The sequence below is a fragment of the Archocentrus centrarchus genome, chromosome 23 (genome assembly GCF_007364275.1).
Source record: "Archocentrus centrarchus isolate MPI-CPG fArcCen1 chromosome 23, fArcCen1, whole genome shotgun sequence".
Classification (NCBI taxonomy): domain Eukaryota; kingdom Metazoa; phylum Chordata; class Actinopteri; order Cichliformes; family Cichlidae; genus Archocentrus; species Archocentrus centrarchus.
Window position 1 is genome coordinate 3573733 of NC_044368.1, and position 234716 is coordinate 3808448.

General features: G+C 41.1%; 7 protein-coding genes and 1 pseudogene across 9 annotated transcripts; 3 read left to right on the plus strand and 5 right to left on the minus strand.

Annotated features, from left to right (window-relative positions):
- Positions 1-70716: 70716 nt before the first annotated feature.
- On the minus strand, positions 70717-79072 carry tspan9b (tetraspanin 9b). The gene is made up of 9 exons (XM_030720601.1): positions 78938-79072; positions 77262-77330; positions 76753-76872; positions 76576-76650; positions 76026-76121; positions 74574-74681; positions 73784-73816; positions 73607-73690; positions 70717-71392 (listed from the first exon to the last, which is right to left on the minus strand). The coding sequence occupies exons 1-9, from the start codon at positions 78995-78997 to the stop codon at positions 71306-71308; spliced, it is 732 nt and encodes a 243-aa protein (XP_030576461.1). The 5' UTR covers positions 78998-79072; the 3' UTR covers positions 70717-71305.
- A 19213-nt stretch (positions 79073-98285) lies between these two features.
- On the minus strand, positions 98286-101454 carry LOC115773792 (GTPase IMAP family member 8-like). Its single transcript, XM_030720709.1, has 2 exons — positions 101329-101454; positions 98286-101005 (listed from the first exon to the last, which is right to left on the minus strand). Exons 1-2 carry the CDS (start codon positions 101369-101371, stop codon positions 98286-98288), a joined length of 2763 nt encoding a protein of 920 aa, XP_030576569.1. The 5' UTR covers positions 101372-101454.
- A 10019-nt stretch (positions 101455-111473) lies between these two features.
- LOC115773601 (XK-related protein 8-like) lies at positions 111474-115258 on the plus strand. Its single transcript, XM_030720423.1, has 3 exons — positions 111474-111834; positions 112190-112380; positions 114154-115258. Exons 1-3 carry the CDS (start codon positions 111527-111529, stop codon positions 114852-114854), a joined length of 1200 nt encoding a protein of 399 aa, XP_030576283.1. The 5' UTR covers positions 111474-111526; the 3' UTR covers positions 114855-115258.
- Positions 115259-118541: 3283 nt separating this feature from the next.
- Positions 118542-122475, minus strand: echdc3 (enoyl CoA hydratase domain containing 3). Its single transcript, XM_030720341.1, has 6 exons — positions 122290-122475; positions 121789-121910; positions 121611-121708; positions 121148-121348; positions 119290-119468; positions 118542-119100 (listed from the first exon to the last, which is right to left on the minus strand). Exons 1-6 carry the CDS (start codon positions 122424-122426, stop codon positions 118947-118949), a joined length of 891 nt encoding a protein of 296 aa, XP_030576201.1. The 5' UTR covers positions 122427-122475; the 3' UTR covers positions 118542-118946.
- Positions 122476-124043: 1568 nt separating this feature from the next.
- Positions 124044-132820, minus strand: kcnj8 (potassium inwardly rectifying channel subfamily J member 8). Its single transcript, XM_030720028.1, has 7 exons — positions 132758-132820; positions 132294-132661; positions 131064-131212; positions 129435-129595; positions 127431-127570; positions 126050-126266; positions 124044-125757 (listed from the first exon to the last, which is right to left on the minus strand). The coding sequence occupies exons 2-7, from the start codon at positions 132638-132640 to the stop codon at positions 125506-125508; spliced, it is 1266 nt and encodes a 421-aa protein (XP_030575888.1). The 5' UTR covers positions 132641-132661; positions 132758-132820; the 3' UTR covers positions 124044-125505.
- A 1849-nt stretch (positions 132821-134669) lies between these two features.
- Positions 134670-211229, minus strand: abcc9 (ATP-binding cassette, sub-family C (CFTR/MRP), member 9). 3 transcript variants are annotated; one of them, XM_030719936.1, is made up of 42 exons: positions 211083-211229; positions 205845-206024; positions 196458-196599; positions 196214-196335; positions 193464-193630; positions 193211-193312; positions 192877-193017; positions 192562-192753; positions 186731-186895; positions 184520-184675; positions 184297-184431; positions 182624-182786; positions 182056-182096; positions 181811-181953; positions 181412-181520; positions 180591-180698; positions 176966-177038; positions 174365-174470; positions 172483-172521; positions 169654-169692; positions 167162-167263; positions 166950-167034; positions 166740-166820; positions 165024-165161; positions 164773-164898; positions 164580-164679; positions 162859-162932; positions 162570-162737; positions 162104-162255; positions 160768-160837; positions 160325-160482; positions 159967-160059; positions 156997-157099; positions 156699-156812; positions 155470-155590; positions 152505-152635; positions 150961-151039; positions 145498-145606; positions 140590-140693; positions 140375-140508; positions 139865-139927; positions 134670-138779 (listed from the first exon to the last, which is right to left on the minus strand). In XM_030719936.1, exons 2-42 carry the CDS (start codon positions 206005-206007, stop codon positions 138642-138644), a joined length of 4749 nt encoding a protein of 1582 aa, XP_030575796.1. In that variant the 5' UTR covers positions 206008-206024; positions 211083-211229; the 3' UTR covers positions 134670-138641. The 3 variants fall into 3 exon arrangements, with proteins under 3 accessions (XP_030575796.1, XP_030575795.1, XP_030575794.1); XM_030719935.1 differs by lacking the exons at positions 169654-169692; positions 172483-172521; XM_030719934.1 differs by lacking the exons at positions 169654-169692; positions 172483-172521 and having other exon boundaries at positions 196214-196338.
- On the plus strand, positions 206990-214103 carry LOC115773793 (40S ribosomal protein S3a-like; annotated as a pseudogene).
- An 8293-nt stretch (positions 214104-222396) lies between these two features.
- On the plus strand, positions 222397-226760 carry LOC115773527 (zinc finger protein OZF-like). The gene is made up of 2 exons (XM_030720321.1): positions 222397-222647; positions 224838-226760. Exons 1-2 carry the CDS (start codon positions 222485-222487, stop codon positions 226034-226036), a joined length of 1362 nt encoding a protein of 453 aa, XP_030576181.1. The 5' UTR covers positions 222397-222484; the 3' UTR covers positions 226037-226760.
- Positions 226761-234716: the final 7956 nt, after the last annotated feature.

Consider the following 234716-nt stretch of genomic DNA (forward strand, 5'->3'; position numbering starts at 1 on the left):
GGCCTCTGAATGTTCAGGGTATGGCTCCTTGAAGCTTGTATGCTTTGTGTTAATATTTCAAAAAATAATATATCACTTAGGATACAATATTAATTTAATTCTATTTTACCCTGAGAAAAATTCTGCCCCTTAGACAAATGTAGTTGATAACTCCTGCCCTGTGTGATGGCAGCACATGTTGTGGTTCAGCATTAATGGGGCCTTTACAGATGTGGACATTCCCCCTGCCGTGTGCACTAATGCATGCTGCCACTGAACTGTGCACTGATAACTAGGGTTTAATCCCGGGATCCGGGATTCCCGGGAAATGCGATCAGAACAATTTCCCGTTTCCCGGGAAACGTTAGACGGGAAACCGGGAAAAAAGTCGCGCGCGTCGATTTGACTTTCAGAAAGAAAAGAAAGCTTCAGAATGTTAAATTTAAAGGAAATATTGAGAGAAGGGTTCGTTTAATGCGAAAAGCATTACTCTTCATTTCAGGCACGTTCAGCCTCCGTTTAAGGCTTCAGCCTTCATCTCAAGCGTTTTAATAGAGGTATTACACAGTTGTACTTTTTTCCTCTTTAATTTGTTGAAATCGTAGGCAATGTGTTTACCCTAAGGTATTTTGTATTATATAATTTCATATTATTATATATTGTTATATTGCATTATATAGCCTATAAAATATGCCTGCCCTGAACAATAAAGAAATATCTGTTTAACTTCGAGTGTTTCTTTTCCTCGTTTGCAGCCGCTTACTAACAATCATGAATTAGGATACGGGCCTAATGGGTGAAGAAATGATCATGAAATAGATTGCTTTAACATATTTCGCTTTTAAAATGGAGTTGAGTAAAATGTATATTTTTTAGGCTATAAGGATTGGCCAGTTTTTCAATAGACGATTCACAGCGAACCTACTTTAACCCTCAGACACGGTGTTATAAATTTGCTGTTGCCAGAATGGCAATGACCAAGTCGTGGTGCATTACTCAAGGCCCTGTGTTATGCCATATTATAGTGTAGTACGGTAGTTAACTTTTCAATGACTATTACAGCGTTCCACTGGTGGAGATACAGTGTAACAGATGTCGCCACGACAGCGTGGCTGAGCCATTATCAATGCTGTGGAGATGAACCGTATTGTTTTGTACCAGCAGTTGTAAAATATCTTGGTATAATTCCATGTACAATGGAGGAATATTCGAATTATATTTGTTAGGGGAGTGTTGAGGAACGATACAACACCGCATAGCTCGAGCACTCGAATGTCCAGATGTAGGTTTTATTGCGTTAATCAAGCCGACGTTACCCCCTACTGGGCATAACAGGACATAGCTGGAAAGCTACCTCTACAATATCAGAATAGGTTAAGGCCGACACAGGCTACAGAAGGCCTAATTAAAATAAAAAAATAAATAAACTTTTTCCCGGGATTCCCGGGAAATGGCTCGTCATTTCCCGGGATTTGATTCATGTCATTTTCGGGAAAAATATTAAACCCTACTGATAACAAGATGACTGATCCCTGTTCTCTTTAACTTGGAGAAAAGGGGCCTTGTTTTTTAATAAAGGTCATACAATATCAAAATGATTATAGAACATTTACAATGCAATAATAACAAAGAAATGTTTTATAAGTCTGTAAGTTATAGTTTTGTTGTTTTAATAAATTTGGGAATAGGTTCTTCCAATCATGCCGAGCTGGGACATTCGAGTATTTTCTGTTTCTTTTCTTTTTTTTACGTCACTGCAGCATTTTTTTTTTTTATTTGTTTTTGAGGAAACAGCTCTTTGGATCTGAGGTCATGACCACAGCTGTCACACTGCTCAGTGATGCACTGTGTGCGCGCGCACGTGTGTGTGTACACCACATGAAAACAAATGTGAGTTTAAGGGCATGAAGGTCATCTAAAATTTAAACTGCATTTACACTGCTGTTGCACTGTCACAGACAGTATGGTGGCTAACACACACACACACAAGCATCTGCACACACCTTTTAACTGCTGCTGTAAAGACCAGATGTTGGAGCTGACAGCTTAAAAAGGTTTCAGTGTCTGCAGCAATGCACGACTAAGTTACACCTTCAGAAATCCACTGGCGCGTATGCACACACACACACACACACACACACACACACACACACACACACACACACACACACACACACACACACACACACACACACACACACACACACAAAGGATTACAGTCTCAGCAGTGTGACAGCCGTGGTCAACTCTCTGAGCTGCTGCATGAAAACAAAAAAAAAAAAAAAACTGCAGCTCTGGCATAAAAATTGCTCCTTTCTGCCTCAAAGAAGTACCAGAAGTACTCGTGTGCTGTGAGCCATCAGGAGGAGCGTTTGTGGAGAACGGGGATTGTCTGGATTTGGGTGGATTTTACAGTTAGAGATGTACTTTCAGAGCTGGTGAAGCATGAAGCTGCTGATTCTCAGGTCAGATACAGCTAACTGAACATTAAGGTCCCATTTAGACAGATTAACATGAATCAAATCTGAATCTACATTAAAAACATAAACTGCTAATATTCAGTGTGAGTAACACTTCTCAGAGTCACCGGGATCGGATGATTTTTTGACAGCAGTGGAAGTCTTTGACTCAAAACACCTCAGTGAGCCAAAGTGCTGCGAGTCCTTCAGAGTCAACTTCACAATATGAAAGTCAAAAAAGTGTCACAATCATATGTTTGGATTATACAAGAGGAAGTACTAGAGGATTAATCCATCACCAAACAGCTGTCATCTGGAAATTGGTGGTGTAAGACTTTTCTTCTCTGCTCATTAAACACTGCTGGATTGTGGAATTCTGGGAATTTTGTGACTTTGTGTGGAGTTTCCACTTCCTCTTTCCTCCCAGGTGGTTTGGGAAAGGTTGTTTGTTCTGGCAATGCAACCATTTTTCCTTGTTTCTATAATCTGATTGAGCTGCATGCTACAGTGTGTCCCTCCCTAAATGTTTAAATAAATATTCAACTTGCAGACACAGAATAAATCTTGGATACTGAATATTTTTGGATTCTTCATTTACATAAAAATGAAATCTTTTGTCCAGGAAACCTTTTTAAAGTGTTTAACAGGTTGTTCTTGCCCATGAAAGTAACAGATCCTTGGAGCATGTTTTCCTGGTCATTAAGGTAAAATCTAGCAATTCACAGAGTGCGCAGATCATTAAGGACAGGACTGGTGTTAACAGGAGTGGCTGGTAACTGTACTTGACTAGTTGGCTGCCTAATTAAATGTAGTACTAGAGGAAGCAGGGTAGGCGATGAAAAGTAGGCAGTTAGAGCCAGGTTCATCTCCCCAGCACTGTGTTAAACTAGTTTCTGGTGATTGCTATTAGGGTAATTAGGGACTCAGACCCATTAAATAGAGAGCCTATCTAGACCTGAGATCTAACATCTCAGTTTGTTAAATTTCTATTTTCAGTCACTTCTGCCCTTAATTCAATGAGTTAGAGTGTACCGATGAGCACCTTGATGACTGACTGCATGCATTAAACAATACTAACACCAGTCACTTTATAGGGTGCACTTTTCAACTGCTTGTTCATGCAACTCAATACAAGTCATGTAGACATGGTCAAGACAGCATGTTGAAGTTCGTGCTGAGCATCGTTTAAACTCCACAGCCTACTCGAGTACTGTTGTGACCATGTCCATCCCTTTATGACCACTGATGCTAAGCAGAAAATGATACTCTCCTGTTGGCTTCATCAGGTGGTGGCCTCCAGCTCACACTGGAGCGGTCCACAGCTGAGTGTGACGGCAGCAGGTATGAGAATTAGCACCTCTAAGTCTGAGGCCATGGTTTTTAGCTGGAAAAAAGTGGAATGCCCACACTGAGCCAGGGACGAGTTGCTGTTCCAAGTAGAGTTTCCGTATCTTGGGGTCTTGTTCACAAATAAGGAGAGAGCGGAGTGGAATGGGAGACTGACAAATGGATTGGGGTCATGGCTGCACTGATGCAGTAGCTGGACCGGTCCATTGTGATAAACAGAGCTGAGTGTAAAAATGAAGTTGCCGCTTTAACGCTGATCTACGTACCTGCCCTCACTGATGGTCACAAGCTTTGGGTTGTGATCGAAAGAATGAAATTGCAGACACAAGCGGTGAAAATGAGCTTCCTCCGAAGGGTGGTTGGCCTTTCCCTTAGAGGGTGAGGAGCGCAGCCATTCGGGAGGGGCTCAGAGTAGAGCCACTGCTCCTCCACATTTAAAGGAGCCAGTTGAGGTGGTTCGGGCATCTGACTGGGATGCCTCCTGGGTGCCTCTTTGGTGAGGTGGTCCTGGCATGTCCTACCAGGAGGAGGCTCCGGGACAGACTCAGGACACGCTGGTGAGATTATATCTCTCGGCTGGCCTGGGAACGCCTTGGTGCTCCCCTGGATGAGCTGGAGGAGGTGACTAGGAAGAGGGAGGTCTGGTTTTCTCTGCTGAGGCTGCTACCCCCAAATAAGTGGAAGAAAATGGATGGATGGACTGAGGATTTTTTTTTTAAATTAAGAACTAAATAAATCTGTGCTGTCACTGTGCTTTCTGCTGGAACGTCCTCATCAAAGAGCCAGTCTGTAAAACTCCAAGTGGAAGCTGACAGCAACTACTGTAAACTGAAATTTAATAAGATTAATAAAAAAAATAATAGGTATACACAAAAGTATACGAACTATGAATTCCCATTTTCTTTCTATATTTGAATTTATTTATTTATAAATTTACTTATTTATATGTTTATTTGATTTTAATTTGTATATTTGTTCATTAAAATATTATTAAATGTTTTTTTAAAGTAAGTGATTGATTAATGTATCTCAAAAGTATTAATTTTTGTATTTCCTTAATTTCTTTAATAGTTTGCTTAGTAATAAAAAGGCTGATTGGTTAAAAAGTAAATCGTTGCAAAAACAATATCTTATAAATGAATGAAAATACATTAATTTTAAACAGTACTTTTGTTGCAGTTAATCGTATCTTCATTTCTGGGTTTTTTGCCGACACCTGACCTGATGATTAACCCTAGCAGACAAATATCAGAGTTTTCCCTCTGGATCCTGTGTTGTGCTTTCTGTCCAGCCTGAGGACACTCAGATCTCAGGTGAACTGTGAAGTCAGTTTAACACATGACATCTAAGAGCCTGCAGTCACATCAGCATGTATGGAGTACTGATTGCACCACCAGCCTCCTGTAGCTCTGTTTGGGGTGCTCGTAGCCGCACCGTCAGTTGATTTGGAAACTTGACTGTCTGCTCCCGCCTGCAGTCTTTCCCCCTCAGCACGTCTCTGTTGTATTTCTCTTCCTGAATGCTGCTTCAATAAATCGAACAGCTTCTCTTTGTGCACCAGACACATATTCCTGACTCAACACTGGAGCTTTGGCAGGTTAATCTACACAGACAACACCTGTTAGCAGGATCCATTCAGGTAACTGTGTCACCACGTTCAGTCCTTATACACTTGGAAGAGATAATGAAAATACCCTTTAAGATCCTTTTGCATCAGTCAATAATAACACTGCAAGTAGCTGTCAGTTAACAACATAACATTAAACCTTACATCTGCAACAGTGTCTACTATTTAACTTTGTGAAATTCAACACTGTAGAAATGCAATGCTGCAAGCCTGCCCACCTCTGCTAAATGCTGCATCTCATCCACAGGCCCATCTTAAATGGACCAGATGGCAGGTGCATCATGACATTTAGGCCAAATCTGTCCTACAGAGCATCTGCCAGTGCCATAACTGAGCCATACATGCCAGAGGTGGCCCAAATTAGGCTCAAATGTGTCTGCTATCTGGGATAAAACCTGTATTGCTGCACGCCATCAATGCAGCCAGAGATTTTTAAACTAAAAAGCTTCAAAAACATTATTGTTTTGGTAACTAATTTTACATTTACATTTTATTTCAGCATCTCTTTAACAGGCAAGACAAACATGTAAAACAGCAGCACATGTTTGACATACGTGTAAAATCCTTTAATCCTCTTCCATGAAGCACGAATCTGTCAGAGAATGAAAACAGCATAAGGATACATCTGAGGGAAAATAATTCAGTTTCCTTGGAAACCAGGAAAATGTGACAACTGCAGCAAAACAAAAACTCTGACTTTGTTTTTTTTTTTATCGGACGTTTGTCTTCCCCGAGCCTCAGAGAGGCTTCAGATCCTGAAATCACCAACATTTGAAGCAGAAACCCAGAACGGTGACAGGAAATGGAGCAGCTGACATCACAGCCGGACGGCTGCCAAACAAACTGCGCTCTCCTTCAAAGACCTCCTAAAATCCGAGGAGCCTAGAGAGAGGTCCAGGTGAGCTATTAGACTGTAATATTACAAAGTTTCAGCTGTTAATTAGAGTTCCTTAAATTACACAATAAAAAAAAACAAACACTTAACTTAGTAATTGCATGTGCAATTTAAACTAAGCAATTTAAAACATATTAAGTAGAATGAAGAGCCCAGTGTACACATTAAACAGCTGCTGAAACACCTTTTAGATTGAACAGTTTGTCACTTCACGCCTGCTTTACTCAGTGATTGTTTCTGCACTTTCTCATGTGAGCAATCATGTGCAGTGCTGTAAATATCTTCCTGTAGAAACTCATATATCTCATATATCAGCAATGTCCCCGTCCTGTGCAGTTACTCTGGGATGTTTTACCAGAGCTGGAAGCAACGCTGCCGCTCCGCCTAGTCCTGAGTGTCAACTTACACTTATCACGTGATAGACCACCATTACAGAAATGCAAACAAGGTCACTTTACTCTTTGTAATATATGAATATTTGAGCATGAGGGCTGGAGCCTGCAGGTGAAACTCTGCTGCCTGTGTGCAAAGGGACTCACAACACAGAAGCCAAATGTGAATCCAGAAAGCACAAATACCAGGCAGGCAGTTTGCATTCAGGTGAATGAGCACCATGGTTGAGATTTTTGGATTCAGGGTTTGGAGTTGTTGCCATGTTCCTGTTCTGTTCCTGTTACTTTTGTATCCAGTTAGGTTCAGTTACTTTTTCCGGTTCTGTGTGTTTTATTATCATTTGTGTTTTTTTGCATTATGCTTTAGTTTTATTCTTAGTTAGAGCCTGAACACTAACAGTGCTGCAGCTCTATTGTATCCGCTCCATCTTTTATTATTTTGGTAAACTAATTTCCTTTTTGAGCATCTAAACATGCTCAAAAACTCGTGAAATGTTGCACACCTGTCGAGTCTGGTGAAAATTTACCAACTTTATTCTAGCTAAAGAAGAAGGTGATGTTTAATTGCGAAGCTTTTGAGTTTTCGTCAAAGAGGGCTTTACTGAGCCTTTTAGCATCTTTGCTGCTGAGGCTAACAAGTTAGCATATATTTATTCTTTATAGGTGCACGAATGTATGTTTGCCATGAGACTCTTCCACCACCAAGTGGGCAGAAATGGCCGTGCATGTACCAGAGCAGCTTAAAATGAGTATTTTGTCAGCTTAAAAAAGTATCAATTAATAATCGGTCATAAGAATCCTCAGAAAAATTTTAAAAAGTTTTCAGTTTTGGATCCTCCACAGTCCTCTTCTCTGTAAAGTTTTAATGAGGATGCCTAAAGAAGTCGTTCTTGTTACACCAGATAGCTCCCACACAGGCTGGAGCTGAAATATTGTTATGTGCCGCTGGCTGAATTAATGTGATGACTGATCATTTAGTTGGATTGTTTGGTGTAGGCGTCAACTTTCCCATAATTTATTTATTTATTTTTGGAGTGGAAAGCATGATGGCTGAGACAGCCGGGAAACAAACTCTGCTTTGCCAAAACAAACAAATCGTCAGCTTTTAATCTTTTAATGCCGAACACGATCTATGTCCACGTAAGTGCGTGCTAACTGGAGACAAAGCAGAGAAACAGACAGTGATGGAGATAAATATAGCCGCTATCTGTAAAACATGCTTGTTGTCAGTCTGCAACAGGAGGGGTGTTTTCATCTGAGCAGAGCCTCCCTGTCAGCACTCACTGGGGTGTATCTTCTCAGAGTTTGTCCAAATAAATCTGTGCTGTCACTGTGCTTTCTGCTGGAACGTCCTCATCAAAGAGCCAGTCTGTTGTTTCACAACAATCAACAAGAGCAAATCAAAAGTTTTCTTTTTTATTTGGTCCAGGATCGTTAATCTGCTTAATTATTCACTACAATATGTGATGTTCCGAAGGAATCTATAATCCAGTTCATCATTAACTGACTGCTCTGAATCATTTCTGAGGCAAGTTGCTCTCTAATGTAAATGGAAACTCAAGTGATGTTTCAGGTGCTTTAACAAGAGACAATCTACATTTTCTTGCAAGCAAAGCACCTAAAGGTGTAGTGCTTAGTAAAGAGGACGGGAGACTTTACACACTCCTGACTGTCCCATCTGCACAAAAACAAACTACACCTGCAAGCGAGTGCGCTGGCATCCAACTCAACTCAGAACCTAAAGCTGTAAGAAAACAGGGCCCACTCAGTTTGTTTAATGCATATTTGCATACTTGGGGAGACTCAGATGGTGTGCAGTAGTGCTGAGAGTGGCTCCAGGCTCAGACCATGTGGAATAACCTAGCAAGGCTTACTTACGTGTACCAGATGTCAAGGATGGATTATGAAACACTGGCATGTGAAAGCTTTTTAAAAGGAGCCCCCAGTTTATTCTGGGTGTATTTTAGTCATTCTGTTTGTCTTTTGGTTAATTTAGGGTTGCTGCATGTTGCACTTGCATTATTAGCGTCGCCTCTTTGTGTTCATTCAGCATCATTTTGTGGTTGCTTTGTGTTCCAGTCAGCGAAGAGCCCTCTGACCCCTTGAGCATGCAGACTTTTGCCCAGTGAGCCTATTCAGTAATCCATCCATGTTTGCACCACTACAGCACTCATAGAATTTATTGTAGCTCCACTGCTGGAAATTACATAGAATTATGTAGCTGCCGTGCAATCAATCCTCTTCACTAACCCTGACTGCCTCCACAGTCTGACTCTAATTATTAATGTTGAATTAATGGTTTACGTAACTGACATTATGACCTGATTTTTAGATGAGTTTGTGGGGTAAGCATTTCATTATGTCCAAACCCTCAGACATTTTACCAATGCAGCACGTAGGAGGCATCAGCAGAACTCCAGACTAATGATAATAGCTTCAGGTTTCACACATAGACTGTATATAAAAGTGAGGAAGTGACTAAAAATGCATTCCTTCTAATGTCCAGCAGGGTCCGCCAACTTTGGTTGTAAAAAGTTGGTTGTAAAAGGCTTGTCTCACCTATGCCCTCTGTATACACTTCCCTAATGAGATTTTGGTTTCAATCTGGCTTGGGTGGTTTCTGGTAAACCAGAACAGCACAAATCCCAAAAGTTTAACAATCGCTGTGAAGACTAGATGAAACAATGATGTAGATGAGAGGGAGTAAACACTGTGTGACTGCTAAACTGGCGAGTATTCGTGTTTAGTCCCATTGATAAAGACGAATAAGCCAACACTAATGAAGGTGTGTGTCCCAGCGGGGTAACACTTCAAACTGACATGCTGATGTGCAACAACAAGTACCAGTCCTCTGTGCACCTAAGAAGAAAGAAAGAAGACTGAAAAGTAAAACTTAGTCCAGTCAGCTTTTTCTGAATCTTAGGTTAAAAGTGCTCAGGCATTAAAAAAAGCACTTGTATGAATGTGTGTGCAACTGGGGAATGAGTCTTGTAGTAAGAAAGCACTTTGAGTGCTCAGGTAGAGTAGAAAAGCCAAATACTTCTTTATAACGTATTGTGATTTTATAGTTTCTGCCTTGATTTTGTAGTTTCACACCATTTAAAAAATAGATTGTTTTTTTCTGTCTTGTTTTATTACATTTACTGACATGCTGCAGATAATCTGGATTTCAAATTCTAATCACAACTTTGCCAGTACACCCAGTCTTCATTATCAGAAACTGTATTTATATTACAGTTAGCTGCACAGACAGGTACACTCAGTGCTTCAAGATAAGGTGGGCTGCAGCACACGTCCACCTCAGTACAGTTCTTGCAGTTGAATAAAGTCGTAGCTAAATACTGATTCTAACACAAACACACACACACACACACGCACACAAGCCTCACACTTTTACCTGATAGTTTATTCACTGCAGTTTAAAACACTCTGAATTTACTGCTGTTTTTAAATCAGAGTATTAAGAAAAATGGGCTGAACAGAACTGAACGCTGTGCTAACACTCTGAACACGCTCAAAACAAATCCACACACATACAGACACAAAAGGAAAGGCATGAGCACACACACACACACACACACACACACACACTTACACACACTTACACACACAGTCACCCACACACTCACATGCATTGGATGGAATGAATAATTTATGTTATATGAACGTTGTGGGTTGAACATAATTAAATGTAAGAACAGCCTGCAGGGAAAACACAGTGAAACGTTTCCTGTCTGTCTGTCACACTCTCCGATTCAAATTCAAACACACTTTATTTGCACGGCTGAGTATCATCAACACAACACAAAAACCACAAGGGGGGCAGGAAAAACTTCAGCACAAACATTGCTGCACCAAATAAACACAAATATTATACATATCTTTTATAAATACACACAGAAATGTTTAGGCCCATATGTATGATCCTACACACGTTCCGCCTCCGTACCACTAATAACTCTGTCCAGGTGACAACTGTCATACTGAGGTAAGCTCACCTCGATAGGCTTTAGAGAATCATCTCCCTCTGGGGTGATATTCACAAATCTTTAAATGTTCCTCACACAAACTATTCATTCCATCCTTGTGGATATGTTGCATGTTGGTGTGTTTGTAATGCTGAGCCAGGAGTGCCTCTGACACACAAGCAGTGAGTGGTTTAAAGTGCCACAAGCCTTTCACCAAATGGGAACCTCTGGGGCAAAAATGCCAAGAACTGCAGTTCCTCTAAAGGCCACTTGAGGCTGGCTCCAAAAGTGAGTCAACCCCCACGGAGCCCCATATTTACAGCCTGCTCCAAAAAATAGTAGAGGTCTCTATGGAGAGTTTTTCCCTTCATAACAACTCTACAATTCTACTTCTAAATCCATTTGGATACTGTCGAAGCTTAAAGTCACTGTAATTCCCTCAGCTGGACCTCTCAACAGTTTCTTGTGGTGTTGGTGTCTTTTGGAGCATTTAAAGCAATTATCTTACAAATACAATAGCTTGGTGTGCGTGAAAGCCCGTCACAGTGTGCACACTTCAGTTTTAATGAGTGAAATTCTATTATTTTATTAGCACTAATTAGCATATACCGAGGCCTTCACAGTCACCAGATCTCAATCTGACTGAACCCCTGTGGGAGATTTTGGACTGGCGTGTCAGACAGCGCTTTCTACCACCATCATTAAAAACAACAAATGAGAGAATGTTTTTTGTAAGGAGGGTTAGTAGTAGCTGCAACTCTACAAGAGTTCCATAGAAAATCAATGCCAAGGAGTACTGAAGCTGCTCTGGGGAGGCATGGCGGCCAAACACCTTACTGAGTCAGTTTATGTTGTTTTTTCCTTTATTCATCACTCATCTGTTTTGTCAAACTTTGTCACTTGTCTGTAGCTTTATTTCTTGTGGTATCAAAGCTTTATGCTCCTTTTGAAAGCCCCTAGATAGGCATACTGTTGTAGCTGTTATATGTTGCCTTCAGCTTGAGTCTGTTGTGGATCACTCTGACTTGTCTGTAGTCTGTATTTACTGATGAACAGTGATACTCCTGAAAGGACAGATTTCTGCCGCAGTGCTCGTGCAAGGTCGTCTGCGTATAACAGACGTTTTATTTCTCTGTCCCCTGCAGTGAACTGAAGGGATGCAGATGACTGCAGAGTTGTCGCTAACTCGTTGAGCTTTATAAATGATGAATCAGATGGGACTCAGAGGGCATCCTTTTCATGCACCTCCCCAAAGATTTTAGCGCATTTATCAAAGGCACAGATTTCACAAGTCACCCCAGTGCCAGAATAGATAGAACATCCACACAGCGTTCCCTGCAAGCTGGAGAATGACTAATGTAAGAAATGGCTATTGTTCTTTCAGTATGTATAGTAACAGAACACTAAGGACTATGTTGTTTTCCTTTTATTGTGACTTGTGTTGCATACAGTGCTCTTGTCCTCTGGGACTTTGAAACGAGCCCAAAACCTGCAGTTCCTCTAATGTCCACTTGAGGCTCCCATGTTAAAATGTCCAACTTTACAACAGAAATAAACACATTTGCAGATTGCTACAAAAAAACTAAATATGGATAGTTTCGGTGAAGGAAATTCTAGTCTGGGACTTAGCACCAATTAGCAGGTGTGTGTTGTGTGTGTGTTGCACACATACAGTTTGTGGATACAGTTTGCTAATGGCCCAGTCACACAGACCAGTCAGTGACCCCCCTGGAAACTACTGATGGAAACACATGCAACTACTGCAATTTGCTAGTGCTGCAGAGAGGTTTCAGCACTCTATACCTCTTTGTGACCAATGATACCTGGCAACAGCAATGAACCTTTCATAACCACCCATCAATCGGTCAGAGAATACGTGTTTTTACTGTAGGTAGCCGGGGGTCATCAACTGATCTCCAAGCCTGTGTCACTGAGGCCTAACCAGGCTTGCTTGCATTAGCTGGACACTCTGCCCTCTAGTGGCAGGTAAAACTTCTGGCCACAGATAATTTTGCCATTAGGTTACTTCAGTTTTGAGCCTTGCTGACTTGAAGAAATTGATGGCTTTTATTAGACTTCATGCAGCTCTCTCTGGAGAAACAAATTCTTCATGCCAATTATTTCACGTATGCAGCACTCATTACTCTCCAACACCTGGAAGAACACCTGGGAAAGTTTGTCTTTGAAATGCACTCTGAAAGGCACGAGCAGTATGCTATACACCATTAAATTTCCTTCAAACTTTAATAAAGGGGATCGTAACAAGCTCAACACATATGATCAGCTTGAAATGCCACCAAAATTGAAACATGAGCTGCAGTTTCGTACAAAGCTCAAAGACACAGAGAGAAACTCTCTCGCTAGATTGAGATACCCTTCTCATTCACAGGAAATTAAAAAAAGAAAAAATTATTTAAATAGACACAAAAGCCAACAAAGCTATCATATTAAAAAGGGGGAAACACACACACACACACACACACACACACACACAGAAATTCCAGGAGGTTCAATGACAACAGCAACAAAAACAAAAATCTAGGACATGAAAACAGTGTCACGATCAAAGAACTGCAAAAACCCAAGAAAAGTAAGTCTGTTACCCCCCACCCCATCCTCTCAGGTGCTGATCCACCTTCTCTCTGTTTCTCACCCACAGAGAAATACTTACCTGAGCTCACACCCTCAAACTTTGAGAACACGTCACTGCAGTCAAGACAGTGGAGAAATGGTATTCTTACCTGCCTGTGAAAACCAAAGAAGACTAACCTGCCCTGTAAAAAGGAACTACTTACCTGAACCAGCAAACTATGAGAACAGAGCACACTAACCTGCCAAATTACCTGATACTAACTGGACTTAACCCTTAACCCTGCAAAGAAACAGAGACTTGAAACCCACTGCTTGAATGCACCAATCAAACATACCATTATGACCACCTGCTTATTATTATGTTGGTGCCCCAACTGGTGCCAAATCAGCCCTGACTCTTTGAGGCATGGAGTCCACTAGACCCCTGAAAGTGTGCTGTGGTATCTGCACTAAGATGTTAGCGACAGGTCCTTTATGTCCTGTAAGCTGTGAGATTGGACTTGTTTGTCCAGCACATCCCACAGATGCTTGATGGGATTGAGATCTGTGGAATTTGGAGGCCAAATCAACATTTTGGATTTGTGGCAGGATGCATGCGACAGGGCCTGTGACCCTGCAGCTGCTTCACCATTGTTCCTTCCCTGGACCACTTTTGATAGATACCGACCACTGAAGACACCCCACAAGAGCTGCAGCATTGAAGATGCTCTGAATCAGTCATCTAACCATCACAGATTGGCCCTTGTTGCTCACATCATTATGCTGTCCATGTTTCCTGCTTCTAACACATCAACTTTGAGGACAAAATGTTCACTTGTTCCCAGATACTGTATATCTCACCCCCCAACAGGCACCATGATGACGAGATAATCAGTGTTATTCACGTCACCTGTCACAGATCATAATCACATCCTTGATTGGTGTACCTGTTTCAGTATTTCTCTGAATAACTGCAAATACTTGCTCATTGTAAATCTGAGTATTCATTAAAATCAGTGAACTTCTTCCACTTCCTCCCATTGGGTCTTTTTGCGTAAACCATGAAAATTTAAACCTAGAATCATAGTTTTGGGAGCTAAGGATCTTTACCCATAGCAAGAGAATTGGACAAAGCTTTCTTCAATGAGCTACTTAAGGAAATTAAACAAAATTCAAATGAACACAACAAAGGAAATTACCAAACCGACAGTCTAATCATTCTCTCAATCCCAAATGAAAGCTCTATTAAAGCTGAGATGAGGACAAAGGCGGCTGTGGACTGGAGATTATTAGCAGGATAGATACTGAAAAACAGCAGCTGCACGCTGAGAGGGTCAACATTCTGTTCAATATGCTGCTAAGAGAGGGCTCTCTTCCTGGCATCTGGAGAAAAGGCAATATAAAATCCGCATATATTACAGCGGACACCACACGGGGTCCAGTAGTTACTGAGGAATCCGTCCCCATCAGCATAACAGACATCTTGAAGCATCCAAGACTTTTGGTGACATTGAAACAAACTGTAGGCTATTTTTTTCCTGAAACAAATATCAGGCATTTGATTGTTTAATAAAAATTAAAAAATAAGAATACCAAGGACATCATTTCCACAGGGAGCAGGGGAGACTCACTTTTCAAAAGTCTATTTTCGTCCCGCCTCACTTTTATGTTGTAAATGTTGCTTAAGTTGGAGTGAAGGACTGAGCAGATAAAAATGTGAATACTCGGATTTAAGTGGCCTTCGGTTATTATTGTGTATCCAGTTAGCAGTAAAAGCAGCAAAAGAAAAGAGAAACCCTTCTTCCTCTCGGGCTGTTGTACTGTACGCCCTCTCTCGCTGACCTTCTCACAGCAGTTATTCTGAGTTATCACAGCAAGAAAACCAAAGGTGAAATTAATCACAGTAATGATGCTCAGTCTCATTATGTTTAACCTGGCGATGCAGGATGTAAAATGGCTGTCAGGTTTTCATGGGTTGTGGTTGAATTGCAAAAAAAAATGCCTCCTGTGTGTTTTCCCAGTTTCCTTGACCTTGATGGAGAGCATCGTGAGGATAAGGAAAGGTGCTCATGTCGTGATGTTGAATTCACAAGGACATAAGACTGCACTAGACTGTTTAATAATGTGAGGCTGGCTGTTGTTAATATGAGTACCCCCCTACCCCACCCATGTTGAACACAGGTAGGCGGGGGGATCAAGGGGACAAAGGGTTTGAATCCCCCTTGCTGGGAAAAGACAGTTTCATTTCTTAATGTGTGCTAATTAAAAAGAGAGACCTGACCTCCCCAAGGAGGCCCCACCTGACTTCACACACTCCTGTTGAAAGTGGCATGGATGAAAAGAAGGAACAGAATCTGATTTGTTATCTTCTGATGATGATGAGAAATTCAAAGTCTTTGCAGTTTTACGTTGAGGATCATTATTCGTTCCCTAATTTGTGCATGCAGCTTTTTGCAGGTCGGTGAACCTCTACCCAGCTTTACTTCTCTAAGATGCACTTTTTTTAATACACTAATGATACCGGATTGAGGGGGGCACTTATTCAGTAAATGTTTGCCATGGGTCCTAAATTAAAGTATCACACGGTGTTTTTTTTTTTTGTTTGGGGGGGGGGGGGGGTCACCATGTGTCATTTTAGTCATTTTAAAGGAGAAAGACTCAGATGCCATTGTTCCCTTCATCATTTGGAAGCAGGAACTTCCCAGACTAGAAGTTATCAGACTAACACATCAGATTTCTGTGGCTCTGGCTGAGACAGATAGATGCCCTGGTCCGGGCACTCGGCTAGAAAATCTATGAGAAAAAGGTTCTCCTGAAACTTAGACAGAAAAGTAGTAACTGTTTGTTCCTCCCATCACACCCCTGCATGCCCTCAGCGAATCATGAGGAATCCATGTTTTATAACTCCCTGTAGTCTGTGTTTAGCTTTAACTGTTTTTAGTTATTTCCTGTACAACTGTAGTGAAAGCTTGGTTTACACTGGCAGCAAAAAGTCAGTCCCGGTGGTCCGCGGTGGGCGTCAGTCTCTGACAGCACTGCTCTTTGTTACTGATTCTGTTCATGATATTTATGGACAGAATTTCTAGGCACAGCCAACGGGCGAAGGCTGGAAGCTTTTGTGGTTTCATGATCTTGTCTCTGCTTTATGCAGATGATGTGATTCTGTTGGCTTCATTAAGCCATGACCTCCAGCTTGTATTTGGGCAGCTGAATGTGGAGCGGCTGGGATGATAATGAGCACCTCTAAGTCTGAGGGCACGGTTCTCAGTCTGAAAAGGCTGAAATGACCATTCCAGATTGAGAATGAGTCGCTGCTCCAAGTGGAGGAGAATCTCAGGGGAAAGTGTGAGAGAGTGACAGATTGGTGCAGTGCCTGCTTTAATATGGAAACTCTACTTGTGTATTGTGGTAAAGAAAAAGCTGGCCATGAGCTGTGGGCAGTGACCACAAGTGTTAAGTGTATCCTTTTAAGAAAAATATTAGCTCATTTTGAATTTAATGACAGCAACACATCTCAAAACAGTTGGCAGAGGGCCATGTTTCCTACTGTGTGCAATCTCCTCCTCTCTTACCAGCAGTCCATAAACATCTGGGAATTGAGGAGAGCAGCTGCTGGACTTTTGGGATTTTTTTGTCCCATTCTTGTCTGATAGAGGATTCTAACTGCGCAGCAGTCCTGGGTCTACTTTGTCATGTTTTTCATTTCATGATGGTCTAAAAGTTTTCCGCTGGTGAAAGGTCTGGACTGGAAGCACGCCAGTTCAGCAAATGGACTCTTCTACTATGGAGCCCAAACCTGTTGTAATAGATGCAGTGTGCAGTTTAGCATTGGAGTGCTGAAATATACAAGGCATTCCCTGACAAAGAAGTAATCTGGATGAGAACATATAGTATGTTACTCTAAAGCCTGTATATACTTTTCAGCATTAACGGTGCCTTTCCAGAAGCACAAGCTGCCAATTCCATAGACACTGAAACACCCCCATACCATCGGAAATGTAGGCTTTTGAACTGAGTGCTGAAAACAAGCCAAATGGTTCCTTTCTTCTTTAATCCAGAGGACACAAAGTCCGTGTTTTCCACAAACAATTTCAAATTTGGCTTCATCTGACCACAGAATAGTTTTCCACTTTGTCTCAGTCCATTTTTAATGAGCTTTGGTCCTGAGAAGATCGTGGCATTTTTGGATCATGTTCACATATGGCTTCTTCTCTGCATGATAGTGCTAAAACCTGCATTTGTGGATGGCATGGACAGGCAGTGGTTTCTGGAAGTGTTCCTGAGCCCATGCAGTGATCTCCATTCATCCGTCCGGCTGTCCGTCCGTTCTCTTTTGCTTATCCTGTTCAGGGATATCTATGACAGAATAATGCCTGTTTTTAATGCAGTGCCGCTCAAGGTCCTGAAGATCACGGGCGTCCAATACTGATTTTCAGCTTTGTCCTTTGTGCACAGATTTCTCCAAATTCTCTGAATCTTTTGATATGATTTGATATGATGCAGGTGAAACAATTTTCAAAGTCTTCACAATTTTATCTTTCAAATTTGTAGACAGTTCTTTGCAGATTGGTGACCTCTGCCCATCTTTACCTCTGAGAAAATCTTTTTTATCCTCAGTCGTGTTACTGACCTGTTGCCAGTGAACATAATTAGATGCAAAATGTTCCTCCAGCTATTTCTTTTTAGTAACACTTTCTTTTCCAGCCTTTTGTTTTTCTTATGGAACCACTGGACCAAAATCTCTGAGGAATGTTTCCAGCATCTTGCTGAACCTATACTATGAAAATTAAGGCAGTTCTGAAGGCAAAAGGGAGAGCCATCCCAGTACAAGCAAGATGTAAGAAATAAAGTGCCCAGTGAGTGTGCTATTAACATGTGCTATTTGAGTTACTTTAGCCCGCCTGGAGTTGCTGGACATCTGCAAGCATATATGCATGCAGAAGAGCAGCGAGGTCACAGAGCTGAATGCAAATAATGTCATGAGCCATTAGTGAGGCAGGCAGGATGTGGACCCAAAAATGCAGAACTCAGCGTTGGACGTGGACTCGAAACAAAAAGTTTATTGCTGACAAGAGGCAGGAAATCAACAAACACACTGAACACACAGTGGACAAACCGGAATAGAGCGGGGAAACTCACTACTGTGAGGAACAAGGCAACAATAAACTGAGGAAAAACTGAGGGCTTGAATACACACAGGGTGATTAGGGAAAGAGGACACACCTGGGGAGAACAGGTGAACTGAATCCAGCTAACGAGACAAGGGAATCAATCTCATATCTTTGTGTTTGTATAGATGACAGTCTTCAGCGCATCCAACAGAAACTGTAACAGACTGAGATGAATAGACCGAGAGAAAAACTGGTGCAGAAAGAGCAAAGAAAACTCATCTGTTTCCTCAACTACCCCTCGCTTTTCCTCCTTTTCACATCTAAAACACACAGCTGAGACTGTTTTTCGATGACTTCTTGTGTTTATGTAATTCTATGCTTTTCTGTGGGTTTTCAAATCTCTTTCTCCTCTTATTGTATTCATACACATATGAAAATGTGTGTTTCAGTGTGTGCTTGATGGTATTTCTGCTTGTTGCATCACCCCTCTGCCACAAGACGGTCTGATGGACACTTTGAATCCATGAAAGGATCCGTCTGTCAGAATCCGCACGTCTGTCTGTCAGTCAGCTTTGCATATGACGGCTCAAGGTTTTTATATCCGAATAACACCAACCCCAATGTTTTCTTGTCCCCGAGCATTGTCTGTCAGGCTTCATTATTTCCAGTACTGACTAGTCAAAAGCAAAAGTGTAAAACACATGAAAGAGCCTGCCTCTTCAACAAGGTGACACATTCCATCACTGCAATCTAATTTATTCTTTGCTCTAATTTAGAAATGCATTTGAAGTCCATGTTGAGCCCATTGTAAAACACAAATATCCCCAACATGCTGTAGCTCAAACGTCCCAGCCTGTGCGAGCTTCAAACCCTGCTCTAAGAGTCTTTGCAGTTACAGAGACGTGCGCTCTGCGAGTTCAAAGGAATGTTTCAGTCATTGCTGAGAATATTTAAGACAGGACACATAAAGAACCTCCAACTGCAGAGCTGCAGAGGCCTGCTTCAATGTGAATGAGTCATAAAAAAAAAAAAAAGCTTTGTAAGAAAAATAAGATGACATTTAAAGAAAAGTGCAGGGTTTGTTTTTAATAGCATGAGCTCTTGTAGGGTCTTATCTCTGACATGTCGTTGCTGTTGTTGCAGGCGTGTCTGCTGGGGTTCCGTTGCAGCGCTGCTCTGTCTTATTTATTTTGAGCTGGGGTTTTTTTTTAACTGTGTTTTTGGTGTGAGATAAAGAATGAGAGTAAATGTGTCTCACCTCCTGCTGGAGTGGCGCCGCTGTAGATCAGCAGGGAGTCTCCATATCAAGGCTTTTCACTTCCCTGATTCTCTGTGTTTCTTGTCTTGTTCATCAACGTTACATGTGATTACAGCATGTTTCAAGTGCGATGAGATCCCTTCATCGCGAAATTTGTGCTTTAGAAATACTCGATTCATTTCAGGTGCATTGCTGACATATTGCACCTCAGCCACAGGATCATTGTCTCTTTCATTACTTTCCTAAATTTCACTCTCGATACATCAAGAACTCTTGGAAAATCTTATTCAAAAATAAATCCATGATTATTAATAGTATAAGCAATTTTTCTCCATCTTTGGCCACCACCCAGCACCCCTCCCCCCTGCTGATTTACTGGCCAATCTACGTCCCTACCCTCACCGATGGTCACGAGCTTTGGGTAGTGACGAAAAGAATGAGATCACGGATACAAACGGCAGAAATGAGCTTCCTCCAAAGGGTGCCTGGCCTCTCCCTTAGAGATAGGGTGAGGAGCGCAGCCATTGGCGAGGGGCTCAGAGTACAGCCGCTGCTCCTCCAAGTCAAAAAGAACCAGTTGAGGTGGCTCGGGCATCTGACTAGGATGCCCCCTGGGTGCCCCTTGGGTGAGGTGTTCCGGGCATGTCCTACCAGGAGGAGGCCCTGGGGAAGACCCAGGACACGCTGGAGAAATTATATCTCTCAGCTGGCCTGAGAATGCTTTGGGGTCTCCCCAGATGAGCTGGAGGAGGTGGCTGAGGGCAAGGGAGGTCTGGGCTTCTGTGCTTAGGCTGTTGCTCCATGACCCAGCCCCGGATAAGCAGAAGAAAATGGATGTTAGCTATAGACGTATATAATAATGTCTACAGTAGGTCATGGTTGGTCCAGACCATGCGGCATATATTAAAGATGCCCAATCGGTTTGTGAAGTCTCACAGTGAAGCATTTCAGCCACAGATGTGATGAGTAAGAGAAGAATCTGAGAAACCGAGGAACAGTCTATGCTGATGAGGTAGCTTCCTGAAAGTTGCTGGATGGGTGGAGCATTCGCAAAGAAAGAAACATGAAAAATTTAAAACATGTCTCAACCACATTTTCACAAGAATAAGACCGTGAATGGGCCTTGGCAGAGGAGGCACTCTCCGTGTGCCTGCCTACTTTTATTATTTATTTATTGCAGTGTTATATTGAGAATTTCCATCGCTACCTTTCATGTCACGGTGCACACGTTCCGATTTATGTGCATATTTTGTTGGATTTGCATCTAAATTTGGCACGACTGCTTTTAAACACATGACGACACCCCTGGTGTTCATCTGTAATCCAAATTTTCTGAACAAACTACCACAGTTTTTTGTTTTTCCCCCCACTGTCTTACATACACACACACACACACACACACCATTTCTTAATAAATTGAAGCAGTATTTATATCTGCAGTGAGACACTTCATTAGATTTGAGAGGTGTCACCGAGGCTTACCTACACCTCTCCACTCACAGACATACAGAATGAGTTTAAATGTGAATGCAGATAGGGTGGAGGGCTGTCACCGTTAACAATGAGATAAACAAGACAGATTGAAAACCTGGAGACTGAATAGCCTGAAGGGGAGAGAGAGAGGGAGAGACTAACAGGGAGACGGCACTGCGGTGGAATCACAGGCTGAAAACACATAATTTGTGATGTGAATGACAGACTGTCTCCATTTGTCTCGTCTTCCCTCTCTGTTCTCTTCTTCCTCTGCTTCTCCACCTCCTCCTGGTCTTCATTTCATCTTCATTATGTTGTGTGCGTTTGCTTGTGTGTGCGCGTGTGGGATGTCTGACAGATTGGTGTCAGTTTTGCTCTGTTGAGACACGGGCGCCTTCGCTCCGTTCTAAACTCAGCCCTGATCGTTCTGTCATGTAAATTTTTGCGACATGAATTGTAAATTTTCCCGACAAACATTCTGGTTTTGTTCTAGAGCTCCACATAAACCCTACAAAGCCTGAATCTGAAGCCTAAACATGGTGGTAGTGTTTTAAAAAGCTGCCCTGGGGGCGGCCGGCTCCCTGTTGCTTCTGGTTCTCTGGGGTTCTTGGGGGTGGGGGTGCCTGGGGCCTCCCTCTTCTTTTCTGCTGGGGTGGGCATGCGGTTGTCATTGGAACATATGGGCTGTGGGTCTTCACTGCTCTTGGGGGGTGGCCCGGGTCTTCTGGGTCTTTCGCTATCTGCGTCTGGCCTCTGAGGGGCGTTTCTGTGACTTTCCCCCCTCATTATTATGAACATTTTGTGGCACATACAGACAAACTCAAACAAACACACAACACAACGATATTGTTGGTTTGTGCAGTCGTGTTTTTTCAAGTATATTTTTTTCCAGGCTCTGTTTGTTTCTTCTTTTTTTACAGGTGCAGCAGTTGGTGAACTGTTGTGGTTTTCTACTTGTGCTCTTTTTCTTTTATTTTTCCCCCCCGCCTGTCAACTCTGGCATCGCTACAATACATACAGATTCATGTGAAAAATAACAAATAAATAAATAAAATAAAAGGAAAAACGCTAACAAGAGGAGCCTGTGGAGAATCTATAGAGCTTATCTTGGAAGAGCAAATGTGTTTGGCACAACATTCAGATCATAATTCTGATTGCAAAAGCTGCCAGACAAGACAGGCATTAAAAGAAAGAAAAAAAAAAAAAAAAGCTGCCTGGCAGGTATTCAAACATGCTTTTTTTTTAGCTCCTACACCAAAGACGTAACAGTGTCTAGTTTCTTTATATTCTCCAAGAAGAATTTCTCTGTGAAAGCCTGAAACATACCACAATTTAAAGGTGAATTATAGCTCAGCTTTTGTAAGTGACGGCTGCCTTTGAAGTGGGTGTAGGCTGAGCAAGAACGGCATGATGAACACCATCCATGTGTTGTCAGGATTTAAGTGTCTGAAGCTTCACAGTCAAAGGAACTCCTTCGGCATACACTGAGACGGAGGTGGCTGCTTCTCTTCAGTCACGTCGTCTGAAACCTTTTGGGAATTTACATATTCAGCTGCGACCGGGCAACTGTGCCGCTGTAGTTTTCCGCTCTGCTGTGTCTCAGTGAACGCACAGGAACATCTGCAGGGAGCTAAATTCCTCCTGACTCTGTTCTTTTGCTGCTTCTTGAAATTTTGCACTTGGCATTCTTTTTGCAGCAGGTTTACATAAAAAAGTGACATGACTGCTAACATGCTTTCGCTCCCGTTTTCATGAGTTACATGTTTAGAGTCTCAGCAGGGAAATAAATTCTCCAGAACCAACCTTGTAAAAAGGCTGGATTTCTAAAATATCTGCAGTAACAGCTATAATTCCTGACTAAACTCTCAAGGATCATGTTCTTCCTTTGGCAGTTGAAAATCTGAATTCATAGGTAATAAAAGACAATATTGTTCAGTGTAGAGAATTAATGTTTTATTGCTGTAGCCTCACTTCTTCTACTTATGGCGCCTTGCAGCCGTACCTCAAGTGCCTTCAAGGCGACCAAGCACCACGCTTGACATTGATGTCCTTTGAATTGAACATCAAATCTCAGCTTCCTTTAAATGTCTGTCATCCACACAGACATCCCAAAGATAACTAAAGAAAGCCAGACACTCACATATTCGTCTGTACATCTCCAACTGGTTTCTGCCAGGCCGGCCCCTCGTCCCTGATCCTGTTTGTGATTTTCATGGACGTGATCTCAGGGCGTAGCTGGGGTGAGGAGGGTATCAATTGCATCCCTGCTTTTTAGGATGACATCATTCAGTTTGCTTCATCAAAACCAACGAGCAACACTGGCTCAGGAGGCAGAGTGGGTCATCTACCAATCCCCTGCTCCCCTGTCAAAGCATCCTTGGACCACTGGAGTGTGTGTGTATGCACGTGTGTGTGTATGCATAATAGTTAGGGAAATGCATCAAATAAAGCACTCTGAATGTGGCTTAGAGTAGAGTGCTCAGAGTAGAAAAGTGCTGTATAAGCTCCATTTACCATCACAATGTCCCTGCCTTGGAATCTCGCCGGCGTGCCGGCTGAAAGGCTGAGATGGTTCAGGCATCTGAGCTGAACGCCTCTCGGGAATCTTTCTTTATAGATTTCCAGGCACACAACTGGAGGAAACCCCCATTGTAGACCCAGAAGATATGCTCACAAGCCACTTTATTAGGTACACCTGTTCAAATATCTAATCAGCCAAGCATGTGGCATCAACTCAATGCATTTAGGCATATAGACAGGCTTAAGGGTTCAAACTGAGCATCAGAACAGGGAAGAAAGATGATTTAAGCAACTTTTATGTAGCATGATTTTTGGGCTGGTCTAATATTTCAGAAACTGCTGATCTGCTGGGATTTTCAATAAATTGCCTTTGGGATGTGGTGGAACAGAAGATTTGCATCATGGATCTGCAGCTGATAAATCTTCAATATCTGTGTGATCTATCATGTTAATATGGACAAAAATCTCTGAGGAATGTTTCCAGCACCTTATTAAATCTATACCACGAAGAATTAAGGCAGGTCTGAAGGCAAAAGGGGCTCCAATCTGGTACTGGTACACTGTGAGTATGTATCTCATCTGGCCTGGAAATGCCTCAGAATCCCCCAAGAGGAACTGGGAAATGATGCTAGAGAAGAAGGACATTGGAATACCCCTCAATGACAGCTGCCACCGTGGCCTGACTTTGGAAGATAATGACTGGAACGAGGCGTTGTTGGTGATCTAATGTTTTGTTTGAGTTACTGAAGCAATGTGGTGAGGATTTTAAATCTTCCTCCTAGGTGCAATGGACTTCAAGGCTTAGTAATTGATGAAGGTTAATTGTCTTAAAGTGCTAAAATTATAAAATCTTAATGGTAGTTTATGGCAAATAGTCTTCGCAGTGGCTAACAGGATTTAACTTTCTGCATCTCAACAGGATTCATTTATGGGATCATAAAAAGATAAAGTCTTCACTGTGATTCACAGCAGGAATGAGTCCCGCTGCACCGGAACCAGTTCCACTCAAACTGGGAAAGCTCTGCGATCTATTCATATGTAACTAAGTGTTAAGGACAGCATAAAGGTCAGCCAGCCTTTCACCCCCCCTGGCACACACTCACTGGTTTCTGATAAATAGACACACACACACACACACACACTACGCAGCCTAATTAAAGTGATCCTGCAGTGATTCACACGCTTTATCGTCTGCCGGTGATTAATCTGTCACCGTCATCGATGAAACATTCATCGCAGCTGTTGCTTTACATTTGCTCTTAATTCACAGAGGTCTGTCAGAGGTATGTTTAAATGTGTCACATTAACAGGATGAATTCTCATTTCCACACAAAGCTGCAAACTGTAACCTCAGCTTGTCATCAGGAGAGGCAGAAAGAGACAAAGTCAGACATTAAGTGACACAGGAAACTGTGTTAATTGTCTGTCTTTGTGTTTTTATTGTGAAATACTCCACAGAGCTCTATTGTCTAAAAACACAACAATGACCTGCTCTGTTTCACTGTGTTCCTTCATTAGTTCGTTATGACTCAGTCCCACATTATGCTGCTGTCCTAAACACTCACCACATCCACACACAGAGGGAAGCAGTCCTCAACAAATCCACCATGTGTTCTGTGACGCATGTGTGTTCACACGGGGGGGGGGGGGTGTCAAATCACTGGGACTATAAAAACAGTCCCAGCGATTCCACCAGTTTGCAGAATCTGTGAGAACACGTTCATCGAACGTCCCCTCGAACTCAGTCAAGACTTCCTTTCTCCAGCTGCAAAGCTCTGAAGTGTTTACTGACTACAGTCACAGAATGGGAAGATCTGGTTTGCAGTTTGGAGACATTTTGTCTGTGTGCTTAAGACATTCTGCACAGTTATAGTTGAAGCTGATTTTTTTAAAGTTTGCATTTGAATTTAAAACAAATGGAAAGAGAACTGACTGTGAAGAGAAGCAATTAAATAACAAAAAGACTGGCAACTAAGACAAATTGGAAGAAGAAAGCGCAAAATAGAGCCCCAGATGCTGAATGTTCCCTCTTCCTCCTCTCTGCAAAGCTCCACCCGGCTCCAGGTGCCCTGAAGGCGGCAGCAGAAGGACAAACCCAACACACCATCTGAGCCCGGAGCAGCCGGGGGCCGCTTCATTTACGCTACAGAGCCTCCCCATTTAATTCGGCACAGCACCCTGCAGCAAACACACAGACACACACACTCACAGACACACACACACAAGTCAGTTCATCATGCTTGTGAGGACAGTGCACTGACATCCATTTATTTCCTGGAGGCTCAGTTTGACCTCAGACAAATGGAAACCAGATGTCCTGTTTTCTCAGGACAACCTTGTGTTTCTGTCCAGTTTCAAATATTTTTTCCCCCTTATTCTGATCTCAGCTCAGGCTCCATCGTGTGGCTGTAGAATCAACTGGATTAAGGAAATAAATTCAAAGAAAATGCTACAGAGTCAGTTACCTGGACCATGGTATATGGTTCATCCTGCCATCACGTGCCTTCAGAGAATGGAAACCAGTGACTGCTGCATTTCTAAAAATTACTCTTAGAATTTCTTGTCTGCCTTCCTGCTTGCCTCAAGAAGAATGAACCAAACTTCACTCAGACCCACAACCTTCTTCTACTTGCTGGATTTCATAAGTACAATAACTTAACTTCACGTTTGAGCTCCATGGTGACACCATAGCACCCATGCAAGTGGTCCGAATGGGAGCGCAGCAGGGACTCTGGGAAAAGTGCAGGGGTGCACAAGGAGACTACCTTGAAGGGGAGAGGTAGTCTTTGCATTTTACTGGTCAAGCCTAATGAGGTCTGATTACATGTCACACAGCCTGTGGATAAAACCCATAGCTAGTGTGGTTTCGCTAATAGCTGCAACAGTCACACCTCGCCCTCCAAAAAATACTCAAAGGTGAGACTTCTGCATGTGTCTCAGCTGATATTACCACCCTAGGAGCAGCCACTGTTGAAAAAGTGCACTACTACATCAGGATGCTATTAAAATGGTCACAATAAATAATGGTTATTGATAAGCCTTGAGCACAGATGGCTTCAGTTTCCTCAGTTGATGGACCACCTGTGAATAAATTTGGGTCCTATCTCTCTGTGTGTCTATAATAATGCTGCATGTGCTTTCCCCCCCGATATAAACGACAAAAAGCAGTGAAAAAGTAATTAAAAGGAGCTGACTGTCTGAGATAAATGCCTGTCCGAGGAAGAAAAACACTCTTCATCACTGTCAGGAGAGCAGGAGGAGGAGACAGAGGAGTAATATTAGCTTTATCGCTGCTCGGAGAGGAGAAGAAGAAAAAGGTTCAGGAAGTGAGACAGAAAAGTTTGTTTTCAAAAGAAAGTGAAGCAGAAATTGAGGAGAAGGGATTAAAGAGGGGAGGTTTTATTAGTGCGTAAAGTAGAGGAGATGGACAAGTTTTATTACTGCTGAGGGAGGATTAGGAGGCGAGGAGGAGATGGAGGTGATGGAGAATAACAGGTTTTTATCACACTGAGGAGAGGTTAGAGGAAAGAAAATGAAAGAAAGGAAGAGAAGCAGTTGAAGAAGTGGCAAAAGAAAGAAAAGACAAGACTGTGGACTGAAAAATGAAGAAAAGAAAATAACACAGAACGAGCAAGAGCACCGAGAAGGAGATAAAGACAATGTGCAAGAGTGGAAAAGGAGGAAATATAAAAGGTATTATTCAGAGGAAGAAGGAGCAAATAAAAAGAACAGGACAGTGGAAGAGGTGATGAAAAAAATGAAAGAGGAAAACAAATGGGGGGGGGGTATAAAAGAAGGATAAAGTGTTAGAGGAGGAAAGTTTTTCCCTCCTAGCAAATGATCAGTCAGCTCATCTATGATTCTGATTGGGGCTGTGGACAGCACAGAGCCTGCTAATTGGCTAGCTGTCATCCATTCCAGGCCTGCTGACCTCATTGGCTAACCAATTGATTGGTTCTGTTGGGGCCTGTCTGTTGGTCAGCTGATGGTCTGATCTCTCGGTCTATTCCATCACTGTGCTGAAAATCAGTCGATACGACTCTGAGCCAAAGAGCAGAGAGACTGACACAGATTTTAATGCAACAAATGTCATGTTACCAACCAGATACAGTATCTCTATTTCAACCCTCCATCTTAAATAAAACAGGTCACCAAGCTTTGGAGGAAACATGCCACTTTGCTGACAAAACAGTGGGTGGAAGTAGTCCACTTAATTTTTTAACTACATCTAAAAAAAGAAACAACAATGCTTTGCTCACTTTGTTGGTTTTATACCCGGGATGCGCTGAGACAGATGAAAGGGGTGCTACCAGTTAGCATTGTTCCTGTGGTTACTCATGCTATTGGACACACAGGAAAAAAATCCTCTGCAGCCTGTTGTCGAACTCCAGTTTTACTCATGCAGAAAGACATCTGGAAGACTTGGATGTCACATTTATTGCAGCAAACTCAGCAAGTGGCTGAATAAAGATGACTATACTTATTAAGGAGATGTGCCGCCACCTGCTCTGAAACCTATTCCTAGCAGGACATCTTATACTCATTCTGCACCTCTAAAATTTGTCTTTTCATTCATCTGGATGAGGCTAACATGGCTCTTTCATCTTTAGTCTAATTGAAGGAGTACGAATAGGCAATTAAGCAATGGTCCCGTGTATAATCTTAACACTGAATTAAAGAGACCACTTTCAGCCACAGATTACGAGAGACTCGTCTCAGAGGCTTCGGGCCACTGGGTCATTATGACTTTTCAAGCCTTACCAAATGGAGATCTGCCCAAAAGAGCAAAAATACTTTCTTTAATTCATAAAGACGTTTTCCCCTCAGATCCATGGAGGGTTCATATCTTTAAAGCCTCCCCAGCTATTAGCAAAATTAGGTTTATCTTTGGGATATCATCAAAATGTAAAGTCTCCAAGAACCTGAGGATGCACTCTGTAAGGGAAACATCACTGAGCATGTGCAATGGGCTTCACACCTCAGAGAAAACCAATGAGCTCAAAACAGTTTTTTTGTGTCTCATTTACAACTGGACATCATTTTCAGTCCAGTTTTCTTTAGTACAGGCACTGGTTGCTCTTAAAAGCAGCTTGACTTTGGGTTAACTGAAAAAAACATGTATTCTAAAGAAAAGTCACCTCACAGACCTCCGAACCTCCAGAGCAGATACTCAAAGAACTAAAAAGATTCCTTCAGAGAGTGTGCTGCCTGCAAACATTAGAAACTTCCACTAAAGGTAAGCCCACATTGTACATTTGGCACCATGCTGACAAACCAACCAAAATGCTGTCTCCTGTCACTGCAGGTTACACACACAGGAAACAGGTCAACAAGATGTGGAACAGTGTGGGACGCTCCTATTCAAGTTTGTGTTGTTGTTGGTCTCTTAGCTTAGCCCCTGCCACAGAAAAGGCATTATTGATAGTGTACAAAGAAGTGCTTTTTAACCAACCCTTAGCCCCAGACTGGGTGAGACCCTGGTTCCTCTGGTTCCTCTGGTTCCTCTGGTCAAACAGCACAGAGTCCTTCCAAAGATTCCTAGTCCATAAGAAAGTTCCTGCTTTGGGAGTGCTTTCATTTTATGCTATGTAACATCACAATACTCACAGTTAATTTAAGCACTGATCTAAATGTTATAGTGTGTTCAGAACAAATATGAAGCGGTGCAGTTGCACACAAGTTCTATGCAAAGATTCAAGTTGATGCAAATTGTTGCCGTGGAATGGAAACACGTGACCACATGAGTCAAACTTCAGTAAAATAGTCTCAAACCTGTCAGCAGTTATTCTTCCACAGACTGAATTCTCCTGACGCCAACGAGAACCTGAAACAGAAGAAAAGCGTATTGTTGCAGTACGTTGGCAGCTATAACTTACTTTTATATCGAGACAGAACGACAAAAAGAGAAAAGTGGGTGAAATGGTGAGGGTTCAAGTTTCTGTAACTTTTCTCCATCTACTGATTATACAGTATGTTGAAGAAAGTAGTTCTCTCATTGGCTGCTAAGGGACAAATATTCATGGGCTGTGAATTCATCCAAAAAAATACAATAAAATCCATCAACTGTTAGATCACTATGTGCTTATTCAACATCAGGTGCACACAGTGTGGACATTGTTGCTATCCAAGTTAATCTAGTTGATGTGCATTTTACTTTATTTATTTCCCACACTGTCAATATGATTCTGTCATCATCACTGCGGCCCAATCAGCTTCTTGCCCTCCCTCTCTGAGTCATTCAGCCTCTGTTATGTATTCACTGCTCTCCTCTCATTCTGCCTTTCAGACTCATTTGCGTGACCTGCCTCCTCCCCATCGCCACCTCATCATGGCCAGATAGAGACAGTCGTCTCCACCTGCTTCATGTCTGCCACCAATCCTGTCCTACTTCCTACCATCACTGGACTCCACTCTGCTATGTAGCTTTATCAGAGTCTAATCACCAAATAGTTTTTTACTCAAACTCAGTCAGTCTTTGTTCTCACACTCAGCTACTGTAATGAGCTCAGGGTAGTGACAGAAAGAATGAGATCACAGATACAAGCGGCTTCCAGGCACACCCAACTGGAAGGGGACCCTGTGGTGCCCTCGGAGTGCATCAGAATACCACCGGAGGAACTGGGCAACACTCCTGGGAAAAGGACGTCTGGAATAGTCTGCCTGCTGCCACCGCGACCTGACTTCACACAATGAGAAGATGGATGGTTGAACGGATGAATAGATAGATGGATGGGCCTTTATCCAATCTAATCTCCTATGCTGGAAGTGATTCAAATGAGTCACAGTTTTATCACGCCCAAGTATCAGATTTGAATAAGAGCTGTTTATGTGTTGAAAATAAATGCTGGACAGCGCAGCTTCAAAATCTGCTATTAGGCCCGTCTGAGTGTGTTCGTATTTGTTTGCAGTGCACGCTGTCTTCTTGTGTTTGTCTGCAGAGGGATGTCAGTCTTGTTTTCCTGTAATTGTATTGTATTGTATCTGAATGCTTAGTGTGTGTGTGTGTGTGTGTGTGTGTGTGTGTGTGTGTGTGTGTGTGTGTGTGTGTATACACTATGTATACGCGGTGTTGTGTGTCTTATCAAGAGCTCATGAATTATTGAGTTCCATTTAGAACCCTTATCACTGTCCCCATGGCAACAAGCCCCAAGGGGCACACAAACACACACACGGTGATTACAATATTACAACATGCAATACAAACAAAAACAAGTGCACAGCAGATAGACACACTACTGCTTGGCTGGTGTGTGTGTGTTATACTAAAGCTCCCAGTGGCCTCTGTTTGTCCTCAGTCCAAACTGGACATAGTGTTCAGCTCATGTTTTATTCATGTTTTCTAAGTCTGTGTGTGTGTGTGTGTGTGTGTGTGTGTGTGTGTGTGTGTGTGTGTGTGTGTGTGTGTGTGTGTGTCTGGTGTGTTTCAGTGATCTAATGATGTTTAATGTGTACGACTGGACTGTTATAAAACACCTGACAGCAGAACAACCTGCAGCACCCTGACTGTTCGAACACCACACAGCGCCCTCTAGCAGCACAAAGCTTAACTGCAAGTGGCTCCAGCTGAAGTTTAAAACAGGCCCAGTGGTTATTATGTTTCTTGATATGTATAAATAAGCGACATGCACTTGTATGTTTAAATTTGGTGTTTTTGAATTGCTATGCATTTTTATCATGAGACAAAAGCTGAAATGATGCACATTTATGGTGTGACATATAGAAACCTGCTAGGTTTAACTGTTTATGAGCCACGTTTACGTAAGCATTTTCTCGTCCCATTGTTGCCTTCAATAAAGAGGGAAATTTGGAGAAACTAGGATGTCAAATGAAGTCTCTCAGCGTCCGAACAGGCAAAGCTTTCATAAAACGGGGAGTACATTAACCAGACCTACCATTAAACCTACATGAGTCATCAGTGACCTGTACTTGGTCAGTTGCTTTGAATCACAGTCAAATACAATTGTCTCCCCTCCCTGCAACCAAATTAGCTGTGCACCACGCCGTAGTCCAACTTAAGCAAACTGGTCATTGCGGTCAGTGGATAACCTATGTTAGTGTGAACTTGCAGGCCCTCTACAGCTACCTGCCTCTGATTCTTCTAGCCTTGGAAGAATGTGTTTTATAGAAGCAATACATTTTTTTAGATGTTTTTTTTTTTTTCCGCTGAACAAATAACATCCTCTAATGAATCTCAGGCTGCAGTAGTGCAGCCGACAGAGTGTACTTGAGTCTGAGAAAAACAGGAAGAGCCCCAGGACAGAATATGTGACTGATCTGTATAAAAACTGGCAGTAAGACAGCAAGAATCATTATTTTTGCACAGTCCACCATTGTTTAAAACACTATGTTAAACTCTTTAACCAAAAAGTCTTTAACCATAATCAAATATTGAAGGTGCCTAACTATTATAACTTTTCTTAGTAGCAGAGGATGGTAACCAAAACCAAGAAGCCCAATCAGAACCTGACACAGCAAAAAGAGACCGAAGCTAAACAGACCGAATCAACATGTGGTCAAACTGAAAGTGAGAACACTGGACGCAGCATCAGTTCATTATACTGACAGTAAAGCATCTACAGCAGGAGAAGCAGAAATATAATAACAGGATCCATACAAGACAGAATAATATGACTAAGATTCAGGTCTTACATCTTATAATCTTGTCAGATACGCATTCACATCCATTTTATCCGCTCAGGTATTGGACATATTGAAACAGAAGACCAAAAGCTGTTAAACAAGACCCTACCTGACCCAAGGACACCTGAGCAGAATTTCAAATCCATCAAAGTAACACAAAGAGACTAGGTAAGTATATACCCACACGTCGAGAGGGAAAAGACGTGGTACTCAAAGAATGCTGAGGAGAAATCAGTGGGAGAATTTTCTTTTATAATGCTGCAGGAATGCGTGCTAAACCTTGGAAATGAGTTCAGATTTTCCACTCCAGGTTTCATCGTCTCAAAATCCTTGAGGTTTTCTTTAAATGGGTTTTTGTTTGCATGCATGAAATTAGGTCTGTCTTAGCAGGAGTCTTAGATGTTTTTGTGTTTTATTCTACAATATTAAATATTTTAGTAAATGTCCTTCCTGTCAACAATGAAGATTTTAGATGCAGCAGAAAAGGAACACTAACAAAAAGCCGGGGGGGTGGAGTCGGAGGCAGCGGAGCTAAAGATGCTCAGGTTTTTGCTGGACGTGAGCAGGATTAGAACAAATGCTCAGGTAGCCGTGGTGTTTCACTGATGCTCAGCTGGACCTGAGGGGCCCAGAGATGTGGATTCAGAGATGCTGTTCTGCATATCTTGGCCGTCACAAGTGGCTTTTTGAGTTATTGTTGACTTCCTATCAGCTCAAAGCAGTCAGACCTGTCATCAACAAGGCATTTTGTCTCTTTTTCAGGCCATTCTCTCTAAAACCTGAAGGTAGTTCCATCCATCCATCCATCCATCCATCCATCCATCCATCCATCCATCCATTTTCTTCCACTTATCCGGGGCCAGCTCACAGGAGCAGCAGCCTAAGCAGAGAAGCCCAGACTTCCCTCTCACCAGCCACCTCCAACAGCTCATCCGAAGGGACCCCAAGGTGTTCCCAGGCCAGCTGAGAGATATAATCTCTCCAGCGTGTCCTGGGTCACCATCAGGGCCTCCTCCTTGCTCCCTCACCCAAGAGGCATCCAGGAGGCATCATAGTCAGATGCCCGAGCCACCTCAACTGCCTCCACCATGAATCGCCACCTTATTGTGGTGGAGGGGTTTCTGTGTCCCAGTGATTCCAGGAGCTATGTTGTCCGGGGGCTGGTCCCTCTGATAGGGTCTCCCATGGCAAATTGGTCCTGGTTGAGGAGCCAGACAAAGAGCGATTCAGAAGACCCTTATGGAAATGTCAACAAGGAAACTGTTTACCCTGCCCAGGATAGGGTTACTGGGGCCCCACTGTGGAGCCAGACCTGGGGAGGGAGCTCGAGGGAGAGGGTCTGGTGGCTGGTGGGGTCGGGCGCAGTGTGTGTTGGGCGGAGTGCTCTGGTAGGAAGAGCTGGAAACATGTTAGCATTTTTTTTTTTTTTTTTATAAATCAGGCTTTGTGATTTTGTAAATGTGGTTTTTATGTCTTTTTACTGCAGTTACTGGTGTGTCAGAGCACCAACAACAAAGGCGACTAATGCGCATCTCTTTGCAAAATGACAGTATTTGATGTCCTTGGAAAGATGATGGAGTCCTAAGACTGGTTCTCACAAAGACAGAAGTACAGGGAAAAACACACACACACACACACACACACACGCGCACACACACACACACACACACACACACACACACACACACACACACACACACACACACACACACACACACACACACACACACACACAGCACAATGCTAATAAGAGATGCAGTCAGGTAGTTTTATACCTCCTCTTAAAAGAGATTTAGAGTCAGAGAGACTTAGAGCTGCAATAACAGAGTTATCTCTTTTCTCTCTCGTGTCTGTGAGCACTTCGTAGAAAGAAACAAAAAACACATTAATGAGAAGAAAAGAAAAGAATAAAAAAAAAAACAGAGAAGGCAGAAAAATCTTTGTGATGTTCATTCAGCTGCTTTTGTCAAAAGCGAGCACTTAACAAATGCAAAAAACCCACAACTAAACGTATTGAATAGAAAAGATAAAAATGACACAACAAAACATAACAGAAGCAATATACAAAAAAATAGAAGCTTGTGTGGAGCTGAGAAAGAATGCATGCACACAAGAAAAGAGACAAAACAAAGCATTAATAAACAAAGCAGCAGATCCTGTGGGGGAGTTACACACAAAAACGTGTTGAGTTTGCATTTCAGATTTTCCCGGTTTCAGCAGATCTGACAGCAGCCTCCTCGACACAGGGTCAAAGAAAAACGGAACTAACATACTAATGTCCTCGCTATGCTAATGTTAGTACCCTTTGCAGTCTGCAATCATCATTGCATCCCACAGTAATAAAGTGTTTAATGAAACTGGATGCCTAAGAAAAGGTCATAGGGTTTCTGATACGGAATGGGATCAGGAAACGTCCCAGCCAGCAGCTCAGTGATGTCTACAGAGATTAATGCTGACATGTGCTCACAGGTTTGCCATCCAGTCTAATGAAAAACTGTATATAAATGCAGGATGTTGTAGCTGTGACATGCATGTGACTCATATCACATTCCTTTTTGGATTCATAGCTAGCTAGGTAGCTGTTTGGTGCCTCATGTGATCATAAACTCCACAGGTGCATCACACAAATATATAAACCTCATGTCATTGCTGAGTAACAGAGTAACGGGGTCTGGACTTCAATTTTTCTGGATGGGACATCGAGGTGTGCCCTCAGCCATCTGAGGGATGTAATATCTCCACCTTATCCTGGGTGTGTCCCCGGGTTTCCTCCCTGCTGAGCATGCTCAAAATACCTCATATTTTTTTGATCGATTTTATTTATATAGCGCCAAATTACAACAAACAGTGGCCTCAAGGTGCTTTATATTGTAAGGTAAAAACCCTACAATAATTACAGAGAAGACCCAACAGTCAAAACGTCCCCCTATGAGGAAGCACTTGGTGACAAAGGGAAGGAAAAAAAAATCAGTTCTCCAACTGCAGAACTATGGTTCATATCTACTGCTGTTTGAAGTCTGTGTGGCTGTAAATTTATGGTTTTTAACTGACCTCAGCAACCTGTGAACACACACACACACACACACACACACACACACACACACACACACACACACACACACACACACACACAGCGTTTGAGCTTGACCCTGTTTGGTCAAATTAAAGTCATAAATTGTGTTTCCATTAACGCCCTATTGACTGGTTTTAGTTTATTCCAGCAGAGAGGAGGTTCAATCCTTCAGCTGCTGTTAAACAGCTCCTGACCTGTATGATGGAGGGATGGAGAGCAACGATGGAGAGGGCGAGATCGGAAACTGCAGCAAGGGGAAGGAAAGGTAGGAAGGGGAGAGGGAGTTCTGTGAATATTTATCCTTCAGTGTAATGACGAAAGACTTCGCCTCCATAAATCACTGTCCTCCAATCACAAATGCACACTGCAGTCTAATTTAGAGAGTGTTATCAGAGCAGCAGACGAGCTGTTGATCCGGCGACCTTTGGCAACAAGAAAAACCCATCTTACTCTTGTTGAGTTTCTCTCTCTCACACACATACACACACACACACACACACACACACACACACACACACACACACACACACACAAACACACACCAACTTTGTCTCTCCTGAGGAAAACACTTTGCTGAGTTGTGATAATGATGCTGTTGAACTTTTTCCAACTATCTTTTCGTTTTCCTCGGCTTTGCACCATTTCCATTAAAATGCTTCCTCCTTTATTGTCTGCCTCGCCCTTTTTTGCTACCTTCTTGTTTAATTCAAACTTTTCTATGACTTGTCCTTTCCTTCTACCCATAACCCTTTTTACCTCTTTACTTACTGCCTTCCTGTCTCTTTCATTCTCCTTTCTCCCTTCTAGACGTGTGTTCCTGAGGTCCCGCTTGCTTTTCTTTATCTTCTTTGTTAATATTCCTTTTCCTTCCTGCCTCTCCTGTCCTCTTCTAGCTTCCTCTTTTCATTTGAAGTTCCTGTTCAAAATGGCCCACAAACAAACTACAAGCTTTGATGTGTTTAAGTTCAAAGTAGCAGACTGTTGTGTGGGCAGTGAAACTGGAAGAAAAAGATCACAGATACAAGCATCCTATGAAGTGTGTCCTGGCTCACCCTTAGAGTGAGGGTGAGGCTCACTCCTCTGCATTAAAAGGAGCCATTTAAGATGCTTCAGCAATCTAGCTAGAATGCCTCCTAGGCACCTCCTACTGTAGGTGAGGTTCCTTTGGACATGCCCAACTGGGAGGAGACCCTGTGGTAGATCCAAGACATCAAGGAGAGACACCTGGAGAGATTGTGTTCCTTGGCTTGCTTGGGAACATCTCAGTATCCCACTGGAAGAGCTTGAGGCAGCGGAGGGAGAGGGAGCAGGAGGTCAGTGCATCATTGGGGGAAAAATTCATTCAGCTGCAACACTTTGTCCCTAAAAGATCTGTGTACATGCTTTGGTAAAAGGTGGGCACAAGTATACTCATAGTACCAAGTTTATTAGTGACATATTGATCAAAATGAGTTAAAACACGAGCGGCTGGTGAAATCCCACCTCAGCAGAAATAGAACCATCTGAATGAGCTCACATTAAAAACAGCAGTGATCCATTATGATGATGTAGTACACTTTTCAGGATTTCTGAAAAGGAGGCGATGGACCTGTAGAGAGGTAGCAGTTGATCCTGAAACTTTCCTGCTCTTTCAGAGATTTATAGCAGCTCATTGTTCAGCTTTCTGACTACAACTTTTCCATTCTGGTTCACTCTCAGCACTCTCAAAGTGTCATTTCCAGTCGCAACAGGCAGCTGTTTACAGAGGGAAAAGCTCTAAAAAGCTACTCTACTTTACCAGCTCAGCAGAAACCTGCACTCAGACACAGTCAGACTCACTGCTGAACACAGTGGCATTAAAAAACATCTGACTTTCTTTTTTTTTTTTTGTTTGATGGACCTATGTAACTGCAAATGAATGATAATGTTCCTCTGTAAATGCAGGGTGCGCTAACAGGAACCTGGTTGCTAACAGGCTCAATGCACCTGTTTCAAAGAGTCGTGTAGCTTGTTTCTGGTGCTGTTATCACAGGCATATTTCCACTAAATGCTTCATTCCTGCCACTGCCAGGGGAGTAAGGGGCTGCAGAGAGGCCTAACACAGTCGAAATTGGTACCTTTACTCACATGAGGTGTGATGTCAGTGACTCTGCATTGAATCCAAATGCACAGAAGGGTATTTCATCTCCCAGGCCAGCAATCAGAGAAGTTTGATAAGCCCAATATTAAAAAGAGGACAATGAAAATATATGGAGATAATTTATGTTTCAGCTCAGACTGGATAGAACAGATGGATGAACAACTGTCATCTGTGTTAGAACAAACAAAGTGCCAGCCTGCTTGCAACAGTAACAATGAAGCTACCAGTACATGCACATACATACTGCATACACTGCAGCTTTTTTTTCCCCACTGCAAAAATCACGCCATCATATTACACTTTCACAGGATGTGTTCAGTGTGAACAGTTTAGGAGTGTCAGAGTCCCTGCAAGCCCAGTGAGAAGGGGCCTTTGCTTTGATATGTTAGGAAGCATCATAAAAATGAATGTTTGCACCATTATAACCTGTGAAAAGGAGCCAGAAAAGGGAGAAATCGCATTGTTAAGTCTGAGTACTGACACAGATCAAATGGTTATTTCTCATCCTTTGCTGTGATACTCGGGGATGTGTCTTTCTTTGGGGTTCACCTTGGATCCATTGCTACCTCTACAGTTACAGTTCCCCATAAAGCAACGTGCCACCAAAGTTTCCTGCTTCACTGACATGAAAAACTGGATATTCAAAAATGACCTGGAACTGAATGAAATCAGAGGTCACTGAAACTGCCCAGCAGCCCCAGCACAGGTGTCATTATTAATTCAATTCACTTTTATTTATAGAGTGCAAATTTCCAACAACAGCCATCTCAAGGTGCTTTATACTGTACGGTAAAGACCCTACAATGATACAGAGAAAACCCAGCACTCAGACGAACCCCTGTGAGCACGCACTTGGAGAAAGTGAGATGGAAAAAAATCCCTCATGAAGGAAACAGGACAAAAGACACGCTGTGGAAGAGAGCCAGAGATTAATAACTAAAGCTGGTTTAAACCATTAAATGCAATAGTGGTGTAGAAACACATGGGCAGTGAAAAGATATGATAACAGGGAGAGACGTTAATATGGGAGAAATATGCTTTCTCTTGGATCAACTGGAGGCTTTTCAGAAAGCTTTTAGAACGACCCTTAAATGAATAACAATAATCCAGCTAGAAGTAATAAATACGTGAACTAGGTTTTCCAGATCACTCAGCACACTGTTTCCAGTTTCCCATATATTGTGCAAATGAATGAAGGACATATCCTGGTCAAAAATGTCTCCAAGATTCCTCACAGTGTTACCGGAAGCCAAATTAATGCCATCCAGAGAAAGTATCTGGTTAGACAGAAGATTTTTAGGGCCGAGTACAAAAACTTCAGTTTTATCTGAATTTGGAAGCAGGAAATTAGAGGTCATCCAGGCCTTTAGGTCTTTGAGACATTCCTGCAGTTTAACTAATTGGTGTGTCATGGACAGATAAAGCTGGGTATCATCATTATAGGAAAGAAAATATATGCTGTGTCTTCTAGTAATATTGCCTAAAAGAAGCATGTATTTAAAAAATGTTGGTTTTGTCACAGAACCCTGTGGAACTCCAATGACTATTTTTGATGTGTGAATAAGAGTGACGATGCACATGTACAAACTGAAGTCTATCAGATAGATACAGTTCAAATCATTGCAGCGTATTTCCTTTAATACCGTGGTGTCTTCTAATCTCTGTGTTAATTATGAACATATCAACAGTATGAAATGCTCCACTGAGGTCAAAGAAGACAGGCATAGAAATGCGTCCACAGTCAGAGGCCATAAAAAGGTCACTGGTAACCTTCAGGGGTTCAGTTTCTGTGCTTTGGTGAACTCTAAATTCTGACTGAAACTTCTGGAAATGCTGCTGCAGATGATCAGTCAGCCCTGGAAACTCGTTTCCACCGTTAATTATTTAATTATTTATTATGTTTTGCCATCAGTAACTCAGAAATTTCTACTTAATAATCCATCATTTCTAGTAACTAATCTCTAAATTCGAAGTTACTCAGAAATAAGTTGAAATTTTGAGACAGTGAGTCGGCATTTGGAAATACGCAACTCAAAAATTTTGATTTTGATTCACCTCTTCTATAGCACCCTATTTGACAACTACTCTTTCACTAATTTTTAAAATAAGAGGACAGCTGTAATCAGTTACAGTAAGAGAGCTGAGTCAAGTAAAAGCTTTCAAAGTAATGGCTTCATTACTGTGGTACATAGCCCATTAATAAAGGTAAACTGATCATTGTTAAAAGGAAAGCATTAATAAACATTAGGACTTCTTTGAGCAGTCTTATAGGAATGGGGCCTAATAGACTTGTTGGTTTGGAGGAAGTAACTATAGACCTAGTAAAGATCAATCGGAGAGAAAAGTAAATATCTGCAGTTGTGCTTCGAGGCTTCAGACTCTGCGCTGTCGATTCATTTAATCTTAACTGAACTTCCTCCTGCTGTTACCAGGTTTCTGTAAGGCAGAATAAATCAATATGTTGATAAATTATTAAATCATTTACTATCAGGGACTTGGAAGAGGGAGCCCCAATGTTTAATAGTCCACATTGAATTAATTTACTCTTTGGTGCAGTTAGGGATGTTATATTATTATTTCTTTGTGAGTTTTTATGCTTAATATTTTGCTTGTGTTTTGTTTTTATTTTTTTACAGGCACAGTCTGTATGGATGGGGCTGGAGTTTTGGCAGGGGGGCTTTTAGTCCGAATGCCTCTGATAGCCTCAGCCTTGCTGTTATTTTGTTCACTGATGTTCAGGTGACTGAAGTGCTGCAGTCTCGCGTTGCCTGTCTGAGACATCAGGTCATTCTTTTCCTCTTCAGAGTTAGAGAAGGTCATGCTTTTATCTTCTCCAGGCCGAACTATTAACAATGCAAGCAAAGCACACAAAGATTGTGCATGATTCAAAACGCTGCTTCCAGGCTTTAAGCAACCACGCTGTTCCAATCCTCGCAGGCCTTCAGTGGATACCTGTGAGTCTCTGCATTGATTTTAAGATTTTATTTCCAGCCTTGAATGTGCTGGCTTCTGTTTACATCTGAGATCTGCAAACTCTGAGCTCGAACACTGCTTAAGATCCTTGAGAAAGGCCTGTTTGCATGCAAAGATTTCAAGTAGACTAACTCAGTATCCCCATTAAATCTCCTGTTATGTCCCCATGCTGGTCGGGTAGGTAGTCTGGTGTTAGATGACAAACATGACAAGATTTTTTTAGTTTATAATTTATTTATAATTGCCTACTGCCTCTTTTTAAGAAATCATAAACTGACTACAGGAAGGTCTGAGGCCAAAACTCAAACACATATCAGCACCAACATGAGCCTCAGCTGTGGGATGTCTGCTTGTTTTCCCTGACATGACTGAAATATCTTCCTTGTTCATTCGTGTATTTTCTAAATAGCATCAGTAATACATAATGAAGACATTAAAAAACCATTATTAAAGGCACTTTCTGTGAACTACCACTTCCTGTGCCTTTAATAAGGAAATATTTCAGGCTAAATGTAAATAATGTTATCACATACATCTTGTTGTTGGAGCATGAATAAATTAGTACCAAAGCTCACAAACAGCTGTAACAGAAAGCTGCAAAAGTCTCGAAAATAAAAGCAGCCTCAACTTTACTTCTTCCTCTTGGAAAGATGTTTTCATTCTGGCTTGAAAAATGAGAAATGAAGGGAGCAGGGGCTGTTTGTTGGAAGCATTTTCTCTTTCCTTTTGACTTTTGTACAGTTAAAATTGCAACAATATCCTCCGATATCGATCACCTCTTCTCTTCCCCCATGTCTCCATCTTTCTTTCTTTGGCCGTTTCATCACGTCGACGCCGATGGGAAGAAGACTGATGGAGATTTTAGATGGCTCAACAGAAGACCGATGGAAAAGTTATTTAACACAAGATAAATAACATAGTATTACCTTTTTGAGACATAATGACTCATATAATTTTTCAAGAAACAGCTCACGGCCCGGTTCCCCCGGTGTTTTAATGATCTGCCTCCCTATAGATCCTGTACTGAAACTGAACCAACAGCAAGGAGCCTCATTGATCACGGAGCTACGAGCCAGCAGCCCACCGAATTAACATATTCATTTCGGCTGGCATTTAGCTGGAGACACACAGATGGAGGGAGGGAGAGTGGACAGAGGGAGGGAGAATGGTCATGAGTGGAAGTGATGGAGGAAGCAGCCTGGAGAGCAAGTAAAGAGAGCGATGAGCAAGAAGTTTCATATTTCAGGGGAATTACATTTAATACAGCGGTGGAATTAAACGTTAAGAAGAACAACACATTAAAACATTTTCATCTGCTGTCATCTGTCTGTTTGTGTATGGCTGTAAATGTGGGGCTGAAACAGTGAACAGCACTAATTCTACTATACTACTGTCAGCATGTGAAATTACACTGGTAAAAACTGCTGCTCCTCCACATCCATCACAAAGGCCGCAGCAGCTGCAAAAACATGGTTGTAGCTCTTGTTCTTTAGAGGTCTGCTCCATTCATTGAATCATATTTTTATAGTATTCACGTTTGAGTATTTGTTTTAATGACAGCCAGCATGTATGTGACAGAGGAGGCTTCCAGATGGGGAAAGTGAAGCTAAAGCAGAAATGCCTTAAACTTGCATTCTTTCCAACAGCCAGCAGGGGACAGCTCATTCTCCAATCAGTCCATACAATCTAATGGAAAATGACCACAGCTTACTGGGTTTACAACTTCAGTAAACATGTTCCAGATGACTCGCTAGTTTCAAGTCTTCTTTAACACACCATGATGTTAATTTTTTTGATTATGTTCTGATTTAAGTTAAAAAAAAAGACAAGAACCTTAAGGGCTATGGTTTACCTGTCTTAAAGGTATGCAAATGATACCTGTCTTGTAACTGAAAACTTTGTATTATTTGATCCTCTGATGCAGAGACCAGTCAGAACCATATCTTGCTCTTCTCAAACGCCAAGGTGGCCAAAGCTGGATAAATGCAGAGAAGACATCATCATTTTAAAAAATGCCCACAGATCGTGAGGAACACGATTTCTGGCCCTGAAAGCTTTCTTTCTATTCTGTCGTAGTCACCTTATAGTCCAGGTTCGATTGGCTGATCTTGTTTGAACACGCTTTGGCTGCATGCAGATAAGCCGTCCATGTGGAGAGCAAAAGAGGGAACGCTTTGCCAAAATAGAGTGTTGTAACCATCAGCTATTGTTCGACTACAATTTAACTTTTTATTAGCTTCAACACACAATAACAGGGTTTCTGCCGGCTACGCTGAAAGCTGTTAGCTGTTATCCTCAGAAGCAAAGCCATTAGGCACTCACTGATGAATCTGGAGACTGGACTTTTATATTGCTTTGGAAAAAGTGGAAAAGTGACTAAAGTTCCTTCTAAAAGCAAGTCTTGCCACAGTGCAGTCATCATATAAAACCTCCAGTTATTTGGGCAGTTATTTTGTAGCACCATCTACTGTAAACTTACTTTAACTTTAACACCGGTGCATACAGACAGGGAAAACAAGCAGGGAGAAAAAAAAATGGGTAAGAAATGCAATAAAGGTTCAGACATTGTAGTTACATATGTGTCTTAACCATTAAGCCACCGGACCCCCACTTGTGGTGATATTTGATGAAAAAATGATCTCTGGATCCAGAGTGAGCTGAGGGGACAGAGTGATGGATAAGTTCTCATCAACCTGCCTTCCAGGTCCAAAGAGAAAAGAAGAAAAACCAGCCACTTAATGCTCGTGTTAACTCGTGCCAGGAACAAAGAACATTTAAGGAGGAGTAAGAAATGAAACACATTAAAAACTGTGTGAATAAAAAGTGCAAACAAATTAGCTCTGAGAATAAATCAGCAGTATGTTATGTTTTTGTTTTGTTTTTCTTACAGTGAAGAGCAATAAAAAGTCTGAATCTTCTGAGGATTCAAACTTAATAAAATTCAAAATCCTACAAAAAAAAAAAATCTCTAACTACTGCAGGTTTTTTTTTCTTCCCTTTTAAACACAAGCCTGAATAAACAGCTAGAAAATGGATGGAAGCTTTAAATAAACCCATGAAGGTTTTGTTAGGAAGACACAGTTAATGAATCAGTATCGATAAGATCGGATGAATTCCTGATTGGATGAATTTTATCCGCAGGGATCAATGAGAGGTTTAGTTCGGCTCGCTCTCAGTGTCACCAGCATTAATCAGAGTTTTGTTTAAGGAGACTTTGACAAAGTTGCTCTTCTTTCACCTACGGGGTCATTAATAATGCCATAAACACACACAGTGCTTACCCTTTCAAATTCATAGCAACCACTCTGCAAGCAGCAGGTTTCTGTTGTTGATTGAGAGATAATATTTTTATGAAAGACATTTCTGCACAGTGACAGAAAATCATTGATCTGCCTATAGATACATTATTATTAATATTTACAACTTTTTCAGGCCCTGAAACACTAATCTTAAACAGCACACACACACACACACACACACACACACAGAGCTGCCTTCTGTAGTGCAGTCCCCTCAGTTCTGACTACCTTCACTCTGTTTGTTACATCCAACAACACTTCTCCCGTCTGAATGACATTCCAATGTCATTGCTGTAGATCCACGTGGTGTGGATCAGTGAATCTTGTTCACTCCTCACACACAGCCTGATGTCAGGCTGATGTTCAGGAGGTGGTTGATGGCTGCTCTGTTCCGTAGTTGCTGTCCTTGCCAGTCTTGCTAATGATCTGGCTGAGGGGGTTCAGGCCTATACAGAACAGCAGTGGGGACAGAGCATCTCCTTGGTAGATCCTGCACTTGATGGTGAGTTGTGCATTTGGTTGGCCTCTAGTGTTGTTCTCCACATGCCGACTAAGTTCCTGATGAAGGCTCTTAGAGTCCTGTTGATCTTATATAGTTCTAGGCATTCCAGGATCCATGTGTGTGGCACTGAGTCATAGTCTTTCTTGTAGTCAGTCCACATGTTGCTCAGGTTGGTCAGCCTGGTCTTGCAGTTTTGAGTGACTGCTCGATCAGTAGCTGGTGTTTTGCACCCCTGATAAATCTGCCAATTCCTCTCTGGGCCTCACTCATGTATTGAGCCATGTGCCTGCTCATCTTAGCTGCTATGATCCCTGACAGGAGTTTCCATGTTGTACTGAGGCAGGTTATGAGCCGGTAGTTGGATGGGATGGGATGGGATCCTCCCCCCTGGAGATCATGTTGTGGTTCCTCAACACCTGACGCAGACCTTGTTATTCCAGGCAGCATCCGAGCCAATATGGCTTCAATCATATCTCTCGCTCATAGATTTGGGTAGCATGTGGGCCCTTACTGGATGCATACCCTGACTGGGATTCGAACCCCTGACCTAATGTTCCACATACGATAGTGTTGCCACTGTCCAGCTGCTATATAAATATACATGACAGAGAGAGGATGGATGGATGGAAAACAGAAAAGGTGATGCACATTTCTAAGGTCAGTACCATAAATTTATGCAATAATCAGTTAAGTGAGAGAACTCATGTTTGCAGTTACTGTGTATTTATTGCATTTTAAATCTAATATTAATACTTCTAGTCTTTGCAATATAAAGCAGCTTGTTATAACTATATAACAAAAATCATTTTCTTTTCTTCCGTCTTTGAATCGGCTGCTGTCTTTTCACTTTCAAAGCTAAATTCTGGAGATGGGAAATATGTGGTCTCATTGTTGTTGGTTATGATCCAATTAAAGCTGTGCCTTTTCTATAACATAACATCACTGACTGCATATTTATGACAGACTGTTGGAAACCTAAAAAAAAAAAAACTACATTAATGCACATAATTTAAGGGCTTTTAGAAGCTTCCCTGTGCATGTACAGTATATGCACAATTACATGTACAGAAACACACAGCACACCTGTGAGCTTGCGGAGCTCTTATCCATTTGAATGAAGCCAGTCCCACTCATGCAGTTGGGGCACCAATGCAGGCTAATGAGCCACTTTGCTGGCTAATCACATATTGTACATTTGTGGTATCTAATCACATAACTTTGCAGTATCAGCAATACTCCTGCATTTTTTTTCTTGCAATCTTTAGAATGTAACAGAAAATATTTACCTCAATAAAAACTTTCCAAAATTATGAATTCCTGAGGATAAAACATAAACCTCTGGTTAGTGTTTTGGAGTCGGAAAGTGTTCAGATTCACTGATCTGTTTACTCAGCCTGGACTTCCTGGATTGTGTTTTATGTCTCATTGGTACCAAAAGCACAGCAGCTCCACCAACGCAGCATTATTTTAATGCTGACTTGATTTGAGTATGAACGCTGGCTTACTGGAGGATTTAGTAAATGCAGCACTGCACCGAGAGCTCATTTTCAGGAACTGCAGGGACTTCCTTCTTGCTGAGAGCAATGAGTGAATATTATTTCAAGTGTGCCAGGAACTCAGCACAGTTTTAGAGAGGCTCAATTTTTTTTTTCTGAACTATTCATCAGAAGTCAAACCACTTCTTTTTCACCTCTGCAATAGCTCCTATTTCAGATGACTACTTTTACCTGCAGCCAAACCCTGTCTTCTGCTGACAGGATATCACAAAAAAAAAACGTTTTTCAATTTTTGGTGACTGAAATTCTGGCATTTTATAAATCTGTTACTTAGCACTGATTACCAGGTATCAGTTTATGATAAATGCACAGATATTGTCCGTGGATGCTGGCCAAGCTGAATAGCCAATAACACAGCCCCCCCACAAATATGGTGTCCAGCAGGTCAAGATGGAAACATCTGTAAAGCTAAAGTGGAGTTTTCAAAATGTCCATGAGACACAGGATGACATCACCGTGGCTGCATCCACCTTGTATGCAGTATCTGTGGTTTGAAGTCTTATTTACTACAACATGATCTTAATTTTGTAAACCACGCAGAAGAAAGTAGATGATTAAGTTTGGTAAGTCTACCATAAGTCTGCTCAGTGAGACAGCAATTGAAAAAATAGATTTGAGTGGGGAGGTACTTCACTCCCTGCTACTGTGACCTGCAAAAAATACATGGATAGATGAGCATGAGCAGCACAGCTGGCAGAGTCACACATATGCTTTAAAAATGTCTCTCAAGATAAAGCTCCAAACAGCAAGATGGTGGCTCCACTCACGCCCACCTGCAGCAGTTTGTTTCACACCTGCTGCTCCGTCTCCTGCTGGATGTCAGTTTAGAGAAATGAGTGTTGAAGTGAGAAATCTTTAAAGGCGGAAGGTTCAGTAATCAACCTTCAGCTCTTCATTCGATGTGGGGTTTTTTTTGTTAATATTTCATGTTTTAGCATTTCTCTAAAAAAAAAAAAAAGAATCCTTAGCCAAACACAGCATGTTCTTTTAAATAGTCTAACAGCCTGCAGATGCTTAATGTGAAAGCTCCCAAAAAAGGACAGAAATAAAAAAATATATAAAAAGATCAGCAGCATGAAACCGAGAGACTGATTCAATTAGACCTAACCTCCTGTCTCTGAGGGTTGTCACGCTAACAAAGCCACCTGGTCATGAAAATTGCAGGCTAAACATGGACACACACACACACACACACACACACACACTCCCACTCAGGCTCCTGAGAACAAACGCTCAGAGGGAAGCAGCTGAGATGAAGCTTTCATGATTCCTGGGGGGTGGGGGGTTGTAAATTGTAGTCTTTTTTGGGAGTGATATCCACCCCCCCCCTCCCACACACACACACACACACACACACACACATACACACACACACACACACACACACACACACACACATACAGAGACACACACAGAGCTATAACATAAACACACACGGACATAAACACGCTCATTGAAGCCCACACAGAACAGGTCCTGTGGGTTTTTATTAGTTGAGTATTAAGGCTGAAGGCTGAAACACCCCTCCAGTGAATGGAGTGTGATTGCACTCTTCTGTAACCATCTTTGTGAGGACCAGGTGGAGCTGTGGACCCTGAGTGTGACGACACTTTGGCCATTTCTCACTTTTTTTTTCTTTTTTTGGGTTTTTTTTTTTAGGGCTCATTTTCTGCATGGATTACAATGAGAGTCTGTCGCTCCTGTGCTAGAAAACGACTGCAATCTATCAACTCGGCCTTACGAAGTTATTTGAATTCATGAAATTCACACACAGGGAGCAGCCAATAGTTTTTAACTGTGCCAGTGTGTTCTCTGCTTGGAGAGGCATCACGCTTCAGCATCACTTTTCAACATGCAGGTTCAATGTCTGAAAAAGGGCTGGTGCCATCGCTGTCACAGGATACTTTACCTGTGGCATCTCAGAACTACACGCAGCTGGAAACGTTTTAACCAGGTGAAAGGTTATATTTGAATTCAAACAAGGATTTTTCCCTTAAGCTTAAACTCACAGTTTCATGGACTAAATATTGTTTTAATGCCTCAACCTGACCAGCAGCAGGTGCTTCCCTTCATTCAGGAGCAGACTGCGATTCATAGACTGCCGCGCACTCTGACGTCTCCAGTGGCAAAGTTGCAACATAAGGAAATTTGCATTATTCATTAGTTAGTATTCTGATCTGGAATCAGAGGAGCAATGGTTGTGAATATTGCAAGTTTTTATGTAAATAGCTTTTGATGCAGCCTGCAGCCAGAACAGAGAGGAGTGTGGGTTGAGGCGCCTGTGAAGGGAGCTCAAGACTGCATTGTAGATATGGGACAGCTGGTGTCTAATCCACCTCCTCTGATGGTCATTCACAGCGGGCATAGATGGCTTCTTTTACGCCTCTTTCCAACTATCTGTCTTCCCGATCCAAAAAGAGTGTCCTTTATCCATTCGGCGCACAGAGGTATTGGATGTACCGTAGTGGTGGATCCTGAGCTCCTTTCCCATGCACCTCAGCCCCCACTCACACCTTTCTTCAGGTGACCTTAATAGGTCACTTGATAGAGCGGGGTGAAGAAGATGAGTGTACCTAAACTTTTGACCACAACTTCCTTTTCCTATTATGGATGATTCAAAACAGTTATGTCTTGACTGAATTGTAACCCATATGCAGCAACAATTCTATAGCTAGAGTCAAACTGGAGGATCTGTAGATACCACTGGAACCTGAACTGATAACCTAATATGGTGCATCCATAGTGTTGCTATGGCTTCCTGCAGTATAATAAACGCTTAGTGCTGATTTAGAAGCGTAGTTGAACTCCTGACCAGACCCCTCTTGGGGGTCTCCACATTTTGCTTTACCAGATAGTGAAATTCAGTGATATTACACTGTAGATCCACCTGCTCCTGCATCTCACCGTCTGCCTGTAAGCTCTGATATCCATCACCTCTATTGCCACATGGACAGAAAAAAAAAAAGTCCAGACACAGATTATTACCTTTTCCCTCCATGAAGCCAAGAAAAACAAATGCTGGTCAAAACTTGTCAGTTTGTTCTTTTTCATGTGCCCTTCCAAGAAAAAAAAAAAAAAAAAAAAAGTTCTTAGTTGTTAAACTCACTCCACACTGTAAATGAAGGCCGTGATTGGTTGATTGACAGTCCTCATTCATCTCTGAAATTGTATTTCGCCACTGCCATTTAAAAAAATTACCTTGCCTTTGCGTGTGTGTTGTGGCTTCCGAAAGCAGAGCTCGCCTTAAGGTATTAACCAAGTCAGGCCTCATTACACACACACACAAACACACACACACACACACACACACACACACACACACACACACACCCCTCTCCTTCCTTTCACCTCTGATTCCATTTTTCATTCCGTCTTTCTCTCAACCATGAAATCTGTTCAGTCTTTGATTTTCAGTGTGTACAGTGAGAGTGAACACACCCCTTGAGACGGCAGTTTATTCATATGGAAACCAGTTTTAAAGACTTATTATTTTCACTAAAGTGGTTTACATATTATATGTAAATGCAAAAAACAAACAATGGGATCCACTGGGAACAACCGTGAGACTTCAGATAACTGACTGAGGACAAACAAACACAACAGCATCGCCCACTCAGCATAGCCCACAGTGCATGTCAAAAAACAGTGGCCTCGGTTTAACAATGAAAGATTTATTCCACATAGAAAAATCAAAAACTGCAAAACAATGTTGAAAAGTAAAGCGCAGTAATCCTGCTTTCAGCACAAAAGGGAGAAGCCCTGTCATGTTTCAGCATGCACGGAGGAAGACTGTTCTGTCATCCTCAGCAGGTTTTAACTTTATTGCAGAGACCAAGAAAACATCCCAAATGTCTCAAACCAGCATTTAGAGACACAGTCCTTTAGTAGCAGCAACTGTGTAGGAGCACACAGGGAAGTTGGTGATGCTGCACCCAAAATTAGAAACCTAGTTGGATGGATGACTGAAAATAACCGAACTTGGTTTCATTAGTTCTCATTTTTGAAAAAAGAAATCTTACAATCATACAATAACAATGTAAACATATGTAATTAAATTTTGGCTCTCAAGGTAAATGTGTGCACCTTTGTTTTCAAGGGCCAAGTATGTTCCCAAGCAGCTGCAGACACTATATTGCCAAAAGTATTCGCTCATGTGCCTTCACATGCCTGAGTGGCATCCCATTCTTAATCCACAGGGTTTAATATGACGTTGACCCACCCTTTGCAGGTATAACAGCTTCAACTCTTCTGGTACATTTTCATGTATTCTATTATATTTCATGTTCTGTTTCCCTTTGGATGAGTCTTCCAGTTGTGTGTACTGAGCTAGACTGAGACACACAGTATTTATACTCTTTACTTAAACTGAAAGTGAAATATTCTAATAGGATTTTCAAGAACTGTAAGCTATACGGTGGAAAAGGTTGGCAGAGTGCTGTATTGAGGCATATTAATGGAAAGTTGACAAGAAGGGAAAAGCATGATGGGACAGGGATCCTCAAATCCAGGCCTCGAGGCCCGGTGTCCTGCAGGTTTTAGATGTGTCTCTGCTTCGACACACCTGAGTCAAATATAGAAGTCATTAGCAGGACTCTGGAGAACTTGACTGCATATTGAGGAGGTAATTCAGCCATCTGAATCAGGTATGTTGGATCAGGGACACATCTAATACCTGCAGGACACCAGACCTCGAGGCCTAGATTTGAGAATCCCTGTGATAGGAGAAAGTGCACAAGCAACAGGGATGACCACAGCCTTGAGGAGGATCCAGAAACACTGATTCAACAACTTGGGAGAGTTTCAGAGGGAATGGACCAATGCTGGGATTGCATCAAGAGCCAATACACACATCTTCACGTAGGAGCTACAACTATTTTCAAAGCACTCCTGAACCAGAGACATAATCTTGTCTCACCTGGGCTAAGGAGAAAATGAACAGGACCTGTTGCGCAGTGGTCCAAAGTCCTCTGTTTAGATGAAATTAAATATTTCATTGGACATCAAGGTCCTAGAGTCTGGAGGGAGAGTGAAGACACATAGAATCCAAGATATTTGAAATCCAGTGCAAAGTTTCTGCAGTTTGTGATGATTTAAGGTGCCACGTCATTCATCCGATGGTCTTGGTGGTGGTAGTTACACCATGTCCAAGCACCTACCAGGAGATTTTGGAGCACTTTGTGCTTCCATCTGTTGACAAGCTGTATGGAGATTTCCTTTTCCTTCAGGACTTAGCATGTTAGGATTCACAGCAGCAAAACTAACAATTAATAAGGTTATGACTGTGCTTGACTGACCAGACCTCTAAACACCATAGAGACACACCCCCCCTTAAAAATACAGACGAGCTAAAGGCCTCTATCAAAGCAACCGTTCTGTGATTCTTCTAGGTCAGAGCTGTGGTGGAAGCAGGTTAAGTACAACACTTCCCATTCTCTCTTACCACCTTCCCTGGGGTCCCCCTCTGGGGGATTTTGTAGTGTTTCCAGGCCACTTGGGAAGTGTAATCCTTCCAGTCGGTCATGCTTTAAATGCCTCCACAGGGAGGAATCTGAGGGGGTATTCTAATAGAATGACTCCACTGCCTAAACTTTGGCCATTTTAGTTCCATTTTCTCCAAATAATTTGTAAAGGAAACTCATTTTAGTTATTAGTATATTAAGGATCCCATATTTTACTAATAGATGTCTGTAGATGAGAGCACAGTGTGATGCAATATGAAATCTACCTGAGAATCTTGTATAGTATTCATTCATCACTAAATCAAAGAGGTTTAGTGTTCTTCTCATTGGTATAGTTGTTTCCTCTTTTCAGATAAAGTATCAGGTAAGATCTGCTGATACTGTCATGATATATGCAGGATGAGGACCCAGATGCAGAGTCTTAAGACAAACTGACTACATTGAAAGTGCACCTTTAATTCAGTAAGTGGACAGTCCAAACCAAAAAACAAGTCCACTCAAGATCCAAACATGCGACCACAAGCTGAATCTAGACTGGGAACACAAAAGGAAGCATACACAGGTGATCTGAAGAAAAAAAAATGGACTATGGAAGCGCAGGACTGTAATAACACATGAGGTAATCAGGGGAAGTGAACACAGCTGGCAAAAATAAACCAAGGCACAAAATGAAACCAGAGGAAACCTACACTGAGGAAGGAAAACTATGGAGCGCCGGAGACCTTAAGAACAGAGAAACCAATACAGAAACAAAGACAGCAAGGATCTAACAAGAGACAAGGGGAAGACTGAGACAGTAAATACACAGAAGAATGATAGGTGAATAGGCAACAGGTGGGGAGCACAGGTGAACAGAAGACACTAATGAGACACAGGAAGCAAAACTAAACACAAAGCACACAAGACAAGGGAGTGTCAAAATAAAACAGGAAGTGACCGAACATGATGCAACACATCTTTGACATATGGGAGGCCGGCACACAGAGGGAATCTAAACATGACTAAATGGGAAGACACAGACACCAGAAAACACAAACACCCAAGACTTGACACAGGAGGGATAACACAAACACTACAACACAAGAACACAGGAAAGACAAGAACAAGGGAATCAGGAACTAAATAACTATAAAACAGAAAACTATAATTAACTAAGAACCTAAACCATAAGCAAATGAAGAAACAAAACTAGAGAAATTAAACAACAGACTGCATCTACAAAAACATAAAACACTGGGCAAAAGGCCCAGGACCATGACACAGACTTGCAACCAAAACAGAGAATATTTCATACTAAGCAAAAATTCAGAGTCCAAAACCACATCACTCAGGGTTCAAAAACCCACAACCATGCACAGTCTACTTCTGATATCCAACACGAGAGAAGAAGTGGAGAGATTTTTGCCCTGATTTAACACTGGTTTTTGTACTGAATCAAACTACATTAATTAGTGACATTGCTAATTGTTTCATTTGAAAATGCATGGAAACAGGCGAGCTACTACTTCCACCTGAAGTGGATGTAGTGGAAGTAGGAACTCGTCCTTTCAATGCTTTAAACCCTTCCAGTCTGCTTATCTTTGCTAACCAGTTGCTGTTTATTGGGTAATGTCTAACATTGAGAGATGACAGTGGTATTAATGTAACAAATGTCTGGTAGCATCCTCCAGACTCTCTGGGCTGTAAATTAATGGTGGTCAATAGTTTCTCATGAAGATGTCTTCCACGACCAACACCCCAGGACAGCCCGACTGTTCTTCTGTCAGACACACGTTCTGACCCACCATAAACAACTGCAAGGAAACAGTAATGGCCTGTGATGCTTTTAAGCACTCAAAATGTTTTCTAACTACAAGCCTCATCCCCCCATTCCCACTTACATTCATACAAGCATGTTTTCCTGTGCCTGAGTGCTTTTATTCTAATGTTCACACTCTGACGGATGCATCGGGGGCACCTCAGGGTTTTAGTATCTTGCCTAAGGACACTTCAACATGCAGACTCGAGGAGTTGGGGATCAAACCACCAACCTTCCAATTAGTAAATAACCCACTCTTCCTCCTGGTTCCTACGGGCAACCAGAATTAATAAGATTAAAAGCCTGCTGCCATCTACACAGGCAGACTGTAAATAAGAGTCACATATAATTATCTACATGTATAATTATATCACAAATACTAAAGCACTATAGCTAATGTTAAAATTAATTATATCAAATTCAATTCTGCAGTGCCATAAAATAATATTGCTGGTTTAATAAGCAATATAAATCAATAAAATTACATAAATGAAATGAGACCAAAGATAAGTGCATTAACTAAGGCTACACAAACAAGAATATTACATCTGTGCTTTAACCTACTTCGGCAGCAATAGTAAAAAAAAACAAAAAAAAAACAGTAATGACAAACTATAAATAAGACAAACAAGCCCAAAAAGTCACAACAAATAAATAGTGATTTCCTCCTTCCCCTCCTGTCATTATCACTGATGTGTGTCTGCCAGCGTAGCGGTTCGATAGCCACTAGACTTTAGTACAAGTGCAATCTGAAGAAAGCTCATCCATTTAAAACCTATTACACACACACACACACACACACACACACACACACAGAGCCCTCACACACAAAATACATTACAAAGGTCATTAAGTATATATTAGGGGTGTCGATGTCATTATAAATTCACAACATATTAGAGAAGTCATTAGAAATCTGGGTCAGCGCACACACACACACACACAATTATTAATATAATTCATGAATGAGAACGACAATCTGGGATCACCAAAGCCGGCTCTGTGGGTGTGACGAATGGACCGAGGTGTGTGAAGCCCCGCCCATTAGATCTGTGCTAGTCTGACTTTTTTTTTTTTAATAAAATAATCAGTTTAGTTTTTCACTGTTTCTGTCTGCACACTTAAAACTCTTCTATCATCGTCACATACACACCGACTCCTAGCAAAGTGTTTTAAATATCTAAACTTTGCACATACATTAAAGTGTTTTACGGTATATAAACAACAAAAATCTGAGTCTTAGAATATAAGATTAACAGCCTGCACCTTTCCCGGTCTGCAACACAGTACACTAAACACTAACATTAGCATGTTACCGTGCTCCTGACAGTGATGTGCATTTACATTTTCATTTAATTGCACTGTAACTATTGATTTGTATTTACACAGGTTATCACTCTCAGCAGATCAATAGACCTCTCTAGGTTGTCATGTGGATTCTGGGGCAGCAAATAAAATAAAATTAAACATCTGAGGATGACTCGACCCAGAAAATACTGGTCGCTGAAGGACTGTACTGTACACCTGACATCATGAGAACTGCTGCGGTGTTACTTTGGTTACATCTATGAGTAACACAGAGGCTGTAGTCAGGACACAAAGGGTGTCTTTGTTTGGGTGCACACTGAATAAGTGATTATTCCATTTCACATTATTTTGAGATGAATAACAAGGTAAAGACAAGTGTCACTAACACCATTAACAAAGGTGCATTCAGGAACAAAATAAAGATTTAGCTTCTAACCAGCAACAATAAGGTCCGCAGTGGTCCACTCAGGATTGATGCATGTTCAATAACCCAGGTAAGGAAATCCTGTTAAGTTCACCTGGATGCAGCGTTCTCACTGGGAGAAACGTTCCATCACTCATCCAGGTGATTTTCCGTCAGTGTTGCGTCTGCATGAACTGAATCAACTGTCTGGCACTTAGGATCAGGATGCATTTTATCCACATGCTAAAAATAGTAAAATTTTAGAAACTAGAAATTATTATTATTAACCTTTTCAATCAAATGTCTTCCTAGCCTTTTATTTAGTTGAGGCCCAAAAACTACTTAGGTTAGGTTAATGGTTGGGATTATAGTACAGCCTTAGTTCTTCTTGAAGTCCCAATATTGTGCATTTCAGGCACTGGTATTGGCTGTACCACCCTGACCATGCCCGCTCTCATCTGATCATAGAAACTCAGCAGGGATGGGCCTGGTTAGCACTCGGATGGCAGACCATCTGGGAAAACGAGGTGCTGTATGCTGTATGAGGTCTATTATCTCGTTAATAGTGCTACACCCTCACTGCATATGACCTGGATACTGTGGTTCCTCTGAAAAAGAAGGCAAAAATCAGAGAAGGCTGGAATCCTGGTAAAACTCACACAAACGCACACATTGAAGCAGATAAAGGAGAGGAGAGGAAATGGCATTTCACCAATTTAAGAAATACTGAAATTTTAGGCCTTTTAGACCTTCGTTTAAAATGGGAAAATAGTTTGTTGCTCAAAAAAAACAAAAAAAAGCAAGAAGGACATCTCTATTCATCACTGATCAAGGACAACATGAGCAACCTGAGGCAGCACTGCAGCCAGGCTGACCAGGAGTCAGACCTCTGCTGAGCCATGTATTCCTTTAGCTTTAACTAGTAACGACTTCATGAATTTCTTCACAAATATTTGAGAATAAAACATTCACAGCAGTCCTTCAGATGTATCATTTCGCATAACAAATTTATTAACTGCTGATATTTACTTAGATTGTTTCTTCAATCTTCAATCTTTGACTTCAATAATTTTTTCCTCTGAACCATAAGTGTGTCTTTTAGACACAATTTGTTTTACAAGAGTGCTCAAAGAGGTCTTTCCATTACCTAATGCTTCAATTTTAAATATGACCAATTTATCTTTATTAATAAAAGCCTGTGGCACATAACTTAAGATGGCAGTAATTAAACTATTTCTTAAAAAGCCATCACTTAATCCGGCTGTCTTTGTTAAGTAGAGGCTGATTTCAAACCTTTTTATTTAAAAAATGAAAAACTAAAAAAAAATTGTTGAAAGGCTGGTTGTGAAACAGCTGTTCAATGATGTGGCCAGGAGTGGTTTATTTGTAGAATTTAGTGCATCACTCAGCACTGAAACAGCATTAGTGAATGTTACGATTGATCTATGTATAGCCTCTGACGGTGGACTCATCTCTGTGCTTCTCCTGCTAGTGAAGCATTTAATACTGAGCACAGTACTTTACTATGGAGATTAGACTTCTTCATTCACCTCATTTCACTCAGTTTATGCCACACTCTGAATTTAATCATTAGTTGTTATTAATCTCTGGCTCTCTTCCACAGCATGTCTTTTGTCTGTCTCTCTCCCCTCAGCCCCAACTGGTCAGGGCAGATGACTGAAATGACTAAAATTGAACTGAATTAAATACCATTGGTAAAGGAATGATTTGAATCATATCTGTCTGATAGATTGCAATTTGTGCATTTAACCACAGTTAGATAGATGGATAGATAGATTTAACTTTATTGTAATTGCTTAGTACAAGTACAGGACAACAAACTGCAGTTAGCCATGGTGTTCCACAGGGTTCTGTGCTCAGACCAATGCCATCTACATTATACATGCATCCCTTATGTAATATGATTAGAAAATACTAAGTACTTGTTTATTGCTATGCAGATGATACCCAGCCATATTTATTTATGAAGCCAGATGACAAATCGATTAGTTGAACTACCGGCATGCCTTGAGGACACAAAGTCCTACATGACTTCCAATTTCCTGTTAGATAAAACCAAGGTTACTGTACTCGGTCCTAAAAACCTTAGAAACATGGTGTCTAACCAGGTACACACCTTGGCCTCCAGCAGCACTGTTAGAAACCTGGGAGTCTTTTTTAAATCATGGTGTCTTTCAGTGTACGTGCTAAAATTAGAAACAGTGTGCTGAGTGATGCTGAAAATCTAGTTCATGCATTTATTACTTCTAGGCTGGACTACTGTAATTCATGATTAAAATAGTCTGCAATAATTCTGATACAGAATGCTGCAGCGAGCGACAGGGACTAGAAAGAGAGAGCATATTTCTCCCATATTGGCTTCTCTTCATTGGCTCCCTGTTAAATCCAGAATAGAATTTAAAATTCTTCACCTCACCTACAATAAATTGAATAAATTAGGTCTTGTGATATCTTAAAGAACTCAGAAACTCTTTCTACTTTAATAAAGCTTATAGTTAGGGTTAGGCACTATCCCATAGTTATGCTGCAGCAGGTTTAGTTTGCTGGGGGGGGGGGGGGGGGGGGGTCCCATGAAACACTGAGCATTTCTTCTTCACTCACCTCCCTTTCTGTGTATTTATACACCACTACTGTATTTAATCATTAGTAGATATTAAACTCTGGCATTCTCTCCATAGTGTGCCTGTTGTCCTCTGCTCTCCTCTCTCTCCTCTCACCCCCAACCAATCATGGCAGATGGCTGCCCCTCCCTGAGCTGATGAGTGAGTTTCTCTTTCCCACTGTTGCTCATAGAGGATTCTCTGATTGTTGGAGTTTTCTCCCAGAATATTATAGGGTCTTCCCATACAGTATAAATAGATTTGATGCAATATGATCCCAATGGTTTTGGACCAAGAGTCAGCATGCAGAGATTTGCAAGTGTGAACATGCTGATGAAGTAATACGATCGGAAAACGTTCCTAAACCACCAGGTCATTGGCTGCCATCCAGGGTTGGGGTAGTTGTGTACAGTTTGGTAGATATCTACGATTTTTTTCAAAAAAATTAACTTGTTTGGATATTAAAGTGGAAAACATTTTACACTATACTGTAATCTGTAATATTTAACATGTGGCTAAAACAAAGCCCAAGCCTAACCTGAGATGGGCTGTGAGGGACTTGTGGATGCTGAAATGTATCACTGGGTATCTAAAACATTTGTAATATCAAGCTTTAATCTTTGTTTTAGACTGTCAAAACCGTGCAGACACAGCTGCAGTGGGACTGCGAGTGTCCATCAAGGAACCTTTTTATAGAAAGCTTCATCTGCAAGTCAGTACTTTTATTTCTGAGATGGCTGCTCAGTTTAAAAAGTCAGCTAGAAAAAGCAGCTCTGATGAAAAAGTTCCATGTGACGTCTGCACTGAAAATAAAATGAAAGTCATGCTTCGTGTGTCTCCTACTGTGAGACACACCTGAAGCTTCATCTGATAGCATCACTCCTATAAAAACACCAGCAAACTGATCCTGTGGAAAACCCAGAGGGCAGGATGTGGACAATACATTACAAACCTCCAGGACTCTTTTGCAGAACAGACCAGGTATGCGGGTGTATACTGTGCCCAGTGTTAGACCACAAGTCGCGCAAGATGATGATACAGGAGAGATGACTGAAGATTCAGGAGCTCAAACACTCTGCAAGGAAGCTGCAGAGAGATGGCAGACAGCGTTCAGCTCTTTACCACTCTCATTCATCGGGATTATTGAAGAGAACCGGGTAACAAGTTATATCCATTGATCTGAAACTATAGGAGGGGATCGTGAGGTCAGCTGAGGGTCAGCTGGAAGAGACACTTTCCAAGCTGCTCTGCAAGGTCAAGATAAACAAGATCAGGCTGTTTGCAGTGGATATGACTTTGAACCCTGATACAGCACATGCTCCTCTCATCCTGTCTGATGATGGCAAAGAGGTACACCATGGTGTGAGGAAGAAGCAGCTTACAGAGAGTGCTGAAAGATTTAATCCTAGCTGTTGGATCTTGGGAAAGAAATGTTCCTCTTATGGAAAATCTTACTTTGAGGTTTAAGTTAAAGGAAAAACTAGGGGGTGGCCAAAGAGTCAAAGAAAAACAGATGAGTGTGTCACCTTTGTTGGCTCCTCTCTACATCTCTATGAATTCAGAGCAATGTCAAATCCTATGTCATGACCTTCTTAAATGGAGGTCACGAAGCAGCAGATCTGTCAGCTCAAGATATAGACTCTAGAATCTGTGCCAAGAAATTAGATTAGGATGGAAATCATTTTTAAAGCTAAAGTAAGCTGGGATAAGATCGGGAATATTGGAAAATATTTAAATTAAAAGTTTAAAGTCTACGCCTTTTCATTCAGTAATTTGTTTTCTTCACAATTATTTTTTTTATTTAATGTAATTCAGAGGTGGGAAGTAACGAAGTACTAATACTTCGTTACTGTACTTAAGTAGATTTTTAGGTATCTGTACTTTACTTGAGTATTTATTTTTCTGAGTACTTTTTACTTTTACTCCCTACATTTTTACACAAGTATCGGTACTTTCTACTTCTTACATTTTCAAAACAGACTCGTTACTTTTTAACACGTCAGGGAGAAGTTTGCGTTTCCGGTCAGTGCGCCGTCAGTCATCAAGCGATCTGAGCCTAAACGGCGGAATATTAACATATAAGAGACAATCGTACTGGCGTATCCTCCATCACCGGGGCTTATCGGGTACAAAGGGATTAAATACACAAACCCATATAATTAATGTCTCATTTATAGCGCTATAATCAGGGGTCACAGCGGGCCGGACCGAATCCGTAAGTTATGCTCGCGGGACATAAACAGCTTAGCTAGCGGTACTGAAGAGGAGCGAGCATGAAGGGAGTAACGTGTGGCAGGTAAATGCAACGTTTCTAAATGCTCAACAAATATCAGCAAACACACAAAGTGTGTGCAGTTTGTCACACAGTGTGTCTGCTAGCTAAAAGAAGAGCTGCTGTATTTCAGGGAGAGCAAAGAGAGAGAAGTTCACTCAGAGATGGAGAAAGAGGAAGGAGAGGAAGAAGAGAGGTTAGAATTAAAGGTAAGGACTGGAAAATAAACTGAAGTATGCTGACTTTGTGGTATTCAAAGATTGTATGAAAATACTGCAGTTTAGTACGTAATAAACAGGTTATCTTGTTGTACTGTATTTACAGTAAAGCTCTGTGTTGGACTGGAGCACAGTGTTTGTGTTCATGGTCAGAGTTACAGGTTACATCAGTGCAGCAGAGATGAGTTTGAATCAAAGCTGCTGATGCTGAGATTCATTCACTGAATCCAACATTTCTACAGCCTGTATGCTGTCAGTGTAGGGGATGGAGATCAGCTCAGAGAGCTGTGAAATACTGGCTTACATCTTTGTGAGTTCAGTTCATCCACACAGAGCAGTAAACCTCAGAGCAGCAGCAGCAGCAGGTCAGCTGATCACAGCCTGCACACCAACATCATTTACTGCAGCTCACAATAGAAAGCTGTGATTCTTCTCCCCATGCAGAGCCACTACAGCTGATCTTAGGATTCCTCCACCTTCTGAATCCCACTGTAACCCCTGAGTATCCTCATGTTGGTGTTTAGGTGGAGGCACAGTCACCCTCTACTATGGAGGACACAGAGAATAAAGCTGTGCTTAAATTCCCTTTCACAGTTTGTGATTCAACCTGAGTCCATTCATTAGAATTCAAATTTAGATTGGAATAACGTTTGTGTTCTCATGTATTATTTTATATTATTACAATAATATATAATAAGGTTCAGTTAGCTTTACACAAAATAGCAGGTAGAAACGTCCTCCAAAGAGCTACTTTTACTTTCTTACTTTGAGTAAATTTCAGAGCCTGTACTTTTTTACTTTTACTTAAGTAAAGAAGTTGAACCAGTACTTCGACTTTTACCAAAGTATTTTTTAACACAAGTACTTGTACTTCTACTTAAGTACAGAATGTCAGTACTTTTGCCACCTCTGATGTAATTCTGAGCAGTTTATTGTCTTATGTTTTGGAAAACTGAATAATGACTAAAAGAAAATAAGAAATGATGTAAGGAAGTTATAATCAAACTCAGCTGGGTCATTTTCTTTGATTGTGTTTAGTTTCTCTCCTGCTTCCACTTGTTTCCTCTCACATTCACAGCCTCAGTGTGTTGAGTCACACTGTGTTTTAGCCTGTTTGCTCTCTTGTTGTGTTTCCCTGCGCTGCTCCTGCTACTTCTGGATTTTGTTACATTGTTCATGGACTTCATTTGATTTCACTCCCACCTAATAAAAAAGGTTCATTTTCAGTTTAATCTGCCTGCCTCCACGTGTCAGTGCGCGGGTCCTCTACCTCATGACAGCCAAATCTCACTTTTAACATCTCATTTGTCATGTGTGTGTGGCAAGGAGGGACGGACCCGAATGCAGGACGTGAGACAAACTAAACTCAAAACAGCATTTATTTGCTGAAGGGTCAAATAATACAAAAAAAACAGAAGCTCAACCAAGGCTAAAACAAAAGGCAAAAACACCAAGGCTGGGAGAAGGGGGGGGAAATAAAACACTACACTGAGACCACACAGCTAGAGAGGGTAACACTGATGACACCTGAGAGAAAACCTGAGGGCTTAAATACACTCAAGGAAATCAGGGAGAGTGAAAACAACAGGTGAACCAAATGAAACTAATAACACAGGGGAAGCAAAACTAAACACAAAGCACAGGGAACACGAGACTGTCAAAATAAAACAGGAAGTGACTGAACACGATGCACGCGCAGACCAAACAGAATACGAGGTCTAGGATACACAGAGGGAACCTAAAAACCAAACACAAAGGAACCACCCGGAGGGAGACTAAACACAGAAAGGGGTCAGGACAAAGGGAAGACAAAAATCACAGGGGAAACAAACACAGGAACACAGAGACACCGGAGGACAAGGACCAAGGAAAACAGAAGGAAAAGCAATAACAAAACTCAAAGCTGGCATACAGAACTACAACAAAGCAGAACTTCACAAACAGAACTCAAAACAGGGGGCCACCAGCTCAGGACCATGATATAATTTTTAAAAAGAAAAGAAAAAAAATGAAGACAGTGATGCTCAAAAAGTACAAAAAATACAAGTTACTGCCCTAATATCAGGAAAATGAAGACATTAATCATCCATTTTGTAGCTCAAATAAGCTGACTGAATGCTCTTTATGTACTTGGCTGAAATTGTTGAAATACCTTTATGGTATCAGTCAGTCATTTTGGCTTGAAGCATATGTGGATCCATTAGCATGAATCATTTCTTTGGCTCAGTTGCAGAAGGTGAGTTGCGGGGATAATTACACTTGTGGTTTTTCCCTGCACCCTTTGATGAAACACAGGTCTTTCTGGCAGTAGCGGTTCCCTATTATTCAAGTTTCCTGCATAAGCAGCGACAGTGAGCGGGAATGAACACCACGGCGGCCCTGAAAGTGAACCAGCTAAATGGAAGGCTGTCATTCCTCTTGTTGTTTACACCTTATATTTTTTTTTCCTACTGTCACAAGTGAAATGTAGCCAGTGGAAAGCCTGTGAGTTTGTTCAAGGTAAAACTTTCCCTCAAAAGTGACTGCTTCACTGCCATATATTTATGGCAGTAAGATGGTGCCTTTAATCTCTCAGCTGAGTGCTCTCTGTTTCCTCGTATTTAGAGGCTTTCAAGCTTTATGAGGTCAAAGCCGTGATTCCATTCTTTGGATGTTTGTCTTAAGCTGCTGTCTCACATTAAGATCTTTCTGTAACAGTATCAGTAGAAATATCTGTTAAGAATATATGTAATTACTAATTCATTCAAAAGTAGATGAGTCACGTTTCAAATTTTTACTACAGCAGCAGAATGCAGTGAGATAATCACTCCCTACAGTACAAATATGAATGTGAAAATGAGTAAACAAACCCTCAGAGAGAGAGAGTTATGGGAAAGTAAACCTCTGCCAAATTTGGGGGGTATGGGGGGGTGTTACATGTTACAGGAGCTCCAGTTGTTGGACTGAACAAGTTTTGTTCAATGTCACCCCGAGGGACTGTTGCTGCAATTTGGCGCTATATGAATAAAATTCATCAAGATGAAAAAAAGCAGCAAAGAGTCTTGATCATCTGTGAGCGTCACAACAGAGAATAAAACACACTGAGCTGCAAAGTGATGTAAAAAGCAGGCGTACAGTTTTCTGTGCCAAAGAAAACAGGCCTTAGACTTAAGACTCCTCAGCCTAAAGAGGCTGAGGGGGAACTGTTGTCACCCATTTAACATTTCTTCTTCCTGTTCTCACTGAGCTGTTTGTAAATCACTCAGGCTCATTGTGCCACCTAAAGATTCTACTGCATGGAGGCTGAGGAGGAGCACTGACAGTACTTCATTTCATTTTTATGTTTTGGCTGATCTCATCAGTCAGCAGAAAATCTTATGAGTTTGAACTGCAAAGAAAAAGAATTTAGTCAAACATGGATGAAGCAATAAGTTTCTATCTTTTTCTTCTGTACTTAAGATTTTGTTTGGGAAGGACTGTTTTCCTTATAAAAGATAATTTCCAGTATGCAGTTTTACTGCTGCTACGTTTGCTGCTGATTGGATATTAATTCAAATTGTCCTGTTGTGGCCATTAAGCCCATTTAGCTGCTGATGGTCCAATGATGAGAAAAGCTTTGAGACTGGGTGTTACTGGAGTCTGAATGCTTTAACACATTAAATGCTTTCTGGCTTTTGAATGCCTCTCTGTCACTCTTCACCCCCACCTCTCTTTACTTACTTGGGACCTATAAAAACATTGGATACCATCAATTTTGAAATTAATAAATAAAGAGGAAAAGCTGTAGTAAATGAGCCTTTGAGACGGTGAACTCCAAATTCCTGGGGTGCATCTTATCTTTGTGAACTCTGACACACAAATGAACTGTTTGAGCCTGTGGTCAGTCGCTGCAGTCTCACTGAATTCAAAGCTTTTCCTGGTTACCTTGGAATATTACACATTTTGCAGAAGCTAAGGATGCGTGTGCAGGTCTGCACCAAGGTAAATGCTTCAACTGACCCTTGTTTTTTTATGTATTTAATGCAACATTTTCCATCATGGATTGTGTTGTAGTGTAAACAGAAAATAAAATGAATCTATTTATAATGTAAAAATGTCACAAACCTGAAAGTGTCACTCATGACTAAAATGCATCATTGTTGAGCACTGGGGACTCTTTAAAGCTCGACTTTACTTTTATAAATTATTTTCGGTGTAATTTTTCAAAACTAATTTCAGTGAGTTTTGGCACTATTGAAAAGTAGAAAATTTTAGGTTTCCAGGTTAGATTTTATGAGGATTCGTGGATTGTTATATGGCTTATAATTGTTCAGAGTTTATGTAGATACTTATATGTAATGCTGTGCCTATTAATTTTGTTGTGGCTGCTTAATTTATTGTGTGAGGACTTTCAGGGAGCATTTAGCTCTCCTCAGTTCCCAGATGTTTACAGACAGCTGTTAAAAGAACAGCGGATGCTACATGGTGGGAATCACATCCCCGTCCCAACTTTTTAAGGCCTGTTGTTGCCATCAGATGCAAAATGAGCCAATATTTTTATTTAAAATGAGTTTAAGTTTAAGCATCTGTATATCCAGCTGACAGAACCTGCAGATGATGCTGATTATGAGTTTCCATTTCTGTTGCAGAAAGGTGAGGGTGCCCCAAAATCTGTCGAGCCCCAGCTGCGGGAAAATTTTCATTCAAGTTCATCCATAACTTTGAGTAATGCTGCTAACGAGCAAAACAGACAAAATTAATCAATCATGTAGCCACCTTTGATGAACAGCAGGACGTTTTGAGGTCTGTGACTTGATTTCAGCTACATTAAGACCACAGATCCGTGCTTAGTTTCGAAAATTGGAATTCATCAGCATCTGGACCAATCTTAATTTGAATATCACAACAGAGAGCAGAGTTAAACAGCATTTCCTACTTTAGAGCTGCAATCAGATAAAGCAGAGGTTAAATGGTGTGGCCCCAAACTTATAGCTTTGAAGTTTGTAAATTAAAACTATAGTGAAAATTAAGCTCCTTGTCAGATGTGTGTTTTGTGTGAGTGCATTTTAAAAGATGTTCTTGTCAAAAACAAATAATTTTTAAAAAAATGAAATAGAAATATAAGATAGGCAGGAGAAAACAGTAATACGATCGACCGTGAACTCATTCATCGAGGAAAGGTTGGAAAACATCGTCTTTATTACCTGCACAGCTGCGCTTGGTATGTAGGAGTTTTCATACATCCATGTTTGACTTTGACTATGACATGATGTTTGTCTTTGTGAAGATGTCATTGACACCAAGTTATTGCCAAGTTTCTCACCTTAAGTTTAACCATCCCAACTACATGCCCAACCTTAACCTAACTAACTTTAACAACAATTTTTCGGCCCTCAAACACTCCGTTGAAGTTTTAAATTTGACAACATCAATCTGAGCAAAACTGAAAGATGGGAATAATTTCAGTCACTCACTCACATTGGAGAAATCTGCATCCAACAATCGTGTTTAGAGTAGAAACATTAATGTGGGTGACATTCCCACAGAGCAGACTCTGCACTAGTATAGCCTCATTATATTTTGATGATGTTGAAGTAAAATTATTAGACACATTTTGCATCTCTTATCCACGGAGCCCAGAGCTGATCATTTAAAACCTCTGCAGTTTAAAGCTATTGTACGGTGGCCCCAAAAGGTCAAATGCAAGTTAAGAAAATGCCTGCAAAATCCTGCAAAAAAAAAAAAAAAAAAAAAAAATTGGATTTGTTGGGGCTGTGAGGGAGGATGTTTTGAAAGTTGTTTTTTTTTTTGTTTTTTTTAAGTAATTCTTCTTTAATTTTTTGTGAGCTTGTGGCATTTTTTGTACTTCCATTGTGTTTATTCAGCTTCTGCTGTGTTTTTTGTGCTTTTGCAGGATTTTTCTGTGTGCTAGTGTTTTCTTAAGTTGTAGTGAAATTGATCTCTAAGGGCCACCGTACTACTGGGTAACTGGTGACTACTCAACCCTATCCCTATGTTTTGGTGACAAGTATATATGACACAATTATGTCCTTCGTCCTCTGATTGCCAAGAGTGGACAGCGTTCCCAGAGGTAGGGTCATCACTGATCATGGCTTAGATTTCTGAGGAAGTCAAATACATAAGGAGCAGTGAACTAAACAGATCTGCTATCAGTACAGACAATAAAATGACCTCAGCTTTATAAATTATTTAGCTCCTTCATTTAATTCACATGAGTAGAAACTAAGTATGTGAGGCACTGCAGGCATGCATCATTTAGTTTGACTGTGCTGCCATCTAGTGGCTGCAGCTGGTTCATCCTGAGGCAAAAACATGACCAAAAGTAAACAGACATGTTTAATTTTAAAATATTAAAATTACATTTTATTTCATTTAAAATAATAAAGGATAACAGACGCTGATCAAGAGTCTAGGTGGAGTGTTATGTTCGATATAATGATAACAGATTTTTGATGAGCTAAATGTGTTCTGTTATTTTTAAATGTACAAGTGTTTGGTTAGTTTCTGCTTGAACTTCAGCAGTCAACAAAGTGCCCCTAAGAACATTATAAATAACTAGTAAATTAAATGTTAGCAATTAGCACAATGAAACTTTTTCCCAGATGTAATCACAGGAATCAACAAGGACAAAATCCATAGTTCTCTTTCTGAGCCAAGAAGTGCTCAGATCTGAAATTATAAAATTAAATATGAGGGTTCACTGACTGGGAAATCATGAGTTTTTCTGATAAATTTCCTTTTTTTCCTTTTTCTCACTGAGTGTGGAAGAAAAAAAAAAAAAACAAGTTGCAAGATGGTAGAGAACTGCAGTTTAGCCTTGAGACTTGGTACATACACATCATGACTTCCCTCGATTTCCGGGCATCAGCAGATTCAAACATTTGTATCAAATATGTATCATGCATTAGATTACAAAGCCTAATGCATATCAAAGGGCCTGTTTTTCACACTTGTTTTCCCCCTATGCAAATGCTTTACTTATATATAAATCTTTCACAACATCAGTTGTTTCAACTTGCATGCAACATGATATTGTAAAGACCTTAAAATATTGAGACCCTCCCTCAAAAAAAAAAAGATATATATATATATATATATATATATATATATATATATATATATATATATATATATATATATAAATAAATCAATCAATCATACAGCCCTATTTGAGCAGCACTTGGTGACAGTGGGGAGGAAGAACTCAGACCTCCTGCAGCCAAAGTAACATCAAACCATACCTACAGGCAATGAAAAGAAATGCAAAGTTTGCAACAGGTTGGCGGTTTTGTCCCTGGCTAATCCAGTCTGCATGCCAAAGCATCCTTGGGCAAGGTACTGAACCCCATTAGATACATTTGAGTGTGAATGTTAGATATAAAGCACTTAGGGGTAAAAAGAAGTGCTTATATGAAATTGTACAGAGTACTTTGAGAGCTCACACAGAGCAAAAAAGCAGTGCATAAGAACTCCATTTAACTATAAGTTTGATCAAAAAGGAAAATTTTAAGCCCAATCTTAAAAACAGAAGGTGTCTGTCTCCTGAATCCAAGCTGGGAGCTGGTTCCACAGAAGAGGGGCCTGAAAGCTGAAGGCTCTGCCTCCCATTCTACTCTTAAGTATCCTAGGAACCACAAGTAAGCCAGCAGTCTGAGAGCGAAGTGCTCTGTTGGGGTGATACAGTACTATGAGTCCAGCCTAGAAGTAATAAATGCACGAATTAGCTTTTCAGCATCAAAGTGAGAAAGGATGTTTCTAATCTTAGAAATATTGTGCAAATGTAAAAATTTGTTTAATATGTGCATTGAAGGACATATCCTGGTCAAAAATGACTCCAAGATTTCTCACAGTGTTACTGGAGGCCAAAGTAATGCCATCCAGAGTAAGTATCTGGTTTGACACCATGTTTCTAAGATTTGTGGGGCAGAGAACAAGAACTTCAGTTTGATCTGAATTTAGAAGCAGGAAGTTAGAGGTCATCCAGACCTTAATGTCTTTAAGACATTCCTGCAGGACAAGAACAGAGATGAGTCCACTGTCAGAGGCTGTAAGAAGATCATTTGTAACCTTCACTAATGCTGTTTCTGTACTGTGATGAATTCTGAAACCTGACTGAAACTCTTCAAATAAACCGTTCCTCTGCAGATGATCAGTTAGCTGTTTTACAACTACTCTTTCAAGAGTCTTTGAGAGAAAAGGAAGGTTGGAGATTGGTCTACTAAGACAGCTGGGTCAGTGATGGCTTTTTAAGTTATGGTTTAATTACTGCCACCTTAAAAGTCTGTGGTACATAGCTGACTAATAAAGACAGATTGATCATCATTTAAGATTGACGCATCAATAACTGGAAGGATTTCTTTGAGCAGTCTAGTAGGAATGGGATCTAATAAACATGTTGATGGTTTGGAGGAAGTAACTATTGAAGTTAACTCTGAAAGATCAGAGAGAGAAAGTCTAAATTTATCTCTCAGTAGTTTGGTATAGATTTTTATTCATCACCTGATAATGTTTAGTATTGTTTAAATTTTATCTAGTTTATCATCCATTTTCTTCCCCTTAGCCTTTGCAGAAGAAAAAATTATAATCACCTCAAAGATACTGTACATCTTTATGTTCACCTACTTTTAAAACATAAAAAATATAAATGTAAAATGCAACACTGCAGAAAACCATTAATCTGAAGATTTAGCAGAGAGCGATAAAAACATTTGAATTCCATCTAACTGTTTCCTGGCTGAGTGTCTGCTCAGTGCTGCTGTTTATTTCTAAGGTGACGGCTGCACATTAAAGCTCAGAAACTTTAAACTGGATCCATTTAAACTTCGAAGGTTACTGTCCTGCATTCTGATGAAGGAGACGTGGAAACAGCTTTGATTTGTCAGATCAGAGTGAAATGGATTTGATTGAACAAAATGTATCTTGGTGTGTGTTCTGTGTTCAAGTAGCTGCAATTTCAGGAGTGTAAAAGAGATTTAGATTACAATCAAGCAGAACAACATTTATAAATGTTTTGCATCACCAAATTAATACATGCACAATCTCGTGAAACAGAAAAGTTATATTTAATAGAGAGCTTTGTGAGTGCAGGTCATGAGGAAAAAGTGGGTGTTTATTCAGGGTTTTAGATGATGTACCACAGAGGATGTTACTACAGTCTTGAACTCTGGTTGTGGTGAAAGCAATGATGAGATTCAGCAGCAGAAAAGAGATTGATGGAGATGAACTTTGAATTTTTTGGATGAAAAGAGGGGGTTCCAATGATTTGATTGGCTTTAATCAATTACAGAATCCAGACTCTGCAAACACTGTGTGACAGATCAATTTTAGAACACCATTAAATTATCTTTGGATTAAAAATGATCTTCTCTACTCACATTATTCCTCCAGTCATGTTCCAACGCTATCATTGCAGACACGTTTCTGCTCTGTCACAGTCCTCGGTGTTTGTTGCCTTCAGCTATCGCCTGACCTCTCCCTGCACACCTGTTTCCAATCCTCTAATTAGTCCCCAAACATATGAACCACCATCTTTCTCTCTCTTCTTTGCCAAATTGCCAGCCCTGGGACTTTTAATCCATTCATCCTATTGATAGCTTTTGTTGGATCTTTTTCCACACCTGTTTAAAAAAAACACACACATTAATCTTTGTTTTAATACATTCTGCCTCTCTCTGGGTGTGCAGTGTGCCAGAGACAAGTTCCAATTTCTGGAGTGGAAAAATTAAGTGTCAAAACCTGCAGTTCCTCTAATGCCCACTTGAGGCTTCAAAAGTAAGTATTGAGAAACTTTAGCATTAAAAAGCATATTTACAGTCTGCTTCAAAAAGATTATTTTGCTCTCTATGGATAGTTTCCTCCTTCATGACAGTTGCACAGTTGGTGAAATTTGTTATAACTCATCTATTTGAATATTGGTAAGGTTAGAAATTTGGTGCTTGGCCACTTTGACAGAGATGCCAATGAGAAGAATGGAAACTAAATGAAGGTGTTCACATACTCAGAACAAAGGCTGATCCTTCAGTGTTAACTCTGGCACATTCACAGCTCTCTGGAAACACTGGGTAAGTTGTTTCTTTTTCTTGAACCACCATGAAATTCAGGCTGGTTGCTGCTTCTGAAACATCAAGAAAATCCCATCCTTCAACCTTCTTTCAGTCCAGAAGCACCTTTGCACAAATGTCAGCCCTGTGACTCCTTGGGCTTCTTCACCTCCTCTTTTTTTTGATCAGCTCTTAAAGCCCCTCAATCACAAAACTTATTGCCCTCCATTGGTGTTGTGGATTTTCTTCTATTTCAGCCTTCACTCATTTCATTTTCCAGTAACGTCTTAAACCTTGGAACGGCCTCTTAAACTGTGTTCCTGATGGAGGGATGGGATGTAGCTTTTAACATTATTTACATCTTGTATCAAGGTGAGGAAATACATTAGAACAGACAAAAGTGGGACATTGTGGGTTTTCAATCTGCAGAGTTTATTTTAGAATGAGTGTAGATTTCACAGTGATTCTGTCAGTATAAAATTAAACACTTTAACAAAGAGGGAGGGATCATCATGAACAATCTGGTGACAAAAATGAGATTTTCTAGTACACACACAATGTGTAAGATTTTGACATGAAGGCTGCCGGGCAACCCAGAATTACTGTTTTACATTAATTTTTCTAAACTATTTTTTTTTTTTTTTTACCTGACACATCCCAAAATTCACTAAAAGATAAATAAAACCATTTTGCCTGCAGAGAGGTACAGCAGTACCTGACAGTCAGTGGTACTCATAAACCATGAACTCATGAACTGGCCAGTTAATAAAGAAGTTAGCTTATATCAATGGACCACAGTTAAGCTTTTTTTTTTAATATAAAAACATTATAGTGCTAAAAAAAAAAATACCTTTAATAAGTTTGCAAATCTGGAGAAGACCCTGGTTCCTATTTTTTATTTTTTTTTATTTTGTGTGTTCTATTTTTTTATTTTCTTTTTTATGCCCCTTCCAGCTTTGAGAAATAAGAATCATTCCAAACTAGCCAACAGGATGTTCCTTGGATGAATTTTAACAGTTGTAAGTTTTCACTTTTTTCAGCTGCAACCACTAAAATCTATTGTCCTCAACAACTTTGAGTTGCAGCCAGATTTGGAGGTTCAGCTTCTTTTCTTTAATACGTCTCTATAGAAGATGACTACAATGCTGCAAAGCATCAAATAACACAAGAAAAAAATAAATGTTTTGCTTTTTAAGCTAAACTTTTTACATTAGAAAGCTGGAAGAAAAAGTCTGCACGTCAGCAGTTTCTGTCCTGAATAAAATCCTGCAGCACGCCACATCGACATCTGCCTCTTGCTTCCCTCTCTCATTAAAAGCACAAAGTAGTTTTGGGGGTTTTTTTGTAAAACAAAGTTAAAAAGGAGGCCATGTCCTGACCACTGAGTCCTCTTTACACCCTAACAAGTGCAAAGGTTAGAGGACACGAGTGCATGGTGGTTCCCTTCATTTGTCCTCCATGGTAATGGGTTCATCAGGGTTGTTACGTCTGACCTGATGGATCATCCAGAGGGTAATAAGCAGGCCCAGCAGCTATAAAGACAGGTAGATGAACAGGTGGTTAGCTCACAAAGTAGACAGGTGACACAATCAAAAAAAAAAAAAAAGGTGCAGCTCAATAGCACTGGTGGTGAGGACTGCTGAGGAAAAAATAATATGAATGCTACTTCACTGATACTGCAATGACAAACTTTTCCTCTGAAGCTGGAACAGAATTACCAAACTTGTTGCTGTTTATGTGGTGGAGGATGTTCTACCTGCATCAACCTGCTATACAGTGAGGTAAAGTTAAGATGCTCAACAAGATTCACGTTTCAATGCTTTAGTTCCATGATATGTTAAACTCACTTTGTAGTGTAGGTCCCAGCAGACCTCCACCAAATATTAGTAAATAAACAATGGCTAAAAACAGTAAAAATCATTTAAGTTGTTTTAATAATCTGCACGAGTTAAGATTGTTGCTTAAGTATTAAAAAAATCTTAGAAATCCAAACTTAGGCCTGATGGCCCCATCCAGCTTACAACACACTGACAAAGAATTAGTGAAAAATGATTAAATAGATCCTGTTCTTTTGTTTGTTTTGGGGGTTTTTTTGAACAACAATCAACAAAGTATCAAATATTGTACTAAAAGGGTTATTGCACTTTTGAATAGTTGTTTACTAGACTTGTAGTGAGGACACAAAATGACAGCACTGTACAAAAGTTAGTGGCAGTGGCGCAGTGGGTAGGCATTCGCCTTGCAGCCGGAGGGTTGCCGGTTTGAGCCCCTGTCCCTGCGCTGCGTTGTGTCCTTGGGCAAGACACTTAAACCACATTGCCTAACGGTAGCACCGGTCTCTGGCTGCATGACCGCAGATGCTCATCTCTGGATGAGTGATCTGGAACGATCATTTCGTTGTGTGCCTTGTGCGCACAATGACAATGAGTTGAATCTAAAAGTCTTGAGCCACCCCTAATTTACTTATATTTCACTAGGAAAATGGGAAATAGGTGTAATGATTTATTGAAACATGTAGAAACATAATTGGTTATATATAAGGCAAAAACAGAGTTTGTACTGTTCAAACACCACTTGAAATTCAGTATTTGATATTTCCACATTTATTCTTCAACACAGCCTGAACTCTATTAAGCAGGTTTCCTGTACTTTCTTTAAGTAGCCTTCAGCAATATTTCTCCAGCGCCTCCACAGTGTTTTACTGCTAGCTGCAGACACTCACTGTTGGAGCTCCTCCATCCAGACCAATGACGATTTGACCCATAAATTTGGATTTATCTCTCCATCAGACCTGTTGCCACTGATTTTCATGGTTATCCACTCCAGTTCTTGTGTCATTTGGCATACCTCAGCCTTTAGTCCCTATTTCCCTTCTCTAATAATGGCTTTTTGACAGCTCAATACTGGATTTTTTTTTTTCCTGTTTCTTAAGGACACAACTTTCAGATACTGTTCATCTGCTGTAGATCATTTTATTTATTTATTTATTTATTTTATTTTATTTTGTCCTTCCTTATTTTTTTTTTAATTACACGTGGCATATTTCCACATGGTGTGCAAAGTTTTCAGCCAATAGCTCTTTGAGAATCACCTTGTTGGTGCAAAAAAATGTTATTTTGTTATCTTTGGTATTTTTTCAATAGATTCAACTAAAGAAAAGGGAACAAATAATCAAATAATGGGTTTTTGCAACGTGCTGCTAGTAACAAAGTGCCTAAAAGGAAATCTTTTAATTGGTTCTTTGCTAAGTTGTCTGTTATCTGTAGACGCAACACTGGTTCATCCCTTGAGTTAAGTGTGTTTTCATGCTTGAATGATTCATATGTCAGTGTTAAGTGGTTAACAAACAAAAAGCAGATTCCTCTGAAAAATGATCAGGGACAAGGAGTGGACTGAAACTGAGTTAAAAAGCAGCCAAGGTCCAAAGAAAAAGCTTTGAAAGATCTTCAGAAAGCTGGAGAACTACTGCTCAAGAAAAAAAGTACAGGAGCGTCTGGCTCCTTGGAAGCAAAATGTAAAGAAATGTGAAGTGGCTCAAAAACATTTGCACACTACTGTACATTGCTTCAACATTGCTCTCTTAGTTTTTGCTCATTGAGGTTTTTAAATACCTTTTAAAATACTGGTTTTGATTTTTAAAGTTATGAAATGTACAAGTTAAAGGTGGCCACAGTGATTTTGACAAAATCTTAAAGAATGATGGAGTCACAGTGATGACCAATGACAATAAAGGAAATAAATCTTACTGCTGTAACAGCATATACAAAGAAGAAGGCCATAAATAACTGGAAGATATAATCCAAGAACCCAAAGACATGTTCACCGCAGGCCTGCAGAAGAGAAAGGAAAAGTTTATTACCTGGAAATCAAACTGACAGGCAGGTTGAACAGTGTTTGGGTTGGCTGGCAGATTGATTGATTACCAATGAGTAGATTTCAAATGGGCCACTGGTTCCCTGCAAGAAAACAAGAGCCAAATGTGGATGCAAATAGAAACAGTCCATTGTTTATTTTCTTATTTTGTGATACATATTATAAAACACAACACTCTCAGCAGGGTATATACTTTTATGGGAATCATATTTTGTATTTATTCATTTTCTTTTCTTTGTTCTTTTTAAACGTACTTTAAGAAGTTTATAGTGCAGTAAAAACAAGCAGTAAGGTCCAATGTAACTCAACATGTCAAATGTGACATAATATTTTACATTTTTATACAGTATTTTCTATATGTTGACAATACCACATTTATAAGAATCGTAGTTAAAAGGATTTTATATAGATTATGGGGCTTTTTGCCAATTTCTGACCAATAAATCATCAGGTTGACCTGGAAGATCTCGGTGGTGCATCATCAGCAAAGTCAACGCCACAGATGCCTCTGAGGAGTCTGTTCATTAGTGTGTCAATGTCACAACAATCAGCACCATTATTTAGCAATTTAGTTTTCATCAAACATTTAGACAAGTACAGTTACCGTAGTGTCAGTGTTTTTCAGATTTCAGAAATTTATGACGAGTGTGTTGTTCTCGTACACTTTATCTATGGATCGAGAAAACTGATGAATTTATAGATTAAATTCTTGAAGTACCACAATTGACCACATTTAGCCATTTAAAGTGTCTTAAGTATGAGTTTACCCATGAAGTAAGGTGTATTGATCTACTTTTCTCTCCCAAATCTGATATTCCAGTTTTATGTTATAAAACCAACCGAAGGTCTGGATTTGCATTTAGATGAAGCCGTTGAAGAGCTGCATCCACAGGAGTCAGGGATTTCATCACCCCAGTCCTCAGCACTCCCTATTCCACAGCATTCGAACTGTCAGCATATGTTAGAAGGATCTTAAACAGTATTCAACAAAATTCTGCAGTTGTGTTTTTAATCAACATTATCATTGCAAAATTAATAAAAGGTTTCCTATATGAGGTGCAATCAAAAAGTTCCTTGACTCCAGGCATAAAAAGCAAAAACATAATCTGACTTTGGCTGATCTCCCCTCCAAGGTTGGTCCCTGTGCACCTCTGGGCCCTTACTGTGCTGCTGCCATGTTTAGATCACTCCCTGGAAGATCTGTGTTGACCACAGACTTCAAAGTTGACAGCAAATATTGACTTCGGTCCGACCCACAAACTAAACAGTTTTCAGTGGAGGAGTCCACAGGGTCCAAGCCCCGATGTTGCTCCTCAGGTCGGAAGCGTGACCTGGAGCGTGCTACTTGTTGCTTCTGTATTAACGGGATTACACAGTGTGTATTCGTTTCCCAGGGTTAGACTGTCTGTGTCAAGTTCTTCTGTAAAATTGTTAGAAAACGTTCACCCTTAACTGTCAGGACACCGCTGTGTGGCAGGCAGGGTTAGAACCCCAATGCAGGACTCGGAAACAGGAAATGACGTTCTACAGCTTTATTGCCAGAGTCACACCAAAACAAGATCAGCCTAAATAAACAAACTACACAGACGCGAAGAAGACAGAATAAAGAAAAATAATAAACTGCACTGGATACACACAGCATGAGGGAGAACACAAGAAAGCACCAAGGCCAACTGAGACACTAAATAAACTTAAGGATAATGAGAGGATGGGAAACAGGTGGGCACACAGCTGGGAATAACTAACTCTTTAAGGGGAAGTTACCCCACACATAATTACTTAAAGGAGAAGTTACGCAGAGCAGAAGTATTACCAAAATAAAACAGGAACAGAGCAACTAGGGAGACAAACTCAGCACAAAACACAAAAGATAACAAAGCCCAAAAGCTCCATGACACTAAACAGCTGTGGCACGTATCACGATGAACCTGCTCACCACCACAATCTGCCCTCACCATCTACTCACCAGATTTGGCTTCCTGGAACTTATCTCCTTTCCCAAAAGTTGAAGAGCTCTCATTGTGACATGGATGGATCCATCGTATGGGCACAGATGCCTGAGTGCAACTTGTTAGAGCAGAACTTCCTCAGAGTGATCAAAAATAACAGCAGCCATTGATCAATCCAGAGGTGCTCAAGGATACAACAATGAAGTGCAGTTTGGCCAAATTTAAAATGGGTATGGTTTTTGTATTTTATAGAACTTTTTGATCAGACCTCATACTTCTACCAAAATCCACAAGGTGCAGTAGAAAGAGTATTCTCAGAGGTTAATAGTACAAAGAACATTACAAATTTCTGTAGAGCCTCAATCATGTCTGTAATGCCTGGTGTTGTCATGTAGGGCTTCACAAGATCACTGGAGGTACTCAGGAAGGCAGTCTTTATCTGCAAATAACAGGAACACCTTTAGTATCGTGGTAGACAAATGAGAGATTATTTTAGCATCAAGACAGACAGAAGGACAAAAAGCCCAAATAGGCAGAGTAACCAAAAAGGGTAATCAAAATAGAAAACAAATGATGTGAATCAAACTACTTCCTGCCTTCTTCTGGTTGATTGATTTTCTCTCAAGAAATATTACTAACTTTTCTCAAACTACCCCTTAGACCCTACAGTCAGGGTGTAATCTAAGCACTTCTCAGTGTGTTTTAGTGTCACTAAGGTGATGAGAAAATAAAACAAACAGTTGCAGAGAGAATATCGAGGCAGCTGATCTCAAAGGTAAGCAAAAATGAAGGCCATTAGAAAACTACTTCACCTGAGATTCAAACTGACTGATATAGCAAATATAATAATAGAGAGAAAGAACAACAGCATAAGGAAGAGTGAAACAGATTACCTGGTTTCTTTTGACAACTACACTGATGCCGACGATGAGCATGACAAGCATCCCGATCCCCATGAGGCCTGCAAACTGTACATGCAACAATATTAAGATTTTTTCACAGAATATTAACAACAAAAAATAAACAGGTATTGGTTCTTTATCTTGTTTGATTTGGGCTCTTGTACATACTATTTTGAGGGCGAGGTTTTTCTCACAGCAGGCAGCAAAGATTCCCAGGGAGGAGACACTGATGATACCTAAGGCAAACAGCCAAAACCAGCCTATGCCTGGCATACCAAGAGCCGAGAGCTGCTCCAGCATGTCAGGGAAAAACACCAACAGTGGATTAATCTGCAAGTTTTTTGTTGTTGTTGTTATTTTTTAAAACAAAATCAAAGAAATTATCCAAAGGTAGGTGTTAGAGTGATGGTCCACTTCATTAGTCTTATGCTTGAGTATGACACGGATGTAGTAAATTGCTAATAGGTCCCTGGACCAAGGTCTGCAAGGACCTCATGGCACATTTTTTTACTGTCACTTTTAGTGACACTGCTAACATCAGAGATTCCACTACAGCTGGATAACTGCCTGCTTCCATGTAAACTACTGTTTACTATAATTTATTATTATTAAAGGAAACTTCTGTAACTGTTTACATTGTTACTGTGTTTAATGTGGTGAAGTTCCTCCTTTTTTACCTGGATGTGGTAGGTAATGCAGAAAAAATGGAGGCTTGCTACCAGAAAAATCATTCCACATCCCTGGAGCTAAGGAAACAGAATAACAGTAGTTAGTGTTTGTGTTTAGAGGCTTAACTGTGTCAAAACATTTATTCCTAAGAAAACAAAGTGGAGAAACACTAAACATTAATAGAAAATAAACTTGAAAAAAAAATTAAGAACAAAAATTCATTGAAATTCCACCAGATATTTTCTGCACTGACACATTTGAGGCAGGCAGAACTAAAAAGACCTGAGCAGAGCCGTCCCCTCTCATAACACAAACCAGCACATACACCCATACACACAATAAATGTCACATGCTGATCCAGATTAAAATATTATTATTATAAAACTTCTAATTGATGTAATCTGAAGATTTATCACCACATTGTGATGTATATATTGAAAATACATTATTTACTAAATGTGTGTGATGTAACCTACAAAACAGAATTAATTCTGTTCCCAGAAGTGATCAGTAGGTGGCACTATAACACAGCATTGTGCCAGAGAACCTAAGTCTGCTGCAGAAGAAGAGTAGAACTGAGTAGAGGCGTTTTCTTACATTTCAGTGAGAAACTGGATTGTTCACAAAAGAGTCAAACTGTTCTTACAGTTAATTAAGTGATTAATGGAATTAATTCCTTATTGCACATGAACAGAGAAATTTAGCCCAACAGTGAGGAAGTTATTGTACAACACTAATATGAGATGTATTCACTGCCATATGCAGGTTGTTTATTATTATTAGTAGTAGTAGTAGTAGTATTAATATATTTTTATCATTGGAGTCTGAGATTGTTTCAGAGTGAAACAAGTTGATCTGCTTGTGGCCATCGATTCAGGATGAAATATCCAGCGTACTTGGACAGCATGCTTGGTTGTGTTTAACTGTACAAACTACTACTCCATGCCTACAGCTGCACCCACACACACACACACACACAAATATTGTTCCTCTCTTTCTGTTTGATTGCATAAAATTGTGCTTTTAATAATTTTTTTTCCTTTGAAGTTGCCTGGCTACAAAAATTGCATACTAAAGGCTAACCAAAGTAAAAACAGCTTCTTCTAACTCCACCCTCTCTGTCCCCTCCTTTTCATTACCTCTCTAGTACTTTTCTTCATATTAAAAGATGAGAAAAGAAAAGCAGCTCGCTGGTTGGCAGGTTGACTTAAAAAAAAAAATGGAGGCGTAAGACAACAGAGAACAAATCATATTTCTAACTTTCTAACTTCCTGTTGCACGACTGTTTACTGAGTGTGAGCAGTTCATATCTGGAGCTGACTGTTGGAAGAACTCGGTTAGATTTGGTCTGTAATCATGTCCGGTTTATTTGTCCAAGCACCAGGCTGTTTTATCGCTAGATATTTGACTTCTTTGTACTCTTTTTAGAGTTTTACACATTTCCTTTTGTTGGATGCAAACTTTTCTGTGTTTTTAATATTGAAGCAATTCTGGTAAAAGATGAAAGTGATTTTTTTCAGTTTTTCCAACACCATCTTACCAAGTTTTTCTGTTTCTGAACATTAATTTTTTAAAATCAGCTCATGAAAAAAAGTCCTTCTAGTTTTCTGATCTTAATCCTCCAACATAAATAACCAAAACAAACAAAAAAAAAAACCTCATGTTTTCTAAAGTTTCCACTTACCAGAAACAACACGTTGAAGAAGATAAAAACACACTTAAGGCATCCATTAATTTTCCCCATCTTCACTTTTTAGTAGTTGACTCACAGGTGAAGCAGTAATATTGCAGCTCAGTGTGTGATGATGTGCAGCTTTGTGTGCTCTTATAAACTGCACACTGAGTGAACGTGAGAGAAAGAGCGCACAAAAGTGAAACAGAGCTGCTCTGTAGCCAAACCCTCATATGCACAGGAAGACCTCATAGGACATGCACAGTTAGAAATATTTTTTTAGCAACTGCAGCTTGAAAACTGAAAAACTGAAACAAAGAGATTAAAACTGCAGAAAGCTAAAAATAAAAACTGAATTTGAACTGCAAACTTGACAGCTTTCTGCAGTGGTACAGAAGGCTATGCTGTGCAAAGGGCTAACCATTGCCTCTCATGTATGGACCCCCTTTAACAACAATATGCTAAAAAGGTTGCTGTTAATTTTGTTTTCACAATTACACAACTGGCAGTAACCACATTTAACAAAGAATGACAGAAAAAAGTGTCTGAAATAAAAAGTTAAAAACCTGATTAAATCCTTCTTGTAAATCACTCCACGACCAGAATGTGTGTTACAAATGTGCAGACTTCAGAATAAAGTCGAAAGGAGCCAGTTGAGGTGGCATCTGATTAGGATGCCTCCTGGGTGTCTCTTGGGGGAGGTGTTCGAGGCATGTCCTACAGGGAGGAGGCCCTGGGGTAGACCCAGGACACGTGGGAAAGGGTATATCTCTCGGCTGGCCTGAGAATGCCTCAGTATCCCCCAGGATGAGCTGGTGGAGGTGGCTGGGGAGTGGGAGATCTGGGCTTCTCTGCTTGGGCTGCTGCCCCGCAACCTGGCCCTGGATAAGTGGAAGAAGATGGCTGGCTGGAGGGATGGAGGGATGGAGGAAAATAGTGGCGCAATCTTCAGTTGTTCTTCAGTAGTGACATTTATTGCACAAAAGGGCAAGAGCATGATGGTAAAGTGCAAACTGCTTCCATGACAGAAGCAACTGCATTATCCTGCTCACACAACAATGGGTCTTTGCAACAACAGCATGCTAACACTGCGCTAGTGAAGAAACCAGAGCGATGTTTAAGCTGACCCCAGCTCAGCAGCCAGAACCTGATCTTCAACAGGCAAAAAAAGGCAGTGATGAGCAGTCAGGCTTGCAGCATTGTAGCCTCTGTTTCAACATGTAAACATTTCTACAGTAGAATTACTGTAATCATCATTTTGAAGTCTTTGGACTGGTTTTCTGGTTTGCTTTTTGTTTTTGATATTTTGTGGAGAAGGTGAACGATGTCGTTATGAAGGCAGATGAAACATGGTCTCTTATGATGTTACATTGCGCTTCACTTGTGCTCCAGTTACCAAAGCGTTGGAGGTAGTTTGTTATAGAATATAGGATGACTCCACCCTCAACATCAACCAAGTGTGTCTGCTCTTGGAATTGTTTCTTCAATCCACATATTTCACAAACAAGGGCCAGTACTACAGGCAGAAACATGGATGTCCCACGGGTTCCCCAGTTTCACCAATTGTAGCTAATTCATTTATGGAGAAAGTGGAAAAGAGGGCTCTGTTATTCTGTCCTGGAACGTCACCAAGCCATCGGCTCAGGTATGTGGACGACATCTGGGTGAAAATTATCCACAGTTCCTGGATCACATTTACTCAGCGGACAAACATCAGGTTTGGTCCACTGAGTAACTGGTCCACCCTAGGATCAGAGAAATTAAGTGGTTAAATGCCAAAAAGGTCGATGTCCCTTTTCATTTACATGAAAAGGGACAACCATCTCTGAACCGAGGAGGAGGCCCAAGGATACATCCTTCACTATCTTATTACACTGTGATTACAGCCATTCCCCAACTCTCTGAATGGTACTCATGGCCATTGATCAATGATGATGGCAATTTACATATTAATGATCATGAAACAGAGTTCAACCACAGCCTCAGGGGTCACATGCTACTAGTGTAACACCTGAAGCTCCACAAAAAATCCAAATCCAAACAAGAAGGACTTAAACGGTCACATCTGCAGACTCTCAGGTCTGATGAAACTCCCCAGGTTCTGCTTTCCAACTGTTCCCTCTGCTCACCTGTAGGTCGTGTGTATGGGCTTAGATCTAGATTCCTGCTAAAACATTCAGCTGACTCTCCGGGCTGAGGCAAAGAGGTAAGAGCAAAGGAACATAAGGCTGGAATTTTAGTGGGTAAGTATATAAAAACACAAGTAAGGTGGCCTGAGCAATACTACCAAGACTGGTTTCATTTATTTTTTTTCCAGCTTTGTGTTTTGTTTATTTTTTATAGGCTTTTTATGGATTTTACTAAAAGTTTGTCAGGATGTTGCCATGTCTGTCTGCAGTTTCTGTTCCACAGTTGAACTACATTCCATCCATCCATTTTCTTTAGCTTGTCCGATCTCGTAGCTACCTCAGCAGAGATGAAACGAATTCCCTCTCTCTTCCGGGTGGACACTGAAACATTCCCAAACTAGCTCAGAGACATAATCATAACGAACCCAGCCATGAGGGGGCTTCAAACCAATGTACTCCTAGTGCCGGTCCCAAAACATGCAATTCATAAAGAGGGGGGTGATTGGAGCAGACTTCAGTGGACATGTAGGTGGAGGGAACAGGGGTGATGAAGAGGTGCTGGTAGATGTGGTGTTAAGGAGAGGAATGCAGAAGGACACATGCTGGTGGATTTTATGAAGAGGATAGAAATGGCTGTGATGAACATGCACTTTAAGAAGAGGGAGGAAGGTCAAGCAGGAGTCTCTGCGGACTATGATGTTTGCAGATGACATTCTACAAACATCACCAAATATCCTCTATAGTGAGAGGAGGGAGCAGGTGGAAGAGAGCCTGGAGAGACAGACACAATACATGTGTGTGAATGAGAGGGAGACAGGTTGAACACTGAACATACAAGGAGCAGAGGTAGTGAAAGTGGATGAGTTTAAATACCTGGGGTCAGCCATGCAAAGCAACAGACAGGACACAATAGAGATGAAGAAGAGAGAGCAGACAGGGTGGAGCGAGTGGAGACGAGTGTTAGGCGTGATTTTTGAGAGAAGGACGGCAGCAAGAGTGAAAGGGATGGTTTGATGTACGGTTAGAGGGTGTTAAAAATGGAACTGACCTCAGAGAAGGGTCATGGATGTAGTGATGAGGACATGCAGAGGGCTGGTGTGACAGAGGAGGATGTTGGGTGAGATGGAGGCCGATGATCCCCTTTGTGACACCGGAAGGGAGCAGCTAAAAGAAGTTATCCTACTTTAAATATAGGCTCTGCCAAAAAATAACGTTTGAAATGTTGAAGAATAATAAAAGGTTTTTATTCAGCTGATAACAGTTAATGAATGGAGAGTACTGCATCAGTTAAAAAGGCAAGAATAAGAAGATTACAGCAGTGATGTAAAATTCCTCCTTCTGCTTTTATACCAGGATGTTTTTCTACATGAAGTTTTATCACACCTGTGTGTGTGTGTGTGTGTGTGTGTGTGTGTGTGTGTGTGTGTGTGTGTGTGTGTGTGTGTGTGTGTGTGTGTGTGTGTGTGTGTGTGTGTGAACCCACAACAGCTTGTGAGGCATTAGCTGAGATGGGGGAAAGGAAGAAGTGAAAGAGAAAGTGTGAGCATTTTGAGCATTTAATTTATTGTTGGACTTGATTCATGCTTCACTGTCCAGGCACCATAATGCTCACTGATAACTGTGCACAGAGGTATCATTAGGACTGCATTAGAGCAGCTCTGCACACAGGAGGGGGGAGACAGAGCGAGCGACACTGGGCAAAAGCAGAGTCTTACCAATGGGAGATCTGCCTCACAATCACAGATGACCTGCACTCAGTCTTTAGGTGTGCTGTAATTAACTGATATCTGAACAGCAATAACATTATTTATAATTCATACAGTCAGTTCATATATTTCTCTGAACCTTGTGTGTAACGTAAATAAATCCCAGTGTTTAGGACCGGTGTGGGGGGTCAGCTTACACAGCCTCTGGGTCTAAAACTGAAGTTGGTGCAGAAGAGCTCTGTGCTGTTTTTTTTCTTTATTTCCAGCCTATGAAGTGATGTTGCGCTCAAGTGATCAGCAGGTGTGATAGTGTGGCTGATGTTGTTTTCACCCTGCAAATTTGTGTGTGCAAAGTCACAAGGTGGTCCTACTGTAGTAACACTTACTCTGACAGGAACTGTCACAGGAAGCCTGTCAGGACAGACAGGAAGTATATGAGACAGAATGCGTCTGGGGCCAACCTGAAGGGCAACCATACAGTACTTTGACAAGAAAAATCCTAAAAATGATATCTCTGTCCCTGTGGTCTACTGTCCCAGGAGTCCCAAGTCTCTTCGTCTCAAATGCAAGATCACTTCCCAACAAAATGAGAAACTGGAGATGACCATAACCATGCAAAAGAACATTGTTGCAGACTGTTGCGTGATGATCCTCACAGATGGATGGCTTAACCCAACAGTTCCAGAGGAGGCCATCAAGCTAGCCGGCCACACCACAGCGAGCAGATTCCCTGGATCCTCTCTATCAGCACCAAGGACAACCAGGAATATGAGGGCGTGCAGGGTGGTGTCACTCCGGCTGTCCTCCTGCATAAAATTTATAAGATAGATAATAAGAATTCTGTTTTTTTTTTTAAATATGTTAAAAAGAACAATTAGATCCATGTAGTCCCCCCCCCCCCCCCCCCCCCCCCCCCCGTTTTTAATATTACCATATGCATTCTACTTTGGGGTAACCTGCACTTTAAAGCACAGCAGCATCATTAAATAAAAACCTTGGTTCACTTGATGGTCTTCAAGTAGTTCCTCCTGTTTCTCACCAAGGTACGGTACGAGGCTGCGGACAACACCTTCACGTCTCATCTCAGTGCTATGAAAAAAATACTTTTATTTCAACACTGAACCATCACTCGTACATCAAGCTGTTAAATAAAAACAAGAGAATATATGTCCAAGAGCACACAAATATCCCCCTGAGACCCAGAAGAAAAAAGGTTTCAATATTTTTTAAAGATAATTTATGTATTATGGTTGAAAGAAACATGCTACAGCAATTTTTTCCCCAAAAAACCCTGTCCCTTATAGTGGGCATTGGGTCTTGCTTTATCAATGAATGATGGGATGTAATGTAATGATATTCTTTTGATTTTCATAGGGATTTCTGGGAAATTAATTTGTATTTCATAACATTAAAATCGTTAAATGATAGAAACATCTTAAAAGAAAAACCATTGTTTGAACAGGTAACTTCTCATAGATTAAACTGCATTCTGCATACCTAATGCTGCACACCTGAAGCTGGATTGTTAGACCACATGGCATTAACCCTTTAACACCAAACAACATATTTAAAATGTTCCAGTAACAGTTACCTTAATGTCTCCATGTCTGGTGTGAAGTTCAATTTCTCAGCTTTCAGAAACTATTTGAATTTTTCCAATAGGACAAACGTTGTTACTTAGAATTGTGGAAGGGGAGTCGTATTTGTGATGCCAGGAGATGAGGTGGCAGAGGGCCAGAAAGTAGATCAGGAAGGTCAAAGTTCAGAGTAGGACATATCAGCTTTCAAGCAGCCTAGGTAGGGCCAAAATGATCATATCTGAATTAGATTATGGATATGAAGTAAGCTAGGGTTTTGAAGTCATGGGATGTGGGTTCCCTGGCACAAATTTCCATGCAGGACGTTGGTCTGTGAAAGGAATCATCTGCTGACCTTCCATGGTCTCAGCAGATTGAGGCAGCCTTATTACACTCTTTTTAAGAGAGGTCTCACCTTTCAGAGGGCGTTATTATTTTTGCCTTTATGAGAGAGAATCTGTCCTGAGTTATTCCACTGGTTATGAGATCCCAGTGTATCTGGATCCTTGGGTCATCGAGCCATGCCATGAACACAGATATCCTGAAGAATGTTTTCAGCATCAATTTCAGAGTGCCCCCAGTTGTGAACTGGACAGTGTGAATAGGTTTGGTTTCAGTCCTGATCCGTAAACAGTTAGAGAGGCAGGCGTATAGTTTTTACCGTCTCATCATAAATACGCATTTCACCGCTATGGACCACTAGCCTCGTGAACCTCGTGCTTCAGTAAAGACAGATAAGACAGCACCCCTCATACTAAGAACTTGCCTGATAGTGAGGGCGGACTCTGTCACTGGCAGGTATTTGGGGCATTGTGTTTCCCAGGCAACAGATAGGACTCTCAGTCACCTGACTCTGGTCTTGAATTGTGATAGAGACAATGGTGACACTGACAGAGGGCAGCTATCCTCATGGTTTCCATGTTTATTGTATCATAAATAGATCTGGAGCAACTCCAGCCACACTCATTGTGTTTATGTGGACACGGATATCCTGGTTAGGCTTTTTCCAGGATTTGAAGATATGATGTACTGTATGTATTTGTCATGCTGACTGTCACACACACACACACAAAACCAAACAGTAGGAAAGGAGCTGAAGTGGACAGCAAAGAGGCTTCCAGAGCAGCTTGCACATGTGAAGTGTGTGTGGGAAGACTGAAGCACCTTAAAAAGCACAACCTTATTGGAGTTTTACCAAAACAAGCTCCTGAGAGATATTTCACAATATGCCGTTAATCCATCCACAACACCTCTAATGGGGGCAGCTAGGTGGTTAGCACTGATGCCTCACCACAAAAATGTCCTGTTCTCCCCGTGTCTGCGTGGGTTCTCTCCGGGTACTCCAGTTTCTTCCCACAGTCCAAAGACATGCAGTCAGTGGAGTTAGGTTACCTGGTTATTCTAAATTGGTTGTAGGTGTGTTCAGGGTGTACCCTGGGGATGTGTCCTGTGGCTTCTATGTGAATGTATAGTTAAGTAGGATGACGGCACAACGCCAAATTGTGTGAGAAACAGGAACAGAAAACATTTGCAGCTTTTCAGAGTAAAAAGATTAAAAAACAAAAGTCATGACTGATACGACTGCAGTGTCTTATCTGCAGATCTGTGCGTGACGGATATTTTAGGTTGTAGAAAACTATAAAATGTGTTTTTCTGTGCTTTGCTGATAGTCACAGCTAATAATGACCCAATAACTGACCTGCAGTTTCAAATATATGCACTGATTTTATTAGCACAATGAAACATAAGAGAACTTTATTAGATTTCAAATTGTAATAAAAACAGAAATAGTTGTGATTTAGGTGATGCTGAAGAATGTCGCTGTGCAGACAGTAAACAACAAGCAGAAGTCATTAGAGTCCATTTCCTGTTTTTGATGATGATGTGGTATAATGAAATTTGTGAGGAGCTGCAGACCAACCGAAGGCAGCACTTTACAGGAAAAACTCCCCTTCAGCCCCCCTGGTCTCATTATCGCTCTAACATGAACACGCCTATCATATCACAGAACACACAGCGGCATACAGCTGGAGTGATGCCAGATGTGGACCTTTTAACTCTCTGCAGGAATTCCCATGATCCCAACAGCTGTTAAATTAAGCACATGCAGTGGACGTCATGTGGAAGACCATCCCAGAGTATGGAATATTTTGCTTTGATGATTCTTGATCACAAGAATTACATTTATCCTAACTGCTTGATGTCTTTAGATGTAATAAGTGAGACAGGAGTGTGACAGCAAGAGCATAAAGTGCAAAAAGCAGAGTCCAAACAGGATGGGAACCTCGTGTCCTGCTTAATAAATATGGGATGAAATTCAAGGAACACCTGACAAAACGGCATCATGTGATGAGATACCCACATTACATTGTGCTGTTGTTTTATGTTAAACTGCAGTTTTCACTGTAGAAGAATTTAGTATTATGTGCAGTCAGAGGCTCAACAGTTTGTAGATGTTGTCAGAATGCTGTTTAGTGTGTTAATTGCAGTCAAATGCTGCAAACATGGTTTCCTGGACAGGCGTGACTTCATTTGAGACAGAACTACCCTCAATGTTTTCTTTTCCCCTGGGTCTGTTCAGCCAAGTTGTACTGGAGTAAACACAACAACACACATCTCTCTCTTACACACACACACACACACAAAGTAAAATAATAGCATATGGCAATAATCACTAATCTCAACTGCATCATTCCGGCTTTAGATCAGCACCATGGACAACTACAGTCAGAGGTTAGGAAAATTATCTAAGGTCCCTGTATATCAGTCATATTCATTTATGGAATTCTTCATTCAACAGTCACTTCCAGTGGACCAGCTTCCAGATGCATCACACATATATTACAGTGCGAGTGCATATTTTCAACATGTACGTGGTAAAAATGTTTCAGTTTGGTGAACAGCATGAACTGTTCACCCATCAGAACTTCTACTTTTGGCCTTCACACTCAGCAAAGTCCCTGACAGCACCGCTCAGATCCACATTCCTGGTGTGATACTCATCCTGCTCTCCACTTTTTTGGCTTTGCTTGCTAAAGATGCCATTTTCAAACGCCACTGCATCAGCTAACTATGAGTAACTCCCCGAAAAACAAACTGACAACAGGTTCACAGGTATTTTGCACAAATGACAGGCAGCAAGTTTTGGAAGTACAAGTAATATATTTCCCAGCATGCTCCTCCACTAACAAAACTTTTCAGAAAAAGTATCTATTTTAATCAGTGGAGTGTAAAATGACCCCTCAGCTTTACATCTTCATCTGTGTCCACTGACACAGGCTCACAGATTAATTTCAGCATCAGCACGTTTGTTTCAACAAAGAAAAACAGTTTTTTTTTTCTCCTTCCCTGCAAGAAATAAATAAGAAACATAAATGATGTAAATATACCACCAGATGCACGGCACAACAACAGTCTGCATAAATAGAAAATTGTAATGCTGTCTGGTTTTTAAAGTCTCAGGATTTAACAGATTTTGTTTGTAACATTATTTTCTGGAGAATGTTTCCATAACTGCAGAATTCAAAAACTTTAACAGATCCTGGTAACTCATGGCGTATTACCTTGCCGACACAATTCATGTGAATTATAATTTGGCATGCATACCTATTTCTCAGGAAATTATATACATCAACAACAACAACATAAACCATTGGTTATTAGGAACATCAAAATACCACAAGGAAATATTAATGAACTGACAAGCGAGGCAGAGGATAGGCCCACATATACATGAAGGTCCAGACACTGACAGGGCCAAAAAAACAATGAACAAAAAGCATGCAGAGATGCACTAACACAGGAAATGACTACAAACTGGCATTAGAGAGGACAGTGTGTGGCAGTGATCACAAATCTGACTGCAGAAATATAAAATGACCACAGCCCTACAGCTGGGGTCAGAGGTTTCTATCATGGGCACAAATGTCTTTCAAGTGTTCGTTTTCCAGGGTGCAATGATTGTACAGCATAGATCTTTGATGACTTTAAACACAAAGAAAAGATGCAAAGTTTGAATTGATTCAGGATTTTCTCTAAACTACGCAGGGTCAAATATTTACATGCACTCACTTAAATATTTTAATAAACGGTGCTGAAGGTTTTACAGTGTTTTAACGTTTAGCCTTTTAGCTTCTCATTAGTGATCATGATTGACTACAAGCTGGTTTCTCTTTGCCAGTGTAAAAAGGATTTGTTTGACTGCATCAGACTGACCAAAACTCAGAATGATGGAAACTCAGTGAAGATCTGAGAAGAATTGTAGATTTACACAAGTTGGGAAGGTCTCTTTGAGCCACTCAATATTTCTGCTAAAAGGGACAAACTGTAACCTATTTCACACAGCAAAGTATTATCTATTATCTATCTAATACTGAAATCCATCAGTAATTAGGAAGCATTCCTGCCACTCACTGCAAATTAATATGAACTGCTTGGGCATTAAAAAGGTGTCTCACGGGCACCTGGGTGGCTTAGTGGTGAAGCCGGCAACCACATGCATATGCCGCGTTGCGGTGTGGGCGGCACGGGTTTAGGTCCGAGCCCATTGCCAGTTTGTACGCGTGTCTTCCCCTGTATCTTTCCCCAATTTCCTGTCTCTCTCCACTGCACATAAAAGCTGGTGTGGCCAAAAATGCAAAAAAAAAAAAAAAAAAAACCTTCACAACCTTATTGTTACAAAACATACTGATGGCACTGGTTACAAAAGAATTTCCAAACTGCTGAAGGTTCCAGTGACCATTGTTGGGGCCATAATCCGGAAGTGGGAAGAACATCATTTCACCATAAACAGGCCATGACCGGCTGCTCCCCGCAACACTTCAGACAGGGGAGTGAAAAGAATTATCAGAAAAGTTATTAAAGAGCCGAAGACCACTAGAGGAGAGCTACAGAAAGACCTGGAATCAGCAGGTACAATCTTTAAAAACTAAAATAAAAATAAGTAATGCACTCAGCCACCATGGCCTGCATTCATAGTCACCTCACATGACCTGCTGAAGCAAAAGCATGCTGAAGCATGTTTAAAGTTTGCTGAACAACATTTAGACAAGCCTGTGAAATACTGGGAGAATATAGTCTGGTCAGATCATGAGACCAAAATTGGCATCTTTGGATGCCATAATGCAGTTCATGTCACAAGGCACTGCACATCAACCCAAAGACACCAACAGTGAAGTCTGGAGGTGGCAGAATCACAGTGTGGGGCTGTTTCTCAGCGTACGGCACTGACACGCTTCATATACAGTAAGTGAAGGAAGGATGGATGGAAAAATGTACCGAGACATTCTTGACAAAAATCTGCTGCCATCTGCCAGGATGATGAAGATGAAATGAGGGTGAACATTTCAGCAAGACAATGATCCCAAACACTGCCAAGGAAAGCTGGTTTCAGAGAAAGAAAATAAAGCTGCTAGAAGGGCCCAGCCAATCACCTGAGCTGAAGCCTATTGAAAATTGATGGGAGGAACTAAAGCACAGAGTTCATGGGAGGAGAAACTTCAGGATTTGATGAGTGTTTGCAAGATTGGACCAAACCCACACCTGTGCATCCAACCTGCTTCTCCATACAGGACATGTCTTAAAGCTGTTGTCACCAACAAAGGCATCTATATCAAGTATTAAACAAATTTCAGTAAGCGTCTTCAATATTTTTTTCTGTGAGATTTCTCATTATTACACAATTTATGGACACCTATGGTTTGATTTCTTTGCATGTGTGGATTGGACGGATTGCTGCTGACATCTGATGAGAATTTCATGTCAGTAGCACCTTTAGAAATATATTTACTTAGAAAATACAGTGCAAAAAAACCCAGATGTGCTAAATTTCAAGTCAGATTAAAAAATGAGTTGTTTGAATGTCAGTGGACTTGCTGATCTTTGCACACATTGGAAGCAATGGCACAATGACAGACTGACTAACCGAAAAAATTAATTAAAAATGTGTGAGCTGTGGGACTTAGACATGAAGAAAAACAGTTACTGGAAAAGGAAACTGCTGATTGGTCAGTTTACCAAGATTAACACAAAATGACCCAACTGTGCTGACACGAATGGGCCCGAGAATCCAAAGAAACTATTAAAAGAGAATCGATTTATTTACAGTTCTACTGAGAGCGAAAAGGAGACTAAAGTCATAAAATGATCCACACTATATTAGTCAGGTGGTTTTAATGTCATTCAATGCCTTTATAAAATTATTCAAATAGCAGGTGTTAAGAGTTGGTCTTTTAGTTCTCTGGAATTTTCCTTGGGATACTGAAAGTCCAATCCCAACAGAGTATTCATGAATAGGGACACTGCGAGGCTGGCCAGCATCCCGGCATGTTTCAGCAAAGCGGTGCATGAAGGCCCATCTTTCTTCGCTACCCTTTATGGTTAATCCAGCCACAGCTCTGTCCACACACCACGACTGTTGCAATGAGAACAACTTTCTCAACCAACAAAACCACAACTACACTTGTTCCCAGACAGTTAAGTTTCATTTTGAATAATTAGGGGGTTTGTACTTTCACTTTACTTTCACTTTGTTTGGGAAGAAGCCATATCATCATCATCATCATCATCATCATCAGCATCATCATCATCATCATCATCATCATCATCCGCCACCAAAATCCTATTCTGGGCCACTAAACTCCTCAAGCAGTCAAAACTATTTAATCACATAAAACTGACATTTGTAAAGATTTCCTTCTATCAATGTCAGGGATTACAACAGTTTGACAAGGAAATCATTAAAACTTCTTTGGAGACTATGAAAATTATTAGAGGAAAGTCCGGCTACTTTGCATTAAATGTCCTAATTTTCTATCTGATATACAAGAGTGGGCTGAAAAGCTCATAGGCTGACTAAGAAGGAGTTATCATACAGGAATTAAATTGGTACACCCTGGACAGGTCGCCAGCATGTTGCAGGGCTGAGACAGACAACCATTCACACTCACAATTAGAATCACCAATCAGCCTAACCCCACATCTTTGGATTGTGGGAGGAAACCGGAGTAAACCTGCACAGACACAGGGAGAACATGCAAACTCTTCACACAAAGGCCCAACCCTAATAACTAAATAAAAACTACCTAAGAGGATAAAACAATGGCGAAATTAATTGACACTTTCATCAATGAATGAAAACAAGAAGAAAATGCTTGGCGGGGCCGACATCCAATCAGAACTTATTTAATTTTGTGAAAGGCATGGACAAGTTAGGAAAACATCCAATCAAATGCACAGTTGCACAAATTTGATCTAAACCTGGTCAAACTAGCCTGTGAATTTTTCAGGCAGAGCAGGCCTACTCATCAATATTTTATTGTTATGCTCCATAAACAAGGTCAGGTAAATGATGTTGTTTGTTCAATATGCTTGTGTGTGTATTGGTCTTTCAAGTATTAATAATATTCCATAACTTTTAATAAATGTTTAATTTCATGTAAGTGGGTATAATGACTAATTCAAGGGAACTGAAGAAAAAGCATTTACATTTTACACCCTTTATATTTTAGTAGATTTAGTATATATTCTATATTCTTAAATTAGTCGACTAAAACTAGAATAAAACTAAAACTATTCAGATGACTAAATTATGACTAAAACTAAATTACATTTTCGTCAGAAGACTGACTAAAACTAAATCAGAATTTGCTGTCAAAATTAACACAATCAACACAAGTGACATCCTCCAATTCAAGAGGCTAACCCCTGTATAAACAGCATTGACAGAAAATGTTCAGGATATTCTCAACAGCTCACTTCAGCATCACTCTCACTGGTCAGAAGTGCTTCTGTAATCACTGAGTTTTACAGCCTCCTCCAGAGATGTGGACAGTACACCGACAGCAGCAGTCACTACGCAAAAAAAAAAAAAAAAATATATATATATATATATATATATATATTTAGCATTTATGAACACAGCATCTTACACAAGAATATATTAATTAATTTTCTGTATTCATTTTTCAGAGATGTTTCTCCATCAGCTGATATCAGCATGCTTCATCGTGAGAAACTTTGCTTAAACTTATTCACTGAGACCAGGTCCTGAAGTTTGAGGTATTTTTGTAATTTATTCCATAAAGAATGAGCAGCAAATCGGAATGCCTTTTCCCCCATCTTATTCTTGACCTTTGGAACAAACAACAACAGACAATCCTGGGACCTCAGAGTGTTAATTGGGTCTGAAGATAAGAGGGACCTAATACACAGTTGTATGTAAGAACACACCAATATTTGAATCTACAAACATGAAGGGAGGACCAGCCAATATGCTCATACAGCAAACAGTGATGATTAAGAGCTTTAGAATTTATGATAAATCTTAATGCTCCATGATACACAGTGTCCAGAGACTCTGAGAGCAAGTGTGCATGTTCAGACCACAACTGTAGTCAAGCACAGAAAGAAATGCTGCAGCGACCAATTTCTTTCTTGACTCAACTGAAAGACAAACTCTCATCCGGGCCAGATTACATTCTGAGCATAACCCAAGAGAAACTCTTGGGGAGGAGTGTTTTGCTCAAAGTCACTTCATAGCTGGTAATGGACAGATTGGCTGTTGTAAGAGTTTGAACTCACCTGCGTGGCACCAGCTACCACCAGACTAGTAGCAGTTACCATCTTCCCAGCAGCAGCTACTGCCTGGCCTTGTAGCAGCTACCATCAGGAACAACATCATCAACCACCAGCCCTGGCAGAAGCTACCACCAAGTCCAACAGTAGTCACCACCAAGCCCGGCGACAGCTATCATCAGGCCCAGTGAGCTGCTACCACCAGTCACATAAGATGACATTGGACAGGTTAGGCATTCTGGCTGCAGTTTATAATTTATGTATTTTTTCTAAATGTGCCATATGTCTTAAATACCATCATGCATAGTCTTCCTAACACCAGAAATACAGCACAATCAATTTTGCCACTAAAGCATGGAGGTTTAAATCCAGCAATTAATAAACTGCAAAAACTAAACATCTTTCAAGCTGTTAACAGTGTTAGAGTTCTTTGGGACCCTCTGGCTAAGCCCAAAGCCCTATTAGGAGGAAACTAATATATGTGCTGTGTTACTGTAAAAAAGTTACATGTTTAAACACCTTCTTGAATCTAATCTGGATTTTTTTTTTTTATCTATCTGAGACATGGCTTCATAGCAACTCTCCATCTGCAGCTTTGACTGTACCTGGTTATGACATTCAGGAAAGAAAGATGTAGTGGGGGACTTATGCTTTATGTCCAGGATACTATACAATGCAATGTGATCCACTGGTGAGCTGATGTTACTTTGCAATGTATGGGTTTAATTGTCACATTGTCTCCACATATCGACCAACAGACTCTAAAACTAATTTCTATGATCAGCTTGACAAAGTACTCAAGGAATGCAATTTTAATAAATAAGTACTCTTAATGGGGGATTTTAACATTGATTATGAAGATAAAAATGGTAGAAAATCCCAAAAGCACAGTTGGTTAAAGGACCACCCAGAATACCATCTGCCTCCATGACACAGATTGATCTAAATATTTAGTAACAAAATATTTAGATCAATCTATCAAGAAAATGACAAAAAAAAAAGGTGATCCAACATGACAGCATCTAAAAAAAGCAGACATAATTAAATGCAGAGTGGAGTATAAACAGAGTAAAAAGAGATGAGTGAAAAGAAACACTCAGTACATCATGGGAGCCCCCCAGCAGCCTAGGCCTATAGCAGCATAACTAAGGGAGGGTTCAGGGTCACCTGATCCAGCCCTAACTATAAGCCTTATCATAAAGGAAAGTTTTAAGCCTAATCTTAAAAATAGAGAGGGTGTTTGCCTCCTGAATCCAAGCTGGGAGCTGCTTCCACAGAAGAGGGGCCTGAAAGCTGAAGGCTCTGCCTCCCATTCTACTCTTAAGTGTCCTAGGAACCACAAGTAAGCCAGCAGTCTGAGAGTGAAGTGCTCTGTTGGGGTGATATGATACTATGAGGTCTTTGAGATAAGATGGGGCCTGATTATTCAAGACCTTGTAGGTGAGGAGAAGGATTTTAAATTCTATTCTAGATTTAACAGGGAGCCAATGAAGAGAAGCCAATATGGGAGAAATCTGCTCTCTCTTTCTAGTCCCTGTCAGTACTCTAGCTGCAGCATTTTGGATCAGCTGAAGGCTTTTCAGGGAGCTTTTAGGACAGCCTGATAATAATGAATTACAATAGTCCAGCCTAGAAGTAATAAATGCATGAATTAGCTTTTCAGCATCACTCTGAGACAGGATGTTTCTAATTTTAGAAATATTGCACAAATGCAAAAAATGAGGGTTGGTGGTTGCCCCTCTCCTCCACAGTTGGGGTTAAAAACAAAAAACCTCAGTCCACATGGTCACCACCAGTTATACTGCTTAGGTAGTATCCCTGCACCCAAAAAACACACCTCAAATACACACTTCAAATTAATCACATAGAAAAAAAAAAAAAAAAAAAAAAAAAATATATATATATATATATATAAGATTAAGATTAAGATAGTGTTTATTTGTCACATGGTAAATGGTAAATGGTAAATGGACTAGTTCTTATATAGCGTTTTTCTACTCAGTATGAGCACTCAAAGCGCTTATACAACATGTTTTACATTCACCCATGCACTCCCATTCATACAAGCACTTCCATGTTTACTAAGCTAAGTGCTTTTAATTAGCTAACATTCACACACATTCATACTCCGACGGGACGGTCGGAGAGCAACTTGGGGTTAAGTATCTTGCCCAAGGATACATTGGCATGCAGCCCGGAGTAGCCAGGAATCAAACCACTGACCTTCCGATCAGTAGGTGACCTGCTCTACCTACTGAGCTACAGCCACCCCACCACATGCACAGTTATACACAGTACAATGCACAGTGAAATGTATTTTGTACCTGCAACCATATATACACACACATATAAATAAGAAGAATAAAAATTAAAAAAAGTAATTCACACTATACACTATACTCTATATACTATACACTATATACACTTTTATAAATTATAATATTTACATTGTGCAATGATAGTCCAGTTAGGGCTCAGAGTTGAGCAGACGGATGGCTTGTGGGTAAAAACTCTTCTTCAACCTTTCAGTCTTAGTCCTCAGGCAGCGGTAACGCCGGTCTGATGGGAGCAGGGAGAAGAGAGAGTGTCCGGGGTGGCTGGGCTGTTTTAGGATCTTCATGGCCCTCAGCCTGCACTGCTTGGTGTAAATGTCCTGCAGGTTGGGGAGGGTGGTTCTGATGGTCCGCTCAGCTGAACGAACCACCCTTTTTAGGGCCATGAAGTCCTGCTTGGTGCAGTTTCCCATCCAGGTGGTGATGCTCCCACGCATGATGCTCTCGATGGTGCAGGTGTAAAAGTTCCTGAGCACCTTGAGTGGGAGCTTGAAGTCTCTCAGCCGCCTGAGGAGGTAGAGATGCTGTCTGGCCTTCTTCACAGTGATGTTTATGTGATGAGTCCAGGACAGGTCCTGTGAGATGGTCACTCCCAGGTATTTGAAAGTGTCCACTCTTTCCACCTCAGCACCACTGATGACAAGTGGATGGTAGTCCCTCTGCTGCTTCCTGCTGAAGTCCACGATCAGTTCCTTTGTTTTGCTGACGTTGAGCAGGAGGTGGTTCTCCTGGCACCAGTTCTCCAGGCGGGAGACCTCTCTCCTGTAGGCTGTCTCCTCATTGTGAGAGATTAGTCCCACAACAGCAGTGTCGTCAGCAAACTTGATGATGACGTTGGACTCTGACGTGGCCTCGCAGTCATGGGTGTACAGTGAGTACAGCAGAGGGCTGAGCACACAGCCTTGGGGGGATCCAGTGTTGAGGGTGAGCGAGGATGAGGTGAGGTGACCCACTCGTACCACCTGTGGTCTGCTGGTCAGGAAGCTGTGAACCCACCTGCACAGGGATGGGCCCAGGCCCAGGTCCAGCAGCTTAGAGACCAGCCTGGAGGGAACTATGGTGTTGAATGCTGAGCTGTAATCTACAAACAGCACTCTCACATAGTTCCCCTTACCAGTGTCTATGTGTGAAAGGGTCTTGTGGAGGAGGAAGGATATGGCGTCATCTGTGGATCTGTCTGGCCGGTATGCAAACTGTAGTGGGTCGAGGGTGGTGGGCAGTGAGGAGGTGATGAATGTCTTGACGAGTCTCTCAAAACACTTCATCACCACAGAGGTGAGCGCTATGGGCCTGAAGTCATTGGGGCTGCTGGGGTGTGGTTTCTTTGGGACAGGGACTATGATGGACTTTTAAAGCAGGTGGGAATCACACACAGTTTCAGTGAGAGGTTGAATATCAGTGTAAACACAGGTGCCAGCTGGTCAGCGCAGGTCTTAAGGACACGTCCACTAATACCGTCTGGTCCAGCCGCTTTCCTGGTGTTTACCCGTCTAAACGCCCTCCTCACGTCGCGCTCCGTCACAGTGAGTGTCTCCGCCTCTCCGGCCGGGAGCGCAGCGGGCTGTCGGCTTCCCGCCTCAAAGCGCGCAAAGAAGATGTTGAGTTCATCAGCCAGAGAAGCGTCGGCACTCACCGGGTGTGTGTGTGGTGCTTTGTAGTCCGTGATGGTGCGTAGTCCCTGCCACAGTCCCCTGGGGTCAGACTGTTGTAGTTGCTGTTCCAGTCTGCGGCCGTAGCGATGTTTAGCCTCTTTCACCGCTCTGCGGACGTTGTATGATGCAACCTTGTAGTCCTCCATGTTCCCAGAGGCGAGGCCGGAGTTGTAGGCAACGGTGCGGGACCGTTGCCTAGGATATATTTATATATACACCTTCACATAACTTTGTAAAATCATTTTACCTAAAGTCATCTTCAGTCCTCTGTGGCTTTTCTCAAAGCAAGCCCAGAGAGAAAGTGCTTAGAGTACAATCCACAAAGGACACCTACTTCACTTTTTTTTTCTTTTTTTTTTCTGCCTCAGTGTTGTACGTAAGTTCATTTCAATGGTTCCCCCTTTCAGCCCCTTCAGATACAGTCCTTCATTTTTGCCAACCAAATGTAATGTATGTATGACTGAAAAAATAAAAGTTAACTTCAGGTATTATTTTTAATCCTTGATATCATTCATTATTCGTAACAAAGTGAATTTAAAAGAAAAATTTCACAGCTTTCCTATTTAAATGAATGCATACTGACTCAAAGAACAAATCAGAAGGCATTACCTGAAGGCTTATTATTACAAATGTGTTTTTAATCCTGCCATAAAATGTATGTGGCTGATCATACAATATCATATTTAACATAAGCTACCTGTAAACTGATCTGTATTCCGAGGTCTGCAATGACACAATAATTAACAGACAATAATTTGGTAAATTACTTAATGAGTCAAATTCAAAAAGACTTTAAACAGAGGAAATACAAAACGGATGTCCTTTTGGGAAGCCATGTGAGAGCGCCACCTGTTGGACACAACAGTACAAACACCCAAGGAGATCATAGCCATCAACCATCTGCTGAAATGCGGTTATTGTAATATATGGTAACCCTAATGTGAGTATGTTGCTGACACCGCTCCTTCTACAGAATCTAAAAATTAAAACTGACAATCTTCATCACAATCATTGTTCTTCATTGTAGGGATGGAGGACAATGAGGAGCATTTCCTCCTCTGAAAAATGAAAAAATAAACGTAATGCTGTGTCCATTACTCTCTCAGTAGTTTTTGCATGTGCCTCTCTTTATGATTCTTAAATTAATTTCTGATCAGGTTTATAAAAGCATCCCATGTTGTGTCTTTAACTGAGTAGAAATCTGCTGTTCATCCTGGAAGCTCTGAATCAGAGTGTCTCTTCTGTTCAGTCACTGCCAGTTCTGAGCAACTAGAGCTGCTCTGTGATGTTCTCATTGTTATTTTATGTTCACTTTGAATTTCAAACATTAGTCTGAAACTTCGGGTCAGTCCTCATGTCTTCTTCTAGGTTGTTGTAAGTTTAAACTTATCAGGCAATAATGCATTTATTTTTCTGTTTAAATTGGTCAATTTCTTCATCATGCTTTTTCTGAATTTCCTCCAGTTCTTTCTTCAGACTTTCTTCTTTGTAGGTGGAGACTTTGTGCAAATGCGAATACTCATTTTTGCGTTTCTCTTGCTCTTGCATCAATTTTGTATATGCTTGCTTCAGATCCTTTATCTCCTCATTATACTTCTCTATCAGAGATTCAAAGTCCTTTGTATATTTTTCTTTGAATTCGTTGAACATTTCAGCTTGATTTCTGGCCTCGTCTTCATATTTCTGCTTCATGTCGTCCATTTTTTTCATGTACTCATTTTCTAATGCTCGTCTCTTTTTTTCCTCCTGCTCTAATCTGATGCAATAATCTTTCATTCGTCTGTGATATGCATCCCTTTCCTTTTCATATTCTTCCTTGAGCTTTTTTATTTTCATATCTCCCTCATCTCGTCTATATGTGTTTTCCTGACACCTTTTTTCCCACCATTTTTTCCTCTCCATGTCCCAGGCCTCTCTCTCTTTTCTCATTTCTGCTCTGGTCTGCTCCAGCTCTCTGATGAGCTCTTCCTTTGATTCAGAATTTATTTGCTTCTCCAGAGAGTCAAGTTTTTGTTTCCACTGTCGTTGCTGAATTTCTTCTTGTTCTCTCCTCTTTCTGTCTTCTTCTTCTCTGATTTTCTGTTCTCTCCCTCTCTTCTCCCGCTCCTGCTTAATGTAATCCTCCATCTGCTTGAGCTGGTTCATACTCTGCTCTTTCTCACACTCAATTCTGGAGATCTGTTCTTCCATTTCTCTTTTTATTTTTTGCATTTCTTCTTTGTGTTTGCTTTTAAGCTTCTCCCTCTCACTCTTCATGTCTTCATCTTTCTCTTTTAGCAGCCTCTCCACGTTCTTCTGTATGGCTGCCTCAGCCTCTTGAAACATCTCAGTAGTGTAGTAGCTACCACCACTCTCATTCAACATGACTTCAATTTTGTTCAGCAGCTCTCTAACCTGTGTGCGGTTAGTTGTGTCTTTGTTGTTGAAGACGTGGTATCTGCCTCCACAGTCATGTATCAGATCTTTTACAAAATCATCACATTCTTGTATGTAACTTTCAATGGATCTCTCGTCAAGATCATCTCCTCTGGTGAAGGTAAGAATAACAAAGTTTCCTGACTTCTTGCCAAAAATCTCTTTTATCATTTTCACAGCATCTTTCTCCTCCTTCGTAAAGCGGCCGATCTGCAGCACCAGTAGGAAAACATGAGGTCCAGGAGACAGCATGCTGATACAATGCAGAAGCTCCTGTCGAATTTCATAATCAGACAGAGTTGTGTCAAACAGGCCAGGGGTGTCAACGACAACAACATGACGTCCAGCAATCTCTCCTGCTGCTTTCTGACATTCTCTGGTCACAGATTTCTGACTGGCTCTGGATAAAAACTCCTTTTTACCCAAAATGGTGTTTGCAGTTGCACTTTTCCCACTGCCAGTTTTCCCAATCAGCACCATCCGGATGGACTGTGCAGTTTGATTTCCGTCATCAGGTCCAGCCTCACTCCTGCGTTTAAGTTCATGCAGTTCAGCTTTAAGTCTTGTTACCTTCTCCATTTGAACTTTGGTGAACATGTCCTTTGTGAAGCATTTGGATCCTTCAGCTTTGATCCTTTCCACTTTATCCAGCAGCTCCATAATGGCTTGCTTTTCCTTCAAGTTGAGGACAATATATTGTCCACTACAACTCTGACCTAGCTTCTGGATGTCCTTGTTTAACTTTATGAACTTAACAATCTGTGGATCTGTAGGATCTGACTCCACAGTGAACAGAATCATGGTGAAGTCGTTGACTCGAGAGCTAAATGTGTTCTGGAAGGTCTCAAACTCTCCCTTGTCTTCATCAGTGAGGGGACCCACAGGTAGGACTGGGATGAAGGCATGGACACCTTCAGGATCACAGAGGGAGATACAACTGAGTGATTCCTCCATCACTGCCTCCTGAGGTTTTCCATACAAGGCGGGCAGCTCCACCAGGGACACCCGCCGTCCGCACACCTCTCCCTGATGTTTAACACACTCTGATGAGTTGAAGACTGAATGAAGCTCATTCTGACCTAAAATGGCCTTGGCTGCTGAAGTCTTCCCTGCTGCTCTCCTCCCACACAGAACCAGGTTTATAGCTGGTTTGATGTGTTCATGTTGTGGTCTGATGGGCTCTTCAGTGACTGTGAGGAATTTTCCTTTGTTCTTATGAGCAATGCTCTCAATCTTCTCCATTAACTGTTTATGATCATTTTCAAACATTTTGTAGTGACGACCTTCACAATCTTTAAGCAGGGAATCATCAGAAAAACCTGTCTCCTCATGTGTGATGATGACCATGGAGTGTTTAAAAGCATCTTCACCAAACACACTCCGGATAAATTTCTGAGTTTTTCTGCTCCATACAGTAAAATCAGTAGGTCTCATTAACAACAGCAGAACATTTGGTCCAGGAGGACAGAGACTCACACAGCTCTTCATCTCTTCTCTCACTGTTTTCAGAGACTCATCTAACATATCTGGTACTTTCACCACTGTAACTGCTTGTTGTCTCCATTCTCCATGAACTACTTGCCTGGCTTGAGAAAATCTTGAAAAACCATAACTTTTTTGCTTCACAATAAAGTTACAGAGTACTGTCTTCCTTGATGAGCTCTCTCCAAACAGCATAATCCTGAGTCCACGTGCTATAAAGGAACAAACACAGCAGATTACTTTCAAAAGTTCTTGGAAGTCACCTGAGTGATCCTAACAGGCTTTTACAACACAGAAACTATGACAGAGTCTGTGTAGGAACCACATTAAAAGTTTTTTTTTGTAACCAAAGTTTTTATATTACAACTTTATTTGTACATCCCTTTTCTTGATTCATGCTCAGTAAATGCAGCTGCTGCAGTCAGTTCAGTTTAACAGTTGTGTACATTTTTAGAAGGTGTCCTAATTTTATGTTAAAATATCTGGCTAAGCTGCCTTTCATAGTATCATGACAAATATTTTTTCTTTCACTTACCAACAGATTGATCATAATCCAAATCACCAGGAGTTTGCTCCATGCTGAGATGACAGATGACATGCTTTCCATTTTCTTTTTCTACAATGCATTTTATGCTTTCTAATAATTCCTCAGTGTTGTAGTTATTAAGTTTCAGTGACATGCTTCTGCATCTTCTGATCATATCCTGTAAGGGCGCACAGTACATATAAGTATGCCCTAAACCTGGATGCCTCGCTCTGGGTGGTGATATCAGAACCAGCGAATGATAAAATGATTGATCACTGAAGAAGTTAAGGATTCTGTAGAGCTTTGCTTTTTGATGCTCAGTGAAGTTTTCAGGCTGTAGAACCAGCAGGAACACATGAGGTCCAGGAGCAGAGAGCTTCACACAGGTTTCTACATGTTCCTGTATTCTGTCTTCAGAGATGTTGGGATCAAGCAGATCAGGTGTATTGATGAGAACTATGTCTTTCCCTTGAATTCGCCCATCGGCTCTCACACAACGGTCCAATTCTTCCCCTGAGTTGAACCTGGTCTCTCTCAGTAGGACATTCCCCACTGAACTCCTCTCAGACAGACTGTTCCCCAGCAGAACAGCCCTGAGTTCTGACACTGAAATGACAGCAAATGCAAACACAGATCAAATAATCTATCAAAGTTAATGTTATATGTTATATCATAGGTGAAACATTAGTAATTTTGCAACTGTAACCACTGAGTTTTAATTAAATTTTTATATGTACAATTTTTCAGTAAATTTGTGAGAGGCAGTGATTGCAAAATCACTCAGAACCTCCCACATGATCAGGTTGGGGTAAAATTGTGCTCTTTATTTCTGTGATGAGTAGCAGATATTTTTAATGGAAATCATGCATCTCACTTCCTGTTATATTTTGTGTTTACCTGCCCCGCCCTAATGTGTTCCATGTTACAGTACACAGTTTGCATCAAACACAATCTTATCTTCAAATACTCACTGTAGGGTGGCAGAACTCCATAACTGCTCCTGCGATTTCTGGAAAATGTGTGTTTGGGGACTGCAATGATGAAGAAAAACATAATTTCTCTTTTATTGTTATTATTGCTATTATGGATACAGTGACAGTGCAGTGACTACATCTGTGTTTAGATAAGAAAAGCACTTCTAATGTCAACAGCTGACTGCGTCAGAAACTATAAGAGCTTACAGTCTGTGAGGCATGAACAGATCACAGAAAGACTATTAACTTTTATTGGTGAAATACATCATTAAAGCACATTACATGCAACACAGCATGTAATCTGGTTCAGGAAAGGCATTCAGATGTTACTTGCTGTACAATATTCACTTGTAGTAACCTCTTTTATCCTCCAATCAGATGGTATAAAATAGTTTTTGATTTCTATTTGCTACAATTTTCATCAATCAGGAGAAACTAAGAATCACTGTTCAAAATGTAAAAAGTTTTGAACAAAGTAAAAAGGAAGTGTGACAGGACTCACCAAATGCTGATGCCATACTGTCACTCTCAATCAGCCGTTAAACTCAGTCACTGTTGAGTTTAAAAAAAACAACAAAAAAAACCCAAAACACATTAAACAGTTTATCATACTTTACACTAAGCAGTGCAAGTTAAGGGCCATGAAGATCCTTAAACAGCCCAGCCACTCCAGACACTCTCTCTTCCTACTTCCCATCAGGCCAGTGTTACCACTGCCTGAGGACTAAGACTGAAAGGTTGAAGAAGAGTTTTTATCCACAATCCATCCATCTGCTCAACTCTGAGCCCTGAACAGCACTGTTACTGCACAATGTAAATTATTATATTATTCTATGTATAGTGTGAATTACTTATTTTTATTCGTCTTATTTATATATATTTTTACTTCTTATTATCGGCTGCAGGTAGAAAATACATTTCACTGTGCATTGTACTACAGTATGTAATAACTGTGCATGTGACAAATAAACCTTATCTTATCTTATGTCTGCAATCACAGATTGATAAGGGCTGTAACCACACCCAGCATCAGAAAGATCTTTAGAGGTCAAGTTACTCTCTAATATCTGTGAGGCAGTCCCCACCCAGCTGGAGGCTGGACTTGTTTAAATTAGTCAAGGTTACAAGAAGTGAATGTTTATGAGTATACAATGAATATTATCTGTCCTCAGTTCAATGTTCATTTTGCAGTTTGTTATCACCTTTTTGTGTGCTGTTATTTATCAACTACAAAGATGTAATAAACATCACATTCATTTAGATCTACCTGCAGGTCAAAGGTTTAATAAATGTGATGATGAGTTAATGATTACAAAAAGGCAGTTTCTGAATATTCTCAGCCATCAGTTTCACACACCTAGATAATCTGAGACTAAGGCAGCCAAACCTTTTAAAGATTACTGAAAAAATTTCACATTTTAACAAAAATATTTTCAGTCCTTGCTGATTAGAGCAGATTACACAACATTTCACATCCCAACAGAGAAATATATTTTAATGTCTGATTATGGTCACAAAATAAAATAAAGTAAAAAATATGATCAACCTGTGGTAGAATAAAAACACAATGCAATTCATATAAGATTATGAAACTAATTAGAACAGCTGACCACTGACAGACACCTATTCACTGTGTTTGCACAGATGATGGTTTGTTGGTGTGTTGCCTTGTTGTCAGTCAACTATTTGGGTAACTTACTGATTTTGTTCAGACTGGTGTACCTAAACTAAAGCATTAAAGCATCCAAAATTGGGATGCCCAACAAAGCAAATGCAAAAACAACAAGTGCTGCACAAGCGTCTGAAAAGTTTTGTTTTACTGACGATCAAAATAAATAGAAGCTGCACTGCTAAACCAAAGCTCCATAAAAAACCTATATCTTACATGATGGTTTTACAACTAAACATTATCCTTTTTTTTTATTAATGGATTGTTTTATTGCTACTAACATTGTAGCAGCAATCAAATTCATCTTTCCTTGGACTTCAGTCTCTGAACTCTTGCATAGAAATCTATCTGCTGAGGCGGATTCAGTGCTTCACTTTGTTGAAATCCTAACAAATTTAAAACACATGAGCTTTTCAGCAGTAAACTCAGCAAATCACTTTCAACAAAGCTTTACAATCAGAACCACAGAGATCCTACAGTCTGTGTAAGAACTGATTTCATTTCTTGTTTTTGAGTGGGTCATCATGCAGAGCTTACCTGATCTGTCTGTCTGTGATATCGCGGTGCTGGTAGCAGAACTCATACGGTCACATTACAGGTCTTTTAGCTAAAAACAGTCCTTCATCTGAGCAGCAGCTGGAAAACATCTGAAACCAATAAATCAGCTCACAGTCATGTGTTTAAAAATCAATCTTTAGATGTGTGTATTATTATCATTTATTAATTGTACTTACTGTGGGAACGAGTTACTGCTTCATGGTTTTTCCGTATAATGCATGTGACACCTCTCCAAAGTGAAAACTCACCTGTAACACCCCTTTTATAAGCATAGTGGGCAGGACACTGCACTGCTGACACCAGCATGACATCACTGAGACACCTGAGTTAATGTTTAACCTGCAACATTTTCAAAAAACGGATTGGAATCATTTTACGTGCTGAAAAATGAGGTTGTCGTTAGATAAGCAGTCTGTAGTAAAAATGCCACTTCTGATTCACTCTGAGCTTTAATGAGTGTTTGTCAAGTCTCACAAAAGGCTCAAACTGAGTGAACCTGCAGAAACTCCAACATTTTTATTTTTATCCTACAGACTCCAAAACTACCAGGAGCTGAGCCATGAAATTTGGCATATGTGTTCTTTACTCTTAAAACATGTGAAACATGATATTCATAAAGTTTAGTACCCTTTGCACACTGTGGCTGTATTTATCTGAAGTGGACAACATGGAGGATTTCAAGCCTCCAAATTATTATGATTATTATGATTCTATGAAGCTCTCATAGCTGCAGCGCTTTATGAACAACGCTCTGTTTCCAAAGCTGTGGAAATCCTTCCAGATGTGCAGCGCTGGTGGAATACACAGGAGTGATACTCCCAGTTTAACTAACTGACTGATTTATTACTGATTTACCAAGAGAGGATATAAAATGTTCAGGCTAGTTTGAAATTGAGTTGTCAATTTAAGAGGAGGCTGTTTCATGCAAGAAGGTTATAAATACATTTTTTTACCTATATTTTAACAGGTAAAATATTTGAGAGTCAGTTCTCATTTACAAACATGAACATGACATGAAATAGTGGTCAAAGCTGTCATCATCATATCACAGAGCCAGACTTAGTATCAATCTGCTCAAAACTCTCCGTTGGCATCTAAAAGCGGCTGTCAGCATGAAGAGGCTGCCATGGGAGCGGAAAGTTCTTTGGTGATCTATTAGCAGTGCACCAATTTAGGTACAAGCCAAGCCAATTTTATTTATAAAGCACTTTAAAAACAGCAAGCACTGACCAAAGTGCTGAACAAAGGAAACAGGATACAACAGTACACAAGAAAAGTGCAGATAAAAAAGGTAACACCCAAAATAAAAGCAACAATAAGATACATAATTTATCATAAGTTAAATTATAAAATAGCATAAAATAACTAGATAACAATAAATAGAAATAAGTACACAAAAACTAAAATCAACATCTCAAGCCTGGTCAAAAGCCAAGTGAAATAAGGGGGTCTTAAGAAGAGATTTAAAAGTGGTCAGCAAAGAGGCCTGTCTAATATGCAATGGCAGGGAGTTCCACAGTTTAGGAGCTGCCACGGCAAAGGCTCTGTCCCCCCCCTAAGTCTCCGCTTAATCCTCAGCACATCCAAAACCAGTTTGTCAGCTGATCTGAGTGAGCTCGAAGGGGAGTGTAGGTGCAGTAACTCAGAGAGGTACGTTGGAGCAAGGCCATTTAAATACTTAAAAACAAATAAAAGAATTTTAAAATGAACTCTAAAATAAACAGGCAACCAGTGCAATGAAGATAAAACAGGGGTAATGTGCTCCCTCTTACGTGTTCCAGTCAAAAGCCGTGCAGCGGAATTCTGGACCAGCTGAAGACGAGCCAAGGAGGACTGGTTTACGCCAATATACAAAGAGTTACAGTAATTCAGACGGGGCTATAACAAAGGCGTGGATCACAGTTTCAAAATGATCTTCAACAAGATAGTTTTAATCTTGGTGAGCTGTCTCAGGTGAAAGAAACTGGATTTCACCACAGCAGTGATTTCATCCTCCAACTTAAGACTCTCATCCATCTTTACACCCATATTTGTGACCGTGGGCTTTACATGCAGAGATAAAGGACCCAGATCCACAGAAGTCCAACCCCCAGTGATGCCCGAAAACGATCACCTCCATCTTATTTCCATTAAAATTCAGGAAATTCAAAGCCATCCAAGCTTTGATTTCATCAAGACACTTTATTAGGATCTGTATGGAGTTTGCATTGCTATTTTTTAGGGGGATATAAATCTGGGTATCGTCAGCGTAGCAGTGGAAAGCATTTTTATGCTTTCTGAGAAAAGAATCAAGGGGCAACAAATATAGAGAAAATACCAACGGCCCAATTATCGAACCCTGGGGTACCCTACATGACAAAGGAGCACAGGATGATTTAAAATCATTTAAGAAAACAGTAAAAGTTCTCTGGGTCAAGTAGGATCTAAACCACTCCAGTCCCGTGCCGTGCCCTGAATACCTACATCGCTCTAGACGAGATATTAAAATAATATGCATCTGTTGCCAGGAAAATGTCATTAAAAACCCTTAGTAAGGCAGACTCTGTGCATGCTGAAAGTCCAATCCCAACAGAGTATTCTTGGATATGGACACTGAGAGGCTGGACAGCATCCTGGCATGTTTCAGCAAAGTGGTGCATGAAGGCCCATCTTTCTTCGCTTCCCTTTATGGTTAATCCAGCCACAGCTCTGTCCACACACCATGACTGCTGCAATGATAACTTTCTCAATCAACCAAGCCACAACTACACTTGTTGAGACAGTTAAGTTTCATTTTGAATAATTAGGGGGTTTGCACTTTCACTTTACTTTCACTTTGTTTGGGAAGAAGCCATATCATCATCATCATCATCATCATCATCATCATCATCATCATCATCTGCCAAAATCCTATTCCGGGCCACTAAACTCCTCAAGGAGTTGAAACTCTAGTTAATCACGTAAAATTGACATTTGTAAAGAGTTCGTTCTATCAGTGTCAGGGATTTGAGCCTTTCATGAAGAAAAGTCAAACAAATTACAACAGTTTGACAAGGAAATCATTAAAACTTCTTTGGGGACTATGTGAAAATTATTAGAGGAAAGTCCGGCTATTTTGCATTAAATGACCTAATTTTCTATCTGATATACAAGAGTGGGCTGAAAAGCTCATAGGCTGACTAAGAAGGAATTATCATACAGGAATTAAATTTGGTACACCCTGGACAGGTCGCCAGCCTGTTGCAGGGCTGAGAAAGGCAACCATTCACACTCACAATGGGCAGTTTAGAATCACCAATCAGCCTAAGCCCATATCTTTGGATTGTGGGAGGAAACCAGAGTAAACCTGCACAGACACAGGGAGAACATGCAAACTCCACACACAAAGGCCTGGGCTAAGGTGGATTTGAACCCAGACTTTCTAGCTGTGAGGCAACAGTGCTAACCACTACCTCCTTAATGTGGAGGGGCTTAGAGGCTGTCAGCCAATCAGAAAATCTCCAACAGACCTGAGTGAGACACAAACATGAAGAGGCTCAGGCTCACATGTTCGATGGTTTCTGTGAGGTCAAAGGCAGTCTTACCATCCAGGTCTCCCAGGATGACAAACCTCTGGATGATGGGTAATGCCCTCTCATCCCCTCCAGCACCCTCTGCACACACAGGAAAAAAACAAACAAACCCATTGGTTTACTGTGTTAGACACAGTAGACACCAGTTAGAACCGGTTTCACCTTTGACTCTGAGGCTCGAAACTCCTCAAACACTTTCTTGATGGTCCAGCTGCAGGAGGAGACAGTAGATGAGAGACAAAGAACCTTTGTACAAATTTGGCATTTAGACTGGTGCAGTTGTGTCGTACTTGGCCTCCACAGCAATGTCTCCACCTCCTGATGGGCCATGCCCGACGACATGAGATGAGATCTCAACCAGCGAGTCCACCATCACTCTGAAGTACGCCCACACACAGTCCTCCCACGATTCACACACAGCCAGCAACTGGAACACAAACACATCTGTCATCTACAGGATTTCTACAGACTCACAGTAAAAGCAGAGGTGACTGTGACCTGCTAACTTCTGATCCCAAACTAATCTCACATGAACGCTGCGGTGAATGCACACAAGTGCAACCTGCAATCAAGTGCAACATTAAATTGATCATCCCTCTGATTATCTCAAACCCACTGAGGTTAACAGATTTCTGGTGGAAATCCTGCAGAGATGGTCCATTTTCTGGATCATAGGAGAAGGGACCAACGCAATGAAAACCACCAATGATGTCATTTTTTTCTTTTACATTTGCAAGTCATAATAAAATATTGGGGGTATTTTGGTTTTTTGTTGTCCTGACTAAAGAGAATGGGTTAAGAATTAATGGTTCCCACTCTGGGGTGAGAATGAATTGCTGCTCCAAATATCTCAGGGTGGTATTAGTGAGCGAGGAGAAAAGGCAGCAGGAGACTGACAGATGGACCGGTCTGTGTTTGATCTGGATGCTGTACCAGCTTGCTGTACTAAACTGAGAGCTGAGTGCGAAAGAAAAGCTTCCGATCATCACCTACGACGAGTGACCAAAAGACGGTGTCTGGACTCTCCCTTAGAGCTCAGTCATTCAGGAGGGCCTCAGAGCAGTTCCACAAGTCCTCCACATCAGAAGAATATAGTCATGGTGATCCAGGCACTAGGTAAGGTATTTTAGGCACGTCCTACCAGTAGGAGACCCTGAGGCAGTTCCAGGACTGCTGTAGAGACTATGTCTCTAAAGATTGGCTTGGGAATGGTGTCCCTCTGGGACATTGTGCATCTGCAGTCTTAAAAAAATCTCACCAGCACATGTTTTTGGCGCAGTATTCAAGTCTCCGATCTGATCCTTGGCGATGCTCTCCATCCAATCCACCACCAGCTGCAACACAGTGACCCGCAGTGATAAAAACTGTTGAAACCCTCACTGCTGGCTAATTAGATCACAAGACAGACAGAGCCTGTATCCATGGAGGACACTCTTCTGGTGTTTCACACTTTTACTTTCCACTTTGGGGCAACAGAATTCCTGACAATGAAGGTGCTTCTTCATTCTTCTTCATCCCTGCCCAAAAAACATGAGGCAATTTTATGATGATGATGATCAGCAATAAAACTAAACCCTGTGCAGTCTTACTGGGAAAAAGCAGCATGCTGTGTTATGCTGTGATGTGTGTGTGATGGACATCAGTAGGTGGGCATCAGTAGTTTGTAATAATGACAAACCTTTAACTGTGGCATCTCAGACCATCTATCCAGTTTTGTTTGTTTGTTTGTTTGTTTGTTTGTTTTTCTTCAAACATGTCCTAAGTGTTTCAGGATAAGAGGCAAGTCCATCACAGAGTAACACACAGAGACTTGTGAGTATTTACTCTCACTTCCACGTCACTACAGCTAATTTAAAATGGGCGGTTAACCTCACGTGCACGTGTGTGGACTGTGAGAGACCATACAGGCTCCACAGGAAGTTTGAACCCAGAGCCTTTTCTGCTAACCGCTGCAGCCTCCACATCTCAAACAGGCCAGATGCTGCATGTTAACACTTTATGATAAAACACTGCCACCTAGTGGTGAAGCTTGAGTTACAGCAGCAAAAATATTAAACACAGCTGTGACAAAACAGCTTCAAGTAAAATACAACATGACAAATCCCACACACACACACACCACAAACCCACATTGCCTAAGTGTGAATGTGGTTGTGTGTTTGGTGGTCGTCGGAGGGGCCGTAGGCACAAATTGGCAGCCACGCCTCTGTCAGACTGCCCCAGGGCAGGCGTGACTACATTAGTAGCTTACCACCACCAGGTATGATTGAGGTGTGAATGAATAGTGCATGAAATTCTAAAAGCATCTTTGGGTGTCTAGAAAAGCGCTATATAAGACTAATGCATTATTATAATTATTATTATTTATTAAATCAATCAAGAAAGGGCATTATTTTAGACTGATCTCCAACTCACCAGAGAATTCATAAGATCTGAGATTTTAAACATTCAAACCATCTAAGATGGACAGGAGCTTTTTCAGATTCTCTAGCTTGTCAGCAAATTTCTGGTGTCAACTTCTTGAGCTGCAACCAGAGGACACTTTGATCCACTCAGAGGCTTCGTGAACCCTCAGTCATCATCATTATTCTTCATGTTTTCAGCAGAAAATTGCTCACTTAGTCTCAGTTCATCAGAACAAAGTGGCTCCGCTGAAGATTTCTAAGGTGAACAAACAACAAACAAAACAACCCTAACTTGAAAATAATCCCCATCTAATCAGCTTGATAAAAAAAAAAGAAAAGTAAAAACCTCCACCTCAGCTCCCTGACAGCCACAGAAACACTGGAGAAAAAAGGTGACCACTAAAAAGAAAATGGCAGCACTCCCCAATGAGCTCGCGCTGTGTGATATAACAGAAAACAAAAAAGAACAAACCAATCAAGGTTAAAAACAGGTTAACCAGAAACACATAAACATAACAAAACAAAACAAACCAATTTATATAGGCTTTGCCTTCAGGTGCCAAAATTTTTGTTTACTTTAGTTTCAGTTTAGCGCTGGAAGCACACCTTTCTCCATTATTTACACCATATAAGTCGTGTTTCCTGCCATAAAATGTTGTTAGAAAGTGGATCTGCTTTTTTGGCATGCTGTCAGCTGATATAAAAAGTTAAGGTGACTACTATTTATTAAACCTTCACCTCATCTGACCTGTGCAATTATTAAAGTACCTATGTTACATAACTTATTTTTGTTTTTATGTTATTTTGTCAACATAGACTGTGATCACTTGCATGAAATGCCACAATTTACTGGAAAAGCTTTCAGTGGGAGGTGTGTACATGTGTGAAATGCCACAACATGCCTTTAACAATGTGGGTGTGTCAGATTGTAGGAGGCGCTTTCAAATAGTGTAATTTGGCTCTTACTTTTGCTATCTGCTATGCCAGTTATCTTTGAGCTGTCCGCCTTAACATGCAGCTGTGTTAGAAGCTGGCAGAGAGGCAGGGAACATGTCAGGCACTCAGGCTGAGTTTAAATACTCCTGCTGGGACTTTCTCTTCACCTGCTTGGGCCTGCCGCTGTTCCTGGTTGACATTGTGCTGGACATATTGGCAGCTGTGTCCTTCTACCAGGAACAGGCTTACGTGTGCCTCGGTATCCTGCTGCTGTTTCTCGTGGGCTCGTCGCTGCTCACTCAGGCTTACAGCTGGCTGTGGTACAGCTATGACGACTTTAACATGAGGACAAAGGTTGAGGAGTGGCCGAGCCTGAGGCAGCTCAAGCTGCTGCATTTTTTCCAGCTGGGAATCTACTTCAGGTAGTATATAAAGTAATAAAAGTGCCTGTAGTAATTATGCAGTAAACTCCAGCAAACATGAGTTTGACCAGTTAAACCGCAACACTACAGCTCGGTAGCGCGGTGGTTTTATTAGTTTCATTTCCTCTTGTTTTGAAGTATTTGTGTGTAGTTGAACTTTTGTGAACTTAAGAATTGCGGAAGCATGACTTGTGTTAATTTTCAGTTTCAGCTGATGAAATGATGAAGCTTTGTTTCTTTTCCCTTCTCTGTGAGTGGGGCATTTTCATCAACACCTGCTGCATCACAAGCATGCTTCCAGAGACGTTCAATTTGATTTAACTGTTAACATGTTTCATCTTCTTATGATTCTCAGGCATGCTGGAGTCCTGGAAAAGTCTATAGAAAGCTTCTACACAAAGCTCCCTGACCCTGAGGGTGTAGTCGTGTTCCTGAACCAAGATCTGAGCATGTTACGCGTCATAGAGACGTTTTCAGAGAGCGCCCCGCAGCTCACGCTCATGCTCACCATCTTTCTGCAGAAGGGCCAGCTGGATCCTGTGACAGGTGCAGTTTGTTACTCGAGTTTAAGTCATGGATATTTGGGGCAGGTATTCTAGTCACCATGTATGAGAGGTTTTTGATGAATGAAGTAAGTTGTGAGTATTATTGCATTCTCCTTTGGCATGGGTTTAAAGCTCCTGGCCTTAAACCCCACTTACTGTTTTAAGCAGCTGTCTATATTGTATGAAACATTAGTACTGATGATCTCGCACCTTGTGGAACTGCACAAACACACAAACAATTGAGGAGACTGAGGGACCAAAACAATTTAGACTATATAGCCTACAGCGATTTCCCAAGCAGAAAAAAAACAAATATGGAGACATCATCTTCTGTGCCGGCCTCATTGTAAGTAATGATCTAAAAATGGTCTCATTCTTCCCCTTCAGATAACAAATAAACATGCAAATGAGTGCATGTTTTCAAACAGTTAAAAATAAACCTGTGTGATCTTTAAATTACCCAGGGGAAAAACATGGTTATGAAATTTTTAATGCAGTTTTTTTTCCCCCCTCAGACACAGATAACAAATAAAACCAAAAACTGTCAGCGTGGTGAGATACTACCCAGAGATAAATGGGAAAATGGGATTTTCTGCATCCCATTGGTAAAATCTGAAGTTTTACCACAGCTGTTGGCTCCTTTGTAACTCCAGCTCCTAATAACCCGAGACATTAAAGGGAACAGGACTTGAAAAAACCCGTGACAAATCACTGCCTCCCACATGACCCTCTCAGTCAGCTGATTTCCTTTGTATTAGAATAATAATGCCTTAGACTTATATAGCACTTCACAATTTCATGTACTATTCTTTCACACCTCAATCATACTTGGTGGTGGTGGTAAGCTGCTAATGTAGCCACAGAGGCGTGGCTGCCAATCCTCACCTACGGCCCCTCCAACCACCAACCACATTTACACTTAGGCAATGTGGGTTAAGTGTCTTGCTCAGGGACACAATGACAGCATGCGCTCAGATGGGGACTCAAACCAGCGACCCTCTGGTTGCGAGGTGAGCACCTACCCACTGCACCACTGCCACCACTAGTATACAGTACCAGTCAAAAGTTTGGACACTGATACTGTTTGCAATAGTCATGGAAAATGTTAATCTGACATTTTTGATCCTTCATAACTTCTTTAGTGCAGGTGAACCTCACATGAAAAACTCAAAAACAGATGTAATCAGTTTTACAGCCACTTCAAGTCTCACAAACTAAACCTAAAGTCTCCTTTTTGTTCAGTCTGATGGGATATATCAGTCTTTCAATCACAACGCTGCACCAGCTCAATATCAGCGATTAGAGTGGCAGAAACAAGCATCGGTACCCTGGATTTTTTCTGATCATCGACAGGAGAAAACTTACTGGGGGAACATTTTTAAAGGGTCACAGCACCATGTGAGAGGCGTGCCTGGTCAAAACAAGTTGTAGCATATGAACGATCCAATTTTATGTACATGTTGATGCCTGGCTCATCTTCAAATGTGTTTTTCAGGCCTGAAAGTTTCATGTGTATATCTGTTGTATTTAAGAGCTTATGAGGCCTGAGAAATACTGGGAAGATGACCTTATGTCAGACTTCAGCACTTGTCAAAAAATATTCATAGCATGAAGGTAAAATTTCCCGAAATACACTAAAGTCATTGTATAAGAAAAGTCTGCTGATTCTGGAACTTTATCCAGGTTTGGTTTTATACGGCGTGACACACTTACAGCATTTCTCAGTCGTGTCTGAACTTTGCTCGTTCTAACGCTGCCTCTTGTTCTCCCTCAGTGTTGAAGGCCGTCGCCTCGGCCGCAGCTATCGCCTTCACTGTGACGACCTACCATCGCTCACTGCGCTCCTTCCTGCCCGACAAGGAAAAGCAGAAGATAACCTCATCGGTCGCCTATTTCATCTGGAACCTGCTGCTCATCTCGTCTCGCCTCACCGCCCTCGCTCTTTTTGCCTCCGTGCTGCCCTGCTTCATCTTCACCCACTTCATCTGCTCTTGGCTGATTTTATTCTTCTTTGCTTGGCGATCCAAGACAGACTTCATGGAAAGTCCAGGTGGAAAATGGCTTTACAGAACCACTGTAGGCCTCATTTGGTATTTTGACTGGTTCAACGTGGCTGAGGGGAATACGAGGAACAAGACCATGCTCTATCATGGGTATATACTGACTGATATTTCCATCCTCTGTGGTGTGTGGTGCTGGAAGATGAGCACAGATCCTCCTGAGTTTGTGATACAACCTTTGGATGCATTATTCACAGCTGTGTGTGTCGTTGCCGTTTACATCCTCGGTCTACTGTTTAAAGTTATTTATTATAAGTGCTTCCATCCAAACGTTGACAGAGACAAGCTGAAAGGAGCCGGCACAGAGGAGCAACCTGAAGATGGGGTGACATATCGCATGCTTGCAATGACACTAACCCCACCAGCACAATGCAATAAAAGAATGAGGAAGCTGGCCGCAAACTTCTACTCCTGACCTGCGCGTGACCTCCACAGCATATGGAAACTATGGGGCTGTTATTGTAGCAAAACATTTGTGTGCGCGTAACTCAATCCGCATTTGTGTATTGCTATCTGTGTGGGTGTGTGTGTGTGTGTGTGTGTGTGTGTATTCTGTAAACAGATTTGTAAATTGTAGATAAATCTGTATGAGTGCGTACATATTAATGGTTGAAAGGTCTTAAAGTTTTGCTCAAATCGCTGAAAATACACGCAAGTCATCAGTTACAAGTCACCCAGATTTCAACTGGCTCAATTTACACACTTGACTTTTGCTGCATTTCTACCGCCGCAGATCCGACTACGACAAGCTCAGCAGCCCAAGGGGTGTGTGCTGCTGAATGGCAGATTCACAAAGGCACATGGCTTCTGTACTCTCAAACCATATTTTAGACAATCTATGTCTCCATATCTACAACACATAAAGAGTGTGAAATATCCTTAGTGGTGGTTCCTCTTTTCTATACAAACATTGAGGAAAAATAAAAATCTCACTATAACTAAAAGGTGTAATGGCAGAAAATTTCTCTCCGACAGATTCTGCAAAGGCAAAACGTCTTTGAGAGGCTACGCTCTCGGCTGCTGCGTGTTTTGGAGCAGAGGCCACTGGATTTGGACTGCGTGGAATTTGTGTGTACTGAAGACCTGGTTTTCTGTAGTGCTATTTCAAGTAGTATCGACATTCCAGACTGCATTATGGAAACATTGTCTGAACTGTGTAGGTTGATCAGAGCTGAAAGGGAACACAGCCAGCTAAGTTCTGAATGCACGGGGCGTCTGAAGATTTATTGTAGCCCTGAGTACCTTCACCATCTTCTTAAAATACCTCTGTCTGTCACAGCGACTGTTGGGAGTGTCGACAGTCCCCAGAAGACTGTCTGAAAACAACACGTCAGTGACTGCACTGAACAGTAAACTGACAGATGAAGAGTTGGATGCCGTGGTGGCGGACGTAAAAGTGGGGGTGACACACTGTGGGTACAGACTGATGAAGGAAGTCCTTAAATCCAGGGGATACTTGACTCAGTGGGAACATGTAAGGGCTGCGATGCACAGAGTGGAAACCACAGGGATGCTAAGAAGATTCACCTCAATGGGGTGTATTGTGAGACTCACTTATGTGGTGCCAGCTCCAAGGTCTCTTGTACATATTGGCACTAACCACAAGCTGATCATGTAAGAATGATGTTCAGGATATTAATCATTCTTATTTATTGTCTTTTTTTGGTGGAATAGATGGGTTTTCTAGGAAGGTAGGTTTATGGGTTAGTATTCATTACTCTAATTGTACACATAACTGCACTGGCCCAGTTAAACAATGCAAAATCTATTTAAAGTCAAAGGAACCCTTCTTCCTATTTCTTTTGATGGATAATTCACATACTAAAAATGAAATTACCTGTGTGTGACCTCAGCTTTGTTTTTGCACAGGAAAAGCAGCTTGACCACATCCTCTCTACTGCAGAGAAGTGGCCAGATACCCATCTCCTTCCGCCCCTTTCTTCACTGTTTCACTTGTTTTGCTGACAGCTCAAGAATCAACGGCAAGCCTTGTAAAACTGAAAATAAGATTTGAAACACAACAAATAAACTTACTGCATGAAGGAGCATCTTATCACAGAGCTGTTTCATGTTCTTCGAAATAGGAAATGGAAGGTCCCACACCATGCAGATTTACAACATGATCTGGCGTGATTCGTGGGGCAGGTAGGTGGAGGGTGGAGAGGTGGTGGATGATGGCTCTGTGGTGAGGCTGAGCAGATTTGTGATTCCAGTAATGCAGCACAGCAGAAAGGAGCAAACTGACGTGCAGGAGGGATTAAGGTTACTCACAGGCAGATAAGAATTATGTACAAAAAACAAGCTAGCTGTGTTACCACCGTGGAGGCTGTACAATCTGGTGGTGAGTCATCACCTCAGCCACTCAATACACCAAGCCTCCACTGATTAACCAGCTACAGGTGTGCACCTTGGCAACAGCCACAGAGGCAGAGACACAACCACCTGCCCACCGACTTGTCCTTCCCAAACAATATTTATCTATAAAATAGATGATGCAAAAGCATACCAGCTGGATTGTTTCACATATATCTACGTCAAGACAGTCTTCAACTGTGACAGTGTCAGTGGAACCACAACACAGATCTGATGGCTGGCCTAAGACCAGGGAAAGCAGGACCACCATACAAGAAGAAATGCCCCATCATTCGCCCAGCCACCAGAAAAAACTCACTCTCCACCATCACAGCAGAGTTGGCAGGCACCAAGTGGTTAGGTTGACCTTCAAAAACCTTTGTGATCACACCATTTCCTGGTCAAAGAACATATTTAAGTCTCACAAGTATGACAACATTATTTGTCTTTACTTCAGGCAAATGTTCATAGTTATAATTTAAAAAACACACATAATATTAGTGTGGTGTAAGCACTAACCAAGATTAAGGTGGAATCCAGTTCTTAGCTTCAGCATCAGTGTTGACATAACATGACGGTGAACACCTAGACCTAAAGTAGTATCACCTTGTAAGAAAATGGCACAATCTAGAAAGATCTCTTCAGTATGGGATATGCAGAGAACACGAAAATTGTGCACTTGAAGACTGCTTAAGAAATCTGCAAAGAACCTCTGATTTTATGGCAGGCTGTTTTAACAAAATGACTTATAAACTTTCAGCCAAAATGCTGCAATGCCTTTGTAGAACTTACGGAGAAAAGCTGGGTAAACACTCTCGGTCCACATCAGTCAGACATCACCAGCCTTTCAACGGGAATCGCTGTGTCACCAAGCATAGCCAGTGATCTGCTGCAAGCTCACCAGACTGGAGAAGCAGCATATAAAAAAATTCAGAAGTGAAAGTTTGAAAAAAGGCTCACCAACAACCAAAAATAGAACCTGAAGACATTCTCAAGCATCACAAATAGTAGAGTAGACCTGAAATCTTCCCATGAGGAGGCGGATACCCGTGCGCTCTTACATGCAAATCACGCCAGCCAGAATGGCTTCCAAACCACAGTTATTGTGAGTGAGGATACAGATGTCATGATGCTTTGTCTGGGACACTGTGAGAAGATAAACTGCCCCCTGTATCTGAAATGTGGCACTCAGAATCGGACGAGATACATTGACATCAGCAACCTCGCACAGTTCCTTGGAGATGATTTATGTGATGCTCTTGTTGGCGTACATGCCTTCACGGGTTGTGATAGTTTAAGTGCATTCGCAGGACGAGGAAAACTCTGTGCATTCAAACTTGTCAAAGAAAACAGGACATTCCAAGAGTCCTTCGAAACCTTGGGAACATCGTGGAATGCATCAGAGGAACTATACAGCAATATGGAGTCATTTGTCTGTAGGATGAATGAGGTTTACAACACCGCCAGTTCCAGGCCTTTTTGGAAGAAATCGAGGCATCGTACGGTGATGTGCTGTACTTTACTGAGGTGCACAGGCTCAGTAAGGGAAGTGTGCTGAAGAGATTTTTTGAATTAAGAGCTGAAGTGAAGAGATTCATGGAAGATGGAAGACTGGATGTTTCTGAGTTGTATGATCCAATACGGATAATAGATTTGGCGTTCCTTGTGGACATAACGCAGAAGCTAAACATCCTGAACCTGAAACTGCAGGGTCCTGGACAGCTCACCACTCATGTCAAGAACATTAGTTTTTATTATCTTCCATTTATTCCATCACAAATCACAAATCAAAAAGCACACTTCATACATCCTTAGCTCAACACTAAGATTCTCCGTCCCATTCTTAACCTTATTTAATGCAACTAAAACTGGACTGAAAGCATTATTGAGCATGACAAGTCTGTTATGGCTCATCTTTGCTCTGGAGGGTGGCAGTGTAGTTCCTTCTCAATGCTCTCACAACATCTTTTAAGGCACACAATGGCTCATCTACAGCTACAGTGAAAAGGAGGAAGTCAACAATGGATTTTACTAACAGCCCCATACTTTCACTGGCGGCTGGTGCTAATTACTCCAGTGGCACTAATTAAGCTACACCAGCGACTGCAAATCACGTTCCAGCCAACATAATCACTGCATAATTTGATAAAGTCTGTCAATCATGGGCTTTTTCTGCTCTATGGCTCCACACTGGTTTGCGTTTCTCTATGAAGGCGCGGATCCCCTCCTGCCCGTCTCTCAGAGCCAGGTTATCAACCATCACTTTTGAGGCGGTGGCATACGCTGCATCACGACCTTGAGCCATTTGTCTTTGGAAGAAAACCAGAAAGGAAGAACACAGCACATTAATGCATTCATTAACAAATTTCAAATGGTTGGATCTGAGGAATCCTGATTATGCTGGTAAATGTTTGGTACTTCATATCCTCTAGATTTAGCTTGTTGCCTAAATTTACAGCACAGTCCAGTTTTCAGGAGATTCCCATATAAATTCTCACCTTTGGAAAGTGGCCTTGCCGAGGGCTACGACAGGTCGGCTAGTTTGACAGACCCGCTGGGCGATAGCTAATGTCTCCTCTTCCAAACGCTCCTCCGGCACCACTTTGCTGACCAGACCATGCAGCAAAGCATCATGGGCTGAGATGGGGGTTCCTGTGAACAGCATCTCCATTGCAACCTGGTTAAAAGATGAAATTACATCTAAATTCTAGATTAGTTATTCTGGCTTTTGGGCAACATTAATTTTTAACACAGTAACATTACCAGAGCACAAAGTGACATCATTAGCTCCCTTGTTTTGTCCAAACGTCAGTCGCCGTCTGAGATGCTACACGTAGATCACATTTGGTACTCAGAAATATCTGCCTTCACAAACAGTTTACAGTCATGAGCTCTCTGATTGGCCCTTGTTAAGAGTTACTGACCAATAGCTGTCCTTCTGCAGTAATGTACGGCGCGGTAAAGACCCTCAGCTGTAGCTGCTCAGTGCACCTGTAGTCACTGGTTCATTTGTTATTGCTAATGGATCGAGAGGTGTATTTGTTGAATATATTGTCTCTTTAAATTATTAACAGTTTATATGTTTATGTTAAGTGAAATAACACAGTAGAGTGTTGTAGTTGCAAAGTTAAAAATTTGTATTACATTAGATCAGCGATGAGTGATTAATTTTCCCAAGAGGTCACATGAGAAACTGAGACTAGACGGCTGCGCCGAAAAGCTGAACTCAGGAATAAAAATCCATCAGTGACACTGACCTGAAGTGACCTGCAAACAGTGAATCAAAAGTGATTCAGTCTGATGACCTGAACCGTTTCAGTTACAGCACGGTTCATTTTTAACACTGACTTACAAACTCCTGGTGTATAATACAGTGCAAAAATGCCAACTTCAGTTGTGGGATCATTTTAATCATTTTATCTTCCATCTGCTCTGAAAGTCTGACATTTTTCCCTGTCAGATAGAAACTGCCACCTGTTGGAACACCTGCCAGTTTGTCCCATTTCAGCCTCAGCCTATTAAAGCACGCAGTTCCCTGTGTGAACAAAGCCCTCCCTGTCATAGTCCCTTTCAGTGAGTGCATTGCTGCCATCTCAAACTCTTTTGTTATCTTGGACTCACAGCTCTGGTCCAGAGCCGACGAGAAAAAGTCAGAACTTCCCACTTTGGTTTTCAGCTGAAGCTCCAGATTTCCCGCAGTGGCCTCGATCTGTCTTGTTACGGTTCACCTGGAGCAGGGCATATTTAATACTAATGTGGCAGAGTCCACCAAACACTCTTTGATAAGCTCCCCATCAGAGAATGGCTCACTGATTTTGTGATTTTTGTGGAATATCACATGCTGTGCCCTCCCTGGATGTGGAAAGCTTGGCATAAAGTTCTTGTTGATACAGTCTGTGGACCATACAGTACGCAGGTCTGCATTACATTAAGGTTTATTTGTATTTAGAAGAGAGCTACAGTCTTTTATGGTCCTTTGGTGCCCTCTAGTGACTGATACGAAACACAGCAGTCAACTGGAAAACCACTGCTGTATCTTTAGTGTGTCTTTATTTGTGAACCACACTGAACCAGAATGTTAATAAACATTTAAAGGGGACCTCAAACCTTTTTGCCAACAATTAAAAATGTTGCCAGCTAATTGTTAAAAAAAATACACAAAATATGTATAATCAGACTTTTTAAAAAGACATTTTAGTGACATAAGACTTACTCATATTAACTTGAGGGAATGAACAATCAAAACAGACTTTCAGTGTTCTGTTATGGAGAATGAGTTTTTTAAGTCCTGACAAGAAGAAAATATAAAGTTTTCATCAAACTGGAAAAACAAAATGACTAATGCAGAGCTCTCACCTTCCTCGGCACCGCTCTGCCGATGGCCACCGCCGGCGTCGAGCAGAACAGGCCCACGTTGACACCCGGAGTAGCGAAGGTGGACTTCTCCGTCACGACAGCGATGTCACAACTGGCAACAAGCTGGCAACCTGCTGCTGTGGCAACACCGTTCACCATGGCGATTACTGGAACAGGTATGTCTTGTATCAGAGTCATCACCTGCAGCACAAGGCACAGAGGACAGACAGCGAACGTGGTTCATAAATATGCTTTACTTTCAGCAGTGCACACTGATAATATTTAAAAACACAAAGTGAATTTGGGCTTTTAGTCACATAAAGCATGTGATAGCTTTATGTGTATTTGGTTTTGCTGTTCTTTTAACCTGCCATAATTCTTAACATTTTAATTAAGAAAATTACAACTATATTATGAATAAGAGGATGGGCTCCTGACGTCCTGCATGAAAGAGGAAACTGACCTCTGAACAGGTGTTAAACACCTTTGCGTGATATTCTTGACCCTGAGCAGGCGTCAGCTCCTTCAGGTCGTGCCCAGAGGAAAACACCGAACCTTTGGCTGAAACACACATAACAAGGTTAGACCAGCATCCATCTCTCTCTTCGTGACACACACACATACTCAGGGTAAAAATCTACCTGATATGATGATAACTCTGAGATCCTCGCTGTCAATGTCAGCTAAGATGTTCTCTCTGAGGGACTCGAGCATGGACAGAGACAGAGCATTCCTCTTCTTAGGATTGTTCAGTATTATTCTCCTGGAAGATGAGAGAAAAAAGATTTATGCATTTCCTTATAAATAAAAGTGATTGTGTAAGTTGTTATTATGACAATGTGGTGGACAAGGGCAGGAAAAAAATAGAATAAAACCTCTGAAGATCACAGGCAGTGTAACGTTCACGGTGCTGCTCATGAAGGCAAGCTTTCAACTTAACAGATTTGGGGATTTGATGACGTCATTAACAGTTTTCCTGTTACTTCTGTGCATTTGGAGCTAAATCAATAATACGCGGTTCACCCATGCACTGGGGCACCCTGTGGACCTCTGTAACATGCTGCTGGGGTTAATAAACTCCTCACTTCCTCCATAACTCCTCTGTTTCTGTGTGTGAGATCGGACACATTTACGAGCTGCACCTTATTCCGCTGGTTTGGTGTCTGACGGTCAGCGGCTCCGCTTCACTCTGGGAGTAAAAACGAGCGCCGGACAGCAGAGCTGCCCTCCTGCTGAGCTGAAGCACACCGACGGCTCTGCACAGAAAGCTGCGAGCCATGTTTATCCTGTTTATGCCCGCTGCTGCGCCACCTTCGCGGTCACTTCCGGGTTTGATGACGTAGCGGTGAAACGTAAGATTAAATAAGAAGACGTAACTAAAAGTGTCAATAAAATAAAATAAATAAATAAAGTACCACTCATAAAAATGACCTTTATTTATAATATGAGATGCGCATAAATCATATGGTCATAAAAATGTTATTATATTCATAGATAGTGTAAAATATGATTATATTATAGTACAGTATTAAAACGTGTAAAATATTATACTGTTATGGTAATTGGTTGTGTGGACAAAAACTTCGTAAGTTGTTAATATTTCACAAATACACATAATATTGTTTTAATAGTAATTTTGAATTAAGCGGATTTTTTTTGATGCACATGCAGATCTCTTTTTTGGCAAACTTTCTGAAATTACTCTCCACATGTTCCTAACTTTATCTCCAAACTGCTCAACCTGAGCTGTCCCTCTGATGGACTCATTTCTAATCTTGTCCATTCTGGTCACTCTCAGCATCTTCTATTCTATTCTATTCTAACCTTCCCTTTCACTCTTCCAAGTCTTTTTTTAACCTAAAGTCATATATTAATTGTACGTGACTCATTTTTCACCATTTACAAACACAGTGGTTAGCACTGTTGCCTCACAGCATGAAGGTCCTGGGTCTGAATCCATCATCCAGCCAGGGCCTTTCTGCATGGAGTCTGCATGTTCTTCCTGTGTATCCGGGTACTCCGGCTTCCTCCCATAGTCCAAATACATGCAGATTCTAAACTGCCCACAGGTGTGATTGAGAGAGAGAATGATTGTCTGTTTCTCTGTGTTAGACCTATGACAGACTGGCCTATGGCAGATGGGAAAGGCTCCAGCTCCACCCAGAGAATATAGTTCTTTAGAGGGTTCTAACTCCTGTTAGGTCACCATCAACCTCTTGGATCTTAAATGTTTAAGTAACTGAGTTTGCTACATTGAAATAATGCACGTTGATGATATTATTATAAATAGATCATAGTCGCAGATAAGTGTCAGCTGTTAAATACTCTATTCTCTAGCCTTACCTCAGGATGTTGTTGGAAGTATAGGAGATATATTGGACTTCATAAACATATATTAACTATCACTCACACATCCGACCCTGTGTCTGATGGTGACAGTATTTTGTATTCACCATTCCTTTAACTCGAATGAGATTTAGTTTCTCTTTCAGGGGTTTTAAGGAATCCTGAAGTTTTTTCTTGTGGGCCGCTTCATTAGTAGGCTGGAGTCTGTGGTTGCTGTATATTTCTGAACCTCTGCAGACGCAGCACATTAGCTGCTGGTCATCCAGTTTTGCTTCCCTTGACTTGTTTCTCCAATTAGTCTCAGCTGTGCTCCCACCGGTTTCCCTTTTCCCTCGTTACTGTGTGTTTGTACTGTATGCATTGTTGTGACCACCCTGCCTTCTTTGTATTTTGAAAGGGTCCAGCATATATATATATATATATATATATATATATATATATATATATATATGAATCGTGAAGGATGCAAATGCATGTTCATGTTGTGCATTTGCATACATATGCATTTATTCTCAAACAATAAAGACAAGCATATGTGGAAAATACACAATAGAATACCATATGGTGATTTATTCTGGCTCTCATTAACAGCGATTGTGAACTTAATTAGAAAATATTAAGCTGTACATCTACCCTTAAAAAAAAAATAAGTAAAACTAAGTGAAACAAGTGTAGATAAAAATTAAAAAAAAAAACATCAGTAATACTGAAAGGACAGAAGGCTAAAGATGGTTGATTTACCCTCATCTGAAACTATTTAGATATATAGACTGATATACAAAATGTCCAACACAACCTCCTGATGCTCAAGGTGACATCTTCAAAATGCTTTTTCTCTCTGCAGCTTCTAAAAATAAGTGCAACACATCAGCTGGTGACCGGAGCACACATCGCGCACATCACACAGATGGAGTGTAGTTATAATGGGGATTTGCCAGGCTGTTATTATTATTGCTGCTTTTCTGAGTATCTGAGGTGCAGCAGCACTGGGGTAAAGTGTTTAATGTAGATTAACAAAGAAAACAATGGGTGTAATTCTTGAACTGCAGCACAATGGAAAAAAATAAGAAGAAAGATGTACACAATACACAAGTGCCTTATATCTGTATTCTCTCTAATGGCCAGCAGGGGGCGAATCCTTTGGTTTCAAATACTTCTTTTCCACTAGTACCTACTGGGCTTGACTCAACCCGACTCTACACTATGTCGATTATTTTCCTTTACATTTGAGGACTGCCTCAGCAAGGCTACCCGAAACACTCACAATGTAATTTGTATGCGACGCAAACACAAACAGTTGCTCCACTGAGCTCCATCTGGATTCAGTCGTCAGCCGCCAAGCACAAAATTTGTCTGTGTTGATTAGCGTGTGGCCATTTCCCTCATTGATGCGTTTCAAAAACAGCGTGTTTGATTCTTGAAGGGATCTCATGTTGCTCTAGTGACGTCAGTCCTTGGCCAATCAGTGGCATGCAGTCTGTATAATTTAAAGCTCGACTTAGCTTTCTTGGAACCACGGCTGAATAGGTACTAAAAAAGTACCCGGTACCAGGTACTACCACCTAATGGAAAACCCTAAAAACCGAGTTGAGTTGAGCCGAGTAGGTACATGCAGGAAAAAGGCAGGAGAGAAGTCCGGCTGAACTGAGGTCTACAAGAAATGTAGTGTGACCTTTTTATTGATTTATGACCTTGATTAAATTAAATACTTCAAATCATACATCTTGGAACGTGACGGTCATTCTGTAAGCTAAGGCCCCGTTATGTTTCGTTAACTGCTTTAAGGCAGAGGCTGAACTGCAGGAAATCAGGAATATAATCTGAAAAAGAACTATTTTACACCCTGAACATAAACACGGGTAACATTAACAGTGAATGTGTCGAGACATGAGTCTAGATATGGCGGGGAAAAGAAGAAGAATGAGTCCTATCAGAGAAAAAGATGTGCTGACACCCACAATCTTCCTCCCCACCAGGAGGAGCAGGGTAGCCAGCAGAAGGCAGGCCTCATGTCAGGTGACGGCATTCAGGTTCTGGCCTCCCTCGGTCGGGGTGAAGAACTGGACTTTAGGCACGGCGAGCCCTGAGTTGTTCCTGCGGAGGCTCCCGCTGCTTCCCGTGGCTTTGCGCATGGAGTTGTTGCGTCGCATGGAGTTGCGCTTCCTCAACGAGTTCTGGTGCGACAGCTCGCTCTTCTGGAGGGTTTGGATTAAGATGGAGGGCTTCTCGTCCAGCTCTCTGGCACTGCAGCACGGCGTCGCAACCTGCCAGAAGAATAAAAGAACATTTTGTGCAATAAATACTGAGGACAGTCAGTCCAGCCAAACCACAAAGTTCATAGTTCACTCATAGTTCGTTTCTTTTCCTTTTGATCACCATTATTGTAGAGATGAATAAAGGAAGAGGAGGATATTCAATGATTAGGATGAGGATCCAGCAGAACTATTGCAGAAAATATTGCTTTACAGTATAAAGGTTGGTTGTGACTGATGATCATGATTTTGTTCCCATAATATGGATAAAAGTCCATCTGGATCATCTTGTTATATCTCTTACCTTGACCGTGTTGCCAAATTTGGAGTAGTCGACTGAGTACACGCCCTCCTCCTCTGTTACTATGGGAACAAAACGGTGACCCCACTGAATCTCCTCGGAGATGTAGGAGGTCCGGGCCTGCGTGGTGATCCCCGTCGTCTCCACGACTCCCTCCAGGATGACGATCACCTCCAGGTCGCTGCACTGCAGCTCCATGGCTGACAGGTCGTAGAGCGGGCTGAGGGGCAGAAGACACCGTTTGATTTGAGTACTTTTCTCCAGTGATTGACTTTTAAAAAGAACTGGAGGTTAAATAATGAAACTCTGAGCAGAGAAATAACCAGTTTAAATTGTTCTTTAAAGCAAAAACAGTCAGTGTTGCTCAAGCTGACCTGAAAAGAGAAATTAAAAAAGCCAAGGCAGACTACAGGAGGAGAATAGAGTCCCACCTGTCCAGCAACAACACACGGGAGGTGTGGCAGGGCATTCAGAGCATCACAAACTACAGAGGCTGTGATGTGACAGCAGGAGACCTGAGTGTGTCACTAGCAGAGAAACTTAACTCTTTGCTTGCTTTGAGACCCCACAGGACTACCCAGTCCGGCCCACAATAACAACCTCATCATCAAATTTGCTGATGACACCACAGTGGTTGGACTCATCTCAGGGGGAGATGAGGCAGCCTACAGAGAGGAGGTCCTGAAGCTGACAGCCTGGTGTTCAGAGAACAACCTGCACTGAACACCATGAAAACCAAAGAAATCATCATTGATTTCAGGAAGCACAGGACGGACCCAGCCCCCCCTCTACATCAACAGCGAGCGTGTGGAGAGGGTCCACACCTTCAGGTTGGTGTCCTCATCTCTGCTGATCTTTCTTGGTCAGATAACATCACAGCTGTCATCAAGAAGGCTCAGCAGCAACTTCACTTCCTGAGGGTCCTCAGGAAGAACAACTTGGACTCAAACCTGCTGCTGACCTTCTACCGCTCATCCATTGAGAGCCTGCTGACGTACTGTATCACAGTATGGTACGGCAGCTGCATTGAGGCAGACAGGGGGAGGCTTCAGAGGGTAGTCAAGACAGCACAAAGAATCATTGGCTGCCCTCTCCCCTCCCTGATGGACATCTACACCTCCCGCTGCCTCAGCTTTCTATTGCATGGCACTGAACAGGAGTGGCCCTCCAATCTCACTGTACATTTCATACAATGACAAATAAAGGCATTCTATTCTATTCTATTCAAATGCCAATCTCCTCTCTTCTTTGCCCTTTTCTGTTAAGGATAAATCAAATAAGGGATCTTCTGGGTGATGACATGTTTTTTCTGTGGACTGCGGGGGAAACAGTTGGTTTGGTCAGGAGTCATAAAGCCACAGCCTTCTGTGTCATGTCTCTGAACCTGTCTTTGTCGATGACGTGGCAGATGATGAGCGGGGCGAGGAGAAACAGGCTGTTGCTGGACACAGCACTTTCCGTCTGGACATCGATCTGATGGATGGGGATCACCTCCCCCTCTGGTGTGGTTGTCTTCCTCACCACCTGCAAACAGACGAGGTACAGTCCTAATTAATAGATTTAGTCCATTCAGTTTTATTTGTGCACCCAAGTTTTTTTTTTTTGTTTTTTTTTTTGGAGAAATAATTGCTTTGGAGGATTCAGAGGTAATTAAAAATCAGCCTCATCAGGAAACATAATTGCTTTTAGCAAACTGTGTAAAATGTAAATAAATACAGAATGCAGTGATTTGCAGATCTCGTAAACTCATATTTTATTCACAATAGAACATAGAAATGTGACATTTTACTATGTCTTTAAAAAGTTGGGACAGGGGAAACAAAAGGCTGGAAAAGTGGTGCTAAAAACAAACAGGAATTTCCTCACTGTAAATATCTAATCATCTATTTATCAGAGAATCTGGAGAAATCTCTGTGCACAAGTGACAGAAGGCCAAAAATCAGTAGTGGATCACTGTGATCTTCGTGCCCTCAGGCAGCACTGCATTAAAAACAGGCCTGACTCTGTCATGGAAATCACTGCATGGACTCTTCCGGAAATCACTGTCTGTGAACACAGCTCATCGTGCCATCTACAGATGCAGGTTAAAGCTCTATCATGCAAAGAAGAAGCCACATGTGAACATAATCCAGAAATGGCGCCAAATGGAGTGAGACAGAGTGGAACACTGTTCTGTAATTAGCACATCTGGAAAGACACCATCAATGCTGGAAGGTACATGCAGGTTATACATGCTCCCATCCAGATGATGCATTTTCAGGGAAGGCCATTCATATTTCAGCCAGACAAAGTCAAACGACATCCTGCAGCTGTTATAACAGCATGGCTCATAGTAGAAGAGTCCAAATGCTGAACTGGCCTGCCTGCAGTCCAGACCTAGAATCCACTATCAGACAAGAATGGGACAACATTCCTCTCCCAAAAGTCCAGCAGCTGCTCTCCTCAGTTCCCAGATATTTATGCACTGTTGTTAAAAGAAGAGGAGATTGTACACAGTGATAAACATCTGCGTACATCTGCCAACATCTTTTCTGACACCAAAGATTTGATGCAACAGAATTAAAACAAAGGAATCTGATTTGATTTCTCTTGTATAAATGCATCTTACCCCGTAGGTTTACTTCACAGGATTGAGTCATATAAAAGTTTAAAGCTGTGACTATTAAAACCGACATTCATATCTACTTAAATGTTTAAAATCTTATAACAATTAATAGCTTCAGTTAACTGAATAAAAAAATAGTATTTATTGTAAATAAATGATCTCTTGCAGCCCACCTGCAATATGTTCCAGGCCCACCAGGGGGCAGCAGGGAGCGATGAAGGACGTGTGTGTCAGCTTTATCAACTAAAAGTGAACTCTCTGTAAAAGGCCGGTGTTGGTGCTCAGACCACACAATCGCACATCTCTATGACATCACAGTGTTTACTATTTAATAATGTAAGTTATAGAATCTTTAAATTGTGCTGCAGAGCTCCATTTTTCTCTTGTTTCTATTATTTAGTTCTTGTTTAGTGATTTGTATTTATTTTTACTTTGTGTGTTTCTTTTGATGCTCTCATTGTTATTCTTTATTTGTACGCACATTTCTTGTGTATATTTACACGTATTTCCTCAAAGGAAAAATAAAAAAATTAAAAATGTCTGAAAAGTTAAAGTGTGGTCAATTTGCATTTTCTAAAGAATTGTACTTGACATGCTGCAAAAGCAATGAGCTGCAAAATGTGTTCATTTTACACACAAAAACACAAAAACATGAGACGTTTTGCACTGAGAAGCAACAAAAAAATATCCAGAAGCAAAAATCCAGAAGTAAAACAGCAGAGTTCGACTTTGCCGGCGATTCTTCGCAGGTTAAAAAGAGAGAAGGAGGTAACGGGGAATGACCTGTAACCTGACGGTCGCTCCGATGATCATGCTCTTCCTGAGATCCCCGATGCGGATCATGAAGCACAGCCGGTTGTTCCTGACGGCGATCACGGCGTGGCGGCTGAAGATGAGCGTCTCTGCCCGACGGTTCGACTGAGCCGTCTTCATGAAGATACAACCTGAGGAGGAAAAACGCAGCAGGATGAATCGATCTCGAGATACTTTAAAACACACCAAGGACACTTAACTTAAAGATGCCCAAACTTTTGGCTTCTGAAACAAAAGATATTTAAATATACACCCGCTGGCCACTTTATTAGGTATAGTTTTCTGGCACACTTTGGGTCCCTTAGCATAATTTACCTCCACAGCTTGCCTGTTGTTGCTGATCACATTCATCCCTTTATATCTATAATGTGCCCATCATCTGACGCCTGCTTCCAGCAGGATAACTCCACACAGCTCAAATCATGTCAAACTGGTTTCTTGAACATGACAGTGAGTTCCCTGTGCTCAGCTGGACTCTGCAGTCAACAGATCTGTTCGTTTGGGATGTGGTGGAACAGAAGATTCACATCATGGATGCAGCCGACAAATCTGCAGCAACTGTGATGCTGTCATGTCAACATGGACCAAATCTCTGAGGAATGTTTGTTGTTGAATCTGTGCCATGAAGGCAGTCCCACAGGTAACAGGGGTCCAACTAGCAAAGCTGAGCATAATTGACCATGTTTGATATTTCTGTCTTTCTTTAACCCTTTAAGGAGCTGCTGACGTCTCTGGCCTGATGCACTGTGTGTTTCTGCCTGTTCAAAACCACCTCGTGACACTTCAGCGGGTATGTCCATCTTTTATAAACAGTGTTTGGACTTAACGGGCAGCACGGTGGCGCAGTGGTTAGCGCTGCTGCCTCACAGTTAGAATACCATCTGGGAGGCCTGGGTTTGATTCCACCTTGGCCCAGGCCCCTCCCTCTCTCTCTGTGGAGTTTGCATGTTCTCTCTGTGTTTCTCCAGGTACTCCAGTTTCCTCCCACAGTCTAAAGACACGCACCTACTGGGGTTAGTTTAATTGGAAACTCTAAATTGCCCATAGGTGTGGATGTTGTCTGTTTCTCTGTGTTGGCCCTGCAACAGGCTCACAACCTGTACAGGGTGTACCCTGCCTCTTGCCCTATGTCAGCTGGGATAGGCTCCTGCGACCCTGAGCAGGATAAGCGGAAATGAATGGATGGAAGTTTGGAATTGGCATTATGTTAGCATGACAGCTTGAAATAATACACATTCATATGGTGTCAGAATAACTGAACACCGAGAAATTTGACAAATCTCCCGTCTGCTGTGTCAGCACTATTTCCACATTCACATGAATGCACTGAGGTTCTCAGCTCGGGAGGTTTAATCGAGGAACCATCTGATGTATCGGACCCTTGCCTCACTCTAACATTTAGAAAATGTGTGCTACCACTGCAGAGGCAGCTGCTCTCCTCAGCTGACTGCCTGTTCCTTCACTGGTTAACTGAGCTGAACAAGAGAACTGGAGCCATCAAGCTCAGTCACATCAGGAGAAACTGCAGGAGCACTTTAAATAGACCGTCCATCCTCTCCTGAATGCATCCTGTCAAGTTTGAAGTGCAGCATGCCTTACCCAGCATCACAGCGTTGATGATGAGTCCCACTATGTTCTGCAGGATGAGCACCGTGATGGCGGTGGGACACTGCTCCGTTATCATACGTCCCCCAAAGCCGATGGTCACCTGGACCTCGATGGAGAACAGGAAGGCTGAAGTGAACGACCTGAGGAAAGGAAGACCCAGAGCAAAACTTACATAATCTGTCAACATAATGTAGATTTTATATTATATATTAGGTGTCACTATATTTGTGAAACCTAAACTGAATATGTTTTGTTTTTCACAAACAATTGAAAATTATTATTTTAGTTCAGCTCATTTCACTCCTTTTCATTGAGGAGTATATCGACAGCGCCCCCTGCTGCTGGACTGTTCAGCGTAAGGGACGTGGTCGCCTCTACCAAAGGGCCAAAATGCTTGTAAGATACTTTATTTGAAAGGTAACATATTAATGTTTTTAAGCAGCCCTGAATATTGGTGTTTTTTTGTTTTTTTTTCAGAAACATTTGCTCCCCTATGCAACTTACTTGTAAATGTACAAGACTAATAACCATTCATAAAGCAAATAAAGAAAATTAGGGCAAAAATACAAACATCTGAGTTGTCCTTCATATTTCCAAAAACCTTTTTGATGTAATATTCAGAAGTGGCTATTTTTAGGAACTAGTATCGGTGCATTAACGTTACAAACACGTGCAGCAGTAAAAGTCCTGACAAAATAAAAGTGCAGAAGCTTCATGACCTAAAAGTAGTTTTAGGACTAAAAAAAAAATTTTTTTTTGCATTTAAATACTGTTAATATTCAGCAGTATTTTAATGGAAGGTGGGATCTTGCCCCTTCTTCTGAGGGATTCTGGGATTGTTAATGGGAGGGCAAAGAAGCAAAAGCTTCTTTTTTTTCTCCTTCGCTGGATTCAAAGGGGAGAAGGTGGGTGCGCTAAAAGGGAGGTGCCAAAAAACTCATCCCCACCTGCAATCTTTCTGCTTCAGCTATTTTATTTCCCCTGAAACAAACGCAGCAGCTGTGTTCCTCTAATTCCCCCTTCTTCCTCTTTCCAGTTTGAAAATGTAGAATGTGCGAGAAGAAGAGGAGGGAAGGTGGAAGCTGGGAAGTTTGGCTCGAGTGCGGACGGATACAGAAAAAAAAATAGTGAGCGCAACTCTTCACACAAGTTCCACTAAACATACTTTAACAACTTAATTTTCACGATAACATTTTATCAAGCAGTGTGTGTTTTTCTTACTTGACATTGGTGACGCAGTCAGCCCCGTTTTCCCGCAACGGGTCCAGATCTCCGTGCGCAAAAGCCACCAGCCACCAGCTCATGGCGAACAGCAGATAGCTGCTGACAAATGTCGTGGTGAAGATGACCAGCGTGAAGCGCCATTTAAGGTCCACCAGCGTGGTGAAGACATCCTGCAGGAATCTTCCCTGCTCACGGATGTTCTTGTGCGCCAAGTTGCATGAGCCGTTTTTGGCAATAAAGCGAGCTTTGTTCACGCGGTCCCTGAACACCGGCTTTCGGGGCATCCGGGAGACAAGCCCCGGCAGACCGAACTCCTCCGGGATGATGCTTTTTCTCGCCAACATCTTCTTCTCCGTCTGCCGCGCCTGATGGCAAAGAAAGCAGTCTTCAGTGCGTCTTTACGCACGGACGCAACATGTCCACCGAAAGGAGAACGCTCAAAGATGCACGAGTCGTGTTACCTCCGTCGCCTTTCGGTGATGTTTCGGAGTGAAGGCAGCGCGCCGCCTCTGCTCTGCGCCTCTGAGGGCTGGGACGATCCCCACTCTCCTGTTGACGTACTTCCAGAGTCAGGACCTGCTCAGATCAGGACGCTGCTGCCCTTCAGGCACTCATCGAAGGCAGTGGAAAAGGACAAAACTACCGACACAGCTTGCTTTGGAAGTCTTGAAAATACGTTTTTATCTCAGAACTTTTTTGTATTTCTCACAGTTTTCAAACTATTGAAACAGATTAAGTCGCTCAAATTCAGTCATTTACTTGAGAATGTTCATAAAGACGTAATTTCATACATATAAACATGGAAATAAACGGGAAGAAAAATGAACAAGACAATTGTCACATTTGGGCCATTATTTGGCATTTTACAGAAGGGAGGGGCCTATTTTTTTTCTATTTTTTTTTTTTTTTTAGCTCCCACTCACTTTGGAAGCGGGAATCATATCCCTACCTTCATTTAATAGGCCTCTTGGCATACAACACTCAGTTAAGGACACGCAGAAACCTTTTGTAGCAGCTGGGAACAAAGTGAGCACTTCCCCTTCTAATCTACAGCTGGACTGACGTTAAATAATCAAACCAGCCCAGTTGTCGTTAAATGTGCATAAAACCTCATCTTTACTCCCGTTGGCCTTCCTATCTCGTCAAGCTATAGAGATGCTTTCCAGGCAGGCTAAATGTTCCACTGGGACGATTTCATGCAGTTATGGGATGTTTTAGGTGTAGATGTGGGGTAAAATGAGGGTAAGATTTCGATTGTGTTGCTATAGTTCGTCCTGGGTGTCAGAATGTCTCACTTGCATTTTCAGGACAAACAAAAATAAACATCAAAGTTCATAAAGGCAAGAATTCAAAGAGACTGTTTTCATTTCTGCTTCAATGTGTGAGTAAAACACATCTTTAAAAGGAAAAACATGCGCACAATTAGGAAGCGTTATTCGAGTGTAAAAACATCAAAAGAAAACACATAAAAATTCCTAAAACCTACAAGTGGAAGAGAATGGATGGCTGGATGGATGGTGTGCACGACGCGTTGTCATGTTAATTATTCATTTTCTGGGATTTAGATTTATTTTACACAGCCAGCAGGGGGCGCCATTTAGCAATTTATAATATACATTATGAAGGGTCTTGTGACTCCTTTGGCCTCCCACTGGAGAAGCAGAAAAGGTCAAGAGTTTACAGTCATGCAGCTAAAAGCTGGTTCCAGGTTCACCGACACAAATAAACAGCCTCATGTCACTCAAAACCATTTATTATTATTCAAAGTGTTTAAAAAAGAAGAACAATGACTCAGGCACACATAGCAATAATAATTTGACATACATGTTTAAAACCCTTGGATATACAGGCTTCTACATACAGAATGTACATACAATTAGAAAAATGATCATGTCAAATCTGTGAAAATGATGTCAGTATTTAAGATGCTCTCTGTTAACAGTCGACCTCATGGACGCAAATAAAACGCTGCATAGCTCTGATAACGAGTCACGTGCAGTTCCCTCATATTTCCACCTATTCGCTGTTTTTGGGCTGCAAAAGGATGAATTTAGTTTGGTGCAGCTTCAGTACAGAAGCTGCATGGAAACACAGCAAGCAAAAGAACAGGAAGGGCACTCGATCGGTAACGGAGGAGGAGCTGGAGGAACTGCAGAGACAGAATATAAAGATATAAAATCATGAAGACATTCAGTGTTCAAGTTAAAGCTTTCAGAGGAAAGAAAACTGCTTGTGATCAACAAGTGTGACAGTAAAGCACACCTATCAGCTCTGTGTGAGACATATATATACATATATATATATACATATATATATATACATATATATATATATATATATATATATATATATATATATATATATATATATATATATATATATATATACATATTTTAAAAAAGAAGTTGTAAAATTAGACAGTCAAGCTTGAAAACTCAAGTGGCGACTCACTGAGATGAGACCTCTAAGAATATAATATTAAAATGAGAAAAGGCTGAAATATTGTGTTTGGCATTCGAGACTGTACAGTACAAAGTTTTAAAATTTAGTCCAAAAGCAAAGTGTAATCTATATACAATAATACAAAGGGACAATAGCACCACTCCCAGAGAGGTGGGACACGTGATTCCAGAGAAACTCACTGAATGCTGAACTGCAATTAAAAACTGTAACTTGCTGTATTTTTCATACACAAAGTGCTGGAAATATCACTCCAAAAGTGGAGACCTTGACTCATAATTATGATTTACTCTCTCATAATGTGAGATGCTTAAGATGCTGGTTAATCATAATCAGGTTTGAGATGACAGGTGTGATGGAAATGAGGTAAAATAATTTAAAGATTTTTCTTAATATACATTTTTGGAAAATGGCAGTATTGTTTTAAATATTCTAAAAACAATTTGGTTTTTCACTTAATTGATATGCATGTTGCGTGTGCATTTTTAGTTGCAAAAAAGGTTTTCTTACAGCAAATGATTCATAAAATGTTTATTTTTGATCTCCAAAGGTGCCTGACGGCAGAGTTGGACTGGTTGATTCCCGGTTTCGAGTCGATTTGCAAAGTTCGGTTAGTCAGCTACTCGCCTTAACTTCATAATTACTGCACAGTCAGATCAACTGAAGCTTTTCAGCTAAACTCTCTGCCAAGATGAAGTGACCATGAAGTCACTCCTTTTAAAACAAATGGAAAATACACAGAAGTTCAAGCTTAAAAATATGCACGTAAAACTGCTTTCATAACTTCGCATGCAGAGACAATGTATCTGTCTCTATCAGCATGTGCAGCAGAAAATTAATCTTTTCAGTTGAATCTTTGCAGAGAAAATGCTGCAGGAAAAACAGCATACAGAGCACATACTGTAACACTAAAAGTGTTAGCTATAACTCCCAAGAAGAATCATTTAACCAATCAGCTTAAAGGGCTTTAAAAGTCTGATAGAAACCATTGATCATATGTTGAAGTTTCATTCCTTTATTATTAGCCAGAAACATGTCTTGATATATTTACGTCATAGAGATGTTAGCAGCTTCCACATCCATGGGCCTCTTTTTCATTCTGTCTTTCTGTTCACCTGGTAAATGTAACATTCACTCTATTAGCTCTAATTTTCTTTCCTCCAGCTCATTAGAAAATCTTTTTCTCATGATGCTAAACTTGTCTGGCTTCTACCTGCTGTATTTGTCAGAATAGAAACCTGGATTACACAAAAATGATGAGTAAAAAACTCTAAAGGGCTTCACGGGACTGGAAATGCCTGTTTGTGACTAAAATCATTGCCAAAAACATTAAACACCCATTTAATTCATTGTTAATGAGGGGATTCCAGCTACCCTTTAAAAGCCAGAATTGATTAACACATTTTAATTTACATAATCACTAAAACTCTTCATCAGTGTAAAAAAAGAAAAAGAATCAGTGCCCTCTCAAACATCCACAAAACATCTCTGGAGTTGATGGGAGCTTGTGTTGGGTCTCTATTGTCCCCGAGGATAACAAGTTCAGCAAAGCATGACCGCAGACAGACAGCAGGTTCACCGGCTGCATCCTGAGCCGTGACACCTTTCAGTGTTTGTACTAACGAAGGCATAGATGTACAACTGATAGAGCAGGGAGGAAGTGGAAGAAGGCCAGAAATAAAAAATCCAGCTTTCACTTTGGAAATTCCTGGATTCCTCGTGTGTTTTTGTTTTATCCCACAGGCGCAATTTGAAAATTTACAACGTGAACAAAAACTATAGGAGCCAGAGTGGACTCAAAGTGCACCCCCCCCCCCCTCCAAAAAAAAAAAAAAAGTTCAAAAACTTTGAAAGGACGGATGAAGCATTCGGCCTCATCATTTTGAAATTGTTTTTATTTTGGCCTTTGCACACTAATAAAAGAAACTGAGAAAATACATACAGTGACTGTTAACTTGGCGGTAGTATCAGGTAGAAAGGTGTAAAAAAAAAAATGGCAATGATCCACTCGTTCAGCGGAAGAACGGACACAACGATCCGCTTTCCAAAGCTCACATTTCCAAGTTACAGCTTAAAGACATCATCCCACCACAGGCTGGCACAAAGCTGATGGTACTGGCTGTCTTTTATCTGTTGCCACTCCATCAGTTTTTACTCTGAATAAACGTCCAAAGAGATGAAACTTCGAAACAGCTCAGTTATTTTTCATTGGCGCATCCCTAAAATGGTTAATACAACCATGTGACTCCATCAGCTGTTCATTTCTATCAGTGTTACCTCAAAATGTAAAGCAGAATACAAAAGGGTCTAAAAATATCATTTCAAATCCTTGCATTGTGTTGTGCCAAAAAACACTGGCCAAAGCCAACAGTCATTTTTAAAAAGGATTTTAAATACATTTTAAAAAATTCTCCCATTCTTATTATTGCATAATACATGTGCTGGATACAATAAACAGAGGCGGTGCATAATCTAAAAAGTAACAAATATTTTATACAAGATACTTGATACTTGAAACAACACTTCTGCTCACTCTCAAACTATTAAATCTTAGATTTTTACACTTTTCACTGCCTCGACACCTGAAATACAATCTCATCAAAGCCATGATTTCAATTTAATAATGTTTTTCTTACTGTCCACAAATCCCATGAAAAGACCAAAATCAGCTCCTCCTCTTAATACTCTGACTTCCCTCAGTTCCCGGTCACTCTGATAGAGAAAGTATTTTTTAAAAATGCACAAAAATGCACAAAATAACGCATAACTCAAATAGAGTAGAAAAGCACTATATAAGTACAGTCCATTTACCATTTACCACCCCCAGCAACCTCCAGCTGCTAGGGGAAAATGTGTATTCACAAAATTGTTCACAACCAGGGTACTGCACCAAAAAACTTCTTGTTATTGCTTTAAGTACTCGCATTAATGATATTTTGCATCACAGGTGCTGGCTTGTCTGAAAACACTCGCTAACTAACCACTGAGCGATAATGAAACTTCAAAAGTGCAGTGCAAACCGGAAACAGAACGTTCGCCTTCAAAATAAAAGTTGTCTTACTGCCAAAATCATATTCCAAAAGGCGCAAGCGGTCGTCATTTCCAGTTTGCATCACAGTCTTCACAGTTTCACTGCCGAGTAGTGAGTAGTTGGTGGGTCTTTGGATCTTCCGTACAAACTGGGGCAACCTTCTACAGACCAAATTAAAGCAATTACAAGGAGGTTTTGAATGCAACACCGTTCACCTCTTTGATTTCACCAAGCAACAGCAACCACTTGCCAACCAGTCAGGTTGGTCACCCTAGTGACTGGTGATTACCTGGGGGTGTGTGTCTGTGTGTCACTGACCGGTCTCTAAGTGTGCGTGACTGGGGCCTGAAGAGACCAGACAAAATTTTTTAGTATCAGGTTGTAAACATGTTTTTTTTTTTTCTGCTGTAAAGTTGAACATTTTATCATGGGAGTCTATGGGGAGTGACTCACGTTTGGTGTCAGCCTCAAGTGGCCGCTCAAAGAACTGCACTTTTTGGCACTCTGTTGTTTAGTAGGGTACATATTTGTATGGTTGGGAACATATTTTATTGTAGGTTTGGTCATTCATGGGATTTATTGACAATAAGAAAATAAAAAACATTACTCAATGACAAATAACTTTAGATTTTAACCTGTTTTAACTTCCTGACTGCTTTAAGTGTGACTTCTTAAATACACTAACAGGCAATTGGTAGTGTCTCTGTTTGCTGAGTGCACAGGAAAGCTTCTCCTCGCTGAAACAGTACATTACCGGCTTCCCCAGAGTGCTGCAGTCTTTTAGAGGGCTGTTCAAGAAAGTAATTCAGGTTAAAAAACAAACAAACTGTGCAGCCGTTGGGTCCCGTGCATCCCTACATGTCAGCTTTGACAAACGAAGCAAACATCCCGTCCTCCTGCTCCAAAAGAGTCTCAGGTTTGTCGTACTCCATGATGTTGCCTCGTTTCATCACAATGACCAGATCAGCTGTTAGGATGGTGTGGACACGGTGCTGGAGACACACAGGGACGACACAAAACACCAAGATAATTAAATTTAAATTAAATGTTTTTTAAAATAAAACTATTATTTTTCCAATATGTTTCTGACCCTGTGATTGTCCTTTTACCGGCAAACAAATACTTTCTATTCATTTATGATTTTCTGTTTTTAGGTATCCTTCTACGGTTAAACCTTTCAAGTTTGGACTGTAGTCAGATTTGCACTGCATCCACACGATACATCTTTAAAAGAGCATGCAGTATTTCTTATTTTTTTGTACCAACCAGGCTGTCAGTGGCAGTAAAGCTCCAGCAGACCCAGACTCAGACTCCAGCTCTGGCTTAGCCAGGAAAAGAAACAGGTAGAAAAACGGAAGCAAACAGGAGAGAAAGAGAGTCGGGCTGAGCCAAAGTGGTCTGTGTTGATCTGGATCTACTTGTGACTCCTCACTAGCACACTGAAGAGGCTGTCCTCCTGTGCTAGCAGGTTGGGACCCGAGTCACTTTCCACCAACATCCCTGAGGAGAAGACCAACACCTGCTCGGCATCCAAGATAGAGGACACATGGTGCTGGCGGCAAGACAAAGGGACAGGAAGGAGGACAACAAAGAGGAGGGGAAAACATGAGCGACAGATGGAGTAAGCAAAGAAAAGTAAGAAAACAAAAATGAAATGTGAAGGAAGGCAATGGGGGAAAGTGAGGAATTAGGAATGAAATTATAAAGTATAGAAATGAAAGAAAAATAGAAGGAAACAGTAGATAGAAGAAGAAAGAGGAGAAAAAACAGAACAGGACAAGACAGCAACACAAAGAGACAAAAGTCAGAAAAAAGGGAAACATAAATAAATGAAGCAGCCAAGAAGACTGAATTTAAGATGCTAAATCCACGAGGAACCGTGTGTTACAAACTGTGTTAAAAGGGAAAAACAATGGAAAACGTCCATGGGGTAAATACTTTAATAATAGAGAGCAACATATCTGCATCCATGTCACTGAACAAACCTCAGCTCACCTCAACATTTGGGCTTTTTGATGCGTTTCCGCTTTGCTTCATGATTAATAACAACAGGAGCAAAAAAACCTGAAGGACTTACTGCGATTGTTACGACCGTTCTGTCTGCAAACGCCGTCATCACGACTTTCTGTAAGATGTTCTCCTGTGAGGCAGAAAGAGAAAACGGGAAATAGAAAAGGTGTCATCTGTGGAGCTGGAACAGCAGGTGCAGAAAAAAAAGAACCCTTCTACATGTGATCCAAATCAGAGCAAAGCTAAAATGCAGCTATCATGATGCAAACCGCTTTGCAACCCACCTCCAGACCAGTTTTTCTTATACAAGATGCTTCTGACCTAACTGATGTCACGTCTCTTGTCACCGGTGTCTGCTTTGTTAATTATTACTTCTTTTTTTTAATTTCACTTCTTTCTCTAATATTTTAGTATTTTTCCTTTATAAAGGACCTTCAAATAACAGTTGTTATGAACTGGGGTTATATAAATTAACTTGAATTGGCTGATTATACAAAACCACAATCCAAGAAATACTGAGGGGCCTCTGAAGGAAAAGGTTTTTGTAAGTTACATTATGTAATGAATAAGCACACACCGTGGCCATGTCTATGGATGCTGTGGCTTCATCCATGATGAGGATGCTGCTCTTTCTGACGAACGCTCTGGCCAAACAGAAGAGCTGCCGCTGCCCGACGCTGAAGTTCTCTCCTCCTTCTGTCACAACAGCATCTAAACACAAAGACGCAGATCAAACATTTGATTTCAAAATGGTCCTTTGGTGCAATTAAAAATGATTTTGCTTTTGTGTACCTAGGCCTCCAGGCAAAGCTTTCACCATGTTCTTGAGCTGAGCAATCTCTAGGGCCTCCCACAGTCGATCATCGGTGCACATCTTCTCCGGATCAAGATTAAACCTGCAACCAGAAAACACAAAACGCATGTTTCTGCTTTTCATGGACTGATCACAGATTAATATACCACCTACAGAGCCTGATAAACACAGGCATAAACCTGAAACCAACAAAGACATCACAAACCACGCCTACATTGCTTTTTAATGAGTGTCTCTTGAAAACTTCAGAAAATGTGTATCTATACAGTACTGTGCAAAACTCTTGTCACCCCTCATTTCTATATAATTTTTCTATTTTGGAAGGAAAAGCAGAAATACAGCAGGTGCAGCCATGCAATCCATGACTGATAGAGCTGCATTGTGTGTTTTTCTATTCATATGATTTTACCGTACTGGCAGTGTGTTTGGGATCATTGTAATGCTTAAAAATGAAGCTGTTGCCAATTAGATGCTTAACAGATGATAATGCATGGTGGATCACGACTTTTGACAATATCGCCAACCCCACTGGGTGAAATGGAGCCTTGTGATTTAAAGATGGCTGTAGACACTGTTGTACCTCTCTCCTGACCTCCTCCATACTGACACTAATTTAAACTAAAACGTACAAATTTGGATTAATCACTCCATCAGGCCTGTTTCCACTGATTGTCTGCCCAGTTCTTGTATAAATCGGCAAACCTCAGCCATGTTTCTCCATGTTTCCCTTCTTGATAGCCGCCCTTCCACTGAGACCATTTCTGATGAAGTTTCATCAAACAGTAGTTGGATCAGCTGCAGGACCAGATGCATCTCTTATCTGGACCTTTCACTTGTTTCTCCTATTTCTTAAGGACATGACTTTCAGATGCTGTTCATCTGCTGGTCAGCCTGTCAGTTATTCTTTAATCCTCCACAAAAAAAAAAAGAAATGTATTAAAAAAAAAATGGCATGTTTGAATTTTTGAAACAAGATGATGTGTAGGCTGAACTTTCACTTTAGTGCCAAATTTAACGGATTTTCACCTCGACTGCTGTGCCATTTAGATCTCATCTTTCATAAAACTCTTGAATTTGATGTCAGTAAATGGATGAAATTAGGTTGAATTCAAGTCCTTGTGTAGACTGAAAAGGACAAATTATAACCTTTCACTTTTCAGCCATTTAGACATAAAGAGATTTAAGTCTAAATCAGATTGATTTATGTCATCCATCAAGTGCTTGTCCTGCATATTTAAGAGGGTCTTAAGTAGTTATATAATAAAATTTCCAATTTCCATCTATCTGGAAAAGGTCACTTATATTTTCGCTTCATCCTGTTTAGATTATTGGAATTTTTTGCGCTCAGAGTGCAGCCAAGAAATCTTTCATCAGCCACAGCATGCACAAAATGCAGCTGCTGGACTTCAGACATTTCACTTTCAAGTGTTTCAGAGTTAATGATGGCATTTTGTTCACATTTTAAAATGTGCAGACCTGATCCCTCTGCTGCAAGACTAAAAGATCAGTTTAGACTTAGATGGATCAGAAGGATGGCGGCTGTGCATTTCAAAATATCATCAAACAATCCAGGATGAAATCCTCATCCTGTGCTGGGGTGTACCACATCAGGCAAGACCCCAGGTGCAGGCTGTGCAGAGATGCCCCTGAGACAATCCAGCACATAACAGCAGGGTGCAAGATGCTAGCAGGCAGGGCGTACATGGAACGCAGTCCTGGGAACCGTTAAGATACTGCACAGGACGCTCAAGCTCCCAGGCCTCTGGTAGAGGACCTGAACATGCCACGGTGGTGCATTGGTTAGCAGTGCCGCCTCAGAGTAAGAAGAGTCTGGGTTTAAAAATCTTCTGGTTGTCCAAAGACTTTGTTTGACATCAGAATTAAATAATGAGATCAGCACATGTACAAGGAATCCCTTTACAAGGAATCCCTGTACAAGCTTCGTTTCAGACAACTGTTTCTACTCTTGGTTCTGTATGATGTTGCAGAGTGCTGATATCCCTAGTAAGCCCATCTCAGACACAGAAGCCCCGCCTACCTGCTGTTCAAACCTTGTGCTCACGAGGGGCAGCCAGTCAAATAAATGACTGGCTTAACTGGAGGAAGGAGGGAGCTATAATGTTTGTTTCAGACAGAAAATGAGAATAAAAATATGAAGCTGGAAATTAACGGAATAGGTCAAATTTAAATTCAAGAACCAAAAATGGCCCAGAATAGATTTTCTTCATCATACAGAGGGTTAAAGGTTAATATAACAATTAAATCCCTGTTTATTTTAAAATAAATTCATTTGTAATTTATATAAATAACTGCATACATAACTCCTTTTTTCTGTATGCATGTGTGGTGGAGCCAAAATGTGTGAGAACATAACAGCAACATCTATGATAACAGTGTGAAGCAGTTACTGCCGACCATTCACCTCAGGCTTACATTCACATCAACAAGAGCTGCTGAAAATGCCAGCACGCGCGCACACACACACACACACACACACACACACACACACACACACACACACACACATACCATCTCCCACTTTCACACATAATTATCTAGAGCAGCATATCTGTCCAAACAAACAGCACATGCACTTTGTCTTTTATAACAAACAGAGTCACTGTGTCATCTGGTAACACAAACACACAGAGGCTGTGAGTGTGTACGGCAGAGACAGAAAACGGCGCTGGGCCCTTCATCTCGCCAGCGACCTCCTCGGTACGTGACGTCTGTGACAAAAGTCAGATTAGGTCCCGGCCAGCGTTCCCACTGTGTTTTCAACCACTAACCCCACAGCTGGGATTTTGTGTCGTCATGTGACAAACATCTTTCAGGACAGAACTCGGGCTACAGTTCAGTTTTTTTTTAATATTCTCTCTCTTTCTGACTAAGAGCTCACCCTGAGGAGAGTCAGCACAGGATTTTCCGAAGATGAGTGTGGTAAATCAAACAGCGTGACACTCAGCCATGGTGGCTAATGAGAGCCAAAGTTCTGACGTTGTGTTCAGACGTTGTTCCACTAACTTTTGTGGTTAACATTAGTGCATCAGACAGGGACGGGACATCCCCCAAACGGTCTGCGTAGATTTTATCTTTAGAACTTTTCAGCTGTAATTTCAGGCCAAGCTTCCACTGTATCTGCTATCAATTTTCCTCAGAATTGGACAAACACATGACATGTGATCTGCACTTGCTCTTGTGCATCTGCCGTGTGTGCTGGATCTAATCTAGTGTGTCAAAACAGCTGGACTTGATTTTCGTCCTGGGGAAGAGGATGCGTGTGCACAGAGGCAAATCTGGTGAGTGGAGCAGGTGCTGAGCCAAGGCTATGTTGAAACGGCAAAAAAAACAAACTCATGATAGTCCAGTGGCATGCACTGTGATTCAGGTTGTTTCCAGTAAATGTTCTCCCTTAAACACCTCAGCAATCACATGTTCCAGGGTAAACAGAGGGCACAGTTCCGCTGGTCGTAACAGGACTTCTGGATGAGCATGAAAAGTTTAAAGATTTGAATCTGGTGTTTTGTTTTTTTTTGGACTGACTGAGAAAACTTTTTGATCTTGCATTTCCCAAAATTTCAAACTACCCCCCCAAATAAATAAATAATTCTGGGTTTACGGAAACTGATGAACATTAAATGCTGACAGCAAAATAATACTCAGACCACAGGCAGTATAAACAATGGACTGTCATGGTCCCCCTGCCCTCCAGGTGCAGTACCTGCTCTCTAGTGTTTAAGTCGGGTTTCCACCTTCGTTGCTGTCAGATTGTTCTCTGTCAGTAAAGGCAGAGTTTCTCAGACTGTTTGAAACACTGATTCTTGCAAACTTGTTGATCCTGGATCCTCTGAAAACACTTTCCTGAAGCCTTTATGGGCTGAATTACAGATTTCAGTTGCTGAACAGAAAATTTGGTCCATTTTGTAAATTATTGGAGTCAGTAAGGAAATCTTGATTGGGACATTCACCTACTGATCACTTTATCAGGAAAACCATAAAAATACTCAGACCTCTTTTTGTTCTGAAAGCAGCTTCTGTTCTTGGTGTGCTGGAAAACATCCTTGACGCACAACTACAACAACAGGTTTTACTGGAGTGAAATCTGGTGACTGGGAAGACCGTCAAAGTCCAATGAACCATCTTTGGCTTTGTGACGTGCTACTTTGCTCCATCTACAATAATACTAAGAGAGACTCTGCATTTGAAGTATTATTCAGAAAGAGTGCTACGAAAGTATTTCTCACACCATTGTAAAGACTCACAATAATCAGTGATTTGAGAGTAAACAATGCAGCTGCTTTAAGATCACAACTTTTTGCTCAGTGTTATCCTCCATAAAGGCAGATATTTTCATAATGAAGTCCAGAGTGGTGTCCAATATGTAAAACACAGGCAATGTAAGAAGTTTAATTAAAAGATAGACCATGCTTTTATATTAGATGGTTAAAAAAAACACATATTTGTGTAAATACATCAAATTGCATTCGCAACTGAAAAGAAACACTTTGGATTTTTCTGTCCATAAGTGACATTTAGTGAACCAAACAACAGTTTTTGTTTTTTAATTTGAGGACATCAAATTTGCGTTGACGTTTAGTGGATAACTGCTGGTTTTAATCTTTGTTGCTCCCTCTCTTTACCTTTAAGGTAACTGACTTGGAAGTACAGACCAGGTTTATTCAGAAACCTCAAATCCACGCAGAGCACAAATTATAGTTCTGATTGGTAACACAAGAATATAATTATAAACAGGTATCTGTGGAGAGGAAAACATCTACAGGGACCAGATCCTAAGGCTTTACATAATGAGTCTTCAAAAAGACTGCGGCTTTTTTTACAAGGATATACTTAAGCTTTCTTTAGGCATGTTAATCAAGAGTGTTTACCTTATTGATCCACTAAATAAGACAGGGTCCTGGAGGATGATCGAGAGTCGTGACCTGAGAGTCTGAAGAGGAAGTTTACAGATGTCAATCCCATCAATGACGATCTTTCCTGCAAATAAGGAAGCATGCAGTACGTTCACATACAATCACAAATTAAATGGATAGAACACTCTAAGCCTCCATAATGGCAACTCATTACATATTAACCAATGTTCCTCTCACAGCAGAAAAAGCAATAAATAAATAAAAGTACACTTGTCTTCAAGTGATACAGGCTGTATCTTCAAAAGCACATCTGACTGGCTTCAATTTAATTACTGGCTGCAACACATTAAAATGTTCTGGGGCTGCAATTATGTTGCTTTTATGTTTTCAGAAAGAACATCAGGTCAATGAAAGAGGCAACCTGCGAGGCTGAAAACTTTATTCCCAACTAGTCCCACTAGCTGGCTAACAGCCACCATACGTCCAGGATTAAATACTTCAGTTAAACCATGAATGACAGGTGGGTTCTATTTCATCTTACTAAAAAAGACTCTAAGTTTATGGTCACCACAGCCGCGCCACCATTTAAACTGGCACCTGAGGCATGCAGTTCTCTCTGCATTTTCTTCCTGAACGATAGGTGTCGCCACTCAGAAACAGAAGCTTTGTATCAGCGCTGGTGTAGGAACAGAAGAAGTTCAAGCATCTCCTTCTGTTTAATCTGGAAATCTCAAGGTTGTATGACTCACGGCAGCTGTGATGGTGTTTTCCACACACGCGTCTCCCTTCAGGATGATGACAGCAGCGAGCGTAAACTAACTGTTAAGTATCAGTTGTTCACTTACTCCAGAAAAAAATTTTTTAAGCTTTATTTATTTTTTGGTAGCCAAAGTTAACACGACATTTTATGCCACAGTGAAATATGGATGCATTTTGCTAATTAAGCATTAGTTAATAACTCCTATGTCCAACCATTAGCCCAAACACTATTGCTTCTGGCTTAGAAAAATTGAAGAAATTAATTTGGAGAAGAACTTGGAAATTGCCATCTTATCATGGTGGAGGTGTTTGCGTGTCTCGGTGATCCCAGGGGTTATGTTGTCTGGGGCCTTTTGCCCCGCTAGCGTTTCCCAAAGCAAACTGGTCCTGGGTGAGGGGCCAGATTCCAATGACCCTTATGCAGAGAAATCAAGGGAAAAGTTTACCCTGCCTGGGATAGGTTTACCCTGGAGCCAGCCCAGGGGAGGGTGCTTGAGGGAGAGTGCTTGGTGGCTGGGTCTTAGCCCACAGGGTAGCCCAAAGAGGACACATGGGCCCCGCCCTCCTGTAGGCCCACCTGCAGCAGGAGGCATCGTAGGGGTCGGGTGCAATGTGTGTCGGGCAGTGGCCCTGGCTGACTGATCACCAGCCATCAAGGCTGGCTATTGGGATATGGCACGTCACCTCTCGGGTGGGGAAGGAGCCTGAGCTCCACTGGGAGGTTGAGAGATACAGTCAGGCTCTCCTCAACTCACAGCCTGGGCTCTGGAACCAGTCTCCTGGAGAGGAGCTGGACTCTGTGTGGAGTTGCTCTCAGTTAGAGGCGGTGGGCTGGGTACCCTCCTGTCCCCTCGAATTGCTGCCTGTACATCAGACACAAATGGTGACACAGTTGAGCTGTAGGACAGTGATTTAACTGCAAAGTGACCTCGGTGCTAGGGTCCTTGCTTTTGTATAGGAATATAACCAGAATACAACCAGCTGGCAACCAGCTGAATGCGGTCCCATATTTCCTAGTCACAAGGAGGTTTCCATTCTGTTTTGACCTGTCCTAGACCATGCAGTTTGGTTCCTTATGATTTTTTTTTTAATTGGCCGAGTTTTTTGTTTACTGGGACCTGGATTGCCAGAAGGTTGTTTTTTTTTTTTATTCATTTGTTTGTTTATGGTAAAATTAACTATCCAAATACAAAAATATTGGAAAGAACTGTAACCTGAGGCCTTGCTTAGCTGAACAGAGCTTTAAACTGAATAAAGAGCATAACTTACTGGGTATATGTTTGCTGTAATTAAACTTTCCCCCTAAAACTCTTTCATTTGGACACAATGGGAGGCCTTGAATAAATGTTTTATTTTCAGGGTAATGAAATCAAGAATGTCCTGTACAGTTCAGTCAGAAGAGCAATCACCAGGAAGGTGCTCTGGTTTTATTTCACTGCTTTATAAGGAAATGATGCTGACACAGTGGTCTTAAATTTACAGTTAAATGAACTGCCTTCCCAGCTCTGTGTGTGTGTGTGTGTGTGTGTGTGTGTGTGTGTGTGTGTGTGTGTGTGTGTGTGTGTGTGTGTGTGTGTGTGTGTGTGTGTGTGTGTGTGTGTGTATGGAAAAAGTGACTGTGTAATCTCACCCCGTCTGAATAATCTGTCTAGGAGCAGCCGTCATCAGCCAGAGTGAAAACAGAGTGGTACGATTACGACTTGCTTTCAAAATGCAATAACTAAAACGGACAGCTTTAGGACTTTATTTCTGCCCTCTTGACGAAACACGACCAAAGCCTGGAAATGACTCTTTGTTATGATCTTATTCTAATTCTTTGATACAAGCGTCTACTTCAGGTTCCCTAAAAGCAAAATGTGCACAAAGAACAAAAAGACCTTCAGCTTTGCACTCAGCAGGACCCGCACGAGTGTTTAAAAAGAGTTGAATAAATATTTCCTCCAGGATATACATAGTACTATAATACGGTGCAGTAGTGGTCAATGTTTAGAAAAGACACGAACATGTTTTAAAGGAATCGTTTACATTAAGAAGTGCTTTAACTTTAACAAAATGCACTACGGTATCAATGGTCATTTTGCCTCTGGGACTAAATCACCTCAAATGCTTTTATTACTACCAACTCTGATAGATTATTTATATGCTACTTATAACATATTGGATCTATATACGTAACTATTATGCTTGTTCATCAAACCTCCCTTAAATTGCATTTTGGGCTATAAATACCAATTAATGGACTGCTTGAGGTAGCCAGGGGGATCCTCTGAGGTATACTCTTACATTACTGCGTACCAGGCTGCTGTTACAAGCCATCAGGTTCTTGTATAACCAAAGTAATTTCTGTGTCACAAAGTCAAGCATGTTTTTAAGTGGGTGCTGGTATCCACCAGGGTTTCCCTTAGTCCCTGATCCTGTTTCTAATATTCAGAACCTCGATAGTTACAGGGTTAGAACTGCCTGAATTCTTAATGGCATAGATTGGTGTCGGAAATATTCCTCAGAGATTTTGGTCCCTATTGACATGACAGCATCGCACAGCTGCAGATTTGTTGGCTGCATCCATGATGTGAATCTCCTGTTCCACCACATCCCAAAGGTGCTCTATTGGACTGAGATCTGGTGACTGTGGAGGCCATTTGAGTTCAGTGAACTCAAGAAACCAGATTTGTGGGATGCTGTCCTGATGGAAGCAGCCATTAGGAGATGGGTACATTGTGGTCATAAAAGGATGGTCATGGTCAGCAACAGTACTCAGGTAGGCTGTGGCATTTAAATGATGCTCAGTTGGTGCTAAGGGGCCCAAAGTGTGCCAGGAAACTATCTCCCACACCATTACACCAGCAGCAGCAGCCTGAATTGCTGATACAAGGCAGCATGGATCCATGCTTTCACGTTGTTTACACCTACTATCTGAGTGCCACAGCAGAAATCAAGACTCATCAGGCCAAACAACATTGTTCCAATGTTCTATTGTCCAATTCTGGTGAGCCTGGGCGAACTTTAAGCTCAAGTTCCTGTTCTTAGCTGACAGAGAGATTACCAACATGCTGAAATCAATCTCAGATTGCAATGCATCTCTTTGCAGTAGGGCAGTTACCTCAGATGGCTTGTATTCTGGTTATTTTCCTAATTAAAAACAAAGTTGCCAAAGGCCTTTTTCATTTTGCAATTAAATTGCCATCCTGCAGCAACCATGTCACTGTTTGTGGAGAAACATCAGAATTTCTGTTTCACTTCTGGTTGCATCAATGTAAACAATGTGAATTTCTGTATATGTACACGGCAACAGATTTGCAATTTTCCCCAATTGATCACAGTTAATTGCTGTATTATCACAAACTGATTCCATGCAATTGCCAACTTGACCCCATTCAATTGCAAACAGATAGCAGACTTATTGCCATTTTAATGCTTTCCTGACGTGAGTGGTCACAGATCTGATCCCCCGTCTTCAAAGACAACAAGATTGCAAGTTCATTGCACATCGTCCTGATAATTTTGGCCTTGCCACGGTCTCCAGCCGCTGTTTTCCCTGGTGTGTTAAAATGCTAATCTTTGGAATTTTAAGAAATTTAGCCATAAATGTGGCATTTTTGGATATCACTCAACTCCCCCTTTTTTGACACCAGACATTATTAGTAAGGGTTAGATTCTAGTGAGAAGCAAAAGATACTCCACACTTCTAGAACAGCTTGTCAGTCACAAGTGTGCTGCACCCTAAAGCATGTGTTGCATTATTATTTATTTTACTCTCAGTGGGACCCACAGGTGGGAGGTAACAAAGTACAAATACTTTGTTACTGGACTTTAGTAGATTTTTCAGGCAGCTGTACTTGAGTATTTATTTTTTTGACAACTTTTTACTTTTACTCCCTACATTTCTACACAAATATCTGTACTTTCTACTCCTTACATTTTCAAAACAGGCTCATTACTTTAGGTTTAACACGTCTGAGGCAAGTTTTTATTTCACGTCATTGAACCTTCAAATATCAAACTGATCTGAGCCTAAATGGAGGGAACAATAAGGTACTGGCATATCCATCCCCGGGGCTTATCGCATACAAAGACATAAAAGAGTTAAAACCATATAATTTATGACTCATTTATAGCGCTGTACTCAGAGGTTACAGAGGGCTGGAACGATCTGGAATGATGTTTTTGGTCCATAAGCTGGGGTCGCGGTACTTCAGCATCTAGCTAGCTCTACAGAAGAGGAGTGAAAACAAAGGAAGTAACGCGTGGCAGGTCATTTGAAATTAATCTTTTCTAAATGCTCAACAAATATCAGCAAACACACAAAGTGTTTGTCACACAGTGTGTCTGCTAGCTAAAAGAACAGCTGCTGTATTTCCAGCATTTAGGTGATGAGGCAGAGTCGCCCTCTACAATGTGGGTAACATAGAGCTTTTTAACAAAACGAACACCACCCTGCATTAAATAAGAATTGCACAGCTGAGACCATAATCTCTTTTATGCAACTACAGAAGCTACTCAAGGAAACAACCCTAAGGGAAATCCTTCAGCAAAGTTTCCAAACACAGCAGAGATTATCTTAATGAGACACAAACATGGACAGCAGGATGTGGAAAGCTGAGAGAGAGACTGAGACTTCAGGGACAGAAATAAAGCTCCCAGATGAAAGAAGTCGAAAAAAACAAAGAGCTCTCTCCTTCTCTGTGTGTGTTTTAACAGCGTGACAGAAAACAGGCCCACCTTCAAAAATATCCACCATGTTGAAAAGAGCCAACGACAGGGAAGACTTCCCGCTGCCTGTGCGGCCACAGATTCCCACCTGACGGAGGAAGAGGAGAGAAAAATCAATAATCTTCAGTACGCTTGATGCTGCTGTGAGACATCGGACACCTGCGTGATAACAGGGTAACAGCTGCATGCTGTGCGTGGATGGAGTTTGGTGACCAAGTGTCATTTTACAGTTTATTAGAGGCGTGTGGCTGCGACTTCAAGGAAACCTCCAAACAGCAACATAACAATTTACACTTTGCACAAGTTCACTTTCAGAAAGGATTATTCAGTCTATAAAAGTTAAAAAACATGTTTGCAGCCTGGAACAAAAGACTATTTGGGCCCTTAGAGCTAATTTACCCCATTATAGCAACTCTATTGGTGATACATTTTTATGTAACTCATCCATTTGGATGCATAATTCTTAAAATTAGAGACATGAATACTTTCAACAAGAGACATGATGGGCATAGACTGTATATTAAAGATGGATGGCACAACCGTGCTATCACCCACTGATTTTGCCAGATGTGAGCATATTTCTTTCAGCCGGTAGAGCGCTAAGCTTTCAGGTAATGCTAATTTGCTTGGTTAGCAAGTTCCATTTAAAACCTGTAAGAGTACAATGCACAGAAATACATATTTGCCCATTAGTGCTGAGTAACAGTAACAGCAGAATTTTATCTACTAAGGTCAAATCTGTGGGGACAGATTCACTTTTAAAGTCAGCCTCAAGTGGACATTAGAAGAACTGCAGGTGGGCGCTTGGTGCCAACAAACGCCACTGCAGCCGATCTTTGTCTGCACTGTTTCACCTGCTATGTTTGATGGGTTTTAGAGACTTTAAATTCAGTTATCAGGCAAATAGTACAGCTTCCTGTACAGTACAGACAAGTCCAAGAAGACTGTGCTAATATTTATGTGTAAACGTCTGGTATTTTATTAGTCTGTTACTTCATTTTCAGAAATCTGTGTCTGTGCAGTGTGCCTGTATAGTTCATGGATGCAGCTTATGAACCAAGCTTGTTAATGTTTGGTCTCTTCTGCCTCTAAAAAAAAGCAACGTGGTGACAGCAAATGGGCATGACATTCCTCAGGAATTAAATTAATCTTTGTAAATGTCAAACATTCAAAAAGTTACCTTTTCTTACACTTCCAGTTATTACTGTGAATATGATCTGCCTAATTCCCACCGGGTCCTCTTGGGAACATTTTTTCCTCTCTGTATGACATACAGTAGCACTACTTTTTCATTGCAGTGTAAAGTGAGGCCCACTGTTCTTTGCAACACTCTGTGAATCATGTGCTCCTTGATGGCTATCTTACTACTCGTGCATACTACCACATAAAGGGAAAGGCATTTAAAAACAGCCAGAACAATGGACACTGATGCTAGATTCAGTGGTAGTTTCTCTTTGTCCATGTTAACCACACATCTAGCATTTGACTCTGTTTTAATTTCAGGAAATACAGAAGTCTAATTCTACCACTCGACGAGGTGAATCAGTAATTACCTTCTGGCCTGGTTTGATGTACGCATTGACGTGTTTGAGCACCGGTTTGAGCATCGGGTCGTAGCGCACACACAGGTCCTGGATCTTTATCTCACCTTCCTGGGGCCAATTCTCAGGGACCTGAGAGGCATCTGGAGGGAGAGACACACAGGAGGGTTTATGCCTCTCTCTCTTTTTATCTTTAATTTGAACTCACCCTCAAACAATAACAGAAAACAGCTTGTTCAGTGCAAAACCAGTGCAACAAAAAGCAGACCCCTCACTGCTGCTGCTGTCTGTGTTACAGTCCTGGGTGGTGTAAACAGGAGCTATAGACCATATGGACCATGTCATAACACCACAGATAGGAGATGTTTCCCTGATCCCATCCCCACAGACGCCACAGTTTTATTACTTCTGCTAAACCTCAAAACATTCACTGCTACTGAATTTTACTGTTGTCCTGCATTTAATTAATAATTGAGAGAAAACCAAAGAAATGATACAGACTAAATCCAGTATTTTACCTTGCAGTGATTCACATTTTTGCCTCGAGTTGCAGGTTTTCGAAGCTTCACACTTATACAACTAATCCTCGAGTGCCCAACTCAGAAAGTGGCGTCCTAACTCAGCCTGTACTGATCCTGTACAAGCACTGGTAAAAAGATTACAGCAATTTCTTCAACACTGTGATGGATGCATTATGGAACTGTTGTGGTTTTGAGTTCAGGATTCTTTGTAGTTTTGAGTTTTAGGTTATCTTTGGATTAAGTTTCTGTTATTGTTAGTATTTAGTCTCCTATTCTCACACTTGTTGACTTTGTGTTTACAAGTATTGTTTATTTTCTGATGCTTTGTATAAGTTTATTTTCTAGCCTTGTTCTTTGTGCCTTCAGTTTTTAGCTTTAGTTACTGTTGACTTTAGGTTGTATTTAGTTAGTTCCTCTTTCTGTCTCATCAGAGTCCCCTCATCTCTGTCTCCAGGTCTCATGTTCAGTCTGTCTACATTCTTTAGTTACTGGCTTTTTATTGTGGCTCTTTGTGCATTAAATTTTGGTCACTTTGCAGGTCTTTGTTGCATTTTTTTACTTCTCTGGTGATTTTATGTTCCTTTATTTGGCCTGTTTCTGGAGTGTATATATATATATATATATATATATATATATATATATATATATATATATATATATATATATATATATACACACACATACACACACACACACACACATCAAGACCAGAGACATCAGTTATGATTTTGGCCTCCAAAAATTAACAAAAACAAAATATTTGGGATAAAATGATTGCAAAGGAAAGCTCAGACTCACTCACTGCAGATTTTAGCCTGCGTGACTAAAACTGAACCTTCAGCCAACAATCTCAATGCAGAGGAAATAAAGCACTCAAGGTTTACACAACAACCTGCGCAAGGATCATTAATGTTGTTTTTGTTTTTTACTTAAATTATATTTAAAGTTCAAGAAAATCGGCTGTAAAAAAAAAACATTTTTAAAAATTCAATAAATGCTGAAAATCAGCCATAAAAAATGTTATTAAAAAAAAAAGTCTGAGTCTGTGTGCCACATTGATCATATTACTGCACTGGAAGATAAGAATTCCTCAGTCCTGCTTTTAGTTTACTCCTCCGTCACTTCAAGTTTTATCAGTTTGCTGGAAGCTTCCATGATGTCAGTGAAGAAAACTCCATCTGTTCTCTGTCATTCAGGAGTTTTTGAGATTGTGCTTTTGGTTTTGTGGTCATTTACTGTAAGAAACGAGCTTCAGAGAGAAGTCAATGAGATGGGTGACTCAGAGAGACAGAAACCCTCCGCACCGTCCTCTGTTTATGATATTTTTGTAAAAAAAAAAAAAAAAAGAAGAAAAAGGGTATTTTCTCAATTTCTGTCTTGCCTCCTTTACATTCTCTCACCTTCTTCAGTCCATTCATCAAGTTCAGGAATTGTTTTTGTTTCCCAAAATACTGAAGCTGCTCCGTCTCGGCGAAATGTCCTCTGGCTGACCACTCAATGTTTTCCTTTTTTGTACAAGATGTAAAATTGTTTGGTTGGGTTTGATTTTGGCCTGGTTAGCTGTTAGTAATCTCAGTGGTACTGTGCTGATTGAATAATGAAGAGCGCCCAAGTTTTGTCATCTCTTCTGTCAGGAGAAAGATTACAGCAGCATTTGTATTTCACCATGGAAACAGCCCATCAACCCAAAACACAACGTCTGGAGTCATAAGCAAAAGATAAAACTATCACAAAAGTCTCACACACACACACACACACACACACATGAACCTGTTCACATCATATGCATACTGCACAGTTACAATAAAAGTTGGTTTATCATTGGATCAGCTTATTCTGCTCCATTCCTTTGGCAAACAAAACCATATAAAGATTTGGTGTTTGTATCATGTGTTACATCAAATGTCTAAATGTTCGTGTAAAGTCTATAGTTCATCCTGTTACACTGCAGATGTTCATGTTTTCACTTTTTTAAAATTTTTTTATTGATGCTGCTGGAAGGCCATTGGAGATGTTATTCCCAATATTTTGGCCTCATTTTCCTGATCAAAGCTATCTGACCAGTAAATAAGCACCAAAGATGTGGTACACCACCCACTTTTCAGGGTCATTATTAAATCTGGTGGTTAGTAAAAAGACTCTTATAAGGAACTGGTTATTACAGGGGAGCCCAACACTGAATACATGGAGGGAAATCACATTTCTCAACTATAAATCTGAACAATTATATTGGGAAAAATGGGCCAACTATGTAACACCATATCGACCTCTTTCCTTCCTTTTGTCTTTTGGTATATGTATATTTTTAATATGTTACATATGTAGTGTTGGATATTAATAATAATAAAAAGAACATAAAAGTTCTGCAGGTTTGTCTGAGATGCCATCAGGATTTAAAGGTAGTTCCATGAGACTGAAATGTTGCTGTGCACACTAACAGCCTAACTCTGAGTTACCCATAGATCCCTCGTAGTTCTCCGACTCTGTGCCGAGGAAGCTGTTGACCTTCTTCACAGCTGCCATCTGAACCTCCAGATCTGCCAGGTTCCTCACAACCCAGTTCAGGTAGTTGGTGACCTGCACAGAGACATTTTCCCAGCATGGAGATAATGTTGCTTCATTCTGTTTGCAACAGACTAACCAAAGGGAAGCTGAGAGTACTTTAGTGTAGCCCAGGTGCTACTCAATCAGACGGGACACATCAGGTGAAGCTGCTGGGAGAGCCCGGTGGTTACTCTTTGGTATCAACATGCAGCCTGACATGCTCACTTGGCAGACTCGGTTTTGTAGAGCTGAGTCACAGAATGTGTTAATGCAACCTGTAGTTGTGAGTCCTGCCTAAAGCTGTGTGCAGACTGAACTGTAAACGCGCACAAATCCAGCTGCTGAAAGTCTTTTGGAAAACTACAAATATTCATCACTAGCAGCCATTACAGTCCTCATTAAGCACATTGAGCTATTTTAAATATGAAATAATTTAACAATGAACCAAGCAGCTGTCCCGGTTAAAATGGGGCCTATTATGCTCATCATTTTTACTAGTACATGCCCACTATACAGCAACTGTTTGAACTGTTCATGCAGTTGGCAAACTGTACTTAATCCCATTAGGAAGATTTTTAAAAAAATAGATGTGATAGATATTGATAGATATAAGATAAATATTGGACTCATCACATGTTTATGTACAGAAAAATGTATTTACATCTATGTATGATTAAAGCGCCACATCCACTGTCAAAAATAAAATGTACTGGTATACTCATCAGCCAGACTCTGTCCACCTGTCTTAGGTGAAAAACTGGTATGTAAGACTTTGCTCTATCAAAGATGCACCCACATAGTTAAAAGGGGGGATTTCATGAGTTACCTTACATTGTGGTTGACCTGCAATGATCAGGTCCTGCTCTGCTATGTAAATGTCATTTCAGTCTATTATTAGCTGGCTGCCAGGTAATGTGATGACCTCAATAAATCATATATATGATAATATCCTAGTGTGGCTATAAATTAAATGTTACTGTAGCAAAATTAAAACAACTTATGAAGTCTTATAGGTGCATAAATACTAAAATGGGTCATTTTAGCCCATTGGTAGGTGGCTAGTTGGCAACACAATGACATCACATCAGGGGACTAAGATGTGCCAGCGTGGAGGTACAAAAATAAATAAATAATAACGCACAGTGAGGGCGTAGGTGAGGCCGAGGCCCACCAGACCTCCAGAAGGAAGACCGTAATGGAAACTCCATATTGAGGCTGCTGCCGCCGTCAATACTATCACTGCTCCAAGGTAGTCCTGCAGAGACATCAGGAAAAGAAGAACTTATCACTCACACAACATATTTGCATAAAATCACAACAGACTTCAGATCTTCTCACTTTTATATTCAGTTAATTAAACACTTTCTTGAAGCACTGACTGCGTAATTAGGAGCAATCTTCTGCTCGTGATTTCCTCCGAGACTCAAAGAGTTTCTCACCGTTCTGACCTCCAGCCAGCGGTTGGCGGCAGACAGAAACAGGTATGCTGTGTTATTGGTGTCCGTCAGCTCCAACATGCGCTGCTTGAAACGAGCCTCATGTCTGCAGGAAACATTTAATCATGCAGAAGACACATCAGTTCTTTAATTCCTTCACCAATGTACGACACTGCTGGCGTCCTCCTTCCTCCGGTCTTTGGGTTCTGATCGCTGAGGCTGATGGCCTCAATCCTCGCTACTAAACACAAACAATAAACTCACAAAGGGAGAACAAATAACAAACAAAATGCCAACAGGAAGTAAGGAAAGTGAACTATTTTTCAATTAAGAGAGTAAAGCAGCTCCACTGTAGTTCAGTCTGTGGAATCCCAAAGTTCTATCTTTTGTATTCAGTAGTAAATCAGTGCAATCGAAACCAGACGTGGTTTGGAGGGAGACCAGTGTTTAATGATAATGGGAACTATCCCATGATTGCCAAGAATCTGTCTCAACATTAGATTCACTGTTTGTGCGTGCATGACATGCACTTGCTTATGTGCGCGCGAGTCCTTCGGTGTTTGTATATTTGTGTGTGATAGGAAGAGGAAGTCCTCAGGGAAGAGGGGAGAAAAAAAAGCGTGAGAGCTGCTTAATGTTGGATTATACGGATGATGGGAACGAGGCTGAAGACAGAAATACAAGAAGATACTTCTTCTGCTGCCACCACTGGAATGGCAGTAGCTGCAACAGTATAACTGAAATGTTTCTGTCATTAGAGCTGAAAGTAAAACCAAAACTAGCAATTTACCTGCTAACATCACTGCACTGCAGATGGCAATCAACTCAATCTAAAGGGTGCTAGGATAACCACCAGGAGAAAGTGCACTGAGGTGCCTGGGTTTAAAATGAGCAAAGCAGGAGCAAAGAATTGAACCACCAACCCTACAATTTCTATTCACATTTATTAATACAGTATATCTCAGGTGCCGGGCCGTTCTCGGGTGCCTGGGGTCCTGTTCTCGGCTCATGCCGGGATGGCCAGCCTCTGTTGGGACTGGCTGCCCGTTGCTTCTGGTTCTCTGGGGGTTGTTGCTCTTTGGCCGTAAGGGCTTCATCTGAGGCCTCCCTCCTTCCTCTTCTGGGGTGCACACATGGTTGCCATCGAGATGTGTGGCCTTGGGGCTTTGGTGCTCTTGGGGAGCTGCAGAATGGGCCGGGTCTCTCTCCTGGGTCTTTCTCTGTCTGCCTCTGGCTCTAGGGGCATTGTTCCAGCTTCTCACCTTCATTAAGTATGTTTTGTGACAAAGACACACTGTCTCTCTCACACACAATTGCACAATTGATTGCAAAAGCTGCCAAACAGGACAGGTTGTATTAAAAAAAATAATAATCTGCACCACAGGTCCATCATAACCCACATCGTAACGTGATGTGCAACTTCCTAGAAATGTAACTGCATGCGGCACTGACGCAGTCCACAGCTACTGCGACTGACCTGTTCAGTACCATCGTTTCCTCTGATGCATTTCTGGATTTTCGCTGCAGTTTTTGAATGGATCACTGAGAGAAGAATAACTATCACTTCAGTAAATGGACTCACATATATCAGCAAATTCCTGGATGGAGATTGCAGAAACATACCAAGAAGTGGAAAAACTTGTCACAGTTAGAGGTGGCAGGGGTACACGCAGCCTTCGCTTAAGCAGAATTGCAGATACTTGTGTAGAAAATGATTCAAGTAAAAGCTGAAAAAGTTCTCTGAAATGCAGTCTAAGTAAAGTATAAAGTAAAAAGTAGTTCTTTCTAAGAGCTGTTTTTGTGCAAAGCTAACTGACCACTGTCATGATGTCATTAACTGTACTTTCTCTGGCTTTGTGGAGACACGGTTCATCTTTGCTTTGCCTCATTCATCTCTAAAAAGTCAAGTCAAGTACAGATCCCTGAAAACACTACTTAAGTATAGTAAAGTATTTGTACTTTGTTACTTCCCACCTCTGGTCAAAATCATATCAGAGTTTCTATGGACCCAAATATAACACCAGAGAGAGTAAAGGGCAAAATCTGTAAAAGGTCCCCTTCTTTATATTTTTAATAGCACACCACACATTTATGATTCATAGCAAAATTATTTTGAGAGTTTTTTGGACCTCATGAGGTCCTGGACCTCTCTTTGAGAATCACTGACTTACTGTAATATGTCTGTCTAGCTTCTCGGTCATCCAGGTCATGGTAGTTTGATGTGCTTGAGTTGAAGGCAAGTGAACTTCCTGAAGATGTTTTACCTCCTATTTAAACATGCCTTCACAAGGGAAAAAGCTTTTCTGATGACGTGAAACATCTTCAAGAACTTCAAAGAAGTCCACTTGCCTTCAACTCAAGCACTTCAGGCTGTTAACTTACATGCATACATGAAGTAGAAGAAAATAAGATGCAAAACATAAAAATAAACATGGGCAAAAAAGATCATGCCTGCAAAAGGTATGCAAGCTGACGAAGTGTCCTTTAAAATGACAAAAGCAAATTAGCATGTGCGTTAAGATCTTTTCACAGTGGACAAAAACCCCACTAACACCCACTGACTTCAGGCGTTTGACTTCAGTGGGCAACTTTAGTGATTCTCAGCTCCAAAGTCTCTGCAGTAGTTCCAGCAGATGAGGAGAGCTGGAAACATGGACGCAGTCATTTTCTGACTCAGTGTTATGAAAGTCACTTAAAGTTGTTGCTCCCACTGCTAATTCCTGTTCCAACTTTGTCAGCTCAGGAATCTGTTAGTGTTTGAGCTTTAAGAGATTGAGATGAGGTATAAAAAAAAAAAAAAAAAAAAAAATCACCTCCATGCAGATTTCACCATCTTTTCAAAGCTGAGCGTGACAAAGAAAACTTTCATCTTAACAGAAATTGTAAAGGCATATTTCACCTTTTTGAGCCAATATTAAAAACAAAAAACACACATAACTTTCAAATATCAGTGTATAAAAAATAGATGTGCACCTGAATGCTCTTATGGTGGTGAGACCTTCTGCAGTCTCAGAGAAGTGGCAGAGCAGAGGAAGCTGTGTTGAGTCATCGAGGTCTTGGAGGTCCCTGAAAAGAAGGGTTTTTACAATAAGCATATAATTTTATCTGAAATTTCTCATGCACAAATGTATGCATGCACATTACACATTGCATCATATTTGCATGGTGTGCTTTAGTGTACTCAGAATGAATGTTCCCATAAATCATCAAGTTGATGTTTCCTGTTTCCTGCAGTGAGAAGATTCAGCTCACTGCATCTAAATAAACTCCCTGATTTGTTTAGATAGAAAAATAACGCACTGTAGCTACAACAAATACACTGTGGACATACTTGGAGGCGACCCGGAAATACTTCTGAATGAAGTAGAAGGCCACAGCCAGGGGGACCAAGGCGACCAGAAAAAAAGGAGTGATCGAGGCTATGACCCCGATGGCCGACAAACAGAGCAGCGTGGATCTCGTCAAAGATTCCAGCGTTGGAGGAATGTGCTAAAAGAAAAGGGATGAGGAGGAGGGAGTTCATTCATGTTTGCTTCCTCCCTTTAGTTTACCGAAACACAAATAAATCACAACTTCACCCTGACAACTATCCAGGAATAATAACTAAAACGTCTTTTCAGTGCAGCAATGAAATTAGAAAATAATGTGAGTTATCCGTGGATCAGTTTTAGTCCTCCATATATACACCATATATGGATACATATAGCCCATATATTCTCATGGTCCTCTAATGCATTATCATTATTGCAGATGGCCCAGAATTTATCAGTTTACCTGGTCAATGATGTTGGTATCAGCTGAGAATCTGTTGAGGATCTGCCCCAAAGGAGTGATGTCAAAGAACCTGAGGAGAAAGGTAGCAATACAAGCTGCAGAATGTTTTTTTCAGCTTTGACATTTAGACAAAGTTTATGTAATCCACCTTTCCTGCCCCTGAAAAATGAAATGCAGAAGGAGACCACAGACAAAGCAACAGAAACCTCTCCATTAATGGGTACAGAGACTGAGGCTGAGCACAGATGTGGAGCCAAATACACAAAACTGTTTCCTAAGAGATGTGACTCACCTGTGAGGATGATCCACCAAAGTCAGTGGTGACACTTAAAAATAGTCACCATTATTCAGCAGGCCCATCCATTCATTCAATTTCTACCACTTACACGGGTGACGTGAGAAAACACTAATCAAAGCTCCACCCATCTCCACCTGCGGCTCTTCCAAGAAGAAACCGACGTCTTTTTCAAGCCAGCCGAGAGATAATCTATCCAGCGTGTCCTGGCTCTGCCCTGAGGTCTCCCTCGAGTCTGAAATGCCCAAAACACCTCCGCAGAAGTTCAAACCACCCTTTGATGCACAGTAGCAGCAGCCTAAATGAGCCTGTCTTTAAGGATGACTCCAGACACCCTTCAGAAAAAAACTCATTTCTGCTGCCTCTAGCACCAGTCTTATAATTCTGGTCACTTCACACAGCCATGGGTGAGAGTAGAGAAGGTAGACTGGAAGCAATACAAAAGCCATGCACACCCTAGTAAACAACAGGATGGGTGCAAAACCTCTAGCAGATTTAAGAAAAAGATTAATCCACATATCAAGTAGCTCCCTTTATTCTTAAGGCTCCTTGTCAGACTTCAAACTTGGAATATTATTAACCAGCAAATGTTCGGCTTTACCTACAGGATAAAAGACCAGCACAAAATATTAGCAACTTCAAATAAAAAGATAAGACTTAACAAAACATTTTATTACAAGCAAAAACATATATATTAAAATGAAGAAAAAATCTAAATTCAAGTTCATGATGCAGTTTAGGAATTGCCCAAATGTGTTTATTAACAGAAAAAAGATTTCTGCCCCAAAGAATCCAAAGTTAAAGTTTGCTTGGTAAGCATCTGCAGGAGTGATTGTTACTTTTAAAAATTAATAGAAATAAATAAATCTGAGAGGGTAAGTCAAACTAAAAAACACTGCTGTATGACTCAATTTTAGTACAGGAGGTGCAGGCATTTAAAATGCAACAACAGCTTACAGCAGGTTACAAAATAGTGACCTGAGCTTCCAGCTATTTTACACCCGTCGACGCTGGACCTGTTGTAGTTGTGTTTTTGCGTACCTGACTGGAGCGTGAATGATCTTGTTAAGCAGGTTGTGGTGCAGGTTGGTGGCTGAAGAAAGACCCAGAAACTCCACAGAGAGGGATGTGATGAGGCATAAAGTGATTCCAGCCGCACACAAGACAATGAACACTGACAGATAGTAGTTCTGCTGCAGGTCACACACAAAAATCACACAATGTCAAACAAGAGTAATATTTCTGAACCTCTTATCATCACAAACTGTCTTTACAGATGTGCCCACTGAGATTCATCAACTGCTTTCTAATCCCTGCATTTTGAGCCTCAACATTAGCATGTTGTTTTTTTATCTTTATGATAAAATTATTTATTTATAAATTATTTCAAAGGACTTCTTATATATTTTCCAGTATTGTATGCTCTCAGGAAAATAGAGTCAATTGCAGATAAAGTTTATGAACTGATTTTAATTAAGTAACCCAGTAAAATGCTAGTATATCATACCTCAGCCTTCACAGCTGGTGTCATTGTGGCATTGCTGCTGTTTTTGGAGGACGTCCAGTTAGCCAGCCAGTAATCAATGGCAACAATGACGGAGTGTTTGACGAGTTTAGAGGAAACCATGAGGAAAACCATGAAGAAACCCCCAGAAGACAGGTAACACCAGCACACCTGAGGAGGTGAAGGAGCAGCAGTTATCATAATAAATATCAAGCAGCAGTGAGACTGATTAGTTGCTGCCAATAACACTTGAAGTCGGGGAAACATTGCTTTGCGCAGATGAATCGATTACCTTCCATGGTATCTTTGATCTTCTGTTGGTGGTTGTAGAAAAGTTATCATCGTCTTCCTCCTCTGCTTCTTCTTCTGTTAGAATAAAATCACATTTAGAAGATAATATTTCTATGTTGAGATGAAGTAGCTGAGGGTTTTCATCACTGTATTGAAGATAGACACAGCCACAATGATGTTACACACTGGTGGGTGGATGCCAATTTGGGATCTGTGCTATTAGCTAATGCTATTAACTTGACTAACAAGGTACATCCATCAACTGTACAGGCTCTTTGCACAGAACAAGATGCCTGCTAATTAGTGCTAAGTTACATACAAATAGAAATAATATAAATTCACTCACCAAACCTGAAGCAAGACCATTAGCACAGGTAACCTCATAGTGAGTGTGTGGCATACATATTATCACATACTGTATAGCGCATATATTGGTCATGTCCAACACTTGGAGGGAACTATCTAAAAAAGTACTTCAGCAAAGTTTCACAATGGTATAATACTGAAGGTTATAAACAGAAGGGCTAAAGGACTGAGAAGGTACAGCAAATACACTGCTCAAAAAAATGAAAGGAACACATCACATCCCAATGGGGGAAAAAATCATGCTGATTTCTATACTGACATGGACTGGGTGTTAGGGATGAAAGAATGCCACATATTTTGATGGAAATTAAAATTATCAACCTAAAGAAGTGAAAAAATTATGCGGGAGGCTAGTTTATTTTGCCAAAATTTCATTGCAGCAGCTCAAAATGTGTTGGCTCATTCATCATCTTGTTATTGTTCTCTTGTCACTCACATTAACCTGCCCTCACGTCCCTGATTCACCCTTAGTTCCTATTGATTGCAGAAGGCTTGCCGCACACATATAAACTTAGGGTAGGGGGAGCATGGAGGTGGGTGACTGGCAACCTGGTCCTTCTCTCTTCCTCCCTCACCTCCATCAGCAGTTTGTTTCTATTGCATGTACAGTTTTGTTTTTTTTAAATTATAAGTTGGGTTGAGTTACTGGCAGTCCTGTTTTTGGTTTTGTTTCTAGCAGTTTGGCTTGCTAAAACTAGGTTAGGGAAGAAGCCTTAATCCAACAGCACATTGTGGAGTTGGTTCATGGTCTTCCTATTCTGTTGTTTGTTTAAGCAAGGGCTCCCATGGCCTCTGTTTCTGTTGGTTCTCTGTAATCATATTTTGATAAATAAATGTTTGTTGAATGTCAGCAGAATTGTGGCAAATATGTTGGGGCATATTTGGGGGCTTGTCCAGGATTTGAACCTGGGACCTTGCACATATTTTTTGAGCAAGGTCATAACACTTTGAAAGCAAACGTTCTCCATTTCCAGTTTCTTCAAGTTTTGCCACAGCTCAGCAAGTAGTTGACGAGTATTTGCAGATAAGTCGTTGTCTTTCATGCAAACTACAGGTGACCAGAGCAATCTGCTAGCAACCAAAGCAATCACAGGGAGACTTTTGGTTTAGCACCGTCTTTGTGACTGATTACACCCATCAGCATTCAGCAGGCCTCTGCGGCTGAGAACTAACCAAAGAACAAATTCTTTGTAATGGAGTTTTCTCTGAGAACTTTTACCAAGTTAAAAATTTCCACTCAAATGTTAGGTTTTTCATTCATGTGCGATTGTCATCATATCGTTTTCATTTTGGAAGGGAACTCTGACAACTGAACCAACATGTCTCAACCAGTTACACTGAAAACAAAACTGTCACCTTCATCTTCATCATCTATTTGGCTCTTGGCCTCTCTGGAGTAGAAAGCTCTCCTCAGTGTCTTCCTCTCAAGTGTTGTTTGACTGTCCTGCTGTATATCCTGCAAACAGACCGAGTGGATACAATAAGAGCAACATTACAGTAGAAATAAAGCTTTGATGTGCACTTACACTGTTGCAGGTTTATATGTTACCTTCTCCAGCTCCTGATCCTGCCTGTTCATCAGGGTTTTCCAGTGGTCATAGAGTTCAACGTCATGAGTCTGAATGTCCTTCAGAGTTCCCTCTCGCAGTACTGTCCCATCCTTCATTGCTATAATCTGGACAAAACACACAATATAATACTGAAATCGATGTTCGAGGAAGTTAAGGCTTGATGAAAAAGAACACTCCTCACTAAATTAATGAAATCACTTTGTATGTTCCTTAGAATAGAAGGCCCTACCCAGTCTGCATGTATAAGATATTGCAGTTTGTGGGTAACGAGAACCACAGTTCGTTTGTCATCCTGCAGAAATTTGAGGATTCCTTCCTGCATCAAGTGATCACTGAGGTGGATGTCCAGTGCTGAGAATGGATCATCCTGAGAGATGTGAGACAAATAGATATCAGTTAGTCTGACAGATTAATGGCTTTCTCAGTCAGAAATGCATCTCTAAGTATTCAGTTGTTACAGAAATGCAGTGACCAGGTACATTAAAAAAAAAAAAAAACGATTACATACAGAATACATATGTAAATAACTGGTCTAAACACATATTTTGGACTCTGTTCAGCTTGGACATAAATTTACCACTGACACACATAACTTGTTGTCCTGTGCCTTCTCATATTTCCCTCTCATGAGTCCATGAGAGGGAAAGTGACAAAACATGCAGTTCCTCAAACAGCCACTTGAGGCTTGCTCCATAGACTTCCATGTTAAAAGTTATAACTTTAGAGCAGAACGGTGCAGCGGTTAACACATTCGTTTGGGAAGCGGAAGGTTGCTGGTTTGATTTGGGGTTGCATCAGGAAGGAAGCTCGGTGTAAAACTGCCAAATCAAACATAGAGAGTTGCTTTTGTTTCCTACTTCACGGCACAGGAGACGTCACAAGTCTATGTCCACTTTTTATACAGTCTTTATACAGCAAAACAGCATTTTCTTACTACACATCTTAGACATGGAATAATTTGCAAAACAACCTAAACCTAGACACACTAATATCTTTCGTTCAATCACAAGGAACGCTGCGAAGGAGGCATTTTTTGTTGTGGTATTAGTACATTGTGCATCATGTTGTTTACATTGTATTTTATGTTGTGTTCAATTTGTATGGCTGCTATTTGGCTCAGTCTCCCCTGTAAAAGACATTTGATCTCAATGAGACTTCCTGGTTAAATAAAGGTAAATGAATAAATAAATATTTTTACTAAACACTGCAAGAAAATCTAATATGACATTTCCAAGCAGAACTAGCAATTGCTCCCTGTGAGGGTAAAAAAACCATCCCCCTGTCTCTGTACTACCTGTTCTACTCATGTCTGGGATAACAGCCAAATATCCATTAATGTCTGTCTTAATAGGTGTGTGGAAGATATAACATGTGTTCTATATCACATTAATGAAGGCTGTATTATTATTTTATGTCTTTCAATGTGAGACTGTATGACGCACAACCCTGATATCAGATATGAACAGCACAAAGGAAAACATTCCCTCCTCATTATACATTCACTTTCTATTAACCACTGTAGACATTACACAGGGTCATGAGTGTATAAAAGAACGCCACTGTTGGATTTTAATGTGGAATGTATGCTTGATAACTGATTACAAATTGAGGTGGCAGCAGGAAATGACACAACTACTCACAGAGATAAACACATGACTGCATTCATTATCAGTATCCCAGCGGTCACCATGTACTGTGTGTCATATCATACATCACTGCATGATACATTCAATTATACAGCAAAGGAACGTTAGATTATGACTGAAATTAATCTAGTAAATAAATTACATTTATCCAATTTGGCTACAAATTATGAGTATTTTTACATTAAAATGTCCTCAGAAATGGTGTCATTACTATGTTCTTTGGAAAAAAAACATAAAAATCAAAACTCACCAGTGTCTCCGATGTTTTGTACATATTATTTTGTGCAAGTTTAGCTTACCAAGAAGACGATGTTGGTGTTCTGGTACAAAGCTCTGGCCACACAGATTCTCTGTCGCTGACCTCCGCTCAGGTTGATGCCCTGACACAGAAAGAGACTGACTTGCAGGGTACTGATTTAAAAAACAATGGAAAGTAAATCTATCCGCACGGTAATGTGGAAAAAAATGGTCAAGAATATCTTTTCTGCAATAATTAAACGCATGCATACTCTCTCTCCAATCTCAGTCTGGTCTCCAAAAGGCAGCAGGTCGATGTCTGGCTGCAGAGAGCAGGCGTCAATCACTGCTTTGTACCTGAAAAACACACATGAAAACCATCAGAACAGATCAAATTCAGATCAGAAAAGCACTAAATGTGCAACACTTCTGAACACAAAGCACTCCTGCAGTGAGCTGTGACTGTGAGCTGTGGGGTTCTTACCGCTGTTTGCTGAACGGGCTGCCGAAGGTGATGTTTTCCTCCACTGTAGCGTTGAGCAGCCAGGACTTCTGGGCAGCGTAGGCCACAGAGTTTCTGTTCTTGCTGGGTGCACCATGGGAAATAGAGACAAACAGATACCAGGTAAGAACTGCAGGTTATGCATTCATAAAGCTTTACAGAGCAGGAATACTGATCGACTATCACAGTAATGTGGCTTCCAGTTCTGGAGCCTCAAGATGATGCTGAGCTTAAAATCAGCCATCCACTGAAGACATAATGCACAGCAAGCAGGAATATTTGTGGCACGACTAATTTTTTTAATATATTTTCCCCATAAATGTGTGACAACAAACTCAGATAAGTGCTTGGAAAATTTGTTACAAAATTATCACTTTCTTAGAATAGGCAATAATTTTCCCTAAGTTTAATCTGGGGAATTCTCAGTGTTTTTTCTCTGAATGTTAAACCTTTCCTTCGACTACAGCCACACCATCACAGCTCTGTACCCCACACACACAAGTTAACTTTAAGTACAGACAACTGATTATCTCTCTTGTTTTCCTGCTGTGCTGAGACAGAGTTAGGAAAGTAGGGTCAAAAGTAAAACTAAGATCAGTACTCCTGTTCTAATGAGCTTTATGAACGTGGAACCCAAACATAAAAAAGAGGAGGAAGAGCGGGAGGATTATGGTTGTAAATCTGTCAAACTCCACTGCAATATAAAAAAAAAAAAAAAAAAAAAAAAAACACAGCATGTCAGATATGAGGGCTAAATATGAAGATCGTGGATGGGGTTAAAGATGAGCTGCAAATTATCAACAGAAACATCAACAATTAATTTAAAACAACATAACACCAGCTACAGCAGCACAATGATGAAAACAAACAGCGAGGACAAAAACCACTGAAGCACTCTGCTGGGAGTCTGACCTGATACCTGCTCTGTTATTAAAAAGAGCTCGGAGGGCTGTTTGATCCTGACAGTGTGTGTTTTAATGTGTTGTATAGGGACCATTATATTAACCTGCAGTTCTAGTGTTCTGCTTTGTATTTGATTAATAATATTTCACTTTTTTGACTGGTTCTTTTTTCACTTACTGATACTGTGGCCCTAATTTAACTTGTTACATTATTTAGAGAGTTGTTGAATGTTTCATTACTGTAATCAGCAAGTAGGATACTGCAATTCAATAGTTTCTCAGAACTCAATAGTTTCCAGTCAGGAGAAATGTAGACACTGTTTAAAATTATATCTATTATCTACACTCCTCAAAAAATGTGTAACATTAAGTCAGTTAAACTTCTGGGATACTGATCTGGTCAGTTAAATATCAGAGGGGGTTGTTAATCAGTTTCAGCTGATTTGGTGTTAATGAAATTAACAACAGGTGCACCAGAGCAGCAATGAGACAACCTCCAAAACAGGAATGGATTTACAGGTGGAGGACACTCACATTTTCCCTCCTCATCTTTTCACTAGTTTTGTTTTTTTCACTAGTTTTGAGTCAGTGACATGAATGGTAGCATGAGATGATGCCTTGACCCTTGCACAGGTAGTCCAACTCCTCCAGGATGGCACATCAATACGTGCCACTGCCAGAAGGTTTGCTGTGTCTCCCAGCACAGTCTCAGAGCATGGAGGAGAAAAACAAATTCTCTGGTGTCAAGCTTCACTTTATGTTGTGTCTTATGAGCTGGGTTGTGACAATAGACATGCCTGTATATTTCTGATACAGATTAGCAGAGCATGCTTCGATGTGTTTCTATTTTGGGGGGTTTATAGCGACTCCCAGCATTAAAAGCAAAAAACAACTCCGAGAACACATGATGCAAAACAACAAAACTAATGGCATCCTTGATGAACAAAGAGCAACACAATGAGCGAAACATGTTACTCTATAAAGGCCGATGCTCCTGAACACACACTGAGGACGGCAGGATCATTACAAAAGCAATAACTGATCCAGCTCTCAGCCATTACTGGGCTTTTTACATCTTTTGAAATTACAAGCTCTGCTCCGCATTGAAAATAAATCCACAAAAGTACATGAAAATAAATAGGACATTATATGTATTAATAAATGATTCATAAAAACTGAACTATAGTCTAAAAAGGCAGGTTATTGCACTTAAAAATCTAACTGTATGTTCTTAGTGTGTTCTCTCTATGGCTCGTTGCATTGTTCACTCTTTTATTTTGTTTTTACACTGCTGTTAATTCCAATTTTCTAAAGCTTTATGACTTTTGTCTGTGACATTATATAAATAAATATAGTGATAAAAAAAAGTAGCTCATGTGTTCATGAACAACAGCCTGACTACTTGCAAAACAACAATTTCTTCTGAGGAACAGTAACAATAAAAAAATGGAGTTAAAACTGAGAGAGGAGAAAGAAGAGGAGAAAGAAGAGGAGTAGAGGAGGAGTAGAGGAGATTGAAGGGTCAAATGGTCACATCATTCTGAGGCAGGAGACCAGAAGAAGAGCAAGTACCTCCTGTTGTCTTCATCAGACTCCTCTGCCCCTGACCAACTGTCAAAGTCAGTGTATTAGAATTAGCCTCCTGCATGTATACTTGTGCTTATGAGTGAACACATGGACAAGAACACTGCACAAAAAAGCAAAGCAGTAACAAAGACAGAGAGAAGATGGGCTGTTTCCTTTTGTTTGAGGTAGAAAACTAAAAGCAAGAAGAAACAAAAAAACATAAAAACAAATGGAAGAGTCACATCATCAAGTCAAACCCCAGTCTGCCAACTGTTAACTGAATTAACCTTCCCACCCAGGACAGAAGGGTCATGCAAGCGATGCAGTCATTGTCTGTCTGTGATAATTAGGTTTTGTGGCTTCCTCGACAATGAGGTCGCATATTTTCTGCGACCGAAAGTGTGTTTGTGTAAGAGTCATATCTCAAGTTGTGTGGAGACCTTCACAGAGGAAGACCTTACACAGATACAGAATCTTCAAATCAAACCGCTAAACCGAGCTCATTTTGCAGAAGGATGTGAAGTAATCTGACAACAGGGGTGCCAGAAAGAAAAAATAGTGTCACACTGATGTTAAAAAAAAAAAAAAAGTAAAACAATGATACACTACATTGCCAAATGAGCAACATCCCATTCTTAATCCAAAGGCTGAAATATGATGTCGGCTCACCCTTTGCAGTTATAACAGCTTCAACTCAGGTTTAGGAGTGTTTATGGGAATTTTTGGCCATTCTTCCAGAAGCACATCTGTGAGGTCAGACACTGATGTTGGAGAGAAGGCCTGGCTCACAGTCTCCGCTCTAATCCATCCCAAAGGTGTTCTGAGGTCAGGACTCTGTGCAGGCCAGTCAAGTTCTTCCACACCAAACTGGCTCATCCATGTCTTTATGGAGCTGCTTTGTGCACTGGTGTGCAGTCATGTTGGAACAGGAAGGGGCCATCCCCAAACTGATCCCACAGAGCTGGGAGCATCAAATTTTCCCAAATGTCTTGGTCTGCTGAAGCATTAAGAGTTCCTTTCACTGGAACTAAGGGGCCGAGCCCAACTCCTGAAAAACACCCCCACACCATAACCACCCCCCCTCCACCAAACTTTACACTTGGCACAATGCAGTCAGACAGGTACCGTTCCCCTGGCAACCACCAAACCCAGACTCCTCCCTCAGATTGGCAGATGGAGAAGTGTGATTCATCCCTCCAGCGAACACGTCTCCACTGCTCTAGAGTCCAGTGGCAGCGTGCTTTACACCACTGCATCAACACTTTGCATTGAGCTTGGTGATGTAAGGCTTGGATGCAGCTGCCATGGAAACACATTCCATGAAGCTCTCTACTCACTGTTCTTGAGCTGATCTGAAGGTTGGAGGTCTGTAGTGATTGATGGTGACCTCTGTGCACTATGACCCTCAGCATCCACTGACCCCACTCTGTGATTTTACGTGGCCTACCACTTTATGGCTGAGTTGCTGTAATTCCCAGTCACTTCCACTTTGTTATAATCCCGCTAACAGCTGACTGTGGAATATTTAGTAGTGAGGAAATTTCATGACTGGACTTGTTGCACAGGTATCATCCTATCACGGTACCACGCTGGAGTTCACTGAGCTCCTGAGAGCGACCCATTCTTTCACTGATGTTTGTAGAAGCAGTCTGCATGCCGAGGTGCTTGATTTATACACCTGTGGACATGGAAGTGACCGAACACTTGAACTCAATGATTTAGATGGTGAGTGAATAATAATCACTATGGGTAGATGTGCAAATAGTGTGATGTAAATATCATTTAAAGTTTTGCCTTTTTTCCATGTTTTCAATGTCAAATTATCATCTACAATTGAAGAAGACATGAAGAAAAAAAAAATCAGTAAAACAAAATTAGTAAAGGTAGGAGCGCTCATTTTGGAAATATACATATAGGTCTTATTTCAGGGCCTGCAGAAATGACGGAGACTTACATTTGGATTGGAGGACATGTTGGATATGAATTGTGCACTGCCATTTATGTGACTACCACAGATCTCCAATATTAACCTCACTGTCCAACTTCATGATGAACCTCAAGTCTGCATCCAGCCAGTCAGAGCTTAGCTGCAGCTGCTTTTTATTATACTCTGCAGCTGCAGATGTCTATGTGGTCATCACCTACTCCCTACACTGGCCAACAGGTCAGTGCATCACAACATGTTTGAACCTGAGAATAATTTTTGACTAATTCAGGAAACAACAGCCAGAAAGCATCCATAGAGAACACAGACACAGATTTACCTGATATCAGCACACGAGGTTCTGAAATTGAACTAAACTGTGGTGAGTCATGACGAACCACAGGTGAACACACTCATACTACTCAACCTACTTAAACTTCACATGATATGATGCAAATCATCCAAACAGCTAAATGTGAATGTTTAAAGGCTTGAAAATAAAACAGAGGGTCACTGTTAGCCTCTTCATAATAAACTGGTAGGGAAACACTTGCAGCGCACTGCGATGAAGGTGAGCTCAGTGAGCTGTGAAAGATGGCAACAATGAGTAGTAAAAAAAAAAAAAAAAACAGGCTACTACTAAAACATTAATTCTTCTGTCCTTGTATGGAAGCACTTTGGGTTTATTTCAGTTGCTAATGGTGGGCCCGTCCACACAAATGTAGATGTGTGGATAACAGAGTCAACTACTCACCGGATCAGAAATTTTAACTTGGACAAAAAACTAGTTTAACAGTAAGCAAATACTCCCCGTGTGTAAGACGTGTAAGTATGAGAAAATAGATACAGTCCAAATCTAAATATTTACACAGTGTGTTTAAATGAGAACAGATAGACCAGAGCGAAGGTACCTTATGTTCCCCTCGTGGATCACCTCACTATCAGGCAGCCTGATATGGCAAGAAGGCAGGAGGTAAAGTGACAGAAACCACACACATAAAAACACACACACACACACACACACACACACACACATCCAGAGATGCAAACAAAGGTTAGTGTGCAGAGACAGTTGTGCATCTCCAGCCTGCATTTAAAGAAATGAAAGCAAAGAGAAAATAAAGGCGTGTGTAGAAATACAGGAGATAGAAATTCAAAGTTCCTCTGAAGGACTCACGGAAAGAAAACACGTCTTATCTAATATGACCTTTAAGTTAGCACACACACCGCAGACACCTACGCTGACCTTTTGTTACCAAATTATTTTCCTGTCTCCTCAGTGTCCTTGGCTGACCTCTAAAGCAAATTAAATCTGTGCAACTTTTCTGGTATTACAGCAATCTTAATGCACACTTATTGCTGTTTCTCTAATCATTTACAGCTCTTGTTCCAGGGTGGGTTGTACAGCACACATCTTTAATGACTTTAATTGTAATCAATCATGATCATTAATGAGAAGTTTAAAGACCTTGGCCTTGTAAACTAAAAGTGAGTGCAGAACCTTTAGCACCACTTATTAAAATATTTAAGTGTGTGTATATATTTGAGCCTGTATGTATACTTTTGGCCCTTTGTGGATCAGAGAAAATGTGAAATAAATTCAAACTTGTGCACCCAATTCATGTTTCTTACAGTCATTGGTACTCATAGCATCAAGGTTATAAAAGTAACCTACGAATTGTAACATCTCACTGCAGGTGACACTCCTGAGTGAACGGAGCCTCAGTGTGAAGCTGTCAGGGTGTTAAGAATAAGTGGCTGCAACTATGGAAGAAACCCAAGTGTTAAAAATTATCATTGTTATCTTTGGAGTTCTCTTTAATTATCACGACAAGATACAGGAAACAATGTAACACCAAAGTCACTTCATAATTTGACTAAAATGTCAGAAAATGATCAATACAGCTGACCTCTTTTTGAGTCATAGAAATTACTAAATCCTGAAAGCAGAATTACCTTCAGGTAAATCAATGTGAGACTGCCTTCTATTATTACCAAATATCCTCCACATAATTGATTCACTGAGAGTTTATTCATTTATTACTGATTTGTGAGGCTGCACAATAAATTTGTCTGATGTTATTTAATTAGACAAATAATAAAACAAATAAAAGCATCGTTGGAACAACTCAATATGCCCACATTTTAGCTACTGAAGGGCAATTACTTTAAACTGAGAGTGAATATAATCCTTTTAAACATCATAATTTGACTCTGAGTGCTCCATAATTGATTTTATAAATGAAAAGCTTTTCAAAAGGGAAGCTGACAGATCCCAGATAACCCCGAGAGCGGCAAATTAAATGACACTGAATACTGCTCCTGGACATGTGACACTAATGGGCCGATAACTGGCTCTTCTTGTTACTGTCAGCTTTACTTGGTGCACAAACAGGATATTATCAGTTTGCATTTGCTCCTAATCATAGTCCATTACCCTGCAGTTATTAGAAGATGTACTATATCTGTAATTTCCCCACTGTGGGATCAATAAAGTATCATCATCATCATCATTATATGTGGTCAGATGAGTAAAATAAAAATGCAGTCAAACAAACTTAACTTAATTTGCAGGAAACTGCAGATCCTCTAGTTGCTACATTTAAAAACAAAAAAAAGTTGCTGCTTTATTTTCTAATGCTAAAAGAACAGATTTATATCCACATTAATTATGTGCAGTACACAAAAAACTATTTGACTTCTCATTAATCCATCTTGTTTGGATCTTCTGTTACACTAAAAATATTCTTGCATATCACACGAGGTCCTTTGTACTATAACATATTATCTTACTTGCTCCAGTAGACTCCTCCCTCAATGGCTTGCATTTCTCCAAGCATGGCCAGCAGCAGGGAGGATTTCCCACAACCCACCTGGCCCACAATCATTGTCAGCTGACCTGAGATGGAAAGAAATGGAAAAGGTGATGATGTTAACCTCTAACATGCTAAGTGAGGCCTGTGGAGTCTGAGATGCAGCTGTGGATTTAGGAGGTTAACTAATTTCTAGATAGTTTAAGCACAGACAGAAGAAGACTGAAGTAGTATGACTTGTTTGGAACAGTTGCGAGGAGAAAGCCTCTTCTCTCTAAAAAGAACACAGCAGCGTGGCTCAGGTTTGCAAAGCTGCATCTGAACAAACCACAAGACTTCTGAACAACATTCTTTAGACAGATGAGACCATAATGCACAGCAACACGACAACCAAGCAGCATATCAGCACAAACACCTCAGACCAACAGTCAGCATGGTGGTGGAGGGCTGATGATTTGGGGACCTCGCAGTCACTTAGTCGACCATGAACTCCTCCTAAACCAAAGTATAGTGGAGTCAAATGTGAGGCCATCTGCATGGTATAGAATATAGGCCAAGTATAGAAACACTATCTTTTTTTTTTTGGCCTTTTACAGCTTTATTGATAGGGTTCATGAGAATTTGAAGACCTTAGATGTGGCGGCACAGGTCAGAAAAGGTTAAGAAACCCTTCTGACAATAACACAACTGCTCATAATCTCACTGAGAACAATCAAAGCATGACAAATATGAAGTGAAGAAACTTAAGTCGTTCCAATATTTCACACACACACACGCAAACTAAACTTAAAAGGAGTTCAGATCCTTGAATTTCTGGTCTAATCACTTTATTAACTCCTTATCCTCCAAATGTAACCAGCCACCTCATGCTAACGTCTAACACTAAAACAATCATTGGAAAATGTCTGCATTTTATTAAACACCATCCTGCTGAAAAACTCTCAAAGACTAAAGTAGAAACACAAACATAACACTCCAGTTACTCTGAATAGCATTACACCAGCACTTGGCAGGACAACAAATCCCATTTGTCTTAGTAGTAGCATGACTGGGATTGCAAGCAAGTCACTTCCCAGGGGGAAATGCAAGTGTGTGTGTGTGTGTGTGTATAAGACATCCTACATAGACATACTACCATCTGTTAGCAGCCTCATCAAATGGTCTCCTGACATCTTGGTGTTTCAGTTACACGAGTGCAAAATTCCTGTAGCTCTCAATGTAACAGCAGGTCTGCATGCCTCATATAAACAAACCAGTGTCCTCACACTAAAGCAGCGAAGGAGGAACACAACGATAAAACCTTCAGGAGGCCTACAATCTATCAAGCTAGATTTTAAAATGTGAATTGAAATGTTACAGAGAACAGAGCCACTCAAACAAAGCGAGAGGCTGCAGGTTCAAATACGTGATAATATAGCAGTGAGAGGATCCTTGCCTGTGGCATGTGCACACTTTGGCAGTCATACTGGAGGACTTTAACTTTTTGGAAACATCAGAACGGAGCAGGTGATTATGCTTCTAAAATTACAATACTTGGTTTGGAAAATGACCAATCAGCACAGTCAGTTCTTGGCTGCGATTACATTCACTAATTTAACCACTGATATTATATCATATCATACATTGCTTAACAAATTTAGCAGACCACCACCCAATGTAAGGTTTATGCCATAAATGCCCTAAATTAACAGTATTGGTAATTACCAAAATCATTTTTGATGTTTCTTTAATGGTTAATCCAGCAGTATGTGCAAGCTCTTTAATCCAAATGATATTTTAATGATAGAATACTATTTTTTATTAAGAAGCTGAACAGTTAGTTATTTACTTCCATTCCTGAACAGAAAATTTTGTTTTAGTGGTTGAATTTTATACCTCATCAATTTCTGACTTCTCTGAGCTCAAATTTGGGTATAAAAACAGGAATTCAGTTTGTTATCCATCTAATAAATAATGTCATTTTTAGTTTTAAACAAGAGTTCAAAAAAATTATTTTTTTCTAGTTTTTATGGCATGTGGTCTAATAAATTTGTTAAGCAGTGCTTATCAAATCAAATCAAGTTTATTATACAGCACGTATAAATAAACATCACGTAAGAAACAAGGCTAACAAAAAAAAAAAAAAAACAGGTCCTAAAAACTGTGCCTTGAGGTACACCATAAGTGACAGATACAGAACAAGACTGGCAAACCAGGCACAACTGGTCTACAGACAGCAAATTAGAATCTAAAGGAAGAGTAGGAAGAAGAACCTGGCTTATTAGGTTTGACGTATCCAATGTATCATATATAAGACATACCCATTTTTCTCCTTATACAAGCCTGAGTTATGCTACTACAGTAGTGTTGTGTTGCTGCTGTTTTGAAAATTTTATAGATTCATAATTCTGAAGAACAAAATTCAAACAGCATCAGCAGTAATAACACAGTGATAAGTAAAAAATAAGGTCATTTGCTTTAGATATTAACAGTTCGGTTGAACAGGATGCCAAATGCAGTTTTACTGGATTAGGTGTTACTAATTGTTGATGATTTTTGAACGCATTGAAGGCGTTTAGCCAGGTTGAAATGTCAGGCCTACCTGTAGGGATGCGGATGTTGATGTCTGACAGTGTCAGTAGGTTATTTCCCCAGGTGAAGGATCCACCCGTCACCTACAAAGAAAATTTTTAAAAATTAGAAGAAAACTAAAGGGTTATACAGCTATTCTTTTCAGTGCACAACTCACAGTAAAATCCCATTATGCAACATGAATACGTGCTGTTTTCTTGTTATGTGTAGATCCATTAGGGCAAAGGACATGTCCCACTTTATGCTCTGACCCTGAGTTTAAGAAATCGTAACAGTGCAGTGAACACCGCTGAGATATCACACACACACAGGGCTAATGGCATGAGGGACACCAAACCTAACGTCATCCAGTGACGCATTTGACATCGAGTTCATTTTGGTGAATACTGACAAATAAAAAATGGTTACACAAGAGGGACAGGTGCTGCAGCTTTGGTTTGTCAAGGCAAGCTATGTGAAGGCCCCGATCCACACTCACTTCAGTAGTATAACAAGCAGGACCATTTGAAATCTGAGATTTGTGTTTAAGATTGCAAAAAGCAGGATGCGGAATAAAAATGGAAAGTTCAGATATTATTAACAATCTGACAGGGAGGGAAGGAGAGAGGAGACATGTAAGGGGGGGGGGGGGGGGTGAAATTAAGAAGATTTGAGATTTCACCGGGGGTCAATAAATGTAATAAAAAAAATAATAGAAAATGTGCAGCTGCAGGAAATGGCCCATATATGAAAAATAGTAGAAGCCTGTATGAACCTTATTTAAAGCTTCTTATGATTTAAGGGGATCAGCATAAACAGTAACATTATATCTGCATCCTGTCTGGATTTCTTCCTCAATCTCAAAATGAGAAAATGATAAATAAGCTCTTAGTCGTTCTCTAAAAGTATGGATGCAGACTTGGAGCAAACATTACTCTGTAGTCTTGGCTGTTTTTTTTTTTTTTATTATTTGGACCCCTAAATTTAAATTAAGGGAGATGTTAATCTCTATAGATATGTACATATGAACCCTAAAGCAAGCAACATAAATTTTTATAGTGGAAACTTGTAGCCAGCAGCTTCCTGTTGGAAGCGCTGTCTTACACTTTAAAAGCAAATAAATCGGAATCATTGTTCGGTCGTTGCACTTCTGTCCATCTGCAGCTCTCCACACAGACAGTTTGCCTGGATGTGGCCACAAAAATCAGAAAGCTTCCAGGACTCTTGATCGTGTTCCTTGCCTGCATGTTGTGATTATTCATGTGCAGAAATCACTTTCTGCATCACTGGGAGAAACCAAATGCTGAATGAAGCATTTAACCAGCTGCAATTCATCCCAGAAGACAAGAAACCTTAAAGGAGGTCTATTATGCTCTAGTTCCATATTTTTATTTTTGGACTCTAGTAAAATAGTGTTACTGTCATGATCCTGAGGTTTGACCCTGCAGAGTTTTTCTTCACTTTGTTTCTCACCTTTGTATTTCTCTATTTTTCTATGTTCTTATTATCTGGAGTTCAGTTTCCTTACCTGTCTCATGTTCTCTTTAGGTCCTGTCTGAGTGGCTGTATGTTTGTATCCTCCTGTGTTTGTGCTGCTCCATGTTTTGTCAAGTCTACATGTGTGTCATGGTTGGTCACTTCCTGTTTTATTTTGACATTCCTTTGTTCCCTGTGCTTTGTGTTTGTTTCATTTGGTTCACCTGTTGTTCCCTGCTGTCTCCGCTCTCCCTAATTTCCGTATGTGTATTTAAACCCTCAGTTTTCCTCTTGTTGCATCCTTGTCATCGTAGCTGTCGCTGACTCCCCTGCTGTATGCTTTATGTTCATGGTAAGTTCATAGTTCTTCACTCTTAGTTCAAGTTTATGCGCTAGTTCAGTTCAAGTCCATTTAGTATTTTGTACTGCTGGCACCTGTAATAATAATAATAAATAATAATCCTTATTTATCTCATCTTTGGCCTTTGTGTAGGCCCTCAGTTCATCCTCAGTCTGAAATAAGCCATTTTAGTTCCTCTAAACCATTCTGTGGGAGTTCACACAGTCTCCCTGTTCTTGCACGGGTTTTCTTCAGGCAGTTTCTCTAAATATTGAAAAACACATTAGGTTAATGCTGCCTGTGTCAGGACTCTCTCACAGTTTAACATAGTTTAAAGATACTTTGGGCTGCTCCATTATTCCCAAGGGGTCACCACGGTGGGTAGCTCCACATGTTTGATTTGGCAGATTTTTATGCCGGATGCCCTTCCTGACAAAACACCAAAGGGATTTGTGTCCCTGTGATATTTAGACAAATGTGCAAAACACTAAACTATGGAGACACTTAACTTTCTGATAAAGAAAGCTTAAAAAAATACAACTACCTTCATGTTTGAACGTCTGCTCTCAACTGATTCATACAGAGCTGAGAGGAGAAAAAACTGCCCCAAGTCTGAGCTTCTAACTCACAGGGATTACATACACTGACCCCATCATGTGAAACTTTGACCATGTTTAACATCAGCTTCCACCACTGTAAATACATAGTTGATAGAAAAAGCAAAGTAGAACCCCTTCAATCGCTATAACATGGGAAAACCTATCATATCTGCGTTTATGTAATGCATAACAGATGATAAGGTGATTCTTATCAGCTTATCATTTGTTGTGTTCTACACTAAGAAGTCAACAAGGACTGTGTTTAATATGGAAAAGCTACAACTCTAATTGGGGAGCTGCTGTATGGACAGTAGTGTCACTCCGCAGGGATAAGACAGGAAGAGGAGTCGTCACAGAGGGGCTGAGAAAACCTTGGACACATTCACAAGGCCCTTTAAGGGGCAACAAATTCTCATGTGAATTCTACACTGCCTGAGAACAGCAAGAGTATGTGCACACACACATGTCACACGTATGATCCCAAACAACCACAAAAGCCCATGGATGTATAAACAACTGAGATATGAAACAGCTGCTCATAAAGTGAAATAAACGGCAGCAACAGCAAGCAGCTCTTCTGTGCTTGTCCAAGCTGGCGCTAATTATTAAAAGGTGCTTTTATTGTCCGTACTGTCCGCTCTCCAGGTGTGCAGTTCGTCAAGAAAAAAAAACAAAGAAAACCAAAAAAATGGCTGCAAATAATAAAAAAAAAAGATGAACAATCAGCTTTGTTGAATGTGAGAAAAACAGCCAATAGCACGCCTGAATGAGTTTCCTCTCTCATTATTCCCATCAAAACAGAAACCTTTCCTCTGTAGCTAAGCATATCCATCCCCAAGGGTCTATTTACCCTTTAGAGGGAACCGTAAAGGTGCCAGGCAGCAGTCTGGACAGCTGAGTTCACTGCTTCTCAATATGCTCTTTATAAACCACTGCTTATAACCACACAGAAAACTCTCCAAGACATCAGCGGGTCTGATATCAAGACAAAGGTGCTGAAACGTGCCTCCAGTGCCATCAGCCACTTGCTTTATGTCACATCTACAACTTTAGAAAGTCAGAAGTCTCCATTACTACTACAGGAACCACAGTCAGTCCCTCTAAAGCTGCCAAAATACCAACAAGTTCATTGATGAGTGGCAAGAAGTTCATGTGTAGAACAAATCTTTACATCTCCTCATACGCTCTATCTAACCTTACACCCCTGTAAACACTCCCCGACATATGAACTTTGAGCTGACCTTTACAGCCACATCCTCCGTCTCCGAGGGTCTCATCTGTCGCCTGGTTGGCTGCTCATAGTTGTCCATCTGGTAGCGCATTGGCTGCTTCCTGTTGATGGCTTTGGTCTTGAAAGGGACACCAAAAGGATAAAGAAGAGACGGAAGTGAACATTTACTCATAAACATAAGACTTTCCTGCATCTGCTCTAATTCCTCAGGGAGTAGAAAATGTTGCCCCAGTGGTCTCAGTCCTCATTATTTTATTATCCAGACACACTGCAAATACAAGCAAAGAACATGAAGGTCTTTGAACTGCATGTGAAGTTCTACAACTAAGATCTGTGCAGAAGATTTAAAGTGTTCATGCATCATTAAGAATCATTGTAAATGTTGTAAAGCAGAAGAAATAAAATAATAATAATGGACATTAAAACCACAAAAAAACCCCTGTATTACTGTTAGCACTAACACTGCACTTATACAGTGTAATTTTAGTTGTTCAGTCAGAGATGATGAGTTGGAAAATGTTTTTCAAATGGGTATGTTTGTATTTGCTTTCCTGTTACAATCCTATCTGAAAACCATTACAGCTCTAATGAATTCTGTGAGTCACTCAGATTTGTGGTCTGACTGTCCATTTGGACACAAACAGTGAGAATCCCACTGCAAGGCAAAAGACTCCGATAGCCACAAGATTAGGGCTGCGTTTTACTGAGTGGTTATGTTAGAAGACCCCAAACAGCCTCAGAGACACAGCAATTAAACATAAAAACTGTTACATTTGCTTTCTGTGATGAGCGATCTTTTTTTTTTTTCATTGATCTGGTATCCTAACTCACCATCCCCAGGGGTTTCTTTCCAGCCTCGAAGGAAACAGATATGTCACCGTTTCTCCAGCTGTCGTCTCCAATTTCATCACTCTGAAGAAACTCACCAAGCTTCTGGACACTGTGAGAACACCACACACACACACACACACACACACACACACACACACACACACACACACACACACACACACACACACACACACACTGCATTAACAGTATGACTGTGATGATTCCAATACCAGTGATGTCTCAGGAGTTTAGAGTTTCTCCTCACTGCTGTCGGGTTTCCTCAATGTTTCTTTAATTAGATTTACCGTTGAAACCATGTCCAGTTTGTCCTCCTTGTTTAGTCGTGTCCACATCCCAACCAGCTGTCCACAACCCTTTTACAATACAAATAACACTCACCTGACCAGAGCCTTCACGGCAAATCTGACAACAGTGGACAGCAGGAACAGCGGGGTGACCAGGATGTGAAACAACGCCAGAGCTGCGAAGGCCTCCGAGGGTTCGGGTCCATTTTCATTGATGAAGTGATGTGTCACAAATGTCTGCAAGATTAAAAATGTCAAATTTAATGTCCCAGAAATCTGCACGCAGAGCATTTAAAGGAGAGTTAAATTCATATAGAGACAGGGGTAAAATTGGCTTACCGCAAGAACGGCGGCAATGGGAATAGCAGCATTCATAAAAACTGCACAAAAAAAGAAAACAGGTTTTACTGGCAGGACAGTAATTTAAGTGATTTAGGTAACGATACAAGTTTTCTCTTTAAAAATAACTTAAGTCTGACACAATTAGCCTTTTTCAGGTCCAAATTTCATTCTGAAATCTTATTTTAACTATTAAAATGTAGATGCCTGGACAATGCGGGCACAAGGGCTGCAGTGCAGACTGAGGTTTTTATATAGTGCAAAATCACAACAACAGTCACCTCAAGACAAGTGTCCAAACCTTTGACCGGTACTGTATGCAGTGCCTTCTAATAAACCTGCCTAAGCAAAGCATGCAAAATGTAAATAGAATCAACTGAAAACCAAATGCGCTACTGTTGTAATTCATTTCCTAGGATAATAACAATTTATATTAACCATCGCTGAATATATGTGTGGTATTTTATATAAAACAGATTCATTCTGCAAATGTCAACCACGTTAAATTTCTGCAACTCTACAGAAATTCTGCTCACATATGTAAAACTCCTACTGATTTTCATCTTACTGGACATAGATGTGTAGAAGGCAAAGGTTTTGAGGCTGGTGAGCTCTTTGCCTCTGGTGTCCTCCACGCTGTCACAGAAGATATTCTCCCAGGCATAAAGCTTCAACAGCTTTATCCCCTTTAAGATCTCTGTGGTCTTTTTCAGTCGATCTGTAGAGTGTTCCTGAAAGACCAAACAAGATATTCAGTGAAGTCTCTGGAGCTTGAAAAAGGCGACTGGACTTCTTTTTGTTTCTTGAAGACGTTTCACCTCTCATCCGAAAGGCTTCTTCAGTTCTCAACCAAATGGTGGAGAGACCCAGGTATTTAAACCCCTGTGGGCGTAGTCCCCTGGAGGTGGTTATGACCCTCTATTGATCATGTGCTTGAACACATGTGCCCAGGTGTGAAGGGGGCGTGGGTCATATTTAATCAGTGGTTTCAGTTGAAACCAACTTAGGACTCCGCTCCATTGTTTCCTGTGGCCTATTGAGGTCACTGGAACAAAGGTGTGAATGGGGGTTGAGACGTCTGGGAAGGGAGCTCAGGACAGCACTGTAAGCGGGGGAAAGTTGGTGACGTAATCCACCTCCTCTGTTCAATGATGGTTGTTCACAGTGGACATAGATGGCTTCTTTCACTCCTCTTTCAAACCATCTGTTTTCCCTGTCCAAAATGTGGACATTGGCATCCTCAAAAGAGTGCCCTTTTTCCTTCAGATGCAGATGTACTGCTGAATCTTGTCCTGTCGAAGTGGCTCTTCTATGTTGTGCCATTCGTTTGTGAAGAGGCTGTTTGGTTTCACCAATGTAGAGGTCCGAGCACTCTTCACTGCACTGAACAGCATACACTACATCGCTGATCTTGTGTTTGGCGGGTTTGTCCTTGGGATGAACCAGTTTTTGTCTTAGGGTGTGACTTGGTTTGAAGTATACTGAGATGTCATGCTTGGAGAAAATTCTTCTGAGTTTCTCTGACAAGCCTGACACATATGGGATGACAATGTTGTTCCTCTTGTCCTTCCCATTCTCTGTAGTTTGTGTTTGGCCTTCATTCCTGTGCATCTTAGCTGATTTGATGAAGGCCCAGTTGGGGTAACCGCATGTTTTGAGGGCTTTCTTAATGTGTGTGTGTTCCTTATGCTTCCCTTCTGCCTTAGAGGGAACACTTTCCGCACGGTGTTGTAGGGTCCTGATCACCCCAAGTTTGTGTTCCAGAGGGTGGTGGGAGTCAAAGAGGAGATACTGGTCTGTGTGTGTGGGCTTCCGGTAAACTTCAATGTTGAGGCTTCCATCTTCCTCGATAAGCACCGCACAGTCCAGGAATGGTAACTTGTTATCTCTGGTGTCCTCCCTGGTAAAACGTATGTATTTATCCACTGAGTTAATGTGACGATAATGTGTTCAAGCACATGATCAATAGAGGGTCATAACCACCTCCAGGGGACTACGCCCACAGGGGTTTAAATACCTGGGTCTCTCCACCATTTGGTTGAGAACTGAAGAAGCCTTTCGGATGAGAGGTGAAACGTCTTCAAGAAACAAAAAGAAGTCCAGTCGCCTTTTTCAAGCTCCAGAGACTACTATGACCTGGATAACTGAGAATCTACACAGACATATTCAGTGAAGGTTTCTATTCAAAAATATGCAGGAAATAGGATTTATTGAAAACATTTGCATTAACATATTCCTTACTAGTGTGTTTTTCTGTGTGTCTGCTAGCTTTGTTGCTATAAGGTACTGGACTGGAGCCAACAGAACTATGACAGACGCTCCTACCACGGCACTCCAGCCCAACAAATGGCGGAGCAGGATTACACCCATCACAATCTGCCAAGGAACAAAAGGACTTGACTTGAAAAAGCATTGACAGGAATTAATCATATCCAAAAATGTTTAGAAATATGGCTTCTCCCACCTGTACGGGCATGGCCCACAGGTTGGGGCAGAGGAAGAGGAACCACATGAGCTGGTTGGTCTCTATAGCCACCAGGTTGTTGATCTGCCCCAACGTCATCTCCCCCATGGACATGTTGGAGGTGGATAGGCGCAGGATTTTGTTGTAAATCATTGCCTAGTTAAAGAAAACAACACAGATAAAAGAAAGTAACTGTATATAATATGGAGGTTAAGAAGATGGATGGATGGATGGATGGATGGATGGATGGATGGATGGATGGATGGATGGATGGATGGATGGATGGATGGATGGATGGATGGATTCACATATGCACAGTCACTGTGCATATGCAAGCTGCTTTGTAACCCACCTCCAGCCCAGCTCCTCCTTTGCAAGATGAGCCTGACTTAATTATTGTTACTTTGTTCTTTACAGGGAATCTTGCCGCTGCTCTACCATTGCATTCATGCACATGGAAGTGTGGGGTAGTCGCAGAACAGAATCAATATCAATCTTTTTTTGACTTTGTGTTCCTGAATAAACTATTTTTGATTTGATTTAGTGCCAGCATTTGAGTGATGGGGGCATTTCTGCTGGTTCCTCAAATATTGGTGATATATTTGGTACCTAACTTGGATTATTTGTGAAATAAAATATTGCCTAGTCCATGGTGATATATTTCTGATATGATGGATGTGATGTCTTTTTAGTAAAATATAGTGACAGCAAAATACTCTGTGGGAAGATTTAATCTAAGCTGACTCCTGTTTATGGCACGCAGGTTTCCACGAATACATTCATTACGAGCAGTATTATTCTGAGGTTTAATAGAGAGCTGCAGCTCCATGACCTGGAATGCCGGATGTTTTATCCCACTGAGAGAATCATCTAAAAACATTTTACCACTACTCCCATGTTTGTGTCAAACAGTAACCTTCAAGACTCCAAGACCTCCAAAATGAAATGTCAAAAACTGCAGTTCTTTGAATGGCCACTTGGGGCTGGGTCCAAAAGCAAGTCAATCCCCACAGATCGCCATATTAAAATGTCTATCTTTGGAGCAGAAATAAACTTGACTTCAGCTTGGTACATAAAAAATGCTAATTCCTCCCTTCATAGGGCGGATATTTTTTTTTTTTTTTAATCTATGCATTTAAATTTTAATAAGGCCTAAAGTTTGCATTATTAGAGGCATGGACACTTTGATGAACAGATGTCTGTAGATGCTAACTGCGTACTAGGCTTCACTTCTACTAATACAAGTCAGTGAACTGGACCTCTCTACCATGTTTGTGCTGTTGGTGCATTTTGGAGCATTGCAATTACATGCAAACTAATACGGTTTGCTGTGTTTGTAATTGTACTAATAGACATCCAAGAAGTCCTTCTTTTTGTGAAACTGTAGTATTATTTGATTTATATGTTAATACTTATTAGCAGTTTTCTAAAGAAGCTAGTAGCTTTACAGCTTAGGTCTCTAATATTTTATTTGTATGTTACTTAGCAAATATCATTGTCTACATACAGTCTATTAATGCACCCTGGTACACAAACTTGGCACTCTAAACTCTCATCCAAATATGGCTACTTCTGGCTCCAAAATACCGCGATGGCAACAGTCTTGAAACTGGATTTTATTTCTGTTTCCTTAAATAGCAGATTAAAGGCTACTTGCTTACTTAAAATAAAAAAAGAACACCTTGGGTGCCACAGTCGCTCACACGGTTGTGCAGATGACCCATATGCTGAAGTCTACTACACAGGCCTGGGTTTGAATATCCTGTGTGTCATCCCCCAACTCTCTCCCTGCTTTCCTGCCTCTGCTGCTGTGTACTGTCCTGTCTTCATAAAGGGCTAAAATGCCAAAAAAATATATTTAAAAAGAACACCTTGAAGATAGCATATTGTGTTAGAATTCAACATCCAGAAACATATATGTTAATAGAAAATTCTTTTAGCTTTGGGTCCTAATTGGTTAATGGAGAGCTTCATCTCCATAGTGTTGAATGCCAAAGGCCACCTATAAATAAACTCATGACTTACATAACTGAATTATATAGAAATGCTAACTAACTGCTTTGACAGCATCTATTATTTCTATTGGGAGTAACATTAAACTGATACACCTCTGAGGCATCACGGGGATAGTTCATGAAGAGCTTTTTCAAAGCAACAGCCGAGTGTGAAAACACAGTGTCCGAATTTAATTTTCCACGATGCTTCACTCACCAGCAGAGCTCCTCGCATGTTGATGCCTGTTTCAATGGTGACGTAGTACGAGGCCTGCAGGAAGGTTCTCTGCAGGATTAAAGCCAGGAAGAGAAGAACAGCCAGGACGGAGCTGTTCTGCAGCAGCTCAGTGGAAGACATGAAGTAGACGCCCAAATAGGTCTCCTACAAACACAGAAAACGTGAAAAAATAAGGTTCTTCTAGGCAGGCTGATATCAGCTCACTGACATTTCATTCGATTTTCGCTCATTTGTGTCACATCTGTTGTCTATTCCATAAGCCACAGTGGTGGATGCATCAACAGGAGCATATCCTTGTTTTATCATGAATGAACCCACAGAGTATGACCACATTTTTTTTAATCTTATGTTGAAAATAAAACTTAAATTTCACAGCTCTAACTGTAGCTACTGCACATACATCAGAGTCTCAATCATATCCATCCATCCATCCAGCACATCGGAGGTTTAGGATGAATGTTTCTGCAACAACAAATGTGATTCACAACATTTTCATGAAACTATTCATTGACCCCTCATGGATGGAGTCGCTCTGACCCTGAAAGAAACTACGCCCATTAACATAATGACAGGATAGAGAAAGAATCACTTTCTATTGATTTGCAGTGACCTCCAACTGTGACGGGACAATAAGGAGAAAGTAAATTACTATCCAGGCTGGATGTTATCCATCAGCTGGTAACCAAGCAACTGATGACTGAGCCATTCATGGTGACTCTCAGTGCTCTGTGTATGAGGGTTTTGAGTCAGTAAACATGATTGATGTACTGAAATATAGCAATTTTATACATTTTTTTCCCCATTCGTGCAACAAATAAACAAAAGCAGTCATTTGTAGTCGACTATTTTATCTTTTAGTTCCTTAATTTTTTTTTTTTAATTTAATCAATGATATGGCACATGAGAATTTTATCCATGGATCCCACTTCTGGCACTATGAATAATAAGAATATATATATTTTTACAGTGATAAATAAAACTGGATTAAAAAAAAAAAAAAAAAAAAGTCAAACAGAATCTGTAGCATAAAAACTCTCAGCGTGGCGCTCTGCAGTCTTTCTCTCTGTGTTAAAGTGAGACAGAGAGTGTGAGGTGAGTGGGGAATTTTCCATGTCACTCAGAAATGCACCCGTGCTCTGCTCTCTATCTCTATTGCCCATTATACCCACTTTAACCAGCAGGCACAGACCTGACTACAGCTCAACATCCAATATATACCAGCATCCAGCCAAACGAACTGCATGAAAATACGCTGTCATTACAAAAGCTTCTGTTCTGCCTCTCCTACAGGCCCTGACTGCTTTATGACCTTTGGAGAGGCTGGCATGGGTTTAAGAGGAGTTGATGTCTCTGATCACTTCCGCCGGTGTATATTTGTTTGCCAGAAAGGCCGTCTGTGAAGTGCCTGCTTTATCTCTGTCTGCTGCACCCTCTTTATTGTAGGGAGACATTTATATTGTTTTCTAATGTATACGAGCTGCAGGTTTGGTCAAGCTAATTGTGATTCATGAACACTGGTGTTTATCCTAAGATATCAGGAAGGAAGATATACAGATATTTGATGATTAGTTGAATTGAGTATACAATTAATGGGTTAGTCCACAGACCCAACATTCAATGGGCAAAACATGATGGAAAAGATTAAGAAAAAAAAGTAAAATAACAAAAATCCAAAAAGATAACAAGCAAACCAGACTCAGGAGTAACACAATGAACTAACAAAGACTGCGGGGAGGCAAAGGAACTAAGGCTCAGTTCCAGTCTGGTCTCTGCACCTTCTCCCACTTATTGTCACTTCATCTGCACACTTGTGTTATAAAGCTCTCCAACACCATCGAGTCTGTATCCGTGCACTCTTACAGACCACACACTGAAGGTGAAGCACCCGTTTCACGTCACGTATGTACATGTCACATTCATGAGATTTTTTCAAAAGGGCTGCCTCAATAATAAACAATTAAATGGCTCAACTTTTTAGAAATGCTTGTATAAGACATTTTTTTCTGTTCAATCTATTCATAACACTATTATCTGATGATAAAAATCTATGAAAAAGTCAACAGTAAATTACAACACTGTTTCAAACAAGAGATTAATGCTGCAAAAAAACTGTTAATGCAGAGCAATAAAATAAATTATTAAATAGGTTTAATAAATTATTTTATTATTGAGTAAGCTCTCAGTATTGCTGTTTATTTCTGAGGTGACAGCAACAGATTAGAACTGCTACTGTCCCAAAGTCTAGTAAAAGAGATGTGGACCTTGCAGCAGCAGAGTTCAATCAAGTACAAAAACATTTATACTTTCATACACAGCTGGCTGTGCTGTGGTGACGCGAGACTGGAGGGCAGTGACGAAGATCTGGACAGTTTGCAGACTTATATTGACGAGTGTTTCGAGCGGGTTGTGGAGGGGAAACCAGAGAAGACACTGACTTCCTCCAGCAGCAAAGGCACTCCGTCCACCAAGAAGAGCCACCCTGAAGGCTCCCCTGAAGCAGCCTCTGCACATACCAACAACATGGTGGACATTTTGGAGTCTACAAATTAAAAAAAAAAAAAAACTGTCCAGCTTTGCTGCATGCCTGTCCCTACTGGAAATCCTCCACAAAGAGTTTTGGACTCTGTGGGAGTCTGCAGAGTTCAGCCAGCAGCAGATGGAAACACTCAAAACATGGTCCTCAGGGTTGGTGAAATCCCTCACCGAGGGAATGACTCGGATCTCGGAAGAAAACAAAAACTAAACTGTTATCAAGCTTCAGGCCTGCAGCATAAGAGAAAACCTAGAGTTTTCAGGAATACCGGAGAAGGTAGAAGACGACCTGGAAACAACGGTGAGAGAATTTATTCAGACTCACTTCTGCTCCTCATTTTATCTGCACCTTATTCATTGAGGGTTTTGTGGGGGTGGTGTGGATGAGCACTGTTGACCAGCTGTCAGGTGCTCATATCTGATCGTATCTGTCCCCTCAATTTTAATAGCATTCTAGCTTTCATACACCTCGGCTTCCTGTACTCTACACCCCTGTTTCCTGCACCGGGTTACCAAGTTACCAAGTGGGGCCCTAGGACCCTGTTCTCGGCTCGTGCTGTGATGGCCGGCCTCCGGCAGGCTGCCTGTTCCCTCTGGTTCTCTGGGGCTCTTGCTCTGTGTTTTTCTGCTTGCACTCTGCTCGGCTCAACACAGCTCACAAAGCCATTAAGCTCACTTCATAGTACACCCCTCTGGGCCCTGTCTCTAGTGGTTGAAGTGAGGTTTGGCAGTTGAGGGAACCCTCAGATCAGGTGTTGTGATACAGCGTGGAGAAAAGACTCACTTACAAATCAGACACATAATAATTTGTGTTGTCTGTGTACAGGGTGTGATCATCTGACCTGTGCTGCTGCTCTTTATGGATTTAGACCACTGAATTTAACAAGATATAACCTGATGATACGTGAGCTATCATGGCTGATTTCCAAAAACCAAAGACAGTATAAAGGTGCTTAAATTTAATCACTTAATGTCCATAAAGTGCAAATATTGAATGTAGACACAAACATGAGGAAACCATTTACTGTCCAGTCTTTTCTAATGTTACTGTTGAAAAGATCCTCAATGAGCCACATTATTTCTGAGGAAAACTACTTTGGATTTTAGGATAAAAAGTGGCAAAACATTTGTAAAAATTATATGAGTTAAGGTTAAACATAGCTTTGGCTTCCTGTCAGGCAAACGGCTGGCGTCAGGCATGAAGATGCTCTGGTTAAAGTTACATCAACACACGTAAAGGCATGTGTGAGTGCACGTGTGTGATGTAATTTCAGCATCATTTTATCATCGTCACATCAGACACAGCGTCCATATCACACTCAGACACACACAAACCGGTGGCGACGTGATGACTGCGGCCGACGCCTCGGTGACATCGCACTTAGAGTGAGTCATTCATCGGTTGGCTGGACCACCCAAAAGTTTGAGTGTGTTAATGACCTATGATGGTTCACTGATCAGCCCTCAACCACTAATATAATGATCTTATGTAAACACTTAACAAAGCTTTGGTCTTTTTGACGGTGTTGCAGACATCAGCTGTGCCCGAATAAGGGTTTAGGTTTCCAGGGTGATTTCTCTAAAGGGAAAACGAATGACGTTAAACTCTTTACATTTTCATCTCAGCCACAATTTAATTCTGGCACTGGTTCCTGCAGCACTGTGCTCCAATAACAGACAACATACTTCTTCATAGTGTTAAAGTGGACATTTTCTTTCATTTCTGTCATTTATACACTGTTTAAATGGTGAGTGTTCATATTTACAAAGGGCTAAATTCTCAAATAACGGGGTTAACATTATGGGCTATGTCACAAGCAATCCCTGTGAGTCTATAAGTTTAAATGCTCTCTCTTTTTTCTACTCTTAGATATGTATGGTGTCAGAGAGTGTGTATACTTCCAGTTTGATTATCTTAGCCACATAGTAAGTAAGTAAGCAAATTTTAATTATTTAGCACTTTTCACAGACAGTGGTCATACAGTGCTGTACATGGTAAATGCAAAATGAGACAAAGACAGTAATTAAACTCCAGCTAAAAACTAAAAATTCAAGAAAAAGTTTTTAACTGCTTTTTAAAAGAATCCAGAGAGTCAACTGAGCGTAGATGTAGAGGTAAGACTGTTCCACAGCCTCGGTGCCGCTGACTGAAAGGCTCTGTCCCCCCCTAGTCTTTAGTCATGTGCGGGGAACAACTAAAAAATTCTGAGCCTGCGAACGAAGACAGTGAGAAGCTGGGAAATAAGATCTGAGGCCTGGCTGTTTAAGGCTCTGAATGTGAATATGAGAATTTTAAATACTGGATTAGGGTAGACAAATTATCCATCTGATGGGACTTAAAATACATATACAGCTAAATGTCATCAGCGTATAAATGGTAAAAAATTACCTTAAAAGATTGAATGATGCCAGGTAAAGGGGGCACATAAAAAGAAAATAATAATGGACCCAGGACTGAACCCTGTGGGACCCCCACAATTTAGGGAGGCAATAGTGGAACTGAAATTGCTGGTCCTAACAGAGAACGTCCTATCCAATAAATAAGAGGAAAACCAGTCTAGTGCTTAGCCAGAGATTAAGCAAAATGTTATGATCAGTGATATCAAAGGCTGCACTGAGATCAAGTAAAATGATGACAGAACAATTCCCTGCATCAGAAGCCATTCAAACATCATTGTAAACTTTCAAGAGTGCAGACTCAGTAGAGAACTGCTTTCGAAAGCCAGACTGAAAAGGATCAAAATCTGTAAATTGATAGTAAAGACATGAATTGACGATCTACAATTTTCTCTAATAATTTACTAACAAATGGCAGCCATAACTGCCATTTGTTAGTAAATGGCAAATGACATTTACTAGACTCTTGGCTCCCAAGTCTAGTAAAAGAAAAACTATGCTAATTTTGAGCTGTGCAATAGAGCTACTGCAATAGAGTCCAAGAATAGCAAGCATGCATTATAAGTACTAGAGTGTGCAGACCCTGCACTTACACACATACTGTACCTATACTTTCAGTTTTATTGTTTATTCACTGTAATTTGTTTTTAAAAAAGAAGCATACATTTGATTTTTTTTTAGCTTAAACTTTAGCTAAGACCAGAAGTTTCTGCATGCATGAAAATAAAAGATGCCCAGTGGATTATTTAATCACCTCTGTTTTTGAGATGTGGTTGTGTAGTCACTGTTTGCTGGCACAATCTAAATACAGTATTATGTTTTTTTTTTTTTTCTTGCTCTTTCCAGGCCATCTTTCTTGTAAGGTACACAAATACACCCACCTTCATCTTTCCTTCTGTTGGATCATCATTTTTAGCCTTCAGGTGCCTGACGATGCCAGAGATGCAGAGCGGCCCAGCAAAGCCCAGCAGATCCGCCAAGTAACGGAAGGTGCTGCTGAGCAGGATGGGACGCCCAAACGCTCGATACATGGAACGCCAGATCGAGGGAGCGCGATCCGGGTCCTCGGGTGTCTGTGTGGACAGAGGAGAGAACGAAAAAGCAGAGAAATTATATCCGTATATTTTCATATAGCCAAGTAATGCCAAAACTCATGGCACTGAAATTAAATCACTTTAAAGCCTCCATCTGCTCACCCTCTGATCCTCATAGGCGTCTTTAAGCCGCAGGTAGTTGGTGAGGGCTCTCATGGCGATGGGCAGCTTGCCAATTTTCTTCAGCTCTATGGGCCTCTTATGGGCTCCGATGATGAGAGGATTCATCCACCAATATGTCGCCTAAAAAAAAATAAGCCAAGAATTTTGTGCTGTGCTGCCAAGCTGTGTTCCAGTAGCATTTGCCACAGTCAATGTTGATTAAGAGGGATAAAAATAAAACAAATAAGTTTTGGTTTGTTGTACTTGTGGTCTAATCATTATATTAAATATTTATTTTGAGATTTGTATATTAATAACTGTTCTCAAAATCTACCTTGGACAGCAGGTTGACAAAAGGCTGCAGAAAACGAACTCCCAAATCCTGTAAATCTTCTGGTGGTTTCACCTTCTGAGGATTGGCAAAGAATACGTATTTCTAGAGGGAGATATAAAGAAAAAATTAATCTCAGCATGAAAAAAAAAACAGATTGAAATGTTTTGGTATGCCAGGATTATTGAGAAACACACACACAAAAAAAAATATCTCCTTGGATTAAATTGATGTAGAGTGAAATGTGGTGACTCACCCTCACTCTGATGACATTGATCTCCACGGCCATCAGGAGTCCATACAGGATCACCAGCATCGCTGTGATGCAGAACCTCAGATGCTGTGGTCCAACGTTGAACTCTGCAAACTTCCACAGCTTAATGGACTTCGTGATGAACGCCAACACCCAGTAGATGAAAAGGACTGTGAGAAAGGAGAAGCAGCACAACGTTCATAGATGTCACATTGCTGCGATTTGACTAGTTTTGGAAGACTTGCATGTTAACATACACACTGAACTGTGCTCACAGAGTTTTCAAGAGTACCACATTTCTTTCATTTTATCGTTACCCTAAAAAGCTGAATTCTTCTTCGTGATTTGGCCTCTTGTCCTCACACAAACAGTTTTAGGTCACTGAAAACTGACCTTTAATATCTCCTCCCTGGGAGGATTTCCAAAAGTCTATTTTGAGTGTTGACTGGGGAGTAAGAGAGACTTTTGGAAACCATGCAGACATCCACAATTAATTCCTGGTTGGGTTTTTCTGTTTACACCAGCATGTGCATTCCCAGTGTAAGTGTATGGTCAGTTCATGTGCATTTTCATATGTGTAATATAATTCGTATGCAGATTACATCTGAAACTATGCTGAAATACTCATGATGACGATAGTGTGGATGTAGCCTTCATCAGAGCAAGTAAAGCAAAGTAGCAGCTCATAGATATAAACCGCCAAGGAAACAGTGATAATTATCACAGCAGCAGCTGAGAATGTTTATGAACTGCAGTGAGGCATGACTGGATTATCAAATCTCTCATGAAATATTTGCAAAACTTTCATATGCTTCTCTAAAGGTACTTTTTTTTTGTTTTTTTTTTAATTTGTCAAAGCAATTACAAGTCTAACCTGTCTGTTCTTGAAACGCCCTTGGATCCAGTGAGCATCTGGTTTTTTGTTTGTTTTTTAATAGGTGAAATAGTGAAGCAGAACTCCTCACCCAACTTACTGCCCTTTGCTCTCATTATTAATATTCCTTCTGCTAGCACTGGACTGTAGTCAACTTCACTTCCTATTTGAGTTCCATTATAGATTTTCTTTTGGCTGGTTCCTTTGGGGGATCGCCACGGCCGATTTACTTATCTCACCCTATTCTCAGCAACCTCTTCGGTCACACCAACCCTCTGAATGTCCTCCTTTCCTGCATCCATGAATCTTCTGTGATCTTCCTCTTTTCCTCCTGCCTGGCAGCTCCGTCTTCAACACCCTTTGTCAAATATATTCCCTATCCCTCCTCTCCACATGTCCAAACCATCTCAGCCTTGCCTCTCTGACTTTGTCTCCAAACTGCTCCACCTGAGCTGTTCCTCTGATGTACACATTTTTAATCCTCTCTATCCTGGTCACTCCCAGTGAAGATCTTGGCATCTTCAGCTCTGCCACTTCCTGTCATTTTTTCAGTCCCACTGTCTCAAACCATCCATCATAGCAGGTCTCACTACCATCTTGTAAATCTTCCCTTTCACCCCTGACACTTGTCTCCACCCACTCCACCCTGCCTGCACTCTCTTCTACACTGTACATTGCTTTAGATGGTTGACCCCAGGTATTTAGGCTTATTAACCTTCAGTACCTCTGCTCCTTGCAGCTTCACTGTTAGACCTCCCTCTCTCTCATTTACACACATGTATTCTGTCTTGCTTCTACTTATTTTCATTCCTCTTCTCTCCAGTGCATACCTCCACCTCTTCAGACTCTCTTCCACCCACTCCCTACTCTCACTACAGATCACAATGTTCTCTGCAAACATCATGGCCCACAGAGACTCCTGCCTGACCTCATCTGTCAACATTGCAAACAAAAGTGGCTCAGAGCTGAACCCTGATGTAATCCCACCACCACCTTGAACCCATCTGTCCCTCCTACCGCACACCTCACCACTGTCTCGCTGCCTTCATCTCAAGTGCCAAAAACTTCTGCATGCATGGAAAATACTGTAAAAAACTTTTTGTAAATCTTCACCGCTTGAGTCTGAAAGACTCTTGCAAAATTAACCACTACTAACTAATAATATGAATGAATTTCTCCCCTTTGCAGAGTACGTCGAGCATAATGTAGCCACCAGGTTTATACTTTAAAACAAGGTCTTCAGCCATGAAAATCAAAAACCTTACCTGATTCAAAAGTAGATGAACTTCCTTCAAACTCGTCATTTCATGCCTCTCTGAACAGATTTCAGCACAGATGCTATGTCCATCCTGAATGACCCATTTTAACCCCTTGCACTATGCACCCTATGATTTCACTGTCCTTGAAAATGCTCAGAGAACAACATTTAGCTTCAAACTGACCCACATTTCATTTGAAAGCTCGCTGCTGTTGATGTGAGCTAGATCTTCATCAACATTAAACAGCACCTTGAGCCTGAAGGTGTCATGTCAGGTCAGAAGCATCACAAGGACATTTACAGGGTTATGCATCATAAATCTGTCCCACAGGATCTTCCAAAATTTATCAGCTATTGAGATGATCATTGTTTGGTGCAAATACTCATTTATTTACTAATCTGGGTTTCAAGCCCTGCAACAAGCTGGCGACCTGTCCAGGGTTTACCCTGCCTCTTGCCCTATGATAGTTGGGATAGGCTCCAATTATCCTGCTTTGTTCAGCCTGATCACAGTTATCTGGCTACATGTCGACTGCCTTGACTTTGGTCCTTTATTTAAATAAAAAATAAATCAAAAACAAAATCAATTCAGGGTCATATTAAGTGCCCTCACTGTCTTACCAAGCAGCAGTTTGGGAAAGTTGGATGTCTCTATGTTGTGGTAGTAAACTACTGATGTTGTAGCTGCTACAAAACCCATGAATGCTGGCACAAAAAGATGGAGGTGGTTGGTACCCATCACCCTACAGCAAGAGGCAAACACAAAATATAAAATTAACATGCACATCATTTATTCTACTCAAGACAATAAAAACAAAAAGCATTTTTTGCTCAAGTTTGATAAAATCTCTTTGTGAGTCCTCACTTGTTGGAGACAATGCCCTCTGCAAACTCGCACACGTGGACGAATAGAAGCAAGAAGGTGAGGATCCACCTCATGTTGTGCCCAGGGAAATGAAGCCATGTGTTATGATGGATCTGCACTTTAGAGCTCTGACTGCCCCAGCCTGATGAACAGAAACACAAGACACAGCGAGACAGACGGTCAATCTGAGCTTGTGATGTTGTTAAAAAAAAAGTCAAGTCAAGTTTACACAAGCTCTCTGAGTCTGCGTTGGGGGTCCTCACACAGCCTGTTCCATGACACACTGAGGGCAAAATTCACTGACATACATCAATCTTTTATAAAATCTGCATTTTGTGTGTATGACCAAACAACTCCAAACAAACCTTTTAAGTGGGTCTTTTTTAGAAGGCCTGTTGACTTGAGTGGAACACAAAATTCATCTTATATATGACATACACTACTCACAAAAAGTTAGGGATATTTGGGTTTTGGGTGAAATTTCAGGACGAGCCTAAAATGCATTCAAACCTTTACAGGTGAATGTAATGTGACCTACTCTAAGCTTTTGAATGCACATGTCCAACTGTTAAATGTTTCAGAACTTTTTGCACAAGTTGCTGTTCTTTAACGAGGAGCTTAACGGCAAAATTCACAACAGGTGTTTGATTCTTGAATCGACCAATAAATGTCCTGGTTCAGTTAGAGCTGGTGTTTAAACGGTCGTTCATGATGAGGACGACTGTTTAAACACCAGCTCTAACTGAACCAGGACATTTATTGGTCGATTCGAGAATCAAACACCTGTTGTGAATTTTGCCGTTAAGCACCTTGTTGACTCTGTGGCACGATTAATTAAGGCAGCTCTTAAGGCAGCAGGGGGCTCGACCCAGTTCCAAAAAAGATGTACCTAACAAAGTGGCAGGTGAGCGTATATTCAGGTACCAAGTAGCTTAGTGTGATTCAATCAATCATATAATCATTCAATAAGGCAGCACCTAATAATAATTTTCACGACAAATCTGTTAATTATATTCTTAATAAATTCCTGTTAGGCAGTCTTGTAATCATCAAATATTTACTATTTACAGCTGAAAATGAGTTTGAATAATTATACAGTTATCACAATGTTTACATATGGACTTTGTGTCCTTTTTTGATACAGTGCTCACTTCTGCATGTAATTAAAGTCTTGCTGCTTGGGTTTCATTTATTCCAACAGCCTCTCTTATTAGGTTTGTTTCTGCTCTTTACTTGGTGGACTGAAGCCATTTTGGAGCCTTCGGGCACAGCGAACATGAAAAACTACAACCAGGAAGCATCAATTAGTGAGTCCTGGGGGACAGAGCTGAGGGCTTGTGGTCAGAACCATTCCCATAAACTACTGAGTACACACAGACACACACAAACACAAACAACAGAGATAACCAGCCATGTATTCAGAAAGGTTATTCTCTGCAAAGACCCAACCTCTAATAAACACATATTTCATTCTTGTTTATTAATGAGTTTTTTCCTCATCTTCCTTCATTCCTTTCTTTATTTCTCACATCCTTCCTTATTTCCTTTCTGTGTTCTTTTCTTTTTCTTTTTTCTTCTTGTCATTAATCATCCTTTTTTCCCCTCTCATCATCTAACGGGGAAAGAAACAGATTAAATGAGTGTGTACAAACTTATTAAGTGCCAACGTACCCACACAATGTTTCTTATTAGTATTTTGCCAACATGCAGTTTGACTGCTCTTTTGTTTGCCATTAATTTTACTTTTTCCAGAAGCAACAGCCCAGATCCCACTGGATCACTGAACCATGGATCTAATTCCATCTTAACTACTCTTTAAAGCAGCTTAATGTTGACACTTGTGTCAAGATAGTGCCTTTAGGGATATATGTGTGTGATCCTGGTTTTTGCTGTGCTTTGGGGACCTAAATCTATATTTTACACATGGAAATGTGTCTTTTTTAACATATATCATATCAACAATCATCACATTTCAAAATGAAAGCATGTTCTCAGAATTGTAAATCAAATGTCCTCTAAGGTTATAGGCACACAACTGTGTGTGTGTGTGTGTGTGTGTGTGTGTGTGTGTGTGTGTGTGTGTGTGTGTGTGTGTGTGTGTGTGTGTGTGTGTGTGTGTGTGTGTGTGTGTGTGTGTGTGTGGACCTGTTTTCCACGTTTGTGAGGACCAATGTTTGGCTCAGAATCATTGTCACAAGGACATTTTGGATAAGAGGACATATGACAGATCTTCACAGCATTTAAGTGCATTTTGCATGTTAAGACTTGGGGTTAGAGCTGGGGTATGGAAAAGGGATAAAGTACTTGAGGTTAAGGTAAAGGGTAAGAGAAGGTAAGATCGTCCTCACAAAGATAGCAAAAAGCAGTGCATATGTGAGAGAGAGAGCAAGCGAGAGTAAATTTCACCCACACATCTGCTCCGTCTGCCAGATTACAGATGTCTGACAGTAAGACAGCTCAGACAAGTCAAACACGGGATTTCATCTTTCATTTCAATGGCACAATGCTTTTCTCACCACATCCCTGTCAAGAAATTCTGGTCAGTAGATCAGAGTTTTACTGTCCCTCTACATATTTTTACTGGGAAAAAGTTTCACAGCTTCTAAAATTTGCTACAATAACATAGCATAATTTACCTGACCTCAGATAAGCGGCAGAAAATTGATGAATGGCTGGAAGGAATTAGTACATTTATACTGTATGTTTAAAAGTATTCTAAATCTGCTGAACTTCTTCACTGCCGTTGCATTATCAGCCTTCAGTCACATACTGCTGTGGCAGGCATGGCCGAGAGGACCCCAATGCAGGACTCGGGGGCTAGAGCTAAACTTATACCTCAGCTTTATTGTGTGAAACACAGGAGATACAAGGCCAGTCAGGAGCCAGCTGCACAAAAACACTAAACTCACAAGAAACTCAAAATACTAAGGCACACAGCAGGGAAGCCGACAAGGACACTACAACAACGAGGACACGACAAGGAGAAGGGATCATCAAAATAAAACAGGAAGTGAACAAACATAACACAATGAAGACTTGACATAACATGATGAAGAAGGTCCACAAGGGAAACACCAAAACAGACATCAAGACAATGACACCAGAACCAGACAAGGAAGCAACCAAACGAGAAAGACACAACACAAAAGACTAGACATGGGAGGGATAACAGACACCTGATCACAAGACCACAGGGAAGACAACATGAGGGAAACAGGAACTAAATACCAATAACTGTAACAGAAAACTATGACAAATTAATATCCTTCATCCTAAGCAAACTTACAAACACAGCTCACAGATGAAACACAAAACACACTGGGCAAACTGCCCAGGATCATGACAAAAAATGCTTGTTAATGAATAGTGGTTTCAGACAGTTTGCTTCACAGCTGAAACCTTGACTGGAATAATATGGCATTCTGTGCAGTTAATTTTATTAACATGCTTCATTTCTAAAGTAAAACTTATGGGCTGAACTTCTGGTGTTTGAAATTCTAGTATAACTCAGAACTCCATCCTCTCTATGGAGAGCCGTTTTATTCAAAATTTAGAAATTTAGAAAGATCAGAAGAATTCTGCAAAAGGCCGCCAAAAAATTAGCATCAATTATTTTCTTCTTCTCCTGCTTCTTCTCCTGTTCGATATTTTGCAAGCTAGTTCCTGTTTTACTCCTCTGGGTCGCTAACGTTGGACCAGCCTACGCCCCACTGATAAAACTCCGCCCCCTCATTTGAATATCCATCCATCCATTTTCTTCCGCTTATCCGGGGCCGGGTCGCAGGGGCAGAAGCCTAAGCAGAGAAGCCCAGGCTTCCCTCTCCCCAGCCACCTCCTCCAGCTCATCCGGAGGGACCCCAAGGCGTTCCCAGGCCAGCCGAGATACATAATCTCTCCAGCGTGTCCTGGGTCTACCACGGGGCCTGTTCCCGGTGGGACATGCCCGGAACACCTCACCCAGGAGGCGGCCAGGAGGCATCCTAATCAGATGCCCGAGCCACCTCAACTGGCTCCTTTCGATGTGGAGGAGTGTTAGAATAGATAAACATGTAACTGTTTTTCTATGTATCACAATGTGTTCATCATAAACATGCACATGACCATCAGATTGTAAGCACAAAACATACTCACACACACCCGGACCCTCCAGGTGAGGAAAGCAGGTAACGCCTGTTTCCTGACGTCACACACACATACACACACCCCCACACACTTACGTGACGCTAAAATAAAAGCACCGGCAGGAAGAAAGAAGTCAGACTCTCTTTCAGAGGCACGTGAGTGTTAGCTGACTGAGACTCTCCCTGCAGGTAAAAAATCAACTACGGGTTTCTGTGTCTTTCTTTATTCAACGGTGGTCCGAACCTAACAGGAGCAGCGGCTCTACTCTGAGCCCCTCCCAGATGGCCGCACTCCTCACCTTATCTCTAAGGGAGAGGCCAGCCACCCTTCGAAGGAAACTCATTTCTGCCGCTTGTATTCGCGATCTTATTCTTTCGGTCACTACCCAAAGCTCGTGACCATAGGTGAGGGTAGGAACGTAGATCGACCGGTAAATCGAGAGCTTCGCTTTTACGCTAAGCTCCCTCTTCACCACGACGGACCGGTGCAGCGTCCGCATCACTGCAGAAGCAGCCCCGATCCACCTGTCGATCTCCCGTTCCCTTCTCCCATCACTCGTGAACAAGACCCCGAGATACTTAAACTCCTCCACTTGAGGCAAGAACTCATTCCTGAGCCGGAGATGGCACTCCACCCTTTTCCGGCTGAGGACCATGGCCTCAGACTTAGAGGTGCTGATTCTCATGCCAGCCACTTCACACTCGGCTGCGAACCGTTCCACTGCGAGCTGGAGGCCCCCCCGATGAAGCCAAAAGAACCGCATCATCTGCAAAAAGCAGAGATGAGACTCTGAGGCCACCAAGGAAGAAGCCTTCCGCCACCTGGCTACGCCTAGAAATTCTGTCCATAAAAATTATGAACAGAATCGGTGACAAAGGGCAGCCCTGACGGAGTCCAACACCCACAGGAAACAAATCCGACTTATTACCGGCTATACGGACCAAGCTCTCACTGCGGTTGTACAAGGACTGAATGGCCCGCAACAATGGGCCAGACACCCCATACTCCCGCAGAACCTCCCAAAGAACACCCTGAGGAACACGGTCGAATGCCTTCTCCAAGTCCACAAAGCACATGTAGACTGGTTGGGCAAACTCCCACGCACACTCGAATATCCTTGAGAGGATAAAGAGCTGGTCCAGCGTTCCACGACCAGGACGAAAACCGCATTGTTCCTCCTGAATCCGAGGTTCGAATAACGGACGCACCCTCCTTTCCAGCACCCTGGCATAGACCTTACCGGGGAGGCTGAGGCGTGTCAACCAAGACAGCCCTACAACATCCAGAGCCTTCAGGAACTCAGGGCGAATCTCGTCCACCCCAGGGGCTCTGCCACCAAGGAGTTGTTTAACTACCTCAGTGACCTCACCCCCAGTGATGGTCAAGTCATCCCCCTCATCCCCAGACTCTGCTTCCACTACAGAAGGCGTGTCAGTGGGATTCAGAAGGTCCTCGAAGTATTCCTTCCACCGTCCGACTATAGCCTCAGTTGAAGTCAGCAGCACCCCCCCCCCCCCCCGCACTATAAACAGTGTGAGTGAAGCACTGCTTTCCCCTCCTGAGTCGCCTGACGGTTTGCCAGAATCGCTTCGATGCCGTCCGAAAGTCTTTTTCCATAGCCTCACCGAACTCCTCCCACACCCGAGTTTTTGCTTTGTCCACTACCCGAGCTGCATTCCGCTTGGCCTGTCGATACCTGTCAGCTGCCTCCGGAGTCCCACAGGCTAACCAAGTCCGATAGGACTCTTTCTTCAGCTTGATGGCTCCCTTCACCTCCGGTGACCACCATCTGGTTCGGGGGTTACCACCACGACAGGCACCAACCACCTTGCAGCCACAGCTCTGAGCAGCAGCCTCAACAATGGAGGTGCGGAACATGGTCCATTCGGACTCAATGTCCTCAGCCTCCCTCGGAATGCTGTCGAAGTTCTGCCGGAGGTGGGAGTTGAAGATCTCCCGGACTGGGGCTTCTGCCAGGCGTTCCCAGCGCACCCTCACAATACGTTTAGGTGTGCCAGGTCTGTCCAGCATCTTCCCCCGCCACCTGATCCAACTCACCACCAGGTGGTGATCAGTTGACAGCTCAGCTCCTCTCTTCACCCGAGTGTCCAGAACATACGGCCGCAGATCTGATGATACGATTACAAAATCGATCATCGACCTGCGACCTAGGGTGTCCTGGTGCCATGTGCACTTATGGACATCCTTGTGTTCAAACACGGTGTTTGTTATGGACAAACTGTGGTTTGCACAGAAGTCCAATAACAAAACACCATTCGGGTTCAGATCGGGCAGGCCGTTCCTCCCAATCACGCCCCTCCAGGTCTTACTGTCACTGCCCACGTGAGCGTTGAAGTCTCCCAGCAAGACTATGGAGTCACCAGATGGAGCACTCTCCAGCACCCCACCCAGCAACTCCAAAAAGGGTGGGTACCCTGAACTGTCATTCGGCGCATAAGCGCAAACAACAGTCAGGACCCGTTCCCCAGCCCGAAGGCGTAGGGAAACTACCCTCTCGTCCACTGGTGAAAACTCCGACGTACAGGCAGCAAGCCGGGGGGATACAAGAATACCCACCCCAGCTCGCCGCCTCTCACTGAGGGCAACTCCAGACTGGAACAGAGTCCAGCCCTTCTCCAGGAGACTGGTTCCAGAGCCCAGGCCATGCGTTGAGGTGAGCCCAACTATATCTAGCTGGTATCTCTCAACCTCACGCACTAGCTCAGGCTCCTTCCCCACCAGAGAGGTGACATTCCATGTCCCAATAGCCAGTTTCGATAGCCGGGGATCGGTCCGCCAGGGCCTCCGCCCTCGGCCACCGCCCGACACACACTGCACCCGACCCCTACGACACCTCCTGCGGGTGGTGGGCCTGCAGGAGGGCGGGCCCATGTAACCTCTTCGGGCTGCGCCCGGCCAAGCACCACGGGCTAATGCCTGGCCACCAGACGCTCTCCCTCGAGCTCCCTCCCCAGGCCTGGCTCCAGGGTGGGGCCCCGGTAACCCTATCCCGGGCAGGGTAAACTGTTCCCTTGTTTTTTCACTCATAAGGGTCTAGTTCCTGTTTTACTCCTCTGGGTCGCTAACGTTGGACCAGCCTACGCCCCACAGATAAAACTCCGCCCCCTCATTTGAATATAAAAATATAAAATAAAAAGAGCTTCAAATGAAAAACGGGGTTAAAAAATAAAAGTCACTGAAATATGTAAAGTAGTTTTACACAATAAAAGTGTCACAAAATAAAACTCCAATATGAAATAAATAGATAAATAAATAGATAAATAAATAAATCTTGAAATAAATTAAAATAAAATAAGTTAAAAATTTCTTTTAAAAATATTTTGTTTTATTTCATGGAATATTTATTAATAATTTATCAATAGCAGTATTTATTTATTTATTTATTTATTCATTTATTTCATTTTGAATAAAACGGCTCTCCATACCTCTCATCCAAAAATTGCCACTTCCGGTTCCAAAATACCACAGTGGCCAAAACATCAGCACCGAGGTGTTGGTGTTTTGGCAAATCCAAAGCCGATACCTGCCATATATTTTATTTACCCAGAGCAAGTATATCATTTAAACATAATACAGTACATTTGAAACAGTAAGGAAAAAATTGTTTGAGATCCAGTAATCCTCACTGGATTAGTTCCGTCCTGTCAACAGCAGTGAGTTCTGAGACTTTCCAGAAGTGAAGGTGCAGCTTTAAGAAGCTTAAGGAGGAAACACTTCAACATCTGTCAAAATACACATAACACAGGTTGTACCGCCGTGACTTTATACTGCAGACACGCTCTGGTATTCTTAATGGAGACGAGGGTTTACCTGTGAAAATGCTTATTTTCTTTATTCTGTCCTTTAGAATGCAGCTGGATTTCATGTGAAATTAAATCTGAAAAAAATTCCCACCTGACTCCCTCAGTGCAAGCAGATTTTTTATGAACATTGACTTCAGTGTATTTAATGAAGCCATGAAAAATTTTACCTTCCAAGTGACAGGCCCTATTAGTACGCAGGAATGGGATGAAGTTTTGCACTTTTTCATTATTTTTCAAGTGTTGTTGAGCTCTCAGATGGTATTATTTATACTAAAATATAGAAGGCATAAAGAAAGCACAGTCCTTACTGTGAAACAGACTGAACAGGTCATTGCCTACATTTTAAAAGTGACTACACACTTGGCTACAGCAAATTGTTACATTGTAATAAACTGATCACTGTAAAAGTAGAAAAAAAAAAGAAAGTTTATCATCTATAATTCATATCTGCCTCCTCTTCATTCGACATGCAGCCTCTCTTTAATCCACTGCCCACACTGCTCTGCCTCAGGCTGCAGTCCTCCTCAGCTCTGCTCCTCATGCCTGAATCCTGTCTGATTCTGCTGCTCTGCTCCGGATTTCGCTCTTTCGTTGCATGGATTAGTTCTCCACACTCTGGACTCCCTGCTCAGTTCAGCTAAAGTCCCCCTGCTGCTCTGCATAGCCAACAACACGCCTGGTGCTCCATGCATCCAGTCGCACCTTCCCCTGCATCCTATCCACAACACCCTGCAGTGATTATTAATCTTTTTTCTAACAATAGTCCCCCATATATTTATCTATCAATCACATCTATCTAGGCTATTCTCATGTCATAGTAGCCTTTATATTAAAATGTGTGTAAATAGGACATCAGTTTAGCTCACTGGGTGGAGCAGGTGACCCACATGCTGTAAGGCTGTTGCAGAGGCCTGTATTTGAATCCGTCCTGGGCCATTTGCTGTGTGTCTTCCCCCTGTTCTGTCTCTTCCAGCTTACCTGTCAATTCTCAATAGTACTGTCATAATAAAGGTTAAAAAGCCCAAAACAATATTTGTTGCTAGGAAACCAGGCAGTCTGCAAATGTTGAGTGCAGCATTTTCCATTGAGCGGTTCTAGGTATAAGTGGGCATAATTTTTTCTTTTCCTTTTTTTAATCCCACATACATCATAGATGTTAAATTGGTGTACTTTTGCTATTAAAACTATGATATATCCCATAATATTGATCCACAAAGTTGGTGGGTAAGTTGTTCAGTTCAGCTTTTAAAATAAAATGTGTGCAGACTACCCAATGACTGGTGCACCTGCTGCTGAAATCATTTATATAAAAACATTTTCAGTGCATCGCTGCAGCTAAAGGAAGATCATTTTCACCATCTGTTAATCACAAAAAAAATACAAGTAGTTTCAAGTAGGAAACTTTTAAATACACTTTTAAATACAGCCGCATATGACATACCAATGAAGAGGATGGGGAAGGTGATGAAGAGCAGGAAGACATGAGGAACCAGGTTGAGAGCATCCACGAAGCAGCCATTGTTCAGCACGCCCGTTGCCACGCTGTACGCGCTGCTGTTGTTGCCACAAAACGACAAGGCCTTGCCACCATCCAGCTGCTCCATATGAGTCCCGAGTCAGTCTAGGAAAAATAAGACCCGACATCAACTGACAGATCGCAAATCAAACTACATTAAGGTAATTTATACCATTTTATCTAATCTTACTTTAGCGGCTTTGAATACAAGGACATACATTTCTTTGGCGTGATACGCATTCAAGTGCACACTCTGTGTGATGCTCAGGCATGAGAGCTATTTCAGGGGCATGGCCCACCTACATGCCCCCCAGCTTATGTTGGCTTAATGATACTTGAATATTAAGAGTTGGAAAAGCCTCATGTTAGAGGATCTCATGATCCTGTTGTTCCTTTTGTAATTGTTTAATGTGCAGAATCCCAGAGGTTCGGATTCAGTGAGCAGGCCTGGACTCATTTCCAGCTCCATGCTCTATAGAGTAGCTCTGCATGAGTCACAGTTCAAAATCATCTTTATTTATCTTGTACTGGGCCTTGGTGCAGATACTCAGTTCATCCTTGATCTCACACAAGCTATTTTATCTCCTCTCCCTAAAGCACCTCTTCTAATTACCATTCTTCTGATTGGCTGCCCTTCACAAATAGAAGGTTTGAACAGCAGGTGGGTGGAACTTCGTGTACCTTACATAAATCCCCTCCTTTGCACTGGCACTTCTTCAAAGTAGGACCTCACGAACATCTTCAAAACCTGTTTGAAAACTAACTTTTATTCCTCGACATTTACACCAGACCATCTGTTTTTCTGTATTGTGTTGTTTTTATTGCTTTTATTGTTTTACTCTTTGAGTTGTACAGCACTTTAGTCAACACTTTTGTGAGGCAAAGTATCGAATAATTTGTTGTTAAAGGGTCACGTATATTTAGATTTACTGGTCTGTTTATGGGAACTGGCAGTAAATGAAAGGAAACATGAGCTTGGTTTCAGGGAGGGGAAATAGGTTTTGTTGGAGAGTCAGATATGACATGCTTAAAACAAAATTTTAAAAAATTAAATTATTAAACACCGCCCAATGGATGAGCAGATGGTATGTATGCACTTCATAAACACAGTCTGTCAGTGTGAATGATGTAGCCTATTTAGCCAGAGTTAGCAGTATGCTAAACTATTAGTAAATGTTTACATTTTATGATAAATCCAAATACCTAGCATGATAAGTTTCTTGTTAAACTTAAACATTATGTCTCCTTTATGTCACCTCATTATGTACCCTACACAGAAACAACAGAAAATGTCTGGGGCTGAAAAATAAAGCCAGTGAATAGGTGCTATAAACTGCAGTTCCTCTAGTGGCCACTTGAGGCAGCATCCAAAACAGAGTCAATCCCCATAGACTCTTGTGTTAGATTACCCAACTTTACAACAGAAATAAACGTGTTTACAATCTGGTATCAAAAACAGATTTAGCCTCTATGGATAGTTTCCCTCTTCGTAACAGCTGCACAGGACTGAAATTTGTTATGACTCGTCCTGGAGTTGTACTACTAAGACTTAGAGTTAGGAGTGTGACAGTTCATAGCTGTCTGCTATAAACTGACTCTTGCCTCTGCTAATTCTAGCCAGTAAACTGGACATTGTGATTGTGTTTGTGCTGCTGGTGATCTCTGGAGCATGTTTTAATGGGATTATGTGAAAAATAAATACGGCTTGTTATGAGGTACAGTCCATTAAAGAATTCTGTGCTTCAGCTTTGGTGACTGAAATACTAATATCTCATTTAATAGTCTTTTACTTAGCATGATTTAGCAGGAATGTGCTCTGGGTGCCGCACCTGTGCAGTTTATGGACACACCTTGCTACCCAGGTGTGCTAGGAGTAGCTAGCAGTAGCTAGCATACCACCACGTGGTCCAAAATTGATCACTTCTGGCTCCAGAAAACTAACACGATCCCAGCCAAAAGGCTAATGTGTAAGCGACAAAGTCCAAACTACATGGTTACATGAAACTTTTATATGCAATCACTCTATATTTTAGCCATCTTTGGTTCAGGCAATACACCTGTACTGTGTTTTGGTGCCTCACTGTAGAGAAATTATCACTGTTTGAAAGCATGAAATATAGGAGAGGCAGTAAAAACTAATTCTATTGAGCTCCTTCTTCTTTTCAGCTTATTTAAAATTTGGAAACCACTTTACACCACTGTCACCTCAAATTTCTACCCACTGTTATTGCCATGTTGTTTTCCCTTTTACTAATATAAGATGTACATAATTAATAACATGATTAATGTACATGGATCAGTTTGCCTGAAAGTACAAATAGTTTAACCTTGAACACCTGTGTTAGACCTCAGCCCCATTTATCAAATCAAATACTTAAAAAAAAAAAAAAAAAAAAAATATATATATATATGGATAATTCAGAAACCTAATTTAGAGTTGTTAAATTGAAACAGCTTACTAAAACAGACTACACTTGCAGCTTAAAAGGACCAAAAGTGTCTTACCTCAGAGTAAAGTTATAATCCTTACCAACACCCTCTCATTCAGGAGGCTTGGACTAAAAAAAACACAAACAAAAAAACAGACAAAGGAAACGAAGGAAGAAAGGAATAAAAGAAGGAGAGGAACAGAAACAAAATACAGAGAGAGTCGGAGAGGAAAAAGTTGATTATTTTTAGCCCTGTGAGAGATTCAGCTGCTCCACTCACTGCTACCTCTCTGTGCAGATGGTGTCAACTTTCACTTTGTGTGGCACAGCGCTTCCACTGAGGTCTTTCAAAATAAAACACTTGGCATTAGAAGTAAACTGAAAGCTGTGAACTACTCACAATTCTCCCTTGAATATAGAAAAACTTAAAAAATTTCCATCATCGCAAATTTCCATAATGGGATCAGGAATTAAAGCTGGGTACTAATCGAAGTAAGAAAGCGCTTTGAATGCTCAGAGTAGACAAGCACTATATATGTACCAGTCTATTTAATGATTTAGATGTTTTAAAAAATTATTGTGATATCTATAATTAAATTTATCTATACCTTTATTGTTCATCTTTTTAGCAACTTACTGAAGCACAAAATATAAGTAAAATAAAAGTAATAAAAATATACAAAAAGACACAATTTTACATAACTACTTATATTTCCTTCTTTTAAAACAAATAAATCATAGTTATTGGCAGCATATGATTATTGGGACACCCCAATATTAAAGTCAGTAACATGGATTTAACATTTTAAACACCAATTTATTTAACAACAGGCACCATGTAGGCACGACAAAGTAAAATATTATAAAATTATAAATAACATTAATATTAGCATTTTGAGACAGTTAAATATTTAAACACTATGTATGTTAAAGGTCACTATGTTGTGAAGGCCACTGCAGAGGCCTGGGTTCGATTCCGCCCCAGACCATTTCCTTTTCCTGTGTGCTGTTCCACCATTGCTCTTTCCCTGCTTTCCTGTCCACTCTCTGCACTGTACCATCAATGAGGAGGAAAATCCCTAAAATTACAGGAATGTATTGCCTCACGGGGAACAGGGGCTCCAGCGTATTCCTGTGAACACTTTGGAGCCCCTGAGGATAAGCGCAGTTGTCTGCCCTGGATATCTTTCACATGTGTAATAGTGTGCATGATACATGTGCCAAATGCATTCACTTTATCTGTTATATACAGCTCATCCTTGTATCGTGGTCACTTATTAGGAGGTGTGTTATGTAATTATTATGATCCCACATTAAATTTGTTGTTCTTTTGTCCTTTTTGTGCTGCTACGTCCAGCAGCTTAAAAAGGGTAGTTTTATTTTGAAGGTGCAAACCTCATTAATTCCAGTGAAGCTGTAAATAAATACAGCGAGCTTGATACAACGTTGCCTCCTATCAGATTTCCAAACTTGTACCAGTTTAGGGGTGAGAAGGAGGTTTATTATAGGCTTTGCCTGCAGACATGGTGAGAGCAAAGAGGGTTTACAAACCTGCAGCTAAACAAATATCACTTAATTTGGCATATGGTTTACTTTGGGGCTCAATTTATCACATGCAGGTCCACAGACTTTATTTAAACCTCTACAGCACAACAAATCCTAAGCTCCTAATGTCTTTATGATTGCATAAATATATTAATCTTAGTTGGAAAATCAAAGATGTTCTTTTTAAATATTTAATATATATGCAATAAGTCCCCATTAATATTTTATATAAAACAAATGTAGTTAGTTAAAATGACTCATATATGAAATAGAATAAACATATTTGTAACAAGGCATAAATATGAAACTCTCATTAAGACTTCAATGTGCATATTTATGACTGACTCTTTAATCTGATTCCATCTGAGTGCGTGCACAGCAGCTTGATACACGAGATCATCCCTAAAACCTCACTGAATCCCAGAGACTGCAGGATCCACGCGTGAACCCGCTCTGTGGCATAAAAGAGAGACCGAGACCTTTGATGCGCTCAGCAGTGCGCACTGAAGAGAACACATTATCGGCTGTATTGTCTTTCATCCATGCAGGCTGATGCACTCAGGAGAACATGGTTCAAGTCCTGCATGAAAAGAAAAGGATGGAACCGTGGGGGATCGGGTTTATTTTTCAGCGTCCTTCGGTGTGATTCAGTCATGATGAATATCAACAAAACTCCATTCAGAAATCAAATAATTTAAAGTCCTTCAGCGCGTGGACCAATTAAAATAGATAAAATTTAAAAAAATAGCATTTTTTTCTAAACCAGTGTGATCCAATTTTATATCCGGCACGAATCCAAGAGAATATAAGAAGATCTAAATTTATAAATCCTTAAACTTTTTTTTTTTTAACTGTCCCGCTTCGACTCAGCCTCCTTCTACGACCAGCAGCAGAACTGCTCACATTTCCCCCGAACTGCATGTGCATGCTGGATTATACAAGAGCCGAAATGAAGACTTGCCTTCCAAAGATTCAGAGATTTCCCAGTGTCTATTTTTAAGGTGCGCCAGTGTAGCGACATCCGAATCAATTCAAACTGCAGGAATGTCCAATGAAGTCTGGCGTCTTTCACGGTAAGAGAGCCCTGTCTCTGAACGTCCTCAGTTAAGACGTCGTGTTACACCACACTGAGGATGCTGTCGCCTGGTTGCGAATGAATTAACAAAGGAGAGCTCACCACATCACTTACCCGACCTCTGAAGCAGGTTTGCGGGTCACAGCGTCCCTTCCGCAGCCTTTATCCCCGTTCGGGGTGTCTTCTTATGGTTGCGGTTTACACTGAAGGCACTGTGACAGGAAATGCATATATATTACGACCACTCTCGTGTCCGTTCAGATGTCGTTATGGCGCTCGTGCGGCGCAGATGAGACGCACGCACTCTCAGATATGATGGCTGGCTTTCCTTTTTTTTTTTTTTTTGCAATGAAATTATTTATAGTGTATGACAGAAAGAAAAAAATGTAGGTCAAACTAAAGCCAAATAAGCACTGTGGAGCTAAATCGCCTTTTGTTTTTCAGAGATGTTTTTTTTAGGCTCGCAAATGAAGGGTATGTTTTCAAAAAATGAATAACAAAAAATCTGTCCAGGTTATAATATGAGAGGAAAATAAAGATTTTTCGTAGTGTAAAAGATATAATAGCCTCAATTTTAACAGATTTAGTCTTTGAAACATTAGTTTATTCCCGGAATTTTATTTTGAAAAGAAAATATTTACAGATCAATTTACAGCACAGAGCAGCAGGAGTGAACTTTGCAGCAGTGTGATTGTATCTCTGATAGGTGACACATGAAAGAGGTGGAAACCTAATGGGATATTTGTGTTCAGCACATGTTTATAAAGTAATTTTTAAAAAAAAGAAAGAGACGATCATTTGTAGCAAAAGAATGTGTCCAAAGCTGTAAGTCTTCCAAATTTTGTGCAACTTCCAAATCAGCAGAGACCAAGGATCACTGTCACCAGTCCTTCTTGCAATCTTGTCCCCACATACATGAATTAAGTGCAAGTTTTATAGCCATATCATGTATATAAAAGATGGACAAAGCCACATGTCACCCACTGGTTTTGGACTCTGCATTTTGAACCCTCAGTTTTATAGCTGTGGGATAGAAGTTAAAGTCAGCAGGCTGAATCCATGTATCCAAGATTGTGGAGCCTTTCTCCAAGAAGGACTGCTGTCAAGGCACCAGTCATGTTCCGCATCTGAAATCTTGACAAGACCTTGGTAACAGGACTCAAGGAACCAGAGTCACCTCAGATGGTCTAAAGGGGCAAGCACTCAACGTGAGGCTTGCTGATCTGCAGAATGATGAAATGTTCTAGCTCATCACTGAGATTTTCAAAGCAAGAATTGCCTCACCAACTTCCACAGCATGGAGCTGACCCATGACAGGATGTGCTCCATGGCCAAGAAGTGGCAGATCATGATTGAGGCTCATGTGAATGTGAAGACCACTAGTGGCTTTTTCTGTGCCATTTCTGCATACCAACCAGACCTCCCAGGCCCACACCAAATGGTCCACCAAATCTACAAGATGATGGAGATCATGATCCATGGGGTTGAGATCAATGATCTGAAGGAATGGTTAACAAGGAAATCAAGAAGGCTTTCTAATCTCTCTACCCTTTGCATGACATGTATGTCCACAAGGTCAAATCTGCATTCATTGCATTCTGCAGCCTCTGGCTGGAAAAAAGTCCAAGTGTAAGAAGTTGATGAGAAACAACTGCAATTTTCCTTTGATCTGTGACTTCAGTAAAATTATTCTGAAGAATATTTGGTATCAATCAATGCTTTCAAATCTAATTTCATACAGAATGGTGTTGGCTCTGGAAGATAGGTTCAGCATAAAGATGAATGAGCAGGTTATGCTTTAGGGTTTACCTGTCTCGTGGTTGACTAGTCATTAGTGTGCAGTGTCCTGCAGTCAGTCAGAGCCACCCCTCACTTGTGGCATCTGCTTTCAAAAGTCCAAGAGGGCAGCCGCCAAAATGCTTATATAATGGAACTTCACAAACCCTTAAACTGCATCCCAGTGGCTACTTGCAGCTTTTATTTACAGGCTTTGAATCCAGTAATGCCCCAACATCTCAATAAGGTGGCCTGAGCACCCTAATGAATAATTTGGAAACCACAAAGCTGGAACATCCACGGTTTGATTTCATTCTGCCTTAATCTTTGCATGGGATACCTCTGACTCTCTCTGTGATGCCTCTTTATGTCTCTGTTGTATTAAATAAAGGTACAGCATGCCCAAACCATAATATTATTCAAAAATGAATGGGAGCCGGTACTGATTTACACTTCAAAGTGTGTTTGAAGGTGTTGTGAAATACAGTTTATATAGAAGGGGAAAACTTTTGATTCACAGTACAGTCATAAGTTTGGGCAGTGACTGAAATATTAAAAAATGCAAAAATAAAACTTAAGGTGCTTAGATATGCAGAGGAGGCTGTGAGTAAAAGCACCTGCTACAATTGATGCAGTTTGTACTTCTGATTAAGCTCTTGATGCCTTAATTAGGCGTAGAGCACACTGAGGAAATTTAGCAATATCTCATCTGGCCTGGGAAGGTCTCAGGACATCTCCAGGAAGAGCTAGAAAGAGGATGGTCTGCTCAAGCATGGTCAGTCTATGAATCAAAAATAAATGCTGATTTGTGTTTATTGTCTTCATTCAGTTTATGCCTCATAAGATAAAGACAAAGAAATCACTAACTCAAGCAATAGATGGATGTCAACCCTCAGATGGATGGATGGATGGATGGATGGAAAATCAAACAGTTTGTAGTGGTAGTTTGTAGTGTGGTTTGTGGGAGTGTCTGTCTTCCAGGTGATCCGTTGGGGAAGGTAGCTGTTTCCTGTTGTCATAGCAGCACCTGGGCACACACCTGTTCCTGGTGGTCATCAAGGTCGGGAGTATTTAGGAGGAGCTGAGACGCTGACTCACCACCAGATTGTTCAACCTCCCTGTGGTAAACCAAGCTGCTTTGCCTTTTGGAATACACTCTTGCTTACCCATCATTTACTCTGTCATCTCCTGCTGCTTCAATCATCTCCACTCGTGCAGCATCACCTTCCCTCAGAGCCTCCACCATGCTGGAACCTGCTCTCCCGCTTCCACCTGCCTGCCCCACGGACCTCCTCGGCCCTGACTCACTCCTCCAGCCACATCCCCAACCAGTCACTAAACCTGAATTCCTCTGAGTAAGCCTTCTTGCCCCCGACCATCACCTTTTCAGTTAGTTTATTCCTGCCTGACCCTGTTTGATTTCTCTTTTCAGATTCTCTGTGCTTGCCAGACAGTTCACGACCCCCGCCTGTTTTGTTATATCTGTTTTTGTAATAAACCTTGTTTCCGGTGAACTGTAGCCTCTGCATCCTGATCCATTTCCACCGGCCGAAATGACAGTTATGACCTGAGAAAATATTTTAAAAAACAAACAAACTTATAACCCCCAATGAGGTAACCATTTCTTTCTCCCCAGGAGAAGAAGGTGCTACATTTTCAGGAATCATTTAAAGACAACATATGAATGTTCTGGAGTGGCTGAGTCAAAGCCCAGACCTCAGTCCAAGAGAGATTTCCAAGGGATGATGTTCCAACATCCAAGGGACTGAAGACTTTTGTACAGGCCTGTATGCATTAAATGCACAGATGATTACTGAACACTGTTTTTATGTAGAAAGATTAAAACATTATGAGAAAAGTATATCAAAAGAAATTCCACTAGACCCAAAGCTATTTCTACCTGGTTTGCATGCAGAAAAATATAATTATAATAAAAATGAACTAACATTAATAAACTTCAGTCTATTAAATGTGAGAAAAAAAACCTCTTAGATCAAATATTACCCACGAGATAAAGCAAGATATTTCAAACCTTCCCTTAAAAAGAGTGACATGTTGAAGCACAAGCAAATTAATTACTGGGGCTTTTTTACACCCATGAGAGGTCCCAACCTCCAGGGCTGAAGACCAGTGATGTGGAGACCCTGGTAGTGCTGGGACGTGTTCTTACAAAGGTTACAGATCCTGAATGTGGAGCCTGGGACTCCATTTGCTTCTGTGTCCCAGCTGTGAGGCCTGGAGGTAGCAGCCAAACCAGAGTGTGTGTGTGTGTGTGTGTGTGTGTGTGTGTGTGTGTGTGTGTGTGTGTGTGTGTGTGTGTGTGTGTGTGTGTGTGTGTGTGTGTGTGTGTGTGTGTTGACTAATGGTCATTTGGTCTGTGAGTGTCTTTACAACATGGCCAAGCAATGTTTGAGAAGATTCTCATCAACCAGTGTTTCCCAAGAGACTGAGGAGATTAATTGGACCTCTGTCCCCTATACACACACACACACACGCGCGCGCGCGCGCACAATCATCCCTTACATCCCTTCAGAGGACTGTAAATTCCAAGCATTACCATATCAAGTACTTGCATAATTGTAACCTTTAAACAAAGGCACAATAAAATTGTTATGATTTTCCTTATAGGGATTTGGTTTGAGTCCCCAGAACAGATGTAGGGTCTCTGCATTGTGTGTATGTACTTTTAAAACGAGTAACACACAAACACACACACACAAAGTGCCATAACACCATGGTTTTTTTACCTCCCCCAAGATTTCACTCCCACTCACCCTCTCTTCCTCTGTTCTCACATGCTCACACACTAACAGCCAGTAAGAAAAAAAAAAAAAAACAGACAGATGTTCAACTTTCACCTCTGGCCCTTGTGTCACCAAAAGAGGAAGTAGCACTTTTGACCTACAGTGACACCCCAGAAGATGGATGATGGAGAGAGGATGGGGATTAAAGCACTACTGAGAATCAAATGTGTGTATTTATTTAAACTGTGTGTGTGTGTGGTTATAGTTTACAGCGTGAGAAAACTGTCTCCTGAGGGAAGTGTTTGACCAATATGATGCTCCAGAACAGGAAACGGGGACCGATCCCCTCTGTGTGGCACACACACACACACACACACACACACACACACACACACACACACACACACACACATTTGTACTAGCACCCTTTCTAAAGACCCTTTTTGTCATAATTAAGTTTCTGGCCCCTGACATGTGTTAGCTGGCTGCTGTTTATCTGTTTAGTTTTGAGCTTTTATGGTTGTGTGATATTCCAGCTGCTTATGCTGCATGTTTCTCACATTTTCTGTGTCATTTTGTTGCTCAATCTTTCCTCCTGTCTCAGGTCCACCTGCTCCCTGTCCTCATTCCTCTCGCTCATGTAGGATTACCTGCTCTACCTGAGTGTGTTTCACCTGTTTCTGGTTGTCTCCCCTCTGTGTATTTAAGCTGCATGTCTTTCCTTAGCAGTACCCAGTTTGCCTTATTTACTGCATTTATCAGTCCAGCTTTCTTCTACTGATTGTCTCTTCATGTGTTTGACTCTGTGCCTCTGAAATTTGACCTGGTCCCCAGAAGTGTGCATTTGGGTCCTCATTCTGTGTCTCACTGGTGGTTACAGGTTTAGTTTTGGGTTGTAGTTATTTTGTATATTGCATGTTAGTGTATTTTTCCCGTTTTTTTTTTTTTCCATCTTTTGCACATTCATACTTTTGAAAGGTTTTTCAGTATCACAAACATGGTCCGGTTCACTGCTGTATTTCACACAAAATCTATAATATTATAAAACAGGTTAAACACATGAATACGTAACAATGAAAAGGGTGAGGACATTGTAGAAAGTGATGAACTAACTCGATAATACATTTAGCAGCCAAAATGCCCTGAAAACTTTCTCAGTTTCCATAAAAATGTTTTTTTTTTACTTTACCAACCCTTCTAACCTTCTCTTGGGAAAAATGATCTATTATCTATTATTTTTTTTTTTTTTGTAGTCAAGTAGTGACCATGTCATTTATACACATATTAACACACATAAACATACAGATACTGGGTATTAGTCTGTGCTGCCACCTTTTGGGAACTTGCTGATGGCTCCTGCAGCAACAAAGCAATTAATCAAACTTCACACTGAAGCCACCAGCCAGGAGATGACAGCGCGTTATTTTCTCTGACACTTGAAGGTTATCTGAAAGATAGCAGAGATAGCAGTCACCAGGAAATGCTGATTGCACATTCAGAACTTTTTCATTGGATTGTTCTGCTCGGTGAAGCCTGATATTCGACAGCAGCCAGCCGTTAAAGTCTTTAATGAAAGGACGCCAATCTGAGCGCAACATTATTTCTGCAGATTAAAGGAAATTAGTTCTGTTTGTTTTAATCATTGCCACAAACAGATGAGACAGAGGCAGGCTTGATGAGACAAGAGGAAAGTGTTTGACAGCTCCCATGCTGCTGAAAAATCCTGATGATCCAAACTGTCAGAAATATCAGAAATATTCTGGAAGTAAAACTCTCAATTTATTCATCTTCTTACTTTATGCTTCAGTCAAAGCTAATTTGGGTTGTCAGAACTTATTTGCATCAAAACCATAAAAGAGTAAGTAGAATGATTCTTATATGATAATATGATTATTATAAAATAACAGCAGACAAAGAAACAAGAAACTTTTTCCAGAGAAATGTATCATCTGATTATGAATAACAGGTAAACTGCAACAAACTGAAAAAAATAAGATGAGCTTCATATAGAATTAGAAAAATAAACTGAGTGCAAAAACATAAAATTAGCATCCATTTTAAACTACGTACAAACTTATTAAGAAAACATTAATTTTACAGTATTTTAAGATTGAATGATTAAAAAATACTTTAAACAACATGTGCAGGCGTCTACCTGTGTGAGAAATGCAGTTACTAAACTATAGTCCAATTCTGAGCAGGCTTTAAGTATGGATGTAGTGTTTACATACAAACGACTGACAGCTATTGAACCACGAACCAGCCCATAGGTACTGATGCAAGCACCTGTATGTAGAGAATGTGGGCACCTTCATATTCCTATAACTTTGAAGTCCTGGCAGCTCTCTGCAAAAATAAACAAAGAAAGAAGGAAAAAAAGTAAAAACAAAAATTTCCACATGGGCTACATAAACCATTCTTGGAGCCACATATGGTGCAATTTGGTTTATAAAGAAAATAAGGGCAAAAATTTAACTGTTTGTTCTGTAAAAATGATTCTTGTAAACTTTTATTGTTAATTTCATCCTTAATGGCCGCAGACTTTCTCTTTTTTTCTGTTGCCTGTTTTAAGAAGCTTACATGACCAATAGGAGGCGTCCTTGCCTCAGTTTAGTACATTTGAACATCAGCAGGCAGAGCCCAACTGTAGGTTTCATCACATTTGTACCTGCCATTCCCCATTACAAGGCTGTTAAGTTATTTCAAATATAAAAAGCAACAGTTTGGATGGTTTCCTCCTGGGAAGGAGCAACAGATGCTGTTTATTTAGAGCAGAGAAAATACAGGTACACAGAGGATTAATTATTATTATTGATCCCACGGCTGGTTTAGAGAGCTTAAACTTCTTAGTGACTCTACCACTGCTTCATGCAAATATATAAAAACATGTAGAAACCAAGGAGTTAAACTCTTTGGTGGCAGGGCCCCTGGAGTGGATGAGATTCGCCCTCAGTCCTGAAGACTCTGGATGTTGTAGGGCTGTCTTGGCTGTCACACGTCTGCAACGTTGCGTGGAGATCTGAGGCGGTGCCACTGGATTGGCAAAATGTGGTGGTGGTCCCCATCTTGAAGAAGGGGTGGGAGTCTCGCATATTCATGACAATCGCATTGTGAACCAAACCGGTATGAGGACATTGGCCTCAACTGTGGAAGGAGCTGCTAGGACACCGTTGCTTCTTTGATGGACCCTCAGTTGTGCATAGACCCCTGGGCATTTGCCCAGAATGCCCATTGGATAATCCAACCCTGCACTCCTCAGCCTCCCTGGGAGGGTCTATGCCAGGGTGCTGGATAGGAGAGTTAGTCAAACCTCAGATTCAAGAGGAACAATGCAGTTTTTGTACTGGGCCTGCTGTTTATTATCTCAAGGACATTTGAATGTGTATCAGAGTTGTTTTGTGGATCTGGAGAAGGAATTGCATTATGGACTGTTCAGTCCCTGTACAGCCACAGTGAGAGATTGGTCCACATTGCTGGCAATGAGTCAACTTATTTCCCGTGAGTGTTGGGCTCTGCCAGGGTCGTCCTTTGTCACTGATTCAGCTCAAAATTTTTATGGACAGAATTTCTAGGCGAAGCCAAATGGTGGAAGGCTTCTGCTTTGGTGGCATCAGAATCTCATCTCCCCTTTTTGCAGATGTAGTCCTGCTGGGTTCATCAGGTGGTGGCCTCCAGCTGGCACTGGAAGTGTTTGCGGCCGAGTGTCAAGCTGCAGGTATGAGAATTAGCACCTCTAACTCTGAGGCCATGGTCCTCAGCTGGACAAGGGCGGAGTGCCCACTCCGGGTCAGGGACGAGCTGCTGCCCCCAGCTGGAGGAGTTTAAATTTCTTGGGGTCTTGTTCAAGAGTGACAGGAGATTGACAGACCGATTGCAGCCGCAGTGATGCAAACATCTGTCATGGTGATGGGAGAGGGAAGGGTCACACGCTTTGTCCCAGAGAACAAGATCACGGATACAAGTAGCGTAAATGAGCTTCCTCCAAAGGATGGCTGGCCTCCCCCTAAGAGATGCAGCCATTCAGACATGCAGCCATTTTTTTTTTTAGTTATGTCAATAATACAAAAAGTATAACATGACTTTTTAGGACAAAAAGAAAAATGCTATTTCTCAAAATTTCAAAGAGACTTTTGATTCTTTGTGATTCATATACTCAGTCTCATGTTTAAACAATTGTTCTGTTATCAAAAATTTACATTCATGTATTTTAAAGGGGTTTTAAGCATTGATGGATGTGCAAGCTGCCAGTCCCACAGCCCCTAATGCACCCCAGTACCGTCACACATGCAGGCTTTTGAAGTAAGTGTTGATAACAAGCCAGATGGTCCCTCTCCTCTCTGGAGATGCAGCGTCCATGTTTTCCAAAAATAACTTCAAATTTAAATTTATCTGACCACAGAACAGTTTCCCACTTCACCTAAGTTCATTTTAAATGAACTTTGGCCCAGAGAAGTCTACTGCAGTGCTGTCTGAGAGCCCGAAGATCACGGGCATCCAATGCTGATTGGGGGCCTTGTCCCATGCGCACAGAGATTTCTCCAGAATCTTCACAATCATCTCACTGACCTGTTGCCAGTTAACCCACTTTTCCTGCCTGTCCCAAGTTTTCTTTAAGTTTCCTTAAAATGTTTCTCAGTTCAAAAATTTGGTATGATTTCTGTGTTGTATTGTGAATAAAATATGGTTTTATGAGCTTTGCAAATCATTGCCTTCTGTTTTTTATTTACACTTTATACAGGATCCCAATTTTCTTTGTATTTGACCTACATGAAAGCCTCTGGCGTCTTCTGCATTTTGTTCTAGTGTTGTAAGAACACATAGTGTAAGCTTACAGGGGAGCTTGCTGTGCATTTTAATTTTAATTTCCATTTTTTTCCTCTTTCTGCACTGTTGTTGTGTCATGGTGCTTTGGGCCCAGAGGCCAGACAGTTCATTTTAATGTTTCCTATTTGAAAATAAGCAGCACTGTTGTGTTTTTCTCTTTATTTTCTGCTCGACGAGCGCCTTGGAACACCTTCCTTTTGATTTATGGCTTCGCTGTGTTTATCCTGCGCCGCTCAAAGGACAGGTCACAGATGAAAGCACTATCCACATACACTCTAATATCATACTAGCAGCTATTTATTTGTGTGGGAAATGCTGCTGAGAGTGTGTCTCGTTACTCACCAAAACCTGCAGCAGCTCTGGGCAAAAGCCAGACAGAACGTTCTGCATTCACACCGGCACACAGTGTTCAGGTCAGGCTTCACCAAGGACAGAGGGACGCTGGGGGAAGAGATTAGGGAGGTGGGTACTCATAACAAAGCCTCATTCTCTCTCAGAATCAGAATACTGCAATGGCCAAGAATCATATCTAGTCCTTGAATGGTGACACTGCAGTCCAGCTGTCACCCAGCTGTAATATGTTGGTCATAATGCAGCCACTGAGACCCCTCTGGAAAGCTAGAAAAAAACAAACACAGCTTCATGTTTAAAGTTCCAACTTGTTGTAAATATTCATTCTTCGCCAGAGGCACCTTAAAACCCCTCCAGAGGGGAGCAATACAAACAGAGAAAACATGGCGTGGCTGGGTGGAGGCTTTACTCTGGGTTTTATGTCCAGTTGTAATGGTGAACAGATCCTCCAGGTTTCCTGACAACTTTACTGTTTTTATTATCAGCAAGAGAAATTTAATGTCTGCAGTGTAGATTCGCACACTACTACTACTACTACAATACTGTGTGAAATGAAAACAGAGGACACACACGGGACATGGTGAAACTCCAAAATCCAAAGTGGCAGCAGTCATTTTTATCAAATTTGATTGATGCTTCTGAATAACTTCTCAAATAAGTGCTCAGAAGGCATTTCAAGACTTGATTCTAGGACTTCTGTTCAGCATGATCGTCTCTGGAGTGCACACATTAAAAACCAAAAAGAATGAAGTACTTTTAGTCATTTAATTTTGTGTTAAACATACTTCTACTTTACCGTAAATGTTAATTCAGTTCAAGGTGCTTTTTTATTGTAAGGTAAATAAAACTAATAGTAGAGAGAAAAGGCTGTAGTAAAAGTACATTTTATTTGAGAGCTGAGGTAACATCTGGATGCAAATTTGCTTTAATAAAGTTTTTAATATAAAAATATCTAGTTAATCAGGGTGAAAATCGTCCTCAAACCAAAAATCTCAGCGGACATGAATTAGGAATGGAAGTGGACTTACAATAACAAATATATTGTCACTAAAAATGTCAGTGAACAAATTTTGATAAAATATGTAAAAGCAGCTTTGAGAGACGTTTCATGTCCCTAGAGCCAGTTTTGGAGGCCAACACAGCACCAAACCCCTACACCCCCTGCTGCGTGTTGGGGTATTATAGGAGGGGCTTTATTCTTCATAGAGGTGTTTAGAATAACTCGTAGCCAAGCCGCTCAGCCAGGACCAATTTGCTCCTGGAGACCGCATCATGGGCAAACTGCCCTCAAAAACAGCTCCAGGGATCACTGGAGTTTGGTCATTTCGGAGAGGCTCTGAGGAGAAAGGCTATTCGGCCATCCAGGTGGCATCCTAGTCAGATGCCACCTGGATGAGTCCTAGGTTATGTGTTTAAGGTAGGTCCAACTAGGAGGAGACCCCGGGGCAGACCCAGAACAGACTGGAGTTTGCTTGTCAATACAGGCAATGAAATACCTGTTTGTCAGTTCAAAAATAAAATGAAACTTTATTCATAAAGCCTTAAATTTTAAACATAAATTTATTTAATTTTGAATTCTTATGTACCTCTCCTCCTTTAATCATTTTGTTACTATTTGTATTGTTTTGTTATTTGTATTTCATTGCCTGTAATGGTTATTAGATGAGGGGGGGGGGATTAAACTCCACGTACGTACTTCCGGACGTTCACCGACTTCCGGCGGAAGTGTGAAAGCGCCCGGCGCTATTAGCGCTAGGCTGTTGTTGACCTTGTTGAGGGTGGTTGTGTTGCGGGTAAATCTTGTCTGTTGTTGCGGCAGAAATGTCGTCAGTTCGTGAGTGGAGGAAGTTCATCGGCGGGAGGCTGAATGGAGCTTTTGAGGGACTCTTCACAGAGTTTGAAACTAAAATGGAGACAGAAGTGGAGCGTCAGCGCAGACTGCTGGGAACCATCCGGAGCCCCGAAATACAGCTGCACAGGATAGGTTCGTAAAAGTCATTCAGATACAGCACAGCAGCCGGTGTGTTTCAGAGAGACGAAGCGCTTTAAAACAAGAAACGTGTAGTTTATGGAGGCATGTGGACACTGGCAGAAAGACCGACTGCAGAAACATGAAAACAAGTGTTTTTTAATGGAGTTTGGTGTCAGTGCTGGTGTTATTGTGAATAACTGAGCGTTTATGTGGGTTTACGGTGGCTAATTCTTCCACTGGGAGTCAATAAAATCTAAAGTACTTAATAAAAAGAAAACTTTGATAAAACAAAACCACTGATCCAGCTTTCCATCCCAAATCACATTATAAAACATTTTCTGCTCAACCACCGCTGAAATATTTTGGCGTTTATCTTTAAAAAAAATATTAAAGTTTTTTCAGTGTGCGGGGGGATGACCTAAAAGTGGCTGTCCGCCTATTCTTCCTATATTGCCCCCTTATATAATTTCAGCCCACCCTGAAGTTCTTCCTTATGTGGCAATAACTCCACGTGTTTAAGAACACTGATCATGAAGCAGCTGCTGTCACTCAGGAAATCGCCTCTTCCTGTTTTTCACTGTAGCATGTATCCACTGTGTGTAAAAGGATACATGATTAATATCAAGCAAGGCAAGCACATTGAGTTATGACTCTACCACACATTTCACTCCCACAGGCTTTAGCCTTGCAAAAAAAGAGAAACTGAGATTAAAACTTATTTTCAACTATTCATCCACTCAAGCTCTCCAAAGGCCATCTCAAGAGCTTGAAAACAGGTGATTGGAGTTTTTTGAAGCTGTTTCACCTCTCAGCCAAGAGTCCCAGATATTTAAACTCTTGTGGGGTTGTCCCCTTTGGAGGTGGTCTTTGACCCACTATTGTTCATGTGCATCATCACATAAGCCAATGTGTGAAAAAAGGGTGTGGGCCATTACCACTGGGGGTTTTGGGTGAAACCACTCGAGACCTTGCCCTCACCCTATCATGTGACCTATTGACACCACCTCTGTTCTGTGATGGTCATTCACAGTGGACATAGGTGGCTTTTTTTACTCCTCTTTTCAACCATCTGTCTTCCTGATCCAAAATGTGAACCCCAGCATCCTGGAAAGAGCGTCCTTTATCCTTTTATGTGCAGAAGTACAGCTGAGTCTTGTCCTGTCAAGGTGGCTCTTCTATGTTGTGCTAAAGGAGGCATTAATGGAAGCATCGAAGCACCGTTTCTCAGTATTTAGAGAATACGAACAGCTCTTATTATGGCTGCCACACAACCTCTGGGTCACTTTGCTCAGTTACAAACATTTGTAAGCAAAATTGACTATTTGCACCCCGTCTGTCAGCCTCGAGTAACACATTACCTCTACCTCACCTGAGGTCTGATTTGTACTCCCTCATCTCCTCTGTCCCTCCTGCCTGTGACCTGGAAGTTGTCGGGATGTGATGTTGAAAGATTTCTCAAATCCTGAAATGCATCAGAAGGACAGAAGAGAGAGGAGGCTGCTGGAGGAGTAATCAAGGATGTAGAGATGTATCCTTTTTCAGAAGGAGTAGGAGTCTTTCAACAGCTTGTGCTTTTTGTTCACGAGTTGTTTCAGCTATTTAAGATGATTGAGCTTTCTGCCCTTCACTGTGTCTGTGTGTAGGTTTAAAAAAGGTCAAATATCAATCACGTTGCACCATATTTAAAAAGTGGCCCTAAATATGAAAAATGTCACAAAAAAACGGTTTACAAATCCACTGTGCCGCACGTCATATTGCCTGCTGCTTCTCTGCACCGTGTGGGAAATAGAATGGGGCCTAGTTTCCTTTCAGAAGCAGTGCAAGCTGAAAATGAAGTAAAACAAGTCCATTCTTTGAAGGCAGCAGACAAAGTTATTACAGCCAGTCTCCGTTCCCTTTCTGACATCCATCTGTCTTGAATACAGCACACTGTTATGCTACCATTACCAACATGCCACTCAGCTGTGTTATTTTGTAGATGTGTGGCTATTGTTAGAAATTGTCTGTACTTTGCAAGTTATCGTGCAGTGGATTATTGTTGCATTATCTACATTTTTGGGGGTCATGTGATTAGACTGTGAATAAGAAAAATAGTCCCCTCCCAGTACACTCTTCAGTGTTCCCGGGGGTCAACGTTGGTGCTCAGTTGTGTCTTCCCATCCTCACATTAAACTTTCTTTTGTGTCCCTTTTTCCCCTCTAGACCAGCAGTGTGTCTGTAAGAAGAAGGAGGAGGAGGAGTTTCTCTCTATCCAGGAGAAGAATGCCAATCTGAACCAGGAGGATCAGAAAACTTCACAGATTAAAGAAGAGCAGGAGGAACTGTGCATTAGTCAGGAAGGAGAGCAGCTTATACTGAAGCAGGAGAGCAATATGTTCATGGTGACCCCTATTTATGAGGACAGTGACAAGTTTCTCTCTTGTTCTGTACCTGAGAGTCAAGAACAGGAAGGCATCAAGCATGAAAACTCAGGGACACCCTTAAAAATGGAGCCAAAACCAAAGAAGATCTGTCTCAACACAACTCAGAGTAACAACGCAGACACTGATGAAAACACAGAAGTCTTTAAGAACGATTTACAAATGAACGAAATGTGTGGTAAAAGTAAAAGACACACTAATAATAATAATACAGATGAGACTTACTCCTGCAGCTCCTGCGGGGAGAAATTTAAACACGAACTTACACTTGAAGAGCACTTAAAAATCCACACAGATGGCGGGCCATATTCCTGCACGACATGTGGGAAAGTTTTCAGGTACAGCGCTTCCTTCAAACTCCACATAAAAACCCACACAGACGAGAGGCCGTGTTTCTGTGAGAAATGCGGCAAAACGTTCAGAAGAAGCGATAAATTGTTGCTCCACATGAGGACGCACACGGGTGAAAAGCCATACCTCTGCATTACCTGCGGGAAAAGCTTTAACGACCCGTCAGCGTTCAGAAGGCACACGGCAATCCACACGGGCGAGAAGCGGCATTGTTGCAAAACCTGCGGTAAACGTTTTGCGCATAGTAACAGTTTTTTGCGCCACATGAGAACCCACACAGGTGAGAGGCCTTACCTCTGTAACACCTGCGGGAATAGATTTGTCAACGCATCGAAGCTTAAGAGGCACATGAGGACGCACACGGACGAGAAGCCGCACCTCTGTAACACCTGCGGGAAAAGCTTCATTCGCCTTTCGAGGTTGACGAGTCACATAAGGACTCACACGGGCGAGAAGCCGTACTCCTGCAAAATATGTCAAAAGGACTTCGCCTATACCACGTCATTGAAAGTCCACATGAGAGTCCATACAGGCGAGAGACCGTATTGTTGCGAGAAATGCGGGAAAAATTTCAGCCAGGCTGGGAGTTTAACCTCCCATATGAGAACTCACACAGGTACAAAGTCCTGAAACACCTGTGAGGAGAGAATATCAGTTCAAGTTTTGGTTTAAAAAATGATTGTGTAACTTTATGGTGTGCTACACTGTGCAGCCTTTAGATTCAATACTGATGCTGTGCATATGTGGTGACTCCATGTACATTGGAAATTTTTGTGTCAACTGTTACAAGAAACAGGAGTGAGATGCATCCACAGACTGTATAAAATCTGGGTTCAAGGTCTGAAACGTGAAGGCTGCAGACTTTTTAATGGCCAGCAGGAGGCGACACCTCTGGTTGTATAGAAGTCTGTGGGAAAACACACCTACATCTGATTTATCATCTCAGCAAACCACTTCCTGATGAGTTTTTGGGCTCAAACGCTGGTTTTAGGTCATATTTATTAAAACGTGAAGTACATTTTGGAAATTATGGTCTGTATTAGAGGCAGATGAGGATAAGCAGGGTACGCTTATCTAACATCCTGTGCAGAAGCTGTCCAACCTCACTCATCATAGAGAGGGAGACAGATAGGGAGCGCTTAAATTCGGTAAGAGAATATTGGTTTGCATTCTCATATGCTCGCTTATTCAATATATTTCTGCATTATCTTTGGGCTTCATGTAATATGTGTGGTGATTAATAAATGGTTAAGAACAAAAGTGAAAGCCTGACCTTTGACTTCTTTTATCAACCAATCCGGGGGGAACCGGAGGAAAGGATCCCGATTTCCCAACACAGTCATTTGTGACGGAGTTTTGCAAAAATATTTTTAGTCTACATTTCTAATTTTCAAATGTATTGTAAAATACAATAAAATTTCTTTTGTCAATGAACTTTAATTCTTTTTTTCTTAATTTTCTCTATCAGATATTCAAACTGCAGGTTACAAATGAATGGATTGATTTCTGATTTCATGCAAGTTTGCTGGAAGTTGGTAAAAATGTCTGTAGACTCGTTTATATGAGGTGTAGTTTTAAGTTTGTTTTTTTTGGCCATATTATGTTCTTATGTTCAGTTTACTCTGATCTTCATTAGTAGCTGGAGTTTATTATGGAGATTGTTCAGCTGCCACTTGTGACATTTTCTCCATGAACAGCTTACAGATGTTGTTTTTTGAATACTTTTCGCCACAGAAGATGGTAAATTCTCAACGGAGGCAGACTGAAAAAATAATTTAACCCAGGGATGTGACTCCATCTGAGGCCATGCTGCAGTGTTAGATTTTCACTGTCCCATCCATCCACCTTCTCCATTCTCTTAACCACCTGCCTGCTTCTGGGTGATGGGGAAACCAGTGCCCATCCCAGCTGTCATAGGGTGAGGCGCAGGCTGCTTCCTGGACAGGTCACCATTCACGCGCATATTCACACCTATGGCCAGTTTAGAACATGTTATTGAAGTGTGGGTGTGGGTGAAGCCAGAGTAACCGGAGGAAATCCACAGGAAAAATACACAAACTGCACAGTGTGTATGTTATTGGGACCGCTAGTACAGACAAAAGTCAAATTCATCTTGAACTTTTTGCTTATTGATTACACTATACGATTATTAACTACACGATCCATGGAAGCCCACCTCACAACAAGCAGGACTTATAGGATCTATCGCTAACATCTTGGTGCAAATACCACAGCACACCTTCAGGGGTCTAGTGGAGCAAAAGGGGACCAACACAATTTTAGGAAGGTGGTCATAGTGTTATGCCTTATCAGCAAATGTCCAGGATGATAATAATGCTGATTTTAATCAAAGAAAAAAAAAAGCCTCGATGCCAGAGGTCACAGGAGAATGGCCAGACTGCTTCAAGCTGATAGGAAGGCAAATGTAACTCAAATAAGCACTCATTACAACCAAGGCATGCAGAAAAGCATCTCTGAATGCACAACATGCCCACTCACTCAGTGGACCCTAGGGGTGGCTGTGGGTCAGGTGGTACAGCAGCTCATCTATTGATCGGAAGGTGAGTGGACTGATTGCCGGCTATTTCAGTCCACATGCCAAAGTATCCTCGACCAAAATACTGAACCCCTAGTTACCCTGATGAATTCATTGGAGTGGGAGTGTTAGTTAATGTGCTTCAGCAGAGATAAAAGTACTGTATGAATGTGTGTGTGTGACTGGGTAAGTGAGACTCTACTTAAAAAGAAAGGTGCTATCTAAGTACCAGTCCATTTATAGTTCAAACTGGACAAAAGATTGAAAAAGCATCGCCTGGTCTGATGAGTCTCGATTTCTGCTGCAATATTTCAGATGGTAGGGTCAGGATTTGGATTAAACAACATGAAGCATGGCTCCATCCTGCTTTCTATCAATGGTTCAGGCTGCTGCTGGTGGTGTGATGGTGTGGGGGATATTTTCACAGCACACTTTGGACCCCTCAGTACCAGCTGAGGATCATTTAAACACCACAGCTTACCCGAGTATTATTGCTGACCATGTCCATCCCTTTATGACCATCTTCTGATGGCTGCTTCCAGCAGGATAATACACCGCATCACAAAGCTCAGATCATCTCAAACTGGTTTCCTGAATATGACAGTGAGTTCACTGCACTCAAACGGCCTCCACAGCCACCGCATCTCAAACAATCAGATCTCCTTTGGGACGTGTTCACATCATGGAGGCTGCCGACAAATCTGCAGCAGCTGTGTGACGCTGTCATGTTATTATCAACCAAAATCTCTTCATGTTGAATCGATGCTGCTAAGAATTAAAGGAGCTGATTCAGTGGGGTGTCTGGTTAGTGCGTATTCAACACACTGAAATTATTTACTTCACATTCCTCTTTTGTTTAAATTTCTTTCTGTTATATGAAGGACAGAATCTGAGATGATAAAATATTCTGTGATCATGTGAATTGATATCTTAATAAAAAATAATTGAATCACACGCATACATTCACTGAGTTGTGCTCGACTTGTGTTATAATTGTGCATGTTTTTGGCTGCCCTGGTTCTTATCTGGCACTTATTTTCAGCATGCAGCTGCAGCTGTGTCTACTTCACCAGGCGACTTGTGTGTAGAGAAGCATGTAGACAATTGCAGAGACTCACTCTGCTCACCTGTAATGTCAGTGCTCAAGCTGACAGTTCATCGCAGAGCAAAACAACCCTCAGGCCACCAGGAAATGTCCCGGTGTTCCCCACAGGCTGTCAGCCACCGATTCTTATACTTTCACTACACATCACTGGAGGATCGAGTCTCACTTGCTAATCAAAGCCCCCACCCCGGCTCTGTTGGAGAAACAAACACTTTTCTGTGCTGTTCTCAATAACTGCTCTCTGCCTGCTCATGATTGCTTTCACAAAGCTTTGTTTACAGTTTCTTTTACCCTAACTGACTCTGTCTGTTCCTTTTGTTTGGCTTAACGTGGCCTGCTGAAGTATTAATGGTTCGTTGCTGTGGAACTGCTCACATTCTCCGCTAATTTACCTGTAGACAAATTTGCAATTCAGATGTAATATCTGCGGCTTATTTTGGATACGTTTGGGCTTCCAGGTTGAGTGCAACATCTGGACATTTGCTCTGTAGATGTGGAGCAAAAAAAAAAATCCACTAAATAAAACTCTGCTTGTTGTGTCTTATAATAAAGTAACTATGAAAGATACAATGAGCTTCAGAGACACTGAGGGGAAACGTTGGGGTGACAGACATACCCGAGCAACAACACCTTCAGCCAGCTTCAGCTGAGTGCCGTTTTCCTGGATTAAAAATGTGCATTTCTTTAAAAGTGCTTTCATCTCAAAATACCAGCAGTCAGCAGCTTAAGTCCACCCACATCAGTGTCAGCCATCAAACACCGATGTGGGTCCAACCCTGTGTCAGCTCCCGAAATGTTTTATTAAATAAATCGCCCGTAATTTTAATGCTTCCGGTCTTTGCCAGATCAAAAGACAGAGCATGGATTTTATCAGCATAAATTATTCAGCACATCCTATGACAGGTGGAGCTGAGGGACAACAAAAAAAAAAAAAAAGGTACATACCTGTCATCCATCTTGTTAAATATGAACAAATCGCCCTCTGTTTATGAGCAGCGTATAGGACCTTGAGTCAGACTTGTGGGGATGTACTGCTTCTCCTGACAGAATACTAAACAAGGACTTTGGATGTGTGAACATGGACACAGTGGATTAGCATAGAAACAACACTAAAAACAATCCCTGCAGAGCAATTCAGACACATGACGGGAACCATATTAGCAGCAACATGCGCAAACGCACTGCACATACAGGCCCCAACAAAGATTATATACAGGCCATCAACACACACACACACACACACACACGCCAGTCTTGCTGGCAGTAATCAGAGTGCAGTGTGTTTTTCTCAGCGGTGTAATTCATCAAAGTGACGGCTGCCAATGAGTCTCAGTCAGCCAGACAGCCACAGCTAATCAATCATCAATCTACCTGCTCTTTGTCTGCAGCCACCGCTGCCATATTTCACAATACATACACATTTATACACACAATATCTCTGTATGGTTGCGTTTTGTGGCTCCTTGTCCAGGTCACTGTGTAGAGCAAGGCACTAACATAGCCTGGGTTAGGGGTTTTATTCCCTCTTTAAGCTGCCTTGAGTGAGAAAGTAATTAAGCAGCTGTCTTGTTTATTGAGGAAGACAGATGGGCTTTTATAGCCACATAAGTCTGATGTTATGAGCTCATATTTAATATCTTTAAAGGCTTAGCCTTCTTTAAAGGATTAGTCTCATGATGGTGTTCTTAGCTTATGTTTGCATAAAAATACATTTTGTCTGATTAACCTGTGCACAAACAGTGCACACTTCCTGCAGTGGAGTTATGGGAAGTGAGACTGCCAATAATCACATAACAGGAAGTTCTGCTTACAGGTGCTTTTTGGGAAAATTTCTCCATGAGGTGGATGTTTTTTTTACCACCTTCCAGCTACCAAAATAAACTGGTTAGGGATGGTTATAAAAAGAACATTTTAATGTATTCTAACCTGCCATGATGTGGATCTCTGTTTAGTTACTTCCTGATTTATTTTGTAATTCTTAGTCCGTTTACACTGTCATCGGTTTTACTTCCTGTCTTTATTAGTTTTCCCTCCTTTGTGATAGTATGCCCCGCCCTGATTAGTCTCACCTGTATTGCCTTTCACACCGTTTTCCTATTGGCGGGTCACACTTTGCACTTTTGTATGCCTCCTGCTTTGGACTCCCCAGTTGCCGAATTGTACTTTTCCCTGGTTGAGCTTTCCAGGTATTTTCGATTGGATGCTTGTTTCTGTTACTGATAAAATAAAAACACTTTTTTTTTGCGAATCAAGTCAAAATTTAATCTGAGGAATAAAAACTAATAAGGAAATAACTAGAATTTGAGAAAATAACTTGAAATTTTTTTGTTTTTAAGTCAAAATTTTGGGATTACAACCTGAAATTTTGACTTATGGATGTTAAAAAAAATGTTTAGTTTCAGTGGTGGAAGCAAACTTCTATAATTTTCCTAATGTTTCCCTTTTTCTTGTTCCTTATATTCTGTCTTCTGTTTCTTACTGGTCTCCACACATCTGATGTTGATGGACTTTGTCTTCTGCCTGCTCCTACTGGATCATCTGCCTCCCGGTATATGAACACTGACCCTTTCTGGAATTAAGATTTGGATTTTTTCGCACGTTATTTCTAAAACTGTTACCAAACCTTACAAAATTAAAGTATCAACATCTGTCCATCTATGGTGCAGTTTTGGACATTATACCGTGATCAGTTTAGATTGGGGAAATAACACTGGTCTTCTGTTTTCTGGCTCTGAGCTGCTGCACTAACTGCTAACAGCTGAGCTTCATTGCGCCTGATGTTAGAGAGGTACAGCTTAACAAGCTGCACACATAAAACATAGTTCCCCAGCAGAGAATCTATATTGTACTTAAAGCATGCTGTAAATAAAAGAATCATCGAAAACGTGGCCGAACTTCTGAACATAACCTGCTCCCCACCGGGTTATGTGTTCAGCATCAGTTACTGTGGTGATTTACCCAGATAAAAAGAGAGGCACTTCTGTGACACTGAAAACTCCGACTTTAAGTGCAGCACTCACTAATACATTAATCTCACTCTGTAGTACACCCCTCTGCTCTGTGCCTTGTAAAAAAAGTTGAGTGCCTCCGTGCTGAATCAGAGTCAGAGTGTAACGCTAATTACTGTGATATTTCAATCTGAAATATTGGTAGGGACCTAATTCTGCCCCCGATTGGTAAGAAAGTAACAGCTGTCATGGTGGCAGGGACGTGTTCCTACCATCCCTACCTAATTCTACGCCCCTGGTTGGTGCAGTATGTGCTGTAACAGAGACATTGAGGCATGAAGAGAAAATCAGAAACATATTTACTGTTTTTATCCTGTTTGCATTACTATAAATGAATATGTTTAGTATATTCTATGAAATATGAATCCCACATCTGACACCTTTTTCAATTGTACACTATTTTCCCAAAAGTATTTTCTGATCTGCCTTCACGCACGTGAATATGAGTGAAATCCCAATCTTAAGCCATAGGGTTTAATATGATGTCAGCCCTCCCTCTGCAGCTCCAACAGCTTCAACTCTTCTGGGAAGGTTTGCCACACAAGGTTTAGGAGTGTTTGTGGGGATTTTTGACCTTTCTTCCAGAAGTACATTTGTGAGGTCAGACACTGATGTTGGAGAGAAGGCCTGGCTCATAGTCTCCACTCTAATTCATCCCAAAGGTGTTCTGGGATTCGTGCTGTGTTCACTGGAATTCACTGAGAGCGACCCATTCTTTCACTAATGTTTGCAGAAGCAGTCTGCATGCCGAGGTGCTTGGTTTATACACCTGTGGCCATGGAAGTGACTGAACACCTGAATTCAATGATTTGGCTGGTGAGTGAATACTTTGGCAATATAGTGTATTATGGCTTAAAGTTAAGCATTTATTGGGCACGTAGCCACTTTGAGTTCCAACTAAGCCAATAGCTGTCAGCTGCTTTTTGGAGAATTTCATAGAGTTATCTGGCAAATATCAAAGCCTGGGGTGTGATTAATTGTACTGGCATCCTGAACAAGAAGCCCACAAGACAATGAGTGATGTAAGTGTGGCTACGACAATCTTATATAAACAATCTCACAGATCAGAATATTACTGCATGTGTTAACATTACAGGTGTTTGTCACCCCACTAATTTTCCACAATACTAAAACCTTCCAATGCAGCCAGGCTACTACGACTGATATAATTAATTCTTCTACTACTTCTACCATACACTTTTAAAGCCACTGGGGTTTGTTTAATGTTAAATTCTCAGCTGAAATGCATGATTAGTGGGACGACTCCTCTGAAACATTTGGCAGCTTTGGAAGGATAAATTATGTGGTGCAAGGCATTTAAAGCAGGGGCAATTAATCTTACCCAGCCCATTGTCCAGGTTGTTAACAAGTCCCATATTGATGTAAGTGAGATATTCCATTTGTACCTTAATGGACATGAGGAATTGCTCAATTTGTTTCTTCCATAATTGAAGAGAAGATGAAGCCGGTTCTGTATGATTCCCTCCGATCAATATTCACTTTCCACTGCTGTATCCTGTCAGAGAGGAACATAATTGGTGCGTCAGCAGATTTAGTTTGCAGAGGCTTTAACTAACCCTTCTTTCCATACAGCTCACTCTGCTTATTTATTCTAATTCCAATTTCAAGGCAAATCTACTTTGAATACAGTTATTTTTAAATCTATTAGAGCAGTTACGGATGGAAAATAAGACGTATTTTCCATGTTTTAGGAGTAGATGAAGGCTTTCTTCACTGAGTAGCTGGTGTGCTGGATCACTGCCTGCCTCATTCTTTCTGTGAAATACAAAACACTGTTATTCTGTCTCTTCAAAGGCTTCATTACGGAGACTATGAGAGAAAAGGTTTTTACACAGAGAGAAATGAAGTGCGGGGAGTGGGTGTGCGGCAGAAAAAAAATATGGCTTCATTACACCAGGAGGGAGCAAATGAGGTTTTTAAATAACATCCTAAATGCACCTTGGTTCATTGTACTGTCCCGCTCTCTCATGCTATTCAATTTACATCCCACCGCCTGACGTTATACCCGTCCCTTTTCATTTCGTGTCTCTGTGAGGAACATGCTAAAGTTAGATTGATGCACTGATATATGGGAACAATATTTGGCCTTAAAAGTGAGACAGCCTGTGTTTTGATGGTGTTTTTTTTTTCCTTTTATTTCTGTTCTGTGATTTTTATTTTTATTTTTTTATGTAAAAACAATCTCTTCAAATCAAAACAGAATGATTATCATCCGCTCCCAGTGTTGAGTGTGTTTTAAGGAGCACAGTGTGTTTCTTTTGAAAACCAAGTTTGAAAATCTGATTTAATCAAGGGGTCACAGTCACTCCATGCTGGAAACAAGGCACTTACGACCCTCAATCAAATCATTACTTTCTACTTGTGTGTTTTTTTTTTTCATTGTCGATAAGAATGCCTGTGATCTGAAACCAGCATGCAAAATATCATATAAATAATATCAGCTTCTCCCTTGAAACAGCAGAGCCTCAAAAAGCTGCTGGCATGACTGGAAGATGTGTTTCAAATGGGAAACTTCTGTTGATGCGTTTTCACAAAAGTGCACAATGTATTTGTGAAATGCATGAGTTTCCATTGAGGGCCAATCCAATGCAAACATGCTGAAGACTGCGGGTCCTCACAGACTCCACTCTTAAATCCCAA

Excerpts from the sequence above, each read along its gene's own strand:
- tspan9b (XM_030720601.1), bottom strand. The coding sequence starts at position 78,997 with ATGGGGAAAATTAATGGATGCCTTAAGTGTGTTTTTATCTTCTTCAAC. Across the intron at positions 76,651-76,752 it reads AAAACCTCGCCCTCAAAATA|TTTGCAGGCCTCATGGGGAT; the intron begins GTATGTACAAGA and ends TTGCATGTACAG. Across the intron at positions 76,122-76,575 it reads TAGTTGTCAAAAGAAACCAG|ATAAAGACTGCCTTCCTGAG; the intron begins GTAATCTGTTTC and ends TGTTATTTGCAG.
- LOC115773792 (XM_030720709.1), bottom strand. The coding sequence starts at position 101,371 with ATGGAGCAAACTCCTGGTGATTTGGATTATGATCAATCTGTTG. Across the intron at positions 101,006-101,328 it reads GGATTATGATCAATCTGTTG|CACGTGGACTCAGGATTATG; the intron begins GTAAGTGAAAGA and ends GTTCCTTTATAG.
- LOC115773601 (XM_030720423.1), top strand. The coding sequence starts at position 111,527 with ATGTCAGGCACTCAGGCTGAGTTTAAATACTCCTGCTGGGACTTTCTC. Across the intron at positions 111,835-112,189 it reads CAGCTGGGAATCTACTTCAG|GCATGCTGGAGTCCTGGAAA; the intron begins GTAGTATATAAA and ends TATGATTCTCAG. Across the intron at positions 112,381-114,153 it reads CCAGCTGGATCCTGTGACAG|TGTTGAAGGCCGTCGCCTCG; the intron begins GTGCAGTTTGTT and ends GTTCTCCCTCAG.
- echdc3 (XM_030720341.1), bottom strand. The coding sequence starts at position 122,426 with ATGGCTCGCAGCTTTCTGTGCAGAGCCGTCGGTGTGCTTCAGCTCAGC. Across the intron at positions 121,709-121,788 it reads CAGAGTTATCATCATATCAG|CCAAAGGTTCGGTGTTTTCC; the intron begins GTAGATTTTTAC and ends TGTGTGTTTCAG. Across the intron at positions 121,349-121,610 it reads TGTTTAACACCTGTTCAGAG|GTGATGACTCTGATACAAGA; the intron begins GTCAGTTTCCTC and ends CTTGTGCTGCAG.
- kcnj8 (XM_030720028.1), bottom strand. The coding sequence starts at position 132,640 with ATGTTGGCGAGAAAAAGCATCATCCCGGAGGAGTTCGGTCTGCCGGGG. Across the intron at positions 126,267-127,430 it reads CACGTCATCGACAAAGACAG|CCCGCTCTACGACCTGTCAG; the intron begins GTTCAGAGACAT and ends TCTGCCCCTCAG. Across the intron at positions 125,758-126,049 it reads AATTTGGCAACACGGTCAAG|GTTGCGACGCCGTGCTGCAG; the intron begins GTAAGAGATATA and ends TTCTTCTGGCAG.
- abcc9 (XM_030719936.1), bottom strand. The coding sequence starts at position 206,007 with ATGGAGCAGCTGGATGGTGGCAAGGCCTTGTCGTTTTGTGGCAACAAC. Across the intron at positions 181,521-181,810 it reads GCCGTGAAGGCTCTGGTCAG|TGTCCAGAAGCTTGGTGAGT; the intron begins GTGAGTGTTATT and ends GTGTTCTCACAG. Across the intron at positions 151,040-152,504 it reads ACATCAAACCAGGCCAGAAG|GTGGGAATCTGTGGCCGCAC; the intron begins GTAATTACTGAT and ends TTCCTCCGTCAG.
- LOC115773527 (XM_030720321.1), top strand. The coding sequence starts at position 222,485 with ATGTCGTCAGTTCGTGAGTGGAGGAAGTTCATCGGCGGGAGGCTGAAT. Across the intron at positions 222,648-224,837 it reads AATACAGCTGCACAGGATAG|ACCAGCAGTGTGTCTGTAAG; the intron begins GTTCGTAAAAGT and ends TTTCCCCTCTAG.